General features: G+C 41.8%; 2 protein-coding genes across 9 annotated transcripts; both read left to right on the top strand.

Annotated features, from left to right (window-relative positions):
* Nucleotides 1–45827: 45827 nt before the first annotated feature.
* On the top strand, nucleotides 45828–253426 carry BTRC (beta-transducin repeat containing E3 ubiquitin protein ligase). Of its 8 annotated transcripts, none has more exons than XM_089509702.1 (16): nucleotides 45834–46165; nucleotides 71452–71520; nucleotides 96970–97077; nucleotides 127910–127987; nucleotides 137745–137834; nucleotides 182491–182722; nucleotides 186952–187138; nucleotides 192320–192416; nucleotides 197277–197414; nucleotides 204188–204306; nucleotides 209181–209430; nucleotides 209928–210046; nucleotides 223241–223351; nucleotides 239816–239894; nucleotides 245815–246008; nucleotides 247791–253425. In XM_089509702.1, exons 1-15 carry the CDS (start codon nucleotides 46115–46117, stop codon nucleotides 245974–245976), a joined length of 1890 nt encoding a protein of 629 aa, XP_089365828.1. In that variant the 5' UTR covers nucleotides 45834–46114; the 3' UTR covers nucleotides 245977–246008; nucleotides 247791–253425. The 8 variants fall into 8 exon arrangements, 7 of the variants coding, with proteins under 7 accessions (XP_089365831.1, XP_089365828.1, XP_089365830.1 ...); XM_089509703.1 differs by lacking the exon at nucleotides 45834–46165 and adding an exon at nucleotides 46431–46523; XR_016280034.1 differs by lacking the exons at nucleotides 245815–246008; nucleotides 247791–253425 and adding an exon at nucleotides 226595–226655 and having other exon boundaries at nucleotides 45828–46165; nucleotides 239816–239895.
* A 9102-nt stretch (nucleotides 253427–262528) lies between these two features.
* On the top strand, nucleotides 262529–286923 carry LOC149318442 (solute carrier family 2, facilitated glucose transporter member 9-like). The gene is made up of 12 exons (XM_089508327.1): nucleotides 262529–262570; nucleotides 267362–267460; nucleotides 267658–267818; nucleotides 269930–270054; nucleotides 270754–270899; nucleotides 272231–272363; nucleotides 273794–273981; nucleotides 274566–274676; nucleotides 279521–279622; nucleotides 280068–280143; nucleotides 283772–283899; nucleotides 286108–286923. The coding sequence occupies exons 1-12, from the start codon at nucleotides 262529–262531 to the stop codon at nucleotides 286348–286350; spliced, it is 1554 nt and encodes a 517-aa protein (XP_089364453.1). The 3' UTR covers nucleotides 286351–286923.
* Nucleotides 286924–288358: the final 1435 nt, after the last annotated feature.

Below are 288358 nucleotides of genomic sequence, written 5' to 3'. Positions count from 1 at the left end.
CACCTGGAGCCAGCTTAGAGATGACTGAAGAGCAGCAGGGCAGACTGGATGAGCCCAACTGTGAAGCTTTTTTTTCTTTTCTTTAAGTGATTACTTCTAGTCTTTTTTTTCCCCCCTTCAAAGTGCTGGCTTTGGCACTTTCTCTCCCTCTTCTCCTCTCTTACTTGTATCCAACCTTTCTAGAGAGATCAAGATGGCATCTGCGCAGACAATCCTGTTTTCTTCAGTACGCCTCACGGAATTAGACTAGACAAGGGTTATTCTAAAGAATTCCTAGCATTGGGAAGGAAGAGTTTCCTGTCACATGTGGCATAGATATTATTTTAAGGGGGGTGCCATACAAGGGCAGCAAATTATTTTGTTTATTCATTATATTTTTACGCTTTCCTGCTTTCAGCAGCAAGATGGGCTTTGGACAGAAGGAAATCCACGAGAAGCTAGTGTGGCATACCGGTCTGAGTGATCAGCGGTGACTGTGCAAAACAAGGTTCAATCCCCACTCAGCCATGGAAACCCACTGGGTGACCTTGGACAAATCATACTCTCTCAGCCTCAGGGGAAGGCAAGCCTCCTCTGAACAAATCTTAGAAAACTCCATGATAGGGTCGCCATAAGTCAGAAATGACTTGAAGGCAAATAACAACAACAACAATAACAACAACTATCCATGAAGGCCCAGAACTGGTTCTATCCAGGAGGGCCCAGAACTGGATTTATTTCCAAGGACTCATGATTCTTGTATTTCATCTGTGTAACATTCTGTTGTTGCTGTGTGCCTTCATGTCATTCCAGAGTTATGGAAGCCCTAAAGCAAACATATTTTGCACTTTTCTTGCCAATATATGTTCAGAGAAAGTTTGCTATTCTTTTTCTCTGAGGCTGAGTGTGACTTCTCCAAGGGCCCATTCACATTACAAAAAAAATCGGTTCTGAAACCGATTCAATCACGTGAAGTTCCTACTCACCCCGAATCTCACACAAGCGAATCCGGGGCTTGCACACCCGTTCCGTGTTAAATGGCCCCTAGCGCGGTGTTTTTGAAATCGGCGCAAATACCGTTTCTTTTGGAAAACCCCGGGTCCTGGGAATGAGAACTTGGCCTCGATCACGATCGAGGCAAATTGAGGGAGGGATTTAGGTCAGAGGGTGGGCAAAGGGCAAGGCATTTCCTCCCCTCATCGGAGGGGAGGGGGAGGAGGAAAGAGCCCTGGGAAGAAGGGAGCAAGGGAAGGCATTCTTTAGGAGCCTCTTTTCCCTGCATCCCCTGCCCAAAGCCCTCTGTCACTGGGCATTCCTTCCCTTGCAGGAGGAAAAAATTCAGGTCACGAACGGAGCTCATGTCAGGCAACCCCCCCCCCCTTTTCAAATTCAAACCATTTTTTTTTAGCAAATATGCGCATTGAATACATTATGTTTGTATTCCAGAGGCAGATGGAGCTGGGCTTGCACTTTATATCCTTGGATCTCCTTGCCTTCTGCAGAGGGGGAAGCTACAAATGTTGCAAACAATCAATGTTACATTTTTAACAATTTTTTGGAGCAAATATGCGCATGGTTTGTCTTCTTGAGCAGATACAGCAAGGGAAGCAAAGGGAAAGCTAATGTTGCTTTTAAAAGCATAAAAAAAATGCATGGCAATCCCATCCTTTGCCTGGGACAGGGGCAGATCTGACCCCAAAGCCCACAGGTTTATAAAAAAGAGAGAGAGAGAGAGAGGCATCCCTGAAACCCCTGTGCCTGGCTCTTTAAAAAGGGAGGACACTTTCCCCGATGCCCTGCAAACGTCACCATGACGATAGCTTGATTGGCAGCAGCCACCTCGCCAGCAGACACAGAATGCATTCGATTTCTAATTTGCAGGTCAAAATGCATTCGATTTCAAATTTGTAGTGGGCACTTGCTAATGGAGCGATTCGGGGGAGGGGCATCCGGATCAGCCCAGTTCCTTCCAGGTCTTTTAGACCAGTATGAATGGGGCCCAAGATCACCCAGTGGTTTCCATGGCTGAGTGGGGATTTGAACCCTGATCTCCTGGAGTCCTAGTCCAGCACTCAAACCACAATGCTTCGATGGCTAGCATATACCTTCACCCAAGGTAAAACAATTCTTCTTTAATTTGGACTGAATTCGCATGTTTTACCTCTATACCACCAAAATGTTCCTGATGCAAAAACAGGGAGACTTCTTGAGAAATCCCTTGTTCTCTACCTGCAAAGAGCCTCGTGACCTCACTGGAATGGAGGCACATTGGATTGCAAAAGAGGGGTCCCTGCTGAGATGCAAATGGACTTTAAATTTCATGGACTTTGAAAATCTCCCTATTACTGCATTGCCAGAAGCTGGAGGAGCCTGCCTGCAAAAGATATCCTCCCCAGTATACCATCTTTGCTAAGGACTGAAACAACATGTAGGCATCTGACTAACATCCCCAATTGTTTTTCCCCTCCTGTTTGGTTTGTAACATCTTGCCTGATGAAGAAGTCCATGGAGCTTCAAAAGCTTGCAACAAGTATATTGTGCATTTCTGTTGACCAATAAAGGGATCACTGGTGGATATTTGTTTGGATTCCATGGAGTAGGGGTACTTCTTTTAGCATAATTTCCTTCCAACAGACAGTAATATAATGATATAGACAGCATGATCCAAGCCTCATTTCTCGTTGTATATGTATATCCTATATCGCTACAATCTTATATGCCATTAAAGAAGATTATCTTTTAATTCTCAAATTATTTTTTCAATATTTCTGAGATTACATATGACCCAAGCAGTAGTTTTTCTTTTGTTGTTCATGCCCTCAAGTTGACTTCAACCTTTAGTGACCCTATGAATGAGAGATCCCCATGTTGCCCTGTATATTCCATGTATATTCAGGTATGCGGTCTTCCTCTTTTCTGTCCTCTTCCTGTTTTCCTTTAATTTACCAGGCATTATCATCTTTTCTAGTGAGTCATTTCTTCTCATGATATGGTCAAACTACGACAATCTCAGTTTAGTCATCTTTGCATCCAGTGAGAGTTCAGGCCTGGTTTGCTCTAGAACCAATTCATTTCTCTTTTTATCATTCTCTGTTATCTGCACAATTCTTCTCCAGCACCATATTTTAGATATGTTTTTATTTTCCTCCTATCAGCTTTTTCACTGTCTAGCTTTTCACAACTATACATAGAAATGATAATACTATGACATGTACCATCCTAACTTTAGTATTCTGTGATATATCTTTACCCTTCAGGATCATGCCTAGTTCCTTCATAGCTGCCCTTCCTAGACCCAGTCTTCTTCTGATTTCTTGACTGCAGTCTCAGCTCTGATTAATGACTGAGCCCAGGTGTGGAAAATTTTGAACTATTTCAATATCTTCTTTGTCTGCTTTAAAATTATGTAGATGGCTTATAGTCACTATTTTTGTTTTCTTAATGTTCACCATAAGGTTGAATACCAGCAAAAGGGCTCAAGTTTGACACAGGCTTGCATTCTTCTGAAGTCGCTAAAATGAGTACCCAGATTGTTGGGGGCAATTAGCTTACACTTTGTAAACTACTTAGGGAGTGCTTAAGTGCACTGATACGCAGTATAGAAATGTACTTGTTACTTGCTGCTACTTTGCACATTCTACCTTGACTTTCTTCAATAATCTTTCCAAATCTTTGCTATTTTCTGCAAGTAGTATTGTCATCTAAATACAGAGCCTGAATAGAGATACAGTGGTCCCTCCACATTCACAAAGGACCTCCATGAATGTGGTAAAACTGCAAATAAAAAAAAACCTTATTCTTTTTACCTAAGGTAACACCTCTCTAGGAATCTCTAAGTTCCTCCAGTACAACTCTATGGTCCAACATCTGCCAAATGTTGATCATAGATAGAATCATGCTGGTCGATCTACAAATGCCTAGAGAAGTGTTTTCTCTAGGAACTGCTAGGTTTTCCAGCACAACTCTATGGTCATCTTCTGGCAGATCTGCACTTGAGGACCAAGAGATTCCTAGAGAGAACATATTAATCAAAACCGTAATAATAAAATCCACAAAAGTCAAAGCTGCAAATGTGGAGGGCCAACTATATATTAGATTGTTGATGTTCCTTCCTTCAATTTTCATGCCTCCTTCCTCCAAGTCTAATCCTGTTTTATATATTATATTTTCAGCATACAAATTAAACAGGATGATAAAATACAGCCTTTTCTGACCCCATAGCCAATTAGAAAGCATTCTGTTTCTCCATATTCTGGTCCTAATAGAAGCCAGAGTATAGGTTGTGCATTATTTTGTGCATTTTCTGCTTCCAGTGATGTAGTCTATTTGATTTCTGTGTAGGCCTTCAGGTGATGTCCACATATACAATTGCTTCTTGAGTTGCTTGAAGAATGTGTTTGAAATGAACAAATTTGTGACCTTACGGGATTCATTCAGTCAGTTTCCTTCATTTCTTGAACCCAGGCAAAACTTTCCTACAATCTTTGATTCTGTTTTGGTTCCTATTTTTCCATCCCAGTTGCCTATGATTAGCAGGAAGTCCTGTTTTGGTGTGCAATAGGGTTGCCATAAGCCAGGACCTCCAAACCAGGACAAATGTAGGACAAATGTAGGACAAATTTTACCTCAAATGTAGGACATATTTTTAAATGGAGGACACATGGAAAAATTTGATAGTTTTTTAAAAAATGTTAATATAAATGCATGTTTCTTAGGCATGATCAAAATGGAGGACATTTGGGCATTAATCCTAGACAGATGGCAGAAATGTACTTCCCTTTCTGACCAACCCCCCTCCCATTCCAAACAGCACATTTGGGCATTGAACATGGCTTTATTTAACATGGCCTCTTGCATATTTCAGAGGCTTATTGCATAACCAAACTCTTTGGGTTTCACACTGAACATGGGTTCACGTGGCTATGCATATTTAACATGTCAAGGTGGTTTAACAAGAAGTGGATTTGCCCTTGGATTTAACTGTACTTCTTAGAAGTGTGTACTTGGTCAAGGGACTTTGGTTTTTCTTCACTGCACATGAGTTTGTAAAAATCAGAGCAACTTACATTGGCCATGCCTCAGAAGCTGACTGATATCATCATCATCATCATCATCATCATCATCATCATCATCATCATTGTTAAAACAAAGCAGACCTGTACAAATGGAATGGAAATCCTCCTCCTCCTCCTCCTCCTCCTGCTACTCTTCTTCCTCTTCCTCCCTCCTCCTTCCTCCTTCTCCTCCTTCCTCTCTCCTCCTCCTTCTTCCTCCTTCCTCCTCCTCCTTCCTCCCTTCTCCTCCTCCTCCTTCTCCTTGCCGGACCCTGGCTGGTCCACGTGGGGAGCCGATAGAGGAGGAGCTCCTCCTCTTGAGGCTGGCTGGCCAATGGGAGCGGAATGGAGCTCCAACAGCCCGCCCCCTGCCAGCAGCCATTGGCCAGCCAGCCCCAGGAGGAGAAAATCCTCCTACTTAAACCTGCGCGCAGGGCTAGGAAGGTGCCAGCTGCGTTGGTGGTGGCTTTGGCGGCGGCGACATGTGGTGCGCACAGCGCAATGCCCGCTGGAGCGGCCTCATGCAACGGCCAGCGCAGCCGCCACCACAGGCGCCAGCCGCAGCAGCGGACCCAGGGCAAACCCAGGTCCAGGAACGAACCGAGACGGGGCGCCCCCGCCCAGTTCAAAAGTGAGACTGTCCCACCTGGGGGCGGGACATGGCAACCCTAGTGTGCGATCAACTTCTTCTTGGAATCCCCCACAAATTTCTCAATTTCTTCTTCTTTTGCTTCTGTTGTTGGAGCATAAACTTGAATATTATATTAATAGGTTTTTTGCTGAAGTTTTATTGACATGATTTGATCAGACTTTGCATTATATCCTTTGACTGCTTTTGCTGCATCTCTCCTAAATATGAATGCCACTCCATTTCTTCTTAAATCTTAATTTCCTGAGTAAAACACTATGTAATTATCTAACTCAACACATCCCATTCTTGTCCACTTTAGGCCACTCACCCTAATATTGAAATCTTTATGCTTTCCATTTCTTGTTTTTCTATGTCTAGCTTCCCTGAGTCATGCTTCTCACAATCCATGTTCCTATGAGTTGTGCCGCTCATGTTATAGCTGAACATCCTTTCATCTTGAGTTCAGTTATGTCATTAGCTCCATCACTATTCCTAGTTATCCTCCACTCTACCTTAGTAACTCACTGAGTTTGTCCTAACATTTTCTCTTGTTTCACTTGGACTGTCTCATCATTGGGTTTCCATGGTAAAAAATTCAAAAGGGGGTTTACCAGGCTTCCCTCTTCACAGTACTATCACATATTAGTGTGTGTGTGTGATAGTACTATGTCTCTGAACACCATTGTCTCTGAAAGATCCTCCACCAGTATCACCCCTCTACTGCTTCTGCCCATTAGCTGTTTGGGACATTTAGTCTGTCTTCTCAGCAAAAGCCTTTCACCCCTCTGCCACCATACCATACTCCCAATGAGACAGTATACCCATATGTGTGTGTGTACTGTATGAATACGTGAACTAGATGTTTGCTCACTTATTTTAGGTCTCCAAATCCTATCAGCAGCATTGGTTTCAATTCTCCCTAGGAACTGATACCAGCTATACCTCTGAAAATAGTTACAGTTTATGGCACTAGATTTAGCCAAATGGAATGGAAATTACCATTTTTAAACCATACTTGTCAACTCAGGATTACACTCCATGAATCTAACAAAATGGACTCTCATCTATGAATGTTTCTGCCACAATAATTAATCCATTTTTAAGGTGCCAAAAGAAGATGCTTTGTTGTTTTTGCTGCAACACACAAGCACAGTCACCCTTTTGGAACTAAAAAAAAATCTGACATCCGGAAGCCCGAGTATTAGTCAAAGTACATTTTCACAGTTCTATAGAGGATCCTGAGCCAGAAATATGCTTGATGTTGTTCTCTAATGCTACTTCTGATTGGTTCCAGCAAATATCACAAGAGCTGAACAATGCAGGTCCTAAAGAAGCTTTGTGTGCCATGTTACAGTGAACAGTCCTATATTTGAAAGGCTCTTCAATGATCGTCCTTTATTTGAAGGCACCTACTACTTTGGTGCTGCCCAGTTTAAAGATAAAGAACTGTAAGAAGGAAGAACAAAGAACATGAAATTACTCATAGACAGTAAACACCCAGACAGCAGATTGAGCAGGCATACAGGCACCTGGTCACAGTCTTCTTTGCCATGGTGAGAAATCTTGTATGCCCATTTAAATTATAGTAATTGTTTCTCAACTTGCACATTTCTGTGTAAATTAGTATATGCAACTGCTGTGCAAATCTGTGCCTCCTCTTTTTGATAATGTATTGATAATGTATTTTGGCAAAATATATGTGGCAACCTCAATAAAAATGCAAATGGAAGGACATAAATTTCCATAAATAGCTTCAAATATGATCAAAGCCTCAGTTTTGTCCCTCATGGCAATGGGTTTGTAGCCTAGAATGCTAACCTCCCCTGCAAAAACCAAGTAAAATGTTGTTTTTTTCCCCACACCGTTATTGAGATTAATTACCAAGCCTGAATTCTTCAGAGGCCCTTGCTCTTTTCAGAAGTATATAGATAGAGTCAAGGTAAATTCTATTGTGTTTAGTGGATGCATAGAGCACACTGCACACAAAAGCCTTAAAATTCTTCTTATGCTGTGATCACATACAAAGTGGTCATAAGCTATTAGCTGCAATGGGTTGTTTATGAAATTTTGAATCACTCTTATCATTCTTTCTTTGCCCTAGCAATTATTTGATGTCTTTCATAAACGTGAGCTGAAAAATGGGAGTACATGACTCAGTAATTCCTCAGGTGTGTTTATGCCCAAAGGTCCAAGCATTTTCCCTTCCTTGAACACCATTTTGTTTTAATAATGCATAATGTTAGCTATATGTGTCATAGCATCACTTTAGGAGCTCATTCCTGATGTTTTGTGTGCTGTGATTGGTAAACAGTTTTGTCTGGGAGGATGGTTTAGACAAAGAGCAACATTTACATTTTTCTAGAAGGCTATTATCTTCAGGGAGTGCCAATGTACTTTTCCCCTCATCCATGGAAAGACACCTGTGGAGGAAAGAACCTGAAAACCATTTCACTAGAATACAAAAATCTATGGGCATTTTACAGGTATTATCAATGAGCAGAAATGGGAAAGAAACTTAAATCCTCTGTGTGCGTGTGCATTTCTGAAAAAACTGGATAAAGTTTTCATTTTCCATGGGCATTCTTGCCCAAATGTGGAAATAAGACTTGATCGCTCATTATATTATCACAAATAGCTTTACAAGTCCTGTTTCTTGCAGATAAGCCTTACTGAAATTAGCAATGGAGTCAGGCAAGACTACATTCTATCATCCTTTTTGTTCCACACAAAGAGCAGGTTTAGACTCAGAGGAAGGAAGAGTTAAAATACGAGGGAGAAACATCAACAATCTAAGATATGCAGATGACACCATACTACTAGCAGAAAACATCACAGACTGGAAAAAATTACTAAGGAAGGTCAAAGAAGAAAATGCAAAAGCAGGTTTAACACTGAATATAAAGAAAACAAAAATAATGAGCATGGAGGTTCTATGTAAATTCAACCTAGACAATGAGGAAATCCCTGTTCCTGTTGGTTTTGCTGGACCTCTCAGCAGCCCTTATACCATTTATCATGGTATCCTTCTATGTTACCTCACTGGGATGAGACTTTGGAGGCATTGCTTTGCAATGGCTTCATTCCTTCATGGAGGAAGGTGGGGCTGGGGGCCTCCTGTTTTGGACTTCTTCGCTATTGGCATGTGGGATCCCACAGAGCTCTGTTTTGTTCCTCATGCTATTTAACATATACATGAAGCCACTAGATGAGGTGATTCAGAGTTCTGGGACCAGGTGTCACTAGTGTGCAAATGATACCCAGCTATATTAATCTTTTCCACCTAATTCCTAATAAACTGTTTCTGTGTTAAACCAGTGCCTGGCAGCTGTAACAGACTGGATTATGACAAACAAGTTGAAGCTTAATCCATACAAAACAGAGGTGCTCCTTCTCAGTTGTAAGGCAGATCAGGGAATAGGGATTCAGTCTGTGTTGGATGGGGTTACATTCCCAAAGAAGATGCAGGTCTGCAGCTTGGGTATACCTCTGGATTCAGGATCAGCACTGATCCTGGATGCTCAGGATTACAGTAGCCAGAAGTGCATTTGCGCAGTTAAAGCCAGTCTGCCAACTGTGCTCGTTCCTTGGGTTACTGAACTTGTCTAAAGTAACACATGCCTTAGTTATACCCTGATTGAATTATTATATAGTTGTTCCTTGCTAGACACGGGGATCCACTCCGGACCCGCTCCCCAGTGGATAGCAAAAACGTGAGATCTTACGTCCCATTCTTTTCAATAACCATGCATGCACATGCACCCATTGAAAAAGCCAGGTTTTGCCATCTGCGGAAGTTCAGAGCTGTAGATGGCAAGTCTGTGGTTAGTGTGGGTGCACTGTAATGCACTCTATGTGGGGCTGCCTTTGAAGACTGTTTGGAAGCTTCAGTTAGTTCAAACAGCTGTTGCCAGATTACTAATGGGTGCTGGTAACAGACAGTACACAACTTCCTTGTTGCAATCGCTCCACTAACTGCCAGTCTGTTTCTGGGCACAATTCAGAGTGCTGGTTTTGACTTATAAAGCCTATATGGCTCAGGCTCAGGCTCAGGCTCAGGCTATTTGAATGACTGTATCTTCCCATATGAGCCTGCCTGAGTTCTAGGATCTGCAGAGGAAGCAATTCCACCTTCACAGGTATAACTGGTAGGAACACAGGAGACTTTCTTTGTGGCTGCTCCAACACTTTGGAACTCCCTCCTTAAGGAGGTTAGGATGGTTTCATTTCCTTTTGATGACAGGTTAAGACCTTTATTTCCCAGCAAACCTTTTGAAACTGACTTTAAAAAATAAAATGAAAGACTTTTATGATGCTGTACGGTTTTTATTCCATTTTAAAATAAAATTTTAATTGGTCTTAATTCTGATTTTTTAAAAAAAAATACTTTTAAAAAACTTGGTGTGTGTGTGTGTGTGTGTGTGTGTGTGTGTGTGTGTGTATCTATCTATATGCATTTTACTGTGTTCTCTCTTTTTATAAGCTTCCTTGGAGTTTATCAAATGGGAGGAATTTCTCTTGAATTCGAATGAAAAGAAAGTGGGGCTAGAACGCATTCACTTAAAGTGTATGCCATTGCCCGAATATGCATGTGGCAGTCTATCACGCAATAACATGAAACCCCATGATTGCCTGCGGACTGGCTTCCCATTGCCCGAATTTGCATGTAGTGGGTTATCACGCAATAACGTTAAACCCCATGATTACATTCAGATTGCCATTGGATTATACTTCCAATTTCCCTTGTCTGATAAACTCCCTTGAGTCTCAACCTGGGATGGATGGATGGATGGATGGATGGATGGATGGATGGATGGATTGATGGATGGGACTAGATATCGTTGGGTTCCTGTGAAAAACTGATCCCTTAGCAGTCCAGGACATCTAGCTGCAAAACATCTCCATGTTGGGATTCTCTGTGTTGCAAATCATAGGCCTGAGGTGCCTAAGGACTTTATCACACAAGAGGCAAGTGCCTGCATCCCCTGAATAAACTGCCATTAAATCTGTGAATATCCTGCAAGAGCAGGATTGTTTTCACACAATGTCACCATTATCCTAGCATTATGCTGTGAATAAAGCAGCAAAATCATGCTGCTTTTCATTCACAGGATTTTCCCATGAATGAAAAGCAGTGCAATTTTGCCACTTTATTCATGGGATAATGCTGGGATAATGGTGACGTTGTGCAACATAGTTTGAAAATAATCCTGCTCTTGCGGGATATTCACAGGATTTAATGGCCATTTAATCATGGTATGCGGGAGCTTGCTCCTTTGTAATAGAGTCCTAAGATTCAGCTTCCAGCCCAATTAGCTTCTTGGTGTGGAAGAGTGCAGGGGCAGCTTCTCTTTTACCTCAAGAAGCCAAATGTCTTGACCCGGGAAGAGAATCAAAGGAGGGGCAGCCATCCTGCTCTAAGTGCATCACCTATTAGTTCCATTAGGTAGCCCAAGAGGGAAGGAGTTATTTTGAGCTACTGCATCTTCACTATAAGAAACTGCTAGCAGCCCACAAAAGTGTATGGCATATAAAACATGTTATTGTATAAAGCACCACAAAACACTTTGGCCAAGATCCAGTAGTATATCTCTGCATCTAGTGGTGTACTTCCATATCCAGCAGCACTGGAATGAGGACTTTTGTCCACTTCACTCCTGCTGCAACCCATTATGGCACCAAAAAGCTGTTCTGGAGGATGTTCTTAGGGTGCTGGGGATGGTGGTGGTGGTTTCTGGATTCTGGCATAAGTAATAGAACCTAGGTCTGAATACTCTGCTGTTATTCCTATTATTTACTAGTTGCTGCTGCTGCTGCTGCTGTGTGCCTTCATTTTTGAATTATGGTGACTCCAAGGTGATCGTATCATTATGTTTTCTTGCTAATGTTCAGAGTGGGTTTGCCTTTGCCTTCCTGTGACACTGAAAGAATATGCAAATATTCCTAAATCTGGGGAGAGGGGATCCAAAATACTTTTGTTCCCAAGCATTTTGGATAAGAGAGACGCAATCTGCAGCATCTTTTCTTATGTACAAACCAAAGTGTCTTATTCTTACTTCTCTCTCACCTACACATTCACACAGACTGTTAGGGCCATGTCCCTCTTTAAGTTACTGACTTCTTCTGCCTACTTGCTGGCTTTCCTAAGGCTAGGGTTCTCTGGGGTGTGCACCCTTATGGCAGAAGACTGGGGTGGGGATAAGGAGGCCACCTTGGTGTGTCTCTCTTGAGAAACTTGAGGTGGGGATGGGGAGACCACCTTAGTATCTCTTCAGAGAGAGAAACCTGAGTTTGGGATAGGGATGCCATTTTTGTGTCTCTCTAGAGAGAAATTTGAGGTGGGGATGAGGAGGCCACCTTAGTGTCTCTCTAGAGAGAAACTTGAGGGAGGCCACCTTGGTGTGTCTCTCTTGAGAAACCCAAGGGGGGGATGAGGAGGCCACATTAGTGTCTCTTGGGAGAGAGAAACTTGAGGTGAGGATGAAGAGTCCTTGAGCTTCTCTCCAAAGAGAAACTTAAGGTGAGGATGGGGAGGCCACTTTACTATCTCTCCAAAGAGAAACTTGAAATGAGGATGGAGAATCCACCTGAGCTTGTCTCTGGAGAGAAAGGTGACCTGTGCAAATTTACAGCGCTATATAAATAAAGAATAATAATAATAATAATAATAATAATAATAATAATGGGGTCTGTAGAGAGAAACCACTCCTTCTCAGTTCCAGCGTTTTGATCCAAACAATTCCAGGGCTGGTCCAGGGCCCAAGGTGTAAATGAGGAAAGGAACCACCGAGGAGCAGAGGGCGCTTCCAGAGCTGAGGAGAGGAAGCAGAGCAGAGGAGCCACCAAAGCCATACTACTGCCTTGCTCCCCTTGACCCTTTCTCAGGGAGGGCCCCCCATTCCCCTTTCTGTGTGTGTGTGTGTGTGTGTGTGTGTGTGTAGACAGAGAGACACAAAGCCATCCGAGGCAAGAGCTGGGCTCCCCTCCTCCCTGCCTCCCTCCCTGGCTGCCTGGCCCCGTGGGCTCCCCATCCAGGCAAAGGCAATCAGGGCCGGCTAATTCCGAGGGTATAAAAGCCGAGTAATGAACTCCTTCGCGGCAGGCTCAGCCTCTCCTCCAATGGGCCGGCGCTGCGGTGCCATTGCTTGCTTCCTCGCCCGCATGTAACCCACACCAATCTAATTTACGTCGTGTAGCGAGCGGGAATGAAATGCTCATAAAGAATGGCTGCATCTTGTCACCTTAACTGCGGCCCGGGGCTCTGAGGCATCTGTCAGGCAGAGGAGAGGAGGAGGAGGAGGAGGAGGGAAGCAGCTCGGGATGCAGGAGGAGGAGGAGGAGGAGGAGGAGGAGGAGGCCAAAGCGCAGCGGAGGGGATGGAGAGAGGGGCTCCAGAGGGCCCTGGACTCTAGGAAATCGCCCCTTCTGGAGACCCCCATGCAACCCCCAGGGTTTTCTTCAGCAATGGTTTGCCCTTGCTTTCTTTGTTCAGCCAGCTAAACCCCTTGGGTGACCTTGGGCAAGTCACATTTCTCTCATCTTCAGGGGAAGGCATTGGCAAACCTCCTCTGAACAAATTTTGCCAAGAATACCCCATGGTAGAATCATAGAAGAGTTGGAAGAGACCCCAAGGGCCATCCAATCCAACCCCATTCTGCCATGCAGGAACTCTCAATCAAAGCACCCCCAACAGATGACCATCCAGCCTCTGTTTAAAAACCTTAACCACTCTCCAAGGCAGCATACTCCACTCTCAAACAACTCTTACTGCTAGGAAGTTCCTCTTAATGTTGAGGTGGAATCTCTTTTCCTTTTCCATCCATTGTTCCGGGTCCTACTCTCTGGAGCAGCAGAAAACAAGCTTGCTCCATCCTCAATATGACACCCCTTAAATAAGGGCTATCATATCACCTCTTAACCTTCTCTTCTCCAGGCTAAACTTACCCAGCGCCCTCAGTCTCACCTTGTAGGGCTTGGTTTCTGGACCCTAGGTTCATCTTAGGGCTCCCAAAAGTCGGAAAGGACTTGAAGGCACACAACACACATGACTTATAAGAGCAGGGTCTGAATCCCCACCCAGTCATGGAAACTAAGGTGGCCTTCTTCTCTCTCTCTTTTTCAAAATATTTTCACCAAGTTGAGGATGCGGAGGCCACCTTAGTCTCTCTCTCTCTCTCTCTCTCTCTCTTCTGTGTGGTGTGCCTTTTAAGTCACCTTCTGTGTGGTGTGTCTTTTAGGTCAGAAATGACTTGAAGGCACACAACGCACATACACACACAACTCTGGAGACCATGGTCTGAATCCCTGATCCACCATGGAAGCCCAGCAGGTGACTTTGAGCAACTCACACTCTCTCAGCCTCAGGGGAAGGGAAAGGAAACCTCTGAACAAATCTTGCCAAGAAAACCCCATGATGGGATCACCTTAGGGATCACCTTAATTCAGCTTATGACTTGAAGGCACACCATGACAGCAATAGCAACAAGCAAGCAGTCTGAATCCTTGCCAAGAATGCTCAGCCATGGAAACCCACTGGGTGACCTTGGGCAAGCCACACTTCCTCAGCCTCCTCAGGGGAAGGCAAGGGCAAACCTCCTCTGAAGAAATCTTGCCAAGAAAAATCCCAGGAGAGATTCACCTTAGGGTTGCCATAAGTCAGAAACGACTTGAAGGCACATACCACCACCATCACATTCTACCATATGTGAAAGGAGGGCAAAGCCCTTTGTACAACCATTGCTACTCATGTAGCCAATTGTGTGTGCATACATGCACACCCCTGCACATCATAACTCTTATAGCAAACAGGTCATGTGAACTTTTATAGCAAACAGATCATTTATAATGATTTTGCATTTCATTGTCTGACATCTGTAACATGCCAAACCCTGGAAGGTTCATGGTATGGAGGGAAATATGTTTGGGGGTTGTGTCAGGTGATTTAATGTGCATCTACACTGTAGAAATCATGCAGTTTGATACCACTTTAAGTGCTGTAGTTCTATCCTATGGATTTCTGGGATTTGCAGTTTTGTGAGGCAGGGTCCATACCCCAAAATTGCTCAGGCCAGGAAAGGAGGAGAATAAACAGGATGATCTGAAAGTTCTTTCCCACTTTTGCAACTTATAAAGGTGATAAAGTACTTTGTGCAACCTGAGAATAGGCTGAAGAAATATTTAGGACTTTCAAGAGTAATTATAGTTTTAGCAGTCTGTGAGTCCTTTGCATTGGCTTCTCTATGTTTTTTTATATGGTATTTTTTCTTTTTAAGTCCAAGTTTTACTGTTGCAGAAAAGCAGTGACAGAAGTCTGCCAGAGCCATTCTTGCCCACAGTGTACCTGAGCAAGAATTTCATACCATGATATAGGGTGCATCTACATTGTAGAAATAATGCAGTTTTAGACCACTTTAAATACTGTAGCTCCATCCCATGAAATCCTGGGATTTGTAATTTTACAACATTTTTAGCCTTCTCTACCAAAGTGCTGGTGCCTCATAAAAGTACAGATCCCAGGATTCTGTAGAATGGAACCATGGCAGTTAAGTTTGTCAAACTACATTATGTCTACAATGTAGATGCACTCCACACGTGTAGAGAAAACTGGGTGGGAAAGTAAAAGCCCAGCCAAGTGTAAAGTGATCTTGTGGACTAGATGTTTCTTTGTATCATGGAGACATGTCAAACTCACAAATGATCCTGTAGTCTGGGAATGTAGTGTGTACATGTGTGCATGAAATGCTCCAGGGTAAGACTCGACAGAACCAATTTCAGATAGAAAAGGAGAAGGCCAGAAATATGTAGGCAATTTGGAGCCTACATTAAAAGCTACACTCCAATTATGGAAGAAGATGCAGAGTTTGGCTAATTTCAATACAGGCACAATCCCCTTCATTTGATTTCTGTTGTTTGTGGGGCATGGTAAAGTTCAGCTCACTATATGGCTAAAACCAACTAATGATGTTCTCCCCATGCAATTAAGCAAACCACCACATGAGATGTGCTGAGCAAGTGACCAAGGGAGATGTAGTTGTCCATTGCCAACTTCTAAACTTTGGTTCATTTTAAATGCTGGACTTAATGTTCTTATCTGGTGTGGAGGCTCTTTATTTCAAGATGTGGTAAGCCAGACCAGCTGCTTTTAGAACACTCTTACCTGTTCTGTTAAATGGGACCCTGAGTGTCTGCTGCAAAGTCCTGCCCTGTTGGAACAATTGGCTGGAAATGATGATAGCTGGAGATGGGAATGAAAGATGAAGAGAAGTGAACTGTTCATCTATAATCAGTAAAAGGAAATTGTGCCCTACCTCATGGGAAAGAAGAGAGACAGCAGAGATGGCATAACACATATCTCATCCTAAAATCCTCTATGGGAATGAAGGGGCAGTTTATAGCATTTTAAAATACATAAATAAGTAAATTACATGACTGTTCCAACAAGGAAGGAATGGGAAGTACTGGGGAACAGATACTGGTAGAGTGGTGCATGTTTATGGTCACATTTTAGCACTCCAGTGAAATCAATCCATGGACTGTAGTGGTTTTTTCATTGCACTGAAATATCTTTCTAGCAAGCTCACCTCCGTAGTTGCATACTGGGACAATATTTGATTGTAGGAGAGAATATTTTGTGTGCATTTTGGAGCAGGTGTCATTCTCCGGCTGTGTGTTTGCATCATGGTTTGTGCATGTGGATGCCTCTGCCTTTGCAATACCCTTTTTGCCCTCTGGCTCACTCCTGCAGCCTCCTGCACATTTCCTTGCCGTTAATTTCGTGTGATCCAAATGACTTGCAGCCTGCTGTGGGATGGGAGTTTCTCTTCCCTGACTCTTCAGTCAGAAAGTTTGCAGCAGTAAAATAGCCCTTCCCGTTGCGTTAGGAGTAATAGCATTTTGGTGTCCGGAGGCGAGTTGGCAAGACAACAATAAAGTTTATTAAGAGCAGGAGATTAAATTCTGCAGTGCTTAATTGAAATAGCATGAGTGAGCTGAGAGGGGGTGGGAAAGGGTCCTGCTAAGTTCCTCTAAAAACCCTCACCGCCACCCCAGTTCTGCCATAGGAAACTGGCTTGCAGAAAGCAAGCCTAAGAAGAGCTGAGCAAGACAGTCTGCATGTCTAGTAGGTCTGGGCCTCGTAATAGCATATTGCCTGAATTATTAAAGCCAAGCAAACTGTCAACAGGGAAATGTGCACCAAAGGGATAAATATACCTCAGATGCCTCATACAGACAGCTGCATCTCAGTTCCAGTGAATTCAGAACCTATGTCTGTATATTTAAAGTGCTGCAAACATTTATGTTGTGATATGTTGTGAACATATACATAAAGCAGGATTAGACTCAGAGGAAGGAGGCATGAAAATTGAAGGAATGACCATTGGCAATGTAAGGTATGCAGATGACCCTATACTACTAGGGGAAAATAGCAAAGACTTGGAATAATTAGTGAAGAAAGTCAAGGAAGGAAGTACAAAGACAGGTTTACAGCTGAACACTGAGAAAACAAAAATACATATCCATAGACTTTTTTATCCACAGATTCAAGCTTGAAAATATTTTTAAAATATATCAATTCCAAAAAGGAAACCTTGATTTTGCCATTTTATAGAAGGGATATCATTTTACTATGCCACTGTATTTAATGGGACTTGAGCATCCATGGATTTTGGTATCCACAGGGGATCATGGAACCAAATCCCAGCAGATATCAAGGGGCTACTATAATGACCACAGATGATTTACATAACTTTAAAGCAGACAATGAAGATATTGAGATTTGTCAAGATTTTCCATATCTTGGCTCAGTCATTAATCAAAATGGAAACTGGGTGGCTAGAACTTGTAGGGCAGCTATGAAGGAACTAGATAAAATCCTGAAGTGTAAAGATCTATCATTGAATGCTATCGTTAGGATTATCATGCCGTTGTATTTCCCAGTTCTATGTTTGGTTGTGAATACTGGACAATGAAGAAACTGATAGAAAGAAAATCAACTCATCTGATTTTTTTTTTTTTAATATCAGCAAATGGCAGAGCAGAGACTGGAGAGGTGCAATCTGTGAACTGCATGTGTCCCATGTGACTCTATTTTGTGGCCCCTAAAATCCCCTTGAAGTTCTCAGACCAAAGAAAAATGGCAATATTTTTGGCACCCAAAGCAGCTTGAAACCCCTACAAAACATGGTAGTTGCCCCCCTCCCACAATGCTTATAAGAGCCCCCAGAAACCTTTAAAAAACCCAGCATTCCCCCATGGCTGAAAAGAAAGCCAGAAGTGATACAATGTCATTTCCAGTCATGTTGAGGGTTCTGACGCAGTACCTGGGAAGGCACAGGAGTGAAAAATGCCTCACCTGCTATTCCCATCCCTGAGTGGGAACATAATCCAGAATGTGAAGTCATTGTCTTACAGTTCCCAGAATCCTCCAACAATGGGCATGCTGTCCTGGAAAATTTTGGGAGCTACAGCTCAAAAAGCAACTTTCCCAAAGTCTGGGCTGAATCACTGGTTCCTAAAGTAAATGAGGAAACCACGTCAATGTTGCACCACAAATGGGAAAATAAGAAACATTTATTTTACACAAAGGGTCTAAAGTATCAATATTCCTGTTTTTCAGATTGGGAGCTTTATTTAGAAGAGATACAGAATGAGAGACGTTTACATGAAGGCAACCATTTATCCTTCTGTATTCACTGTTGACACAGGGCTAATGGCCTGGCCCTACCATTAGGCAAACAGATGTCACTTCTAGCAGCAGATTTTGGATATCATAAAAGAGAAGTAAATTGTTAGTTATTTTAATTAGTTGTGACTGTATTTTTATCGCTAAGAATTGAGAAGATGTTTCAAGGTTTCTCTACCACCTGTACCAAGACACACCATCTCACACCTTAAACTTTGGTGGGGAATTCCACTTACTATTCCACTGTATGTAGCAAAATGTCTTGGGTTGAACCTGATTTTTAGAACTATAGTTTGCTCTAGACTTCAAGAATAGAACAGGATATATACCCATACCATATTTAAAAACACAACAACATATACTATTTAAAAAAGAGAATTTAGGTTGCCCCTGACCTAATAATAAAATCAATGTAAAAAAAACCAGTGTCTTCTGTACTGCTTTATATAAGTATAGCTACCTAAATATGCTTATTTTTCTTTTCCCTGACTTCCACCTTTTCCTTATGCACTTTATTTCTTAGACTATACGCCACTACTATACATTGCCAGGCACCCAGAGAGCACTGGAAGAAAGGTGGTACGCAGATGGAATAAGTAAATAAATAAATAAAAAATCCCAATTCCCTGCCTCATTCTGTTTGCTTGGTATTATCTTTTCCTTTGTTGTTGTATCAGTGACAGACTGAACTGCATGCCCATAAGCAATAGAGAACTGTTGTCTTTTATGTAATAACTGTGCTCCCAAGCCTTGGTCTTCCTTGGAATATGGTGTATTCCTTACAAGAAACTGCAAGTGAGATAAATACGGGTCACCCAATACGTTTATAACTGAATGAAGTTGAACTGAAAGGCAAACTGCCAGACGGGCATCACTAGAAGGGTGCAGGGGGTGCATGCTGCACCAAGTGCACTCTAAAAGAGGGTGACATCACTGCTCCCCAAAAATCTGCCCTTTGGCAGAAAAATGCTTTGGTGTTTGCCTACATCCCTTTAAAATGCTGGAGCTCAGTGGAAGAGATGGTGTAAGTGGGGTGAGGCTCAATGGGAAGAGAAAGGAGGGGCCTCAGTTTTTTAAAAATAAAATGTTAAATTAGTTTTTTGTGGGGTTTTCGGGCTATGTGGCCATGTTCTAGAAGAGTTTCTTCCTGACGTTTCACCAGCCAAATTTATTTAAAATTTTCTTTAAAAACATCACATACTATCAAATTTTCATATGAAAATTTAACCACGTGAAACATAAAAAGACATTTAGGCTCTGAATATGATAATGCAATTTAATGGTGTAGTTTTAATTTTGCTAGCTGTTTATGTCACAACTATTACGATTAAATCCAGTGATTTGTGGGAATTACAATACATTACTCATTAGTACAAAAAGCCAAACATGCATCTGAGGAAGTAGGTTCAAGTCTATGAAAGTCATGCTGCCATCTTCTTTCAGTTAGTCCCAAAGGTCTTACAAGATCCCTTTACATTAGTACAAAAACATTATGGATTCTGCATTATGTGGTATGGGAAGAGGTCAAAGAGGGGTGACATCGTGAGTTACTGCACTGGGTGATGCCAACCCTGGTGACGCCACTGCTGCTGGTTCACTCTGGCTTCTTTACTGAGGTTTCTTTCTCCCCTCCATTGTTCATCACTGCATATTTCTGACCTGGTAAATTATCATCTGTCTCCTCTTTTGCAGTCTGCCATATCTTCTCCTCATTGCTTTTTGATGACACATCTTGTATACCCCTAATGAATTGAGGAGGCATTTTTTCCTGATTTGATTCCTATCAATGGCCGCTTTGTGACTTGGAAATTACTTAGATGCTATAAACTTGGATGTAATATTTCAGATTAACTAATGATGCCTTCCATTAACAGCGAAAGGCATTTTAAATCCAGGCTTCCTTCTATTGCTTCATGTTAGTAGAAGAATGGACCATTTCAGGTTTTAAAAATGCATTTCTCGTACATTTAATTTGCATTTTAACATTCATGGCTGTGGCACAGGCAGCAAAATTTTGATTCTAAATTCTGCAACAAGATTAAAAGTACACCAAAAATGTGACTTGCTGGAACTTTTTATTGCTGCAAGAAAGGAATTTATTTCAAGCACAAAACTGATATTGCAAGTATCCTGTCCCACCATCCCACACTGTGAGAGTTATATGTATTTAATTACATTTTAAATGTCATCCCTCCATGCTGAATTGGCAAGTGCAAAGGCCTATGTACTCATCAGGCTTATAATATTAAATGCACTTGCAGCTTGTTCCCAGACATGTTTACTGAGAACTGCTGCACCAAGCTGAATAGGTCTTAGGTCCATAGTAAATAGGCTTGCTAATGCAACTATATTTGGAAATAGTTTCACTAAAATCACTGATAAGGACTTATCTTCAGGTATATGCCTTCATGATCACAGCGTATACATAATAATAATAATAATAATAATAATAATAATAATAATAATATATTTATATCCCGTCTTTTTCCGAAGGAATCAAGGCGGATTACAAAACAGAAAACGACAATAAAATGCAAATTACAATAAAATCACATTTTGAAATAATCCCTTAGCCCACCTCTTCCCAGTCATAACCCTCACCATTACAGAATAATGAAGCACAATAAGTTTGAATAATTATACCAAAAAATTTACAAATACATAACATAGCATGATAGTCAAAGCATAGCACAACATAACAATCAATAAAACAATCCCCAGCTCTCCAATGGCACCATAGAGTCTAGTAAACATATGGTATAGGTATACATGTTAATGTAATTTTTAAAAAGCTTTCCTCTCTCTTCCCTTTCTTCCACCCTTTCTTTGCCAAAGCCAAGAGTAATAAACTCATCAGAGAGCTATATTGTCATAGATAGAATCATAGAGTTGGAAGAGACCACAAGAGCCATCCAGTCCAACCCCCAGCCACAGCAGAAACACAGAATCAAAGCACCCCTGACAGATGCCCATCCAGCCTCTGTTTAAAAACCTCTAAAGAAGAAGACTCTCTGAGGCAGCATATTCCACTGTAAAACAGTGACTATCAGGAGGTTCCTCCTAATGTTGAAATGGAGTCTCTTTTCCTGTTCCTTGAATCCATTGCTCTGGGTCCTATTCTCTGGAGCAGCAGAAAACAAGCTTGCTCCATCCTCAATGTGACATCCCTTCAAATACTTAAACAAGGCTATCATATCACCTCTTAATAAAGGGCCTGAACAGACAGGCCAAAGTAAAGCTGCTTTAGGTCACTTTGGATGTGTGCTGTTTAAATGAAATATGCATCTTAAAAGGCCAGAAGCTGCACCAAACCTGCACTCTAGTCCTTAGGACTGGAGTGTGGCTTTGGCACAACTTTCGGCCGCTTAGGACGCATACATAATTTAAATAGCATACCTCCAAAGTGATCTGAAGCAACTTTATTTTGGCCTGTCTGTTCGGGCCCATACATATCCAGCTCCCTAAGTCACTCCTCATACAGCATGGTTTCTAGACCCTTCACCATTTTGGTTGCCCTCCTCTGGACACACTCCAGTTGTCAACATCCTTATTAAGTCCAGTAAGGTAAACTTAGCCTGTTGGACTAAAATGTCTACTGCAGCCACAGCCATTTCTAGGAACTGTGTGAAAATAGTGGGGGGGAAATCTTAAAACACTGAAGGCATGCAAAGCATAAGGCAGAGAGACATAGTTAAGGGAGAGTCAGAAAGAGAGCACAATGCAGCAGTCCCAGTCACACAAAAGAGAGGAAATGCAATTGTGGCTGCCTTGTGAACAATATGTTCCCATTTTATTTTAGTAGTGTGACTTCTGTGAGAGCAGGGCTTATGCAGAAGAGTCCTTATACTGCTATGATTACACTTTAATTACCATTGCAACATCCTATGGAATCCTGGGCTTTGCAGTTTAAGGGAGGGTATTAAGAATTCTCAGCCAGAGAGCTCTAGTGTTTTACCAAACTACAAACTCCAGGATTCCATAAAATGCAGACACAGAAGTTAAAACAAAGGTCCAAAACACGCAGCAGAAATAATCCAGTTTGAGACCACTTGAACAGTCCTGGCTCAATAATGGAGATTATCAGATGGGGAAAAGGACATCCTTCTCCCGTCCTTTTTCTGTCCTTATCATGTGACTGTGATAAGATTTTCAGATGACGTCACACTTATTCTGTCATTGTCCCAACAGTGAAGTGGAATTCTCCTGTCATTTTGTATTAATGGGAGGTTCTTTTAATACAAAATGACAGGACAATTCCACTTCATTGACAAGACACTGACAGGATAAGTGCAACATGTGACTGTCTTTTGTATGATTGCGATAAGGACGGGATAAGGACAAAGGAACAGTCTGCTTTGCTCCTGTCCCCATCTTGTCCCTGTCTGATAATCTCCAATGTTAGGGAATTCTGGCATCTATAAAATCTACAAAACAGTGATACCCTTATTGGGACAACCAAAAATACACAAAAAACATTGTGCAAATTTTCAAAGTTGACTTCTTCAGCAGGCAAAGGTGTTAAACATCATACAGGAGAAATATAAACAATTAAAATGTAAGAGCCGCAGGCTTACATTTTATCACAATGTTATTGTTGTTTTTGTTGTCAGTTTAAGATGGTCTGGAGGGATATCCATGTAGGAAGAGCCCATTCATCTCTTTGGCCATGTGGGATCTGGGATACAAAGGGGTGGTCTGGAGCTGCTCATTTTTCCTCCGGAGGGAGCCCACTGCTACCAAACCACACAGGCTCCCTCTGCTCCAAAAAGAACCTGCTAAAAGCGGGTTCTTTTGGGCGTGCACGGGTGCTGCCATCAGTGCACCATTAGCGCACTGTGGCGCATCCATGACATGTTCAATTAGCAACAGAAAAAGAAACTTCTCTTGAGATCCAGGCTGCTTCTGTGCTGGGTGAGGCAGTGAAAGGGCAACCATATGTGTGCCTTGCTTACTCATTTAAGACATCCAGGAAAGATTTGACTGAGTAGTTACATACAGTGATATATTATTTGGAGGAAAGAACAGAGACATTTAGCTTTATAGTGCCTGTTGCAAAACCTTCATTGCAGAAACTCTCTGGTTTCTTCTGTATGGTATACTTTGTGATCACCCTCCAATTTGATATTTTTGGGCTAGATCAGTGATTCCCAAACTCTGGTCCTCCAGGTGTTTTGGATTTCTACTCCCAGAATCACAGACCACTTAACCAGAATGGCTGAGGCTTCTGGGAGATGAAGTCTAAAACATCTGGCGTACCAGAGATTGAGAATTACTGGGCTAGATTCTTAAACATGTGGTAGCATCTCAGATTCAAGGGATCTACTGACTATTTCTGTTACTCTAGCCAGAAACCATCATGCAGAACTTCTTTGAGTCTTCTGCTACAGACCAGCTCACAAAACTACTGCCAGCAACTTCAGCTTGTCTTCTTCCTCTTACAAGGCTCTTCTTAGGGATATATCCAGAGTGACTGTGGATTGCTTCAAATTATTTTTTAAAAAATATATTATTTGTTGCTTCAGTTGGAATCTGTGGCTCACAATTACCTAGCTATTTGCCAGCCGATGAGTATGAGCTAATGAGAGCCAAAAGAATATTTATAAATGACCTGTGTAGACATGGACATTCCAATCCTTCTGTCTAATATACAAGATGACAAGTCTGTCTATGAAACACTAAGGTCATAAGAGCTTTTTTGAAACAACTGACAGATACAGGCTGTCCAGGATGAAAAGAGAACAGTTAAGATTCAGCTGTGGTTTACAAATAGGTATCACCCTTCAGAACACATGCTTATTTTTATATTACCAACACATCTTAACAATATTTATTATTATTATTATTAACCTTTATTTATAAAGCACTGTAAATGTATACAGCGCTGTACATACAATCTTTTTAATTAGACGGTTCCCTGCCCTCAGGCTTACAATCTAAAAAGGCATGACATAAAAGGAGAAGGGAAAGGTGGTGGGGCTAGTAGGCTAATACATATAAAGTACATAGCAATACAGGAAATGCTTTGATGAAACAGGCACCAAAAGAACATCAAATAGCAAGCGACAATTATGCAAAGCCTGGGAACGCTTCTCTGAACAGGATGGTCTTCAACTGTGTTTTGAAGCTGGTTAAAGAAGTGATGGCCCTTGCTCACGGGGGAAGAAGGTTCCAGGAGTGAGGGGCAGCGAGTGAAAAGGGGCGAATCCGAGATGGGGCAGAGGAAATCCTGGGCTGGGACAGCAGACCTTGACTACCAGAACGGAGGGCCCTAGTTGGAAGGTGAGGAGAAAGAAGGTCTGATAAGTAAGGAGGGGCCAGCCCATGGAGGGCTTTAAACGTCGACAGCAGGAGCTTATGCTGGATACGGAAAGGGAGGGGGAGCCAGTGAAGGGATGCCAACACAGGAGAGATGTGGTCAGAGCGGTGGGCGGATGTGATAATGCATGCAGCTGAATGCTGGACAGAGATTAAAGGATGGAGGTGAGAAAGAGGAAGCCCTGCCAGAAGGATGTTACAGTAATCAAGTTGTGAGATCACTAAGGCATGGACCAGGATCTTGGCAGTATTGGTGTTGCTTATGAAGACTTTGATTCTTCATAACCAACACCAAATGATTTAGATCTAAGATTATTCTGGGGTCTATTTCTTTCCCTATGAGCCAAGCTATGTCCTAAGATCAAATTGGGAGGCTCTTCTCTGTGTCCCAACTATAGTTTGCTAAAAATAAAAAGCACCATAAGAAACAGTGTAAAAATAACCAGTGTGGGTGATAAACAGATGTTCATGTAGTCATATTGTCCTCCTCGATTTTTCTTAGGTGACAACTTGTTAGGCAGATGATCTACTTCGTCCTTCAGGCAAGCCAGTTAGAAGCTGGGGACAAAGTGTGGCCCTCCACAAGTTGCTGGACTGCAACAGCCTTATCAACATTGACCAGCATAGTCAATAGTGAAGCTTGCTGAGAACTGCAGTCCAATAACAGCCAGAGGACTGCACTTTGCCTGACCTTGAGGGAAGTAGCTAGTCAAACACATTGGATCTCATTTATCATGGACAGTAGGCAGCATTAGGGAATTATGTAACCAAGTATAATGAGAGCCAGCTTGGTGAAGTGATCTGAGTGTTGGACTATTTGGAGACCAGGGTCTCAATCCCTGTTTGGCCATGGCAACCCACTTGGTGCCCTTGGGCAAATTATACTCTTTCAATCTCAGAGGAAGGCAAAGCAAACCACCTATGAACAAATCTTGTCAAGAAAACTCCATGATTAGGGTCACCATGAGTAGGCAATGGCATGAGGACACACAACAACAATTTTCCTGAATAAAAGTGCCCGGCCACAGAATGACTGCCCCCCACATCATGTATCAGCCCACCGCTCTGTCCTCGCTGTATTTTATTGTGTTTTTAATAGATGTTTTAATAGTAATTTGTTTAATCCTGTTTTAAGGGGGGGAATTTGGGACATAAATTTGTAAATGTGGATTTTAACATGTTGTAGCCACTTTGATTGTCTTGTCACAGAAAATCAGGATATAAATAAAAGTTTTATTATTTATTATTAACAACAACAACAAACCAAAACTCAGCTTTTTATTCCTGTCCCATCTTTGAATGGATTTCAAGGATAAACATTGTCTTTTCTCTTTTTACTATACCATGAGCATCCAGACTACTGTAGTTACTTTTAAAATATATATGTAACCATAAACTCACAGTGCTAGTCTACTAGTATAAATACCAAAGATTCTTACATAGTACAGTCTTGATTGATGGGGACAAGAAGAAGAACTTGCTTTGTGGCTGGATTTACATTGTGACCTCTCTCCAACCAAAAGCTCAGTTGTCACCTTTTCTTATGGTGTGTTGCTGGATGTCAAAAACTTTCCTATTTAGGAAGGCAGTTGTTTTATCAGTAAAATTTTATTCAACCTCTGCTTTAGTTTTGTTTTTGCCTGCCATACCTGTTTCTTTTTTTTAAATGTGTCTGACATTTTATTGTACTTCAAAGCTGATTTTAATTGGAGTAGACCACTCCAATTGCAACCTAGGCAGCTGAAGGCAGGATATAAATTTTCAAACAAATACAATGAATCATGGGATCTTAAAACAGCTGTGTATCCTCTTGGTGAAAACAGAACTGTTATGGACTCTCATTTTAATTTTATATATCTTTAGCCATAAGGATAGCACTTGCATCACTGCAAAATTATTGTGAGACATTGTCAAGCAGAGTTTGAGAACAGTACACTTGAACAATCAAGTCCTTGTGCTGTCACAGTATTGTCAATCCCCCACCTTGTTCCTGCACAGATCTACAGTTCTGCTTAATCAAAGAATGGAGATAGTTGAGTTAAGCGGATGATGGAAGAGCATGGAAGAGGTGATCTCCATAATTCCTGATTCAGAATTCCTCCTTGCAGCTGCTCAAAACAAGAGTGTTAAAACACAATTTTGTTGTTAATAAATTTAAAAAAAACAACAACACTTAGTCCACATATTCCATTACTACATGCACAAGTGCCAAAAAGATGACAACAAAGCAGTCACATAGTCCAAACATATCACAAATGTGTCAAAAGATGTTAGACTGCTTCCAAATAATGAGAAATGGAATCAGTTCCCAGGGAACACTAGGGAAACACAAAAGGTATCTAGCATGAATCATTATGCTGGCAGTGCAAGGAACTCCAGCACAGAGAGGAGGACAGGTTTTGTGTAATCATGCACAAATATGAGACTACTCTATGCTCTTGTTCTGTAACCAACGGCATCAGAGCCCTAGGGACACATATTCTGCAACAAGGAATAAGAGGTCCTAATAGGACCCTCATCAAATTAAATCAAATAGTTATCCAAAGTAATACACTATGTCTGGGATCCTATAGCAACACATTACTCTTGTAAAAGTCCATTACATAAAAAGTGCTACCCTTTGCACTCACATAAGGAGAGGGTGGTGAGACTGGGAGGGGAAGGCAGCTGGCTCTGAGCTACCTATTTCTTGGGGGCTTGGTGGGGGGGTTGGGACATACTGTTGAATGTGGATATTTTAATGTGTTGTGAGCCACTTTGATTGTCTCATCACAGAAAAGCGGGATAAAAATAAAAGGGTTTTTTTTTATGTCTTGCTTTAGAGGTGGGGTATTTGCTGTCACCACTACCTTTCCTCCTACTTTCCTCACCACCACTTCCTTTTTCTTCTTGCCACCAACACCCTTGCCTCTGTTGCTAGAAGTACATGCTCTCAGATCATAGCAGTAAACTTTTCAAAAGCTAGAAAGTATTATAACAGCTTGTCACTTATACGTAACAGTGGAGGAAACACTGGTTCCAGGGTCTAAAAATTATTGATAGGTGACTTTTTTTGATCCCAACTTTGAAGCAAATTGAGGACTCTCTGCACCAGATTGGGGCCACAGCAACTACATGCTGCGGCCCCAATCTCGCCTTTCTGCAGCACAAAAAAGAGCCACAAAAAGCAGCTCCTTTTTGCACCCTGGAAAGGGCACCATAGCTGCCAGTGCTGCGGCTTTTCGGTGCTCCTCTGGCACTGTGTTGTGTAGATGCTGTGTGGTGTAGCATGAGGCATCATGCCAGGCTGGAGGTGCAGTTGGGGCATGTGTCATATGGATGCCATGCCCTGACTCCACCCCCAGACCAGCCTTAATTGCTGGTTTGTGCAGTCCCTGAGACCTAGACAATGTGCCAACAGATCTATGGGCCCTTAGTTGTAAATAAACATCTCCATACACAAAGGGATTTATCCCAAGAAAACCTACATAAAGATCATGGTGTGCATACCTATTTTGAGAATAGCTTTGCTACAGTCCTTAGTAATAATTACACAATTGTTCGTTTTAAAAAGGTATTTAGTAGTTATTTGCTTTCCTTGTACATCAGCTTGGTAGATATTGTTTCTGTTCACCCAACTCCATTCAGTTTCATTGTTATACAATAAACAAATATTCAACCAGGCAATATTTTTCCCATATTGAAAAACTGAATATCCATTGGAGGGGAGAATGCTCTTTTTAAATTATCTTCCCTTCATGGAACAGAACATTTTGAACCTGTACAGAAGAGGACGGAAAGTGTGTGGCATCCGTGTGTTGTTGCACTGCAGTTTTTGTTATCTCTCACCATTAGATTTGCTGACTAAGCTGATGGAGTCTGCAACATCTGGAAGGCCACATATTTCCCAGCCATGCCTTAAACAAACAGCCACTTCGAAGGCAAGCACCAAACCAGCTAACGCTAGTGGAAGGAGAATGCATGTCCTGGCTGTAGGCTTCCCAGAGACATCTGGTTGGCCACTGTGGGAAACCGTACAGAACAATCCTGATATGTGCAGGACCAGTAACCATGATTTCACTTATCCATGTCTGAAACAATATGTTCTCTGTAGTCATTTCCTGGTTCCTCCAGGATGATTCTATTGTATGCTTCCAGTAGAAAGTTACTATAGAATTGTGCTGGTAGATGTAGAAATGCCTACATAGGTATTCTCTCTAGCAATCATCAGATCCTCCAGCACAACTGTATGATCAACTTCCTCCAGATCTCATTCATTTCAATAGTATTCACTAATATCCGCTGTTTCACATTGCCGTGGTAAGTCCTGGAATGTATACTGTGCAGATACAGGGACTGTACTGTATGCTGGACTAGATAGGCCTTTGGCCTGATGCTTCTCATGTTGTTAATGAATGGGTGGTAAGGACAAGGATATATAAGAAAAAGCTCCATATCTAGCATAAGGAGTTGTCAATCAAATGAATTTCTCCTTCCCTCAACAAGTCAGCAGTCACCACTGTGAGCATGCTCCCATCTGCCCAACTCCTGACAAATAACTTTGCCCAATCACTGACAAAGCCATTTACCACCTTGGAGGTGATGCTCTCTGGTCTGAGGAAATTCTTCTCACAGCATTACATCAAGCTGCTGCATGTTTCCTTCTTGTAGCTGCCATTTTGAAAGCAAGTATCAATGGGGTTGCTTCCCATTTGGTGAAAGCACTCCTGTTCATTGTTCATTCATTGTTCCATTGCAAAATGATAGTGCATATTGATTCACAGTTTGAAACCAGGTTACTAGAAGGACTGTAGGAAAATGCCTGGTCATTAAGATCTCCAGTGCAGACTCTTGTCCCCCCCCCCCCCCCCGCTTCCAACCCAGTTTTCAGTATATTTCTTTGGGACTAGTAAAAGAAACCTCTTTTTATAGATTTAAAACTCCTTCCTGGGGAGAGAAAACCACTTTTATTCTTCGTTTAACAGCATTCTTCTAAAGGACAAAAACTTTCCTTTTTATGGCCATAAGATGTGTCAAATCTGCTTGTAGTTTTTATTATGCTGTAGGATTTTTGATGAAGATGTTTAATTCTGACTCTTCTATTTAGTTATTTTGTGTGCTCTTCCTTTCATTGTTTCATGATTCACTTTGCTGCTTTGAGTTTTACGTCTGCTGTTAGCCTAGTGATGTTATTGTTTTCAGTACAGGTGTTTTTAAACTGTTCGCTGCTGTGGGCATTTAAGGAAAAGTGCATGGTGAATAAATACCCATAACATAGCTGCCATTCACTTTTTTGTTCTGTATTTAGGGTGAGAAAGAGGGACAAGACCAAGATATGTGAAGCTTGCTTGCAAAACAGAATATAACAAAAATGTCAAAATAAGGCTTGATACAATGTATATGTGTTACATGCTGATTCGATTTCTATTCATACATTGCACTGATTTTAAAAGGAATTAATCTCAAATGAGTATGCAGAGAGCTGCAGGCTGAAATCTACATTACCTAGTTCAAGTCCATGTACATGAACTGAAAAATGTTACAAAAGCATACTAACCTCCATCCACAACCAATCGAAAGGTGGAATCCTTTTGTAGCTAGAAAGTATTTGCTAAGCAAACCCAGAATGGTAGTTAAAATGTAAGCCAAGAGTATTTACAGGAGATCTCAACGGCTGTAACTTAAAGCATTAGTGAAACAAATTGGAATTGCCTTCTGGAGGCCATTGTTATAAATTACAGGCCCAACATCTGTCCACATCTGCAACGTCTAGACAGTTTGTATCAAAGTAAAGAGTAAAGAAGGGGCAAGATTGATTTGTAAGGGGGAGCTAAACGTGTGGGAAGATCACATACACAAAACTGTAGCCTGGTTCCCCATGGAATAAACATTCACTTTGCATCTGTAATTAAGATCTATCCCTCTTGTTAGGTGAATTCCAGGGACAGGTCAAAACATTTTACTGCCTGAGGCAAATAATAAGATAGTGCCCCACCCATTCATGTATAAAGATGGTCTAACCTAAAGGCACCAGATCCTGTCTGATCTTGGAAGCCCTGGTTAGTACTTGGATGGGAGACCAACAACAAATGCCAGGTGCTGTAAGCTATATTTCAAAGGAAGGAACTGGCAAAACTACCTCTGAGTATTCTTTGGCAGGTTGCCATAAGTTGTCAGGTAACTTGAAGGTGCATCGCATGGACACACAACAAGATTGGCAGTTGACTCTTTCTTTAGCAATGAAAGTAGAACTGGGTCCTCCATGCAGGTTAGTTTAGAGTTCACTGAGCAGATCATATGCTACACAACTCTCCAGTGTTCTGCCGCTATCTTGTAGCATGTGCTGGTCAGGCAACTGCCTCACACTGTCCACAAGGTTTGGTTCACTTTGCCTCCATTGTTCCAAGCAGGTGCAGAGGCAGCTTGAACAGACTTTGAAAAATGATGCTGATTTATTTTGAACCATACTGCTTATCAGTGCTGGTTCAAGACATTTTGCTTCCTGAGGTGTAATGGCATTCCACCACTCTTCCAAGTCATTGATCCCCAAATCAGACAGATCATTTTGGAACATGAAGGCAGAAAATTCGACTAGCCCTCTTCCTATCCTGATAGTAAAAATATAACAATAACAAATGAAATAGCTAACCATTTGCTACCCTTTCATCATACCCAGAAGCAGCTGCCTCACCTTGTCTGCTGGTATGACCAATCCTGTAGCTCATTGTTAGCTATAAAGCTGTACCAACCCATAAATAGGATCGCTAGGTTAGAAGTAGCCCCGGGAGTTCAACACCAAAAACATAGGTACACCCACTGTTGAGGTGTTTAAGCATGAGGAGCCAGCATAGCCTAGTGGATTGAGCATTGGACTATGATTCTGGAGACCAGAGTTCGACTCTCCATTTGGCCGTGGAAACCCACTGGGTGACCCTGGGCAAGTCACATACTCCCAGCCTCAGAAAATACCATTATAGGTTTGCCTTAGGATTGCCATAGTTTGAAACAGCTTGAAAGCTCACAACAACAAGAACACATTAAGCAATCACCACAGTTGCTCAGAGCATGTGATTGAAATAATAAACACCAAATCTAGCAAATCTGAAAATATTTCTGTGATTGTAAATTAGATTTTTAAGCTCTGCATTGAATGATTAAAAAAAAAATCCAGCTCTTTCCCCAGCTCTGTTTTTAATACCTTTGCAAACATTGGTTTTACACATTACAACACATGGAAGTTGTAATCCAACCAAAGAAGATCTTCCAAGGTCTGCTTTCGATAGTAAAAAGGTTATAATAGTTACTCCAAAGCAGTCCTGAAGAAATAGGGAGCCAAGCGTGTACAGATGTGTATAATTTGTGTATAAACAACAACATGATAAAATACATTGATTCACAATACAAAACAAACCCTTAGATTAACTACAAGCACCTTACACTTACAGTATATGACATCCCTCAACCCCCTACCCTCTTCAAACCCCCCCCCCCCTTGGATATTTACAAGAAAAACATTTAAGAATGTTACTTTCTTGATTGCTTCTGTTAGGAATTGTAAATTACAATTTTGATGTTGATAATACATCTGATAATACCAGGTATATATATAAAAAGTGAGAGCTCATCTTGATAACTGAAGTTTACCTTTTCCATATCATCCAATTTATTTATTTAGGGTTTTTTTTACTATAAAAAAGAAACTTAACTCTTAAGGCTAAACTTAGTCTTCACTTAAATTTATATATTAATCTGTAATATCAATTTTTGCCCTGTTTTGAGATATGTAACTAATACAATTTGCCAATCCTCTAGGTATTTATTTGAAAGGTTATACTGGAGATTCCTCAATAATTAGTCAATTTCTATTACATCTAAGATTTTCAACAACCATTCTTCAATTTGTGGTATATTTTGTCATTTTCAATATTTGGCATATACCATTTTTGCTGCTATAAGCATGTGAAATAATATTCTTCCATTTTTTAAATTTATTATCAGTCATATTTAGTAAGAGAACCTCTGGTTTGAAAGGTACATTTTCCTGTAGTATCCTCAGATGTGTGTAATTTTCAGGATAGCATACTTCACTATGAGATTCCTCCTGCTGCTCTGAAAACTGGAGGAGAGTATCAAGGCCCTGAGACCTGGAAACCCTACCCCACAATCTTACCCACTTCTCTACAATGTTCCCAGAACATTGCATCAGTTTTCAAATGGCTCTTCTTATCAGAAGCTGCCTGTTTCCTCATTTTTTTCCCCTTCCATTTTGTGGCACATGTTTTACCTTATTTCTTCTGTATCACTAGTCAGTAGAGTAGGTTAGGCTAAGAGAGAGTGACTGCCCCAAGGTTGCATAGCTGAGTGTGGAATTAAAGTCAGGGTTGCTCAACCAAGCATTCTAACTCTACATCATGCATGCTCTCAATGTGCTACTGTCATGAGCTTCCCTTCAGCCTCACCTCCTGTGGCCTTTTCCCTAAACACTTTGAGGCCTGCTTACCTGTGGCTGTGGATTCCTGTAGTCAATGAATCTTCTGTATCATTCAGCATGTAGTGTGGTAAAAATAGAAATCAGTATCCCTTTTATTTGCAATGGTTGAATCTGCAAGAGGAAGGTCACCCATTTCTGGCTTAGCATCTTCAAAAGTACAGTGCCAAAGGGGGAGACTGATTTTGCCCCTAGTTTCCAAGCCCTCATTAATAATGTTTCACATTTTGATAAGGCTAACCAAATTTCAGTCCCTCCTCCTTCCTGGCCCCAGGACTTCTCTCAGATCAAAGAGGCCAGGCTCCCCATCAGCCAGTGAGAGACTATATTTTTTTAACAGTTCCTAGCACAAACCTTCTCATTTATATGTAAAGTAGCCATTAGTCATAGCTCCGTTCCCTCAGACTGCCTGATGTACAATCACATTTTGCAGTGGATGAATCTTTCCACACAGCTGCTCTGCTATGAATAATCCGTCACTGGGCCCATAAATCAGAAAAAAATCATGCACCTCCTTTGCCTGATCCTTACACAAAGTCATATATTTTACATGAGGACAAGCTAAATATTCATGAGGCTTTAAAAAGCCTCTTCTGGCTCTAAGGGACTTGTTGGGGTTGTTTTTGTGCTGTTGGACTGAGCTAGCTTCCCCCCCCCCCCCCTTATGCTCCTTTTTATAATAAAGCAAAGCATTTTACCTCTTTTTGCCATTTGCATTTTCTGCGTCTCTTCCTGTTTGTTTTTCTAAATATTAAATATATTGTGCAATATTTATATTGGGTCAAAATGTTATCCTGTATTGGATGGATCATTTAAGGACCACCTCCTCTTCTACACAACTGCTGCCCCCACTGGGTACCAGTGTTCCTACCAAAACAAAATATTACTATACAATATTTCTCATTATCATTACTGTACAATGGGGAAAAAAAAACAAAGAGTAATGTAGAAAAAAAGCCCTCATTATAAAACATCCCAGACAATTTTAGAGGGAAAACATGTCTGACCACACTACTTTCCTGTATAGCAGTGGAGACTTTAGTGATGATTCTTCCACCATGCCTTATAAAGGTCACTATGGGTGCATCTATGTTTTAGACATAATGCAATTTGACATCACTTTAGCTATCATGGCTCAATCCTACAGAATCCTGGGATTTGAATTTTTGTGAGGCACCAGCACTTTTTGGCAGAGGAGGCTAAAGACCTTGTTAAACTACAAATCCCATAATTCCATTGGATGGTGCTATAGCACTTAAAGTGGTGTCAAATTGCATTCTTTCTACAATGTAGATGCACCCCATGTCATGGTATAGTACTCGTTCTCGAGTGCACTGTGGGTGAGAATGGCTCTGGAATACTGTTGTCACTGCTTTTATGCAACAGTAATTAAAACCTGGGCTTAAAATGCACACACATACATAGGGAAGCAATTGCAAACTCATAGCAGACTCACAGACCACTAAAACTATACCTGCTCTTGAAGGTCCTAAATATTTCTTCAGCCAATTCTCATCTTTACACAAATTATTTAGCCACCTTTATAAATTGCAAAGATGGCAAAGAACTTTCAGATCAGCCTATTTCCCCCTCTTTTCCTGCCCTGAACAATTGTTGGGTATAGACACTATTGCTTTACTCCAGTCCCATTATAAGGTGAATATAAAGTTGCTTTGAAAATAAGGATTTGCACAACATTACTGGTCCAGATTAAAATTATGGTCAAGCTTTACCGTAAACAGGCTTAAATCCAATTTGTTGTTCCAACTAGAGCAGACCCAGTGACTAAAATGCTGATGATAAATCAACATTTATGTAAATTCTGTTGCTTCAGTTGGTCTATTTCTAGGATGGACTAGTAATTTAGACCTATATTCTGGCTGTGGCTGCATCTACACTGCAGAATTAATGCAGTTTGACACCGCTTAAACTGCCCTGGTTCAATGTTATGGAATTATGGATTTGTAGCTTTGTGAGATATTTAACCTTCCTGTTCAGACACCTTTCATGCCACAACAAACTACAAATTCCTGGATTCCATAGGGTGGAGCCATGACAGTTAAACCAATGTCAAATCATAATAGCTCTTCAGTGTGACAGCAGAAATTGGCTACTGATGAGGATAGTGGATAAAACAATTTGAATCATAGTGATACTTACCATTCTAGGCATTTAAAGTGTCTACCAATGGGCTTAAGAAAAATAGTACCCTGGGTAAGGAGCACTCCAGGACTCTGATATGCATCCACAGCTGTCCAGTTACAATTTACATCTACAGACCTTATCATATTTGCAGTGCTTCAAAAACCAGATTCAAGAAGTTACAGAAACACAGAGTTGCTGAGAACCCATCAAGTTCAACTGGCTGTCAATGCAGAAATCCACAGCTAAAGCATGTCTAACAGTTGGCCATAGAACCTCCATTTAAAAATATCTAATGAAGAGTCCACCACCTTCTGGGTTAGTATGTTTTACTGTTGATCAGCCCCAGTGGCAGCAGTGGCAAATTATGTGCGATAATTCCCGGTAGCAACCCGAAAGGCAACTGTATCCTGTTGGGAAGCAGTCACATTATTTCTAAATGCGATAATCTCTTATAAATCAATATCATGTATAAATCCAAGGCAAGTTTTGGGGCCTGTTACCAAGTTTGGTTTTAATAAAATTTTGGGTACATGCGGTCTGTGCTATGACCCCTGACTGATCTCACAGAAGACCCACCATTAACCCAAAAGCGAGGAGACCACGTAGGCAACCCGCTTTGCAAAGGCAAAGTCCCTAGAAAAAGATGGAATTGGAAATTTTCCATAGGAAGTTTGGGAGTCACCAAACCAGAATCGCCACTGCTTACCCAAGTAAGACAATAGACTTGGCCTCACACCTGATGAGCCTGTGATCAGCTTAACGACTCAGTAATCAAGTCGGATGCCCCTCCGATTTGTGTCCAGACCTAAATGCATTGTGCAAAAACACATTACTTGCTCTTGGCTTGACAAAGCCCAAGCAATCATCACCTTTGTCTAGCAAGTCTCCCTAGCCTCCAGATACGTTTCGCCCTATAGGAACCCTGGGTTTTTGGACCCTCCTTGTGCTATCACCAGGTTGCAAGCTGGTCCACGCCAGTTTGAACTCTGTTCTTAGCTCCCGCGGCCCTCTTCCCCGCACTCCTGCGGCCGTGATCCACTATCCATCCAAGTTTCATCAGACTTCCCGGAGAAGACTTCTAAGGTAGTATTCCCTAGTGGTGCCTCTCTTTCCCAAATCTATCTCCCGAACTCACCCCTCCCCTGCTGTAGCATTGCATGTGTGTGTGTGTGTGTGTGTATGCTCCCCTTTTGCTGTGTGGTTTTCCCTGTGCTTTAATAAACGTTACTCTTTTAATTGGACCTAGTTGGTATCAGCGTCTCTTTCTCTTGGGGCTTGCTGGCGACCTCTGGTATACACTGTTGGGACCCGATTCCGGCACATGGTGTTATTAGGGCCACCTCTCGGCTATATTTGAGCTAATTAAAATTAGCCTAATTAGATCCTTCCTAACAGGCCAAACTTGTGGATTTTTGTATGACCTGTGAATAAGTTGAGGGTAAAACTTAGAAGCTCCTCAGGTCCATGGTGACTCTTTAGCATTTCCCCAGCAGACAGTGGACAGAGGTTCTTTCTCTGTTGTAGCGAGGAAGCACCAAAGAATCCCTGTTGTAGCCATTTTTTCCTTGGAGTGGGGTTAAACAGTCACAGGTGCCTTCTGCCCCTTCAGTCCTGCCAAGAAACCTACTTCTACAGTAGACTCTCCCTGGAATTGAAGCTCTTTACTGCTGGCCCATCTACATTTGTTTGCAGCGGCTGGCTTGTCTTCTCACAGAGGGTGAGGAAGAGGCAGGGGTGAAGAGAGTTGTGGGAGAGCCAAAGGTAAAAGGAGATAAAGCAGGGATGGAGGGAAAGTGTGTGTATGTGTGCGTGCATGCTGGACTAGGGAAAGTGGAATGAAAGTGTGCATGTTTGTGACTGGATCAGCTGTCGCTCTCATAGAAATAAAAATTGCCCTGCACTCTCTTTGCTTCCAGCAGCTCATTCCTAGGCAGGGAGGGAAAGTGGGGAGGAAGATTATGTGTGTGTGTTTGTCACTGAATGAGCTTCCTTCATTGGCATTACCATATTGACCTGTATATAAGTCAAACTCAGCTTATAGACAAGTATATATTGTAATACCTAACATTTACACCTGTTGAAATTTATTGTTAGTTTTGGTCTATTTCTCCAGTCTGTTAGGGTCATATTGAATCCTGTCTTTTAAGCTATGCTTTCCTGTTTGGTATCACCAGCAAGTTGATTAACACACCTCCTCATCCAAGTCATTTATAAAAATGTTGAACAACACTGCACCCAGGAGAGACCTTTGCAGTGCCTTTCTTCTCTCCAAAAAGATAAAAAACCACTGGTAAGGATTTTTTGGTTTCACTCAACCCATCAAACAGTAGCACATCTAGGCCAAATTTTCCCAGCTTGTCTGAAATAACATCGTTTGGAACCTTGTAATCTAGGATATTTTGAGCCATCTTTTTGGACTCCAGCAGGTTTTGAATCTCCATTATATCTTTAGGACATCAGTATCTAAACATTGAGACAATAGTTAGATGTATAGCCTCCCTGCTCTCAGAAGCTATTCAGTTTTCTTCTGTCCGTTATGTTTGCACTTGCCCTTTTACTTTCCATTTTTCTTCTTGTAGTTTTGTTTTTGGTTTCTTCTAAAATGGAAGTGACAGGTCCCCTTCCCTCCTTATTCAGATCACCCACTTTATGAAATAATTTGCTTCCTTTATAATTCATTAAGCTGCATATTTTATATTTAGCTCTAACCACACATGCACAACAGTTAACACTGCCCCTTCACTAAATAAGCATTGCAAGAAACTGTCTTATTACCTGCTTCCTCCTCCCCATTCTGCTCCCTTTATTTCTCATTTCAGTCTGAAAAATAATAGCACAAGGAGCTGCCTGTGAGGATAGTAATAAGTCTGGATGCATGCAGATGGTAGGCCTGCAAATTTTATTTGAAATCATGCTTATTATTATTTAAAATATTATAATTCAGGCAATAAGGCCCAAAGGAACTGCAATGATGGAAGTTACCCAGTGTTTCCAGGATTAATCATACAACTTGCTAAACTGGTCACTGGGACTAGAAAGGAAAAAACAGAAGTCAAAATGAGGTACAGAAATGCAAGTGGGAGACTATTTAACCAGGGGATGTATATTTACAGTCCTGAAAGTCTTCACTGAAAAATCAAGTGGCAACTGTTCCTTGTTGAATTAAATATTGCCACTGGCTATTAATATTGAACATAGCCCAAGGATGACAAGGGCTGATAAAATCTGTGAGGCACTGTGTGATAACCTATCGTAAAAATCATGAGGACAATGACATTATTTGGATTTTTCCTAAAATAACTGTAGAAGTGCAAGGTCACCTTTTCTTTGTCCACTAAAATATATCCTGTGTTGCATAGATTAATTGAAAAAATTATACTGATAAATGAACCATATATTTATAATAAATAAATGTGGAAACACTACCAGTGCTCACTGGTCTCTGTTCATACACATATGAAACACACATAACTGGCAACTGGTTGATACATGGAAAGACAAAGGGAAAAAAGCACAGTTAAAAATAATAGACATCCAATATTCTAGCCTTTCAGTTTTCAAACTGTATTTGTAGAACTCTAGAAATCAAGTATGTCCCCAGATCCTCAATGAGCAGAGCAGTAAAGGTAAACAAATTAACCTGAAAGACAGCTTGGCTGACTCTATGGATCCTCCCCTGCAATGCAAGGCAGCTAGGGAGTGTTGAATGTGTCATCTAATACATTTTGTTGTATGAATTCACAGTCGGTGACCTAGGGCCCAAAAACTTTATCCAGTTTTCAACATGAACTGAGAATTTCCTGTGGTGCAGTTAGTGTGTGTTGTGGGAAAGTTCTTGGTAGACTAGGTGAAGTAGGAAGAATTCCCTCAAGATAGACAATTTTCAATACTCTTACCATACAATAGCTTAAAAATAGGCTTTTGAACTTCCTTTTAGTCAGTGAGTCAGGATTCTGTGGTAGAAAAAGCAGAAATTTCCAAATATGCAGTCCCATGTTATCTGGGTTTTACACCCTAAATACAAATATAAGGAAATTTAATAAAAGGAATATTTTCTGAATTATTATTTTTAACATAGAAACCTTGGATTTTTCATGTCTCACTATATAATATGTATTCTTCTGTTTGCCAGTCATTACAGATGCATCCTTAGATTAATCCAAGGAGGACTCGCTGTTGTCACAGATGTTCCACGTGATCATTTCAGCACTAGAATACCTTAATCTATCCTGACCAGACAGTTACAGCTGCTTCTAGATAACATGGCAGATATTCCATTCCTCTGGGGAAGCAGCAGGTGTTCCTACCTGGGGCCTGAAATTCTTAAGAGGACTTTGGAAAATGGGGAACACTTAGAAAAGTTTCTGTTGTGTGTATATGTCATGAGAAAAGGTTCTTTGTTTTATTACTTTATGCTGGCTGTATGCTGTAATAAACTCATTCATTCAATTGATAGTTCTGAATAGAATAGGTCTACTAGGTCTACTAAATTTGTTGGATTTACATAAACCTTGGGTAATTTATTCAGCAGTGGAGGCAGTGGCTGGCAGGACAACAGTCCCATATTGGGACTGGAAGGAATGGGGAGGATAAAGTTGGTGACTGAATAATAATGCTTTCAACAACTACATCTCTCTCAATTAATTCAGTTAAAGTTATATGAATCTAGGAGCCAGCATGGTGTATTGGTTTGAGTGTTGGACTATGACTCTGGAGAACAGGGTGCAAATCCCTGCCCATCTATGACATTGGGCAAATCCCCTGAGGGGAAGGCAATGGAAAACTTCCTGTGAACAAATCTTGCCAAGAAGATCCCATGACAGGTTCACTGTAGGTTTGCCATCAGTTAGAAATGACTTGAAGGCACAGAAGAACAACAATATAAATTAACAATAGATCTTCAAAAATGTTCCACTTCTATGAAGCTCACTAAAAGTCCTGTAATTAACCAAATCATACATTTTGAGGATAACAGGGTAAACTGCTAATAATTTAAGAGAGTCAGATTGGACTAATTTTTGGAACCAATATTATCCAACATTTTTATCCAACAGAGTGCATTAGAATCTATTTTGTTCATTATCAGAAAAACCTTTTGCAGCGTGTCAATTCTACTGTGATTTGACAGGTGGGCTGAGGCTGAAACATAGCAATCTGTCCAAGGCAAATTAATTAGTACATGGTTGCCCTCACATTTGAATCCATGTCCTCTAGATGCGCCTGCCAGATGAAACAAACTACAAAGTGTGGGTGCTTGCAATCACTTACAATTATCATTTTTTTCTTTTTTTGGACTCTGCCATTCCTGCCTTCCATTGTTTGGTTAAACATGGCTTTCCTTTCCTCTCTCTCTTCTGTGTTACACCCCATTAATAAAATTTAAATTATAATTGTTTCACAAATTAAAGCTTAGATTTGATTCGCTGCTCTGTCAACTGAGGGTAAAATGTTTACCAGGGGGCTGCTGGTGATGAAACAAGAGAGACAGAACTAGAGCAATGATAGTGGAAGACTTGGAGCAAGTCCAACCAAACACAGGCTAGAGCTCATTGGAAAGTCTAGGACCTCTAGGTCATGGTCGTGGTGGTGGCAGCGAATTTCTTTGCTGCCACCACTGCATCCCCACAGTGTCATCCAGCAGAGCTGTTTCAAGCGGTCAGGGGCCTTTTGCCTTCTGCTCCATAAAACCACTATATAAACCACTTGGCAGCCCATTGTGAAGAGTGTGTACTTTGTAATAAATAAATAAAAATAAAATTTTTATTTATATCCCGCCCTTCTAAAAATCAGGGCGGCTTACAACATGGGTTAAAATACAATCAAAACACATCAAGACAAAAGTTAAAATACAAAACAGTAATTATACAGAAAAAAAAAACCCAACAAAAGCCCCATAGCCCATCCTCTTGGCCACGGAAGAGGAGGGAGGCCCATAGGATTTTATTCGGGGAATGCCTGTTGGAACAGGAAGGTCTTTAAATCCTTCCTGAATTGGGCCAGGGTGGTAGACGAGCGGAGCTCGGTGGGCAGCGTATTCCAAAGGGCTGGGGCAGCTGTGGAGAATGACCTCCGTGTAGTGGAGGCCAACCTAGCCCCAGGCACCTTCAGTAATTGCTGCCCAGACGTTCTGAGGGTGCGAGGCGGAATGTACGGGGAGAGGCGGTCCTTCAGGTATCCTGGGCCCAAGCCATTTAGGGCTTTATAGGTGATTACCAACGCCTTATATTGGGCTCGGAAGCGAATGGGCAGCCAATGGAGGTCTTTCAGAACCGGTGTTATATGGCTGGTCCTGGGAGCACCAGTGACCAGCCGGGCTGCCATGTTCTGCACCATTTGCAGCTTCCGAGTTTGGTATAAGGGTTGCCCCATGTAGAGTACATTGCAGAAATCCAGTCTCGAAGTTACCAGAGCATGTACAACAGTTTCTAGGTCCCTCTGGGCCAGGTATGGGCGCAGCTGGCGAATCAGCCGAAGCTGATAACAGGTGCTCCTGACCGTCGCACTCACCTGAGCAGTCAGGTGAAGCGACGAGTCAAGGAGCACTCCCAGACTGCGCACGGAGTCCTTCACAGGGAGCGTGACCCCGTTCAGGACAGGTGGAACCACCGCCATTCCTGGACCAGGGGAACCTATCACTAGTACCTCCGTTTTCTCTGGATTCAATTTGAGTCGGTTTTCCCTCATCCAGCCCATTACTGACTCTAGACAGGCCACGAGAGGAGAGACGCCATCCCCGGTCACTGCATCAGTCGGAGACATAGAGAAAATAATTTGGGTGTCATCAGCGTACTGATAACCCCGCGCCCCATGTCTCCGGATGATCTCTCCCAGCGGTTTCATGTAAATGTTAAATAGCATGGGAGACAGAATGGCTCCTTGAGGGACCCCAGTTTTAAGGGGCCTCTCATCAGAGCACACGTCTCCCAGCTGCACCATCTGGGACCTCCCTGAGAGGTAGGACCGGAACCACTGGAGCGCAGTGCCCCCGATCCCCACCTCTGCCAGGCGTCCCAGAAGGATACCATGGTCTATGGTATCGAAAGCCGCTGAGATGTCCAAGAGCACCAACAGGGACACGCTTCCCCTGTCGATGCCCAGACGGAGATCATCGACCAGGGCGACCATGGCAGTCTCAACCCCGTAACCCGCCCGGAAGCCAGTTTGAAATGGGTCCAGATAATCCGTTTCATCCAAGACCGCCTGAAGCTGGATAGCAACCGCCCTCTCGATCACCTTTCCCAGAAATGGTAGCAGCGATACAGGCCGATAATTATTATGAACCAGGGGGTCGAGGGAGGGCTTTTTTAGGATCGGTTTTACAATGGCCAATTTAAGATCCGATGGAAATAGCCCATCCCTCAGAGATGTATTAATTATCCGGCGTAACAACAATGTTACCGCCGGTCCCCCCTGGGCTGCTAACCACGAGGGGCAGGGATCAAGAGAGCAGGTTGTTTTCCGGACACTTCCGAGGATCTTGTCCACATCCTCGGTACTCACCAACTCAAACTGATCCAGTTTAACATAGTCCACGGAGGCTCTGGACACTTCTACTCTAGGTTCTGCTATAATGTCGGCGTTCAGACCTTCGCTTATATGAGAAGTTTTATCCGCAAAAAAGTCGTTAAACAAGTCACAGCAGGCCTTAGAAGGTTCAAGGATCTGGTTCAGGGCGGGAGGGAGCTGAGTTAGCTCCCTGACCACCCTGAACAACTCTGCCGGACGCGACTCAGCGGACGCAATACGAGCACCATAGAACGAGTTCTTTGTTGCTCGTATTGCCTCTCCATAGTCCTTTAACAATTGGTCTAGGAGAGTCTTGTCATCTAAGCGGAGGTGTTTGCGCCAACGGTACTCTAGCCGTCGCAGAGCTCGCTTCCTTGCCCGGAGATCTTCCGTATACCAGGGCTTACGCTTGGAAGCGGGCCTGAGAGGGCGCTTGGGAGCGATCCTGTGTATAGCCCTAGAAAGACCGGTATTCCAGATACCGGTGAGGGCATCAACAGAGTCGCCGTCATTTCCAACCGTGAGCCCCTCTAAGGCTTCTTGGAACCTCTCAGGTTCCATCAGCCTTCGAGGGTGGACCATCCTAACAGGTCCACCACCCCCGGGGGGGATCTGGGTAGAGGCCTTGAGTTTCACCTCTACCAGGAAATGATCCGTCCATGACAGGGGGGAAACATTAACTATTTCCGCCCACGGATTCTCCGCCTCCGAACAGAAGACCAAATCAAGAGTATTACCCGCACAATGCGTGGATAAAATCACTTGGATCCACTCAGACTTCGATGCTGTAGTTGATACAAGTTTGGTGGATGTAACCTTGACTTCAGCTTTTGCAGTGTTATTGGATATATATCAATATTGTGCAACCTGAGGATATGGACAGGCTTCTTGGAGAGGTGGGAGCCACCATCTACATACTGGACTCAGGCTCATCTTGGCTGTTGAAAGCAGCCTGAGGAGGGTTGGCTTCACTACACCAAGGCAGGTTTCCGGCTTGTCTAAAAGAGGCTGTGGTGAGGCAACTACTGAAAAAAAAATCTTCCCTGGATCCTGCCAGATTGGAGAACTGTCAGCCAGTCTCAGACAATTTTTGGGCAAGGTATTGGAGCATGTAGTGGCCTCCCAGATCCAGGGGTTCCTGGATGAAACAGATTATCCAGGTCCATTTCAATCTGGCTTTACACCTTTCTATGGGACAGGGACAGCTTTGGTCACCTTGGTGGATGACCTAAGCAGGGAACTGGACAGGGGGAATGTGTCCCTGTTGGTTCTGTTGGACCTCGCAGTGGCTTTCGATACCATTGACCATGGTATCCTTCTGGAACGCCCAGTAGCATTCCCACACCAGGTGCAGGGATGGAGGGTGGGCTTCCAGGGGCATGGTTTCTGGTGGCATTTCTGGGGGCAGAGCTCCCAAGGATGGCACACACTCCCTCTCTCCATGCCAGTCCATCCTTTTCCTGATGAGGAAAAAGACAGGACAGCACATGGGGACAGGGTGCCCGGAGGAGCGGACTGTGGGGGATAGAGCAGCACGCATGGGAGACAGAGTGCACAGGGGAATGGAGCAGCGTGTGTGTGTGGGAATAGAGTGATGTGCATGCAGGGACGGAGCATGGGGCTAGTCCGGGGGGGGGGGGCTGTCTCCCCTTCTGTCCCTGAGGGACAACACAGGACAACATGTTGAACAGTCATCCCCCAGCATCACCTTCTGGGTCCACCCCTCCAAGAAGATTGGAGTCACTGCAGGACAGTGTCCCTGAGTCCATCCCAGGGAGGCCACCCCCAGTAGCATCACTGGGAGGGTGTCACCGGGGCAGGTCACACCCCATAGAATCATAGAGTTGGAAGAGACCACACGGGCCACCCAGTCCAACCCCCGAGGGTTGCTTTCCCAAGTTTTGTTCAGATAGTTTGTCATTGCCACCTTCTGAAGCTGAGAGAATGTGAGTTGCACAAGTTCACCCAGTGGGTTTTATAGCCAAGTCTTTGCCATCTTCTAAGGCTGAGGGAGTGAGACTTGACCAAGTTCACCCAGTGGGTTTCATAGCCAAGCCTAAGGAGAATCTACCATGGGGCTTTCTTGGCAAGATTTGTTCAGACAGGATTCACTCAGGGGTAGCTGTGTTGGCCATTTAACAAATACAGTCAACCCTCCTTATCCACGGATTTTTTATCCATGGATTCAAGCATTCATGGCTTGAAAATATTCCAAAAAAGTATGAATTCCATATAGCAAACCTTGACTTTTCCATTTTATATAAGGGACACCATTTTACTATGCCATTGTATTTTATGGGACCTGAGCATGCTATCGACGGGGGTCCTAGAACTAAACCTCAGCGGATAACAAGGGCCCACTGTATAAACATTAATCCTTCAGCAATACTTTTATTGGCCAAAGGAAATGCACAATACACTTGTTGCAAGCTTGGGAGGCTCCATGGGCTTCTTCATCAAGATGTTACAAACCAAACAGGAGGGAAAAACCATTGGAGATATTAGTCAGGTGCCTAGATGTTGTTCCAGTCCTTAGCAAAGATGGTATACTGGGGAGGATATCTTTTGTAGGCAGGCTCCAGTCCTCCTCCTCCTGGCCATCTGGAAATAGGGAGGTTTGCAGACTCCAGGAAATGTAAAGTCCATTTGCATCTCAACAAGGACTCCTCCTCTCTTGCAATCCAATGTGTCTCCATCCCAGTGAGGTCCCAGGCCTCTTTGTATGCAGAGAGCAAGGGATTCCTCAAGAAGTCCCCAGGTTTTTGCATCAGGGACATTTTGTTAGGTGTGTTTGAGATGTTCAGATAGGATTAGCCATTGCCATCCTCTGAGGCTGAGAGAGTGTGACTTGACCAAGGTCACCCAGCGGCTTTCCACAGCCAGGATTCGAGCCCTGGTCTCCAAGTGTCCTAGACCAACGCTCAAACCATTAGGCCACGCTGCCTCTCTATAGCCAGTAGTACCCATTAAACGTCAAGACTAATCAAGAGAGGATGAGCAACGTCTACTGCTAGCTCTTCCCCAGCGCGGAGAAACTACACCTCCCATCAGCCCTTTCGAGCCCGCTCCCCTTCCCCTCAGCCCCTCTCCTTCGCAGGGCGTGTCGGGAATTGTAGTCCGACTCCTGGAGGCTCTTGGCGAGAAAACGGCCTGGGACTACATTTCCCACCGAAGCGGAGGCGAAGGCGAAAGGGAGCCTTCTTCTTCTTCTTCCTGTTTGTCTGCGGCCTTGCACTCAGGGAGAGCGGAGGAGAGGGAGAGGGGCGGCCTAGGCCCAGGCCTGAGGCCCGAGGCTGGCGTGGGAGCAGGAGCCCCAGCAAAGGCGGACCGAGGGGGTTATGGACCCCGCCGAGGCGGCGGTGGTGCAGGAGAAGGCCCTCAAATTCATGGTGAGGACGGAGCCTGAAGGGTGGGTGGGAGGAGGCAATGGCGGGAGGGAGAACGACGCCGCCGCCGCCGCCGCCGCAGGCTCTGTGGGGAAGCCGGTTCCCCTGGCAACCCCAAGGAACCGGGCAGCTGCCCTGCGGAGGCCCTGCGGTGTGTGGGGAGGAGGGAAGCCAGAGAGAAGATGGGTAAGCCAGGCATCCAGGCACCCCCTTGCCCCCTCCCCTGGCGCCTCCCAGCAGTCCTGACCGAAGGGGCCTTTCTAATTTACAAAACAACGACGACGACGAAAGGGGTTTGTTCTTAAATTAGCTGCAAATCATGGGCCACCCTGGGCCCTCTCCCTTCCAGCCTTCTGTCCAGGTGGGATGTCACAGTGTCCTCCCATTTTGAGCATCACTAAAAAGACGCATGGCTTCAGAAGTCTATGAGTGTTTTAGCTCAGAGTGACCAGAGGTCCTCTCCTTTTCCAGGACAGCTTCTCCATTTCAACCTTCTGTCCAGCAGCTGGACAGAGAATCACTGGGAAAAGAGGACCCTGGTTACTAGAAAACATGGATTTCTTTGAGTGTTTTTAGGGTGGCCAGAGGTCTTCCTTTTTCCGAGACAGGTTCTCCCTTTCACTCTTCTGTCCAGGTGGATTGCCAAAATGTCCTCCCATTTTGAGCATCACTGAGAAGCATGGGTTAATATTAGTGTTTTTAGCTCAGGGTGACCAGTGGTCCTCCTTTTCCAGGACAGGTATTACATTTCAATCTTCTGTCCATGAAGGATTTCTAAATGTCCTCCTTTTTGGCCTCCTTTTCCAGGACAGGTTGTCCATTTTCACCTTCTGTCCAGGTGGAATGTCAAAATGTTCTCCCATTTTGACCATCACTGGGAAAAGAGGAATCTGATAATTAAGAGGCATAGGTTTCTATGAGTGTTTTTAGCTCAGGGTGACCAGAGGTCCTCCTTTTCCAGGACAGGTTCTCCATTTGAGCCTTCTGTCCAGGGGAAATGTCAAAATGTCTTCCCATTTTGAGCATCACTAAGAAGCATGGATTAATATTAGTGTTTTTAGCTCAGGGTGACCAGAGGTCCTCCTTTTCCAGGACAGGTATTACATTTCAACCTTCTGTCCAGGAGGAATTTCAAAATGTCCTCCATTTTGAGAATCACTAAGAAGCATTGATTTACATTTATAGGAGTGCTTTTAGCTCATGGTGACTAGAGGTCCTTCTTTTCCAGGACGGGTTCTCTGTTTTAACCTTCTGTCCATGAAGGATTTCAAAATGTCCTCCATTTTGAGCATCACTAAGAAGCACAGATAGGAGTGTTTTTTTTTTAGTTCAGGGTGACCAGAGGTGGCCCTTTTCCAGGACATGTCTTCCTTTTCAGGTTTCTGTCCAGGACGAATGTCAAAATGTCCTTCATTCTCAGCATGGCTAAGAAGCATGCATTTGATATTTCCATGAATGTTTTTAGCTTTTGTTTCATCATGGTTACATTTTCCTTGAATGTCTTACATTTTGCCTCAGTGCCTTGTCCGCTTTTGCGACGAGGATGACATCTCCTCACCCCGCTCTAAATTGGAATTAGGGGCCCTTATGGGGTGGTTAGTAGGTTGGAGTTTCCTCACTGATAAGGAAGACCAGGCATCGCAAAATGGCTAGAAACCCTCATATAAAAGTAAATTCATGCTTCTTAGCTATACCAAAAACGGAGGACATTTTGGAATTCATCCTGGAGAGAAGGCTGAAATAGAGGACATATCCTGGGAAAGGAGGACTGGTCACTCTGGTTGGAAGAAAAAGATTGGGAGGTTTGAAAACGTATTGAAGGAAAGGTATTGAAGGAAAGGATGATGGACAAGCTGATGGGATCTGGAACGACTTGTAATATTTTGGTACTTTTTGTGAGGGTTGGTGGTGACAGGTGGCTATCCAAAGACTATGAAAGATGCAGAGGGTCAATTTAAGTTTTTAAATACTGTATTTTTTTATGGGTAGAATGTGTTTTATTTTTTTAACAAGGTTAATGGAGATCATTCATTAGCCTTAAAAGGATGGAGCTACCATTATAGAGTATTGGGACATAGTAGAAAGGATCGTGGTGACCCACTGGTTCCCAGTGTAAACCATTATATGTAGGGGTTTGTTAAAAGCTGGATATAAATGTAACTAATGTAAAAACAGTTGAGCAACTTGAGATAAACACAAAGGTCTCTCTCAGTTGAATGGCTGCTCTTGGCCTATGCAAACAGTATCTGTAGGGTCATTCTTCCTAGTTCTTGGATCAGCAGTTAATCAGCAGTTTATGTTGATTGGAGGTAAATTGGTCAATCCTATCTTGCCAATAGTATACATGAAACACACTTCCTCTGAAATTGTTTTTTCTTGGCCTTGTCTGGTGCTGTGTGCTTTCAAGTCGTGGGGTTTTCTTGACAAGACTTGTTCAGAGAAGGTTTGCCATTGCCTTCCCCTGAGGCTGAGAGTGTGTGACTTGCTCAAGGTCCCTTGGCCTTACATCTCTCTAAGTAGAAAAAAGATAGAAAAGGACAATTAGATAATTTAGGAAAATAAGAGTAGATCAGAACAAGGAATAGTAATCTGGTATAAATGAAAGAGTTCCCACATTTTGATGGATTGAAAATTAATCTAAAAACCATTTGGAGTAATCACTTAATGTGTACCAACCTTCTAATCAAGCCTACATGTCTGAATCTGTATTAACGTTATACTAGACCAGAAAATATTTCCTGCGTATCTGGCCCTTCTTGAAATGCTTCTTAGCAGTAAGGAATTCAACAAATTATTGGAGATATTCAGCCTTAAGTTAAAAAAAAGCTTTTATATTAAGGATGTCACAATTGATATATGCTGAGTGTATCTATTGCAGTTCTGTTCTTCACAATCTCTGGCAAGAACTGGCATTGTTTGAAAGGTAGTAGTTTCACTCTCTCAGTTCTTAAAAAGTTTTAAAAATGAAAGTGTTAGTTTCTTATTGAATATAGTTCTTCACTGTAATATCCAAAGGTTAGCCTATTTAACATTAAAATCACTCCACAAGTATATTCTCCAAAATACTCTTTACTTTTTTGTTGTTTAGCAAGGAAGCATTGAATTGCTTACCACACACAATCTGACACAAAATGCTATGCTGACATTGCATTTCTGTGTTGCTTCATATGACATGCTTCATCAGTGGACTAGTGTTATATATGGTTGAATTGAAAGGATGTGGTGTGGCCACCTGTTATCTCTTTACACACATAGGCTGGCATCCTGTTAGTGACATACACAAGTGCAAGTTCAGCATACATGTGTGTCTGTCCTTGTTTAGTAATTGCAAATGTTGGTATTCTTTACCTCCCTCTGCCTTCTGCAGAATGATGCTATAATTTGCCAAGACCTCTGGAAGACTCTGACAGACCTTGGTGGATGATATCATTGTTCTGTGTCTGTGAACGCAGGCATATATTTCTCTGCTCCCTTTCTTTCCACTAGCCACTTGAATGGCCATGGTGGGGGTTTACCATGATGAAACAGTGAGTCCTTGGGATGATAACATGGGGCCATGATGTACCACCACTTGCAGAACCTTTATGCCATGCTTAGTGGTGTAGGATCTCAGCCATTGTCTGTTAAAATTTGCCGTCAGTACATCTTAGTTAACGTACTAGACAGTCTGCAGGACAGCAGGTAGCAAAGTCTAAGAGAAGATCTCAATTTCATTTTCCAGTTTCTCTCTTTAAAAAGAAAGAAAGGTATTTTTGCTGCTCCCAAGTTTTAGCTGGGAGCATTATTCCTTCCCCTACAGTAGCCCCCCCCCCATCCTAATCCCAATGGGTATTGACTTTTCCCATTTCCATATTTTTTCTGGTTGTTGGGGAAGAAGTGCTCCAACTGGTTTTCCTTGGAAAAACTGGAAATCATTGGTCAAGGATGCTATAGCTACCTTTCCATAATGCCAGAGTGATAAGAAAGAGCTCCTCTTCTTGCTCATATTATTAATCATAGTCTAAGCAGTGTGGAAAGACTAGGTTCAAATGATGGTATGAGTGTTGTGATAAATCACCCTCTTAATGGGACTTCAAAATGGTAGCATCTAGCTGGAATGGGATGTTTTTCCTATTTTTTCTTTTATTAATCTCCATTTCTCCCATGTTGCCCCTGTTAGAAAAATTATTATGGTTTGGTTATTTGTGGTTAAATCAGCTTAGCAAGCAGCAGCAGCAGCAACAGCAGCAATATATGTGTACTTAACATGAATTTGGTAAAAATCTAGATCTGAGCTTTGGTAAATAAACAGGATACATTGGTAGGTAAAAAGAAACTTACTTTATTGCTGCATCTAGGTTCTAAAAAAATAACTGAACAGTAGAGAAAACTGTACTTGGTAGAAGAGTCCCTAAAGCTGACTTTCATGTGTGTGAGTGAGAAGAAATCATCTTTAGTAGCACAGCCTGGGTTTTGCGTCCATGCTTGGTGAGAACAGAGAGAGGAAGAGGACAGAGAACAAAGGGCAATAAACTTTATTGACCCCCCAGAAAAGGGAGGCATATGGTAAGTGACCTCTTAACAAGGACACTGACCAAATGACCATAGAGATATACATCAGTGTCCCTGCATAGAAGACACCCTCCTTCTCCAGGAACAAGCATTGATGCCAATACTCTTAACAGCCCCAGGGCATTTGTTCCTGAACACAGCATCCCATAGACCTAGTAACTGGCAAGCTTGGCCTTTCCTTTGTTGAAGAGGTAAACCATTCCCTCTCATTCTGTACCTGGTGTCACCACTTTCCTTTGCCTGTCTATTCAGACGAAGAAGACAAGGATGATGAGCACAGTAAGAAGAAGAGTCCTATGTGGAATAAGGAGGAACAAGACTTGAAGGAAATGATCTCCTCTTCCCATTTCACAGTTATTAATATCTGACAGTTTTTCTCTTATGCTGTACAGAACAGAGACATTGTCTCTGGTGATCCTCAGAACAGCAGTTCTGTTCTGAAAACCAAAATGTTTTCTGGGGCTAAGTAGACAGGTCATACACTCTTTGGTAGGACTTCCAGTGATATCTTTAGAATTTGTGGAATGACCCAGCTGGGCCCATACTACCAGTACTCTGATAAAAAAAAAAGTTCTATATGCTTCATTTTGATATTATGGATGTTCTTAGAAGCTGCACTTACCTCTGATTTTCAGATGACCAAAAGTGGCAAAGAATTTTTAGTAAATTCTGCGGAACAAAAATCAAACCCATTTTGCACAGAATTCATGAGGCATTGTTGTTATCCATCAGAGTGACTTTGACCAGTTCCATCCTGGTAAGCAGTTGTATGCTGTGGGCTTGATGATGATTGACCAGGGAGCCCTGGTGGCACAGTGGTTAAATGCTGGTACTGCAGTCACAAGGTTGTGAGTTCAATCCTAGGGCTCCAAGGTTGACTCAGCCTTCTATCCTTTTGTAGGCCAGTAAAATGAATACCCAGCTTGTTGGAGGCAATTGGCTTACAGATTGTAAACCGCTTAGAGAGTGCTGAGTTTACTATTAAGAGATATAGAAAAGTAAATGCTAATGCTATCTCTAAATTTCGTTCAGGTGATAACCATCTTAGCAAAAAGGGAGGTAGAATTAAAGGGCAGATTCTTCCAACGACATCTAGCAGTCTTCTGCAAGGGTGTCTGCTTGTCACCTATAGGAGGTTGTAGTTGAGGGGTGGAGAAGGTATCGCCTGCACCCAAAGCTCCTAAGGCCCCTCACCCCTACAATGTTTAAAAAATGAAGGGGAGGGATTCTCCATATTCTCTCTGGAGTTTGGAACTCTCAGAATCATTGTAGGCCCAGGACAAACCCTTTTTTAGCAGAGATAGTGAACTGGCAGGGGGATGCATTTGAGGTCTACAAAATTTTCAAATGTAAGGAAATGGAGGCGGGGGCAGGTAGGCTGCAATAGAGACATGTGCAGCTGTTCAAGGCCACTGCAGGGCCAGTGTGTCTCTCCTAACCCTTGTCAGTTATCCACCTCTGCTGTAGTCAGAGCATGAGTGTTCACTGCAAACTGTTTCCCAAATCTCTTACCCAGTTTTGTTTTGACACCAAAGATTAACAAAATCTTTCTCTGTTCCCAAACCAGGGCAGTGGGATAGGGGAGCAAAACCAAAAGAAGAGTGATCTGTTCTTTTCTCTACATAGGAATACCTTCACTACACTCTTGATTTGCTTTTCAAGAGGCAAGGTTCTAAAGGTTCTAGTATGTGAAAATATCTTGGGCACAGTTTAAGAGAGGATCCAAGCAAAGTAACATTCTAACAATTACAGTTGGCCCTGCTTATTGACAGATTCTGTATCTACAGAGTGAACCATTCACAGCTTGAAAATATTCCAAAAAGATATAAATTCCAAAAAACAAGCCTTGATCTTGCCATTATGTATAAAGGAACCATTTCACTATGCCATTATATTTAATGGGACTTGAGCAACCATGGATTTTGGTATCCACAGGGGGTCCTGTAACCAAGCCCCAGTAAATACCAAGGGCCGGCTGTATATGTGAAATCCTGGCAAACAAATGTGCAAATCTAACCAATGCAAGTGTCTTGGGGTCAGGAGATTGTGTCCTTTAAAGATGTGGCTCATCAGATCAGTCACTTAGCTGAGGGCAGTGAAATTTTCCCTCCAGGAATTTGGCAGCACACAAGTGGAGGTATGCATTGGCTGCATTGCAGTGAGGTTTATCCAAGGCTTGCAGAACATAGATGGATTAGGAGAATTGGAAGGCCTTGGAACAGGGTGACAGGACCATTCAGGCAAATATATATTTCCAGTATCCAAACATTCTTCATTTCAGACCAACCCTTAGCCTTAAGCTACTTCACTTCTCAGTGACTTTGACTGTCTTGAATACCAGTGGCCCCTGGTGAACCTGTATATAGGTACAAGCTGCATCTTTGTAAGGCATTGGATTAGAATAGGATGGGAATCTTGCGGCCTTCTAGATGTTGTTGTGCACATTGCAAAAGTCTACCAGTATAGCCAATGGAGAGGAATACTGGAAATTGCAGTCCAGCAACATCTAGAGGGCCACATGGTTCCCACCCTGGACTAGACTGTATAAACCTTTGTATCTGTAGATGCCTTCTGAGGCAGAGGCCTCCAGCAGGTGCTGAATCATTATGCATTATAACCTGGCTTTGATGATAATAACTCTTTGAATATTTTCTGTCTGTCTTGCTGGCAGAAGAAGAATAGATGTTTTGTGTTCAGCAAGCAGGAAAACTGACACATAGGTGAGATTGTTTTGTGGAAAGTGGAACGAAATTGTATATGTACAGATCCTTCTGAAGTACTAGTGTTAATCAGGATCCCTCTTCAAGTTTCTCCTGTCTTGCTTTGCTCTTTTTTGGAAGTCTACAAGATTTTATTTTATATTGCATTGACTCCTGACACAGAAAATTCCCCCTCTTGAGTGAATGTCAGATTTAACATACACATTTCCTTCTAGTGGAAAACTTAACACTTTGCTATCTGCAGGGGTGGTGGTTAATGTGTGTTTTCAAATCATTTCTAAGTTGTAGTAGTAGTAATAATAATAATAATAATAATAATAATTTATAGCCCGCCCAATCACTGTTATAATCCAGGTGGGTTACAACACTAAAAAATACAATTAGGAATACAGTAAAATTCAAAATTAATCCCTTCCCAATCCCCCATCCCAATTCTAAAACTACAATATTAAATAATCACAATTTGAAAAAACAATAAAGTACAGTAACTTAAAAATTAGGGGAAAATTGGCAGACAGAGAGACGTAAATCAATAAAAAAAGAACCAGTCATGGGGTTTTCTTGGCAAGATTTTGTCCGGGGGAGGGGTGGCGGTGTTGCCTTTGCCTAACTCTGATGCTGAGAGAGTGTGACTTGCTCAAGGTCACTTAGTGGGTTTCCATGGCTGAGTGGGGATCCAGACTCGAACACTCAAAGCCACTAAACCACACTGGCTCTGCAGTAGATCCACAATAAAATTTGTAGCTCTTCCAGCACAATTCTGTGGCCAATGTCTAGCAGATGTTGACCATAGAGTTGCACTGGAAGACCTAGAGAGATATTCTCTCAGGTAAAAACATAGTGTTTTTGTTATTTGTGGTTTTTTTCTCACATTCATGGGGGTCCTGTGCCCATAACCCCAGCAAATGTAGAGGGACAACTCTGACATGGTGAGCAGCATTCATATCCAGTTATTATCCTTACAGCTGAGCTGCTGTGTTTAGTTCAACCTTAGTTTTATTTTCATTTATAGTATGGCTGTTGTTGCTGATTTGTCTGCAATATAGGGACATTAAGTGAAGTCAGTGCTTAATACAAACTTTATTGGCAATGAATTGTAGTCAGAAATGTCTCACTTGTTAGATCACCTAAATAATATTTGAAGTGACAGACCATGTTTTTTGAAGTCAGTCTATTATAGATTAAGAAGTTTTGTAATTCAAAAATCTGCATGCAACAGCACTGTAGAATTTGATTTAGCCAGAAGTCTTTAAATATGTGTGTAGGAAAACTTCTGCTATACCAGGCATAAATCTTGCCTTTCACAGGACAGTTAACATTGCTAGATGTATTCTTCTTCCAGTAAGGAAAAAGAAGAGAGAGCCAGCGTAAAGAGAGAGCCAGTGTGGTATAGTGCTTGGAATGTTGGACTGCGACTCTGGAGACAGGGTTCAGTTCCCTCTTTGGCCATAAAAAAACCATTGGGTGACCTTGGGCAAATCACATACTCTCAGCCCCAGGGAAAGGCAATGACAAACCTCTTCTGAACAAATATTGCCAAGAAAACCCCATGGTAGGTATGCCTTAGAGTCTCCATAAGCTGGAACCAACTTGAAGGCACACAACAACAACAAGGAAAAAATAAAAGGACTTATGAGGAGAATGTATATTTAATGATAGTTAAAAAGTATTTAATGATACTTTAAAAAGTTTCATTATTTCAGTTGCTGAAATACATCACACTAAGAAAACCATGGTGCATGTAAGTGTGTGTGTATGTATATGTATATTCAAGTTGCCTGTTGGCTTTTAAGTTTTCTTTCAAATCCAAAGCACATTTTTGCACCTAGTGCGGGGGGGGGGGGGGGGGGGGCTAATGGATGCTACCATCTTTATGAGAGGAGCACAAGGGAAGGCTTTCCTTGCTTGTGATGATAATTGAAGAGTTCCGAAATTTTTGTGGTTAGTTAAAATTTATATCCAAATATACTGCTAGTCTAGTCTTTAAGTCTGTGTCTGAATGAGACCTTTTCTATCCATATACTACACTGCAAGTCTAAGGTGTGTGAGTTGGTGACAGAGAATAACAATTTACAATGATCTCTTTGTCTCTGTGTATATACCTTCAGGTTGTCTGAGGACTTATGATGACCCATTGAATTTCATAAGGTTTTCTTAGACAAAGAATACTCAGCTGACCCTGCTTAGATTCTAAGTTCAGTCAGAATCTGCTGCCTTTAGGGTAGTTAAGCCACTGATCTCTTTAATATTAGACATAGTCACAATTTTGTTTGTACAAGATGTACACTTTTTTGTTTTAAAATTTTCATAAATATGAAAATAGTACAATTTCATATGTTAACTAGGTTATGAATGACATTTCATTACATTTTATGATAGTAAAGTATGTTTTGGGGATGATATCCAAATGAGTATTTCAACCCCATCCCCATTTCTGTGTCTTCTGTGGTGATCCTGTGTCCCACCTACCTTCAACTTCAGAATTTTTAGAAATCTTAAACCTCTAGTAAGTGTGTGTAGGACTATGTTTCTTTCAACTCACCTGTCGACTTATGGCAACCCCATGAATTTCCTAGAGCTTTCTTTGTGAAGGAATACTAACTAACACAGGACCTCTACAGCCACAGGGCTGTTAGCCTCAACAGCTACAGTACATCAGCATTTTGATTGAACTTCAGTCCTCCACCAGTCCTTGGCAGTATTTAGGTGTTGGCTAAAAGTGACTGTGGAGGCAACTGGCAGATTAGTCCCTTGGCATAGCCAATAGGATTGAAGTCAGGAAAAGGTGGGGGATGCTCCCAGGAGTGAGTATATATAACAGGGAGGAGCAGGTTTGAAAGTGGTTGATGTTTAGAGTGCCCTAAGGGGTGAAGAGCTATTGAGGCTAGGTTAGGCTGAGAAAGGGTTTTAGGTACCCAGGAAAAGGATGAAGACTGTCTTTAATTATATTGTTGTTGTCTCCAGCGGGAGGCATAGTGTTTGGTGACTAGTGGAGTCTCTGGTAACCAGAAGGGTTATAAGATACAAAAGTTTAGTAAAGGTTCTGTGTGAACTTAGGGCTGGTACAGACTGGCACTAAAAGCCACCTTGTGGGGGCATGGTGTATGCATGATGCATATCCTGACGCTGCCCAGAAGCCACTCGCCTTCCCACACATGGACTGGCTTCACAGCGGTGCGGTGGTGTGGCATTTAGATGCAGCATGCCACCTGAGCTTCACAAAGCTGTGGTGGAGGAAAGGGCGCCCTTTTGCTGGCTCAAAAAGGAGCTGCATTTTGCTGCCTGTTTTTGAGCCAGCAAATAGACAGATCGGGGGTGTGATGTGTGGTTGCCCTGATCCTGCCCCTGTTTCGCCCCTTAGTCTGTTAGGAAATGTATATAAAGCTATACAGAAACAATTACAAAAACAAGCTAAAGAAACTGTTAAAAGTATTTATATACCATATCCATTGTGAACACCATCCACTAAAAGAAATATTGTATTCAGCCTGACTTGTAAAAAAATTTTATTACTTTGTTTCAATAAACAGCTGTCTGAAGTTGGGACACATTGGATAGTGGGTGTGTGTCTGTCAAAGAGTAGTTGGTGCTAAGCTGGGGAAAAATTTGAAACCCAGAGTGCTGCCATCTGAAGAGAGTTATAGTGCAGAAGACACTTAAGAGAGTCCTGGGTTCTAGTCTCACAGTGAAGAATTGGTGGGATAGTGGCCATCAACTTCACATAATTGATGGCACTGGTGGGATCAAAAAAACTGGATTGTGCTGCCATCTGAGAAAAGAAGTTGGGTGGGTGAATCTCACTGTGTCTCACTAGCATTGTTTTTATATGGGATGGGGTGTGAAGTAGACTTGAGTCTAACCAGCATATTAAATAGCACTGGTATTTCTAAAAGCTAATATATATGTGTGTGTGTGTGTGTGTGTGTGTGTGTATATATATATATATATATATGTTCACATCAGATGGGAAAGATAAAGTAATTACCATGCACCACTGGGGTAAAACAAAACAAAACAAATTTTGTTTCCCACAATTTTTAAAGGCGGAAGGCTTTCACCAAGGGTAGGGAAGAAAGTTGTTGAAGTCATGATTTCTTATGCCACAATTAATTTTAACTGTTAATTCTCACATTGTACGTAGAGACCCACAAATGTGCTTTCATCTTCTGGGAAAGGGTTTATTTCTCTCTATGATACATGATAACCTGAAAGCATCCTGGCCATGATCTGCTTTAGTGATAATAAAATTGCTAGACAATATGATGAACTTCATCACTCTGTGAAACTTTTTATTAACAGTTAAAGCAGACTAGTTAAAACAGAAAGCAATAGTGTCAGAAGCATTGTTTGTTGGAAGTCGTCCTGCTAGCACTCTCAGAACTTGTAAAGAAATGTGCAGGCTGCTTGAAAAAAACCCAAACATCATGTTAGGTTGCAAGTTCAGTTTTGATGCTGATTATTTAAACATCTTAGGTTCACAACCCCCTCCCCCTAAACAGCCCTCTTTTGGACCTTCAGGTCTTGACATTTCATCATCCTGGCACTTCACTCCACTTTTGCTGGTCTTCAGATCACCATAAGAAAGCATTTTTTTTGTCTTTCCCTGGTCTTCCAAACTCTGGCTCCAGACATTTATGAACCACTGATCGACTGCTGTATGACTACAATGCTGGACTTGATAGAGTCTTTTGCATACTCTTCTGCATTTTATAGCACCTAATTTAGCATCTCATTCCTATGCTATCAGAAAGTGAACTCCTTATTTCTGTTCTTTTCTGGGTGGCTAACTGGGCATTGGTAACTAAGGCAGGATACAGACCACCCCTTTGGGTCAGCCTGCACCTGCCCCTTTCACCGACGGATCGGGGCCTCAGCTGCCACAATGGCAGCCCCGAGGCCCTGATCCGCCACTTTTCCAGGCCGTGGCTAAATGTCAAAAGGCCGCTTCCCCGCGGCCTGGAAAGGGGTGTCCTTGGGGCTTCAAGGACAGTGGCAGGGAAATGGCCCCTTTCTCTTTGTATTGTTCCAAAATGGAACTCCTTTCGGCGCCGCTGAAAGGGTGCCACAAGCACCCAAAGTGGCGCCATGATGTAACGGCTGTGCCGTGCCGTTTGGACGCGGCGCGGCCGTTGCGTCAAAATGGTGGCAGCATTTTGTACGTACTCTGTACGTACTAGGGTTGCAGGCATCTAAAAGAGACACCCCCAGGCAACCCTAGTACGTACGGAGTACGTACAAAATGGCCCGTTTGGACAGGGCCTAAGATCAACCAATATTTCATGTAGTGGGAAGCCAGATGTATCTAGGCATATGCTGAGTACAGTCAGCCCTTCTTATACACGGATTTTTTATACACGGATTCAAGCATACACGGTTTGAAAATGTTCAAAGAAAGTATAAAATTCAAATATCAAACCGTGATTTTTCATTTTTTATAAGGGATACCATTTTGCTATGTCATTTATATTGAATGGGACTTGAGTATACGTGGATTTTGTTATACACGGGGGATCTTGGAACCAAACCCCAGCGTATAACAAGGGTCCACTGTATTCTATTTCAGTCAGTGGTCTACCTTTAATTAATACATTTCAGACTTCCACAACTTTAGCAATAATTTGTCAATAGAGAGTATATTTGAATTGAAAGATAAGCATATCTTATATACACTTTGAACTGCAAAAGGGAACCTGGGAGGATAAAGCAGAATTATGTAAAAACCTGAATATGACATGGGAAATGTATGATCAGATAGCCATAAAATATATATGTGGCTATTAATGCATTGAACAGAAAATCGTTATAAAAATGGCTATACTGCACATCATTGGAATTGTGTGAAATGCGACAAAAGAAACAAGAGACACTTGTCAGTATGGAAGTTAGCTAAGTGAAGTTGGATTGTACAGTTATGTATATTGAATATGAGGTATAGCCTTGAAGGGAAAATAAGCATACTGGCCATGCATGTTTAAAATATCCTAATAATGCACATATACTGCTTGACATCCTTCAGAGACTATATACAATGAATGAACAATGCAAAATTTCCTGCTGATGCTATTTATTCATTTACACACTCCACATAGCCAATTAATTTTACATTAGATATTTTTTGATGTGAGCTACATTTAATGTACATCAACCACTGCAGAATTTTGTTTCTTTTTTAAAATGTAGACCAATACATTAAGATAACTGCCTAGTTAATGCCTAGAACATAAACTGGTATTTGCTGGACAGGAAGATTCCCTCCTTTCCCACATTCAATACTTCCTAAAACAGATAGAATTAAATACATAAGGTTGCTTTTTACATAATCCAGCATTAAGAAAACCTTCAAACTGAATTTCCTTCAGTGGCAAGATAAGAAACATATAGCTATCTTACCTATGCTAAGATGCTGGAAAGAAGGGATTGCTCTACCCTACACTGGCTGATTTCATGCACACACTGTTAGTGAGCACTGCTACAGAGAATGTTATCAGTCTGTAGAACACTTAGAACAGATGTGCCAATGAACAATCATCGCAAAAATAGAAATACTGTAAATCAAAATACAAAATGAAAACTTGGGAAGAACCAATTCCACATAAAGCCACACTCCAAACCAAACACAAATACTTAAAATCTGGACAAAAGGGAAAGACATTTAGGAAAAGGCCTCAGTTTCATGGTTTGTTGTTGCTGTGTGCCTTTAAGACATTTCTGACTTATGGCAACCCTAAAGCGAACTTATCATAGAATTGTTTGGGCAGAATTTTGTTCAAAGGGGGGTTTACCCTTGCCTTTCTCTGAGACCAAGAGTGTGTGACGTGTCCCAGGTCACTCAGTGGGTTTTCATGGCTGAGCACAGATTTGAACGCTGATCTCCCAGTACCCTAGTCCAACACTCAAACCACTACACCATGCTGGCTCTCTCATGGCAACTACATCATCATCATCATCATCATCATCATCATCATCATCAAACACATTGCCCTGATATTTATCTTACTGAAATTTCCAAATTGAGAAACATACAACATCATCTATCACAACACAATGTCACAATCTAGGCAAGTACTTCATGGGACAACTGAGAAAATTAGAGATAAAAACTGGATAGATTAGCCACATAAGATTATTTTATTATTACAGTGGAATAAAATGGAAAATCAAGGTTTGATATTTGAAATTTATACTTTTTTTAACATTTTCAAACCGTGGATGCTTGAATCTGTGTATAAAAATCAGTGTATAAGAAGGGCTGACTGTACTAGGCTACATGATCTGCTTACCGTATCTTGTCTAGTTCAAGAATTTTTACATTTGTTTGTACTTCCCTTTGGCAGAAAAATGTATATAGTTTTCAACCTAATTTTATAGAAATTGTCTTACATATTTGTAAGGTAAAATAGGAATTTAGTGTAGTGGCTTATTGTTTTCAATACTATTCAGTTCTAAATTATGGCAGTACTCTTATCATTCTATTCTACATTCTAATGATCATAGTACTGTATAGGGCTACTTTCAGGGGTATTGTGCAAGGATTATGTGTTTGTTAGTTGCTCAGATATGTATTGGCTTGTGTGCAGATAGTGGATGCTTAGTCAGCATTTTCGTATGACAAAGGTGGATACTTATCTTCTTAGAACCAGTGAGAATAATAATTTACTCTGTGGGTTGTAAACTCTGCCTGTGGGTTGCAGGGTGTGTATTGCTGATATATAAGAATCAAATGTTCTTTTTTTTAAATCCTTAATTTAGGAAATCCACAAAACTCAAAATAGTTTCTTAAATTAGCTTTAGAGTATGCTGCAACCATTTGTCAGCATACTATGGATGAGTTTAATAAGCATTTTATATATTTGACTAAACTACTAAAATTGCAGATAGAATCCTTAAAAATATAATAGAATAGTCTTGGCTGGGACTTTGATTAAATATAATCTAAACTACTCTACATATGCCTGCATCAAAAAAGAAGCCTCCCCCCTTCAAAGTTGCTTCAAATGGTTCTGTTAAATGTAGGAATGTTCTGATGATTATCTTTTTAATTAAAATGAGAAATCTTTGTTTAAAGTGGCATTCTTTTTTTACGGCCTCTTACAGTCTCTGTAACAATCATTTCTTAAGTCTGAACGTTTTTAATTCCAGGAATCCATTTATATAAAACTATGTTTAGACTTAATTAAAGAACAATTTCTTACAAAGCTTGTAAATAGCCAGAAAAAAAGGGGGACAGAAAATAAAACTGACATTCATACTGAACAAACTGATTCTTACAAGGTATGTAATATGCTATAAAAATACTATAAAGCCCATTTTATAAGAGTTCATATTTTCTGATCCTTGTTTTCAAAGGTATTTAAGAAAGATATCAAGGTTCTGCGAAGCAGCATCTGTTTTCATGAATGGACTAGAAGCTACTTCAGTTTCATCTAATTACCAGTGCATAAAGCTAAACCTTATTAGTTTAGACTTCTGATTAAAGGACTTTGAAATCATTTCTTAGTCTCTTTTCCACCTATGTTTCAGTTTAGCAGGTTTGTTGCAGTTTTATTTATGTATTTATTTGCAAAACAGATAATGTTGTGAGCAAGAGAATGGAAGTACTTTAGCTTTATTCTGTCCTTACTTTCTTCCCCCCAATGTGCTTCTTTTTCTGGACTTGAATTTTATAAGGGATCGTTCTGGAAAACCTCCCAAGAGCTTGCATTTGGGACTGGGATGTGGAACACTCTATTTTTCTGTCCTCACTCTCCCCTTTTAAAAGTTCTTTTGTAAGCCTGTGTTTGCTCCTAAGTGCACTTTAGGGTTTTGTGTGGTGGTTTCCTCTGCTCCCTATCTGGAACAGAAGCCATATATCTGTCAGAGGAAGTGTCTCCCTTTGGCAGCCAACAGACAGTGTGATTGTGTATAAGTCTTTGGTGACTAGGTGACTGGTTAAATATAAGATTAGCTTAAGATGTATGAAAAACCTGAGCAGCTCAGTCAGTTTGCCTTGACACATCACAGTGATTTTCATATTTCTGTCTGTACAAACAATATCTGTTTGTCCCTATTATTTTATTTTGAGTCATAATATTTTGCCATCACAGATTAAAGTAAGCTTTTCAGTTGTGTTATTATTTTACTTCTAATGGGTATCTCCGACTTAATTTCTAGTTCTTTCTTCTTAATTATCCCTAACTTTAAGGAAAGGTCGAGCTATAAACAACAATTTTAAAACCTGGGATCGAGTAAATATCACTCTCTTATCAGTATATGTTTTGAAAATGTCTAATGAACATATGTTATTTTATAACTGACAAAAAATAAAACATTTGTTCATTGGAAAGTGAACACAAACAACCACCTTGATCTATATGACTATGCGTACTGATATACACATGCGCTTGTTGTGGATGCCTCTACATGGGAAGTCCTCTTTACTTCAAGGGAGTGAGCTCAATAAGTGCAATAATACTTTATTCTTCTTCTTCCTTTTCTTCTAAATGGGTGTACGATTAAAGTGCATACCTTGAAATTTGTTATTTTTTATTGGGTTGGAACACATTAAATTAGAAATGTCTCTGGAAACCAAGATAACTAGACTAAGTCTGTTTTACTTTGGCCACATCATGAGAAGACACAACTCATTGCAGAAAACAATAATGCTAGGAAGGCAGAGGCAAGCAGAAAGAGAGGAAGGTCCTGGGCTAGATGGATGGACTGTATTAAAAGAGGTCACATATATGAATGTGCAAGAAATTCGCAGAGCAGTGGAGGACAGGGAATCTTGGAGATGTCTCATCTACAGGGTTGCCATGCGTCAGGATTGACTTGAGGGTGGTTAACAACAACAAAGTAATAAATAGAGCCAGCATGGTGTAGTGCAGGGGTAGGCAACCTTTTTGAGCCGGGGGCCGGGTTGCTGTCCCTCAGACAACTGGGGGGCCGAAGCCAAAAAATAAATAAGTAAATAATTTTTTTAAAAAATTAAATAAATAAATAAACCGGGACAAATGTAGGATAAACATTTCAAATGGAGGACACTTTTTTAAAAAATGGAGGACACGCTAAAAATTTGCTGATTTTTTAAAAAATGTTAATATAAATGCATGTTTCGGAGGCTTCTATAGACAATTGCCCCCCTTGCCCGCCACTTGCCCCCCTTGCCTGCCGCTTGCCCCCCATTGCCCGCCTCCTCCTGATAGGCCAAAGGCCCCACACCCTTACACGAGAGGCCAAAGGCTCCAGCGGCAAGACCGGGCTGGGGCTGGTCCCAAGGCCTTGCCAGGCCGCATCCGGCCCGTGGGGTGCATGTTGCCTACCCCTGGTGTAGTGGTTTGAGCATTAGATTACATCTCTGGAAATCTGGGATCAAATCCTCACTTAGCCATGGAAACCCACTAAGTCATACTCTCTCAGCCTCAGAAGAAAGGAAAGGCAAGTCCCCTCATGCCAAGAAACCCCCCTGATAGGTTCACTTTAGGTTCTTCATAAGTCCAAAAGGACTTGGAAGGTGCACAGTGACAAAGTAATAATGTATTGCATTCTTGTGTTAAAAGGGTTTTCAAGCTGAATCTGTTTTTCTACTGCTTTCAGTGCAGTACAATGGAAGTGCAGGGTTCAAGTTAAGAATATTTTGCCTGCTTCATTAAATTAATGCAATTAGTAAAACCAAGTGGTAAATTTGCTAACACATCATTGAAGTATTTAGTTTCACAGACTTAGAAAAGTAGAATTTTGTGCTCCATGACCTCTCTCTTTGCATGCATACTATAGACATTGGGAAGAATTGGTTGACCTTAATATTTGCTTTTCACTAAATCGCCGCCTTGCAGCAGTTATTTTCTACTGAATAAGAAGTTTAATTTCACGCCCTGATTATTGCTAGTATATGCAGGTGGATATTTATTTTATGTGGCAAAAGGGGTTTTCTTTGGTAAATTGCTCACCAGCCATCAGCACTATAATTCATCATCAGTAGTTAGTATTACATTATAGCTCTTGTTAGTGGTGTAAATCAAAACAATACTAGATGCCAGTCTTTTGACTACGGTATGTAGGAATTATGGCTTGACAAAGGTAAGGCATGCATAGGATAAAAGATAAGAGAGTTGTATATGTATATATGTGTGAATGAAGTATGTGTCTGTTAAAAAGTATAGCACAAATGCCATGGGGTTAAACCTAGCCCACCAGTTCCCAGATTGTGGGAGGTTTTTTTTTTCTTTGTACAAGAAACAGGAGATTTATCTAGGAGCCATTACAGATAGAAAACATGTGGGAGAATGCTTCTCATCCTTTATTTCTTAATAGTCTCATCTTGGCAGTTTAGTCCACATCATTATGTTTTAAAAACTTAATGTGTGCATGTGTGGGGAGCAGTAAGGAGGTAAGTTACTATAGAGTTGACTTTCAGATACTGGAATTTTAACATTATATTGCACTGTTGATGTAGCTTGTTTCTGGGTATCAGTTCTAAGTGATGTCTAGCATAATCCATCTGGTGGCATTTTCTTAGCATTGTAAATTCTCCTAGTCTCATTTTATGCTGCCTTTTCTTTGTGTTAGTTCCTAATCTAGAGCATCTCATTCTGTGGCTTTCCTTTGTGTTCTAATAGTTGTCCATATATCAGAGTAGGCAAAGTGCAGCTGGTGGGTGAGCCACATACAGTCCTCGAGATCCCTAAATGCAGCTGTTGAAGCTCCTCACTATCCCCCAAATTTTATTTTTTAATTTTATACCAATGTTTGGATAATTTTTCATTCCCAAACTGGCCCCAAACACCTGCAAATGTGGTTGTTTCCCTCTCTACCCCCAGTGCCCCCATTCCCCCAAACCTCTGAACACCTCAGAAAAAATCCTGATCAAAAAACAACTAAAATGGTGGCTGGAAGAGAAGTGAAGTCACACTTGGCATTCCAAAACACAAGGCCGTCTCCTGGCAAAGAAGTGCCTGCCCTATATAGTAAATCTCATTTTGTAGGGCTTGAATCAAACATTTGTTGAAGACCTTACATTTCAACTTCTTTGATTGTGTCTAAACAATTAGGAGCTAACAAGTCCTCTTTCCTCTAGCTAATGCCCTCTGACCTATGTCACACTGGTCCAAAGAGTATTCAGCTCATTGGTACATTTAAGTTGGCATCATCTTCTGTAGTTTGTATTAAGAAAGAGTGAGGGAGATACCTCTAACCCTATAGATCAAGGTGACCTGAGATGGCTACCTTGTGAGAGAGTTATTGGTTAATTCTCATCTTTTGGGAAGATATGAGTGCATTCTCTGTCCGTCATACCCATGTAAGTAAAAATATAGCCAAATGTAATTGGAGAAGTGAATACATAATTTATCTTCAAAGATCATGTGAGGAACAGATGCAGCACAGTATTTATATTTCTATTGTGTAGATCAGTTGATAGAAACTACTAGTGATTGCCTATTTTCAAGGTAGGAGTGATTGCTATTGGTGCACTGCACTTAAATATATCCATATGTTTTGGAGGAGCATAACTGTGACCATTCAAACTGCTGTGATAAGTGACCTCCATGTTGAAACATTATGTATCTCTTTCAGCTGTCTTGTGAGATACCATTTGGTTATTGTGGCAGTTTCGCAAGGATGTGAATGCCTACTGGGGGACAGGGAGGATGAGGTATTGAATGGTGTCTGTATCTCCATAGAGCCATCTACTGAATTGAGAGCAGGAATTCTATTATATTTGCTTTTCTAGCATTCGACTGTTCCTTTAACTATGTGTTGGTTAATTTTACAATTGGCTACCCACCTGTTATAACATATTTTATCATTAAACAAAATTAATTTTAAAAATGGTCTGAAGCTGTCTGCTTTTAATGGGATCTGAGTTTCTTTAGTCCTATAATCTGCCTCATGAGGCTTGTCTGTCTTCTAGGAACTGTAGCATTGCATCATTAAAATATCACCCCCCGCTGAGAGAAACATCAGTTCTATTCACTAAATGGAAATGCTGATGCAGTGACAAGTATTTCTAAAAACTGTATTAAAAATTCATTTATTCTTATCTAAGCATTTAGCTAACAATAAGTGAATTTACCAAATGGGGATAATAATAAATTACACTATTTTTGTTGTTAACGAATATATCTTTCTGAAGGACTTCATTAAAATAATAAATATTCTGTGAACCCAGCAGTAGTTCTATGACACCAAAAGAGAACTGCAGTTTTGATTTCTTTAGCTTCAGAAATGAGTGGCTTCAAGGAGACTGGTTAGCTGGGAATAGGCTTATATGGTAAAGAACTGCATGATCAGGGCATTGCCATGCTAACTTTACCATTGTTCACCTAAAATAGAAAATTTTTTCATATTCTATTTCATATTCTGTTTTTCATATTCACTAGCCTCCTGATTCTCAAACAAAAATAATAAAATCAAATGGTTAAATCCAGCTATGTTCTTTCTTTTCCTTTCTTTTCTGTGTCCTAGTTTTGGTCCATAATTTTTGCAGCTGGTTTTATTTATCCTTTCAATGTGAGAGCGGAGAGGCAGATATTTAAGAACCTTTCTTGCACAGAAAGTCTTATTCTTGCTTGCTACTTAATTAGTACTTGTTTATGACACAGCCTCTGATTTGATTTTTGAAAACAAATTGCACAGTAAAGAAGTTGATATTTAAACTGTATGGTAACCACGGCTCCAGCTGTGATTCAAATATTGTAAGCCTTCAGGGGTTGTATTAGGCTTAGAAAATAGGAACTGAGGCCTGTAATTTAATGTCTGTCTTTTAAAGGCTGCTTTTTTATTTTTTTAAGACAGAAAACAAATGCATTCCATAGAACTTAAAATATTGACTCATTCTGCAAAAACAGCCTTTTCAGACCTCACTAGAGACTACTCGGATCCATTAAGTTAAAACTGGAAGAAGGGATAAAAGAATGTTATAAAACAAACTGAGTTAAAGATTGCAGGGGAGAGATGGCCAGTATGAAATTGGAATGAGCTCATGGCTTTAGTACATCGTGGGAGAGAGGCTATTGAAAAGGCAGCCCCAGAAGTAGGTTACATATTAAAAGTAGTGTTTGAGATACTGTGTATTACAGAATTGGAATTTGGCAGTTGTTTGGCTGGATAATACATTGAATGATGGTAAAGCTCCCATGGGATCATGCTTATAAAACTTGAATGGAATGGCTACATCTAGGATTTTGCGTACTAAAAAACCCCAAAAAACCATTAGATTCACTGCTGCTAGCACAAGTTCTTTGCAAGCTGACTTGACAGGTGCATATATACAAACAAAGCTCAAAGAGATGTTCTAGAATAATCATTAAAACATATTCTTGAGAGGATTAACAGAACATGAGACCTACCCTAAAGCCACCAGATCCTGAAGATTTTCAGACCAGCCACTAAAACATTTAGGAAGTGTGTGTGTCTGAAAGCCTGATGTGCTTCCTAAATGTCAGGGAATCACCAGCTCCCCTCCAGCATCCCTAAATTGTTTGAGGAGCAGCAATTTCCTATGAATGAAAACTTATCCCACAGTAAGCACTAGTCTAAAAATCTTCACTGTCTGATCTTGGAAGCTAAGAAGGGTCAGCCCTAACTATTGGAGCGGAGACTGCCAATGAATACCAGGTGCTGTACATTTCAGAGAAAGGAACTGGCAAAACCACCCCTGATTATTCCTTGTCTAAGAAAACCCTGTGAAATTCCTGTGATCACCACAAGTCTACAGGCAACTTGAAGGCATACACCCACACCCACACACACCCACTTTAAAAGAGTAAGGCATTTTGGAATATCCATGTTAGAACATCTCCTTTGAAATTGTTTCATGCGACTCACCTTTCTACATAGACCTGAAACAAGTTCAATTAATGGAATGAAATATAAAATTTCTGTCCATATATCATCTTCCTTCCCATTTTAAGTGAATTTAGTACTATAAAATTATTTTCTGCTGCTTTTTTTGATGGTGTACTTGTGACACAATACCTCTTATTTAATGTACTGCTGGTGCTGGGAAGTGTTTTAGAGTGCACAAAAGTTTAGATTGGTAATTTATGGGTGGAAATGTTTTTCAGTTCAGAAGTTATTCAGGATATGTATCAGCTATTGACTGTGGGAATGTAGCCAGATGAGATACAGTATTTAAAGAAAAGGAATCCCATGGACCTGTGGTATCTGTTTTGTGGCTCTGCCATAATTGATGACTCACTCATTCTGAGGAACTGTAATGCTGCAGAGCATTAAGTTATTGACTGCTGTTGCTGTGTTAAGAGAAAACAATTAAAATATATTAAATTATATAGTGCTTGTTTGAGAGGTTTAGAGCATTTTGAGCATTTCTCATACATTATTTCAACAATCCTTAACAACATTCCTCTGAGGTAGGCCACTTTAATGATCCCAACAGCACAGTTAAATGGGGTTTAAGCTGAAAGAGCAGAAAGTCCACCAAAAGATTTTATGGCGGGTTACAGACTGCCATTTAGGACGCGCTCTGCGCGTCCTAGGGTTAGGAAGGGGCATGCTAGGGTTAAGAAGAGTTGCTCCTTCCTAACCAGCCCCGTTCCCAACACGCGCGGAGCGCATCCTAAATGGCAGCGCCCATCCACATGGGCGCTACCATTTTTACGTCGTGGACGCTGTGCATCCAGACGTGGTGTGGCAGAAGTGACGCTGCGAGTGCGCGCCTCGCGGCGCCACTTCCGGGGGACAAAAAGGAGCGTCATTTCGGCGCTCCTTTTTCGCTTCGTCCGGAAGCCTCGCGGTCTGGCTCCTGGGGCTTCCCACCGCAGTTAATGGCGGCGGCGGGAGAACGGCCGCTTGAGGGCGGTCTGTAACGCGCCTATGGCTGCTCTGACATTTGAAGAAGCTCAGATCTCATTCTGTAAAGCAGTGATGTAACTTTTCACCTCCGCCAGTTTGTTGCATTATAGATAGAAGATTCTGGATTAGCTTTTGCAACATGGACCTGTAACTAGGGTTAATGGGACTTATTATTGGCCCATATGAACTGTGTGTGTGCCTTGACTGTCCAGTGCCTGCACATTGCATAGAAAAGTCAGTGAAGGTGGAGAAATCTGTATTCAAAGAACAAGATTGTTTATTCCTAGAGAGTTGCGCCTCTTCTTGTTCACTTCCAGCTATTGATTAGAAAGAGTTCAGTCTATCTCTCTGTGAACTTACCAAATAAAACTGTGTGGATAAAATGAGTTATACAGATATGAGTGTGGGTAAAATGAGTTATACAGACATGACACTGGCATTCAACCTAAATATAAAGCATATGTCTTAGTTGTAAAAAGTTGAGTTCCCACTTTTGTGCTATGACACATGCTGCAAATTGGGATTTACATCAAATGAAGTGAAACATATACTTTGTATGTTTATGATGCTAGATGGATTGCATCAGGTCCTACAATATTGAAAGCCATAGCATTTTACTGGCTTGATATTTTTGGTATTGCATAGCTCAGTCTAAAGTTTCTTTCTCTAGAAGTGTTGTTGTGTTGTGTTTGTTGCAGTAGAAGAATTTAGAAGAAGTTGGTCTACAGAATAATCTGCAGGTGCCTGGATAGTTCAATCGCAATTTAGATAAGGTGTCAATACCATTTGGTCCATGCCTGGCAAATCCTTTAATAGGAAATGGCTTCAAAATCAGTCAGTCATAATTTATTATGGTCTATAGACCCAAAATATGCCCATTCAAAATTTGCACATTCAAAACACCTTCTTCATCTACACAATTGAATACACATTTTATTTATTTTATTTATATCCCGCTTTTTCCCCAGCACAGGATTCAAGGTGACATGCAACATTTAAAAAGCACAGTGCAATTAAACTCTTAGTAGTAAAATGCAATTAAACTAAATTTCTGTTTAAAAAGCACAAGTTAAAAAATTAAAAACAACATTAAAAGATACTTAAAAATAAAATCATACGCACACATCCATTAAAAGCTTTATCTGGTACAACACACTAAAGCCCAAAATCTTCCTTAAATCCAACAATCTTTTCCTTCTGGTGGAAAGATAGCATAGAAATGGCCAATTGGACCTTCTGGGGAGGAGACCTCCATAACTTCAGAGCAGCCACCAAAAAGGATCTCTCTTGCGTTGTCACCAAATGTGCCTGGGATGGTGATGGGATGGAGAGAAAGCCCTCTCCTGTAGATCTTAAGAGCATGGACAGGTTCATGTAGGGAGATAGGGTTTTTCAAAGAGTCTGGACCCAATATGTGTTGGGCCTTAAAAATCATAGACAGCACCTTGAATTCTGTCTATAAATGGATCAGCAGCCAGTGCAATTGTTCCAGCAATTGGATTATATGATCCCTATAAACTTTAACAAAATGTAGCACAGAAATGGTAGTATGAATCAGACAGCATGTTGACTTACCATTGCAGGCTCTTGCTATCCATTACAATCTGAAAGAAGCTGGCTGATCTTTGTCTTATGTTTATTGCTTTTCTAAACTTGTGTTCTTGTCCAGTAGAAGTTTCATTCCATGTCTGATCTACATAATAACTATAGAACTGCATTATATTATTCTATATGTTAACTACAGATTGCCACCATGAGAAGCTTGGTGGTTCTGAGTTGCTTTTTTCTACAAGATCTTATGCAACCCTGTGTGTTATTTTTGCAAGGAGGAATAGTCTGTATTACAGATATATTGCTGTCATTCTTGCTCTTAACAGTTGTATATTTTAATATTGTATAATTGTGGAACTGTGCCCTTCCCATGAGACCAGATACATTGTAGCTTGGGAAGTGCTTATGTTTTGTTTAATATTTACCCATCTGTTATATTGATTAATGTTTTAGATATGGTTATCTATGCAGAATTCTATGTCCTTCATAGTTCTACTTTTCCTACAGTTCTTTTACTTGAAGGTATCTAGAGTAATAAGCTACATGCAGTTACATTAAAGAATGAATCATTGTATGTGTGACAGAGAATCTACTTGGTGTTTACTGTCACCTGGAAAAAGAATTAGGTTAGCCAGGTCTCAATATAAAAGGAGGTCTCTTATGTCTATTCTCTCCTAGCCCAGAATACACATGCCTAAAGATGGATTCCAGCTTACATCTTCTGGATACCAAGCATGGCTAAAGCAGGTTGGACTGTATTACTGTTTCTCATCTTTTGTGAGGGCTCGCACCAGAAACATAAATGTTTCATTTGTAAAATACAGAAATAGTTCAACACCCTCATGGTGCTGTGCAATCAGATATCCACCACATCTCTATATTTGTTTGTGTTATGTGTTTGCATGTTGTGTGCATCTCTTCTTTGCACTCTTCATGAGTAAAAAGTTCAAACAAGGATCATTAGAAGGGAGAGAGGGACAACGTTTGGGAAAGCTGCAGCAACAACTCAAATTGTTGAATTAAAATTAGCCTTCAAGTGTGAAGGTCTATGGTTGTGGTAATAACAGCAAGGCCAATGGGTTAATACACAAGAGGCTTGCATCTAAAGCCTAATTCAGATTTGATTGGGTAAAACAAGTGTGGACATTTGCTCACCTCCCATAACAATCCTGCAGTTTGACACAATCTGACACTACTGGGAGTCCCTGCTCAGACGTGGTCTGGTGCTATATTACTTTGGTGATTATTAAAGGCCAAGCTTCAGATGTTTCGGCAGCCTGGCTCTAGCAATTGCTGTCAGCATCTCAAAACAAATGTAGTATAAGAATTCTCCCCCAAGAGTCTTGTTTTAAACTTTGCATGTATGACACATGCATGTTCAGAACATGTATGTAACTTCATGGGGAAATGAAGCAAATTCAGAGTAAAGGTAGAAAATCACTGTTTTGTAGCAAGCTGGAATTATCATATTACTGTGAAAAATGAGAGCAGATTTGATAAGATGCATCCTATTGTGAGGCTAGAATGAAAATTATTCTGGAGCCCTGAGTGAATGAAGTAAACAAATAGAGAACTTTTAGATTAAATGTGAAGAAACAAAATAGAGAAACTTACACTTTGTAGTTTTAAGTGGAAGGATAGAATCTTGTGGTCTCACACCTTTTATTGACTGCTTAGCTAATCTACATGTATCCACAGCTCTGTAGTGAGGAAAACAGATAAGATTATACATTTGTTTTATGCAAAACAACAGATCATTGTGGAAAAATCTGTGAAAGGAATGCAAGGTGCTGCCCTCTAAGAACATCAATACCCTAAGAACTTTGTTTTATTAGACTTTGAATCACATGCTATCTTTAAAGAACCACTAATGTAAAAAGGTGTTTCCAGTGACAACTGAGATGAGGACAGTAGTCTACTTCCAATTTTATTGAAAAATATTACAGTATATGTTTTCTTTTTTTTATTCAAGAGTACAGCTAGAAGAAATACTATCAAATGAATTATATTGTAAATTGTTCTGCCTCTCCTGGCTGCTTTTTCTTGCTACCACCTTAAATCTGGTTGTTAATGTTCATGTTACTGAAGCACTCTGCATTGTTATATAGACTGATGTAATAGCCCCACTATTTGCCTAGGCAATATTACATTGGTAGATATGAAAGATGGCACCGACTCTTCTTTTTTTTATATTGAGATATCTGAGGTACCTATTTGGTTCTGTCTCATCATTGAATACTTTGCCAGTGTAGCTGCTTATCAAAGACATAATTTAGACATTTCACATTTTAAAATGTACTATATGCATATTATGGACTCTGTGATATTTTTTTGTTAATATCTTAGCACAATATTTAATGTAGACTTCAGAACTGAATATATTTTTTTCTCATTAAAAAGGGTGGGGAGTGTTAGTATTGAGGTAACAGAGGTAATGGCTGATTTTTTAATTGTACTGTTTTAAGTGCTTTTATCTTTTTCAACTGCATTTTATTCTTTTAATGAGTGATGTGTTTTAGTACTGCAAGAGTTTAATTCTGTTGTAGTTCTCACTTCTATATGTTTTTAACTGTATTCTTTTAAATTGTAAGCCACTTTGAGTTCCAATTTTTGGGGAAAAGTGGGATAGAAAATTATTATTATTGTACCCTTACCAGTTATTAAATGCAATTTTACTAGGAAATTATTTTTCCAGGTAGAGAGATAGATATACCCTTAGAACCTGAACATACGTTTTCATTAATTTAAACTGTGGGTGTAAACATGATGGAGCTGAAACCATTTGTTGTATTTCTGGAGCATCCTCAGCAGTATTGAAAATTCCTCTTCTCTTTGTTATTTTCCAGAAGTGCTAATAAAAATGCACTTTGCTCATTTTATGTTGCATGACCATTCTCAGTTATCTTTGTTTCCTCTTACTGATGTTGTCATAGCAATCAATCAATCAATCAATCAATCAATCAATAAATAATAAAGAAAAACTACATATGAGATAATCTTGCTCACTGTCCCTGGTAGGTGGGATCAATCCTTCATTTAATCCAGGAAGAAGAAAGGAGCAATAACTAGAAAGAAAGAACACAGGAAACAGCAGCAACAAACAGGTTTGGAAAGGAGTGAATATTCTCATAATAAAAAGATCTCTTTGCATATATTTTAGCCCCCTCTTCCCATTTTTAACCCAGAAATTTAAATGGGGAAATATTCAGCACAATCTGAAGAAGAAAATATGGTAACATTAATTTTGATTGTTCAACTTGTAATACTGTTTTAATATACAGTAGTAGCAGAATTTTCAAGTTAAGCAATTATAGTCATCTCAAGTAAAGCTAATGCAGACCTGTAAGTGAATTTCTACTCTATCTACCTGAACAACAAAGAACTGTTATACTGCTTGCTACCTGTATAAATCTTAATTTTAAATTAAGAGAAACAATTTCCCTTTAAGCCTCATAACTGATCTTTCAGCTTTTGAACAGACTGCTACAATAATAGGCTGAGCAAAGAACAGAGAATAATTTTATACCTGTTTTTCCTCATAGTCCATCTTCAAATATATAATTAATTAGTATTTATTTCTTAGCCTTGATTAAGCCTTTAGTAATTGAAAATATTTTGGTGTAAAATTGTGATAACCCCAATAACCACTTATATTAAGAATAGTCCCCTTTGCCTTGCAAAGTATTGATCTTGTGCCTGACATAAAGTTCCCTGGTAAGATATATCCATGCCATCTTAAAGGCATTTATATTGCAATTAGATCATTTTGTAAGGATGGACTCATGCTATAAATACCAATAAATGACCATTTTATTTAAAAGCCAAGCAAACTCAATAACTCAATCTGTCATTTCAGCTACTACCATTGAGTTAATATTATGACCCTCTATCCCTAATAGTAGGCTTTTACACTTATCCCTGCTGTGCTAAAGTGGAGAATATTCATGAGCAGAGAGACATACTAGCTTTGAAAACAAATTTCCAAATAATTTTGAAAGTTTCCTCTCTTACCCCAGAGCAGAACCTTTTACAGGGATGGACACTTACAAATGTTGCTTTTGAAATGATGCTATTCCTTAAAATGGAAACATAATTTCTATGAGCTAGTAACATTCCATTTCCAGGATACTAATGTCATTTTTTCACAGCTGGTTTTCTTTGTATATTTAATAAGCTGTACAGGTACTACAGATTCTTGAAAGGGTCTTGTACCCGTTCATTTAAAGATTGCACAAGCTGTGGTATGAAGTTATAGGCTCAACTGAAACATACTAAAACATGCGTAAGGACCCTTTGTTTTCTTTGATGTCTGAATTGACAGATGTACAGTGTGCCTGCGTCATACGCGGGTGTGATATATGTGGTTTTTAGCATATGCTGAAAGCCGTGCCGGAAGAAGCAGCGCAGTGCACCGGAAAAAGTAATGGTACGCGCTGCCGCAGGCACGAGCCCCATTATCTTTAATGGGGCTCAAGCATACGCGGAATTTCCCTTACGCGGGGGGGGGGGGCAAAATGGATCCCCTGTGTAAGGGAAGGAACCACTGTATACAGACCAGCACAAAAGCATTAGAAACCATACTTTAAAGTGGCTTTACAAACCATGGTTTGTCATAGTGTCTGAATTGACAAACCCCCAGTTATAGCCATTGCTCTATCTCACTTATAGCAATTACTCCACTTTCCAAGGAGAGGGAAATGAATTTATTAACTTAAATGCTGAGATGTTGGAGAATGAAAGCAGACAAGTAGCTTTAAAACATGATCTTCTGTTGTATGCTTGTAAGAGTGGAAGGTTACTTCAAAGATGCAAACTATGATTTGATGTATTGTATATAAACTTCTCACTGACATGTATTTCATTCTAAGACCATATTAATGTAGCTTGTCACTGTCATAGCTCAAGAATCTAACAATAACCTGCATACAGAAATTGAGGAGTGCCAACAGCTGTGTTACAGAGCCTAAGCTTGCTTTGTGTTATATTGCCTTGTATACTTTTGCATATTTTTTGAGAAACTGTAAACCGCTTTGATCTGCTGGAAAAGCGGTATAAAAATAAATTATTATTATTATTATTATTATTATTATTATTATTACTAAGCCCCACTGTGGAATCAACACAAGCCCAAGTAGGATGTGCTAGAGCTGCCTAAATCCAAAACTCTTTAGACCAGTGGTTCCCAAACTTTGGTATTCCAGATGTTTTGGACTTCAGCTCCCAGAATTCCTGAATGTTGGTCAAGCTAGGTAAGGCTTCTGGGAGCTGAAGTCCATTAGACCTGGAGGACCAAAGTTTGGGAATCACTGCTTCAGACCCATGCATTTATTATCTCTTGGCCCTTGTGCCCTCCAAAGTTCCCATGATCCAGAGTCCATATAACCAGTGCAGCACTATCAGCAGTATGCAAGGCATGGGCTCTTGGAGAGACAGAAATGTTTCAAAGACCTATCTCATAAGCCTCAGGTTAGGGTAAAGGTAAGGTCTGAGGGGGACCTTCAAGGCTGGAGCATAAAATCCTTCAATCTGATCACAGACATTGTCAAAGCAGTGTCTGAGCTCTCCAAAGTGCTGCAATATCTGGCCTATCCTGCTCCCTTGAGCCCCATAAGGCCTGAATATGACATTACAAATCAGGCACTTTATAATATAAAAATAGGAATGTGCTTTCCAGATCATGGAAAGTGACCATACTTGCTGGGGGATTCTGAGATTTGTCATCAAAAAAGTAATTTTTACAAAAACTGGTACTTTGTTCTACTGGGTACTGAATCTGGTTCTATCATGCTGTAAATCACAGGTAGTTTCCCATCTTCTTATTTTTTTAAAAAATGTACTTTATCTTTGAGATCTCTATGTTTTCAAAATGTTTGGCTAAGCCTATCCGTCTGGTAACAGAATTCTGGCAACAAATATTGAGCATTGTAAAATATTTTTTCTTAATATACTGCTACTATCTAAGATCTAGAGTGGACAGTTTAGGTCCCTTTAAAAAGTGTATCTTTTATGTTCTGCATCCGATGGAATAGCTCCCAGAAACACATTGTGCCATATTTCAAAACATTGATCTAGACAAAGATGTCCATGTAAGCCTGCAGTGGTATGGTGGAACAAGTATTATATGTGTAGTTTTTTTAGGTATGAATATATTTGAAAAATTCTTGTTTTATTCTTCCTTGCAATGTTCTTTGCAGTAAATGGTTTGACATCATTCTTCTTTTTTCATTTGTGGAAAGAAGAGAGGCTGTAACTTGTTGAAGGCTATCTGGTAAGACAAGAGATTAGCTGTGCATTTCAACCTAGGTGATTTACTGGCAAATCACTGACTGGCTGTAAAAATAGCTAAAATTTAGTACTATAGTTACTGAATCAACTGTTACCAGACAACGGCCAGAATCCAAGAGTTTGCAACAAAATTAAGGATAACCTAAATGTAAGCCAATGGCACCTTCATTTCGGCCTCTCCCCTTTTACTTGAATGAAATTTTACTTTGTTATTAGACTTTGTCCTGTTTATTAGATCTTTGGCTCCTTCAGAAATGCACAGTGAGAGAAATGAATGGTGATAGGCTATTCCCAATGGAATTTTTAATTAGGAGAAAATCAGAAAGAAACTGCAGCTGACCTTCTCAGTCTTTTATTTTCTGCTATCTCAGGATGAAATCTTAAAACACTCAGAATACATAGTTTTTGGATTTTGATATAAACTCTCCGTCAAGGCTTAACCATTCAACAACACACTTTCCCTTTCCCTCTCATTTTGTTGTACATCACACTGTCAAGACTTTAGATTGTAAGCATCCTGAGCAGCAACTTCTTTTCATTTTTCTTTTCTTTTTTTCTTTTTGCTTATGAAATTGTAAGGGGTAAGCAACATGTAGCCCTCAGACCACATGCATATTTATATGAGTTTTTGCAATCTGTTTGATTATAATTAGATAAGTTTCAGAAAATCTGTTCTTGGGTATATGTAAATGTGTCACTGCTGGTTGGTCTAGATCAGGGGTCGGCAACCTCCGGCCCACGGGCCGGATGCGGCCCACGGAGGCCTGCCGACTGGCCCCTGGCTGCTGTTGCCACCGCCGCTGCCGCCTGTCACGGCTTTTCGCCGCTCTGGGCGCCGCCATTTTGGGCGGCAAAATGGCGGCGAAGTCTCGCGCAACCTTCCCCGAGGTCACGCGAGACTTCGCCGCCATTTTGGGCGAAAAAATGGTGGCACCCATAGCGGCCTCTGGGGCTATGGGTGCCGCCATTTTTTCGCCCAAAATGGTGGCGAAGTCTCGCGCGACCTCGCCGCCATTTTGGCACCCAAAATGGCGGCGCCCAGAGCGGCGAAAAGCTGCGATGGGCAGCCGCGGCGGCAGCGGCGGCGGGCCTCTAGGAGGCCCGCTGCCATCTCTGGGGCCCTCCAGGAGGGCTCCGAGGGTGGCAGGGGGCCTCTGGGGGGCCCTTTGCCGTCTCTGGGGCTCTCCAGGAGGGCTCCGAGGGCGGCAGGGGGCCTCTGGGGGGCCCTTTGCCGTCTCTGGGGCCCTCCAGGAGGGCTCCGAGGGCGGCAGGGGGCCTCTGGGGGGCCCTTTGCCGTCTCTGGGACCCTCCAGGAGGGCTCTGAGGGCGGCAGGGGGCCTCTGGGGGGCCCGGTGCCGTCGCTGGGGCCCTCCAGGGGGCCCTCCAGCGCTGGCGGCCCCCACCAGCTTTTTTGCCGGTCTCTGACAGGGCCTGGGGCCCCGTCAGGGGCCAGCAAAGATGGGGAGGCCTGGCCCCTGGAGGGTGGAAGCTCCACCCCCGGCATGTGGCCCCGCCCCGGAGGGTTGAAGCTCCACCCCTGGCTTCGGCCCCCCAGTCGCCTGAGGGACAGCAACCCGGCCCCCGGCTCAAAAAGGTTGCCTACCCCTGGTCTAGATACATTAGAGATGGGGGGAGGTTGTTTTTTTAAAAGGCATAATATTTAAACAGTTATTACAATGGCCTTGCAGAATTTTTATTTGCAGCAACAGCTATTATTAGACCTTTGATGGGCCTAATTCCATTATGCTAAACTTAAAATATCAGGAAAAATAAGTTTATTGCAGAGTTTATTACTACATTACTGAGGCTTATCTTCATATGGTTAATTGTTTGCACATCTAGCAAAATGCTAAATATGGTCACCTGAACCCACCAGAGGTTTCTGCACTCTTACAGGGGTTTATGAAAAGAATTGTAACTTCTCCGGACCTGTTTCAACTTAGCTTACATATCAGTTGGCATTCACATTGCCAAGGTGATTTGGGTACACAACTTTTACTGTCCCAGCTGATGGGCAGGGGGAGTTATGATCTTCTTGATTCTCTTGGGCATTATACAAGAAAGTTTAATACTTCCAGCAGTGGCATTGGAGGGGGTCGCAGGGGTGCATACTGCACTGGGGGACCTCCAAAAGAGGAGTGACACCTGGTCGGGTCCTCCACAAGGACGGACATGCGCCCTTGCCAGCTGCTGCACCCTGGATTTCCTTCTGAGGAGAAAGCTCAGGGCTGGAGGAGCAGAGGGGTACACACATGCTCTTCCTGCCTGCTCCAGTCCTGGGCTTCCTCTTAGGGAGAAAGCCTGGGGCTGGAGAAGCAGGAGGGGAGAACATGCATGCTCTTCCTGGTTGCTTCTCCCTCAGGGAGAAAGTCTGGGGCTAGAGGAGCCCCCTTGGCCACCACTGCTCCCTGGCACCCTTCCCCCTGGGTGACACCTGGCATGGGGATGGCACTGCTTCCAGCTTCTCAACCACTTGCTAGGACTATACATCAGTAGCAGAACATTATAATTTTACTTCCTATATTGTTGACTTTTACATTGTCTTACGTTTGTGAAAGCTACTTTGAGAACAGTTAGATTTCCAAGAAATGTGGCACAAAACACTGTTTTGGGGGTACTTTGAATTATTTCCTGCTCTGTAAGGGGTTGAAATTATTAGGTAAATCTCACTGGATTCATGAGTCTAAAGCAGACCTCAGTGGAGCAAGGAGGAATTACAATTACATGAATAAATATGGTGAGTGGCCTGGACTGGATGACTCTTGCGGTCCCTTCCAACTCTATGATTCCAAATAATATATCAGAATATGGAAGTTTTGGACCCAGTTTTGACTCCCAATTTTGGCTTCCAGAGTGACCTTCAGAAAAACAGTTTATATTTCTATAAAACAAATGCAGTATTAATAACTATGTAAGCAATTTGTTGTTACCACAGGCCAATATAGAACAAAAAGGAATTATTTGTACAGAGACTAGATACAAGTACGTTCTTTCTTTTATATTTAACTTTGTTTATTTGAGCCCCTTAATGACTTTGGGTTTTCCACACTGTGCTCCCATTTGCAGTATTTTAGAGAATGTATCCTATTAAAATGCAGTCTTGTGTTTTTAAGGCAGTAAAGAATTGGAAATATAATGAGAAGGATTGCCTATCAGTTCACATAAGCTTCATTAAATATAAGTAGTGTATCAGGGCTATAGTTAATAGCATTAAGGGCCAAAACAATGCTGTAATTTCTTTGTAAAACCGAGGGAGAAAAGCAGAAATTTTTTGTTAGCTTTGCATGACAAAACATTGAAAATATATTGTTGAAGCTCTCAGTTGATTGATTCTATTCAGAAAGCACTATTTTTGTATTTTACACCGAATCCTCATCTGTGCTCATATAAATGAGTCCTGTGCTGGAAGAAAGGAGAAATGTAAATTAAATAAATAACATCCTGGTTTGTTGCCATTTTCTATTCCCAAGGGCTTCCAGTGTATTTAATATGCATAATACGTATCTGGATGCCATAGTGACCAGATATTTAGAATATTTTGGAGACCAGATTATGTTTTACTTAATTACTTCTTTTAATACTGATATTACAGAGAGTTTATGCTATCTTCAAACATAATTAGATAATTAGATATTTAAACAAGAAAACTAAAAATTAAATTTAAAATGTAAAGAATTAAAAATGAGAGGAAAATTATTCCATATGATCCACTGTCTTTCCATCCAAATACTTATCTGGTGATTCTGAAGGATTAGAAGTATTTTCCACATCTGCATGCAATAATACTATATTTATACATCAGTAGCTTAAATTGCTTCTCTGTGGTGTGTAAAGAATGATATTTTTCTCTGCTGTTCACTAAAACTTGTCTGTGGTGTTTTGTTATCACTGCTTTAAATCTTAGGGTTATATTTTCCTTAGATTTCTTGTGTTCTTTCACATATGGGTAACTTGATGAACCTATTCTGTTTTAATATATCTAATTAGCCTTGAAAATGCCCTCCTCCTTTTTTTTACTTCTTTGTGTGCTGCCTTTCTCCCAGACGGGACCCAGGGCGGTTTACAGACAAATTGAATGTCTGACTGAAATCCACCTTGCAGTGGTTTGTCAATATGATGTGCAGGACAGTACTATTACATGTTTACTCAGCAGAATCCAGTGGATCTTACTCCCTTGTAAGTATGCTCATAATCACAGCCTTAAATATGTAGTTGTCTATGTACAGCTGTGGTTTGGGCTCTCAAGTAGTGTGTCCTTGGACGTTTTATATCTATATGTTTTGGGGAGCCGGTTAACAGTTGGCCCTTACTTGGGCCTGCCTTACGTGGACTTGAGCTCATACAGATTTGAACACACCCCATTATCCTTAATGGGATTTGAGCATACACTCAATTCCCCTTACACAGGGTGGGGGTGGGGGAGGATCCAGAATGGATCCTACATGTAAGGGGTGGGCTGACTGTACTAACAAGAGGCCACAGCTCAGACTTGGATATAATTTACTAAATGATACTTTGAAAAGTTTAACAAACTTGTTGAAAGAATAAAAATAATAATTATTAATGCAGTAAACTGAGACTAGCAGGTTAATTTTGCCTGTCAAGACAACGCTGGGAGACAAAAGGGAAAGTTAAAATAAGGATATGTACATGGTCAAGTTGTATAAGCAACCTGAAGGTGGTCTAAACAGAGTGATGGCCAAATAAATAAATAAATGATGAGAAATGTTTAGCTTAGGCTTTTTGATAGACTTTATGTGGAAATGTATTTAATGGCAACTTTAAAAAATGGATGACTACACCTCGTTGACTACTTGGAGATTAGTTGATTTCAAAATAATACTGTATTTAATTAGTATAAAATTTCTTAAGTACTTGCATGGTACCTCAAAGACATCTTTGTTCTGGAATTCATTCATTGTGAAAATGGAACTCATGATGTGTAGTGAATGCAAATGTCATGTTATCTTACTGGGTTATGATGAAAATGGTTTGTAAATTTGGAACCACTCCTGTTTAGGATCTTTCACCTTGAAAGACAATCAAGGTGCAAAATGATAGCGGAAGAAGAAGTAAGACATCAGCAAGAGTAAGAATTGGGAATATTGGCTTGTGCTACTTAAGGCCTTTAATTAAAAGTGAAGAAGTCTGCAGAATAATATAGTGGTTTCCATAAAAGAAAAATTCAAATCTAATGAGAGTGCACAGGGGGGATACTTAAGAAGGTGTGAAGGAAACTACTGTTTTAGAATGAGATTCTATAATATAAGGTCGTTATTCTTGTATTTTGTTGCATTTAAACTACCTTTCTGATTTGCTTGCTCTTTGGAGGTACCATTTAATGAAATGCTTTTAAATTAAAACTCAGCTTCATAATCTTCCTGCACTAGCATTCTGTTGAACTGATGAGGCACTGCTAGGTTGCAGGTAGATCCAGCATGTAGTCTGTGTGAGGTCTACTTCTTAAAAGAAAGAAAATGATAAACTAGCCAAATTGTCTTTGGACTCTTTTTTAGGTTATGGATAGAGGGAGAGCCAAAGAATGAATGCTCCTCATAGAGGAAAAAGAATTCCCCTGTGCAGAAGAGTAAATGTCAGGAAAAAATGTTTAGCCTACATTTCCACCTACCTTTCAGTTACCTGTATGCCAGGAGAAAGATGGAGATACACACACACACACACACGTTTGCACAGATGCACAAATCTATATTCAATCTCAAGAAGGTTCCACTTGCATTCTATAGTTCAGAAATTGAGTTGACCCCTTCTTTGTTTTCTAAGGACAGGCTTTCTAAGCTAGGTCAGCTGTTTGCTGTCTTGGAGTAGCTTGTCTCAATGTATACTCTATGGTACCTTTTTATCTTTGGCTAGAAACTGTAATCACAGCAATTTGCATTATTTGTTTTGACTTTTAAAGAAATCTGTAGCTCATAGGGGAACAAGGGGGAGATTTTGTTGAATAGTTGCCCAGTGATAAAGAATGTGGCCCTTATTTGTGGAGATGTCAGCGCAATAGTGAGTATTTGAAGCAAGCAGTTTGACCACTCATTTGAACAGGGCCTACTGAGCTTTCTTAGCACAAGGGCAGTAAATGAAGTTGTCCTGTTGGGTCATTCCTCTGATTTACTTGTGTTGTGTTTTTATTGAAACACTGGCTGCCTTTTGTTTGAGTGTGTAAATAAGCTTCTTTCAGACACCAGTAGCAATTTAAAGCCTCTGCTTTCTTTGGATAGAAAGCAAGAACAGGAATGACATTTTCCATCCGTAGCCCTTTAAAGACAATAAATTTTCTTTCTTTAAAAGAAAAGAGAAGTAACACACTGAAGGTTAATATAAATCTTGTTACACACAATACGTGAGAAACATTCCAAGTGAGTTTATCAAACTTGAGAGTATGAATTAGTTTACTTCCTCCTTATGAGTGATACTATTGAGCAACTACAGTTTTTGTATGTTGCAAGAGAGGACTTCTGTACCTTGCAGTTCTTCTTCATGGTCTCTGTGAAGCACACAAATGGGTTGTTCTGCACCTGCGCAGCAATTTTGCATCCTACTGGAATCACTAGGGAAGACTTTTTGGCGGTAGCTCCACCCACCCTCTATATAGGCTCGGCGCCCTTTCTCACTTCCTTTTGTCTGCTGTGTTACAAACACAGGGAACCTCACTTGGAATTTGCTCCTTTGCTTTTGACCACGTTTTGGCTTTGACTTTTCTTTGGATAGAGATTTGGTTTGTTTTGGACAATGATCAACAGTATTACACAGCTTTGTTTGCCCACTCTCTTGTCTTCTTCCTTTGGCTTTTTTCCAATGATGTCCTCACACGCTTTCAAAAGGTGCACTGAGTGCAGAGGCAAAATTCCCAGCCACTCCGTGTGCCTCCTTTGTCTGGGTGAGAGTCATAATGTCTCCATCTGCTCTCATTGCAAGGTCTTTACACCACAGGCCAGGAAAAACAGGGAGCTGCGCCTTCGTTCTCTGCTCTACACGCACGTTCTCAAGCTTCTCTCTGCTTCTAGAGTCCCTGCCAAGGCTTCTTCTGCCAAGCGCAAAACCTCCTCTGAGGTTCCACTGTCTTCCACTCTGGAAAAACGGAAAAAGATGAGAGGTCTGGGCAGCTGCCTTCCCCCAAGCGTAAAAAACCCTCAGATGGCTCCAAGTCCGATAAAAAGAAGTACAAGTCTTCTAAGGACAAGGGCAGAGATTCCTCCCACCACAAGGACAATAAATCTCATCCACCAACAACCTCTGATGTCAACCATTGGTCCCATGCCTAGGAATCTTCTGCGTCCGTCAACTCAGGCTCGGTACCATGTGGCTAAATGCCCATCCAGATCAAGACATCTCTTCCAGCATCTTGGGATGATCTTTGCTCTCCACCCTGAGCCGAATCTCTCCCCATTCTCCAGGGCCTTTCTGAACCTTATTAGCTCTCCGAAGCTGAGCTATAAGTCTCTCCTCACCAGCTCCTGGAACCGGATTTGACTTCATCTCCTCAGTCTCTCCACCCATACCAACGCCGTTCAGGATGGCCGACCAACTCTTACAAACCTCCAAGGTGGTTTACTTCGAAGAAGAGCCCGAGGAAGATCTGTCCTGCGGCTTTCCAGAGGCCTTGAGCCGAGACTTCATTTTTGATGATGAAACGGGCACCTATTATCTGCCTCTTGACCCTTCAGAAATACGGTCTGGACGCTTTGTTCAGACCTTCCACTCTGATGAGCCCTGTTTGCCCTCTCATACGGCTTCAACTTTGGCAGTAGCCTCTCAGTCCCGACTTCTTTCCATGACCCTGCATGCTGACCAGTCGCGAGCCCTCCCGTCTACATCTTCTGCTTCAGTCCAACAGGCTCCTCTGATCTCCAAGGCCATTCCTTGAGCCCATCCTCAGTCTCTTCCTCCTCAATCCTGTCCTTTGCGTTCGAGGGCCCATCCCAGAACTCTTTTGGTTTTGTCTGAATCAGCTGACTACTCTGATTCAGACTACACTCATGTCCATTAGAGCCAAGCCCTCATGGTTCATGAGACAGCCTCCTACCGATGACATTAAGTCATTCGCCGAGCAAGTGAACCGAATGGGCAAAGCTCTTTATGTTGAAGTTCTCCATTGACGAGCACGTCCAGGTCAAGGTTCAAGCTTCACCTTCGATCCCGTTTCTCCCTTCCATGTCAAAGATTGTCAAGTGCTCTTGGGCCATCCCATCTTTTTCTCAAACTGTCTCCAAGAAATTGGACAATTTGTATTGGATCACACCGTCAGAGGACTCCCAGCTTTTAGAGCACCCTCGTCTAAACTCCGCCATTGTCGAGGCTTCCCAGCTTCGTTTTACACCCAAGGTGGCAGCGACCCCCTAACGACAAGGAGTGCCACAGATTGGATGCCATGGCTCGAAGGGCCTATGTCTCAGCAATTCCGGACCTGAAGTTCACTAACTACATGGCCTGCATGGCCACATATCAATAATACTTGTGAGAACGTGCCCTTCCCCTCTATGATGACCTCTGAAAAGAAACATCTGGCATTGACAGTCCATTCAGAAGCACACTCTCTGGCCTCCCAACAAATCACCTTTGCCAGACATTCGCCCGATTGTGCTGCCAGACATCTCTCCGGTGCCGTTGCCCTCTGTTGCCATGCCTGGTTGAGATCCTCCGACTTGACACTCCAGGTTAAGCTCGCGATTGAAGAACTCCCCTTTGATGCCTCAGGCCTTTTCCATAAGGACACCGATGAGAAGTTGGAGTTCAAGAACAAAATAAGAAACACAGTCCATAAATAGCCTTCCCGAGGAGTTCCGTTTGACGACCCCCCTAGAAACATTCAAAAAAAGGCTTAAAACCTCCAATGGAGGCCTCTGTTTTGGATGTATGCCTCTTGAACTCTGTCATCTCTTATAAGCGTTTCCGTATGGTAACTCTCGCTTCCATCTTACCACTATTACAGGAGTCAGATTGGTTCGCCACTTTGGACTTTTGGGATGCTTATTCTCACATCAGCGTCTGAGAGGACCACCGAAACTTCCTTGCATTTTCTGTCTGTCCTGACTCCTTTCGCTACTGTGTTTTGCCCTTCGGACTTTCCACAGCACCGAAGGAGTTCACCAAGTGTATGGCAGTCACGGCAGCACACCTCAGCCAGCAAAACATCATTGTTTCCCCATACCTTCTACGACTGGTTGTTCATCGCTCCAACCAAACACATGCTCTTGGGACATCTCGACTGTGCTCTCTCCCTCCTTCGGGCCTTGAGATTGATGGTTAATACAGAAAAATCTACTCTTTGTCCAACCCAAAGAATGCGCTTCATAGGCGCTATGTTAGATTCCACGGTGTCAAGATCATATCTTCCTCAAGACAGGTTTGCAAACCTTAGCTCCTCCATCCAGTGCTGCCTCATGTCCAGATGCATCAAGTCTCGAACAGCTCAGGTTGTGCTGGGCCATATGGCATCCATGACATACATTACTCCTTGGGCCCGACTCCGCATGCGCCCCTTCCAATCCTGGTTCCTCTCAGTGTTCAACCCAGCCTACGGAAGTGGATCACCATCCCGAGGCCGGTGGCTCGCTCCCTCCATTGGTGGCTTGAGCATCACAACACCTGCGTGGGCATGCCCTTTCTGCCTCCTCAGCCCCAGGTCATGCTCACTATAGACGCCTCCACCTTCAGATGAGGAGCCCACTGCAACGACCTCTCCTTCAATGGGAGATGGACCCCCGCTGAGCATCGCTACCGTATCAACACGCTGGAGATGTTAGCGGTCCGGAAGGACTTAAAGTCCTTCAAAATCTCACTTCGAAACCAGGTTGTCCTTCTCCCCACTGACAACACGACGGTGATGTACTACATCAACGAGCAGGGAGGCCCCAGATCTTCTACTCTCCTCAATCTTACCCGGCACATCTGGAACTGGTGTATCCCCAGACACATCACTGTACAAGCCATCCACCTCCCAGGGGAGGAGAACGAGTTTGCAGACAGACTGAGCAGGGCTCCACACTCTTGGTACGAGTGGAAGTTCAACCCTCACATTATCCACCATCTGTTCTCCCTCTGGGGAATTCCAGATATCAACCTGTTTTCCTCCCATCCCAACTTCCAATGCAGCTGGTTCTGCTCCAGGATTCCGCCTGACCAGTTGTTAGGCGACGCCTTCCTCTTCCACTGATCGGACAAAATGTTCTGTGCATTTCCTCCCTTCCCCCTGATCACAAGGGTGATAGCCAAGCTTCAAACAGATCACTTTGACGCCATCCTTGTCACCCCTTCGTGGCCAAGACAACCATGGTTCGCTCCCTTTCTTCACCTCTCCAGCAACCAGTTTCGGCCTCTACCTCTTTGTCCTGACCTTCTGACCCTCCACAACGGTCAGGTGTACCATCACAATGTCAGCACTCTCCATCTTGTGACCTGGAGCATTTTCCCTTGAACCGCCTCTCAGTTTCAGTTTGAGAGGTCATCTTGGCCTCCCATAAGCCCTTCTACTCAACGTTCCTACTCTTTCAAGTGGAACAAATCCTCCTTGGCTGACAAGGGACTGTCCTCATCGGACGTCGATGTCCCTGTTGTCCTTGAATTTTTCAACTCCTTTTCTGGGTCCGGCCTCTCCATCTCTTCCCTGCGATGCTACCTTGTGGCAATTTGTGCCCGCTACCAGTTTTCCAGCTGTCCCTTCTTCTTTGTTGACCCTCTGATAAAAAATTTTTTCAAGGGTCTAACCAATCTCAAGCTTCCATCTTGGGAAGACTCCCCCTGCTTGAATTCGAGCCCATTTTACCAGGGCAGTAGCAACTTCCTCTGCCTTCTTGTCCAGAATTTCCTTGGAGGACATCTGTAAGACTGTAGTCTTGTCACAACCGCTGACCTTTATCAAGTATTACGGGCTTGATACCAGACACCGCCAAGAGGCAGCCTCTGGCAGAGCTGTGTTTTTTTCTGCAATTCACTGAGGTTAGTTGACAACTGTTAATGAAACACACTCACACAATTTTTTCCTGGTTTATTTATCTTTATTGCCAGGACACTCCCGCCTCTGGGAGACATTCAGCTTGTCAGTCTAACCCATTTGTGTGCTTCTCAGAGAACACGAAGAAGGACAAGTTGCTTACCTGTAACTGTAGTTCTTCGAGTGGTCATCTGTGATTCCACACAATTTCTGCCCATCCTCCCCTCTGTTGTCTCCTGCGCTTTCTTCATTGTCTGCTCTTCGGCAGACTTTTTGAACTGAGAAAGGGCGGGAAGACACTGAGCCTATATAGAGGGTGGGTGGAGCTGCCGCCAAAAAGTCTTCCCTAGCGATTCCAGTGGGATTCAAAACTGCTGCACAGGCACAGAATAACCCATTTGAGTGGATTCGCAGATGACCACTCGAAGAACTACAGTTACAAGTAAGCAACCTGTCCATCTATTCTCATAATCCAATTATTGTGTGCCATATACAGAGAATAGGTGTACTGAAGTAAAATTCATGTAGAACAGATAATGACAGGTAACTCAGATATGTTATGTTACTTTGAATCTTAAAATGCCAAAGTAAGAAAAATTTCATCCATTACTGAGAAAAAGGTGTTTGCAGTGTACAATCTGCAATATATTGGTGACTAACAGCACATAGTTTGGGGATTCTCTATAGCGGTTGCATTAGCTAAATATATAATAGTTTAAAGCATGGGTGGATATTCTCCAGAGCCTGGAGGGTTGCACTACCCTGTTTCTGGCTCTTCCAGAAACTGCAACACACCATCACATTTTGGGGAACTGGAAGTGATGTCACACTGTTCATCATTTCTTTCAGGTTTCTAAGGGGTCAGTTTTGAAGGAGGGATCCTCACCAGACTTATAAAGCTGCACAATGATGAGGCAACTGGGGAGTATGTGTGGGTTCAAAGTGCTGCAGTGGGCTCTCAGAGGTCACATGCATCTCACATGATTTCCACTCCTGCTTTACAGAATGGACAGATCCATACACCTAAGCACACATGGGAAACAATAGAAGAAGGAAAGGGAAATGGGGATCAGAGTTAAGTGGGGAAAGACAGACAATTATTACAGGAAGACAGGATTTGTAACAATATGGCATTAGCAGCCAAGAATATGTAGCACTTTAAAGTCTAAAAAACGAATAAGGCCCAGTACAGACAGCGGCTTTGCAGCGGCCTGGGCCCAAAATTAGGGCTCAGGAGAGTGGAGCATCCGCATGCTCCGCACTCTCCCAAATGGTACGGCGGACAAGAGACGATGCTGCGCTGCTCCAGGACGCTAATAGCATCTTGGGAGCAGCGCAGAAAGGAGCTGCGTTTGCAGCTCCTTTTTGGAGTGGAGCATTGCTGCGCCTGTGTGGTTGCCCTGGCAACGATCCGGAGGAGAAAGGGGTGGCCTCTGGCCACCCTTTATTCTCATCTGTACAGTCCCTAAGTGTCAGAAGCTTTTGTGGACTAGTGGTTGTCTCATCTTGATCTACTGTGTCATCATTAGCTTACATGAAGAGCAGAAGAAGCTGTAAACTTATGAGAGGGCTCAGATAGCTGTTAAATGTGAAAAGTACAGTGGGCCCTTGGTATCCGCTGATATCCGTTCTAGATCCCCCTGCGGATGCCAAAGCCCGCTGATTCTCAAGTCCCATTTACTTCAAAGGTGGTGCCACCACACAGCCACACCACCATTGAAGACAGTGGCAATTTGGAGGAGCTGCTTCCTCGCCCTCCTCCTCCTCCTCCTCACCCCACCTCCTCTTTCTCCTCCCTTCTCCTCCACCTCTTCCCTATCACTGCTTCCTCTTCTTCCTCCTCTCCTCCCACTTCATGCTGCAGTTCCTCTTCCTCTTCTCACCTTGCCTTGGTGTGCCTCCCTCCTCCTCCTCCTCCTTCCTTCTCATGCCACATCTTCCTCCTCCTCTTCTTCCTTCTGCCGTGCTGCCCCTTTCTCCTTCTTTTCCTCCTCTGCCCCCCCCCCCCACAGGCTTGCCATCTGCAGATACTCAAATCCACGGATGGCAAGTCCAAATATTAAGGGGGGCCCACTGTATATTCAGTGACAGTTGTTGAATATCATAATGAGAGGGCTATTCCCCAAATCTTCATAAAAATATGAATTTTAAGAAGGGATTAGTAGGAAGGAGGACTATATTATGCAAGCAATGCTGGATAAAGTCCTAGAAATTACAAGGTGGCAAGGACTAAATCCATGGAGTAGCAACAAATCTTCAGAGGTGATGATAGTGTAACTAGATGAATGAAAGGGTCAGGTAAGAATGTACTGGCTGAAGAGAGAATGAGAGTAAGGGACCATGGATTATTTTGGAGATTATATCAGACAACAGGTAGAAAATTGTGTCAGCACAGTACGGGACAGATGGGAGAAGATCACATTGATTGTAAAAATGAGCTATGAGTTTTTCATAGGATAAGACAGGATCAGGGTGCATTCAAAGAAAAGAGAGCCATAATTTTGCGATACTTTTTGAAGAGAAGCCACATAATTTTTGCAACTAACGAAATCTGGGGGGGGGGGGGGGATAAAGAGAGAAGAATCAAACCAAAAGCAACCCTTTAGATCTGTTTACATATGTGGTTGATGATATAGTCTATAGTTAATGAGTGTAAATATAGAGAGAAGGTTTTCAAGGAAACATCAGAAGTTTAGACTTGGTTGGACTGAGTTTCAACTGATGGTAAAGTGTCCAAGCAGAAATGTCAGAGGACTTGGAATGCTAGAGAGGGAGAAAGTTGTTATTGTTTCCATTGTTAAACATTTTAAATTAATTTGTTTCAAATTATTCAGTAATCTACTATTAGATCTCAATTAAACTTTTGCCTACTCTGCTTTAATGCAGAGGGAAGAAGATAGATAGAAATCTACAGGAAAATCTTTGGATGATTTGCAGGAGCAAGGATTTATGACTCTCAGTTAAAGAACTGCATTAAAAATTACACTCCTTTTTTTCCCCCCACAATTTTTATTCACATTTCTTGCACTGTGTGCTAATTTGACATATAGGTATTGTTTGTACCTGGATGGAAGTCCACAAATTGAAGTTGCAGCCACCAAAGACAAGTATCGGTGGTTGTTGGGCTTTGTGATTGGAATGAATTGTGACATCCATTACTCGTAGGATTGTTAATTGTTTTATTATTGTTTCTTTTTTATTTTATATATAAATACAAATATTGGACATACAACACATAACATGCACTTAAACATATAAACTTGCCGACTTATAAACATATAATTACTTAAATCTCCAAAAAATTATTATCTTATCTGATCAGTCTTTTAAATCCATATAATCTTGTCTAACTTTACATCTGTATATGTCTTATATGTATATATTTAACACATGAAACATGACACATATTCTTTTCTACTAATAACTATTCTAAAAAAAGAATCCTTCAACCGATAAAGCTTAAGTGTTTTCTTTCTAAAATGGATTTGCTTCTACTTTGCTTAACTTTAATTTGAGATAGTCCTCCTCTTTTGTATCATAAATAAAATTATATACTTATATTATATCATTTTTCCAATTATTCTCATTTTTCCTCCTTTTCTTTCTATCCAGTGGTTAGTCTTCCCTCTTACATTAGCTTTCAAATGTACTACCTTATATTACAAAATGCTTATCCTGTTTATCCATCTATATGCATTATTCTTACTTTTCCATTATATCTAATCCAATCCTTTTACACATGTTCCTTCATTCCTTTCTCTCTTTTTTATTCAAATATTACTCCCTTTTTGTTGAGTAGAGTGTTCTTCTTTATCTATTTTTCCTTGTTATTTTCCTCCAATTTACGTTTCCAGTAGTTTATTATTAAGTTCCAATCTTTATGAATCTTCCCAGTTTCTTCCTCTTTTAAATTCCTTGTAAGTAAATCTTAATCTTTCATATCTAATAATATTTCCATCCATTCTTCTTCCGTAGGTATCTGAGACGATTTCCATTTCTGTCCATACAATAACCTGGCTGATGTCACCATATACAATATAATTCTCCAATACTTACTTTCTATCTCTTTTTGTACTACTGGAGTTATGTTCAATAAATACATTTCTGTTTTCATATAAAAGAATACTCTGAGTATTTTCTTACATGCTGTGTGAATCATTTTCCAATACTTCCTAGCCTTCCTACAGTTCCACCACATGTGTAAATAAGATCCCTCTTTTATCTTACATTTCCAGCATTTAGGATTTGAGTTGTTATTTTTGTTCATCTTTGTCAACTTTAGTGGGGTTAAATGCCACATATACATCATTTTATAATAGTTTTCTTTTTAATTCTGGCACATTGTAAATTTATTAGTTTTCTGCCATGTTTTCTCCCATGTTTCTAAATCTATATTGCGATTTATACACTGTCTCCACTTTATCATTGTTTCTTTCACTGTTTCTTGCTCCAACTCTCTTTCTAATAATAACTCATAAAATTTGGAAATAATTTTTTTGGTCTCTCCAAAAATTATATTTTCTAACTTCTTCAAACTCTCTTCTGTTCCTATATTCTTTAACTCTTTTTTGTTGTTCCAATTAATGGTCTAATTATTTGTTTTATTATTGTTTCTGTTGGAATCCGCCTTGATTCCTCTGGGAAAAGGTGGAATATAAATAAATTATATTATTATTATTATTATTATTCAGATATTTTCATCACTCAGATATTCACTTGAGATTACTACATAATAGAAATTACCATGTTCCTTCTATGTGTTTTTTAGATTAATCGTTTCATCTGTTTTTAACATGAACAACCTAAATTACTTTCAAACATAAAGAAACAGAAGGAAGAAAAGTGAGGGGAGACATACAATTACTACACAGTATAACTCTAACCCCGGCCCCATCTTGACTATAATTAAATGGAAAAGGAAAAAAATTCTGCCATTACAGATCCTCTACATAATTCTGCTAAAATTACTAAATTTACTAAAATCACAATTATATCATTAGATTTTTTATTGCCTAGAAATTGCATAAATGGTTTCCACTTTCAAAAAGTCTTCTGTCAGGCCTATCCTTTAGAACCCATGTTAATTTGGCCATTTAGGCTAACTCAGCAACCTTAACAATCCATTTTCCTTTCCTTCCTTGGAGAAATTACCATATTTCAGGGACTAAATTAGTATGGTCTTTGAAGCTCAGTCTAATTTCAGACCAGCTTTAAATTAGTTGCAAGCCAGAATTTGAAAGCATAATTTTATGTTGGCTTAGGCAGGAGCAACAAGTGAGGGTCCAGGTTTGCATATAGCACTAGATCTTTCTGTCCTTGTAAATATCTGGTTTCTTTACTCATACCTGGTAATAGAAGGGAGTAATCAGACAGCATAAACCACAGTTCTCAGCAAATATGACTTAGCATGAACATGACCAGTGTTCTCAAAAGGGCTTACTCCCAGTTAGGTGTGCATAGAATTTCCAACTATAACAAATTAATTGATACAAGTGACTTTCTAAAATGTTTATCAATGATTAAAGCTTACTATCCACCTGACTGAAGCAAAGAAAGGTACAGGGCTTTTGGAAGAGTCTGCTACAATGTAGGACATACAGGTGAGACTGCCAGCATCTCATGTGAGAAGAGGAAATGTGAAGATCACATTGAAGTCTTTCTCAAAAGCTAGCAGACACGTTTGTATTTGAGATTAAAACTACTAGAGTTTTCTGTCACAGCAAGAATCCCAAATACTGTAATATACTCATATATAAGTCTAGAAATTTTAGTCATAAAATTGACCCAAAAAAACCTGAATCGACTTATCCACAGCTCATTATAAGTACTGTACTTGAACTCTTCTAAAAAGGAAAGGCAAAAATATAATCTCTTTTGGAAGTCTTGATTTACCTCAGCTCTTTCATCTATCCAGCTTTCAGGGTGAGCAGAAATAGTTATGCCTGCTGGAATTTTGAAAGTTCTTTGGCATTGTTTTCCCTTTTTTATCCTTTAGATCCCTTGTTACATATCCCTAAATTTTACCCATGACTTATCCACAAGTCATATAAAAATCCATAATTCTGGCCCCAAACTTGCCCTGGACTTATATATGAGGTCGACTTATAGTTGAGTATATACGGCAGTGAAGTTTTCTGTACTTGGCTGAAGTTGAAGTTGATTAATCAGTTAACATTTTAATCTGTTATTAATCTATTAACCATGGTGCTGCAGGCCTAGAAGTTGTTTAATTGTTGAAAATAAAAATAAAATTCAGATATAGGTCCAGCAAAACCTCAAGTAGGCATGAGATTTTGTTTGGCAGCTTGTCTTAATTGTCTGTGTATATTGTTGCCTTCTAATAATTTTATTTTAAGGCTTAGTCAGATGTAAGATACACACTTTAAAAATAGGAAATGGCATATAAAATTAGCAAATGCTAGGCTGGTGAGGGTGGGATAGGGAGAGGAAGGCCTAAATCATGTAACTCTACGATTCTGTGATTCTAAGTAAAGGGCAAACACAAAGCGTATAATCGGATATAGATCTGAGGTAACTGTTGCCTTTAGAAAATTCTTAGTTGTTGGCCTGTTCTAATAAAAGGCATACTTTGCCTATGAAATGTTTGTCTTCCCTGTAAAAAGGGAAAATATAAAATTGCTGTTGGATTAATTAATCTTTTGACATGTTTACCCATCTATCATCTCTTCCCCCATTTTTCCACCTTAGATAAAAGTACAGCTAAGATGGAAATTGATTATGCAGAATTCTAAGCCTTTAATCTCTCTCTCTGGACTTTCTGACTACTTGTGGAGTCAGTATTTGACCGGCTTAGATGATAAATAGTACAGGATTATTTTTGTTTGAATCAGTAGTAAAAATCAAGTGTTATTTTAAAAATCTCCCTCCCCTCAGTGCATTTGATCGATAACTAGAGACAGACATTAGTTGTTTTTGTGGGTTTTTCAGGCTATGTGGCCATGTTCTAAAAGAGTTTATTCTTGACGTTTTGCCAGCATCTGTGGTTGGCATCTTCAGAGAATGCTAACCTGGAAGAGACATTAGTTGCTTTCCTTCTGGTGGTCTTGCATATCTTTAGCTTGAACAGCAAAAGAAGAAAGTGTTCTAATCATTGTCCAAGTCTTGCTAAATGGTAGGACTGTTCTAGGTTCTTTGTATTAATCTCACTAATTTGTCCCCCCCCCCCTTTTTTATTATATAATGCATCATTTACACATTTCTTGCATAGACTGCAATATACTCTATGCCATATACTCCATACACTGGAGAATTGTGCACTCCATGCATACACTTCAAATTAAACATTCCACTTTGCATTAGAAAGCACAGCCCAGGTTCTATAGAGATTATGCTAGAGGGGTAGAAGTATTAATCAGTTAACTGGTATACTTAACTTTGTGGTCAACCTTCAGATGACAAGGTTTCATGCTTAGCTAAACTAGTCTTTGAATGGCAGATACACAATCAACTACTAGGGCTGTAATCAAAGCCTTGCCATTGGTAGAAGATGCCAGAAATTGTTCTTTGTTGGTATAACCTTGAGGTGATAGAGTAGGGCTTTGGGAAACAGGATAAACAAGGCATTATTATTTAATTATTAATGGGGAGGAGAAAAGAAGAAAATATGCTGAATACATGATTTTTAAGATTTAAGAGGCAGTAGTATGGCTCTAGGAGGAAAGGAGATATGGAAAGAAGAGAATATAAGTAAAAAGTTTTAGTAAGCAAGTAGAACACGAAATAGAATGGAATGTAAGAATAGAATATACCAAAACAAGTTACTAAAGAAAGACTATAACAGAAAGTCACGTAGAGTATATTAATAAACTGTTAGAAATTGAGAAGGAAGTTAGTATGAATGTGAGGTAGGTGTTGAAAGTATGAGTAAGTTATTTGGAAGGGAGAAGTTAAATGAAGAAGGAAAGTATGACGAGTAAGAGTTAGGAGGGAGAAGGTATAGAGAAGTAGCAAAAGAAATTAGTAGAATGATCAGTGAGAGAATGAAGAAGAGGACGGAAATGGGAATTTAGTTAGATTAGAAAAGGTGTAAAAATATTATTACAAACAAAATGATGGATAGATATAACGATAAAAGGCGACTTACAGGAGATAATAAAGAATGTAAGGCCAATGAAATAATATGATAAAGTTATTACTATGTTGCGTATTAGATAGTCTGTAATCAATGATGATGTAGTATGTATGGTATGCTTGTTTTAATAATTTTTTTTAAAAAAAGGGGAAATAGGAAAAATGTTTGCTTTTATTCAATATCCTTTAAAATGTTAACTAAATTCTAATACTACACTGATAGAGATGTAATTCTGCCCATCTTTTAGCTATGGTTAAGCAGACAGGATTGTGCTGTGGAATTGGATGCTTCCTTGCTTAAGCACATAGAACCAGAGAGTTGGACAGTGTTTTGCAGAGTCTGGAATATAGACTATAAATCCCATCCTACTGACCATGGGTCATACCGTCTGAACAAGTATTAACTATGTTTACTGGTAACTGAGATTTTGAAACAGTTTCAAATCCTAGTTAGGAATAAACAGTGTTTAATGTCACAATAGTCATATTACTAGCTTACTGTGCTAAAGATCAGGAGGGGAAGAACAGGGTGAATTTGTACAAAAACACAGGAATGAATACATGGTGGTTAAGAGTTTTGGAAGTATTAACATATTAGAATGTTCCTGCAAACCATGATATAAAATTTTGAGCATGTTTTAATTGGCATTGTGTGTGTGTTTTTGCATGTTTGGTGATTTCTACCCCTTCCCTTCCTTTTCTGCTTTTCTCTAAGGAAACTGTGTGGGTCAGTAACGTGGATGTGCAGAAGCTACTTCAGCCTTATAATGTCACCTGTAACTTTGCTGAGAACTTAACTTCAGCCTGAGAAATTCCTGTAATCTGTGCCATCCTGTTTCATACAGTCCCATCTCATAGTTGTCCTTTTTCTGCAGTGCTCTATGCCCCGGTCTCTGTGGCTGGGCTGTTCCAGCCTGGCGGACAGCATGCCCTCGCTGCGATGCCTCTATAACCCAGGGACTGGCGCACTCACAGCTTTCCAGGTACTCTCTCACTCTGTCTCTCTTGAGTGTGTCTGCTGCCTGTGTTTTTGCTTGCTTTCATTAACTCTTATCCTATTATTATTACTATTATTTGTTTCATAGTTGTGAATCCTTCATGTCATTCAAACTGTTAGCTTCCATCATCATCTTGCACACATCAAGAGATGATCAATAATGCAAAAATGTCAAATCGAACTGGAAAGTTTTTTGCTCACGCTGATCAGAATGCTTGGCCCCAAAAAGGAAATAACAACTAGTTTGTGAGCTTTTGATTTGGATTTATTTAGACTAGCAGCTATTGCTTTAATATTTTATATTTGGAGGGGGAATGTATTAGATTGTTAAACTGGGGATAATAATACCACAAGTGTTGGTGCCTTGCATTTAAGCTAGTAGAGATTCTGGCTTGTTTCTTGTGCCATGTGTGTGATACCCTTTTCCAGCCAGCCATATGTAAAATGGCAATATTATGGAAGAAAGCAAGGGGCAGGCAGATAAATTGAGTATAGTACAGTCACATGTGGTGGTGTTTTGATTTTCCTCTAGTTCTTCCCTCTCCACCCTCAATTGTGTACTTCTAGGAACATTTCTTGGGTCTGAGGCATGAGGGGTCTGTGTCTTCACAAGTCTATAATGCCACCTTTCCTTTACTTTTTTATGTGGTATTATTCTGAAAACAGCAGTTGGAAAATTTATTTTATAGTGTCATTAAAATGTTGACCAAGTAGCTGATAAAGAAAGTGAGCTTCAGATTAAGTTTTAAGATCCGAACACTCATCTACCAAGAGAAGGGAATGTTACAAATGGAAGTTAGACTGTCTTACTGAGTAGAAAGTGTATATGGTTATTTAATTCATTTATGATATACTAACAATTTCTTATGAATTTATAAGAAAGTTTTACAGTGGGTCCTTTTATCCGCTGGGGTTTCGTTCCAGGACTCCATGTGGATACCAAAATCCCTGGCTGCTCAAGTCCAACAGTGAAGTAAAAATGGTGTCCCATATAAAAATGGCAAAATCAAGGTTTGCTTTTTAGAGGGGAAAGTTTGGGAATATTTTAAAGCCATGGATGGGATGGTTGAATCTGTGGATGCAGAATCATGGCCGGCAGTATTTGTTTCGGGCAGGAATGGGCAACTTATGGCCTTCCAGATGTTGTTGGATTACAGCTACCATGATCCCTTATTGGCTACTACAGTAGGCCACCAACATTTGTAGGCCACAAGTGCCTTCCTCTGAACTAGAGTTATACACTCCCAGCCCAAGTCTTGTAGGATTCAAATTTCATTGATGGAGAGAGATTGACTATTGGTCAAGAGACTACATAGACATAGATGTGTTGCATCTCTCTGAGAATGTCAGTTAATAAACTCTCATTCTGAATAATTACAGGGGGGTTTTACTGACCATATTGTGACATTGTGCACTATAATGGAGTTCTATAATGCTTTATATTACATATATCAGTAATAATATGACTGCATACTTTGTCTCAATAATTAATCAAGTGGAGATTTCAGTCAAGAAGTCAGAAGAAGATTAGGACTTGAAAGGGCAGCAATGAAGTAACTAGACTAGATCCCGAAGTGTAAAAATATGTCACCGAATACTAAAGTCAGGATCATCCATGATACGGTATTTCCAATTTCTATGTATGGTTCTGAAAGTTGAATAAGGAAGAAAGCTGATAGTAAGATCAACCTATTTGAAATGTGGTGTTGGAGAAGAGTTCTACAGATACCCCAGACTGCTAAAAAAGACCAATGAATAGCCCCTAGAGCAAATAATAATAATAATAATAATAATAATAATAATAATAATAATAATTTATTTGTATACCGCTATTCCTGGGCAGATCATAGCGGTTCACAAAAATAATACAGTGAAATAACAACATATATCCCCAGTAACATCCAACGATCTTCCCGCACCAATTAAAACTTCAGAGTACAACCTAAAACATTACATCATAAAGCCATTAAAGAACCCCCAAATCAAGCTTGGATTCTCTGTAGAAGCCAATATGACTAAATTGAGACTGCTGTACTTTGGACACATCATGAGAAGATAGGACTCAGTACTCAGGACTCAGGATGTACCCACATGAGAAAGAGATGTGGTGTACTGCTTCAGAAAAATGAAAAATTTTATAGAAATAACCAGTACCTTGTAAAATCTATTGGTAGGTAATCCAACATATTCCTAAAGTTCATGAATCATTGTGACAGTCAGCTGGATAATCCATAGGTTTGTGGCCAAGAACCTATGATTTGACTTAATTTTAAATCTAGCTTCTTGCCTTGACTGGTACAAAAAATCTATGCATCATAGATGCTTGTGTAGCAGTTCTTTCTTTTTGAACTGTTATTTCACATTGATGGACTGTAAAGGGCCCTTTCAGTCATCCAGGCATTTGGTACAACTTCAGAGGATGGAGGGAAGAGAATATTATAATTTTTTTTCATATTCAAAACTACAGAAAAGCAATGTTTCCCTTGACTTATTTCATAATTCAGAAAGGTGATTGGTAAGAACTCTTCTAACTAAACTAAAACTAACTAAATATAAATAAATATTTATATATTTGTATATAAATAAATAAATAAATAAAGGTTAATAATAATAATAATTGGTTGGCTTGTTTGGCTTACATTTTGATATGCACTTGCCTCATTCACATTCCTCAAATATCTTCACAAACTGGATTCACTCACATTCTAAAATTGCTTTTTTCTGAATGTTGCATACAACATTTTTTAAAATGCACATTATCTATCTAGCTGTCTACTTGTCTAGAAGAAGTCCATATGCATTTTAGGGTTATGTGATAGGTAAACTACTTAGCTAAAAGCCAGCAACCCGTAATAGTACTGTACTCTCACTTTAAGATGCAGGCCTCCCTGTAGCTCCTTGAAATTATTTATAAAGGTTTATAGTGCTGATATTGTGACTACCCACACAGAATGGATAGGCTCTGAGCAGCCCAGGCAAATACCTAAACTCTCAGTGTAGGTATACATTGACACTGAAATGGCAATTTCATATGGAGTGAAGCTCTGTTTGAATAGACAGAACTTTGAGTCTGGAAAATGAGGTTGTCCCCAGAGAAGAGGCTCATGTCAGGAGATCTTCAGAGATGTAGTAGGTACATACTGAGCAATATTACAGCCTGAGGTGAGGTCTTTCTTCCAGTGACTGCTTCTAAATAGTGTCCTCCAAGCTAAAAGACTTCAGATGACCTTCCGTGTATCTTAAGTACCTGCCTAGTAAAATTCTTTTCAACAATGTGGGAGTCTCCCAGGCAAAGTAAGAGTAAGACAGTGTGGTGGAGTCTCCTTCTTTGGAGGCTTTTTAAAGCAAAGCCTGACTGGCCATCTGTCAGGGTTCTTTGATTCTGTGTTCCGGCATGGCAGGGGGTTGGACTGGATGGCCCTTGTGGTCTCATCCAACTCTAGGATTGTGTGGAACAACAGGAATTTCCATCAGTGACTGGGATCTTGCCCCCACATGTTATTGTTTGTTGTTAGCCACCTTAGTGTCAGTCCCAACTCATGGTGACCCTATAGACTCCCTGTCTGTCTGTCTGTCTGTCTGTCTGTCTCTCTCTCTCTCTCTCTCTCTCTACTTCAAGACTCTCTATTCTCCACTGCTCTGCTTAGGTCCTGTAAATTCATAATCATGACTACCCTAATAGAGTCCATCCATCTAGTGTGCAGTCTTCCTCTCTTTTTACATCCCACCACCCTTCCTACCATTATTGTCTTTTGAATCATACTTTCTCATGATGTGGCCAAAGTATGACAGCCTCAATTGACCATTTTGGCTTCCAGGGATATTTTAGGCTTGATCTGTTCAAGGACCCATTTGTTAGTCTTTTTGAATGTCTGTGGTATCCAGCAACACATCTCAAATAAATTGACTTTCTTCTTACCCACTTTCATCATTGTCCAGCTGTCACATTATTGCATGGTAATGGAGAATGCAGGGGCTTATATGATCCTAACTGTAGCGCTCAGTTGTATACCTTTACTGTTTAAGATCTTATCTATTTCTTTCATACCTGTCCTTCCCAGTCTTATTCTGATTTCTTGACTGTGGTCTCCTTTCTGATCAGTGTTTGATGCAAGGTATGGGAATTCTTTTCCTATTTTGATTTCCCCATTATCTCGGTCGAATGAATGTAGGTCCTGTGTAGTCATTATTTTTGTTTTCTTTATGTGCAACATTAAGCCTGCACTTGCACATTCTTCTTTGGCCTTTCTAGTAATTGTTACAAGTCCATGATATTTTCCACTAGTAATATGGTGTCATCCACATAACTTAGATTATTGGTATTCCTTCCACCTATCTGTACTTCATCTTTTTCCAAGTCTAATAAGTTTATCACACTAGGGAGATCCCTCTGGAAAACGGGATTTAAACTAGATGATTCTAATTTCTTTTAGAAAAACCCGCAAATGCGGGAGGTTTATCACACTGGATGACCCCTAAAGTGAAATAACGTGAAGTTAAACTGAACACAAAGCAAGGAAAACCAGCAGCTTTTTACTTTTGGGAAGTTTTGAAAGTGAAAAGCTGCTAGTTTTCTCTGCTTTGCATTTGGTTTAACTTTGCATCATTTCACTTTAACTGTGACGTCATCTGATAAACTTCCCGCATTTGCGGGTTTTTCTAAAAGAAATTAGAATCTAGTTTAAATCTCATTTTTCTTCAAGATCTCCCTAGTGTGATAAACTCCTAAGTCTGCTCTTCATGTAGTATCTTGTACATACACATAGTGCCACCACACCTGAACAAATAGGGCAATCGAATGTACCCTTGTCTGACCACTTCGTGAGAATTGAGAACAATTCTATTTCTCCATATTTTATTCTAACACCAGCTTCTTGTCCTAAGTACAGATTTCTCATCAGGACTATCAGGTGTGGTGGAATTCCCATGTCTAACAGTGTTCCATAGCTTTTCATGACCTATGCAGTCAAAGGCTTTGCTACGGTCTATGAAATACATGCTAATTGTCTTTCGGAATTCCTTGGTGCTCTCCATTAGCCATTGTTTGTTTGCTATGTGTCCCCTCATCTGACACACTTTTAAAAGTACTCCCTAGAGTTGCTAGGCCCCTAGACTGAGTTGATAATGAAATGTACCAGCCACTGATGATGAAGAGATCAGTAAGAGGAAAGGAAAAAAGAAAAAGAAAAAACAAAGAGGGAAAGGTGACAAGTTTAAATTTTAAAAAATACAACCAAGGAAGAAATGCTGAAAATTTCTAACTCTGAGGCCTAGATGTTCCTTCCTAAACTGCTGTTGATGTCATGGACAGAAAGGAACTGAGGAGATTTAGCAAGAGTCTACTATACAAGTACAGGAGAAGGTGGGGCTTCTGTCAAAACACAGATTCTAGGTCTAGAAAGTTCTCATTCACTTTGCAGAGATTCAGAAGTAAACTTTATGTGTGAGAGTACACAGATGAGTGCTCAAAGAACCACAGTTACTGGTAAGCAGTGTGTTTTTACTATTTATCCTTCTAAGAGTAGAGGAATTGCCATCCTGCCCAAAGAAATTGCTTTAGCCTTGAACATTCACAAACTAGAGGGGTTTTTTGCCTCCTCTTGTGCATATTTCCACTAAGAAAACAGCTGTTGACATACAAGTGTCATAGACTAAGAAGGGCTGTTCTATTATGTGTATTTTGGCAGTCCTAATAATATGAAACATCTTTTAAAGAAATTATTTCATGGGTTAACTATTCTGTTAATATAAAATATGTTCTGCATACAACTCAAAGCTAGGCGCCCTACATGGTGAGAAGATCTGTCAGCATATTAGAGGGGGGGAGGGCTGTATATTAATGAAATCCATATAGTATTGCCCACTGTGGCTCTGCTCCAGTGGTTCTGGTGAGTTACTTGCAGGTTTATTACAGTGATATGATAAAACCAAATCCTAATTGGGGGGGCTAGGAGCTAAACCCATGGCTTCACCCTCCCCCTTTAGCTGGTGGCTGTCTTGTCCCCCATTTATACATGTACTTAGGTGGCTCCCAACTGTTTACAAGACAGCAGAGGTGAGATCTTTGATTGACAAGTTAGAAATACATTCGATCATTCTCTCTGCCAGTCTCTGGTTCATGCTGTTAAAAATGTCAGCCTCTCCAAGTTTGAATGGCAGCCTGAGGGCCTCCAAAGCTTTTTGTTTTCGGTGATGGAAACACAAATTGGATATGTGCCTGAGTGCACCATTCTGGGCAGTAATTTCATCTTTTAGCTAAGAACCACAAGGTACATGAGCAAAGCACCCTGTAAACAATAATACTTGAGAAAAAAATAAACAAGGTCGTGTTTCTGGTACGTTGATCCACTGGTGTCCTGACCTCTATCACGTTGAACATCTCCTCTCTGATTGTTGCTCCCTCTGGCATTTCAGTGAGAGGGAGAGCTGACATAGGGAATTTACCAAGATTTAAAGTTGCAGTGGTGTTGCTCATTCCTTGTATTGGCAATGAAATATTGAACTGCCAGGATGTGTGACGCTCAGTTTTAAGCAGTGGTCCCATTTCAAAGAATCTGTACAGATTGTGAGAGTCTTTTTCTTCTCTCCTACCACCTTGCAGACAAAGCAAAACACCGCATAAAGCTACCCCTCACTGATTAAAAGTAACAACTGTGAAGGGCAGAAATGAAATCAGCAGTTTGTTAATCGCACCCAATATACTGTGGTGGATAAGGATTAGCTTTACAAGAGTTTATAGTGCAAAATGAATGTATATATTGCCTGAGGGAGCATATAGTTTAGAAGTGTGTGCTGTGCTATTTAAAAAATGATAAGGGGGGGGGGAGTTTATACCTCATGTTTTTAACCTCTCAGTGTACTAGGCAGACATGACACATATAAAAAGTATGTCTATATATCAAATCTAGCACTATCATGACAAAAATTGCATCCCTTCCTTCCTATCCTGTCCTTTTCTCACATCCTTTTATATGACAATTTAATAAGTGAAAGAAACTTCATGGTTATGATTTAGATAACCTCTGGTATGATGCAAGAAACACTAAACGATAGTAGAGATACATATCACATCTATTTATACAGTGGTACCCCGGGATACGAATGCGCCGCCTTACGAAATTTCCGGGTTACGAAAAAAATCCAGTTAATTAATTGTTTCCGGGTTACGAAGGTTATTCCGGGTTACGAAAAATTTTTTGGTGCTTTTCGGCGCGATTTCACACGAAATCGCGGCTTTCGCTATTAAAGCCTATGGGCTTTTCGGCTAGCGAAAGTTTTCCGGGTTACGAAAGCGGCGGCGGAACGAATTAATTTCGTAACCCGGGGTACCACTGTAGTTCATTGGTCTTGACTTTATATTTGTAACTAAGTTTTCTGTATTATTTGCCATTGTATTGTGAGGAAGTTGTATTCTATTTTATTGTTGTATTTTACTGTTTTATTGTCATATTTTACTGTATTGTAAGCCACCTTGATCTTGCGGGAGAGGCAGGGTAAAAATAAAATTTCTGTTCTCTTCTATTCCAAGTCCTTTGTATAATTTGTTGTTGCATAAGCTAATGCAATGAAGGTTAGATAAATTCTTTGGGAGCAGGAATTATTTCAGACTGGTTTGATATTCCAAAGTAGATACCATATTGTCAGAAATTTTATAATACAGTTGGCCCTCCATTTGCGTGGGGGATCCGTTCTGGACCCTCCCCACCCCGGTGCAAAAATGGAGGCTCGTGTGTATTAAGCTTCATAGCCTTGAATAGGGTGCACGCCTGTGTATGAGGCCCAGGCGCGTGCACCATTAGAAATAACAGCAGTCTCCCTTCCACGCATAATCGAGGCCACGGATCTCAGATCTGCAAGTTAGGAGGGGCGACTGTATATGTCTTTGTGTCTAAGGATTTTGTACTTTTTAACCTCCACCTGTCTTCATACCCTTATATGTTTATCATGCTGTTACAAAAATGTTTCATAATAAAAATGGTTTTTCTATCATTAGAACTCCCTACTTCACTTAAAGTATTGACAGATATAATTATAAATGTTCATTAATACAGAGATAGATAATAAGCAATGACTTTTGCTATAGAATAACCTCACTTTCAGCTTGTGTTAATTGCCAGTGTTATCCTATATGCAGTGATCTTTTTGAGAAGTTGTATTCTAAGGCCTTGCCAGTAGTGGACCCTTATCACATTATAACAGAGAACCTCCCTGTGTCTGCCAGAGATGGACTTTCCTCCTTTCCTTGTTAGAAGTAAGAAACATATGCACACCTGTTATGACAAATGACATATGTAGTGCCAACCGGATCAGATACAGGTACTCTTAAAGCTAGCTCCAAATTCCTGAGGACTGTGAACATCTGCTTAGAGGTATTGCAGAGCCCCACAATGCACTAATTGAATTACTCTTTTTCTGGAGATGCAGACTGCACTAATTGAATTAGAACCAGCTATTGTGCATGCCTGTGAATGTGTATGTAAGTGTGACATTAGGAAAACCAAAACTGTGAGAATGAAGACACATTAGGAGAGATCATACGTACTGTGCTGCTACCTCATGGTCATTTGCAGTATTGTGTGATAGACAGCAACAGTTTAAGCAGAAGCAAAGCTGCTGACTAGCACAGGTGTTCAATCCATTGATTTAAGTTGTGAGTAAATCTCATTGTTGCTGCTACTGATAAACTTTTGCCTTTAAAAGGAGCCTTACAGTGTGTACTTTTTAAGATAGTAGATTAACCTACTCATACAGCTATTTCCCCTTTTAGATGTTCCAGGATCTTTTATATTTCATAATATAGTGCATGTGCTACTTTTTTAAATACAGAACTAGATGAACCGTTTAGATTTGCCCTATTAATGGGTTTCTTTAAAACTATTGGTTATGATAGAAAAAGAGCTGAATAAATGTATGCATTTACTTTAAATAATCTAATAACTGCAGTTTGAAATAGGAAAGTACTGGTTTCCTTAATGCTATTTCTCAGATTAATGGTTTTGAAGAAACAATTTCTCAAGGACCTGATAGAAACTTCACAATAATTAAGTTCCCTTTAGTCTTTATTTCTAGAGGTTTTACGTTTCAAAGTATACTAGACTGATTTACTTTCTGATTCTGAGTAATGTAAATATATGAAAAGTATGTATAAATTTACACCTCTTTTTCTGTTTGCTACTAGAGGGTAGTTGTTATTTTCTTGTGGCTGGTTTTATAATGTCTTCACTTTGCCTCTGCCCAATATCTGCTCTTTATCTCAGTTTTCACATGAGAAAAAGGCATGTTGGGGAAGAAGGAACCCTTCTTGCCATCATCTGTCTTGCTATATGTATGGAATTTTAAGTAGAAAAATATTCACTCACATGATTCCCAGATGACAGTCTGAAATGGTATAGGCTAGTCATGGGTTTACTATCTCTGTGCACATTTATATGGGTCTAAACACCATGAAAGTCAATCTAGATTAAGTACACATTGCATGAAGTTGAGATATCTATCTGCTGCCAAATGCTGAGAGACTTTCAGAATGTGGTAGCTGTCATTTTATTGTGAGAATCCAAAAATATCTAACTTTCAGGTGGCTCACCTATATAAAATTCATTTTAATGAATTGCTATACTTCATTTATTCTTAGCATCCAAATATTGCTTCAACTGCATACTATTTTTCTTCTTCAGATTTTGTATCATAGGTCCAAAACATATTGCAAAAATAATCCTTCTTGAGACTGCTTAATGCTAAGGAATCATGGGGATTGTAGTTTATTGTGGCATGAGAGCTCTCTGCCAGAGAAGGCTATAAATGTCTCACAAAATTACTGAGAATTCCCTAGTATTAAGGCAGGGCAGTTAAATCTGTTTCAGGCTGGATTATTTCTGCAGTGTGTTTTGGACCTTCGGCCCCATACAGACAGGCCAAAATAAAGCTGCTTCGGGTCACTTTGGAGGTAAGCTGTTTAAATGATGCATACGTCCTAAGAGTCTGGAAGCTGTGCCAAAGCCACAATCCAGTCCTAAGTACTGGAGCGCAGCTTTGGTGCAGCTTCCAAACTCTTAGGACACATGCATAATTTAAACAGCATACCTCCAAAGTGACCTGAAGCAGCTTTATTTTGGTAGTCTGTGGTTGCTATCTACTTCATGGATGAGAATTTTCCTGAATATTCGTGTGTACCTAAGCTGAAATGGCAATTTGCTAAGCCAAAGTAATAGTGTAAAGTTTTTTTAAAGAAAGGTTGGAGAACTATTTATAGTATTATGCCTCAATAATATACTATTTAATTCTGTACAACCTACAGATGAAACATGAATTGTAAAGTTGCAGCATCTCACTACTTTGCCATTTGACAGAAAAACAGATCAGTAAGACATTTTCTGAAGGGAGCCTCACTGTCCCTGCTGGTTGGAATTTATAGAAAATATAGTTGGTAGCAAGTCCAAGTGACCTTAATGCCTGCAGGGTAGTGTTATCTTATAAGAGGTAAAGAATCCATTTCATACACCATGCAAAAAGCATTTTAAAATATTCTGTTTCTGAACCTAAAGTGTCCTGGGACTAGTTCTTGATATAAAAATTCATGGAAACCTGTCCTTCTCCCCCATGAATGTGGTAATGCCTTGCCTTAGTGCTGTAATGTTAGAATTCACATTGGCCAGGTTGTTCTGTAAATTAAACACTGACAGCTCCCCTCAGGGGAACAGCCAATGTATTTATGATGATGTGCTGATTACACAAAATACACTGCAAGCAGAAAACAGCTGCAGAGAACAGACCTCTTAAAAGAATACAATTACAAATAGCACCCTTAGTATTTCTAGTGGTGAGGGTAAAATACAGCATGTTAATGTAAGGATTTTTATTTTTTTAAAAGGTGGCTTTCAAAAAGAAGGGAAATCTGATGGAGGAAAGACTTAGAGTACAACTGGATTTGCATGTACTAATTCTGGATGTTGCATATATGACCTGTATCCAAGTTTGTGTTTGTTTGTTGCCCATATTATTTATTTTCCTTTAGGTTTCCAGCTAATTCCAGGCAGCTTCCAGAAGAAGCTCAGTCCTTTGTTCAGTTATTCACAGCCAATGGCTTGATTGGAAGAGGTGCCATCTTGTGTCTGCAGGATGAGCTATCTTCCCATGTAGACTACAAGCCACTAATGAATTCACTACATTGCTTGAATCATGTACTCCCAGAGAAATGTGGAGTGCCATTGCTGGCCTTGAACACCATTACATATGATAGGTGTGGGAAGAACCACCTTCTATTCTGGATTACAGCTGATGTCATTTCATATGTTTGCATGTGTGAGTATGTACCCAGAGACAACAAACTGGATGTCTAGTCTTCTTTTTCTCTGCTCCTTCCCTGGGTGGTGGCGGCAATTTGCTAATTCAGTTTATACCCCTCTCTTCCTCACAAGAGTGGCAAAATGACAAATAAGCATTTACTGTAGCAGGGGTGCAACCCTGGATCTCAATTTTTCAGCAACTGAAGGCCCCTAGAAAACCTTGGGCCCAACTGTAGTGGCTTCGGTCCCCTATCTTCAGCCCCAGAAAAATGTCAAAAACTTGACAGGAATATAAAATGACATGATATCACTTCCTGCTGCACCATGAGTGAGAGTGCAGCCTGTTAGGGCAATAGTCTCACTAGTTTCATTTTTCTCGATTTCCTGTGCTGTAAGGTTAGTAAAGAAATGAGGCTGGATTAATCATTCTATCTTTTAAAAATTCTTTGAGTTAATAGTAACTCTTTTGCATAGCACAACTAATACAATGTCATACACCTGTAGTACTCTTTAAATGTATATACAGTATAGTTTCCTCATCACTGTATACATCTAAGAAAGTTGGGAACTTACAAAAGCTTGTGTCAGGTTTTATTAGATCCACACAGGTCACAAAACATTCATTTGAAGGAAGCTATTATCTGTAAAAGCTCATGTCATGCTGTATGAATATTATGTTTAAGGTGCTGCACAGTTCTTTTTGAGTTTTGCTGGAACAGACTAAATTGATAACTTCTCTGGAATATTCACATGTATTTTACATAAAAGCTGAAGAAGTCCAGTTTCAGCAGTCCTATGGAAGGCCCTTCCTATTTGTGTGTATGTATGTTCCTTCAAGTTGCCTATCGACTTAAGGCGACCCAGTGAATTTCATAGTGTTTTCTTATTTATCAGAGGTTTAAATTTAGTTGTGTTCGGGTTTTTTGTGTGTTTGTGATATAAATGTATATAGTGTATTTTATATGTTGTTTTTTAATTTAATAAAATGTATTTAAAAATAAAAATAAATTTAGTTATGAAAGAGTAAAAAAAAGAAAGAAACAAGCTTGAAAAGAATGAGTTTGGCTCAACCAAAGTGATCATGATAGAAACTTGTACAAGAAGTCCTCTTGCAAATGTCCAGTCATCCAAGAATTCTCTGATTGTGTTAATGCTTAGAGAAGCATTTTTGGAAATTATGAGTGAAAGAAAAACACAAGAGAGGGAGAACTAAGTGTGGTGCAATTAAGAACATGAAATAAATTAGGCATACATTAGGTAGCATATTACATGATTCTTTAAGGCTTTTTAAAAACAAACAAACACAATTACTGCTACATATATGCAAAGTATACAGTTGTAAAAGTCTTGTAGTCTTAAATTATCTGGGTGCATGTTTTTGTCATTTAGCAAAACAGGCGTCAAGGTGGGGAAATAAAGTGGGAAATAACACCTTCAGCAGAGAATAAAACCATCTGTGACAAACAGAAGAAAGATTATGTGTATTTTTTTAGAAATAGAATGGAGATTTCAACATTGTTTTGCTTGAGTGCCAAATAGTCAGGTTCATAGAGAAGTACAGAAAATGATTAATGGGCCATAGTAATCTAATATTTAGTCAGATTTTGTAAGTAAAATTTTTGCAATAAGGGTGCCAGAGTTTTTTTTAAAAAGTTTAATCCCAAAGTAATTAGCCACCATGAAACAGTGTTTTAAATTAATTAAATTAATAAGCAGAATCTAACCATGCTTTTGCTGTAGCAGAAAGTGCTTTTATGAGATGTTCATTTTTAAAAGACGTTCCTGTCTCCATCAAGGTTCTCATAATCATGTCTCATTCTGTTCCAGGGGCTTCTCCAACCATTGAGATACTTTTTGAGGAGGGGAGACTTAAATGGCTGGGGAAACTAAGCTAGCCTTAAGGCTGTTAGCTCAAATTATTAAGCTTTTGACTAGAGGTCCTGATGAAGAGAGGGCCAGTGCCATAGTTGCCCTTCTCATCCTATATTAGTCATTAAGTGCTGTAAGTTAATTAATGATTGTGTTCAGAAATAAGTCATCTCCTTGTTGTGCTATTGAACCACCATTTATAAAACATGTGTCAAGCACTAGTTTCTTTTTAGAAGTATAGGAAAATGAGCTTAAATTTTATGACACATTTTTTAACATTCAAGTGAAATAACCATTCTGCCATGTTCCAGTCACAAACAGCTCTGACTCCCTGAAACAAAACAAAACAAAATCAGTTTTCTGATCTGCATGTCCATAGGGAGTTGTAATTAGCGCCTATTGGCCTTTTCATTTTCAAGACTGCATTGAAACTTCTGAGTTTGTCTTACTCTGATGTTTATCCCATGTGGCAAACCAGAGTCCTGCATAATCACCCCACTTTAATCAATAGAATAATTGATAAACCAGCTAAGATTTAAACTGATTACCTTCCCAGTTGAACTCTCCAGGGGGGTGGGAGCTCTCTAAATTTTTGACGTGCATTGTGCACCTTGTCTATGAAGTGTGGTTTGAATTATCTGTTTTTATTTGCTTAATGATGGGAGGGTGTTAAAGTCAAATGTTTAATTAACCCAGCAATGGGCTGCGCTGTCTCTTACACACGCACTGAACTGATTGAGATCTCTCACAGAGAATACTGAATAGGAAGGATAATGTGGCACTCAGATGGAAGATTGCTTTTTCAATCCATTTGCTGGGTCACTGCTTTGAATGTCTTATTGGATGAAAGGCATTCAGCCCAAGGGGGGAAAGAGCCCAGCATTTAAGTACATTTTGTTTCTCTCCTGGTCCCCTCCCCACCCAGAAGTTAACTAAAACGGATATGTTGCAGGTTTAATAGGCCATTCATGTCCAAGCAAGAGAGTGTAAATAGTGGGTTTCAATCTATTCTGGCTTAAAGCTGTATACTTTCCTTTAGAGACCAAAAATCTGACTAGCCTTGAGGTATAGGAACAAGAAGTGTTAAACATGCACATTCCTAACTTCCATGTTGATGATGCTGGCTGGAGAAAAGGAAAATCTACTATTCCCTTTCCCAGTCAATGAGGAAATGTGTGCTATTTTTAAAGCCACTGTTGAATAGCATTCCAGAGTTGGAGTTTGCTTATTTGAAATCTGTATAAATAGGATTGTGTTCTAAGTAGGTGGTTTTTGTCACAGAGAAAAATACAGTGGATGAACATCAGCACACCCCTGGATATAAGTTAGCACCATTGTCAGATTCATATGGAATCTTGGTCCATGCTGGGTGGATTCCTGAGCTGTTCATTTTCTTTGCAGTCATTCACATGCTGCAGCCCATACCAGAGGAGGTTAGTACAGAAGAAACAGCTTCTGTTTATTCTGCACATACTTTGGTTATGTGTGTGAGGAAGTGCAGTTCTATATCTGTTGCCATGGTAATCTTTTCCACACCCTGTAAGTTCACTCCATCAGTAGTAGTCTGCTGTCTTGGTAGATGGGTGTGAGATTCAGCTCTCTCCTTAACCTGGCCAAAGAGTTTTTTTGATCATTACACAATGGATTGAATGGATTAGTGATTCAGTCCCCTAAGAATATGGTGTGATTTTCTGTACAGTCCAGTTCCTTTCCCCCACCTATAATAGAAGATCTGATAGTAAATCTTACATTGCCGTTGAATTTGTCATACCATTTTGAATTTTCTTACATTGTTCTAAACTAATTCACGTGAAAACTTGTAATAGATACTGTCCTGAGTGGGATGAAGTGTTGCAGTAGTCTCTGAATATAGTTGTTGTTTTGAACCACAATGAGGGGTTCATATTTGGACTGACCTCTGTTTCATGTAGAAAGGAGGTAAGTTTGGTTTAGCTGATAAAGGAATGAATGAGAATATGTGAAGATCACACCAGTTGGACCTTCACAGGTTGAAAAGGGGGGTTGGGTGGGAAGGGGAGTAATAATTGAAAGCCTCAAAGTTTCTGTTGGTGCTTCAATACTGAGGACAGCATGTCATATGTTGTTTTCTGGTGTGGTTTCACTTAAAAAGGAACTGAGAATATAATCTGATAGGAATATCTCAAAAGGTTGCTTGCAGCAAAGTGATTTATAGAGTTGAGTGATCCAAGGCCACACCTCATTTAAACAGGAAGCCAAAAGACAGAGATGATCTTTCCACAGTTTACAAGGGGCTGGGTGAAGAGGACCATTAAATTGGAGACATACTGGGGGTGGCGGTTGCCATTGCCTTTCTCTAAGGCTAAGAGTATGACTTGCACAAGGTCATTCAATAGTTTTCTATGGTTTAGTGGGGATTCAAACCCTGTTGTCCTGGAGTCCTAGCCCAATGGTCAAAGCATTATACTTTGGTTTGTTAGTTGACTTCAAAATATAGATTTGGTTAGATGAAGTCAGACTGTATGACTCTCTCCATCTGACTGTGTAGTCCAAATTTCCCTATTCTGTCTTTTTCCTGGTGAAAAACAGTAAATTGCCTTCCTTGGAAATCTCCAGGAGCAGTGATTCATTTTTTTAAGTAGGTGTAGTATTTAACATTTAAAAATACCTGTTTTTCAAAACAAACAATGGACTTTCAGAAATTTTTATGAGTTTGGAGTATTTTTGGATGTTCCCATGAGCACCACAGGGTACAGGAGTAGAAAATAGGCTTTTACTCCTAATGAAGTTGCAAACAATGCATTAGAATCATTATCCTCCCTCTCTTTTATGGGGATTAGGGTCACATGACTCATGGCAAGGAGGCATGGCTGCCTTGGAAGTGTGGTCCTGTGATACAGAGGACTAAAGGTGGTATATGGTAATAAGCACTGTCCAAAGAACTGAGAGATATGTTTTGCAGTGGAAAAATAGATAATATTAATGGGTTTCATATTCAGGATCATATTTTCATTAGAGACATTTAAGTCGAAGTTAGAATATATGTGGAGAGACAACTATGAATATACAGTGAATCTAGCAAACCTTATAATTTATCAAGTGCTTTCAGTTTCCATGCAGATGAAACTAATAAATACTGAAAAGAAGAAAAAAATGGATCTGCATCTAGAGAATTTTAATAAATAAAAAAGTTTTTTAAAAAGCCCTACACAGACTTCTTTACTCCTCTTTTTACTACTAGAAATATGTTTTTGACACACCCTTGGCATGTCACCATGGTTCATAACATGCTGTTCCTCCCTTCAATTTAGTTTTCACTAGTAATCAAAAAAGCCTTGAATTACACAGGAGAGAACAAAATGAAAGTGACTATATTCATGTATCAGTCTAGAAATTTAGCTTTAAAAAATTAACCCCAAAAAACTGAGTCGACTTATCCACGGGTCAATGTAAGTATTGTAGTTTAAGTCGTACACACACACACACCATCCCCTGGTAAAAGACAAAAATTAAATCTGCCCTGGAAGGACTGACCCCCTTCTACTCTCTCATCCATCCAACCTTTAGTATCAGCATGAATAATTATGCTTGCTGGAATTTTGTAAGTTCTTTTGCATTGTTTTCCTTTGTTCATCTTTTACATCCTTTATTACATGCCTCTTAAGTTTTACCCTCAATTTATCCATGAGTCATATCAAAATCCATAATTTTGGCCCCAAAACCTGCCTATGAGTTATACATGAGGTCGACTTATAGTCGAGTATATACAGTAATTCTTAAATTTGTTGCATTTATGTGTGGGAATCCAGGATTTTGAAAGTACTGTAGATTCGAAGAAAGGAGTGGAAATGGAGCAAATGGCTGCAATTGCTTGTTTCTAGCTTCCACCTACCACTTTTCTTCTCTTGATGTACTGCTGTTACATGTTGAAACAAAACCCACAAATTGTGTCTTGCATGCTTCTGTCATACCAGCTGAACATGGATTCAACAGTGACAGCTATAGATGGAAATATGAAATATTCATAATGAAAAAAGTAAGTTGTAGAGAACAGAAACTCAGATGGCATGGTAGCTTTATTTCTATGCATGTGTGCCAATTTATTAAAAGGTACCGTTATATTGGAAAGGCAATTTAAAGATAAATTCCTTTGTTTTGTCTTATGCTTCACCAATCAAATGGTTCTAAAAAATATGCTGGCCATTGTTGTTTGGCTTTTCAGCTATCAAAATGTAAGATAATGTCTAGTAAGAGAACAAAATATGTATTGGTAAAGCATTCCTAAAAGGGCTATTTGTTTTCAGAATCATAAATGATACCTTTTTGCCTTGATTTAACCTCTTCTTAAGAAAAATTTTTAAAAAAACAGCTCTTCCTAATGTAGATGTCAGATTTATAAAAATAACCAGATATCCTGATTAGGAGAAGCAAAAGTTCTTTGGTTAATATGTGGAAAATTATATTCAGAGTTCTCTGGATGTATACATATGTAAATTCAGTGCTATCAAAATGTATTTAAAAAGCAACTGGCCAGCTAGCTTGTTAGATCAGAGAACTTTATTCTTTCTAAATTCCTAAAAGATACATATAAAACAAGACTTGGTTCTTTAGACTAGAAACTAAGCATGTCTTATTTATAACAGAAGAACAGAGGCTGTGCATACTTCTTCATAAGATGATGATCTAGTCATCATTTAAAAAAATAATCTTAGGATTGATCCTAATAATGCCTTTAGAAAATACTGTTTTCATACAGGAGGCTTATAAGGCATGCAACTGTAAAAACTGAACTTTCAAGTATTTTAATGGTAACAGTTTCAAAAAGAAATGTAATAAACAGGAATAAACAAGAGGTAACTTAATTGTGCTGTGTGATTTTGTATGGTTTTGATATCCTGTTTTATAGTGAAGCATGCTGATGTAGCATTTTGAAACATGCTACAAAACAAGTTATACATATGGTATGAAAATAAGAAATATATGGTATTGACTTCATAAAATACGCATGATTCATTGCAATAAGAAAAGGATGCCATAATGATACATAGACTTGACATACATACCCACTTTGAAATATGAACTGCTGATTTGGTTCTCAGAAGCCTGTCTTAAAAACTCAGGCTGCAGCAGCAACAGCTCATTGTTTCTTTGGTAGGCAACAAACCTATCCAACATAAAAGTGAATCAAATGAGTAGGGTGAACTGCAAAGTTTGTTACATTCCCATGCTCTCCTTTTAATAAGTTATAATGTAAACTGGAGTCAAATTAGCTTAAATATAGCCATCTTCCAGATAATGTGTTTTGTTGCAGTATGTTTTAAATGGTCTGTTGACATTTACAGTACAGTACTTTGAAAAGAGATTTGGACACAAGTGCTGTTATCCACATCACCATGTATGTACCACTTTGAGGATACTTCCCATGGGACAAGCTGCTCTGTATAGCTTCAGCTAGTCTGGTGATTTGTTTCTGTTTTTCTCCACTAGTAATCCTTACCATTGCAAGGATTGCATTTTGATCATAAGTGTTTAATTTCTCTTGAGATGGGAGATTGGAGAAGGAAGTCTGCTAAATGGTTTAATAGGTTGTTGAGTCCATAAGTTTTGTAAAGATGTTTACTTTCTCTTTCACATGATCTGTGTCAGTTTTCCAACTAGTGCTTTTTGAAATAGCTGAGATTTATAAACTGCCAAACTGCATTTATGAAATCGGGATGCTGACGGTCCCTTTACAGTAGCAGGGCTCTTGGCTTCATTTATCACTTGCAAAGGTTATTGGAAAGGGACTATAGCAGTTTTTACTTTCCTGTAACCATTAGAGCAGCATTTATTTCCTTTCTCCTCTTTAATCCATGCTGTGGCAGAGTCTCAAACTAATTCAAATGAATTTTTGCAGCCTTCACCCTTTGCGCTTTCCCACAAAATACTGAAATTCAAGTTTATACACACATGCCCTTCGCTTTCCTGGAATACTAGGAAACTAAATGTGAACCTCTCAGAGTATCTGGAATGTTGTGCTTGACCTTTAGATTGTCCTTGAGATCCTTATAAAATTAGTTGAGAACTGACTGGGCTGTTTACTGTGTCTCACTTTTATTGACCAGAACTGCTTTTGTCAGGCTTTTTCAGTCTTACAAGCACAATGCTTTTTCTTCTCCCAAATCACATTCTTGTCTTTTGAAATAATGTGTATTCATACATGGTGGTTTCCATAAGTCCTACTTGTTTGGAAAAGATTTGTTTGTCACCAGAAGCTCTGCCACAATAAGAAACTATATGTGACAAAACATTTGTAACCTGTTTTCTCCCCTCAGAGCGGCATGCATCTTCCTTATTGGATGCAGGTTTCAAAGGCGGTACCATCTTTTAAAGACCAATTCTGCACAAATTCTGGCCTCTGGGATAATGACAAGTGTTTTGCCTACATAAACAATATATATATATATATATATATATATATATATATATATATATAATCCCCTTTTGAAGTCCCCACACACCTAGTTTCCCTCAAGCTCATCATCTCTGTCAGGTTAATCAATAGGCACCGTATGGCAGAGGGTCAGTAATCAGTGTCATCATGCCTTTAAATCGTGTTGAAAATTTGCTTAAAGCCTGGGCCAATTAACATCGAGATGATGAATGGATGGGTAGATGGGAAGAGCCTGGCGCTTGGGGGCTTTGTGCAGAAGAGATGCTCAGCTGTTGAGCAGCCGACACCAGCGAATAAAATCAGCCATTCATGTGAGCTCAGTCCACCCACTCTTAATGATAATGTCAATCTAGCAAAATATATACACATTGGAGTTGTCATGAGTTCATAAATCAAAGGAGTTTGTCAAAGGCATTCAGATTAACGAGGCAGCAGCAATAACAAGTCAAATTTGCATAGAGAATTGCCTGAATCTCAGTAAATTATGATCCTGTTTTTCATTTGATTATTTGCTAATGTCTCAAGAGGGAGAATGATTATATTAGCATGCAAAATCTACTCCAGAAGTAGGAATCAGAGGTACAGCCGACCAGCACATGACAACAATTAATCAGTTTCTGCATACTACTATGAACACACAAGGCCCAGAAATGAACTCCTTTTATTATTATTTCTCCTTGCTACTGATCCAAATGGTTCAGCTTGACAGCGACTTTATATTGCTTTAACAGTGTTCTGAATTGTGCCTGCAGGCAAGACATAGTTATGCAGCTATAACCAACCTATCCATCTGCCAACCAGATTGGAATTCTCCTATCCAAAGCTTCCATTAACCCCCACTGACAGCTCCAAACAGGATTAAGGATTTGAACGCATAAAAAAGTCCTGTCTGTATTAGACATGGTTTCTTTCTCTGTGTGTCTCTTGCAGACATGCAGATACATGCATGCTGCTAGACATCTGAAAAAGTACTACATCTGTATAGCTTTATAATTAGCACTGGCAAATATAGTCCCCTTGTCTTTCTGCCCATGGAGGGATCAGCTCCCCAGTTGGCATGGTTATTATGACCCCTGCTGTGAGACAAGAGGCAGTCTTAGAAGGTGGTTCTCTTCAGTTGATAGCCTTTTAGAATACTTCCATCCACCCATTAGATCTAATTCCAGCATTTCTTTGGATAGCTTCTGTGGAAGAAATTCTTAGTATCATAGTTTAGACCAGTGATTCCTAAAGTGGGCAGTATGCCTCCCCAGGGGGCAGTGGAAACATCTGGGGGGGCAGTGAGGTGGAAAGGGGGAAGCATGAGGGCACTGAGGGAAAGGGAAGCTTTCAGTCAAAGTACTGGTAAGCAAGAAATACAAGGGGAACCAGCAACCTTTAGGACCATGATGGAGATAAGGGTTGCATAAAAATTCTTTTCAGGGTCCCTTAAAACCACAACACAGCTTCACTGATCATTTTATATGGTAGTGTCTCCCTCTCTTCTGCCTGCCTGCTCAGCTGTGACTTTCAGTGGTGGTGGCAGGGGCGGTTGGGAAACTTATGGGGCTTGGGAACAGGACATTATTTCTGTGGCTCAGAGTGGCATCATTTTGAGTTAGAACACATGGTGGTGAGGGAGAGGTGCTGATGAAAAGGAGCTTTCAAATTTGGGGCTCTGCTTAAGCTTTGTGAGCTTTTCTGGGCTGGAAGGTTGGAACTGCTCTGCTGATCCTGTTCAGGTAACAGAAGAAACAAGGTTTGTGTATGTATGTGGGGGGAACACTTGAAGTTGTGTGGGGAAGACATGTCTCTGAGGAAGAAGAGGAAGAAACATCTGGGGTCTTGGAAGGAGTCCTTTACCTTGGAGCAGCTCCTATAGATAAAATCCCTCCTTTTCTCCGTCTACACCAGTCTCCAATCCAGGGCATTTGGCCACTGTAAACCCCCCCCCCCCCAATATACAGACCAGCTGCCCCACTCTCCGCCTCAAAAAAGAAAGCTTGAGAGCCCTTCCTCACCAGGGAGAAGCTTCTCCATTTTCACCTGGTCACATTGGGAGCAGCAACCAAGCAACTGGCTGAGCAGTAACCAAGAGGCTTATCGCCCACACTTGCCTTTGCTGGAGTGGCATGGGTAAGAGGTTTCTTGGTTGCTGGTCATTCAGTGGCTTGGTTGTTGTCGTTCCCAGGGTGACCAGGTGAAAAGGGAGCAGCGACTGTGCAGACAGTCAAGCAGCAATGAAGAAGCCTATCGCCTGGGCTGGCTTTTGCCACAGGACTGACACAGGCAAGAAGCTTCTCAGTTGCAGTCAGCCAGCTGCTCAATTGCTGCTCCTAAGGTGGCCGGATGCAAAGGGAGTAATGGCCAGGATTGGTTGTTTTCAGTTTGTAATAGAACTGTAGACCTAATATCAAGAAAATCTCATGGGAGGGGAGTGCTAGGACTGTTGCCCAAGGGAAAAAGGGGGCAGTAGCCAGAAAAGGTGTGGTGACCACTGATATAGCTGTATTTCACACAAATGAGACTTAGCAAGGGCCCCTTATAAACAGTTCCTAAGAATTGTCTCTTCTTTCTCAAAAACATGTTTTCTCTATTAATCCAGTGGGGAAAACATCCATCTTTACCTCACTGCTAGTAATTAGTAGTTACTCTACTAAAAGAAGAACTGAGGTCTCAAACATCATTCACATGCTTAGCATCCTCAGAATGTTCTGATTGTCTTTTGATCTTCCACTGCAGCCTTCCCCAACCTGGTGCCTCTAGATCTGTTAGACTGCAACTTCCATATTCCCACAGTCAGAATATCTGATTGTTAGATACTATGAAGTGTGCAACTCTAGAGGGTACCAAATTGGGGGAAGATGCTGTACACTGTGAGAATAAGAGTTAAATTATGACCCAGTTTTTCTAGGAGGAGAAGGCTCTGACTTCCTTACTACTTACCTTATCGTTAGGTAAAATATTCAAAACTTCTTTGACACAAGCATTTTTAATCTGGGCTCCTCCCCCTAATTTTTGTTGTTAACTGCTGTCACATTGAACTAGACGTATGGTAACTTATCAATTAGAGACCTCTAAGGCACCTTGACATCAGCAGCCCTCTACAGGTCTTGCAGACTCAAGGCTGTGGCTTACTTGAGTTAGTCTATATGCAATACAGTAATCTTCTTTGCTCTTAACTTCCACTTTGCCAAGCATTACAGCCAACCCTGTGTATCCACAGATTCAACCATCCACAGCTTGAAAATATTAAAAATATATAATTTTTAAAAGCAAACCTTGATTTTGCCATTTTATGTAACGAACACCATTTTACTATCCCATTGTATTTAATTGGACTTAAGCATCTATGGATTTTAATATCCACAGGGTGTCCTGGAACCAAAAGCCAGCGGATATCAAGGTCCCACTGTATTATCTTTTCTAATGAGACATGTCTCGTCATGATATGTCCAAAGTATGACAGCCTCAGTTTAGTCATCTTGGCTTCCAGGGAAGAGAGCTCAGGCCTGATTTGCTCTAGGACCCAATTTACTTGTCCTTTTCGCAGCCCAGGGTATCTGCAGAACTCTCCTCCAGCACCACATTTCATATGAGTTGACTTTCCTCCCTTCAGTCTTCTTCACTGTCCAACTTTCACAACCATACATAGAAATGGGAAATATGATGGCCTGGACAATCCTACTTTTGGTAGCAAATGATATATTCATACTTGAATTTGTCCAGTTCATTCATAGCTGTCCTAAGTCCTAATTTTCTGATTTTTTAAACTCACATCACAATTTTGATTAATGACTGAGTCACAGTATAGGAAATCCTTGGCTACCTCAACTCTTCACTGCCTACTTTAAAGTCCACCTCATGCATCTGAGGAAGTAGACTCAAGTCAACCTGATATGCAAAGGGATCTTGTGGCAACTTGCAGACTAACTAAAAGAAAGAAGCTGGTAGCATGAGCTTTTTAATGCATTGGTCCTGTGGTTACTGCAATCCCTGGTGACTTTCTTGGGAACTGGAATGTATACTGAGCATTTCCAATCTGTGGACCATTCTTATGTTTTCTATATTTGTTGATATATTTCACTTAGAACTAAGTAGATTCTGTCCCTGTAGCTTGAAGCAGATTTCTTCCTTGAATGAATCTCTCTTTCTTTCACCTCTTTTATATAGTTATTCAATGTATAGCTGTTAGAAAAATTTGTTTTGGGTGATGTCTCTTGCCCATGGTTCCAAACTGGTACCAACTGGATGCAGATGCAGTCTTCTCTGGAACTCAGGATCAAAGCAAACTTCAACACAGACTTCAGCTTGCTGGAACAATGCCTAGTGAAACAGCTGCTGAATTAAATAAACAAACTATAGCATGCTTCACTCTTCAGAGGGCTTTTATTGTCTTAGTTGCTATATACATAAGCTAATAAGCTACAACTGTACAACACATCTTTACTTTCAAAGTCCATTCTCAGAATAAAAAACACTAGATCATAAGATCAACTTTCCCTCAATGCAACTCTTTAGTCCAGCCTCTTTCCCACAAGTTGTCATTAAACATATGAACCAATCACAGTATAAGCAGAAAACATGTCTTGTTTACATTTTGTCTCGTCCGTTGTCCTTGAACACTTTGTCTGAGGCCTAGGCTTTTTTGCCTCCAGTCTGTAACCAATTTAAAACTTTAGCAACCAATGTCACATCTGAACATTTTCAATACAAATATACAATAACAATAGCTTCTTCATCTTTTTAATTTTTCTTGGTCATGCTGTGTCTGGTTGTAGAGTGTCTTTATTTTTGGTTTAAATTTTCCTTCGATTTTTCAGGTCTTGTGGAAGACCCTTTTGATTCTCAACTTCTATTTCTCTGCTTTGACTATAATAGTAGTTTACCTTTCCCCTGTGCAGAGTTCGCTGAACACTTGCATTCATGGTTCTGACTGTATTTCTGACACATTTTCCTTTTGCTTCTTGTCTATCTTTAACAATCTGAAGAATTTAATCTGTCATCCACTGAAGCTTCTCTTTCTTTTTGGCTAAAGATAGCATCTTTTTCCATTGTTCCTTTACAATGTCCTTGAATCTTCTGATTCCCAGTCACTTAGGCTTAATATTGCAAATCTATTTTTTTTAACATTATCTTTCAGCTCTCTGGGGATGTCCTTCAGACTGTATTTTGGCACAACAATTGATTTGGTGTTCTTTAGCGCTGCTCTAATTTTTGATTTTAGCAGTTGTTTGTGTCACAGTTTGTTTATAGTCTTGTTTTTGCAAAGAGAATGTAGCTTCTTCATCTTTTGCATCCAATTATGTAGACTGTCTGATTTCTGTATTGGCTATTCGATGATGCTCATGTATTCAGTTGCCTCTTTGGTTGCCTGAAAAATGTATATGCAGTGAACAAACCGTTGGCTTCGTAAAATTCAATCTGTCACTCTCTTGCTTCATTTCTTGATCCTAGAACAAATTCTGCTAAGATGTTTGATTCTGCTCTTTCAGTTTCTTCCTCTTCTGCCTCTGCGACTTGGATTATGGTTGATGCATTTTCCCTAAAGTGTTACTGATATTATTTGGTCAAGAAATATTATTATATTCCTTGAATGCCTTTGCTATATCTCTCTCCACTGTTAAGCACCCCGCATTTCTTCTTAAATTTTCAGTTCCTGGGTAAACACTGTGTAATTATGTGATGGAAAATGTACCATTCCTTTCCACTTTAGCTTACTAAACTCAAGTATTGCACCCCAAGTATTGCTCCATTTCTTGTTTTACAATGTCTAATTTCCTCTAATTCATGCGTCTCTTATTCTATGGTTTTTCAGAGTTTAATTTAAATCTCTGAGCACATCAACTGCTTAACTTTCTTTCTTTCAGCTTGTCCAGTTGCATCATTAGCCATAGGGCTTCTCATATTTGTTTTCTGCTCTTCCCCAGTAGCTTGTTTGGTGCCTTTCATGTCTCATCTTCTGGTGCTATCTCTTGCTTCATTTTGGACTGTCTCATCATAATGTTTTCAATGTAGAAGGTTTCAGGAGTGATTTATCATTGTCTTCTTCTGTGCAGCTTTGGTATCATTGCTGTTGTTTCTGAGAGATCCTCCACCAGTGTCATTGCGCTGCAACACAGTAGCCGTTCGACACATTTAGACTGGCTGCTCATCAAAAGCCTGTTTGACATGGGAGACGCTACCAGCAGCGTAGTCTCTTGGCTCACAGGAGCATGCAATTCCTCTAACTGCACACTTTAGTCTAGCTGCTGAATACTGTTTCTTTATTTATTATATTAATGTGTATCCTGTTTTTCTCCCAAAATTGGGACCCAAAGCGGCTTACCGTCTTAAAACTTACAATTAAAAACTTACAAAAATACAGTGAAAAATGTACAAAAGTGACAATTAAAATGGAATTAAAAATACTTTAGTTACTGTTCTTGTATTTTACTGTAAAATGTATTGGTCAGACAGTTAGAAGGCAGCAACAATTCCTAATTTGTGCTCTTAAAATCATATTTTTTCTTGAACTGACATCCAGCTGCGATCAGCATAAATGTATGTGGGAACTCTGGCCTGTTACAGACTGCCAAAATAAAGCTGCTTCGGGTCTCTTTGGAGGTATGCTGTTTAAATGATGCATGCATCCTAAGAATCCGGAAGCTGCACCAAAGCTGCACTCCAGTGCTTAGGACTGGAGTGTGGCTTTGGCGCGACCTCCGGACTCTTAGGACCCATGCCTCATTTAAATACCACACCTCCAAAGAGACCTGAAGCAGCTTTATTTTGGCAGTCTGTAACAGGCTTCTATGAACAATTTAGTGAGGAGCAATGCATCCACCTGTATATGTCTGCTGTACATTTAAAACACATAGCAGATCTAAAGGTTACCTACTATTGGAGCCCTGGTGGCGCAGTGGGGAGGCCTGGTGGTACAGTGGTTAAATGCCTGTACTGCTGCCACTCACTCACCAACCACAAGGTTGTGAGTTCAGTACCAGTCAGGGGCTTAGGGTCGACTCAGCCTTGCATCCTTCTAAGGTTGCTAAAAGGAGTACCCAGCTTGTTGGGGGCAATTAGCTTACAGTTGTGAACTACTTAGAGACTGCTTAATGCAGTATGAAGTGGTATATAAATGAAGCTGCTATTCCTATTGCTACCATGGAGAAGAATTTTCTGGTGCAATTTCTGTTTCAAAAATGTTCTAAACCTTGTTGTCCACCTGGAACAAAGATTTTCAGTTTGAAGTGATCAGCTCCATCTTCGCTGCTTCTTAAGGAGCATAATGTTTTCCAGTCTTTCAGCCTTTGCGAAGCGTAACTTAACTTGCTGACAAAAGTGCATGAGCAGCGCTCCTCTTTAATAGTCTGCTGTGTTGGTGCAGTAGAATGGGGTGATGGCAAGCTGTGAGCTACCATATGCACTTGGCAGTCATTGTCTGGTCTTTGTTCAGCCAACCTCTTAGTCTTGCCACCTATAAAGATAATGAATAAAACAAACGCTTCAGATTAGCTGTTTAGTTTCAAGAAAGAAATTGGTACACTTGAAACAAGGTGGGATAGGCAAAAGAAAGACATGGAATTTGTTAATGTATTTCAGCAGAAAGACAGACTTAGGAGCAAAGAGGTGTATAAACTCAAAAAATAAAATTCTCTTTTCTAGATGCTATTACATCCAAAGATGCTTACATATCAATTTGCCATATATTCTTTCACACTTACTTAATTTCTTCTTCAGCATTTACTCAATATTTTACTTATTCACTGAATGTGAATTTTGTTGTCATTCACTCTCTTTAGATCCTTTGATAGAAATATATTCTGTAAATAGAACTGCCAATACCGTAAGTGGTAAATATTGTCTGCCACTTTCTGTTCAGAGAGAGGCTTTCTATTTAGATTAAGCTAAAAACCTATTAGGGAGGAATCCTGTTTGCTTCTTGTACTCTTTAAAACATTTATTTCTTTATTTATAATGTTTTAATGTTACTCTTCAACTCTAAAAGAGCTTCCAGAATAGCTAGTATAGGAGCATGACACACATCTGTTACCAAAATACTAAACTATTTTGTCCCAATTTCATGGTGCTTTGCTGTTCTCTTGTATTTATCTTGATATTTATTCTACATTTCAAATGATACATTGATATCTTCCCCCCAAATATCTTACTGTTATCAGCTCTGTGATTTCCATGCTACATTTCTAAATTCTAAAATTAACTTTTTAAAAAATCTTATAAATGCTTCTTGGGAAGACATTAGCCAGCAGTAATAGGTTTCTGCATTCTGGATTCTTTTTCTGAATGCAATTCCTGATATAAGACAGGGTTACCAGCTCATGCTTGAGTCCACCAAAGAGTTAATTTTCAACTGTGAGTCCCCAAATGTTGTCAGGCTTCAGCTCCCATCACTTCTAGTCATTGCATGCCATGATTAAGACATATAGGGACCTGAAGGCAGGAAAACTGACTGTTAGAGAACTGTGTGAATGTCCACGATTCAGTTTTAGTGGTGTTGTTTTCTGGGTCTGGCTATCAGCACTGTTCCTATGGAATAATACTTGAGAAGTCACTTGAATTTGAAAAGAACAGCGAAGTAAGTGTGCTGCCAATACTAATGAATTGCATACTACCTTTCAACTTTACTTAAACATATTTGTCATTGTGGGGGATTTTGAGATTTCTTTACATACAGTGCCTTGCACAAGTATTCACTCGTTTTGACTTTTCCACATTTTGTTGTATTATTTATAACCTATTGTTGAATGTATAGGTAAAAATATTGTTTGTTGTTAAGTAAACAAAACCAAACAACAATGTGTAGCTTGCATAAGTGTTTACTTTATATGCTGTAGCATGCCTAACAAATCTGCAATGAAGCCCATTGCTTCAGACGTCACATAAATAGTTGAATGGAATCCATTAGTTTACAATTCCAGTGCCACATAATCTCAGATTAACTCCACCTGCTTCAGAAAGGCCCAGAATTTGTTAGAGAAAATATCTAAACAAACAACATAATGAAAACTAAGAAGTTATCAAAACAAATCCCAGATAAAGTTGTGCAGAAGCACCAATCAGTGTTGGATTATTTTTTTAAATCCTAAACTATGAGCAGCCTTGGGACACTGTTGTATCCATGATTTCAGAATGGAAATAATATGTCTTTACTGTGGCTGTGCCTAATAAACACTGTTAGTCCAAACTCAGTGACCATGTCAGGAAGATATTAGTCAGAGAAGCAACCAAGCAGCTAATGGTAACTCTGTTGGAGGTAGAGAGAGCCACAACTGAGATGGAAGTGGGACAACTGTCACCCAGTCACTCCGCAAAGCTAGGGTTTATGGAACAGTGGTGAGACAAAACCCAGCGGTAGACAACCTATATCAAATCCCCTTTGGAGCTTGCAGAAGGTCATGTGGGAGACACAGCAAACGTGGGGAAAGATTTTCTGGGCTGATTAAGTTAAACTGAATTTTTTGTCCTTGCTGCAAAATACGCTGTGCCACAACGCCAGTAGTGCTCATAGTGCTTAGAACAACATTCCTACGGGAAGGCATGGTAGTGGCAGATGCTCTTTTTTGGCAGGGACTGAAAAACTGGTGAGGATTGAAGGCAAGGTGGAGGCAAATATTGAGCCATTCTGGAGGAAAACCTTTTTCAGTCTGGGGCCTGAACCTGGAATAGAGCTTTGTCTTTCAACAGAACAGTGATCTTAACCAACCAAAAATAAAATTGGAGTGGTTTTAAAATGATAATATAAATGTGTTAGAATAGCCTAAGCAAAGTTCAGATCTCAATTTGATGGAGAATTTGTGGCAAGGTTTGAAAGTTGTCATTTACCAACTATCTTCATCAAACCTGACAGAGTTGGAGCAAGAATGGTGGGAGCAAACCACAAGTCCAAGATGTGCAAAACTGATACAAACGTATCAGAGGAGACTTGTTGCTGTAATTGTTGCTAAATGTGCGTCTACCAAGGTGAATACTTCTGTATGCAACAGGTGCAAGTTTAGTTTACTTTTACACCACCATAAAAATAGGTTGTGCTTTCACACTTTTGAATATCTTGTATTTATGAAATGGTAATAAAGCCAAAGGAATCCATTTTAATTCCAGGTTGTAATACAGCAAATTATGGAAAAGTCAAAAGGAGGAGGTGAATACTTCTATGAAGCAATGTATGTTGTTATTGTACTTTTAACAGAATGCAACTAGTCTTGTTAAAATTTGCTGGGATATATATATACTCAACAGTGACAGCGGTTACTAACCATACCGAATGACTGTTGCACAGTGAGGTGCTTCAAAAAGCTGTTTGCAATGCAACACAGGTGGCTATTAGATTAAAGCTTCACTGGACATATAGAACAAGTAGCATGGTTCCTAGCTGCATATGTATCGCTTACTGATATAAAGATCCTTTCATCTATTCACTTCCCATAGTCAAAATAGTCCTAATCATTATTATCATCAAGCATGTACTACTTCAGTATCCCTAGCTGAGTGCTTGGATGCACGATGGCATGGGCTCTTTGTTATCAGTGTAAGATGCAAAAGAATAATTTCACTGTGTTTAACCCTGCTGTTGTCAAAAGCAAAGGCATCCCAATATTACATGGGCCCAAAACAGACAAGCCAAAAGCACTGCCTCCAGGTCAATCCAGGGACATTGATTCAGATGACACACATACAGATATCAGGCTGAAGCTGTGCCATGGCTACCTAAGGCAAAAAAGTGCTCCTTGCTGGTGGTCTGTTGCAGCATACAGTAGCAGCCAGCCTCGGGACTGCAGTGTCTGGTCGCCGCGTTCCCACCCTGGATGGGGAGCAATTGGTGCTGGAGTTGCCAGGGGCCACTCCAATTTGCCAGTCCACTTGACCTCTGTGTAAAAGAGTCAAAATCAAGCATAAGGTGCTAGATCTCATATTGAGAATACAAAATTTCTGACTTGGCAATATTTTGAAATCCTGTTTAGTTGTATGGATCGCTGTCATAATTTTTTATCTTTGGAATCCATTTATAGTGATTTGTTGCTTTCAACAACACAATATATATCACTTGAATTCTATGTACCAGCTACCTACTCCAATTTATTCATACAAATATATGTTAGACAATAATAATAATAATTATACTGTACAAGAAATTTAACTGATAGCGAGAACAAAGTTTTATTTCCTGCGTGATGATTCCCAAAATATCAAGTATATAATTGCTCTTGTTATTTTCTCAGTTGAATGTTGAAAAATAATAATATATTTTTCCCTTTCCCCTCCTGTCCTCTGCATAGAATCCATCTGACAGAGAAGACTGTAATAATGATGAGCCCCCAAGAAAGATCATTCCTGAGAAGAATGCACTCAGGCAGGTATGTAGTTGATTCAGGTTTGCTAAATCCCTCTCCTCTCTCCTCAGCTTGAAACATCTAGAGTTCTTCAGCTTATCTTGAAAGATACAAAACATATGAAGGCATTATCCATTCCTCTCTTCCAACTTATTTTACTGAAAATGTGTGCACACTTATACCACATTCTTTAAAAGGCATGCTTGGGGCTAGTGTCTTTCTAGAGTCACATGGGAGATTCTTCTCTCTGGATCCTATATTGTTTAAGTAAAGACTTGGAAGAAGACTTGACAGTCAGACAGATTATACTGTTCTTTTCCATGCCACAATCACCTGACCGTTATATGTCCAAGAGAGACATTCGTGGCTTCTGCATCCTGCTTGATCTCTTGTGTCCTAACAAGATTGTATTGCTTTTAGGTCAACACATATTTACACCTTAAGTCTTATTTTCTCTGTGTGACCATAATAACGTGAACTAATGGCACCAAATCCCACTTGGTTTGGGAAGCTAAGCAGTGTCAGCTCTGATTAGTACTTGGATGGGAGACTGCCAACAAATACCATTTGCTATAGGCACATACATATACAAAGAAATGCTCAGATATGTTCCTGGCCACACCTGTCCTTAGATATAAACAAAAGGGAAAGTCCAGTGAGCTTGCGAGATGTTCCATTAATGCAGTTGTTGTTTTGTTGTTGTTGTTGTTGTGTGCCTTCAAGTTGTTTCTGATTTTTGGTGACCCTATGGCAAATGTATTATGGCGGTTTCTTGGCAAGACATGTTCAGAAGAGGTTTGCTGTTGCCTTCCCTTCAGGCTGAAAGCATGTTATTTGCCCAAGGTCATCCAGTAGGTTTCATGACTGAGTGGGGAAATGAACCCTGGCCTCCAGAATTGTAGTCCAACACTCAAGCCACTACGCTTTGCTTAATGCAGTGCTGGCTACTAATTTCGAGTATTATTTTGGAAACTGGGTGCAATCATATTCTGGGTTTATCTAAAGCTGTTCCTAAGCTTCAGTGTTTTGTTACACACATAGTAGTATGCTTTTTGGTGAATCCACACATACTCATCGGTATGACACAGCTGAGAATTTTGAGGATAGTGGAAAAAGAAAAGTTATCATTTGGCTGCAAAATTATTTATAAAAGCAAGTTTGGACTAATTTGGTTTACAATATATTTGAGAGGTTGGAGGAGTAAGGAAATGTACATGGGAAATGTACATGGGAAAACATGTACATTTTTGCACCACATGTATGGAATATATATTCCTCATTTAGAAGAAAAAGAAGAAAGCTATATTTTCTGCTAACAAAAAACCAGCTTTCATGGTGACCCACAAAACCTTGACAATGCTGTGCAAATGGTGATCAATATTTTGTAACTGACCATACAAGAGTCAATTCACCATTGCTTTTCTAAAGCAGAGATGCTATGTGAGGACAATTTAAATATGGTTATATCTCAAGAAGACCAATTCCAGTGTCTGTTCTTCTCTATCTGCCAGGAATTAGGAAAATAAATACAGGTAGATGTTATTATTAGCTGCTTTTTGTTGGGGAGTGGGAGGAGTTTGCCATAAAAACTGTAGCAGTCAGATATATACCTTTAGTTCATGTATATGTGGAGTCTTGGAGAACCATGACAAGGGAAGAAAGTTTTTGGCAACAGTATTTAAGCTAACAAACAAATTTCCTCACTGCTAAGTTATAAATTAATTTTAATAGGCTGATCCAGATGGTCCATTTGGAAAATGGATAGCTTGATCTGTTGAAAATTAAACTAAATTTATCTCTCTCATACTTCAAACTGAAGCTAGTGTGAAAAGAGTGCCCATTAAGTCCAGTGAATACAGATGGACCAGCAGGTCACACATGGGACTAATTTGATTCATTTAAAAAATAAATGTGTGAATTATTGAATAAGATTCCTGGTTTGAGCCCTGTTTTGTGCATGTGTGCAGCTTTTTTTCAAAAAGACTCAAATGCTTCAGTGCCTTTTTAACCTGTATTTTTCCATTTTAAATGCAACATTCTTGCCAAAATCTGTAATTAGTTTTCAGTAACCATCATTTAGTGTTGGATCAGATTGGTAGATTGATTAGGTTGGGCATTTGTTATTTTAAGGGCTTCCTTTCCATTGAAGAGATGGATCTTAGTAGCCTAGAGAGGGGAGGGGAGGGGAGGGGAGGGGAGGGGAGGGAGAGCACACTAGCCTTTAGAAACCAATGAAGAGGAAGCTCTCCAGGGATCTTTGAGCCTTTTGGCTATAGGGTTTGTTAAACAGAGCCATGAATGCAGATTTGTAAATTTATTGCAGTGCCATCTGGGTTTTCCCTTTCTCTTCACAGGAACCATATTATTTTCGGCTTGTATCTGTCTATTGTGGTGGTCACTCCCCAGGAGTTTGCCCTCCTATTCCAAAGGAAAGTGATGAATAGCAAAGGTCAGCAAGCATAGGTCACAGGGCAGCTGTCCAGAGCTGCCCTGAACTTGATTGCCCTACTGTCTTAATAAAAAGATTGGCACAATGCAAGTTGTTTAAAGAAAGTAAATCTCCTTTGCTCAAATGGGGTAATAATGAAGTGTCTTTTTGCTGTCAGGACTTGCTCAATGGAGCAAGTGGGAGGAGTCTATGGAGAGAAAATCATGTCAGTGGTGCATATGGGGAAGTGCTGATGACAGCAGAATTGTGATGATGTGCATTGCATTTTTCATTTTGTTTTGAAGTGCAGGAGCTTTTACATGGAATGAAAGTAGAACAACCATCATAGGATCCCTGTCACTGAGAGGCTTCTTTCTTCATCCTCCTTCCAACAGCAGTATTTTCATGTATTCAGTAGCTCACACATAGCAGTTTTATGGCTAAAATATTAAGAGGTTTTAGAGGACTTACAACATGTCTGCCATTTTCTTGGGTTGTATAATTGCGTAGGCATAACTATAAGTTGCTTACAAGCAGGCATAATAAGGATGAGGCAAAGTAAAAGATACATCTCTTCATAATTATTATAGAGTATGTATATTGGAGTAGGGGTGGGGGAATTGGAGTAGAACCCAATAGATTATCAATATTTAATACTTGTTAGTAAAAATTTAGAAGTTTAAAAAGTGATCCTAATTTATGTGTGCTTTGTCTTATTGACATTAAATATTCTCTTTATTTTATTTCTTTTCTACCCAAGAGCAGGTATTTCAATATTATTTGAACAAAAATTCAAGACTTCATTATTGGAGGAATTTGAGATTTCTCAGCAGAAATGTAGTTTTGCAGTATAAAAACCTGTTGGGCCTCCCTTACCATGCTTTAATGTTAATCCAGGCTGTCAGATGTGCTGCATTTCTAAATTTCTCTGTATCAAAGTAAATTGCCAACATTATCTATTCTCCTGATCTTTTGTTCCTGTGCCCACTTACAGCCAAGTTGAACGTGGATAGTGATAAATAAAGCTCTGAATGGGATTCTCAACTCTTTGAAAACAGCATGCTGCCATCTCCCTAGTTATATTTCTTTAAGTGTTTATGTGTATGCGGGATTCTTTTCTCTTGTGTGGCTGGAACCCTGGGGCCTCAGAGCCATGAGAGAGGCCAGAGAGCTAACAAAGTAGCTGTCCCCTTGTTAGCTTGTTCCTTTCTTTAAACAAAAACAAGAAGAAACCCATCTGGCTTAGGGCATTACATTTTCCTCCTCCATACACCTCTATAGACGAAGAGTTTCACCTGCAGTGAGGGTTTACATTGATTAGGGAGAGTGCAGTAATTCAACTCTGGCCATCCACTTCAGTGCTACTTTGCAGTCTTTAAAGGTGCTGACCCATTGAGTTAAACTGTCAAGAGGAGGATAAAAAAGGAGCTTCATCCTAGGAGGTAACAGCTGCTAGGTTTTCAACACCTTGTGTGCTGCTGGAGAAATGTCACCAATTGTCAATGGGAAGAAAAATGACTAACTGGGATGCCATCTTCCCTTTTAATGACTAGCATAAAATGAAGGATTTAAACCTCTGAAGATCAGCAAGCACAAGGCAGGCTGTCATTGGTAGGAAGAAATTGGAGACAATTTTAAATAGGTTTTAGAGATACATTCATGGGTGGGGGAGATAGAGTCAGCCCATCAGGCTCTCATGCCCTTTGAATTATGGTGCACAGTGAACATTAGCTTATCAACTTTATATTTTTAAAAAGCAAGGAAGGGGGTGAGATAAGCCAGTGAACTGAGAAAAAACATACAGTACTGTATTTCTGCTCTTTGGAGGACAGTCTGTTTTCAAGCTGCTACCAGATGGCTAAATACCATGACATTTCTCTTTTGTTTGAGGTTGTGTGGGGTGTTTGAGGGGGGTTGTTTTCAGTTTTTTGTTTTACAAGCAATTCAATTCTCCTTGCTTTTGTCAATATTGCCTCACTGTATGCTTTCCTCAGGTGGGGATGGTTGGGGGAAAGAAATGGGAGAACAGAACAGAAACTGACATTTTCCTTTCTGTTTGATAAAAGAAAAATAAATAAGAAAGGACACACAAAATAGCAAGATAATAAGTCTCGAAAATTGGCTATTTCCTCTTCCCCAGTCCCATTTTGTTTTTAGGTTAGTCATTTTAATTGTACTGAATAATTAGTAGGTACATACAGCCAAGGGAGTATTGTTAGGGAAATTGCTCAGAAAAACCCATTCTCCATCTACTGCTGCCATGTGTTGAGACAGTTCTTCCCTCTAGTGGCAAAATTAGGGACTCTTGCCTCCACAGTAGGCAAGGTGTAATTGCAAAATGACAAACTGAGCTTTGGGGATGTTTCTGTAGATGTTTTTGATTTTGGCTTAGTCTATATTTTGTCATAATGACTTCCTGCAGAGATCTTTCCCCCTATGGGAAACAGAAATTTAGCCTTAAATTTAGTAATATAAAACACAATGGATTCTAGATAGTGCCTTGCAGCATGATTTAATTGTTGTCTTCTTTTTTGAAATTACCTCTATAATTTTTTTTAAAAAGCTTTTAATTTGCAGGCATTATTTAATACTTTTTGAAGAGGCATGTTTTTGGAAATAAATAAATATTCTTTTTTAAAAGTAGTCTGTGTGAAAAATCTTAAGGGTATTTAATGGAGGTCTCCTAAAGCCCCATAAGCGAGATGAAAGCTATCTTTCTGAATGTACAGGAGTGATTTGTTATATAACTTCCTACTTCACTGAATTCTTTGGAGTCTAATAACTATTTTCATACCATTTGTGCAACTGGTGCTTTGGTAGAAAAGCTCTTGTTTGGACAATGAAAAAAAGAGTTTAATAATCTTTTCTCTGGAAATAACTTGGCAGGATACTGTGCAGTTGGATTTTGTTGTGTTTTTACAATATTTCTCTGATAAATCATGTAATTATTGACAAGTGGGAGAAGAAATCTTATTGAACTTTTAGGTTCCTGCACCTATGAAAAAGCTATGTTGTCTTCAGAAATGGTGATCTTTTGGATGAGTGGTGAAAAGAAATGGCTTTTTAAATAGTTCATATGATTTCAAAAAGCATCAACTATTTTAGAAGGAAAACTTGAAACTACTCAGAGATTCAGCAGGTGTTAGGCCCTCTTCACACTGATATGAGAATATTCTAACATGGGGGTCACACAGTAGCACTAACATTGCCTTAGCCATTTGTGGAGAACTGCTCTGATCCCTCATAGTCTGAGAGTCCCTATTTTATGTTTTTAGGTAGGAATTCAAAAATGTAATGTGTGAGTCCTTAAGATGTTTTAAGTCAGAAACAGTCATAGTAAAACCTTGCACAGTATGACTGCTGAAAAAAATCAAGTTTCATGGTAGTTTTCTCTGATTACATAGAAAATATTGAGCAGATACATAAAAAAATACTGAAAACACTGAAAACTCAGTGTTTTTAAAAAGGCATTATTTTCTAATCCATTCTAAATTTTAGTTCTTCCTTTTTCACTTGCCATTTCAGTCTATGTCCACATATTGTGTTCAACCCACCCAGCATAACCACAAGTTAGAACAATTCATTCAAATTTTGTAAATTGAATAATTTTGAGTGATAGTGCACTAGTATGCAAGGTGGTAGCTTGATCCTTCTGTAGGAATGGATGCAGCATTGTTATGTCCTGGTACTCCTCATTGCAGTCCTGCTCCTGACATGATTTGAAATGCCTGTATTTTTGTAGGCATTCTTTTCCATTAGTGTGTGTTTTGCTATAGGCTGCTTAACACTCATCTCAAACAGCTTTTGCAAGGTTAAAGGAATGCTGCTTGGTAACAAGTTTGTGTCATTTTAAATATATACCTTCCAGTAAATAAGGAGGAGCCTAGCAATCAATCCCTTTTAGTGTGTTATATGTTTCACCTGACAACTAAACCCTCTATTGATTAGCCATTACTTTGTTAGATAATCCTGTGTCATTGGAGCCACTGTAAAAATTAAACTCTTTAAAATGCTTTACCCTAGCAGCAGTGTGAAAATTGAAAACTTGTTCAGAATTATAGCCAGCTTTCTCCAAAAGGGTAGTTTTCAGCAAACTGGTTTATGCTTGCATTCTTTATATGCAGTATAAAACCATATTAAAGCACTCCAACGCAAAGCTATCTGCCTCTGGCACAGAATCTAGGCTGCCATTTCAAACATTGCTTCCTATGGCTTGGAAATGCCCTCTGTTGTTGATTGGGGAAGAGATGCTTGGACTGTCCAGGTTTTGAGCTTGAACCTAATTGGGAATCCTATAATAGCCAATATTTGTTAGTACCACAAAGAGAAAATGATGGTAGAATATTAAACGTTTCTCCTCTCAGGACTGTACTATTCAGGGGAATTTATCATTAATATTTTTAATTAATTATAAGTAATCTCTGATAAAGTGGATAGCAATTTTGATGAAAAAATATATTTTTAAAAATCCTGAAGTTAGCAGGTAGATACTGGTTTAGGAGAAATGTTCTCCCTAATCTCTCACGCACATTCTCCCCCTAACTCCAGCTTCTCTTTGTCTTAAATGGTACCTGACACAACAACTGTGGGCATGATATACAAAGTATATGTTTTCTTCATCAGATACATTGCTTGTTCAGTTGTAGCATTAGTTCCATTAAAAGTCAAATAGTTTGGGGTAACTCAGATTTATAGTTATAGCCCTACTGTCGTATTTTTTTTCTTCTGCAGGGGTCTAGAGAGGAAAAATTGTATTTCATTGCAAAAGCATATGCTTTCAAGGCATAATATTTTAGGTCCAGTCATTGGAATTTGTGCATAAAAGGGTAACATAATAGGAGATGGCAGAGATCTCTACCCCAAGCTATTTTATTTTGTTTGTGACCACTTCTGTCTGAAAAGCCAACATTGTCCATATGGTAAGCTGTATCTGAACTTTCTTAAACTTTTCATTCTGGTACCTTCCTAAATCAAGACAGCAGTTGTTCAGGCTCTTTGTGAATAATTAATCCAGCAGTAGTAACTAGAGATGTGACGTCTTAGAAATAAAAACTGAAAATTTTCAATGAAAAAAAATACACCCAAATATATAAAAAATGAAATTTTGGAATTACAGGATATTTTCTTTTAGAATTGTGCATGAAATATTTTATAAAGGAAATGTTTATATGTGTGTGCCCCCACATTATTTCTAAAAGCTGTGTAGTAGGCAAACATGTGTGTAAGATTATATACAGTATCTCACATAATTGGAATTCCTGGTCCTTCTCCTTTTCTCCATTATTTTTATGGGAATGAGCACTTTATGTCTGCTTGGCACAATGGAGGACTAATAGAAACAATACTTTTCTTTGTTTTACTGTTCTTGACAGTTTCTTCTATTTTGTGTGTGTGTGTTCTTTTGGTCTGATCCTCATAAATTGACAAAAACAAAGAAGTACAATATTGTTCAGGTGTTCTTTACAGAGCAGGGCCTTGTAACTCTGTTTATAACAAAGAACAAAGATCATATTTTTAAAAATATGTACAATTTGTAATTATTTTCTGAGAAACTATACTTTTAATATATCAGCCATGATACTTTTATGCCAATCCAAGGGATACAAAATGCATTTTATGCTCCTAAAGTACTAAAATGACTTTCAGTCTGTAAATGGTACTAATATTGCATTTTGTTATTTCTGAAAACATCTGGGGTTTGTGAACAAAATGGAATCCTCCCCCCCACCTTCAAAAGTCCTGGAAATTTTACATCTAGTATTAGCAGCAACAGATGGTTCCTGTGGCAGTGATTTTCATTGTCTAAGTGGAAGTAGGAAAAACTCAGGTCTACCACAGTTTCTATTTTCATGAGCTATGTGTTGGCACCTTTTGTTCTGGTGTTCATAGGATGGGTTAAAATGCTTTTGTTCACTGTTGCTGCTGAGTAACTGGGGTGCTTAACAGACCACCCAAAAGGGTGGTCTGTCGGTGCTGGTGTCTGCTGTGCAAAGGAGCTGCAGCGGACAAACCGTGCGGCTCCTCCACACAGCAAAAAGAAGCCGCAAAAAGTCACTTCTTTTTGCGGCGCCATTATGACACTGCAAATTGCCATTGGCGCACTTGCAGCATCATAATGGCGCTGAGACGTGCTGACGCTAAGCGTCCGCTACGTCAAAATGGCGGCACCCATGTAGAATAGGCGCCGCCATTTTGTACGTGCTCAGCACGTACTAGGGTTAGGGGGCGTCCGGAAAGGACGCCCCTTCCTAACCCTAGTACATGCCGAGCACGTACTTTTGGGCGGTGTGGAACCCGTCGTGAGTTTCAGAGGTACAAATATTTCTTTTTATTTCTTTTATTTTAGGTTGACGCCCTTAAAGAGTGACATGTCCATTATATACTCTACAATTTGATGGACTATACAATGCCATATTGCATTTTCTGTTTTCAAGCAGCAGTGCAGGAATGCAGTTAGCTACACTGTGTATATTTTTTTAAATTTATTTTATTAAGAAAACATATAAAGAAGACATAATACAAAACATACAAGACAAAACAACAACAGCAACAAAAAACACAATATATAAATGATTACAGCGCGCCCATGCCATACGTGGGCGTGCTTTACGCGACTTGAGCATACGCGCTCAAGCCACGGGGCGCGCACAGGGTGGAAGGGGCGGCGCGTCCCATTCAATTGCGTGGGCATGCATGCCCGTTGTGCCCCATGCGCTGCCGCGCCGCCATGCACAAGCCCCATTGTTTACAATGGGGCTTGAGCATAGGCGGAATTCGCCTTACTCGGAGGGATCCGGAATGGATCCCCGCGTAAGGCAAGGGCCCACTGTATATAATAATCCACATTAGTTTCATACACTTCCAACATATCACATGGTATCCCGCTTTTATAACACCATTTATATTCCTCCAAATCGGTATTAAATCATCAGCTTCTATGAAAATATATGAATATCACAAATATATTTATGTTATGCAAAAAAGTTAAAACAAAGAGTTAGGCAAATTAGACAAAGTTAAGCAGCAGAGGTTATAATACCTTAAGTCCACAGTATCTATCTAAGTATTTCCAATCCTTAATTACAACATTTATGTCTTTATTCCTCAGGCTTTCTGTCAAAATATCCAATTTCTTAGCTTCCCACAACTTAATTAACCATTCCTCTTCAGTTGGTACCACATTGTTTTTCCAGTATTGAGCATAGAGAATCCTAGCCAGCGTTACCATGTAGAGAATTAGACGTGACAATTTCTTAGCATAGACATCATCCACAGCTGCACTGTGTATATATGTAATATTGTAGAGTAAATCAAGGTCTTTTATCCCAAACCACTTTTCCCCCCTCTTCACAGACCTATAACAGCTGTGCCAGACTCTGCTTAAACCAGGAAACAGTATGTTTAGGAAGCACCGCTACGAAGACTGAAAACTGTGTGGCCAAAGTAAGTAAAGCTATAACTACCACTGTGGTGTTAGTCAGTGAGCTACAAGTTTTGCCTAGACTGTACATGTATTCTTGCACTTTAAAATTATCATTTCTGAACATATCAGAGCTAAAGTAAGCCTAATTGAACCAGTAGAGTCTTATGGAGCCCTGCTGTAGTATTTAATAAATGACAAGCCCATTTATGTTAATCCTCAGAATTCCTACTATTTCTTTCCCTCATTTTGAAATCTTGATAGCAATATGCTGAAGAGCATAACAATAAGGAGATAGGTTTAAAAGCTTAATTTTGTTTCTTAAAATAAAATTCTAGGTCCAATTAATGGACTATATGTGATATACCCAGTAGGTCTGGCTTAGCGATTGCCATATTAATATGAAAAATTAAGCATTCAGTAGTTGTTCCTCCTGTTGCTAATTTGTTTATTTTTGTGTTCCCTTGTTTGAAACATGTTGCCCACCCTTGCTTTTGCCAGAGAGAACCACTGGAGTAAGGTATTATTATGGCTGAGCTAACATCCCATTTACTCTCCTAGGTCTGAAATGTGCTAAAATGTGAGCATGTGATGCTCTTTCCCCCCTCTGGTGGCCAGTGTTTAGAGTCACACTGTAGGAACCAAGGTTCCCTTACTTAATGTAGTATGGAGGCTTCTGACAGTAGGATGGAGAAACACTGCTGAATAAGTCTCTGATTTTAACACATGCCAAGGGATTGCAAATCAGGAATGTTCCATTTTATATTGCTACAACAAGAGGAGCATTCTCCGGGAAATGTGCATCCTGCCTTAGCTTTCCCTGCAACTAAATATAACTCCTATAAAACAAGAACCGTGTCTGAGGGATTGTGAATGAGTGGAAAACATTCCAGCTACGATGCAGTGTGTATAAAAAGGGCATGTTTAGCCTTGCTTAAGCTTCATGTTTCCATTGGAGGGAAGTTCAGGATAGCCCTGCAGGACAGATCAGTGGATACAACCATCTGTTAGCAAAACCAGCTGGTGCTTTTGCAGCATCTTCCCCCTCTTCTTCTCACCCCCAATAAAATGGCTGATAGGAAAATTAGCACCCTCTTCTTACTCTTCCTTCCTTGGAATTTTCTCTTCTAATTCTTGTTTTACAGAATCTGTTTGCGAAATCTATAGACATGCCATATCCAAATTGTCTTTCTTAGATTTAATTGGAATTCTACAAATATACTGCGGGCAGAGAATAATGTACAAATTTTCTCCACCTTTCAGTCAAACTACACAGAACCTGTCTCCATAAGATGTCATTCTACAAATTCCCAAGTATAATGATATGTTTATGCCTAGTGCCAGGGTGTGAACAGCCTGGGCAATTGCTCATTGTTCATAGCTCTATGGGAAGCTGGTTCAATCCCAGTCAATAAACTCCCTAAATGAGATTAATGTCTTCCAGTGAATTTCATCATGTGAGTGCTGGAGGGCCTAGCTGTTCAGAACCACAGCCCCATACAACGATGCCCATCCCTGTGTGCTGTTGCCAGTCTGCAATCCAGTAGACAGCAGCTTCAGTGAGTTGAGAGCATATATTGTAACTGAAAGCCTGTATGAACCGGCATTATATGCCAGTGTTGGTGGTGTATGCACGCCAGCTGTCCCCATGCCGGCATCATGCTGCACCCCAACCGCATAAGCAGAGGCATCATAGCACTCTGTTGGCGCAGCATTTAGATGTGCTGTGCTAAAGGAGCACCAAAAAGCCACCACCGCCACAGCTAGGCTGCACTTTCCACAATGCAAAAAGGAGCTGCTTTTTGTGGCTTCTTTTTGCGCCACGGAAAGGCCAGATCAAGGCCACAGCATGTGGTTGCTGCAACCCCAATCCGGCGAGGAAAGGGGCAGCACAGAGCTGCCCCTTAGGAGCGGTGTGTTGAGCCCCTCAAACTCCATCTAGGTGGTTGAGTAGCTTTCAAGCCAGATTTAGTATCTCCACTGCAGTAGGGCTAGTGTTGCATCAGATTGACCCCAGTTTCATCTGCCACAATTCTATTTGTTCCTAGGATCCAGTACAGCTGCTGTTAAATGGCAAGATATGGTTAGAATTTAGGCTTATAACTTTGATAAGGCTAGGACCCTCCCCCCCCCCCCCCTATCCTTTAAAGAATAGGGATCCATGCCTAGGTCCTCTCATAGTAAAAAGGAAATCTAGCTGCTAGTGTAAAATACAACTCAGTTGAATAGAATTTTGTATAATTTGTACTAGAACGTTGTAAAACTGGTATTTTTTTCTTACGTCTGCTACTTATTTACAAGTGGGGCTTCTCCCTATTTTTTTATTTGCCAGTTTGGGGCTTCTTTTTCTTTCAAATTGTCCTTTGCTTGCAGTTCCCACCCTCAGATTCTAAAAATAGGTTGACTAGGTTTTTTCCACCATAATCAAAGGGTAAGGTTTTATTTTGTTCAGAGCTTATTAGTTTGACCAGAACTTACATGTGGCTTTCAGGAATTCATGAAGGATATACACTTACAAAACGTAGTTTGTAGTACCTTTAATTAAAGGTGTGCCCTCAAAATGGTTGCCCACAAAAATTAGAACTCTCTTAATTTCCCCTGGGATCTTGACAAACATCTATGAGAAGAAAGCCAGAGACAAAAAAATTAGATAATGAATCCTGGCCTCAGATAAAAGACATGATCCTTCCAAACACTGCTTCTCCAGGGTATCTATTCTTGGGCACATGTTTTGCATATTTATAGGCTGGTGGGTTTGTTTCTTGGCGGGGGAAGTGCACTTTTGTAAGAATTAGATATAGTTTCTGAAAACGTATGTAAGAAAACTGTGTCACCAGCTCAAAACCTTTCTCTTTTGAAATCAGAGTTCATTTGGTTATGTTGTGCTCCACATCTTGAGCACTAAATATACCAGTTTACACAGATACCAGTAGTGAAGCATTGATAAATATGCATACAGACTAGATGGTTCACAGATGAAATGTATTTTCCTGTGTGAAACTCACTGGATATAAATTGAGAATTTAAGCCTGTGTGGGGCCTCCCTTTGTACAGAGATTCAAAGGGAAGCCCAGAGAAACTGGTCCAGAGAAATACATTTTCATAAACAGTATTATCTAATATACCATTTGCAACAGAAACGTCTAATGAAATAGAAGAACTAAATCATTATATAGTTGGTAAGAATCTGCAAGCAATCCACCAAACCTTATGAGAGCGAGGTAAAACCTCAAATGAGTATTAAAACCTCAAATGAGTACATTATTAAGATGTACCTTAACAATCAAGGTACATCTGTAAGCTCCAGAAGACTTTTGATGTGGTAGGAGTGTTAACATTTTGACCACCTTTGGACAGTACTGAACTTAGAATAGCAAAGCCTTTGAGCCAATCCTTTATTTCCTGAGGTTTTAGAATAACTGGGAAGTATGAACGCATTTCAGGCTATGGATTCAATGGTCCTTTGATTTAATGTTAATCAAATACAGTCAGCCCTCCATATCCACGGATTCTGCATCTGCAGATTCAGATATCCATGGCTTGGAAATATACACACCAATAAATTCCAGAAAGCAAACTTTGATTTTGCCATTTTATATAAGAGACACAATTTTATTATGCCATTCTATTTAATGAGACTTGAACATCCACAGATAATGGTACCCACAGAGGAACAGGCATATCTGAGGGCGGAGGTGATTAACATCTCTGCATTGTCATGGACGGATCATTTTCTGATCAAGGCCAGACTGAAGTTCACTATCCCCCCCCCCCCCTTTGGGGGTGGAGGATCTATTAGAATGGTTCACTCTCAAAGGCTGATGGAACCCACTAGGTTCCAAGAAGCCCTAGAGCAGGGGTCGGCAACCTACGGCCCAAGGCCGGCCCTGGCGCCGATTGCCGCCGCCAGCGCGCCCGTTCCCCGCCCCTCAGGGCCGGCCTCTGCCCTCCCTGAGGGGCGGGGAAAGCGCCGGGGCAGCCGGCGCTGGCCTTTCCCCGCCCCTCAGGGCCGGCCTCTGCCCTCCCTGAGGGGCGGGGAAAGTGCTGGGGCAGCCGGCGCTGGCCTTCCCCCGCCCTGTGGGGAAGCCTTGGCCCTCCCAGAGCGCGGAGAGAGGCAGTGGGGCCGCGGGCCTGGGGAGAGGGAGGCGGAGGTCCCCCTCGTCCTTCTCCCCAAGCCCGCGGTTGCTCCACAGCCGTGGGCCTGGAGAGAAGGAAGAGGGGGTCCGCTGGAGGAGGAGGAGATGCAGGGAGGGAGGAAGAAAGGAGCAGGAGGAGGAAGGAGGGAGGGAGGAGGAAGGAGGATGAAGAAGGAAGAAGGAAGGAGCAGGAGGAGAAGGGAGGGAGGGAGGAGGAAGAAGTAGGAAGGAAGGAGCAGGAGGAGAAGGGAGGGAGGGAGGAGGAATGAGGAAGAAGAGGAGGAAGGAGCAGGAGGAGTAGGAAGAAGACATGCAGTCTTTCTGAAGGTGAGACAGAGTGACTTTCCAAAGTGCATTTCTGTGTCTTTTCAGTGCTTTCAATGCTAAAAGGCCTGTTTTTACAATGAGAGTGGTAGTGATGATGATGACATGTCAGTTCTAGAGATATGCACTCTTTCTGAAGGTGAGACAGTGTGACTTTCCAAAGTGCATGTTTGCGTATTTTCAGTGCTTTCAATGCTGAAAGGTGTGCTTTTACAATGAGAGTGGTAGTGATGATATGTCAGTTTGTGAGACATGCAGTCTTTCTGAAGGTGAGACAGTGTGACTTTCCAAAGTGCATTTCTGTGTATTTTCAGTGCTTTCAATGCTGAAAGGTGTGCTTTTACAATGAGAGTGGTAGTGATGATGATATGTCAGTTTGTGGGACATGCAGTCTTTCTGAAGGTGAGACAGTGTGACTTTCCAAAGTGCATTTCTGTGTATTTTCAGTGCTTTCAATGCTAAAAGGTCTGCTTTAACAGTGAGAGTGGTTTCGGCCTTCCCCGTCGGCCGAAAGGGCCCCTTGGAGCCCGTTCGGCCGAAGGAAGAGGCCAAGGAGGAGAGGGCAGGCACACGCCTCCTCCTCCCTACGGGGCTTTGGCAGCCCTGAGGTGTCCTTCGGAGGACACCTCAGGCCTGGCAAAGCCCCGAGGACAGGAGCAGGTGCCATGCTCCTGTTGTTCCTGCCCCTCATGGGCCCCTACTGGTTCTCTGGGAGGCAGCTGGGGGCCAAGGAAGGGCAGGAGGAGCAGGCACTCGCCTGTCACCCCCCTCTCCCAATCCCCCCCCCCACTTCTAGCTGTCTCTCAGACAGCTGGAGGTCGGGAAAGGGAGCAGAGAAAGCCCCGCCCCAGAGGGTGGAAGCTCCGCCCCCAGCATGTGGCCCCGCCTCCAGAAGGTGGAAGCTCCACCCCTGGTACGCGGCCCCGCCCCCGGAGGGTGGAAGCTCTCCCCCCCCGCTTCTGCCCCCCAGTTGTCTGAGGGACAGCAACCTGGCCCCCGGCTCAAAAAGGTTGCCTACCCCTGCCCTAGAGGGATTGATGGTTGGCAATACCGGTGATTCTGTCGAAGCCCTGGTTAACATGCAGTACAATGATCTTACCAGAGCCATAAACACAATCACCCCCAAGCGTCTTTTCCAACCTGCTCCTAATCGCAATCCTTGGTATACAAAAGATCTTAAACAAATGAAGCAGGTTGGACAACTAGAGCACAATTGGCAGAAATCTCAACTCATATCTGGTAAGACACTTTATAGGATTTTTCTTAAGTCTTATCATGTGGCGATAGATGCAGCCAAGAAGTCTTTCTAATCTGCATTTGTCGTGTTTGCGAAGTCTCATCCAGCAGAGCTTTTTCAGGGTGATGAGGGACTTTATTCAATTATCCCACACCCAGAACCCTTTACTAGTTCCAACTAAAGCCTACTGTGACACCTTTAATGATTACTTCACAGACAAAATCTCTTGGATAAGAGCTGACCTGGACACCAATATTAAAACAGAAGCAATAGGAGAGGTATCCAGTGACTCCGCTATTACTGTTACACTGGATCATTTTGAGTCAATGACTACTGATGAGGTGGACAAGCTCCCTAGTAGTATGAAAAAAACCGACCAGCCCTCTTGATCCTTGTCCATCTTGGCTGACCGTCCGGGGGGGGGGGGGGAGATACAATTAAAGTACAGTTGGAACATATTATCAACGCCTCTTTCAGGGAAGGCTGTTTGCCATCCTGCCTAAAAGAGGCAGTGGTTAAACCACTCTTAAAAAAAGCCTTCCCTGGACCCCCTGGACAGAAACAACTACAAGCCAGTCTCATTACTGCCATTTCTGACCAAGGTGAAAGAGAGGGCGGTCACTAATCAACTACTAGCTATCTTGGAGGAAACTGATTTTCTAGATCTATTTCAAACCGGTTTTAGGACAGGCTACGGAGTTGAGACTGCCATGGTTGCCTTAGTTGATGATCTCCGTCTAGGCATTGACAGGGGAAGTGTGACCCTGTTGGTGCTCTTGGACCACTCAGCAGCCGTTGATACCATTGACCATGGTATCCTTCTGGAACGCCTGAGAGAGTTGGAGATTGGAGGCACTGCCCTACAGTAGTTCCGTTCTTACCTCTTTGGCATATTCCAGATGGTGATGCTGGGAGACAGTTGCTCTTCTAAAAGAGAGCTAAAATCTGGCGTCCCCTAGGGCGCCATTCTGTCTCCCATACTGTTTAACATTTACATGAAGCCTTTGGGAGAGATCATCTGGAGACGTGGGGTGGGGTGTTATCAGTATGCTGATGATACCCAAATATATTTCTCTATGTCTTGGACTGATGCAGTGACTAAGGATGGCATCTTTCCTCTGAATGCCTGTCTTGAGGCACTAATGGACTGGATGAGGGAAAACCGACTCAAATTGAATCCAGGTAAGATGGAGGTACTTGTTATAGGAACCCCAAATCGGGAATGGAGATATGTCAGCCTATTCTTGACGGGGTCACACTATCCCTGAAGGACTTTGTCTGTAGCTTGGGGGTGCTCGTCGACTTGTCACTTCAGCTGACAGCTCAGGTGGATGCGACGGTCAGGAACACCTGTTACCAGCTTCAGCTGATACACCAGCTACTCCCCTTCCTGCAGCCGGGAGACCTAGAAACAGTAGTGCATGCACTGGTAACCTCTCGGCTTGACTTCTGTAACACACTCTACATGGGGCTACCCTTGTGCCAAGTCCGGAAACTTCAACTGGTACAAAATATGGCAGCCAGGCTGGTTGCGGGTTCATCAAGGTCTGATCATGTAACACCTGTATTGAAATCCCTCCACTGGCTGCCTATTAGTTTCCAGGCAAAGTACAAGGTGTTGGTTATTACCTTTAAAGCCCTATATGGCTTGAGTCCTGACTACTTACGGGAGCACCTTCTCCTATATTGTCCGCCCCACCCCTTACGGTCCTCTGGGATGAAAATCCACACTGTCCACTATCAACCAGAGGGCCTTCTCTATTGCTGCTCCTAGGCTATGGAATGACCTGCCGGAGGAGATCCGCCACATTACCATCTTAGCAGCCTTCAAAAAGGCTGTTAAGACGGATCTCTTCTGGCAGGCCTTTCCAAATTAGCCTCCCCTCCCCGAGCACGATAGCATCTTCTCCCTCCTGCTATAGAGTCCTTTCCTTTTTTCTGTTGGAATAGTAACAAGCTCTACACTTGAGCCATTATAGGATTAATAACCATTACAGGGTTAATGGAGAGATACTGAGAACACAGATGACCTACAGCTGTATATGCATAGCTCTAATCAACTTTTGAGCCTTAATAAGGCTAGCTTTGTAGTGAGTCTCCCTCTCTCCCTCTTTTGCTCACTCTATTCTTAGCCTTCTTTTTCTTGCATTATACTTGTGTTATTTGATTGTATTATATAGTTTGTTTTGTTATTTGTTATTATTATGTTTGCCATTACTACTATGGTTTATTTTGTATCCCTTATATATATGGGTTTTGTATGATTCTGTTATATATATTGTTTGTAACCCTTTTAAGCATTAATAGATAAAGCCTTTTTATAGTACCTTGTCTCAGTTAGTCTCTTTTCAAATCCATTGTTCCAACATTTTTCCCAACTCTGTTGATTTTATCATTATAACATTTTAAATTGTAATTTATTTAATTTTGTGTTATGAATGAATGAATGAATGAATCTTTATTTATATACCGCTATTCCAATAATCACAGCGGTTTACAATCAGTTAAAATACGAAAACAGCAAAATCCAATAAAAGAAATCCCCCCACATTAAACAATAAAATACAAGCGATAAAACTATCCATAATTCAATCACCTTTTAAAACCATTAAAACCAATAACACCAATAACACCAAGGACATCCATTACATTACAACAACATAAAAGGAGAAGAGTGGAATTAAGGGACATGGGGGAAAGCAAGGCGGAAAAAGTGAGTCTTTTGGTTTTTCCTAAAAGACTCCAGGGAGGGGGCTGAGCGGAGCTCGTCAGGGAGAGAGTTCCAAGCCTGCGGGGCCGAAGCAGAAAAAGCCCTATGTGCAGACATCACATATCTCGTGTCAGGGACTCTCAAAAGCTGTTTCCCACCCAACCAGAGAGTGCGGGGCGGATTGTATGGGGAGAGGCGGTCCTCCAAGTACCCTGGGCCCAAGCCATTTAGGGCTTTATAGGTTATAATTTGGGATGGGAGGTTAGAAGAGGGATACATTTTAATTGGATTTGATGTGTAATTGTTTTTACATGTTGTAACCCGCCTGTGAAAAGGTGGACTATAAATAAGTCATATTATCATTATTATTATTATTATTATTATTATTTGGAACCAAACCCCATTGGCCCACTGTACTGTCATTTTTAAATTCATGTTAAAATTATATTCCTTCAGCATATTGTGAGGATGTGTTGAGATGTTCCTTCCAGGTTTAATGCTGCCATTGCAGATAGGTGGCCTCATCTAATACTTGCTTAGAAATATCCTCACAACTCTTACTGGAGCTCAAGTGCAACCAATGTGTTGCTTTAATGAGGCTTTTTGAAATCTGGTCAAGTGAGCAACCCTTCTGTTCTTTTGTAAGCTGTAGGTTAATACAGTGCACCCTTTGTTTACGCTGGGGATCTGTTCCGCCCCCCGCCCCCCACGTAAAACAAATACCGCCTAATGGGGCTCGTGCACTCAGTGGCCCCTTCCTCCCCGCTGAAAGCCACGTAAAGCGCACCCGTGTATAACGCAGGTGCGTTGTACTGTCCTTCCTTCCTGAAGAGGCAGAGTACCTGAAGCATTTGGAAGGAATAGGATTCTGAGGCTATAGAACTTTTCTTCTCCGTATCAGTCAAAGGATGAGTGGGTTGAATGCTCTTTGGCACTGAATGGAATGGGTGAGGCCAGCACTCATCTTCTTTCTGATTTGAGAAGAGCTGCTTTGCTCTAGTTGTACTCAGTTCTTGTTTTATGAAGGGGCAGAAATGTCTTGTTCTTTCTAATACCATGTGTAAATTAGTGCTCAAATCTACAGATCTTCAAACACATCCAGGAGGCTTAAAACAAATGGTTGGGTGTCAGGATTTACATATGCTCTGCTGTGACAAGATAGTTGAGATTCAAGGAGGGCAGAAGGTTGAAGAATTAGAAGAAAGAGCCAATATCAAACCTGAGTTAATGATACTGTGGTTGAAGGTTCTTGAGAGTATCCACGGGACTTATCTGGGTCTTCTGTCCCTATTGGTCATCTCCTGGAAGTATCTGCTGTATATACTCTACTATAGGTCGACCTCATGTATATGTTGAGGGCAAGTTTTGGGGCAAAAATTGAGGATTTTGATATGACCCATGGATAATTCAGTTGTAAAACTTAGAGGCATATAGCAGAGGATCAAAAGGATGAACCAACCAAAACAATGTCAAAGAACCTATAAAATTCCAGCCAGGATGTTTGTGCTCACTCTTATAACTGGATGGGTAAGAGAATAGAGAGGGTTGGTGCTTCTAGGACAGATTATATTCTTGCCTTTCATCAGGGGATGAGTCCTCCTTTTAAATTAGAGTTAAGATACAGTAATTACATTAACCCATGGATAAGTCAACTCAGGTTTTTTGGGGTCTTTTTTTGGCCTAAATTTCTAGACTTATACATGAGTATATATAGTACTTTTCTTCACTGAAAGGTCATTTACACATTATGACCTTTCTGTGTTCAGTATTATTACCTGCTGCTCTGTTTGTCTGGGTCTAGTGGAATCTGCATTTTGCCCAGAATCATGTTTCATTTATAATGATGCTTGCTAATGCTACTTTCCAGAAATGGTTGCATTTCTGCCATGGTGATGCTATACTTTGCTCAGAATTGGTTTTTGAATTGTGGGATTAGAATACAGTCTCCCCCACTCAGCAGTAATAGGAATGGCAGTAAGTAAACTGTATCTTTGAGTGAGAGTACACATTTGTTAAATGGAAATAAAAGGCATTAAGAATGAAGAAGTGCCATGAGGTTTACTTAATATCCACCCTGTTCTGCCTACATAACACATAATTAAAATACTCAAATCATTAGGCTTTTCAGCCTCTTTAGAGTGGCCGAAGTCTGGGCAGGAGGTTAGAGTGTTTTAATTCAGAATATTTCACTCTTCTGTCTCTCCTCCCTTCTTCTCTCAACGACTTCTCTTGTCAGAGTTATTTGCAAAGAGACTGAAACAAGAATGTGCAGGTCCCCCCCCCTTTCATCCTTTCCACATTCTCCAGATTTTGATAGAAGAGTTGTTTTATTTATTTCCAAAATTATATCCGCAGGAAACAAGCCGTTTAAATTCAGATTATGCTGAATCAAAATGGTGCTGGTATGAGAAGCAACGTGCTGTTTTATGAGCACGGAGTCCCTTTTCTCATAACTGATTGATAGTAAATATTTTCCTGAAGAGTTATTGCCAACCATGAACAGTGCAACTGTTTCACTGGGTTGTTTTTTTTTCCATAGTACTTGCTGTACCAGCCATTGTCTGTAATTAAGATCTACAATTCACAATGCAGACGTTTGCACTTCCTCTGGGTCTGAGCTATTTATAAGGTATTTCAGCTGTTCGGAGTTTCTTTTGAATGTTAAACTAAGTGTTAACAGGCATCTTTAATCTCTGATATGCACACATTTTCTATCATTTGCCTTAATTTTAGTATGCTTCTATCTTGGAAACTACTTTACATATTTAGATTAGTTAAATAAGGATATACCTTTTTCAGCATTCTCTAATAACTGCAAAACACTGCATTCTCTAGAAACCAGATTTCCACCAAGACCTCTTAACCACTCTATGGAAATAAACTTACTCTTGACAACAATGTTTGCACTGAATTAATGGAAAGAGAAGCAAACAAATGGGCTTGCAAATCCCCTAAGTCTTATAAAACTGCAGAAATCATAAGTCTTAGGGATTCACTATTCATCCACCTTACTCCCCCCCCCCCCCACATATATATGCCCTTTATCTGTAATGGGCATATTTATCTACTAGTTTATCTACTAGATAAGACATTTTTTGTCCTTCATTGTAGGGTAAAGTGTACATAGTTTCATGTTTGACACTCTAGACTAGTTTCATTTTTATGGCATGTGCTTGGAAGCAAACATAATGGAAAGGGTGATTTTTATGCATCTATGAGTGATAATGTACACTTGTAGTCTCGTGAACAGATCATTGACAATTTAGCATGAAGATTTGGATTTAATTTTCAACTCAGCAGCTGAATCACTGAATAATAGCAAATGAGTAGTAATAAATTTTTTTAAAAAATAATTTTCCCATTTGTGAAGTGGGAAGAATAATAGTGCACTTCATTGGATCGTGGTTAAAATTTACTTCCTGGTTGTAGTGCAACCAAAATGACATAGGAGTGATTTGGGGGGTTGGGGGGGGGGGAGATAGCAGCCCAGTGTGCTGCAGGGACCTGGCAAGACCTAGTTGTTCAATTGGAGCATTTTGGGACTGAAACTCCTCCTAACATTACTAGCTGATTTAACTTAGTTAAGTGTGGATTTACACTGGTCTAGGTCAGCACAAAAAAGCACTTGTGTCTTTGTCCCTAGAAGAGGTAATAATGAGAAGCAAGTCCCTCATCAGGCATGCACTGCAGCATTGCCCAGTGATGCATGCCGGATCACCAGCACACAGGGATCACGTGACCACTCCAAAAGTCAAACGATCAATTCGCCTCGTTTTGGCTCTGTAGTTAATGCACAAACAGTGCGATCTGCAGGGCTGTAATTGCATTGTTAGGGCCAAGGAACAAGCCTGTGCCTTTTCAGCAGACAGCTGGCAGGGAGAGAGGCATGTTGTTAGGAAAGAGAGAGGCAAGGCAAATAAAATTACTGCTAACGCTCAGAGATCGGCAGGAGTCCTACTTGCCTAATCTTACCGGTGGGAGCAAGCGGCTGTTGTAATCCAATTATAGCAGCATAAGCAATTTGTTAGACACTCCGCATAATGTAACAATTTCCCAATAAACTCTGACTTGTAATAACGTCGGCAAGAGCCCACATAAATCTGCCCGAATGGTGGGGGCTGGAGCATTCGGCTGGGGGCTTGTAATTTGTGCCATCAGCATGTTTCCCCGACCGTGGCATGGTGCACCATTTTCCATGTAGGATTCTGAAGAGCAGTGCCTTGCAAAGTCTCACCAAAGAGGAGGCCACTGGGAGGGACCGACCAGTACAGAGAGCTACACTGTTCTGATTTTCCCAGAATGGTAGAAGAACGCATCCTGGCAAATGGGCTTTAAAAGGGGGTGGGGGGGGGAGACAATAAAGAAATTATGGAATACCATTCCTTGCTTCTTCTTTCTTTGAGGATAATAGTTGGCAGCCTACTGTGTTCTGCGAAAGCCTTTGAAAATTATCAAGGCTCCACCCTGAACAAATAAAGACTGACAGGAGGGAGTGGTGGAGATTTTTCCGGTATCTTCCAATTCAGTTGTTTCTTGCTTGTGGCTGTGCATAAACCTGGAAACACTAAGTTTGAATTTTCCTCCTTGGATTTAATTTCGCTCTCTCTCTCTCTCTCTCTTATCTAATTCTGTGCTTCCCCACTGTTCTACTCTGATCTTTGCATAGAGCTAATTGAATTTGTATTTTTATGCAGAATTTGCCATTGTCTGTCTGTCACAAAGAGAACAAGATTGTTCTTGAAATTGATATGCCTTGTAAATAAGAACTCTTGATTTGCTTCTTCATCAAATGTTCATTTAATCATTTGACCATGGACGTAAGTGAATACATGGTACAAAACACTAGTTTTTGTCAGATTAGAACAGTACAACACTTTGCTTTAGAGCTATAGTTTCTTCTAACCTCTGAAAATGTCTATTTGCATAATATGTTAAGGTATCAGGTAGCACTCTGCCATCTGTGCAGAAGGTTCTAGTTGGACTTGCTCCTTATTGATCAAATGAAATTGTACAGTCTTTTGACCTTCAGAAAATCTGCAGACTCCTGGGTATTCTCAACAAAATGCCTGATCTTGTGAATAACTCCCAAGAACCGTGGAACATTATTGATTCTTCCTATGCCCCCTGTTGTGCTGGATGCTTCTAAATATAATAGTTGGGGTTGCAATAGTGTAGGGTTTCCCCCTTCTTTGTCTGTTTGTTATGCTGAGTCTGGCATTTCAGTTTTGAGGAGTGGTTGAATGAAATCTGATCTCATAAACAGCCTTCAGACTTGTGTGTAGATTCACATCCAGATTTGCTATAGTGTTTCCTAATTCACAAATTGAAAAATTTCCCCCCAACCTTTGGTATACATCACATTGCCAGTTAATTGTGTCAGGACAGCAAGCTTTTTGCTGCCCTTGGAATTAGTCTGATAAATATTTCCTTTCGGCTGAAACCTCTGTCTTTTTGTTTGAAAAGAAAATATTATCTTAGTGTGCTGAAGCTACACATCAATAAGCTGCAGTGCCCTAATAAAGCCACTCAGTGTCTAGGTTTAACTAATGACTGATTTTCATGGCTCTGACAGTGAGCTGTGTGCGTTATTTTCTCCTGATATTGTAAAAATAATGAGAGCAAATTAGAACAATCAGTTTACACAGATAGCTCCTGATTGGAAGCGATGGGCAATATGGCAGCAGGTAATCCATCTTCGGACTCCTGTCACATTAACTTCAACCACATGGAAAAGACCAGGCGGAGCAAATGGGGATCTTGCCCAATCAGAACACTGAAATTAATGAGAAGAGCATTGTTCTGTGATCAACCTTTTAATTAGCAAGACGGGAGACAGAGGGAGTGATGACGCCAGCAGCACAGCTGCGCAGTGACAGACATGCCTCCTACAAAGGGGGAGGAAAAAGCATGCGTTTTAAATTACTCTGCTCTGTGCTCCCTGCCCACCAGCCGTGTGGCTTTGCTTTGAACCCTTTCCTCTGCAAACAACGACTGCATTCACTAGAATACTGTAAACAAGGCTTTTTCTGACAGGCACATCAGCCTTGGTTCCTGTTGTAGGTCATTCAAGGGAAAGTGTGGTTTGATTTTAAAGTTTTGCTATATTTTACATCTGAGCTGGGGAGGGTAATTATACTGTAGAAGCCATGTCCATGTGCCCCTTTTGCTTTTCAACAGTTGTTTATAGTAAGTCTTTTAGATTCAGAAGAACAGCATACTATTTGTTTGTGTCAGATAAAAGTAGGGAGGTGGAATGTGACATTGTCTAACCTGCCAACTGATCTATCCCTTTTCTCACTACAACTGACTTTGCTTTCTGGAGGTAAAAGGATGTCATATAAATACAGGCTTTAGGCAAAATGTTCAGCTTTCTTTAGCATTTAGAAGGATACTTTTGTACAGAGCAGTTAATAATTTCCTGTCCCAAGGTCACCCTTAGGAATGGTCCTTGAAAGAAGCACAAAGTGCAAAAGACAGTAATGTGGGATAGGGTTGTTCAAGAAAAGAAACGTCAGAAAACAGTTCATGCAAAAATTCAGAAATGTCTCAGAACCTCTGTCATTGAGCATTTTCAGGTGTCTGTGTGTGCCTTCAAGTCACTTGCCAACTTATGCCAATCCCATGAATTTCAATAGGTTTTCTTAGGCAAGCAATAATTACAGGTAGCTTTGCCAGTTCCTTCCTCTGAAATATATCCTACAGCACCTGGCAGTTTCCCATCTAAGTACTAACCAGATCTGACCCTGCCTAGCTTCCAAAATCACACTTGGTCTGATGTCTTTAGGGTATTTAGGCAAAATTTTCAGATAACCCCAGCATATTTTCCAAACTTTGTTTTGTTTTGCTCCCCCCCCCCCCCAACTAACATTCTCATTCTTCTGTTGCTTTTGGATTCCAATAGACACAACAGAAAAGACAGGTTTGGCTTTTTTATTTTTCTTTCAGCGTGTACTAATATGTTACAGATATCTTTGTGCCTTCTCTGGTTTACACACAAATTTGCATTTGATTTTTTAGATATTATGAAATATCTTGATGATGTACTCGGTTAAATGTTAAACAAAAGCCCTGTTTCACAGAGTCTTTACAGCCACATTGTTCATGTGCTTAGCTTGTTTTGAAGAGTTTTTCAAAAAGTGCAAATTATGTATTCATCATTATGTGGGAGACTGTTATAAAGTATATTATATTAATTTTAAGTGTTGGATTCCATCTACCAACAGTAATTCCCAATGTTTTTTCTGCTATGGGCAAAGGCCATCTTATTAACCTTTGTCCTCACAGCCAAGGATTTATGAAGAAAACTTAGAGAAATACATCTTACCTTCAGTCACTCCTCTGAGACAGAGATCCAAAGGCTGTGGATTTCATAGCTCAAAATCTTCCTTTTTATTCAGCTTCCTCTGTGCTTTGCTACAGATTAACTCCACCCATGTTTTTATCAGTCTGTTGCAAGTTCCTTAAAAAGCATAAAGCTTACCATGTCTGCCTAAATTGTGGATCTTTTTCTCAAATTTGATTATGGTCTTGGTTCAAGATCCAGTATTAGAGGAGTCTACTGCTGCACCACCAACTGCAAAACAATATATCATGGTTCACAAGCCCAAGATGACATATTCTACCAGCCCTGTATTTCTTCATCTGGAAATTTGCTTTTTATTCCATCCCAAATATTAGTATGCCATTGTTCTTGCTTCCTTTGGTATGAGTCTCCAGATTCCTGCTCCTCTAAAGTTTCCATTACATACAGTATCACAAGAATCATATATGAGAAAATTAAAAAAAAATTTTTTTTTTTACTGAGTTGTTCTCAGCAGTTGTGTTGGAGTCCCCACAGGCTTGTTGTGCTGAGGTCACTCTGTTAGAAGTGGCTCAGCCCTACTCTGGACATAGTCTTCTGTATTGGGTAGGATGGTCGTGATCTCGGTATAGAGGCTCTGAGTCCCAGTGAGTCTGGGAGGTTCAGTTGACCCCGTCACCTTTTTTCTGCCAACAGATGAAGGCCTTTTTATTTAGACAAGCCTTTTGCATTCAGGTTATTGTGACAGAAGGATCATTTTAATGGGGTACATTATGGTTTGATCTTTTAGGGTTTTTTTAATGTGCTTTTAATTGCTGTAATTTAATGTTTTTCTTAATGGAGCTGTTTAATGCTTTTAAAACTTTTGTATCAAATAGATTTTTAGATTAGATTGTTCTAAACTTGCAGTAAGCTGCCTTAGGTCTCATTCCCTGAGAAGGGAGAGATATAAAACAAACAAGACATGAGGCTGCTGTCAGAACTGAATACAGTGTGCCCGCATCATACGCAGGTGCATTATATGCTGCTTTCAGCATATGCTGAAAGCAGCACCGCTTCTTCTGGTGCCACTCGCTGGAAGAAACAATAGCGCACGCACACACACGCCACCGTCACCACACGCCACCGTGAGCACGAGCCCACATTACTTGTAATGGGACTCAAGCATACACGTTTTTTGTTTTACGCAGGGGGTCCGGAACGGATACCCCGCGTAAAACAAGGGTGTTCTGTACAAAGAAACAATGGTTCACAATCGGAAAAGGGGTCGGCAAGGCTTCATACTGTCACCATATTTATTTAACCTATATGCAGAGCATATTATACACAGTGTAGGTTTGGATTCAGAGGAAAAGGAGTGAAGATTGGAGAAATTTACATTAATAAACTAAGATATGTAGACAACACACTACTACTAGCAGAAACCAACAAAGATCTGGAGGAACTACTGAAGAAAGTCAAGGAGAAAAATGCCAATGCAGGCTTAATGTTGAACATTAAGAAAACAAAAATAATGACAACATAAGATACAAAAGAATTCCTCCTAGACAATGAGTGGTGTAGGAGCCCTGGTGGCACAGTGGTTAAATGCCTGTACTACAGACACTCACTCACAAACCATAAGGTTGCGAGTTCAATACCAGCAAAAGGGATCAAGCTTGACTCAGGCCTGCATCCATCCGAGGTTGCTAAAGTGAGTACCCAGATTGTTGGGGGCAATTAAAATGCTATTTAACATTTACATGAAGCCGCTGGGAGAGATCATCCGGAGACACGGGGCGCGGTGTTATCAGTACGCTGATGACACCCAAATAGTTTTCTCTGTGTCTCCGACTAATGCAGTGACTAGGGATGGCATCTCTCTGCTCAATGCCTGTCTGGAGTCGGTAATGGGCTGGATGAGGGAAAATAGACTCAGCCTGAATCCAGAGAAAACGGAAGTACTTGGTACTGGGAAGGAGGTTTGTCCACCTGTCCTGAACGGGGTCACGCTCCCTGTGAAGGACTCAGTTCCCAGTTTGGGGGTGCTTCTTGACTCCTCGCTTCACCTGACTCCTCAGGTGGATGCGACAGTTAGAAGCACCTGTTATCAGCTTCAGCTGATACGCCAACTGCGTCCCTACCTGGACCGGGGGGACCTTGAAACAGTGGTACACGCACTGGTAACCTCTCGACTCGATTTCTGTAATGCGCTCTACATGGGGCAACCCTTGTACCAAACTCGGAAGCTGCAGTTGGTTCAAAATATGGCCGCCCGGCTGGTCACTGGTAGCTCCAGGGCCAGCCACATAACACCTATATTGGAAGATCTGCACTGGCTGCCAATTCGCTTCCGGGCACAATACAAGGTGTTGGTTGTTACCTATAAAGCCCTAAATGACTTGGGCCCAGAGTACTTGGAGGACCGCCTCTCCCCATACAATCCGCCCCGCACTCTCAGGTCAGGTGGGAAAAAAACTTCTGAGAGTTCTCAAGACAAGATACGCAATGACTGCGCAAAGGGCTTTTTCTGTTGTGGCCCTGCAGTTTTGGAACGCTCTCCCTGAGCAGCTCCACTTAGCCCCCTCCCTGGAGTCATTTAAGAAAAACTTTAAGACTCATTTATTTCATCAAGCCTTCCCCCACATGTCCTGACTGTTTTGCTCCTGTATACTATGTATTGTATTTTTTAGACTGTTTTTATTATCTCGACTGGTCTTAATGACGGATTTTAATGATGTATAGTAGTGTATGGTTTTATATGAGGGATTTTTGCTGTTAATTTTTATTTTTAATCTGTGATCTGTATTGTATTATATCTGTAATCTGTAATGTATCGTATTTTCATTTTGTTTTGTAAACCGCCGTGATCATAGGAACGGCGGTATATAAATAAAATTTCAATCAATCAATCAATCAATTAGCTTACACTTTGTAAACTGCTTAGGGAGTGCTTAAGTGCACTGATAAGCGGTATAAAAATGTACTTGCTATTGCTATTGCTAATGAGAAAATTAAAAGAGTTCTCATACCTTGGATCAAACATAGATCATAACGGAGATTGCAGTCAAGAAATTAGACAACTAGGATTGGGAAGAGCAGCTTTGTTAGAATGGAACAAGTTCCTAAAGTGCAAAGATATCATCCAAGCCATTGTATTCCCCATCACTGTGTACAGATGTGAGAGTTGTAGAAAGAAGATAAACTCATTTGAGATGTGGTCCTGAAGAAGAGGATACCATGGATAGCCGAAAAGACAAATAAATGGGTTCTAGAACAGATCAAGCCTGAATTCTCCCTGGAATCCAAGATGACGAAATTAAGGCTACCGTACTTTGGCCATATCATGACAAAGCATGAATCATTAGAAAAGATGATAATGCTAGGAATGGACAGTAGAAAGAGAGAGAGAGACCACACATGAAATGGGTGGAAACAGAGAGGTCACAGACCTGGGTCCTCAGAACCTGAGCAGAGTGGTTGAGGAAAGGGAATTTTGGAGAGGTCTCATCTATGGGGCCACCTTGAGTTGAGATCAACTTGAGGGCAGTTAACAACAACAACAAAACACACAAATGCTTGCTATGTTATCTCATTAAATGCCACCCATGCAGTCTTTGGATGCCAATCTCCTGTACCAATGCCTTTCTGTTCTTCAATTTGGTTTCTGTCTGTTTCACAACATCTTCAGTCTTTTTATTGTTGGCATCAAGTCTTGCTCACCCTCTTTCCATGGTTTCTATACAACATATAAGAATATGTTACTGGTCATATCTGCATCAGCTTCCTGATCTCACTATCCACAATGAGCCTGCAGGTTGGAATTCATCTTTTTCTTCTTTTCCTTTCCTTTTATTTTTTGCTTGCCCCAGTGACCCAGAGTGTTGAAGAATGCATAGATATCCTACCTATCACTCATTCTATACTAGAGAATACTGTTCATACACTTTGTCAACGTTGTCCCTTCCTAAACCTCAGAAGATGGTAGGGTATTTCTCTTCAGGTGAAGTATGATCTTAAGACTCTTGGTCATTGGGATGGTGGTGGCAAGTTTCAAGTTGAAATTCCTAATGGTGGGCTTCTGAGAAGTAAAAGAGGGTTTGCCATAAATCATCAGGACATTGTAGTAGACTCTACAAAATTTGAGAGTGTTTTGACTGTTGACTTAATTACCGTGGTAGGTTTCAAGCCAAAATTCTAAAAGAAACCTTCCTAAAAATTAAAGATATTGCTTTAAAGATATTAAAGATAGACTAACCATTATTTTGCATTAATTGAATTGAACAAATTAAATCGAATTAATAAATTTTCTGCAGTAGTAGTTCATACTCTCTTTTCTGTCTAAGTTGGGATGCATCATCTGAGGAAGTAGGTTGAAGTTTTCAAAGACTCATACTACCAACTTCTTTATTTCAGTTAGTCTCAAAGGTGCTACAAGAGACATTTTAATATATGGCACTTCACATTCATAGAACACATGAACTCTATTCAGGTTTCCAGACTGAAAAGCTCCCACTCCCTTTCATTTCACTCTACTCATGTGAAGAGCAACAGAGGCTCTCCATGCAAACTGAAATACTGATTCTTTAAGTTACTGCATCTTCTCCACATAGTAGAGGAATCTTTCTTGCATCCAAGAGCTAGGAAAAAGGTAGGGTATAAATAAATAAAATAATAATCAGTAATAATCCTACAGATCATTCTGCTGTTGTTCATGCGAGAAGGGCAATGACAAGAGGGGGCAGGGCTAGAATGCTCCTCCTACTCCTATGTTTGTTGTTGTTGTGTTCCTTCAAGTTGTTTTTGACATATGGTGATGGTAAGATGAACCTTTCAAGGGATTTTCTTAGCAAGATTTGTTCAGTGGAGGTTTGCCGTTGCCTTCCCCTGAGGCCGAGAGCATATGACTTGCCCAAGGTCATGCAGTGGGTTTCATGGCAGAGCCAGGAATTGTACCCTGGTCTCTAGAGTTGTAATCCAGCGCTTAAACCATTATGCCACACTGGCTCACTTACTCCTATGTTAACTAAATTTCAAACGTTGGACTAGGGTTGTGCATTGTTTAGATTAATCCTTTCCTGGAAAAACAGCAACGTTTTCTTAAAATGGGGGTGGGGGAGTCCGCTTCTTTATTTATTTAGTACATCTTATAAAGCCATTGTCTAAAGTTCCTTTTCTCTCCAGTTTCACCTCATCATTCACTAGTACTGTGGAGGCTCGAGTCTTTAAAAGGCTGCCTCACAACAGTAGGTGATCTTGATAGCTTCAACATCTAAGCACAACAGGGTGAGTTTAGCAGTTTCATTTCTTAATTTCTTGCTTTTGTAGGTTTGAATCAGCCCCATAGTATGTTAATAAAGAGAAAGGAAGAAGTTCAATTTATACTGGTCATTAAGGATCCCTTGGCGCTTATCGCAAGAGTGAGGTTATTAACCCTGATGTTCTTCTGGCCAAATTCAACTCTGATGATTACATTCTGCGACCTAAATTACTTTTGTAGTTTCCACTGGAGAGATTGACTTTTGCAGTTTCTTCTTCTGAAGAGAATGATTTTTGCTTTAAAAACCTGACTGATGAAGTGATTGGGTTCTGCCCCAGAAGTGGATGCAACTCAGTTGAAATGGCATTGTCCTTGACCACATGCAGCACATCCTGTGAATTTGTCGATTCATATCTCCTTTGTCTTCTCAACCTAGTTGTGTTACATTGTTATGATTACAGTTCGTACAGATGGAGAAGTGTAGAAAATCTGCCCAGCAGGTTTATATTGAAGTGGAATTGATCTCTAGCTTGTTCTATTTAAAATATGTTTAAGTTTATTGAAGGGCTACTGGCTGTTTATTCAGTTAAACAAACAGGCATATTACCAGGTTTTCTGGCTAGGTACCCTTTTAAGGATAATAAGGAATTCTGAGATCTCAGTGTAATAAAAAGAAAATATGACTCATACTGTTGGAGAAGGAAGCCATCTGAAATACTCAGTTTTTGTTCCCTGCTGCAGCAATGCACAAGAACTAACATAATATTTCAAAGCATTTGTGCCCATAATTCAATGCCACTCACTAAATAATTGCCTTCAGGGATTAAAATTAAACCACATTCATTGTACAGCTATATTTTAGCTAACAAAGTAGGTATGTTCCTGGGCATTATTACTTTTTTAACAGAAAATTTGATACCAAAGGCAGAAATACCATGGAAAGAATAGGGATAGGTTCCTACACCACAAAAAAGAAGAGCAGGTGGACATGTTTTAGCAAACTTGTTATTCAGTGTGCACATGTGAAATGAAACAAGCAGGTCAAGTAAGTGTTGCTCAAGTAAACAAAAACAATCTTAATGTTCTAAAGACCATTTGAAGGCTTCTTCCAAAATACATCTAAGGATGAGTTTTTCTTTCATCAGTTTCTGCTTTTCTAATGATGGCCAAGTGAAGCTGACGCATCTGCTCTACACTATTCTCTCTGTTTTGCTGTTCATCCATGGTTAGTAAGGTAATCTGGAGGCAACTGCTCTTTGCCTTGCTTGTTAGACACAGGCACATAAAGCTAGAGTAGGATTATTTAAGGTAGATTCCTACTCTTTCTCAGCTCAAACTTTATTTATTACATTGATCACTGCAAACATGCTACTGCAAACTGACATTGATAGTTTCTGTTTCTCTGCCCCTCTACACAATCCTAATGCCAACACTGCCCAGAAAAACAACAACAAACAAACCTCCAACTAGAAGGGGATGAAGAGGAAAGGGAGGCTTAAAAACCTTTGTAAAAATGTGTTTCACTGTCAGAGGCTTTATTAACTCAGATATACCTGTATTTATTAATTTCATCTTCTGAAAGAAGAATGTCAGTAGGATTGGGTAGGAAGAGAATTTGTAAAAAGATAATGCAGAGGAAAGTATTAAAAAGCAAGTGTTTTACATTTAAAAACATGGTAGTCAAAAGATGAACGGAATTAGTTATGCTAAACTTTGAACAAAAAAAATCCCAAGAGCAAGGAGGAATATAGTGTCATTCTTTTGAAATCATGCAGATTTTACAAAGAGGATCTATAGTTCTTCTGTCTGCTATTTAGTAAGTATTTTATTATTGTGTTCACTAATAAGCTGTGATAGGTTTTTCTGTTGTTGTCTCACACGTACAGTCTGGGTTGCTATATGTTGCATTGCAGTATAAGGAATGGACAGTTTCTGCCATCATTACTATAGGCTTTTTGTTATGCATGGCTGCTTGTATTACTTGATAACTACTGTCCTGAATATAGAGGACTTTCATATGCAAGTTATGCTAAAATGGCCAAATGAAATAATTCTTGGCTTTACTTCGTGAACGAAGATTCAGGAAGAACTCATCCGTGTTTTCTACAAGCGCGTTGATGACGTTGGATGTATCCTTCGAGCCTGTGCAATGGATTTTTCTGGTGGAGCGCAGCGTGCACAGAACTGCCCTCACCCTTTAAACCAGAGGTTTGACTGCTTGCAGTCAAACAAGCATGGACGGTGGCAGCGAGGTCCTCGGGTTGTAGATTTGATTAGAGTTTCCTTCTCTTAGATGGTTGACCTTACAGGGTTAGACGAGCACCATCTGCCCGGGTTTGGGATTAGAGTTTTCCTTCTCCAAGGATGGTTGCCATAAGGCTAGAGAACCCATCCTGCCCTTTGGCGCTCTTGGTCAGACCCTTCGGTTGTGACCTGTCTGGCATGGGAGGCCCTACCGGTGCCTATTATACCACCGCCAGCATAGCTCACAACTTCATTAGGGTATGCAAACCTCTCCCCCACACAGTCAGAGCATAGCTAGAGGGGAATAGGAGACTGGAAGATGACAGTTAAGGAGGGAGAAGTCTCTTCCTTCAGGCTAGCCCTGATGGAGCTGGGTCTGCCTGATCACTCCCTCTCAGGCCAGAAGATGACAGTTAAGGAGGGAGGAGTCTCTTCCTTCAGGCTAGCCCTGATGGAGCTAGGTCTGCCTGATCACTCCCTCTCAGGCCAGAAGATGACAGTTAAGGAGGGAGGAGTCTCTTCCTTCAGGCTAGCTCTGATGGAGCTGGGTCTGCCTGATCACTCCCTCTCAGGCCAGAAGATAATTTCTTCTGAAATAATTCACACAATTAGTAACTGCATAAGTGGCTTTTTTCAGAATTAAATAAGAGGTGTGAGCCAGGCAGGAGAGATGTAGTGGGCAATTACAGCAGAATCCAGTGCCTTACTACTAGGCATGTGTGTAGCATTAGGGAAAGGTTCCTATGGCATAGATGGGAGCATTTTCCCAGCATAAATAACAGCATCAGAGAAAGAGCCAATTTGGATCATGATTATAGCAGAGGGACAGCAAAGATGAAGGCTTTCATGACTGGCATCCATAGTTTTTTGTGGGGTTTTCGAGCTATGAGGCCCACACAGATTAACATGCAAATCACCTCTTCTCAACCAACAGTATATATACCCCACTCTCTTCCATTCCAGCATTCTCTGAAGATGCCAGCCACAGCTGCTGGTGAAATGTCAGGAATAAACTCTTCTAGAACATGGCGTCATAGCCCAAAACACCCACAAAAAACTAAGAGTTGAAGCATCTACCCTCCTACCCTGTTCATGATCCTGAACTTCACCAAGCTCCCTTGTGCTCACTGTTTATTTTTTTAAAGTCACTCATCAGTTGCTGATTGTTTAAATGCACATAAAGGGAAGACTCTTCTGTCTGAACTGAGGAGCAGCCTTAATCACAGACAGGCAGGCAGATGTACAGGCAGTTTGATTCCTTTACTTTTGGCTTTCCTTTTCTGAATAACATGTTGATTGCAGCAAAAATTTAAAATGGTATGTTGCAGATAACTTAGAAAATATTTTCTGTTTAGAGAAAGGAAAAAAGTGCTCTGTCCAGCTATCCAGAGGGGTCTGATTCCTTTTCTTATCTTCATTTTGTCGGGGCACTATTGTATTTGTTTCTGTGCAAAGAATGTAACGTTTTAGTTTACAGTAATTACATTTCAAGAATTGATTGTGTTACTTTATTGAACTAAGACCTAAATTATACAATAAGACTTCCTCTCTTTCCTCTTCCTTTGTATGCCCATATCTTCCTCAGACTGATCTTCAGTCCTCTGTAGTACATTGAGCAATCTACATCTGGGAAGGGGATTTATTCCACCAGCAACATATGTTTTGCTAACATCAGAACACCAATTGGATACAAGTCATTGTTTTCTCATTCTCACACATACCATATATACTCGACTTGTATATACCAGCTCTTGACTTAACACACCTCCTGTCAGAACAGTTAGAATGTAGCTCTTCTTCAACCTTGCTTAAGTTGGAATAACAAATTTCACTTGCCTTTACATGAACTGATTGGGCATTTACTTCATCTGAGTCTGTGTTGTTGTTTTTTCTACTGGCATTTCTTTGTTAGGTTCACTTACGATTACATCAGCTCCTTCTTTTAGATGGTCACAAACTAGCTTTTAACAGTTTCTTCCAGTTCTTCCAAAACAGAGGAGGCTGGGGGATTTTATGCAGGAAGCATATTAGATTCTTAGTCCTACTCAGTCTCTCCTTTTGTCCTTTTCCTGTCATTTCTGCCATCCTGATTTGTAAGGATATATTCTAAATGGCTGGGTGTTTAAAAAAAAAAAAAAGAACTTGTCCAATTTGGATCTGAAAGATGGAGTACAGTAAATATATAATGAAATGTTAGCCTTCTTGGTTACAATGGCAATGTGAGCTATGATCAACAACCAGAATTTAGAAATCTAAGCGAATACATACCATTTTACAAGGTGAAATCCTCCATTAATTTCATAGGAAAAATAGACAGGCCCTGATAAAAATCCAAGAAGACACCTGAAGAGCAACATGTTTGCTAACCTTTGTAAAACAATTCAATAGAAGATGGCTGTCAGGTTTCATTTTTGTATTTTAGGGAGGGGGCCATAAGAAATTTATGGGTCCCTCCTTGGCTTTCCAGGCTCTGGACTGATGTACTGGCTGAACCCCCTTATATATAGGCCCTGGTGGCAGCAGCTCTTAATCAAGTCTGGTGGTGTCCTGTGGGAAATTAGATCATATAATCCCACATGGGGGCACCTAGAAAGTCCCCTACATTTGATGTCATAGTTGTGGAACAGGTGCAGGTCCTCAGATTGGTGGCAGAGCTAGAGATAAGTGGAAGGCCTCACATATGGTGTCAGTGGCAGAATTTCTGGAAGTCCATGCATTTGGTGGTAGTTGGGATGAATGGAAATTCTCATAGCCCCCTTTATCAATGTTAGCATCTTTAAAACTTAGTTAATGATTAAAATATTTCACTGTTAATTTTCTGACCTCAAGATTCCTGTTGATTCTTCTGATTGCTTGTGTGCTTGGACTGAGCATTCCTCTATAACATTAATTTAGGTGATATAAAAATGAAAAATACCTCAATTAGCAGTGACACAACAAAAATGTTATATTGTTAATTGAGTGAAGCTTGTAATTCCTTAGTGGAGCTGACTGGTACACCTTCCCTGTAATGCTTTGATTATAGGTAATAAAAATGTTACTTAATTAATGCCAGTGTGAGTTCTTTTTGAAGCTTTAGTTTCAACAGAATTGAGTAAAATGAGTAAATGAAAGAAATGAACTAGAATGCTTCTCAGTGCTCTTAATTTAAGACTGTCACTTCTATTTGAAGTCATGATTTATATTTCTCAATATTGATTAGGTGGGATGCATCCGAATTCCATGTTAAGAAAAAAAATGCAATTTAACCTATAGCAAGTTAATGCATCATAGCCTGTGATCTGGTTTCCTAAATTGTCTTGTATGTTAAGTAGATATGGAGTTGGTTCACTAAACAGCCTTCCCAAACCTAGTGCAGTACAGATGTGTGGAATTGCAGTGCCACTCATTCTGAGCCAGAATGGTCATTGTGTTCCAACACACCTGGGCCTGTTACAGACTGCCAAAATAAAGCTGCTTCGGGTCTCTTTGGAGTTATGCTGTTTAAATGATGCATGCATCCTAAGAATCCGGAAGCTGCACCAAAAGCTGCACTCCGGTGCTTAGGAATGGAGTGTGGCTTTGGCGCGACCTCCGGACTCTTAGGACCCATGCATCATTTAAATAGCATACCTCCAAAGAGACCCGAAGCAGCTTTATTTTGGCAGTCTGTAACAGGCCCTGGAGAGCATTGCGTTGATGAAAGCAGACATAGAATGGTCAGCCACATTATGTTTAAACCTTGGGAAGTGAGCAGGCACAATTCCCCTCTGTCATTCAGGAACACTCCAGTAGCCTGTGGAGAGAAAAGACTGGGTTGCTGATAGCGACTGTGGTGATTCAGAGTCATTTTCCTTTGCTTTGTCCTTTACATTCTTTGTTATAAGCCCCCAGGTTTTACCCTCAACTTATCCACAGGCCATATCAAAATCCATAATTTTAACCTCTAAACTTCCCCTCCATGTATACATGAAGTCAACTTATATATGAGTATATACAGTACTTTTATTTTCATGTAGCTCCTGAAGAGGTCCATACAAATATAGGTAGGCTCAAACGCGTTGTTTCTAAAATAAAACAACCATCTATCAAGCACTATGAGACATCTCCACTTTTCTCCCAGTTTTTAACTCTCTTAAGTTCTTCATTGTAAACTAGTTAATGGAAACAGGCCTGTGAACCAAAACTGTGTAGAATTATCTGAACAACAGGGTGGGGAGTATTTCTAGTTTTGTGTTAAGTATTGTGAAATGAATTTTCATTTTCTCCAGTGCAGTATCTCTTGGAATGCTTTGTTTTCACTGCTACTCTCTTCTTAGTCACTTGTCTTGATCATTCTCTGAGAAGGATGAGTGTGGGCATAGGAGAAGAAAGAAAAAGTGTAATTGTGGTTATCCTAAAACAACCTATTGTACTTACCACTTGGTCCCTAGATGGCAGAAAAATTAATCATTAAGTTTAAAAATCTCTGCAAACTTTGGAAATCCCTGGTGGTTAAATATCGAACTTGCTGTGATAAGTAAGGTAACTTTACTAAAGTGCTGCCTCTCTAGGGCACATCTCTGAACTCCAGGAATTTGTTAGCTGGTTTCATATTGGTATTGATTTTAAGGCAGCTGTCAGAATGTAGTATGTCTGTCAGGAAGAATCATGAAACTTCAGCAATGAAAAACACATAGTGCCATTTGCTTTAAGAGTACAGGTCTTAGTTGCTCAACCATTTCTAGAAACCTGACTTGCTTAACTTAAATAACAGATATACGGAGATCCTTATACAAGATACTATTTTAAATTAAGAGGCTTAGAGCTATTAGTGTCGATTCTTTGCATGACAAATGCTAGTGTTCTGTCTGACTAAAAGGTGGGAAAATGTTTTATTATACTTTGTCATCAGTGCCTGTAACACCTACTCTAGAGATAAAGTACCAAAGAGATTGCTATTGTGATTAGGCACAAGTGAAGTGTGCAGAGGGAAAGAGAGATAAAGACACATATCAAGATCATGAGTGCAGCTACAGATATACAATGATAGTGAGGTGTTGGGGAAGGAAGAAAATGGTTTTCAAAAGCCATGGAAATATATATATATGGAGAAGTAGGTCTGTTAGAATTGAAATCCTAGGTACAGAGGGCAGCAGTAGAAAATAAAAGAATCATAGAGTGGGAAGAAACCACGAGGACCATCCAATCCAACCCCCTGCCATGCAGGAACACACAATCAAAACATCCCCTACAGATGGCCATCCAACCTCTGCTTAAAGACCTCCAAAGAAGGAGACTCCATAACTCTCTGAGGGAGTGTGTTCCACTGTCAAACAGTTCTTACTGTCAGGAAGTTCCAATGTTTAGGTGAAATCTCTTTTCCTGTAGCTTGCATCCATTGTCCTGTATCCTGTTCTCTGGTGCAGCAGAAAACAAACTTGCTCCATCCTCAATATGACACCCATTCAAATACTTAAACAGGGCTGTTTTGTCATATCAAATATGAAAACGAAAGATACTGCAGTATGTCTGGGTGATAGATTAGTAAATTTCAAGGTCTTAGAGAGATTAACAAGTTTAGAGCCAAAACAGAACAAAACCTTGAATGAGTTAGTAGTACCTTGAACGAGTTAGTAGTACTATAAGAAAGTAATCTCTTGTTCCCCTTTAACAGAGCTTTTCAATTGGGAAAGTTTAAAATTCCAGAGATATCAACCCCTTCTTTGTTCTTAATAAGAGAATAGGGATGTAGGAGTTTGAAGGAGCTGAGATGGGTGTTACCATTCCACAGTTATTGGGAGATTAACATCATATTTAACTCCACCACAGGGACTGCATAGGCAACATAAAACTAGTCCCTGCTAAGGTCCAGTTAGCATATGGGTTGGCTTTGGTTCCAGAAAATTAACTGTTTCTGTCCATATATTTAATACCTTGATGAAAAAGTGTTGAAATACTAATATTGTCTGATGTATCTTTTTAGTTGTTTTGTTGACTTCAGGAATGTGGAAGCATCCAAATTGTACAGAATTTCTGGAATAATATTGGAAGACTATTTAGAGAGTTGGTGGACCTAAAATCAACACAACAATGTAGAAATCCTTCAAAATAATAGTTTTGATTTTTGTCAGCAGGCTAGATGGTTACTCATGGCTAAACTGGGGGGAGGGGCAGTTAACAGAGAGTTTGTAATATATTTCTGTGTGCTAGGAATGAAGAAGTAACTTGGCAAACACCACTGTTATGAGTGGGCGTACACTGGACTAGAAAATTCTGGATGTGGTCCAAGGATGGGTCAGCATGCCACCAAATGAAAGTGCTATATATACTCATGTAAGTCTAGAAATTATAGTAAAAAAATTCACTCCAAAAATCTGGATCAACTTATCCACAGGTCAATGTAAGTCCTGTACTTTAACGCCTACAAAAAAGGGAACTATCCCATGATGAAAGGCAAGAACATAATCTGTCCTGGATGCACTGACCTCCTTCTATTCTCTCATTCAGCCTTTAGTGTGATCACAAACAGTGATGCCTGCTAGAATTTTGTAAGTTCTTTGGCATTGTTTTCCTTTGGTTCATTCTTTAGATCCTTTGTTTCACGCCATTAAGTTTTACCCTCGACTTATTCATGAGTCAGATCAAAATCCATAATTTTGGCCCCAAAATTTGCCCTTGACTTATACATGAGGTTGACTTATAGTCGAGTATATACGGTAGTTACTGCATGACTAAATCACCTATGATTTAGTTGCTAAAGGTACATAATTTGGGGAAGCTGGGGATTGTGATGTACAAATGGATGCTATTGTTAAAGATGGCATCTTTCATGGTATTGTGCTGGTACAAAAGGAGGCTTTAATCAATAATTTATTTATAGCATTGCACTTGTTGTTTTTAATCAATAAAAGAATTTTCCATTTCAAATCAACCTTTGTACATGAACTTGGGAACTAAAAGTTGGTGAAACCTCTCAAGTTCTTCCCTCCCAGTGTCACAGAAATTTTATTTCAGCTGTTTCACCAGCATTTAAAATCCAAATGGGAAACCTATATCAAAGGAAAGTTATACACTAAGTCACCAGATTCCAGACAATTAAACTTTATTAGACTGTCTGAAACATAAAATAGTGTGTCTTAAAAGAATAGTTTTTCATCCTTTCTCCATGTTACTATTTACTGTTTAGCAGTGTGGGAGAAGCACTGTTCATCTGTTGTAAGCATATATATATATTCCTTAGTCAGTGGAGAAACTACAATTTTTGGACAGTTGTAGAACTTATTTCAGTTTATAATGAAGGCTTATTTCTAAATAATGACTGAGAAGCTCTTAAATGTTTTGTTTTAGATCTTTTAAGTCAGTGATTCACAATATAGGCCCTGTCCAGATGGGCCATTTTGTACGTACTCCATACGTACTAGAGTTGCCTGGGGTACGTACAAAATGGCGGCGCCCTGTGGCAGGATAATGAAAATGTCCTCTAAACTAAAGCTCAAGATTTGGGCAGGCTTGTATAGAGAGATAAAGTCTTTCAGATAGTATGGACCTATGTCATATAGGGCTTTATGTGTCATAATCACCACTAATAATCATACCTGGAAACAAACCAGAGGTCAGTGAAGCTCTTCAACAAGGGAGTAGTTATATGTTCCTTTGGCCATAGCATTTGGACTCAGTAGCATGTTGGACAGTTTTCAAAGGGAGCTCCATGTGAAGTGTATTAGAGTAATCAAAACAGAATATAGTAATGGCAGGTATCACTATAACCAGATCTGACATCTCCAGGAATCAGCACAGCTAATGCATGAGTGTGCAGATACACTTCTGTCCACCACCAAAACCTAGGTATCCAGGTTCAAAGCTGCAACCAGGAATATACTCACACTATGAACCTGAGATTACAAATGTAACAGCAATAGGCTGAATTCCTTTTCCATTATCTGCCTTTCGACTGGCAAGAGCCCATCTCTTTTGTCTGGATTAAATTTCAGTTTGTTCACCCTTGACTAATCCATTATTGGTAGCAGACAGTGATTTAATACCAAAACAGACTCCTTGGAATTAGATGGAAAGAAGAGAAAGAGCTGGATGTCATCAGCGTACTAATGACACTGAACCCCCAAATTCTAGATAGTCTCTCAGTTTTTTCATGTATATGTTGAATAGTATGAGGGACAAGACTAACTCTGAACAACTCCACAGGCCAGTGGTCAGTGTGTCAAAAAAGGAATCCCACAGCTTCTTGAGTTACCGCCTCCAAAAAGGACCAGAATCATTTCAAAAGAATGGCCCTAGTCCAATTCCAGAAAGGCAGCCTAGAAGGATAGCATGGTCAATGCTATCCCCCTGCCCAGTTGCTGGGATAGGTCATTCACTAAGGCAACAGAAACTATCTTTATCTCACAGCCAGGCCTGAAGCCCAATTGAAATAGATCTGCCAGCCTTTTTCCCACTGGCAATTTGCTACCTGTAGTTAGTCAGTTATACAGTGGGCCCTTGGTATCCGGACCACCCCGCGTATGCCAAAATCCGCGTATGCTCAAGTCCTGTTTGTCCCCAATGGCGGTGCGTGTGCACGCGCGCCACCATTGGGGAGAAAAGTCCCTCTTTCCCTCCCTCCTCTTTCCCTCCCTCCTACCTATCTACCTACCCTCCCTCCCTCCCCTGCCCCTCCCCGCTTACCTGCGCCGTTGCCGCGCCACCGCTTCCCGCATCCTCGCCGCCTCCTCCTCCACGGTTCAAGGGCTGGGTGCTGCTCATGGAGGCCAAGGGGCCTCCAGGCTGCACCCGGCTCTTTCACAGTGGTGGCGGCAAGGAGGACGAAGCTTGGCCTCGTCCTCCTCACAGCCGCCGCCGCCGTACAAGGGCCGGCTGCAGCCTGGAGGCCTCTTGGCCTCCAAGGGCAGCACCCGACCTTTCTCCCGGGGTTGGAGGAGGAGGCCGAGGCGGTGAGAACAAGGCTTGGCCTCCCGTCCTCCTGACCGCCTCCACCTCTGCGGGAAAGGCCGGGTGCTGCTCATGGAGGCCAAAAGGCCTCCAGGCTGCCTCCGGCCCTTCTTCCGGGGTGGCGGGAAGGAGGATGGAGCCAAGGCTTTGTCCTCCTTGCCGCCGCCGCAAAAGAGCCGGGTACAGCCTGGAGGCCCCTTGGCCTCCACGAGCAGCACCCAGCCCTTGAACCGCAGAAGAGGAGGAGGCAAGGATGCAGGAGGCGTTGGCGCGGCGACGGAGCAGGTAAGCAGGCAGGGGCAGGGGGAGGGAGGGAGGGGAGGTAGATAGGTAGGAGGGAGGGAGGGCGGGGAAGAGGAGGGGAGGAGAGGGACTTTTGTCTCCAATGGCAGCCCGCGTGCACGTGCGCTGCCATTGGGGACAATTTCCCCAGATTTGCCATGCGCGTTTGCTCAAATCCGCGCTTGGCAAATCCACATATAAGGAGGGCCGACTGTATTGTAGATAGCCAGTGTTGTATGGTTTAATGTGTACTTAAAACAATCACCAACAGGGTGAGCTCTAACTGAGTGAATGACTAGCCATATTGTAAGTGTATATGAAAGGCTCTGGTTTCTGGCATCTTCGGCTGGCATGATTTGCCCAACCCAAAGGCCAAAATGTAGCCTATGACTACATCTTGGACCAGCGAGTTCCCATTTCTTCTTATACTCTTCAAATAACCCCCATCCCAATAGCTTAGATAATGTCTTATGTCCAGAAGGCCAGTTACTCTGCTTGGTTCTGTTGGTTGCTGATTGCCAAACTGCAGAGTGACACCAAGGGAGATTTGACAACAAGTTGTCTATCAGTATTGACTCTCTTCCTGACCTTGTTCTTTCTCTTCGTCTATCTTTGCTTTGGTAACATCCCCAATGTCTTTTATCTTCTCAGCAAAGTTTGAACAGTAGGCAGAAAGTTAACTGCCTGGAGTCTTCTAAATATAAGTAACACACACCCAATAATAAGCTGTCGTGTGTATGTGTGTGTATGTGTGTACTGTTTTGTTGGTGTGGGTTTTTTTCCCTGCCTGCAAAGAAACATAAACACAGCACTCATTTCTGGCAGGTTTTTACTGTCAGAGTTTTTCCTATTATATTTATCTTACAATTTGCCAGGGGGTGAAGTTATTAAGTTTTAGCAGCAGCCATCGATCAAGTTCACAAGTTAACACGATAAAGGCTCTGTGCCGTTCCGATCCAGGAAAATGATGATCCTCACTCGGTAATTAACTAAATGAGAAAGTTAAATCTTACTTGAGAGCTGGGAGAGATGCATGAGAGGTGTTTGTCAGTTTCTCAGTGGAAATTAGAAGCAGTTTTTTTGCAATTCCCTAAGCTGCTGCTCTGTCATATTTTACATAAGCACTGGGAAAACATCTTGTAATTAGTGCTGTCATGGAGGATTTTTTTTTATTTTTATTTATTTATTTATTTATTTTGCTGAAGGATGTTGGAATAATTCATTAGATTATCAAGAAAGGCTTGTGTCCTGAAATGATTAGCACAGTGAAATTTAAACCATTAACGATAACAAGTTTAGAGCTTGCTGCAGTGCAGAGGCACCCGAGGTATGTCTGTGCCTATTTCAATCATTTCTTATAATTAAACATTATGTACTCCCTTCCCCACTCCATCCCATTTCCCTCACTTGGGCCCAACCAAAAATTCTGTTAAGGTAGCTTACTAAAAACATCAACGCATTTACAAACATAGAACAGAACTAGCTGTAGATAAGAAATGCAGGGGAGGACTGGCCTATTCTTTTTCACCCTCTGCTGACATTGATGACAGAAAGCTGCTGAAGTTTTACTTGGGTCACTGATTGCTGTCTGTTTCACAGTTGTGGTGGTGGTGATCATCATCATCATCTTGATAGTGGTTACCATTTGTATTGTTTAGAAGTCTACACTGGCATTGTATGAGGGTCTTACAAGAGAGTGCCATTGGCTGCACCTCTGTCCTATACTTTCTACTGCTTTTCCATACGTACATAGCCTTATAGTTGCAGCAGTGTGTAAAAGATTAAAAAACAACAACCAGCAGTATCCATGTATACACATTTGAGCTTGCCTAGTTAAATACTATGGCTGCAGAATTGTCTGCAAAATGAGAAACATGAGTGTTAGTGGAGTGGAAGGAGGAGGCAGGTCATTAGTGCCATTATACAGTGTTAGAACATATGCTTCCCATGTGGAAAAATTCAGGTTCAGTCTTTGTCTACTCCAGTTAAAAGAATATCTTTGTACCTAAGACCTGGAAAGGCCATTGCCAAACAAAGTAATTTGATTTGGTGTAAGAAATCATCTATTCAATGGCAAAATCATTCTCTCCTATGCGTTCGGTCTTAGGCATGTTGATCTAAAGGAGGATGCTGAGTGTTTGCTTGTAGCATACATGTTCATATTGCACTTATGTCCTGCTTTTCTCTCAAAATGGGCAGCTTACAATAATTTTTAAAAGAGCCAATTAAAACTTACAAAACACCAAATTACACACTGCAACTCCATAGTTAAAATTCAAAAGGCTGCCTAAATAAAATTGTCTTCATCTGCCAAGTGGAAAGACAGGAAGGAAGGAGCCAACCAGACCTCCCATGGAAGGGAGTTCCACAGATTAAGAACAGCCACGGAGCGGGCTCTCTCTTTAATTCTCAACAACAGCACCTGTGAAAGTGAAGGGGATTGTGAGAAAGCCCTCCCCTTTAGATCTCACCAGACCCCCTGGTTTATATAAGGAGATAAGATCTTTCAAATAGTCTCGACTCAAGCTGGGTGTGTGTGTGGAATTGATAGTGACAGATTTCTGCATTTTATGCTATACCTACCATTAGTAATGTCATCTTACCCTACTTAATATTATTGCACAGTAGCTGCTCCCTGGAACATGATCAAGGAAAGAGACTGAAACTGGAAGAAATAGCCTTAACCTTTGATTAGCCCTCACTTGTGAGCCAGCATGGCTTAGTGAATTGAGTGCTAGGCTGTGACTCTGGAGACCAGGGTTCAATTTCCTGCTCAGCCATGAAACCCACTGGTTGACCTTTGACAAGTCACATGCTCTCGGCCTCAGGGGAAAGCAATGACAAACCTCATCTGAACAAATCTTATGAAGAAACCCCCATGATAGGTTCACCTTAGGTTCACTGTAAGTCGGAAATGACTTGAAGGCACACACCAACAACAACAACAAAATGCCACAGTTGTCTCCAGGTACATGGAGCACATGAACATGTACCACAGGAGCCCACAGTCAACTGTGCAGTAAAGGAAAATGTTATTTCCTTGACTTTGAAGACCAAACCTTTGATCTTCGGGGGTTCATCTGTGCTTGTGGTTCAATAATCTATTAACCCTTCAAAAAAAAAAAAACCTTAGCAAATTTTTGTGAAATATTTTTAAATACTTCCTAATACTGCTGTCAATTCAAAAGCCCCAGCAGAACACTGAATACACACAGCTCCCATGTTGTGAGAAAAGCTCCCTCGTACCTTCCCTTGAATTTATTATGGCATATTTCTTCCTTATCTTTTTTTTTCCTTTCTTTTTTGCACTATTTACTCTATGGTTAGACCTCATGACCTGGTTGTGATTTGTTCCAGTTTACTAAAGTGATTGGTCACAATTTCTTCCTGTTTGTTTGTTGTTGACACAGTAAGGATGGTTTCTCTCCTGTACAAGTTATATGTAGTATGTGCTTTTTTAAGCCAGCTGCCTAAAATAACATGCATTACAGCCATCGCAGTTATACCTCCTATACATCCTGTAGCCATAAAAAGAAAGAGTTTGGTCTTAATCCTCCTTACCATTTGCTGGTTAATAACTAGCTGATACATCTGTTGGGCACAAACTGGACAGTTTCGTTAAGCTTATGGAAATGCTTGAGCACATCCAGCAAAATTTTAGAACACTTTTTGTACTGCCCAAGTGTGATTTTTGTGATTTTCTTTAAACAGCTTATAATGTGAGGTAGTGTGTTCAGTTTTGACAGTGTGCAGTAAATCATTGGCAGTTTTTTTTTTATTCTGTTTTAATCATAGCCTATAATGCTAGGATAGGAAGGCATTGTGAAATTTACCTCATGGAAAGTTAATGACCTTTTCATAGTACTATAGGAAGATCTGCATTTGAAAAAGCGGATGTGGCTGCACAGCAAAATAAACGTGTGTCCCAAGCTTGCAGGAATAGTACTGTATAAGGTACACTAAGCTTAAAATGAGCTGAGACTGGCTAGGTGAGCAAAGAGCAACAAAATAGGCTTTTTAAGACATGTTTGCAGCAAGAGAATGACTAAGGAGACACTGGGGCCACTCTTCAATAAAGATGGCAGAATACTAACAAATCACATTGAAAAGGCAGAACTACTAAGTACTTATTTTGCTTCAGTTTTTCTCCTGGGGAAAAAAAAGCTGTGTTCTTCCATGAAACATCAGAGGCTTTGGCAAGTCAAAATTGCCAATCAAGATTGACAGGCAGTTAAGTCAGGAATCACCTAGCTAACCTAACCAAGTTCAGATCTGTAGGGACAGACAAACTGAATCCCAAAGCGGGGGATCCATTCCGGACTCCCTTGCAAATTCAGAAACTGCAGATATTCAAGCCCCATAGGCTTGAATAGCCGCATGTGCCATAAACATAAAAGTGAGGACTGTACATGCAAAAAAGACTTGGGGATTATTGTTGATCATAATTCATAAGCCTGGAGTTACAGGAAAGTAGATTTTGATTGAACATTAAAAGCAACATATTGACTGTAAGAGCAATTAGTAATGGAATCAGTTGCCTAGAGGGGTAGTGGGGTCTCCTTATCTAAAAAGAGGCTGGATGGCTCCGTCTGTTGGTTAGTTAGGTCAGTGGTATTCAAGCTTTTTACCTTTGCCCCCCCCTTTATATTTATGTGTGGACATTACACACACACCTGCCCACTCACCATAGCATATGAATAAAAATATGTTGTTTATTTAATGTGTATATTTTCATTTGCACATTTATGTATATTCATATTTTAACATTTTATAAGGAAATAACAGTGTTCAAATTAGTAGTTTATTTAAGTAAATCTAACATTAGCTCAACTGATGTGTAAAGGTTTGGGAAGAGGAGGGATCAGAGCCTCCAAGTCTCCTCCACCAGTTGAGATTGGGTTAGGTGAGTCCTTTTTATCTGGGCCACTATTTTATTCATTTAATATGATTGTCACGTTAGCTGCTATACCTAAAGAATCTCTCAAAAGAAAACTCAGCAGAAACATTGTGTGTCCTCCTTGAGATCAATAGAATGCCCTTGTGTTCAGGACAGCTCGATTTATTTCTGGAAAACACAGTAGAGACGCAGTTCAGCAACATGAAACTGCATTTTGTGAAGTAAGATTCTAATGAGATGGACAGAAAAGACCATGTAAACATGTTGCTTGATTTTAGTTCTGGTAGTTTGTCTCAGATTAGAAACTGAAGCAGAAAAGAGGCAAGCAATTGGACTATGTCTGAAGGAACTCACCCTTGTAAAATTATGGTATGCTTTGGTACTGAAGCAATCATCCATCTTCATGTTAAAAGTGTTTGCAAAGTATGAAAAGATCCATATGAATATCAAGACAGAGGATGCTGAAACCTCATCCTTACTGCTCTTCCTTGTTCAGTCAATCCCTCTACCCTTCAGACTACTTTTTGTCTGCTGCGTTTTGATCATGGGAGTGAAAGCAAGTGGTAGAAATGCTCCACTGGCCAGTAGGGACATAGGGCTGTAAGAGGCCACTATTGCTGAACAGCTTTTCAGCCATCCCTCATCTCTACTACAATATGGCATCCACCAGCAAGAACATCAGATCCCTTTCCTTTCTGGCCTCACTCTGGAGCAGCCGCCTCTTTCTGTCCTGCATGGTTTCTTTACTTTGGAAGAGGATTGCTGGGGGTTGTGGGGAGTGGATTCAGCATTTCTCTGACAGGCTTATTCGGTAGTTGTATTATTCCATTACTTCTGTCTGCCTCAAGGAGAAATAGCTTCCTGATTCTTGTTTTTTCCTTCACTAGAGTACAACAGATGCTTAAAATATTTTAAATGAATCTTTTAGACTGGGAAAAACTGTGCTTTACGGTGTCTATAGAGATTAAAGGGTAGGCAGTGAAGTTTGCACATATAGGGATAGGGATGATTTTTTGTAGTCATAAAGAGTTATACTGCCGAGAAATTACAATGCACCTTCCATAAACTGAGGCAGAGAGAGTTGAAATGACTTGCCCAGAGCCACAAGCTGGACAGCCTGTAACCAACTAGTGTGATCAAGCACAGTAATACAGGTTGGGCCTCCCTTATCTGGAATTCTGAAATCCAAACTGTCCCAAAATCCAAAATTGTCCACATGTATGGCTAAGATAGGTTAATCTTTCATTTCTAATGCTTCAGTATACACAAACTTTGTTTCGTACACAAAATAATTAAAAATCCTGTGTTTAGCTTCAGGTTCTGTGTACAAGGTGTATATGAAACATAAATGAATTTCTTATTTACACTTGGGTCCCATCTCCAAGATATCTCATTATGTATATGAAAATATTTCAAAATCTGAAAAACTCTAAAATTCAAAACACTCCTGGTCCCAAGCATTTCAAATAAGGGAGACTTAACCTGTCATACCACTCTATTATGCTTTGGTCAGACCTCACCTGGAAAATGGTATCCAGTTCTGGGCACCACAATTCAAGAAAGATATTGACAAGCTGGTACATGTCCTTTCCACCAGCAGGCAAAGACCTTTATATTTAGGTAGACATCTGGTTCTTAAATTATGTGGCATAAGGGTGTTTTTACTATGGTGTGCTGTGCTTTTATCTTTTTAATTCAGTTTAAACTGTTTAAACTGTGTTGTTTAATAGAATTACTTGTTTAATATTTTTTACTTCAGTAAGGTTTTAGCTGAACCTTTTTTAAAAGAAAATATTGTAAGCTGCTTTGGATCTCATACTTGCACAAAAGTGGGAAATGAATAAATAAATGGTTTAAGACTGCTGAAATTATAGTTTACTGTTCTAAAATTAATTTACATTAAATTTACGATTTCAAATTTTAATTTTTTAATTGATTTTATTACATGCTGTCTTGAGGTCTTTGATATATGGTGGTATATAAATATTTTAAAAATCAGTGCATGAAGTTAGGTAGGCATAATATCATGCCATCAAGCTTTCAACAGCTAGCTCTGGTTGTTGTGTTCTGCAGAGATGGGGTAGCCATGAAAAGGCCTCTGAACCCAGGGATAGCAAAGTTCTTCTTTATGGTCTCTGTGAAGCACACAAATGGGTTATTCTGCACCTGCGCAGCATTTCCAGATTCTACTGGACTCGCTAGGGAAGACTTTTGGGCGGTAGCCCCGCCCACCCTCTATATAGGCAGGATGTCTTCCCGCCCTTTCTCAGTTCCTTTTGTCTGCTGCGTGAGCAGCTTAGGAACCTCACTTAGAATCGCTCCTTCCTTAGCTTTCGCTTTCGTTTCCTGCATTTGCTCTGACTTTGTTTGACTCTGACTACTCTTTGGATTGTGATTTGGACTTGGTTTCAGACTCTGATTAATGGTAACACTCTGATTTCTTGACAATTCTTTCTCTTTGTCCCTTGGCTTTGGTCTAAAGATGTCTGTGCACTCTTTTAAAAAGTGCACTGAATGCAGGACGAACATCCCGACACTCAACAGACACTCCTTGTGCCTCCTCTGCCTGGGCGAGGGCCACGTCCCTGCTTCCTGCCTTCACTGCATGGCCTTCACTCCACATGTCAGGAAGAATAGGAAGATGTGCCTGAGATCCATGCTGTACATACAAATCTTGAAGCCTACCTCCACATCTAGAGCCTCTGCCAAGGCTGCGGCCACCAAGGGCAAACTCTCATCTCTGGCCTCAGGGGTCCCTGCCAAGGCTACTGCTGCCAAGGGCACTACCCCTTTGTCTCCTCCGAGGGTCCCTGCCAAGGCTATTGCTACCAAGGGCAAACCCTCTCCAGAAGTTTTTGGGTCACCAACCCCAGACACACGGAGGTCTTTGGACCAGGATGTGGCTGGCCACCCATCCTCACCAAAGAGGAAAAAGTCCTCAGACTCCAAACCAGAGAAAAGAAAGCACAAATCTCGAGACAAGTCCAAGGACTCATCCCATCACTCCGAAAAGAAGTCCCGTCCCTATCCGGATTCCGCCGGTCCCGTACCGCCACATCCGCCCAGCCCACTGACACTGAACTGGGCTCGGTACCATGTGCCCAACCAGCACCTCAACCTCAGTTGTCTCCTCATCCCGACTCCCGGGCACGACCAGACACCTTTCTGCATTCCTTGTCTGAACCCATCAGGACTAGCCTGGAAGAAGGAAGAGCCCTCCCTCCAATCCATCTGCCTTGGTCCAGGCCTCAGAGGGAGAGAAGAACCACTGGACCTCATCTCCTTTCCCTCCATCATTCCCTTTTCCTTTTTTTCATGTCTTTTAGATTGTAAGCCTGAGGGCAGGGGACTGTCTGATTAAAAATAATAATTGTAAGCCGCCCTGAGAGCCATTAGGGCTGAAGGGCGGGATATAAATACCTAAATAAATAAATAAACCCTACCAACTGTGACCTCAGGCTCCTGACAGCCTTCTTAGTAGCCATCACCTCAGCACGCCGGACCAGTGAACTTTGTGCCTTCCGTACAGACTCACCGTACCTGAAATTTTTTACGGACAAGATTGTCCTCCATCTGGACATTTCCTTTCTACCAAAGGTCATGTCCACCTTTCATCTCAGTCAAGACATCATTCTCCCAATGCTAGCCCCGAACCCGACCACCAACACTGAGCATCGGCTCTACTCCCTCGATGTCAGGCAGGTGCTAGCTTTCTATCTCGACAGGACTGTGTCCTCTTGTCGTTCCCCCAGACTTTTCATCTGCTGCTCCAACCCCAAAATGGGACTTCCAGTCACACCTCAACATTTCTCCAAATGGGTGACTTCCACAATCCTCCTCTCTTATGAGATTTTTGGGAAGACTCGGCCTGCTCAAATTTGAGCCCACTCCACCAGGGCAGTAGCTTTATCTTCAACCTTCCTCTCCAGAATTCCCTTGGAGGACATTTGCAAGGCTGCGGTATGGTCACAACCTCTGACCTTTATCAAGCACTACAGACTTGATACCAGACACCGACGTGAAGCAGCCTTTGGCAGAGCTGTTCTCCTTTCCGGAATGCACTAAGGTTAGTTGGCACCTGTCAAATAACTGACACTCACACTGTTTTTCTTGTTTAATAATTTATTTATTGTCAAGACACTCCCTCCTCCACAGATGAACAAGCTTGCCAGTCTAATCCATTTGTGTGCTTTGCAGAGACCACAAAGAAGGACAGGTTGCTTACCTGTAACTGTAGTTCTTCGAGTGGCCATCTGTGATCCTGCCCATCCTTCCCTCTGTCGTGTCCTTCTCTCTTCCTTGTCTGCTCTTATGGCGGACCCTTTGGAACTGAGAAAGGGCAGGAAGACTTCCTGCCTATATAGAGGGTGGGCGGAGCTACTGCCAAAAAGTCTTCCCTAGGATCCAGAAATGCTGCGCAGGCACAGAATAACCCCTTTGTGTGGATCCGCAGATGACCGCTCGAAGAACTACAGTTACAGGTAAGCAACCTATCCTTTTACATGGAACACTTTGAAAATCAAGCCCTGTAAACAGCACCCAAAAAAGCCCACAACATGGTTCCAATATGTGGATGACACTTTCACCATCTGGAACCACGGAGAAGAAGATCTGACCGTGTTTTTGAACCATCTGAACAACATCTACCCAAACATCCAATTCACGATGGAAAAAGAAAAAGAAGGAACATTGCCATTCTTGGATTTCTTGGTCATCCACAAACCAAACCAACAGTTGGGCCACACAATATAGAGAAAACCTACACATGGACAGATACCTACCTAAGAATGCCAACCATCACCCAAGACAAAAAGGAAGCACAATAAAAACACTGGTGGACTGGGCATATATCAAATGAGCCACAGACAGAATTGGGAAACTGGTGTGGAAACACAATCTACAAATGGTCAACAAACTAACCAAGAAACTCCAGCAAATGTTGCGCTCAGCAAAGGATTTTACTCCATACTGTGCAGCTGCAGAGAAGTCTACATAGGAACCACCAAATGCAGTGTTCAAACACTATTCAAGAAGCACAAGAGACACTGCAAACTGGGTCAGCCAGACAAACAGCAATAGCAGAACATGTTATAAACCATTCTGGGCATAAAATGTTGTTTGAAAACACAGAAATTCCATGCCAACAATTTAGGTCAGAATGCACAGTGAACCTATTGAAATCTATGAATACCTGGACAACTTCAACAGGAAAGAAGAAACCCTGAAAGTAAACAAAGTTTGGCTACCAGTCCTGGAAAAACACCAAAATCAGGACCCAGCAAATGCAAATGAAATCAACCCAGGGTGAGGGGGATTCCCAGCAGACAATAGATCATTAAATGGACACCCTTGTAGGCCTTGCCATTCGACAACAGAACAATACACAGATTAACAAGCACCTCCTCTCAACCAACAGTATATATTCCCCACTCTCTTCCATTCCAGCATTCTCTGAAGATGCCAGTCACAGCTGCTGACAAAACATCAGGAATAAACTCTTCTACAAAATGGCCTCATAGCCCAAAAACCCCACAAAAAACTATGGACAGCAAAGAGTTAAAGCCTCTATCTACTTGTCAGTCTGTTAGTGACGCAATGTTAGCAAACAGTCACAGGCTGGGATTATGTGCATGATGTAGAATCTGTATGCAAATCTAGTAGATTATTAAGTAATACTTAAAATGTATTCACTTAAAAAATTGTGTCTGCCCCTTATATCTGCTTTCAGATAATGTAGAACAAACTGTGGGGCGGGACCCCCAGGGGGCGCATGAGAGTTGCTTAAGAGGGAGGCACAAGATTTGGAGGCCCCGATCCCTCCTTCTCCTTCCAAACTTCTTTATGTGTAAAATGTATACATGCATTGAGCTAAGTATTGGATTTACTTAAATAAAACTGCCCTAATTTGAATGTTATTTCCTTATAAAATGTTAAAATATGAATATGCATGAATATGCTGATGAAAATACACACACTAAATAAACAAAATATTTTTATTCATATGCTACATGGGGGAGACAAAGTCTGCATGTAGATTTCCTAAGGGTAAAATGTATGTGTACCACTGAAGTAGAAAAATAAAAAGTGTTCACAGAAGAAATAATTTCTGTCGTTTCCAGTTTTCATGTAAAGTTCAAGGTCTTTTGTTTGTATTCTCTTTTCCTTTCTACACTCAGCTATGTAAGACATATTGCTTGGTGGCCTTTGCTCAAGTGCTGTTGCAGTTAGGGCTAGATCCCAATAGTTAACCACCATACCACTTTGAGTGCACCCAGTCTTCACTGTTTCTGAAAGCTGTTCAATGTTGGGGCTTGTTAGATGGGAGAACACAAGTGGAATCTCTAGGTAGGGCTAGTGTACAATCCTGCTTGAAAAAAATAGATGGCTGACAATACTGTGTCAGAATTGACAATACTGAGCTAGACGGACTAGTTGTTTGACCCATTATAAAGCAGTTTCCTTTGTATATAGTTTGTGATTTTATGAGCTGCTAACAGCCTCAGTATTATGGTTAACAGGCTCAGAGTGTTGCATTTCTTTTCTTTTCTTTTCTTTTTTTCTCATGGTCTTTGTAACAAGTCACTAAACTCTATTTGGACTACTAAACTCTTTTTGGACTACTATTATCTTTATTAATGTGTGCAGTATCTGAACTTCTGATTATTCTAATGTCTTGGAAATCTCCAGGGCAGGCAGGTATACAAGCTTGTACTGTATAGATGTAATCAAGCTTGCCATTTTGCTAAAGAGAGACTCTGAAAAAAACAAATAGTTAATGATCTTTAGTTGCTAGCATGGGAGCAACATTGGTTGGCAGTTCACTTTGTTTAGAAAATAGGATGTCCTTGTAGAGGCAAGACACACACTGAATATTTTATCAAAGATATTTGAAAAGGTGGTTCCCCCTGAGAGTGGAGCAGAGGAGATTCATATTTTTTGTCTGTCCCTGAAATTCCTTTTTCTGTAGCCAAATTCATGGTGAATATGTAATACTATAATGCCATAAATCTATAGCTTTATAAGATGCCTTTTACATTTTAGTGTGCAGTGGACCCTGCATTCATAGCATTTGAATGAACAGCTGAACAGCAGCAGTAGATAGTGTCCTCCTTTTTTATATATTTCTCATGTATTCTCTGTTAATTATTGTTGCAGTTTATTTTGGCAATAAAGCAAGTATTTTAGAAGTAGAGAGTTGAAAATTAGGAAAGTATTTGTACACATTGTAGTTCATGGTGGCAAAATAAGAAGCAATTTATACTCTGTGACATAATTAAGCGTTGAATAGTGTGCTTTTCCCATTGTCTGAATAGGTACATGTATAGCACGTTGTTTTTCTAAGAATACCAATTCCTCTGTCCTGTAAAAATCATTTCTGTACATTTCATTCTTTTCTTATATAGACCAGACTTGCCAATGGCACTTCAAGCATGATTGTTCCAAAGCAAAGGAAGCTATCTGCAAGCTATGAAAAGGAAAAGGAGCTCTGCATCAAGTATTTTGAACAGTGGTCAGAGTCTGATCAAGTGGAGTTTGTGGAACATCTCATCTCTCAGATGTGTCACTATCAGCATGGACATATCAATTCATATCTCAAGCCTATGTTACAGAGGGACTTCATCACAGCACTGCCAGGTATTATTGTGGGATCATAAAAGGAGGTGTGCCACTCTTGATGTTGAATTGTCTGGTGGAATTTTTAAATATGTTGACTAAGTTTGAGTAAAATGCCATAGGTGTCTTTCATAAATTGCTTATAGCTTCCAGGTTACAAATGGAGTTCTAGATCCATTAAATTGGAGAAACTGGTAGTTAAGTATATGTTGAACAAATCTGTTGATTTAGGTTTCCTGTTTCTCCAGTTTTAATTTCAGTCTGCCTTGTTTACTAAGTGGTACACTGTTTGATTTATCCTCATTACTTTGCTTTTTATTTTAATAATCCCTGCCCCACATTTTGGAGTACAAATTTGAGATAATTATCTCTCAAAAGTCATACTTCCCCCCAAAAATGTATGCTTAATGAATTTTTCCAGAAACCATGGAAGAACGGAATGGCAACAATTTGTGTGCATAAGAAGCTCATTATGAAGTCTTTTGCTTGTCTGCCATCAGCAACAAGGACTGGGTACATGGTGTCTAGCATGGACACTGATAAGAATCATGCGATAGGCACCTCATTGTGTGTGTCTCTGCTTATGTGTAGACATGTGACCTCAGATGGCCCAAATTGCATTTATTGCTTCCTATGCTCAGCCTCTCTTTATTTGCTGACAAATAAAGCTCAGTCTTTTGAGCAGTTGTAAAAAGAACAGGAAATGAAGCATTTGATCTTACTCTGGACATGAAGTAGCTTTTTACTTGCAGGGGTGAAACATTGCCTGCAGTGCTAATCTGGCGTGTTTGACTCTTTCCCAAGTGAAACTGAGGGAGGATGGATTTAGTCAAGCAGCTAAAGTGTCCTTGCAAATACATCAGACTATAATCTGCCCTCTCAAAAGAACAAGTAGCTCATGTTTGTTAGATGCACACAAGAAGCTGTAAATTCCCCACAACTCCCACTCATGGCCCCCAAGTCTTTGCAGCATCATTTCCCCAAATCAAGACAGCCTGCACCCTGTAAATCTGTATATGTACCATATTTTCCGTCATATAAGACGGCTGGGCGTATAAGACAACCCCCAACTTTTCCAGTTAAAATATAAAGTTTGGGTTATAGTCGCCATATAAGACTACCCCTTTTCCGACACACACCAAATAAAAATTAAAAAAACATCAGATTTGATTTCAATATGGTAATTTTAATTCAAATGCTTATGACATGCAGTTACTTAGCAGGAAAACCTGTTGTATACAAAGCCAGCTTGGATTGGTCAGCTCCCCCTGCTTGCCCAGCCTTCCCTGTCTCCAAGACTATCAGAGCAGTAGCGCAAACACGGCTCTTTATTCCATACCTCGGGTGTCCCGGACACCTGCAGCTTGTTCAGCCCTTCACTTACACCTTCCCGATGTGCCCCCTCACCTCATCATTGGGACTGCGTTAAGTCATTTCTTTCCACGAATCCTGGTGAATGGATTTTCTTCTACCATACTTGTACAGCGCCACCATTGCTGCTTTCATACAGTCGCTGCATACAATGGGGATGCAGCCACAGCCGTTTTGAGTTCCCCCCATCATATGTGGCGACTGCACATTCTCCAGTCCAGCTCGGACGTTTCAGCACCTGCCCTATAAGATGACACCCAGCGTATAAGACGACACCCAACTTTTGAGAAGATTTTCCTGGGTTAAAAAGTAGTCTTATACGCCAGAAAATACAGTATTTCCCACAGCCAAACTACTATGTTCCATTTGCATTTAGGCCAGAAGCAGACAATTTATGGTCCTCCCAATGATAATGGATTCCCCTTCCCATCAGCCCCAGACAGCATGGCCACTGCTGGGAGAACAAAGAGAACTGTAGTCCAGCATCTGAAGAGCCACAGGTTTCCCACACCTGATTTAGGTTTCTCTGTGCCAGTTTCATGTTACAGACAATCACATAAGAAGAGTATCATGATGAGAATGTACAAGTGTTTCAGTGCAGATTAACATTCTCAAGAAGCCGTTGTATCCCAACACATATCACAAAGTCTATAGCTCAGTAGTAGTTCATTCACTTTGTATCCAGTGTTCAGTCTCTGGCATCTCAAAATGGGGATGGAAAAGATCTACTCTAGTTTTTGTAAACCATAGTGGGCAGCTTTTTGCCCTCAATATCTTGCAATTCCCACCTTTCCTTGTCATTAGCTATGGTGACTAGGGCTTCCTGAGAGTTGCTAACTAGCTAGATGCTATTAGTTGTCCATCCTAAAGTGAAGTCACAATTATATGTCCCTTCCGATGCTGCTGGGTTGCAACTCCCAGCAGCCCTGGTCTGCATAGCCAATGGTAAGAAATACTGGGAATTATAGTCTGACAATATCTAGAGAGCCACCTGACTTCCACTCCTAGTATAGATAGTATTTAGCTTAATGGACTAGTGGTCTGACCCACTATAAAGAGTTTTCTACTCGCCTCAAACTTAATAACCCTGTGACCCCTTCTCATATTTTTGTTGGTAACAATCTGATCTCATTTTAATCCTGTATCTTGGACATCTGGTCTCTTGATTTTGTACTCCTGTCATTTACTTCTTGCTGGTGTAATATAGTCTGCATTCGCATTGCAGAAATAATCCAACTTGACACCACTTATCTGCCATGGTTCAATGGTGTGGAATTCTGGGAACTGTTTTTTGTTCTAGCACTGGAGCTCTCTGTCAGAGAAGACTCAGTGTCTCACAAAACTGCAATTCCCAGATTTCCATAGCATTCAGCCATGGCAGCTAAAGTGGTGTCAAATTGGATTATTTCTGCGTTCTTTGTGGTCTCTGTCACTCAAACAAACACACTTTGGTTTGGAGCAAGGTAGATACAGAGTTATGAAAGTGACTTCTAATTAATATTTGTAGCATAGGTGATGGATTTGTGCATCTGGTACAGTATCTTTGGTCTTTTCGTAGAATTTTAAAACAAATAAATACATAAATGCTAAGACCTTAATACCTATAATTTTTAGTTCAAGAAAAACTTCCTATCACTCATGTTCACAAAGCATTTGGCCTGTTACATATCTGTACAAATTTGGCTGGCAAAGATACCCACCTGGCCGTCTCCAAATCTCACCTGCATCATAGAAACAACAAAGAGAAGCTTCCTTAGACAAGCATATTTTGTTGTTGTTGTGTGCCTTCAAGTCATTTCTGACTTATGGCAACTCTTAAGTGAACCTATTACGAGGGTTTGTAATTGCCTTCCTATGAGACTAAGAGAGTGTGACTTGTCCAAGTTCTCCCAGTGTGTTTCCACACCTGAGTGGGGATTTGAACTCTGTTCTTAAAGTCATAGTCCAGTGCTTAAATCATCACACCATGCTGGCTCTTGTGAGATATATTAGAGGCTTCTTGTTCTTCTGGGTGTGGAATCTGCATACATTTGGGACAGTAATTCGGTGGAGGAACCTAGCCAGCTCAAGTAGCCCAGAATGAATCCCTTTCTACTTACATGATATTAACCCGTTTATCAATGCACTGTCTGTTTTGTATATTAGCCACTGCCCCCTTTTAAAAAAAATATCAGTTAACATCACAGTCAGTCCTTTTATTGGTTATGTTGGAAAATGCTTGCTATTTGCTTGTTTCATGTTACATGTTTTTCTTCATTCTGGCAAAATAAGTAGCATCAGTAAAAAAAATTTAACTTGCTCTTTGTGATGGCTGTCTCACCACATACACACACACATACAGGCACAACATACATACATACACGTGTACCATTTCCTTCAAGGTGGGCATTAAGAAATGGACGTGCATATGTTTTGAGGTTTTCTGTTTTTCAGTCATCAAGGAGTTCTTGTATTAGCAAAAAGCAGCTTTTGAGCTGTTGGACTACAAGCTATAGTAGCAAAATGAGAAATAGCACTAATATAGCAAGATTTGGAGGGATACATCATCAAGAAAGAAAAGCAATAGCAAGTAGCAAGTACATTTCTGTACTGCTTACTGATGTACTAAGCCTTCCATAGAACATCCCCCAGTGCTAAAAACTCATAGAAATAAATTGGAATGACTTGCTGGATTCGTTATTATCTTTAATGATTTGCTCTTTCTTATCTCAAAAAAGCTGCTGGTTTCTGAACTTCACAAGAGACTATTTTTTGCTTTATCATCCCAGCTCTGTAATAACAAGGAAGGGAGCAAGCAATGATAGGGATGAAAATGTGTTCTAAACAGTCATAGACTCTTGATGAGCTCCCAAGTGCTCACAGCCTGTCTTTCTTTCCAGCTCGAGGCCTGGATCACATTGCAGAGAATATCCTGTCATACCTGGATGCAAAATCTTTGTGTGCTGTTGAGCTGGTGTGTAAGGAATGGTACCGGGTGACATCTGATGGCATGCTGTGGAAGAAGCTGATTGAGAGGATGGTCCGGACAGACTCCTTATGGAGGGGTTTGGCAGAGCGGAGAGGATGGTGAGACTATCATATATGCATTTTCCTCTTGCTTAGTCAAAGAATTAGGTTCTAGTGAATGACTTTGTAATTAAATGGTGTGCTGTGATTTCATTTTACCTGAAAGCTAGAGGAGGATGTTTAAAATATGACACATAGTCCTTTCCTTTAGACTGTTCTCTGCGAACAGCTGTTCTCTTTTCACTCCAGAAGGTGTTCCAGAAACTTCAGGAGCAGGTACCTCAGGAGTAGATCAGGAGGCAGTGTCCAGTTAGTTAGTTGCTCTGTCAAGAAGTTGGCACTTCCTCTCCCCTCATCAACTCTTGACTGGCCTTGCCTAATGACAGTTACAGCACTCATGAAAGCTCAGCATTGTTGTTTTAAAATCAAATGCATCTTCTCTTCCTCACAGTGGAGCTTACTGAGGAATGGGAGTTTTCAACATTGGCAAGACTCAGTGAGTGGTGTGTACACTTCCCCATTTCCTCAAGGGTGAACTGACCATACCAAGGGACTCTACTTGCTCCTAGAATTCCACCTTATATTAGGACAACAGTATCTCAGTCACTGAAGAACACAGCAGCAGACACCATTTGGGGAAGAAATATTGACTCTCACATCCCATACCATGGGTGCCCAGCACAGTATTACAATAACTTACTGGATCATGAGATGTGAATAAAATATGGCTTACCTCCAGGTCAACCCCACTATCTCCAAATTAACACATTTTTGTTATTAGTTACAGGGTTGATGAGTTCTTCCTTTCTTCTGCTCCTAGTGCATGAGGAAGGAGGAAGGCCCCTCTGTTAGAAGAAGCAACTACATTATTAGACCCTACCTCCTAATTAAGAAGAAATGACTAATCCAAAGATAAAGTCCACCCAATTATATTCACCCTAGAAAAACATAAATGCCACATTCTTCCTTCATATTGGTATATAATAATATAATATTAAATATAAATTGTTTATTTATATACCGCTTTTCCTTGTAGATCAAAGCGGTGTACAGCATTTGAATAATGACCAATGTCATATTACAATACGAGCAAATTAAAAACGGTAATACAAATTTCAATCCAATATAATTACCTAAAAACATGAATGCAGCAGTATTAAAAACATAAAATATATATAATACATAATCAATCAATTTGGGGGATACTTTTATTACAAGGAATTGGTAGGATAAGCTTGTTGGAAGAGGTAGGTTTTCAATGCCTTTTTAAAGGCTTCCACTGTACCACTGAGGCGGATCTCTTCTGGAAGAGCATTCCAGAGCGTGGGCGCTACAGCCGTGTAAGCTCTTTGATGGGTAGTCGCCAACCTCACCTTAGGGTGTTTGAGTAATAATTTACCTGTTGTTCTGAGAGTGCGGGGTGGATTATGCAGGGAGAGGCGTTCCCTCAAGTAACCAGGGCCCAAGCCATTTAGGGCTTTAAAGGTAATAACCAACACTTTGTATTGGGACCGGAAGCGAATTGGCAGCCAGTGGAGAGATTTTAATACGGGTGTTATATGATCTGATCTAGTTATCCCTGTAATCAATCTGGCTGCAGCATTTTGAATCAGCTGAAGCTTCCGAACCTGATACAAAGGTAGACCCATGTAGAGCACATTACAGAAATCCAAGCGAGAGGTTACCAGTGCATGTACTACATTTTCTAGGTCCTTTCGCTCCTAATGAATATTGAAAATTTAGTAGTTATAAGGTCAGCCCATAATCCAAGTGGGGGCAGGCATAATTTATAAAAAGCAGGTAGGTTGAGTAGTTGTATAGGTAGTAGATAAACTTCTAGAAGCCAAAGGTAGGTGTGTTTTACAGATCATTTTGTTTTCTCAACATATTTGTGCAATTAGAGATTTATTCAATTCGCAGTCACAAAGCACAGAATACAGACCACTGAGGACAAGGATTCAGAAATTCAGTTGAATTAGTTAATCAAATAGAGTAGTCTTTCTATTACACATGCCCTAACCCAGGTCTACAGCTTCTCTGCTAACATTTCATTAGATGCTTCTCTCTCTGGGGTAATTCCCTTAATACACAATTTTCTCTTCCAGGGACATGGCTGATACGTTGTCTGTGATACAGTTGGGCATGAATATTTCATAAAATAAACAAGAGAAAAGTGACAGCTAAGGCATTTTAACTGTTATTAAATGTTTAGGAAAAATAATAAGGCTGCAAACCTGCAAGTGCAAATTCTTTTAATAGCTTTCACACTAGGGATGTTATAATTTATGGGGAGAAATAATGTTTATTAAATCTTTTTAGGTCTTCTAAAGTTCCTAAAATTCAGCTAGTTCCTAGCATTGATTACCAGAAGTACCTGGATTGCTTTTTTCTTAATAACATTAACAACAAATAAGGTTTGTTCTGTAGTTACATTATCCAGTAAGTAATACATGACCAAGTTTAAGAAATCGTTTGAGGTCCAATATAGTGTAGCTGGTAACTCATAGTTAACACATGAGACAGCATATTAATACAGTGTGTGAGCAGAAATAGTAATGTTTTAGTTCTAGCACCTTCATGGTGCTAAAAGAAATTTCCTTCTTAACATTCTATTTGCATCATATAAAAATAATGCACTTCCAAAGCCATAGAAAATGGCACAGTTTACTTATGATATATTCTAGGATAACATTTCAATGCCTGATCACTCTTTGATTCTCATTAGGTACAAAAACTATTGCAGTAACAGTATCCCCTCTTTCACTCTGCAGGAGATAACATTGTTTGTTTAGAGAAGGTTACTGAACAATGAACTGGCAAAGCTTAATTACTCTGTAGTATCACGTTTTTATTATAAAGCTTGAAATATTGTCAGAGATTAGAGTTGTGTTTGTCTGAAATGCTTTTAAATCACATAGTTTTCTCCTTATGTCACTATTCGCTATTTTTATTGATTGATCACTGGATCTAACAAGATTGACATATTGCAGTTACAAAGGAATAATCAGATAACATTATAGTCGAAAGTGTCTTCTCTTGTTTCCCAGCACCAAAAAGGCAATAAATTATTATGAGGCTGTCAAAATCCCATAATGTAAGATATTTCAGTACAATACCTTGTAGATATGCTAGCAATAAATCCCTTAGTAACATAGCTGGGTGTTTTATTTATCAATATATTTTCCAAATATATTTCCAAAATTCCAAAATAAACTCAACATTTATATTCAGAATTCTCTATTCTTCACAGTAATAAGGAAAATATGATTCCACATCTGGAGAACGCCAAAGCATGCATGCATAAACAAATAAACAAATAAAATGAACTGTAAAAGAAATAAAAAGAGATGTGGCCACTCAAGTGGCTAAGATGCTGATTCTGATGATTGCAAGATCAGCAGGTTGGCAGCTCGAGGCCCAAGTGCCACATGATGGAGTGAGCTCCCATCACTAGTCCCAGCTTCTGCCAACCTAGCAGTTCGAAAACATGCAAATGCAAGTACAGTGCGCCCGTGCTATAGGCGGGTGACCCATATGCAGCTTCCTGTTTACGCGGATGCCGTGCGATGGGAGAGTGAATGGCGCATGCACCCATGGCACGCGCACTCTCCCACGCCGCAAGCACAAGCCCCATTCAATCGAATGGAACTCAAGCTTACGCGTTTTTGGCTTACGTGGGGGGGGATCTGGAACTAATCCCCCACATAAGCCAAGGGACCACTGTAGATGATAAGTACCACTTCTGTTGGAAGATAAACAGCATTCTGTGCAATCATGCTGGCCACATGATCACAGAGTAGTCTCTTTGGCTTAGTAACAGAGATGAGCACCTCCCCCTACAGTCAGACACAACTTGACAACCTTCTCAATGGGGAATACCTTTACCTTTACCTTTTAAAAGAAATAAAACATAGATATATAGTTTTAAAATCATTACTTTGGATTCTGTTGTAGTAATTGAAGATTCAAATCATTTATTACGTAGTTGTTGAACCTTTGTGTGTTGTTCACCCTGCACATTCTGGGATACCTCACATGTAAAGAAACATCTCAGGATAGCTTCAAAGTTTAGAGTAGGGGGGGAGCAACTGCACAGGAAGTGGGGGCCACTTTTCCTCTTTGTGCCTCACCAGCATATTTTGGCATGCCCAAAGTGATGTAGCATCACTGCCACCTGTCTTATGGGCTGGTTTTTGGTCATTGTTTGTTTGTTTTTTAATGATGTGTTTTGGAATGTTTGGGAAGCTTTGTAGGGTTAGGGGAAGCAGACCAGTGCAGTTTTGACAAATTTTGGAAGGTTTGGGGGCAAAAAAAATCACCTGAAAATTGGCTTGAAAAACATTTTTAAATTTAAATTTGGTCCTTCTTAGGGGCTTCAAGGCTAGACTTAAGTGTTCCAAGGGCCACACATTACCTATCACTGATTTAGAGCAAGGGAGCTCAGTAGGGGGAAGAAAACTATCATGTATCACTGAAATGTAACAGGAAAGGAGAGCAGAGAACTGATGTAGGTTAGATGTCATGCCTGAGCTGCAAAGACTATCCTCTGAGACATCTCTGCCCATCTCTCCTGGAATGTTTCCAGGCAAAAAAGTAGTCAGTATGCCTGTGATGGGATTTGTAGCTTCTGCAGTGTTCATTGCCTCCTTAACTTTCACAAGTGTTTTTTTTTAAAAAAAAATGACACAGCAGGAAGTGATTGCCATTCATTGTCACCTCCATCCCATCTGCAGACACACACACTTCTCTCACAATCTGGCATAGCCTGTGTGCATTCCACAACCAGGCCATGTTCAACAATAAAGCAGTTTACCAGATCCTGGGAGTAGCAATAAAATGCAGTTACTAACACTGTGGATTATTTAATTATTTTTACCTTAGGACCAGTTAGATTGTTGAGAACACGCTAGTCTCTGAGATGTTCTTTTGCTGTCACTTTCCTTTGAAAGTGCTCTACTTACTTATCCTTCCCCACTAACAACTGGCAAAGTTTTACTTCTTCCTTTTATAAGATAAAAAACAGCTATAGATTTAGTTAGGCACCTACTAAATTTGCCTGGTGTCTAAAAGCAATAGTATTAGAAAACAGTGGGGTAAGACATCTATTCTAAATCTGATCAGCTTTTTCTTTCTGGCCAGCAACTGGAGTGCTACAAGTCTCTTACAACTGCTATACAAAATAGCCAAGTCCATAAGTAATGCTACTCTTCATTCCTTTCCTTCTTTCTTTCTTTCTTGTAGGGGACAATACCTTTTTAAAAACAAGCCTCCCGATGGGATGGCCCCACCCAACTCCTTCTACAGAGCACTTTATCCCAAAATTATACAGGATATAGAGGTAAGAGCCAGAAAACATGAGGGAGAAATCACAAACTTCAGCTTCTTAGGGTTACTTTAGTTGCTATAAATTTCCTGCGGCAAGACCTGCCAATTATGGCTTCCTACCATATATATGGAGAATGACAGAGAACTGTGTGTCCTTTTGGTGATAAAAAGTGTCCTTTTTCCACTTGAAGTCTTATCCTTTTTAGAAATAACCTTTTTTATTTAGTTTTTAATGTATTGTATATACAACCATATACTACTTGCCTTATAAGTTGAGGGAAGGTTTTGGGGCCCAAATTATGAACTTTGATATGACCTGTAGATAAATCAAGGGTAAAACATATGGGCACATAACAAACAAACATTTAAAGGATGTAGCAAAGGAAACAATGTCAAAGAACTTAAAAAATTCCAGCAAGCATAACTGTTTGTGCTCACATTAAAGGCTGGATGGATGAAATACTAGAGGGAGGGGATGTTCAGTACTTTTAAGACAGATTACACTCTTGCCTCTCACCAGGGGATGGTTTCTTTTTTATGTAAGAGTTAAAGTACAGTACTTACATTAGCCCTTGGGTAAGTCGACACAGGTTTTTGGGGGTCAATTTTTTGACTAAAATTTCTAGACTTATACATGATACAGTACTACTTCGTTATGGTCTCTGACTCTGCCCCTTTCGGAACCTTCTGGAGCAGTACAATATGCATTTGGTGATAGCCTTTCCCCCCTCCACATGCCTAACCTCCATATTTCCCTCCTAAAACCTCAGGTCCTTTTTCTCTGTGACAGTAGCAGGTTCATGAGCAGCTTGTTTGAACATTTGTCTGACTGACTGTTTTGGATTGATTTGGCTTGGATTTGGCTTATAGACTTTCTTCTCTCTCTCTCTCTCTCTCTCTTTGCATTTTGATTTTGGTGATTCTTCTGTTTTACTTGTTTTTGACCTCAGGCTTCCATGACTATTCTTTGCCTCACAGATATGGTTGGTATTTCAGCTTTCAACAACCTCTAGGTCTGTTTGGATAATGGCTTCTGCTAGAAAGATTTAGAGTCTAGATCATTTAAGACTATGGGCCTGAACAGACAGGCCAAAATAAAGCTGCTTCGGGTCACTTTGGAGGTATGTGTTTAAATGACAAACACATCTTAAGAGATCAGAAGATGCACCAAAGCTGTGCTCTAGTCCTTAGGACTGGAGCGTGACTTTGGCATGGCTTTCGGCCTCTTAGGATGCATACAGCATTTAAACAGCATAACTCCAAAGTGACCCAAAGCAGCTTTATTTTGGCCTGTGTGTTTGCACCCTAAATTGGCAGAATCCCAGAAAAGGATGGTTGTTTTAAGTGCCTCTTGTGTCTAGGTGAGAGGCATATGTGGAGGCATATAAACACTGCCAGACCTTTACCCCCACCCATATCATTGCAACTTTTGTCGGTATCAAATGCAGAGGTGTCCCTATACCATTTTTATCAGAACCCAATGTCCTCTTTCTATTACTGAAAGGGCTGTGACTACATTCATTTTCACAATTTCAATGAGTTGCATTGTCATCACTATAACACTGTGAATTGGTACCAGGGTTGGTCTCATCAACCACAGTATCACTTTTGCCTCACTCGTGCCTCACTGTCCTTCACAGGATGGTCCATATCAGCCTGACTTTTCAGTTCCATCTCACTCTCCATCTTGAGTTCACTTTCTACCTGGCTCTTTGACGTCAAACACTGTAGTTTTGGGATCGGATATGGAGCATGTTTGTCTGGCCTCAGTCACTCTGATTCCTCCATCTTGGCCATCACCTTGGCTTGAGATTTCCAATTCAGGAGATGACTGAGATTCATCTTCCAAATCCTCTATAGTGGTTGCCTAGCAGGCTTCTTCAGCACTGGTTGGCAAATAATGACCTGAATTCTCCTACAGATGGTGTAGGACCTTTCACAAAGCAGATGCTTAGGATGGCAAAGGAGCCTTCAGTAGTGGACCCAGTCTTTCAACCTGTTCAAAATCAGGGGCCTGCATCAGCTTCTATTTCTTTTCTTCTCTACTGAGTCATATGGTTCTGGACAAATCCACCAACCATCCCTTTAACCTTTAAAAAGTTAGAAGGTCATTACAGGGCAATAGAATTGGAATCTGAACGGCTGGTCCCGTATCCAAAACCAAACTCCATCCTCATGGATGCTGCCCAGTCAAAGACCTTCCAGAAATTCCATTCTACCCCTGCTGATCGGGAGAGGAAAAAGGTGGATGCCACGAGGTGCAAATTCACTGCTGCCCTTCTCATCAGGACTGCAAATTATGGAGCTTGTATGGGAGCATAATCAGCAGTTTCTGTGGGAGAAGGTGTCCCCATCTTTAGTCATACTCTCAGAGGAGAACCTAAAGTAACTGCCATCCTGAAGGCAAGAGGCCATAGGTTAACTGGGCAGCAGATTACCAAATCTCAGCCTGCTGCTAATTGCAGCAGAAAGGAATTATTGAGCTCCAGCATTATGCTTGGTTCAGATAGTCTACACCAGTGATGGTGAACCTTTTACGGGCCGAGTGCCCAAACTGCAACCCAAAACCCACTTATTTATTGCAAAGTGCCATGTCCCTCTGTCTTTCTGGTAACAAACTCTGGCAAACTCTGTGCTGGGGCGATGGCACATGTGCCCACAGAGAGGGCTCTGAGTGCCACCTCTGGCATGCGTGCCATAGGTTCGCCATCACTGATCTAGACTCTCACATCAAGCCAGAGCAATAATTGAGGATCTCCCTTTTAGTAATGGTGGTCTCTTCAATGCTGAGACTCATAGTAAATTGGGGCATACATACAAAATGTGCTGCACAGCTACCAAATTCAGCTTTCACTCTCAGCAGCAGTCTTCAGTTAGGCCCAGGTCCTATTGGTTGAGATAAACTCCATTTTACCATCTCTATTATAGTTTGCTATTCTGGACCTGAAAGATGCTTATTTCCACATCATGATCAGACTGTCCCACAGGCACTTCCTATGCTTCACTGTGGGAAGACAAGCTTACTGCTTCTGCATCTTGCTATATGATCTTTGCACTGCCCTGTGGGTGTTCACCAAGTTCATGATGGTGGTGGCTGCTTGACTTCATCAAGAAGGTGTCATTCTGTTTCCTTATATAAACAATTGGCTTTTGGCTGCTTACACTCATCAGCATCTTCTCATGAATATCATTTAACACAGCAGCTTTTGAAATTTTTAGGCCTTATTGAGAACCTTGAAAAATTCCACTGAGAACCATCACTATATGTACAGTTTATAGGGGCCTTACTAGACTCCCTTGCTCAGGCCACTTTTTTTCCTGACAGACATATTGCCTTCAGAAAGCCACCTTTTGATATTTTCACAATCGAAGAGTACGTGGCAGAGACATTCAGGTCCACCTGAGGTTCATGGCCTCAATGATGTCGGTAACACCCTTTGTGAGATTATGAATGAGACTTCTATAAGTGTGGTCCCTGTCATTCTTCCATCCTCTCATCAGCTCTCTACACAAGAGGCTGACAGTTCTGCAGAGAATACATCTTTCTCTATAGTGATGGTGGTTGGACATCTACAGAGCTGCCACCTGGCCCCAGTCATCAACCTTTATCTTACACTATACACTGGAAACAAGGTCCCAGATGAAGATGGCATTTGGGAGACCTGTGTTGCATGTTACTACTTCCTCCTATGGTTACTAGTTTGCTAGTCTCCCATTTATGCGAGTCACAGAGACCACAAAGAAGAAAAACAGGTTGTTTGCCTGTAACTGTGGTTCTTTGAGTTGTCATCTGTGAACTCACACAACCCTGCCCATCCTTCCCTCATCTTGCCTTCCTTAACTCCTTAGCTGCTGCTTTGGTATTTGTGGAACTGGGGATTTAGGCAGGAAGTGCATGGGTCAGGAGCATGGAGTGTTTGGCTACCACCAAAACACTAATTTTACTGTTCTAGAAGGTTCTAAAAGATGTATTGTGCAGGTCCAGATAACCTGTTTGTGTGAGTTCACAAATGACCACTTGAAGAACCACAGTTACAGGTAGGCAACCTGTTCATCTATTCCAGAGCTTGGAAAAGTTCTTTGAGGTAACATAAGTCCTAGAATTGCCCTGCCAGTATGAATACTGGCTGTAGTCAAAATAATTTTTTTACACTCTGATCTAACCATACATTGTCTCTCCATCCCTTTTACTGAAGAGGAATGCACTTTCATGGTAAGAACTGAGATTGTGTCCTGTCTTTCTAGAAGCTGGTGGATTAGGGCCCAGTGGAACATGTGCTGAACAACAAAATGGTTGGGAAAGAGGAGAAAATATTCTCTAATGGACAACCAGGAATACAGTCAACAGAAGTGTAGGTTGAAGTAGACAAGAGTTAGCAAGCATTCTGCCATATACTGTAGTCAAGGAAGTGAGAGAGACTCAGATGAAACATCTCTCCTGACAGTTGGTCGCTATTGATGATGATGATGATGATGTTTCAAGTTGTTTCCAAGTTATGGCAACCCCAAGGTGAACCTGTCTCAGGTTTTTCTTGACAAGATTTGTTCAGAGCAGGTTTGCCTTTGCCTTTCTCTGACCAAGAAACTCTTGAATAAGCCTGCCAATGCTATCAATGAACTGTATTGTAGATGGTTGGTGTTTCTGTCTTCTTGGTAGTGGCTCACATCCTCTTGGAAAGGTTTGAAATTGAGCCTGGGAAAGTGGGGAAGGAGCAGCTTGTCCCATTTCCTATATAGCATGCCCTAGGAATATATATTGGTAAATGATTTCAGCATTAGAATTGCCTCTGTTGTCTCAGGAATCTAGCATACTGAATTGTTTAAAAATTTCTATGATGTTTCTGCCACACTTTACTTTTTTTCCCTCCCTCAGACAATAGAATCAAACTGGAGATGTGGAAGGCATAGCTTACAACGAATCCACTGTCGAAGTGAAACAAGCAAAGGAGTTTATTGTTTACAGTATGATGATCAGAAGATAGTGAGTGGCCTCCGAGACAATACTATCAAGGTGGGAGTTCTTCAGTGCATATAAAATAGGATAAAAAGTCAATTTCTAGAAAAAATGCAGGTGTAACTTCGTTTAGGCAGAGAAATATAGCAAAAAAAACCTGAGAGAAATGGGGTTAATCTTTCACTTCTTCTTCGTGGTCTCTGCGAATCATACAAATGGGTTTCACTGCGCCTGCGCAGTGCTGTTCGGAAACTTCTGGAATCACTGGGCAAAGTTCACTTTGCAACATATAGAAACTTTTTGGCGGTAACTCCGCCCACCCGTTATAAGGCCCCTGCCTTCCCGCTCTTTCCCCAGTTCCTTTTTTCCACCGCGCTAGCTGCTTCAGGGAACTTCACTTGCTTTAGCTTGCAATCGGAATCACTTTCACTTTTGACCTCGGACCGTCTCTTGACCATTCTTTGTCTCCCGCCCCTGGTAACTTCGAACTCTCGGACTGTTGACCTCGTTTCTGGACTTTCTCTTTCAACTTGTCGACTTCGGAAAATGCCTGCTCCATTTAAGAAGTATGATGTCTGCGGGGGCAAGGTGCCCATCCAGGACCCACACTCCTCCTGCCTCCTCTGCTTGGGCAAGGACCATGATACGAAGGCTTGCCCGCTCTGCAAGTCCCTCTCATCCCAGGCTCACAAGAACCGTGAGTCCCGGCTGACCTCGGCCATTGCTCTGGGCAAGGTTCAGGAGGGAGGCCCCCGTCCATCATCTGCTCCTTCGGCCCCGCCGCCTGCCTCATCTTCCCAGGCGAGTGTGTCCAGCATGGTGTCTGCCCCGCCGATGGCAGGATCGTCCACCACCACCGATGTGGCCTGTGGTTCACATAAACCCAGTGCCACCGACAAGCCCTCCAAGCGCCCCCACAAGCAGTCGGGGACTGAGGGTACCAAGCCCAGGGCAAAATCCGGGAGGAAGCCGTCCCCGGAGGGCTCGCGCGGAGGCGGAGTTCTCGTCGGTCCCGACTCCGTCCTCCAAGGCGTCGTCGAAGGCATCTCGACACGCCTCCAAGCTGCCCGAGACGGAGGCATCCTCTTCGGGAAAGGCTGCACCGGTGGAAAAGGTGAAGACATCTAAGCCTCAATCCACAGGAGCTGTCATCCTGCTGCACCTGCCGGACAACCCTTTCTTCCCCCCCGAGGATCGGGCCGAGACGCCACAGTCGTCTAAGAAGAGGCACCACAAGGAGGCAACTGAAGGCTCCGCACCAAAGAGGTCCAAGCCCTCCAAGGACCACACCGGGTCGGAGGTCTCCTCCAAGGGAAAGGAGCGCTTCCCACAAGCAACGCTCCCCGACGAAGAAGGCTCCAACACCAGCCTCTTCGTGCCCTGATGGCTCCTCCGCCTCGCATGCGGCCGCTCTCCTGGACACACCGCTGCCCTTGACGGTCGACTTTGCCCGCGCCGATGCGGAAGCAGCTGAGCTCCCTCGGAGACTGTTACCTCCGCCTTCTATCCATTCGGAGGTCGACGAACCGATGGAGAGGGACACTGACATGTTTTTTGACCCCGAATCCGGGAGATACTACATGTCAGTGCCGAGGGAGACTGCCTTCAGGGAGTTCACCCGGCTCAACCTGCGCCTGGTGGCCCCCCATGATGACCAGCCTGCTCCTTCCCATGCGATGGCCTCAGCCTCTGCACCACGCCGCTTCCCGACAACTCGAGTCAGGGTCCCGGACATCCCGCTTACCTCGGACACCGACTCCGAGGGGGAGCCCTTGCTGCCATCGGGGGAGCCCTCGGACGACGACGACACCTCCGTCCAGGTGTCTCCGCAGCGGATGCACCACCTGGAGCCTTCCTCCCCGACGGATGATGTGCGCTTCTTTAACGAGCACATCATTAAGATGGCAAGGGCCCTGGACATTGAGCTCTCCTACCCCGAGTAGGAGGCTCGGGATCCTGTAGAACGTCGGGTGCATGGCCAGGTGCCCACGCCTCCCTCCATCCCGCTGCTGCCCTCCCTTGAGTCCATTGTCCGGAGGTTGTGGGATGCGCCAGGTTCCCTCGTCAGATCGTCCAGGAAGATCGAGTCCCTCTACCGGATCTCCCCGTCGAGTTGCTCTTGGCTGGCCGAACACCCCAAGCAGAACTCGGCGATCGTAGAGGGGGCTCAGCAGGGCTTCGTCCCCAAACAGGCAACTTCCCCAGTCGACCGGGAAGCAAAGAAGGTTGATGGTCTGGCCAAGAAGGCCTACTCGGCGGCGGCCCTCGCAGTCAAGACCATCAACTATAACGCCTGCATGGGGGCGTACATTCAGACCCTCATGGAGGGGATCTCGCCACTCGTCCCGGACGTCCCAGACGAAACCCAGCGACGCCTGGTAGAGATCCGTGATGAGGCCCATTCGATCGGCAGCTGGCTCATCACCGCCTCCAGAAACGTGGCTGACTGTGCGGGACGGGCGATGTCGGCTTCGTTGGCTCTGCGCCGGCATGCATGGCTGAGGGGTTCAGACCTCAATGCCAACGTCAAGTCAGCCATAGAGGACATGCCCCTGGATGGTAGCGGCCTCTTCCACGCCAAGACCGACGAGCGCCTGAACCGCAAGTTCAGAATGAAGGCGGCGGCGAAGAAGCACGTGATGTCATCGGCTCCCATCTCGCCCTTCAGAAAGAGGCAGCGCCCGTGGCAGCCGCAAGGTCAGTCACAGGGGACCTTCCAACAAGACCGGCAACCTCAGCAGCAGGGCTCCCAGAGACGCCGGTACCCCTCTCAGTCCTCCTCCTCCTCTGGCCATCGCAACTTTCCTTCCCGGTACCGAAAGTCCCGCCGGCAGGACACCGACCAGGGGAAGAAGAGAGCCTGAAGGGTTGCAGCGCGCTTCGTCTCTCCTTCTTTTTTCTTTTTGGACATTTTAAGGCCCTTTGTCACCACCTGGGCCTCCATTACTACGGACTCATGGGTCCTCAACATCGTCCGTAGGGGTTATGCCCTCGAGTTCCAAGAGCTCCCCCCAACCGGAGCCTTCATTCCACTCACCCCTCGGACACCCTTCTCGACGAAGTGCGCACTTTGCTGGACAAGGGGGCAATCTCCCCTTTACCACCCGAGCAATGCTCCTGGGCCTTTTTCTCCAGGTACTTCACGGTACCAAAGGTGGATGGGGGCATCAGACCCATCTTGGACTTGAGGGAGCTGAACTTTTTCCTTGAATACCGCCGGTTCCGGATGGTAACCTTGGCTTCTATTCTGCCGCTTCTCCACCAGGGCCTGTGGTTCGCGAAGGTCGACTTGAAGGATGCCAACTTCCACATCGGAATTCGGGAGTCCCACCGGAGATTCCTCGCCTTCGCCATCGGCTCCACCGCGTACCACTACAACGTGCTCCCCTTTGGCCTTGCCACGGCTCTGAGGGTCTTCACGAAGTGCATGGCACCGGTGGTGGCATACCTTCATCAGATGGGCTACAGAGTCTTCCCGTACCTGGACGACTGGTTGTTTGCCGCCGACTCACAGCACGAGCTCCAAGAGGCAGTCTCATTCGCCTTGCACCTTTTGGACTCCCTCGGACTGGTCGTCAACGAAGAGAAGTCCCACTTCACTCCGACCAGACAGGCCAAGTTCATCGGAGCCATCCTCGACTCCGAAAGATGCTCCGCCTTTCTCCCTCCGGACCATTTCCAGGCGTTGGTGGCATCGCTGAGGCCTTGCATCTCTCACAGAAGGGTGAGAGCCAGAGACATTCAAGTGGCTCTAGGCCACATGGCGTCAACGACGTTCGTGACACCGTGGGCAAGGCTTCGCCTCCGACCACTGCAGTCCTGGTCCCTCTCAGTCTTCTCTCTGATGGAGGACCCTCCGTCCAAGTGGCTCACGGTACCGAGACCGGTGGCCGCTTCACTGAGATGGTGGCTGGACAGCCGCAATGTCTGCATCGGGATGCCCTTCCATCAACCTCAGCCTCAGTTGACTTTGACAACCGATGCTTCCCTGGAAGGCTGGGGCGCCCACCTGCTCGACCTGGTTGTCAAGGACAGGTGGTCGACCCGGGACAAGCATTTCCACATCAATGCCTTGGAGATGCTCGCAGTCGAAAAGGCTTTGAGGGCATTCGAATTCGCTGTCGCAGGCAAGGTGGTCCTCCTGAGGACAGACAACACCACCATGATGTATTACATCAACAAGCAGGGAGGCACCAGATCCAAGACTCTGCTCGAGATTACTCTTCGCATTTGGGACTGGTGCATCCAGAGACAGGTGCTCCTCCAGGCGATTCACCTTCCAGGAGAGGACAACGAGTTGGTGGACCGCCTAAGCAGATCCCCTTCGGTGTGCCACGAGTGGAGGCTCCACCCGGAGACGGTCAGTGACCTTTTTGATCGGTGGGGAACCCCCCAAGTCGACCTCTTCGCGACCGTATGGAACAGCCACTGTCCCCAGTTCTGCTCCAGGAGGCGAATGGACGGATCCCTCGGAGACGCGTTCGCCTACCCTTGCTCGGGAGAGCTGCTCTACGCCTTCCCTCCCTTCTCTCTCGTCATCAAGGTGGTGTCCAAGATGACAACGGACCGTTCGGATGCGATCCTGATCACCCCGTGGTGGCCGAGACAGCCCTGGTTCGCATCCCTCCTCCACCTCTCCAAGAGATGCTTCCTCCGCCTCAACTTCTGTCCCGACCTGCTGTCGATCCAGGACGGCCGGATTCTGCACCCGGACATCGAGAGCCTGCCGCTTGTGGCCTGGAGAATCCAGCCCTAGCCTCACTGCCGGACGCGGTGAGGACGGTGATCCTGACTGCACAGAAGCCATCCACCCAGCGGTCCTATGCCCTGAAGTGGAGGAGGTTTAGCCTCTTTCTCGATCAAAAGGGCTTGTCTCCTGCCCAAGTTTCCACTCCAGTGGTGCTGGAGTTTTTGATGGCACTGTTGGATGAGGGGTTGTGCCTCACATCCATCAAGTGCTACCTCTCTGCCATTTGTTCCAGGTACCAATTTGAGAGTAGGGCTTCATTCTTTAGGGACCCCCTGGTGAAGGGGTTCCTGAAGGGATGTGCCAACCTGCACCTTCCTGTGTCGGTACCGGCCCCGGCTTGGAGCTTGGAGGCGGTGCTGGCCGCACTCCAATCCAAGCCCTTTGAACCGATGGCCACAGCGGACTTGAGACTACTGACTTGGAAAACCGCTTTTCTTGTGGCCATCACCTCTGCCCACCGTGCGGGCGAACTCTGTGCCTTGCGGAGGGACCAGCCCTTCCTGAGGTTTCACAAGGACAAGGTGGTCCTCCGGACAGACATTACTTTTTTGCCTAAGGTTGTGTCTGCTTTCCACATGTGCCAGGACATTGTGTTGCCTACTCTCGCTTCCAATCCGACTTCGGATGCGGAGCGAAGCCTGCACTCCCTTGATGTCAGGAGAGCGCTGGCGTTTTACCTGGACAGAACTGCTGCCTCCAGTCGGTCCGAGAGACTTTTCCAATGCTACTCGGAACCAAAGAAGGGGTTGCCCGTGTCTGCGCAAAGGTTCTCCAAATGGGTGGCTGGTACCATCCACCTCTGCTATGAATTGCTGGGTAAACCTCTCCCTGGCAGGGTTCGGTCCCACTCCACGAGAGCAGTGTCAGCATCCTCTGCATTCCTGTCGGGTATTCCCTTGGAGGATGTCTGTAAGGCTGCTGTCTGGTCCCAGCCATTGACTTTTATAAAGCACTATAGGCTGGACACCAGAGCCATCCGAGACGCAGCTTTCGGGAGGGCTCTGTTGGTTTCAGGGTTGCATTGATTGCACTACTGATGGTTTGTGTTTTCAGCATTTATGTACATAATGCCACTGTTTTACATTCTGTTGAATGTTGATTTGCACAATTCCAATGGGACTGGTCTTGCATGACCTTTGATCCCCTTCTCAGGTTTTGCAATGTTATTGCTATGTTGAGTTTGTGCATGAACAAAAAGACTGACTCTCTTTATGGTTCAAGGTGTTTATTGTGGCAATAAATATACCCTTCGTTTACCATAGCTTTGGTTTCAGGACACTCCCTCCGCCGCTTACCTAAGCTTGTCAGTCTAAACCCATTTGTATGATTCGCAGAGACCACGAAGAAGAAGGACAGGTTGCTTACCTGTAACAGTATTTCTTCGAGTGGTCATCTGCGAATACATACAAATCCCACCTGTCCATCCCCTCAGTGTCCTGCTCTTATTGGCTCTTTCCATCGCCTGCTTGGCGGAAAAATTGCGGAACTGGGGAAAGAGCGGGAAGGCAGGGGCCTTATAACGGGTGGGCGGAGTTACCGCCAAAAAGTTTCTATATGTTGCAAAGTGAACTTTGCCCAGTGATTCCAGAAGTTTCCGAACAGCAGTGAAGCCCATTTGTATGTATTCGCAGATGACCACTCGAAGAAATACTGTTACAGGTAAGCAACCTGTCCTTCTCTTTGCTCCACTCCCTTCCGCATCAAGTTTGACTTCTAAATTCATTGGTTTTCCTCCTTCTTTTCTGAACAAGAAGAATAAATCTATATCATCTGCTTCATTTTCATGCACTGTGTTCATTGCAAGCAATGTTATTGGTCCTTCAGTAATTAAAGTCTTCCTGTTCCCTAATGAGAAGGGTAAACACTATGTTCATATTAAAAACAGAGATATTAAGGATAGTTTATATTGCTCCAAAGTGCCTGTGGAATACAAAGTGCATTGTGTGCCACTTAAAGAAGTTCTGCTCGCCTTAGGAAATAAAATGCTGTGTTGTAGAAAACAAAAAAGCCAGTCTAGCAATACAGTCCATTCACCTTATGATGAAGATCCAGGGTGATGAAGTCCCCTTTGCCTTCCTAGATCTGGGACAAGAATACACTAGAATGCAAGAGGATTCTGACTGGACACACAGGGTCAGTCCTTTGCCTCCAGTATGATGAGCGAGTGATCATCACTGGATCATCAGATTCCACTGTCAGGTATTTATTGTATTCATTCATTTGTTCATTTACAGTACTTACTATATATAATATATAAGTCTAGAAATTTTAGTCAAAAAATTGACCCCAAAAAACTGGGTTAACTTATCCTTGGTTAAGGTAAGTACTGTACCTTAACTCTAATAAAAAAAGGAACTATCTTTTTCTCTGAGTAGAGTGGAGAAAGACAAGCGCTCAGTTCATCCTGAAATAACCTAAAAGAAGCACCAACCCCCTCTAATATTTCTATTGTAGTGTCACTTCTGGCCTTTTTGAAAGTCTGGGTGGGAAAATGGCAGCAGTGGCAGCTCTTCGATGCATTGCCTCAAAGGAGTGCCAAGAGAATAGAGGGGGTTGGTATTTCTTTTTGGTTTTCCCTGGACTACCTAAGCTCTCCCCTTTCACCATTCTACTTGGAGAAGAGTATGGTTCCTTTTTTTATAACAGTTAATACAGTTAACCTTCCCTATCTATAGATTCTTTATCCACAGATTCAAGCATCCGCACTTGAAAATATTCAAAAATATATATAAATTACAGAAGGCATGCCTTGATTTTGCCATTTTATATAAGGGACACCATTTTGCTATCCACTGTATTTAATGGGACTTGAACACCCACTGATTTTGGTATCCACAGGGGTCCTGGAACCAAACCCCAGTGGATACCAAACTTCTACTGTACTGTACCTTAAACTCCTGTCTTTCCATCCTTTTTGATGTGCACGTTTTCTTACCTTTACCCATTCCTGGTTGCCTCCCCCGCACATTACACAGCCAGTATTTACTGTAGTTCCCTCCACTTCCATCAAGTTGTTAGGGTGAACACAAAGAGTTCTATCTGCTGGAATTTTGTAAGTTCTTTGGTGTTGTTTTCCTTTGCTTCATCCTTTATACCTTTGTTGCACACACCTAAATGTTACCATTGACTTGTCCATGGGTCATATCAAAATCCATAATTTTGGCTCCAGAACCTGACTTTAATTTACACAGGAAGTCGACTTATACATGGTATACAGTATATCTTGACAAAGACTTCCAGGGCAGCCTGTACAATAATGAAATTGTGGAGTTATGGAGCAAATTTTTAAATGTGGAGAAGCAACAAGCAACACCACCACCACCCAAAAAAAAAAAAACTATTTTGCTGGTGGCACAAAATTTTTGGTAAGCAGGAAAGTCTTTACTTGATGTCAAAAAGTTAACAATGTTGATTCTTGATTAATGAACCTTACTGAAAATGCTGAAAACAATCCAGAAGAGCCTCATAGAAGATATTAACATTCATTCCATTTCCCATAGCTTAAACCAGTTAGCACTTTCAAGGTCAATGCCGGCAGTTTAAATTTTGCCATGAAGTAAAACTGGTAGCCGGTGTAGTTCTTCAAGTACTGGCTTAATATGATCTCATTTTTATGCTCCCTTGACTCTGCATTAAGTTGAAGCTTCCAAACACTCCATATGGTTATTTTCACATATAATGCATTGCAGTAATTTTACCGGATCTTTGTCAAAACAGGAATGATAGGCAAAATAGTCAATATACAGTCAGTCCTTCTTATACATGGATTTTTTATACACGGATTCAAGCATCCACGGTTTGAAAATGTTCAAAAAATTTATAAATTTCAAATATCAAACCTTGATTGTCCATTTTTTATAAGGGACACCATTTTGCTATGTCATTATATTTAATGGGATTTGAGCATACACGGATTTTGTTATCCACGGGGATCTTGAAACCAAACCCCAGTGTATAACAAGGGTCCACTGTAGATTGAAATTTAGAGAGCAGTTAGAGTCTATGGGTCATGTTTTGAACTGGCTCTTATAGTTCCAAAACACACTGCAGATATAATCCAGTTTGAGGCTGCTTTATCTGACCTGGCTCAGTGCTAGGGAATCCTGGGAATTGTAGTTTATTGTGCACCAGGGCTCTCTGACACAGAAGGCTAAATGACTCATAAAACTACAATTCCCAGAATTCCCTAGCATTGAGCCAGGGCAGTTAAAGCGGTCTCCAACTGGATCATTTCAGCAGTGTATTTTGCCCCATAGATATCTATTTGAAAGATTTAAAATGGATTTTAAAAATCCAAAGCTTTGAAACAATTAAATTTTAGTTTGAAACTCCACTATGTACTGATGCTAAACATTTGATTACTAAAATAGGTAAATTCTTGAGATAAATGAAAGGGGGACAGGTAAAAGATTGTATGGTGAAATGGGCTTAAATATTGGCTCAGCAATCCAAATAGGACAATCAGAAAGGATGTGGACAAAGAATTGGAAATTGAGTTACAACTTGAGAGAAAAAGTTTATAAGATGATGTATCAATGTTATTCAACACAGGAAAGATTATCAAAAAAGTTAAAATAGCTCAAACAAATGTTAGAAATGGACTTGTTCTGAAGCACAGATGTATTGGATGCAAATACATTCAATTCTGGAGGATATTATTAAAATTAAAATACAATTGAAACCTGAAACATTTCTGTTGGGAATGTTAACTGAACAAGCTGAAGAAATATGAAAGGACTTTACAATATATTATCACTGTAGTAAAGATAGTCTATGCCCAGAAGTGTAAAGATGTTGCAACTCCAACAAAAGAAGATTGACTGGGGAAGACAATTGAACTTGCTGAAATGGACAAACTGACAATGTTGATTAAGGAGAAATCATTGAATAATTTTAAGAAAGAATGCAAATTGCTTATTACTTTTTAAAAGTCCCATTTATGTCAGTTTTAGGTTTTGGAAGTTAAACAGTTTGTATTAAGTAGAAATATAAATATATTATCATTTAAGGACATATAGTAACTTGTAGAATAAATTCATCACTTAGGGGGTGGAAAGTGAGTAGAGTAAGTATTGCCTGTTTGTGTTGTTTAGTATTGTTTATAATTTTATTATTGTTTGTGTATGTGTATTCTAGATATGAGTATGGTGGTTGTGTATATGTTTAATAAAAGTATTTTAAAAACCAGCATTGATAGGTATCTCAGATGTTTCACATACGATTGGAAATATTTTACTCTGTACAACTTTTCTTATCTTCAGGGATGTTTACATACCACCAGCAATACTGCAGGTGTTTTGGAGAAGTCCAGCTGTTCCTAATGATGGTGTGGCAACATGCACACACCTCCATTGGGGTCAACGGAACTTGAGCATCCATGGATTTCAGTATCCATTGAGGGGGGGGATCCAGAATGGATCCTGTGGATACCGAGGTCCCATTGTACATTCTTAACCAAGATTATATTTTGTGGCAAATACAGGTCAGCACTGCACCAAATATTATGCTCTTCCCACCATATTTATTCTAGTCCAGAAAAAAATCTTAAGTGGCAGGTTGTATGAGTGATTAAAAATGTAATAGTACCTAAATATTTCTTTTGCCCTACTAATTCTGAAAAAAGACAAGGAATGTAAAACATTTTCATAGCTCAACTGCACTAACCAGGATTTAATTGGATCTTTTATGAGAACCAGACTGAAACACTCAAGGAAACATAATAAGTGTCATCTCTTTTCAGGAACAGTTCATTTGCATTTGTGACCTGTGACATGTGACCTGCTGGTCACATATTGCCCACAGTATATTACTATACTTGTGTAGTATAATACCCAGTATAGTATGATGATGAATGAATGAAGTATGGATTAGTCAAAAGCAAAAGCTAGAAAGTATACTGAGAAAGTGTTCCTGCTAAGGAACAGGGATGATATCCAGAGCACATTTCTTCCTCTTTTGTTAATTTTGCCTATATTCTTCTTTGTAGCGATGCTTATTAAAATTAAGATGGAATATCTTAAGAAAATAAACGTTTGCGGGGAGTTCAGTTTCTGTATTACATGCAAAAGCATAGAAACTCAGCATCTCCAGCAGAAATTTCTGATTCTCAGGCTTATTTAATCTTTTAATTATGATGATTCTTGTTATTTCCTTGCCTTGTTGTGACATTACAGTGCTAACTGTATTGCCACCTTTTATTTGATAGACACTGTAATTGTCCTCAATAGAGGAGGGAAGTTTAATTCAGGAATCTTTTTTTATAGTTCATGATACCACATTGAGCAATCTACATATTTTATTTATTGTTTTTTGTGGTTTTTTCAGACTATGTGGCCATGTTCTAGAAGAGTTTTCTTCCTGACGTTTCACCAGCATCTGTGGCTGGCATCTTCAGAGAATGCTTGCCTGGAAAAGAGTTGGGTATATACTGCGTCACCCTGGGAAAGGAAGAGTGATTTGCATGTATATTGTTTTGTTGCTAATGGCAGGTCTCAGGGTGGGCGGGTCTGCAAAGGAGAATTAATGTCTGCTTGATTAGTGGTCATTGTCTGCTGGGAAGCCCCTGACTCAACAAATGCAAATTAGAAATGAGTCAAGGTGACACAGTATATATATACCCAACTCTTTTCCATGCAAGCATTCTCTGAACATGCCAGCCACAGATGCTGGCGAAACGTCAAGAAGAAAACTCTTCTAGAACATAGCCACATAGCCCGAAAACTCCACAAAAAACTATGAATGCCAGCCATGAAAGCCTTCAACTCCATATTTTATTTATTGTTCCCCATCTTTTAAATGCATATAAGAATACCCTTCCTCAGAAAGTTGCTGAGAGACGGTGTTTTAATTGAAATGCTTCTTTCACATCATACTTCTATTTAAGTCATTGTCATTGAATTAAGCCTACAGAATAGGTTTATTGGGCCCATCTTTTAAAAGAATTTGTGATAGTCTGTATTCCGACAGTCTTTGTGGCACTCTTGTAGTATATCCAGATAGTAGACCTTCAGCTTACATTATGAAGTTTACAACCTCTCTCTTTCTTTTCATCTTGTCTTTATCGGAAATTCTAGAGTGTGGGATGTAAATACGGGTGAGATGCTGAACACACTGATTCATCATTGTGAAGCGGTACTGCATCTGCGCTTTAATAATGGCATGATGGTAACATGCTCTAAAGACCGTTCCATTGCTGTGTGGGATATGGCCTCCCCAACGGACATCACGCTTCGAAGAGTTCTGGTTGGACATAGGGCAGCTGTCAACGTGGTAGATTTTGATGACAAGTACATTGTGTCGGCATCAGGTGACAGAACTATAAAGGTGCAAACCTTGAAAACATTATGACTTTGAGCAATTATTTATTATTGGATTTGTTCCATTTATATCCAAGGAGTTCAAGCTGTCATATGTGGTTTCCCTTGCCTCCATATAATCCTCACAATGGGCTGTACAGACAGCCCATTTGAGCCCACTTGAGGCTGACTTGGGGGTGTGGGTGTGATCCTTGTTTAACAAACAAACAGCTTCATTTATATAACACTTCATACTGAACTAACAGTGTCTAAGCGGTTTACAACTGTAAGCTAATTGTCCCCAACAATCTGGGTACTCATTTTAGCGACCTCGGAAGGATGCATGCCTGAGTCAAGCTTGAGCCCTTTTGCTGGTATTGAACTCACAACCTTATGGTTTTGAGTGAGTGGCTGCAGTACAGGCATTTAACCACTGCGCCACCAGGGCTCCTACATTGATCAAAATACCTCATTATGTTTGTCATTTTCAGCACAATCTATTTCTTTTTTTGTGTCCCCCAACAGGTATGGAACACGAGTACTTGTGAATTTGTACGTACCCTAAATGGCCACAAGCGGGGCATTGCATGTCTTCAATACAGAGATAGACTAGTAGTCAGTGGCTCCTCAGATAATACAATCAGGTAAGAAATACAACATTTGCCTGGACCTTGTGTTGCCTTTTATAGTATTCAAGTAGACTTTTTCACATAGGCCACTTTGAAGCAAACATTGTGAAAGTGCTTAACCTGTTTCCTATTCACTATATGCCTGCTCTGATTTCCCCTGTTCTAGCAAGCATGAGCTGTTCTGTACATTGGTGTGTAACTATGATACACTGCCCCACTCCAATAAACTGAGAGTACAGAGTAGATGGAAGACCACATTTCTAGATGTCGTGCTACATTAAAAAGAAAATCTGTGCATGAAAATCTTCAAGCGTATCTAGCACAGCAGACAGAAATTTGTTCTAGAAATTTGGCTTTGATGTGGTGTATTTTGTTCTGTTTTGTTTTTTGCTAAATGGAATATGTGTATGGTGTTAAGGTAGGAATATTCAAAAACGGCAGTCATCACACACAGTTTGATATGATACACTCTCCTTTTCCATTTCAGGATTCTTTCACTTTATTCTCTTGCATATACAGTGGACCCTTCCCTTATGTGGGGGATCTGTTCCGGATCCCCTGCATAAAGAGAATTCCGCATATTGCCGTGCCCCATTGAAAACAATGGGGTGCGCGTTTGCGGCAGTGCGTGGGCCATATATTTTATTGTTGCACAGCTTGAAAGCAAGCTTGAAGCCATGTATAGTGCACCCACATACAGCGAGGGCACACTGTATAAACAAGTCCCAAGTGTCACTTAATATGAAATAAAAATCAAGAGGTGTACTTTGTTTCTGAAAATTCCAAGAAACCTCAAAATCTGAGCTCAAAAGAGATTGCATATTATATATATATATATATCTTCTTCGTGGTCTCTGCGAATCATACAAATGGGTTTCACTGCGCCTGTGCAGTGCTGTTCGGATACTTCTAGAATCACTGGGCAAAGTACACTTTGCAACATATAGAAACTTTTTGGCGGTAACCCCGCCCCCCTCCTATAAAGCCCCGGTTCCCGCTCTTTTCCCCAGTTCCATTTTTCCGCCGCGCTAGGCTGCTGTTTGGAACTTCGCTCTTACTAGCTAGCTTGTTGAATCACTGTTTTTGACTCGGACTGTTTTTTGGACTTCGCTTCTTCTGCCTTCCCCCGTGTGCTTGACCAACCGGACTGTTGACCTCGCGTTTCGATCTCGTTTTTGCCTATCGTCTTCGTTGTAATGTCACCACCTTTCAAGAAGTGTGACGTCTGCGGGGGAAAGGTTCCTGTCCAGGACCCGCACTTGTCGTGCCTCCTCTGCCTGGGAAGAGACCATGATGCCAAGGCTTGCCTGCTATGTAAGTCCATGTCCTCCCAGGCCAGGAAGAATCGGGAGTCCCGCCTGACCTCCGCGATTGCCCAAGGGAAAATCCGGGAAGGGGACCGCCGTCCTTCGTCGGCTCCGTCTGCTTCTGCCGCGGCCCCCTTGCCTCCTGTACATACTAGCCCGGCTAGTGCTCCGCCGGCCCTGGCTCCAGCGACCCAGGATAGCGGGCGAACCGGCCAGGCCCCCGCTGGGGCCCGTGGTTCCTCGGAACCCAGTGCCACTTCCAAGCCTGCCCATCAGCCTCAAAAGTCTGATTCTGGAGCGCCCTCGACTCCGTCAGCCTCGGTCCAGGAGGAGGCCTCGACTTCTAAGCGGACAGCCACCGGCCATAAGTCCTGCGGGGCGGCTACTATGTCGGATTCAAGCCCTGGCAGGCTTAAATGCGGTGACAAGCCCCCCAAGGAGGGTAAGAGGCTTAAGGACCGTCCTTTGTCTACCAAGGTAGATGGCTCCGGCTCGTCCACCGCGAAGACTGGTACCGGTGGCCAAATCAAGACCGGCTCAAAGGTTGCTGATAGCCCCATCCTGTTCTTCCCGCCTGACACCCCGCAGGATTCAGCATCCTCCAAAAAGAGGGCTCCGTCCACGGTCGCTTCCACTCCGGAAGCTCCAGTGGCCAAGAAGGCCAAGGTCCGGGATCACGCCAAGTCCCGTTCCGAAGCCGGGACCATCAAAGATGACTCTCGGGACCGCCCACGCTCCCGTTCCCGTTCTCCGCAACCCAAGGACCGCCAGCCGGTGTCCTCCAAGCGGCGACGTGCCACTAGGGGCCGCTCCCCGCATAAGAAGCTCGCCTCCGCGGACGTCCCAGCTGTCAAGTCGAGTCACCCTCCGACAACTGAGCCGTCAGCCTCTACGACCGTTTTGGATGTCGGCTTGGACGAGGAAGGGGCCCGCTCTCACGGGAGGAGGTCGCCGTCACCCTCACCAGTGCGGGATCCGGATGCGGAGGACTACTTCTACGATTCGGAATCCAACAGATTTTACATGGCAGTTCCCAGGGACGTGGCCATGTTGAAGTTTCCTCCTAGAGATGATCGGTACCGAGAGGACGTGACGTCCCGAGCCGCGGCGCACTCTCGCTCCCCTCCCCATCGTGGAACGGCTCAGCCCAGGGAGAGAACCATGGTACAGACCATCCCCTCCGACTCGGAGCCGGATCTCCTTCCCAAATCCGAGGTGCCTTCAGATGATGAAGACCGAGTGGATGACTTCTTGTTGGGCCTCCATTAACCAGAGCCTGCCTCGCCGACCGACGATGTGCGGTCCTTCAGCAAGCACGTTATTAAGATGTCCCGCGCTTTGGACATTGAGTTGGCCTATCCCGAAGAGGCAGCCAAAGACCCAATCGAGCGATGGGTGCAGGGTTGGGTGCAGACACCACCGTCGATACCATTCCTACCCTCGCTGGAGTCCCTGGTCAAACGCTCCTGGGACGCCCCCGCTTCTCTGTTGGGACCGCCGCGTAAGATAGAGACCCTCTACAGGGTCTCGTCTCCGAACGCTCCCTGGCTGGCTTCTCACCCTCGCCAGAATTCCGCGATCGTCGAGGGGGCTCAGCACACCTCCTCTCAACGGCAATCTTCACTCCCCCTGGACAAGGAGGCCAAGAAGATTGACGCTCTCGCGAGGAAGGCATACACGGCATCGGCGCTGGCGGTCAAGGCTGTGAATTACACTGCCTGTATGGGGGCCTATGTCCAGACCCTCATGGAGGGAATCTCCCCGATCATCCCTGATGTCCCTGATGAGGCGCAGCGCACCTTGGCAGAGATCAGAGACAAGGCCTACTCAATCGGGAGCTGGCTGATCACCGCGTCCAGGAATATAACGGAGTGCACCGGTAGAGCCATGGCTGCCTCCATCGCGCTTCGACGTCACGCTTGGCTCCGTGGCTCGGACCTCAACCAGGGCGTCCGGGCTGCAATCGAGGAGATGCCCATCAGTGACTCGGGGCTCTTCCACGCCGACACAGACGACAAGCTCAACAGAAAGTTTAGAATGAAGGCGGCGGCTAGAAAACACGGCATGTCCGCCCCGGCCACTCCTCCGTTCCGCAAGTGTCTCCGTCCCTGGCATCACCAGCAAGGTCAGTCTCAGAAACCATATTACCAGGATCGCCAGTTCAACCAACAGGGCTCCCAGCGCCAGAGGTACCCTTCTCAGTCCTCTTCTTCCTCTGGTCGCCGGCCTTACCCGCCTAAATATCGCGAGGCTCGAAGGCAGGATTCTGACCAGGCTAAGAAAAGGGCATGAAGCCCCCCTGCGCACTTCGTTTTGCCTAGCCCCTATTTCCTGAATATTCTTCAGCCCTATGCCACCGTATGGGCCCCTATAACTTCTGACTCTTGGGCCTTGACCATCGTCCGAAGGGGCTATACCCTCGAGTTCGAAGAGCTCCCTCCCACCGGAGCTTTTATTACAACTGTCCCCTCGGACACCCTTCTCGACGAAGTGCGCTCTCTCCTCCAAAAAGGGGCCATATCACCCTTGCCACCAGAACTGCTGTCCAGGGCCTTTTTTTCTAGGTACTTCACGGTACCGAAGTCAGATGGCAGAATTAGACCCATCTTAGACCTAAGGGGACTTAATTCCTTCCTACAGTACCAACGCTTCCGCATGGTGACTTAGCTTCCATTTTGCCTTTGCTTTACCAGGACCTCTGGTTCGCGACAGTGGACTTGAAAGACGCTTATTTCCATATAGGAATTCGGGAGTCCCATCGGAGATTCCTCGCCTTCGCCATCGGCTCCGTCGCATACCAATGCAACGTCCTTCCGTTCGGCTTGGCCACAGCTCCAAGGGTCTTCACAAAGTGCATGGCCCCGGTGGTGGCTTATCTACATCGCAAGAGCTTCAGGGTCTTCCTGTACCTGGACGACTGGCTGTTTGCAGCGCCCTCGCGGGGAGAGCTGCAGAGCACCATCCGCTTCACGCTGCACCTCCTGTCAGACTTGGGGCTAGTTGTCAACCTGGAAAAGTCCCACCTGGTCCCATCCAAGCAGGTCCGTTTCATCGGCTCCATTCTCGACTCCGAAGAATGCACCGCATAATAATAATAATAATAATAATAATAATAATAATAATAGATTTATTTCTAGCCCGCCCAATCACGAAGAATCCGGGCGGGTTACAACAATAAAATACAACAAATTACAATAGAGTTAAAAAATCAAACCCTAGACCTACCACCACCCCCCATTCCCAGTACTAAAACAGAATTAAACAGTAATAATATTAAAACATTAAAAACATTAAAAACATTGAACAACCAAAAAATAGGCAGAAACATTGGCGGGGGAAAATAGACAGATGAGGGGACAAATATCTCTATATCTGGGGAGGGTAACTAGGTTGGAAAGGCCTGCCGGAAGAGATCCATCTTGAGTGCTTTCTTAAAAGCTACCAGAGTGGAAATGTGACGGATCTCCTCAGGACCGCTTTCAAGCTTTGTCGGCTGTGGTGCAGGTCGTTCGGACCCACAGGAGAATAAGGGCCAGGGACATCCAGGTTGCCCTGGGACACATGGCGTCCACTACGTTCATCACACCATGGGCAAGATTACGGCTGAGGCCCCTTCAGTCGTGGTTCCTGGCGGTCTTCGATCCCATGTCAGACCCCCCAGACAGATGGCTCACCGTACCGAGACCAGTCGCTGCTTCCCTGTTGTGGTGGCTAGACTCCCGCAACGTTTGCGTCGGCATGCCCTTTGTCCAGCCGCAACCGCAATTGACCCTAACGACGGATGCATCGAAGGAAGGCTGGGGCGCTCACCTCTTGGACCTTTGTGTGAAGGAGAGATGGTCACAGCAAGAGGCTGCCCTCCACATCAACGCATTGGAAATGCTAGCTGAGGAAAAAGCTCTGAAGGCCTTCGAATCCAGCGTCATGGACAAGGTGGTCCTTCTCAGGACGGACAACACGACCGTGATGTATTATGTCAACAAACAAGGAGGCACCAAGTCGAAGACCCTCCTGGACATCACCCTGATGATCTGGGACTGGTGTATCCCGAGGGGCATCCTTCTCCAGGCGATTCATCTGCCGGGGGACAAAAACACCTTGGCGGATCGTCTCAGCAGGACTACCTCGACCTGTCACGAATGGAGGCTTCATCCGGAGACGGTCTACGACCTGTTTTGTCGGTGGGGAGCCCCTCGAATCGACCTGTTTGCAACGGCCTCCAACAGCCATTGTCTCCAGTTCTGTTCCCGAATGCGACACGAGAGAACCCTCGGAAATGCGTTCGTCTTCACTTGGTCCGGGGAGATGCTTTATGCCTTTCCCCCGTTTCCTCTGCTCACCAGGGTGGTCTCGAAGATGTTGAGAGACCACGTCGATGCGATCCTCATCACACCGTGGTGGCCGAGACAGCCGTGGTTCCCATCGCTTCTTCACCTCTCCAGCGATGAGTTTCTTCGGCTGGAACCGCGACCAGACCTTCTTACTCTCCAAGACGGGAGAGTCCGATACCCAGACATCGACACGCTACCGATGGTAGCATGGAGGCTCCGCTGACATCGCTCCCACTGTCGGTGCAGAGGGTGATCTGGGCCGCGCAGAAACCAGCGATGCAGAAATCTTACGCCTCCAAGTGGAGAAGGTTTCTTCACTTCCTTGATGAAAAACACCTGCCACCGCACCGCGTCACGGTACCAGTGGTGCTGGAGTTCCTGATGTCATTGGTGGACACGGGCTTGTGCCTCACGTCCGTGAAATGCTATCTTCCTTTTTCAGGGACCCCCTTGTCAAAAACTTTCTAAAGGGTTGTAACAACCTTCACCCACAGGTTTCTGCTCCTGCCCCTGCGTGGAGCTTGGACGTTGTGCTGTCCGCTCTCCAGTCCGAACCCTTTGAACCCTTGGCCACAACAGACTTAAGGCTGCTGACTTGGAAGACTGCCTTCCTTGTGGCCATCACTTCTGCCCGTCGGGCTGGGGAACTTTGTGCCTTACGGAGGGATCAACCCTTCCTTCGGTTCCACAAGGACAAGGTGGTGCTCCGAACCGACATCACCTTCCTCCCAAAGGTAGTTTAATTTTTCCACATGTGTCAGGACATTGTTTTGCCTTCCCTGGCTTCGAACCCGTCCACTGCTGAGGAGCGCAGCCTGCATATGCTGGACGTTCGCAGGGCTTTGGCGTTCTATCTGGACAGAACTTCAGGTTCGAGCCATTCCGAAAGACTTTTTCAATGTTATTCGAAACCTAGGAAAGGACTGCCGGTGTCGGCTCAGAGACTGTCCAAATGGGTGGCCAATACCATCCATCTCTGTTATGAGCTGTCGGGCAGACCAGCACCAGCCAGAGTACGCTCGCATGCGACGAGGGCAGTTGCAGCGTCGTCTGCTTTCCTTGCGGGCATCTCCTTAGGGGATGTTTGCAAGGCTACTGTCTGGTCCCAGCCATTGACGTTTATAAAACACTATAGGTTGGACACCAGGGCCAAAAGGGATGCAGCCTTTGGCAGGGCTGTGTTGGTCTCAGGATTACATTGATTGCAATTCTGATATGAGTTGTTTACAGTGTGTATATAAACAATACCATTGTTTCCATTCTGTTGAATGTGGGGGTTCTCACAATTCCAATGGGATTGGTCTTGCATGACCTTGCATTCCCTTTTCAGGCTCTGCAAATTATTGCGCTGTTGAGTTTGATTTGCACAATTCCAATGGGACTGGTCTTGCATGACTTTACATTCCCTTCTCAGGTTCTGCAATGCTATTGCTGTATTGAGGTTTGTGCACAAACAAAGACTGACTCTTGTTTGGGTTCAAGGTTTTTATTGTTGCAATAAATACACCTTGGTTTACCATTAGCTTTGGTTTCAGAACACTCCCTCCGCCGTTTACCTAAGCTTGTCAGTCTAAACCCATTTGTATGATTCGCAGAGACCACGAAGAAGAAGGACAGGTTACTTACCTGTAACGGTATTTCTTCGAGTGGTCATCTGCGAATACATACAAATCCTGCCCATCCTCCCCTCGGTGTCCTGCTCACTTTGGCTCTGTCTTACATCGCCTACTTGGCGGAAAAAATTTGGAACTGGGGAAAAGAGCGGGAACCGGGGCTTTATAGGAGGGGGGCGGGGTTACCGCCAAAAAGTTTCTATATGTTGCAAAGTGTACTTTGCCCAGTGATTCTAGAAGTATCCGAACAGCACTGCGCAGGCGCAGTGAAACCCATTTGTATGTATTCGCAGATGACCATTCGAAGAAATACCGTTACAGGTAAGTAACCTGTCCATATATATAATAATAATTAATAATTTGTTTTATTTATATACCGCTATTCCAAAGATCATAGCGGTGAACAGCAAGTAAGCTAATTAGCAAGTAAGCTAATTTGCCCCCAACAGTCTGGGTACTCATTTTAGCGACCTCGGAAGGATGCAAGCCTGAGTCGAGCTTGGGCCCTTTTGCTGGTCTTGAACTCGCAACCTTGTGGTTCTGAGTGAATGGCTGCAGTACAGGCATTTAACCACTGCACCACCAGGGCTCCATATAGCTGAATTAAATCTTAAAGATCTTGCAGAAATGTTTTGGAAAGAGTAGATGTAAGGAACCAGGGGAGGGAGATGGAGCTGAAGTGGGAAAGTTACTTGAGTTTCTGGAACCATGTTACCATAGACAGAGAGCTGTGTAAAACTCACTCCATTATTAGAAAGTCCTGTCTGCCTTAATTTATGCCATCTTTTCTCTCTATTGTCCAAAGCAAAAATTCAACTTGATCCACAGGAGTCCTAAAACATGAAGCTGTTGTGTAAATATCTTTGTATTCTGTGAAAGCCAAAAGCAGCAGAAAAGACTGATTTTCTCAAAATGTAGTATGTGAAAGAACTGGCATGGACTGTTATGTAGGATGTTCCTATTTACGGTCTCTGTGTCTACTTAAGAGCTGGATTTGCAAGAGGCTTTTAATCCAGTACCAAAATCCTGCTGGCATTTTGTCACCCAAGCTTTTCTTATGGTGCTTGGCCGTAGGCACCATTTGTAACAGGTGGCGTGGACTTAAGTCTGCTTGCCGTCCCCTGGCCGGAAGCAGACAATGAATTAATCCTTTCCATACTACAAAGAACAGTAGATTTTTCAGATGCCATTCAGATTATGACAGTTGGATGGGATTTGACTGTTTTTAAGAAGAGAAACCTGTCAAATACCATTGAAAGTCATTGATTGGTCAGCATGAAACAAGTAGGCAGCAACAGCTTCCCATATAAATTCAGTAGTCTTAAATCGTTTTAAAATGAATTCTGCCACCAGAGGGTTCTAGTTCAAGAGTCATGTCAATGAAAATGTTGTTGTTTCTGCTCAAAAATATTATTTTCATCTGTTTCTGCAAGAAATACAGTATCAGCTCAGTCCTTGCCATGCTCTTCAAAATCTGTGTATAGTTTTTCTCCGTAGCAATTTCACCACTAGCCTTCTAGAGTAATGGATTAACAATGTAGTTTGAATTGTCACTTAGGAGTAATTTCAAAAGCAAAAATAGTTGCCGTTTACAGCCTAAAGTGGCAAATGTTACTGAGTTTGCAAAGATTTACAAACTGGTAAGGAGTCCCTTTTGATTAGACCAACAGAGATTGTTCTGATGATGCCAGCCACAGATGCTGGCAAAACGTCAGGAATAAACTCTTATAGAACATGGCCACATAGCCCGAAAAACCCACAAAAAACTATGGATGCTGGCTATGAAAGCCTTCAACTTCACAGAGATCATTCCAATATATGGTGTCCTCTTTCCTCTTGTTGTTGTGTGTAATTCGCTTGTCCCAAGGTCAGATATACCAAAGAACTGAGTATCCAAATGAAGATAGAACAGTGAAGAAACAAATCCTTTCATTAAGGAACTGTAAAGGCTGATAATTGATCATTGTAGTATCAGTGAGTAATGAAAACAAACAGATCAGAGAGCTGCAGCAGACAGTTTAAATGAGACATGGGGGATTGGAATGGGGCAGTTGAAGCCATTATCCAATTATCATCTCGCTCACCACCTACATTCTGTTTAACAGCTTTTAAAGATCAAAATATTTTTAAACAGTGCCATAGCTTTGATGGAAGAGTGTTGTTTCATGACAAGATTCAACAAAGATCTGATAAGAGTAACCTTGTTTTGAGAAAAAAAAATGTCTTTGCTTAATATGTGAACTGATGCTTCACTGTAGCAGAAAAATTGTCTGCCACTGTGATCAAAACAACAAGTGAACAAGACAAATCTACAGACTTAATATTTGGAAAGCACAAATCTCAATAGGAATCCAAACAGGAAATAGTTAAATATTGCAGAGCTTGGGAAAGCAACCATAATACAACAGATAGTAATAACCAACAAATATAAATGTCAATATGGTAATTAATTTAAAGGGGAATACAATTACTTTTATGCTTACACAGAGTAAAATTCTTATGCTAGAATTTTGCAGTAGTTGACAGCATATCGGGACAGAATCCAAGTTGGGGCATAGTTGGCCTTCATGCTTTTGAAATCAGGGTACAAAACCTTGGCTTCAAACATGCATTTCTCTTACTGCTCTCTTGTCCTTTAAATGTAGATTGTAAATTTTCTGAGTAAATGACTTCAGTGTTCTGTACAGCTTCTCTTGCCTGTCAAAGGGTATCACAAAGATTAAGAACGTCAGAATCTATACTGAGTTTTCCAAAGTGATTGAACTAGAATTCTACACATGTAAGCAACTGTGAAGAATACCTAGAAATCTCAGTTCTTCATATTGCAGCTTGTATTAAAGGATCAGGAGAATGAACAAGGCACAGAACCTGGAATAACCTATTATAAAGTCATATGTAACTATCCCAGTTTAGTCCTGCTTTCATAAATTGTCCTTTCAGTGTAGGAGCCAGGTAGGTGGCATTGTTAAACATTTGTCTGAACTGTAGAAGAAATCTCTTCAGACAGACTGCTTCCCACAAAGAAAGGCAAGGGCATGGTTTACCTTAAGCTAGCAACCACTTTGTCAGTATAATGTGGAGGTACCCTAATAGACTGAGGAACAGCATTTCCTCTTTAATCAAAACATTCATGCCTGGGAATAAATGTGGACTCAAGGGATGTAAGAATTACGTTGCCACCAAATTCATATAGAACAGGCCTGTTTCAAATGCAGCATGAATGGATGGAAGGAAGGAAGGAGAGTGTACCTTCCTCTGTACTCCTCTCTTCCCTACATTTTTTTTTAGTTTAGTGATTCCCTAACTGGGTGGTACTGCTCCCTGGGTGTGTGTGGAAAAATCCTTCGGGGGGGGGGGGTGTGAGGAAATAGGGAGGCAAAGGGCGTTCAGTCAAAGTGTTGGCATGCAAGAAAAACTAGTGGAGCCAACTGTTTTTAGGACCATGGTGTGGATGAGGAGTTAGAGCTCATGATGGTAAGGGAGAAGTGGTGGCTAAAAGGGTCTTTCATAGTTGGGACTGTGATCTTTGCCAGGACTTGGCTGGCAAGTTAGTGCTGCACTGCTGCTCCTTTCTTTCATCGGACAGGCCAAGAGAAGAGATAGCAGAAGAAACAAACTTTGGGGAGGGAGGAGACAACTTGAAGCTGTATGACAAAGACACTACTCTGGATAAGGAGAGGGAAGACTATCAGGGGTCCATTGTTCGAAAGTCTTTAGCCTCTCTGACTGAGAGATCTTCCTCATGGGGGAGAAAAATAGGAAGCTGATTGTGCCCCTCTCTACCCTGGTGAAGAAGGATTGAGAGTCCTTCCTTACCCACGGAAGCTTCTCCTTTGCACCCAATAACCTTGGGAGCAGCAACTAGACAGCTGGCCAAGGAACAAATGAGAAGCCTCTGGACTATGCCATCCTTTGCCATGAGGCAATGAGTGAAAGGCTTCTCAGTCTCTAGCAAGCTGCTGGATTGCTGCTCCTATGGTGAAGGGGTGCAAAGGGAATAACAGCAGTGAACAAGAAGCCTTTCGCCCATGCCTGCCTTGCAGCAAAGGCCAGCACAGGTGAAAGGCTTTTTGGCTGCTGCTCAGCCAGCTGCTTGGTTGTTGCTCCCAGATTGATTGGGTGCAAAGGGAACAGTGGCCAAGCGGCCAGTCGAGCAACGAATGAAAAGCCTCTTGCCAGTGCCTGCTTTGCAGCAAAGATTGATGCGGGCTAGATGCTTCTCAGTCACTGCTCCCTGTGCATCTAGTTATCCTGAAGGAATCAACTGACCGGCTGGCCAGCCAGACTTCCTTTTGCTATAAGACCATCCTGTGCAAGATGGAGGAGCAGGCCTGGACTGCTGCCGCTGATTAATTTGCACATGAGAGGCAGTGGTGGCAGTGGCGGAGGAGAAGGAGCCAGTGGCAGCAGTGTTTAGCTGGATGCAGTTCAGGTACATTCTTCGGACTAGCTGGCTGCTGCACCAGCAGTAGCCCTAATATCAGGAAATGGATGTTGGAGGGCACTAGAGTTGTCACCCAAGAGGAGAGGGGATGATAGCTTGAAAAAGTTTGGGACCACTGGTTTAGTGCCACTTTCTTTTCTTTTGATAGGTTTCCAAGATAGGAAGTAAGTTCCAGTAAGAGAAAAATAGCTTGGGAGTTAAGTCGCTTCAGGGAAGACATAAGCAATGTTCAGCACTCTTTGTGTTGTGTTTTTAATTGCCACTGCCACTCTACTTGATATGAATTTAGCATGACCAGATGGGTTATGTTAAGGGAACATATACATTGCCCAATAATTGCAAAGCTGCATGAGGAATTCATTATTGCACCCAAAAATACAGATAGCAAAATATTCTGAAATCTGAAAATAAGCTTAATAAAGCAACATTTACTTGAACACACACATAAAAGGTTAAACAGGTTGTGGAAGATGTCATTATAGTGAATAGAAACAATACTAATTCAGTCAATAATAAGAAACTTACATAATCACCAGATAGCAAAACAGTAAGCTAGAACAATAGAATACCATCACAAATTTATGGAATTAAAGACTTAGAAGGGCAGTCTTTCAAAGGACTTCAACTTGGAGAATAGAATTATCATAAAAATGATAAGAGAGAAAAAGAAGAGAGGTCAAAATACTATGGAACCAGTTTTTCAAGTTACATAGCCATTTGCTTCATGGGTCATAACTGTGTAACAACTGTCTTTGTATCCATCAGTCATAAAGTAAATATAACACTACCTGTTCCCTTGGGGCAACCTTACAAAAGTCCTGCAGATTCCAGTTACAAATCCCTTACTTCAGGATAGGGATAGATGGTTTACCCAATAGCTATAATTTTTTTGTCAAACTGTGGCTGTGTTGGCGACAAATCAATTTTATATTGTACTGTGACTGACAGATATTATATGGAGATCTATGAAAGATGCAGATCTTCTGTGGTAAAGGCACATGCTATGATACAGTTGGCCCAAAGTGTTTATGGATTTATATAAACAGCTTTGTATGGGACTTGAAAGTAAATTTGCTAATATTTGGCATTTTTTCCCTTGCTGCCCATTCCAACCACAAAGCAGTAACAACATTCTGCACTACTTGAAGCTTCTGAACTGTTACCAAGGGTGCTCTTGCATACATTATGGTATGGTAATCAAAACTTACCAAGGCACCAAAGGTAGGTTTCCCCTCAGAAGCTAAAGTTTGAGACATTATTGGAGAAATATGTCTCCAGTAACCACCCAAGTCTTCTTCCAGTAGCAAAGCTGGCATCCAAAAGGATGGAATTTATTCAGAAACATCATGCTGCACCTAGATTTATTAGAAATGAAAATTCATGGTTTTCTTAGTGCAAATACTGACATAGAAGGAAAATTTGGGGTTAAGAGTCCTCCCTCTCCTAGTTTAAATACCTGTATAGTATTTTAAAACAATTACCTAGTGATGATTGCTCATCTTATCTTTTGCCAGGTTATGGGACATTGAGTGTGGAGCTTGCTTGCGGGTCTTGGAGGGTCATGAGGAGCTGGTGAGATGCATTCGCTTTGATAGCAAGAGGATAGTAAGTGGAGCCTATGATGGGTGAGTGATGAAGAACAGATGGCTGCGCTTTCTTTCCTGTTCACCACAAATTGACTTTCATTCAGAAGGCTAGAAAATTGGAATCCCTTTACTCAGACAGATCTATTTCTCTCCTGAGCAAGTAAAATGTCTACTTGTTTTTAAGAGGGAAAAGGCCACATTTCCAACATTTTTCAAGGAAGGCATCGCACATCAAAAGAAAGAATATCAGGTGGGGGGGGGAAATCAAAATTGCAAGTTTTGCAAAAACAGAAAAACCATACACTTCTATTAGGTAGTCACACATTCCTCTGATCAGCATCTCTCTGAGACAAGCAGAACGTGTGTAGGATTTGTTTTTAATCAGCCAGCATGGGAATGTAGTCCAGTAATGATCAAACCTATTTTTCTATATTTTTCCATGGCTTCTATTGTTGTTAGCTGCCCTTGAGTTGAACTCGACTCATGACAACCCCATGGATGAGACATCTCCAAGCCCCGCTATCCTCCACTGCTCTGCTTAGGCCCTGCAGATTTAGGCCTGTAGCCTCCCTGGTTGAGTCTATCCATCTGACCGATGGTCTTTCTCTTTTTCTGCTACACTCTGCCTTTCCTGGCCTTATTATCTTTCCTAATGAGTCATGCCTTCTCATGATGTGGCCAAAGTACAGCAGCCTCAGTGTAATCATCTTAGCTTCCAGGGAGAATACAGGTCTCATCTGTTCTGGGATCCATTCGTTTGTCTTTTTGGCTGCCCATAGTATCCTGAGTACTCTTCTCCAACACCACATCTCAGATGTGTTAATTTTCTTTTTATTTCTTCTTACCAGCTTTATTCACTGTCCAGCTCTCACCTCCTTACTTGGTGATGGGGAATACAATGGCTTGGACAATTCTGGCATTAGTGCTCAGGCATTTGTAGGGGTAAAGTCAGCTAAAGCACAGAATGAACTCAGGCTTGCTAGAGAGGTTAAAAAGAATAAAAAGGGATTTTTTGGATATGTCCGCAGCAAAAGGAAAAAGAAGGAAACGGTAGGGCCACTGCATGGAGAAGATGGCAAAATGCTAACAGAAGACAGAAAAGGCAGAATTACTCAACACCTTTTTTGCCTCAGTCTTCTCAGAAAAAGCAAAGGGTGCTCAACCTGAGGATAATGGAGCAGAGGACAGAATAGGGGAATTTCAGCACAGAATAAGTAAAGAGATAGTAGAGGAATATCTTGTTAATCTAAATGAATTTAAGTCTCCAGGACCAGATGAACTACATCCAAGGGTACTAAAAGAACTGGCAAATGTAATATCGGAGCCATTGGCAATCATATTTGAAAACTCCTGGAAAACAGGAGAAATCCCAGCAGACTGGAGGAGGGCAAACGTTGTCCCCATCTTCAAAAAGGGGGGAAAAGAGGATCCCAACAATTATCGTCCAGTTAGTCTGACATTAATACCAGGAAAGATTCTAGAGCAGATCATTAAACAGAGAGTCTGTGAACATCTAGAAGGCAATGCCATAATCACAAAAAGTCAACATGGGTTTCAGAGAAACAAGTCATGCCAGACAAATCTGATCTCTTTCTTTGATAAAATTACCAGCTTGGTAGATGAAGGGAATGCTGTGGATATAGTATATCTTGATTTCAGTAAGGCCTTTGACAAGGTTTCCCATGACATTCTTGCAAACAAGCTTGTAAAATGTGGGCTAGACAAAGTAACTGTTAAATGGATCTGTAATTGGTTGACCGGCCGAACCCAAAGGGTGCTCAACAATGGCTCCTTTTCATCCTGGAGGGAAGTGACCAGTGGAGTCCCACAGGGCTCTGTCCTGGGCCCAGTGTTATTCAACATCTTTATCAATGACCTAGATGACAGAATTGGGAGCATACTTATCAGATTTGCAGATGACACCAAATTAGGAGGAATAGCTAATACTCCAGAGGACAGGATCAACATTCAAAATGATCTGAATAGACTAGAAAGCTGGGCCAAAGCTAACAAAATAAAATTCAACACAGAGAAATGTAAGGTACTACACTTAGGGCAGAAAAATGAAATGCACAGATATAGGATGGAGGACACCTGGCTGAATGAAACTACATGTGAAAGGGATCTGGGAGTCCAAGTAGACCACAAGTTGAACATGAGTCAACAGTGCGATGCGGCAGCTAAAAAGGCCAATGCAATTTTAGGCTGCATCAATAAAAGTATAGTGTCTAGATCAAGAGAAGTAATAGTGCCACTGTATTCTGCTCTGGTCAGGCCCCACCTGGAATATTGTGTCCAGTTCTGGGCACCACAATTCAAAAAGGACATTGAGAAACTGGAGCGTGTCCAGAGGAGGGCGACTAAAATGGTGAAAGGTCTGGAAACCTTGCCCTATGAGGAACGACTCAGGGAGCTGGGGATGTTTAGCCTGGAGAAGAGAAGGTAAAGAGGTGATATGATAGCCCTGTTTAAATATTTGAAAGGATGTCAAATTGAGGAGGGAGCAAACTTGTTTTCTGCTGCTCCAGAGAACAGGACCCGGAACAATGGATGCAAGCTACAGGAAAAGAGATTCCACCTCAACATTAGGAAGAACTTCCTGACAGTAAGGGCTGTTCGACAGTGGAACACACTCACTCGCAATGTGGTGGAGTTTCCTTCTTTGGAGGTCTTTAAGCAGAGGCTAGATTGCCATCTGCTGGGGATGCTTTGATTTGGATTTCCTGCATGGCAGGGGGTTGGACTGGATGGTCCATGCAGTCTCTTCCAACTCTATGATTCTATGATATATCTTTACACTTTAGGATTTTGTACAGTCCTTTCATAGCTGCCCTTCCTATTCCTAGTCTTTTTCTGATTTCTTGACTGCCGTCTTTGTTCTGATCAATATTTGATCCAAGGTATGGGAAATCTCTAACTATTTCAATGTTGTCATTGCCTAGGTTGAATTTATGTTGATCCTCTGTGGTCGTTATTTTTGTTTTCATGTTCAGCAGTGGGCCTGCCTTTACACTTTCTTCCTTAGTAATTTTTCCCAGTCCATGATGTTTTCCGCTAGTAGTTGTGGAAACAATAGAATTGAAAAGGCCAAAAGCAAAAGTCAATGTTTATCTATGCAGTCGCACCTCCTTTTTCATGGGGGATACGTTCTGGACCCTCCCTGCAAAAATGAAAAAATGTGCATATTCAAGCCCTATTGGCTTGAATGGAGTGTGCCTGCTTGCAGGAGCATGCAAGCAGGCACACATTCCATTTTTAACTCCCTTCGTTTGCCCCCCACAGATAATCGAGGGGCGCGTATCCCATCCGTGAGAATGGAGGGAGGACTGTAATTGTTTAAAAGGTAACAAAACAAAGTATATAACAAAAGTTTCCAAAACCAATATATACAAAAGATACAAAATGAACCATAGTTATAATGGCAAACAGAATAACACAAAATAACAAATACATCAAATAATATAAACCACATTAAAACAAGTAACATAAAATATAATGCAGCAAAAAAGAGGCTAAGAGAAAAGAGGGAGTGAAAGAGGGAGAGAGATCACAAACTAAAACTAGCTTTCTGAAGGCTCAACAGCTGATTAGGGCAATACACAGCTGAAAACGTCTGTATCTCAGTAGCTCACCATTAACCCTATAATGGTCATTAACCCTATAATGACTCAAGTTGTAGATCTTGTTTCTATTCTAACACCCCTTCTCAGGATCTATCAACTGTGTCATTATTGCTAGTAACATTAACCAAAATTAGAGATATTCAACATTTCATGAAAAAACATAAATTTCTGTGACATCAAAAGTTTAGTTAAAAATCTGCTATGATTTCATCAGTAGGATAATATTCAATATCAATCATTTTCTTTTGATATAAATCTCCTACTAGTTAACATTTTAATCCAATAGTTCTACTTCTGGCTTTAGTGCTTTCTCCTTTACATACTGTGGTACAAGCTTGATTATCTTCAAATGTTACAAACGTACAGGTTCACAAATACCAAAGTCCTTTAATATATGAAAAATCCATTCCAATTCATTAAATGCACTTGCTGCTGATATTCATTCAACTTCTGTTGATGATTGAGCCACAATAGTTTGTCTTCTACTGGTCCAATCAATCAGGTTGTTGCCATAGAAAAACAAATATCCACTAGTTGATTTATAGTCCGTTGACTCTTCTCCCCAACTACCATCCATATATTCAACCAGTCGAGGATTTTCACAAGATGATAATTTTAAATTTAAATCTTCTGTTTCTCTCAAATATCTTGCTAGTCTATAGCTTACCAGTCATGAAGATTTGGTGAACCTGTTTTTCTACTCAAAATATTAACAGCTACTGCAATATCAGGTCTTGTGGTTTTACTCAAAGTAGTTTACCTATAGCTTCTTGATATTCACCATGATCTTAGATCATATATCTAAGATTGTTGATGTTTCTTCCTCCTATCTTCATTCCTCCTCCAATTCCAAACCTGCTGTTCGTATGATATTTTCTACTTACAAGTTGAACAAATAAGGTGATAGAATGCAGCCTTGCCTGACTGTTTTGCCAACTTGGAAAGATTATGTTTCTCCATATTCTGTTCTAACAGCAGCCTCTTGTCCTATGTACATATTCCTCATTAGGACTCTCAAAAGTAGTGGCACTCTCATTTCTTTAAGAGCATTCCATAGCTTTTCATGATCTAGCCAATCAAAGGCTTTGCTATAGTACATGCTGATTTTCTTTTGGAATTCTTTGATGTGCTCCATCATATGTTTACAGTGTGGTCTCTGGTGCCTCTGTATTTTCTGATCCCCATTTGCACCTCTGACATTTCTCTCTCCATATATGGTTAGAGTCTATGTAACAGAATTTTAAGCATAATTTTGTTTGCGTGGGAATTAATGCTATGACCCTATAGTTTCTGCAGTCTTTTGCGGATAGGGATGTATACTGAATGTTTCCAGTCTGTTGGCCACCGCCTTTTTCATATTTGTTGACATATTTTAGTTAACATTGGAGTTGATACCCTCTGTGTGGATTGTAGCAGTTCAACTGAAATATTATCTGTTCCTGATGATTTATTCTTCGCAGTTTCTCTAATTGCAGCTTCTACTTTGCTTTCTAGAATTTTGAGATCATCTTTATATGATTCTTCATTCATTTTTTCATCTCTTTTATATACTCCTATAGTTCTCATTATTTGTCTTGCTGTAAGCTGTGTGTACATTCCATATTTCCTCTTTCATACCATGTATTATTTTTAGTGTCATGTCAACAGTGCTTATGTGAAGGATCAAATTACTGTTTACAGATTCAGAGAACTAATTCTTCTTCATCTATAATGGTCTGCTTTCTTTGCTTTTTCATTCTAGCAGAATGGTGCTTTTTGTAATGCACTGTAAGCTGTATTGTCATCTTAAACATGTGTATTTCTTAGAATACCGTCTATGCTTAGACTGCAATGTCCAGAACAGAAATCTGACCACTGAATGCTTTGAAAAGCTTGGAAGGTTACTCTTCAGCAAAGTTTTCCAGACAGACCTTTCAGGGCAGATGTGTCTAGACAGTTCTTTCTAGGTCATGTCTCTCCTCTGATCCCAGAACTTTGGTTCTTCATTTTGAGGCAAGGTTACCTTTGATCAGCCAACTTCTTGGGTTTTTATGTTTGTTTTTTGTTTTTGTTTTTTACTTAGCCCTGAGCTTTCATGTTCATCTGATGCTCACTTCTGGAAATGATTGTGAAATCCTAGTTCAGCTTTATTACATAGCCTCCACCCAAAAACAGCTATTTCATTAAGGGTTGGATACAATCATTATTATTGCTATTGTTGTTGTTATTTATATAGCAACATCAGTGTACACAAAGCTTTACAAGTAAAAGAACAACAACAAAACAGCCAGCCATTCCAATCTAAAATATGCATGTTCACACACATATAGGGGAAGGACAGAGTAATGCAATTTAAAACTATACAATACAATTATAAAACAGACTATTCATATATAATATAAAAATACAATATAAATAAAACAAAGTGACAAATACATATTAGAATATACAAGAAAATAAAACCATATTAAACCCCAACAGTAGATGAAAGACCCTACCTCCATGCCAACTGCCACTGCTATGGCCTTAGAGGGAGAGAAGAACAGGCAGTATCTGCCAAATATAATCCTCTCCCCACTGCCTTTTCCTTTTCCTTATGTTTTGTGTCTTATTTAGATTGTAAGCCTGAGGGCAGGGAGCTGACAAATTAATACTCTAAATAAATAAACAAGCAAACAAACAAACTAAAACTCCCAAAGGATCAGAAAACAAAAAAGTTTCTATTGGGATTTTAAAACAATCAGGGAAGATGTAGTCTGCAAATGTCCAGGGAGGCAATTCCAGAGGTATGGAGCAACAACTGAGAAAGGACAAAGCCCAGCAAAGAAAGAAGAAATCCTTCATTGAATGAGAAACACTGAGTTCCTAGTAAGCAGATCCCAAACAGAATGCTGTGCTATAATCTCACTTTGTAGTCTCTGTGAATCATACAAATGGGCTGTACTGCGCCTGCACAGTGCTGCTCGGAAAACTTCAAGAATCACTGGGCAAAGTTAACTTTGCAACTTTTTGGCTGTAGCTCCACCCATCCTTTATAAGTCCCCTGTGTTCCCGCTCTTTCCCCAGTTCCTTCTTTCCGCCACATTAGCTGCTTTAGGAACTTAGCTTCTGCTAAATCCGCTTGTTTCACTGCATGTTTTGACCTTCAGACTGATTTTGACCATTCTTGATCTGACACCCACCCCTCTCACCCGTGTGTATTGTTGACCATTCACCGTGTTTTTGACTCTTCATTGGATTCCGATTCAGCTACGATGTCTCCAGCTCCATTCAAGAAATGTGATGTCTGCAGTGGTAAGATCCCTGGGCAAGATCCCCACTCTTCTTGCCTCCTTTGTCTCGGCAAAGGGCACATTCCCAAGACTTGTGCCCTCTGCAAGTTGCTGTCCCTGCAGGCCAGAAAGAACCGAGATTCCCGCCTGAAAGCCGCCTTGTATCAACAGGCTCTCTTGCCTCCATCAGTCTCCCGCTCTGCTTCTGCACCTGCTGCATCAGAGTCAGTTTCTACAGCGGTTGCTTCTGTGGCCCAGAGCTCTTACACCGAGCCAAGTGCCACTGTCCTGGACAGAGACCCTGGCTCTGAAGGAGCGCCTCACTCAAAGTCCAAGTCGAAGTCCAAGAAGGACAAGACTAAGCATAAGGATTTGGGCTCTAAAAAGGTTTCGGCCCATGAGAAGGATTTGAGCTCCTTAAAGGATACAAGCTCCAAATCCTCTAAGGAGAGACCATTGGATTCAGGAGAAGGCTCTCCACATGGCTCTTCCCATTCAAAAAAGTCCCATACCAAGACCCCTGAGGGCACCTGGTTGGCCTCCAAGGACCAGGCATCTTTGGTACCCAGACAGGATCCGTCGACACCACTCGCATCCGAAGCTCAGACCCAACGCACTCCGGCTTCAGCTTTGGTCTCGTCTCCACCGACCACGTTGGCTTTTCACCAGATTTTGGAGGAAGATGTGGAGCCCGCCATTCTGCCTGTGAGGTTTCCAAGCTGTAGGGGCTTCTCTCGATGGTCGTTCCCCAACGCTGGTTCCTCAGGTCCATGTTCACCAGGTGCAGATCCATCAGCCTCCTCATTTCTCGCACCATGACAACTCTGGTTATTTTTACAATAGTGAAAATGACAGATACTATGTCTCCGTTAGTCGCGAGACTGTCCGTCGTCACTTTGGTCAGGAAGCCACTTTTCCACCAATGCCAAAACCCGTTGCTCCACCAATGCCGAAAACCACTCCTTTACCAATGGTCTCGGTGCCCTCTTCAGCCTCAGTACCGAGTCCCATCCTTCAGTGGCTGCTGCTACCCAGACGCAACCTTCTTCTTCCCATGCCGTAGTGGCCAAGTTTCCAACTCAGACCATGAGGGATCCCAGCATCACTATCCTCATGCGGTGCACGCTGATTCAGGCTCTTCAGATGAGGCCGCCCAACATTCTCCTCAGGAGCTGTACCAGCCCAGTGCCTCTTCTCCAACTGATGATGTCTGTACCTTCGCGGAGCACATCATCAAAATGAGCAATGCTTTGGATCTCCAGATTACCCACACCAAAGATGACACCGCCGATCCCATTGAGAGATGGGTCCAAGGCAAAGTCCCCACACCAGCATCCATCCCATTTCTGCCTTTGCTAGAGAGGATAGCTAAGCGCTCGTGGGACGCACCGGCGTCTGTGGCGCCTACTACCAGGAAGATTGAGTCTCTGTACAGGATTTCTCCTTCCCAATCAGCTTGGCTGTTTGTGCATCCAAAACAGAATTTGGCTATCGTCGAGGGGTCTCAGCAGTCCTTTACCCCAAAGACCTCCATTTCGCCTGCTGACCAAGAGGCGAAAAAGATTGATGGCCTAGCCTAGAAGTCTTATGCATCCTCGGTCCTTGGCCTCAAGGTTGCCAATTACAATGCTTGTATGGGTGTGTACATACAGTGCTTAATGGAGCGGATCTCTCCCATCATCCCGGATGTCCCAGATGAATGTCAAGGCATCCTGACTGAAATCAGGGATGAGGCCCATTTGATCGCTAGCTGGTTGATCACCTCAGCCCAACACTTCACAGATTGTTCTGCAAAGTCCCTGGCCGCAGCGATAGCCTTGAGGAGACATGGGTGGCTTCGTTGATCGGACTTGAACCCAAACGCAAAGGCCACCGTCAAAGACATGCCCTTCGACAACGCGAGCCTGTTCAACTGAGAGACTGATGAGCGCTTGAACTTCCAGTACCGTATGAAGGCGGCGGCCAAGAAACACAGTATGTCCACGCATTCTCAGTCCTCTTCTTGGAAACACTTTGGAGGCCAGCAGCAATGGTATGGTCAGGGCCAGGGGCCCTTCCAACAAGACTGTCCATATCAGCAACAGGAGCACCAGAGGCACAGCTACCCATCCCAGTCCTCTTCTTCGTCTGGCCGCCACCAGCCCCTTGCTTGGTACCGCAAAAATTATCGCAAACAGGATACCGACCAGGGCAAGAAGAGATCCTGAAGGGTTGTCTCTTCCAACTCCTCCTTTCTTGATATTTTGAGGCCCTTTGCCAACACCTGGGCCACTGTGACTTCCGACTCTTGGGTCCTTGACATCATCTGTAGGGGTTATGCCCTCGAGTTCGAAGAGCTCCCGCCAACTAGAGCTGTTGTTTCCACCCCCCCCTCAGACACCCTTCTCGACAAAGTATGCTCTCTTTTATCAAAGGGCGCAGTCTCGCCCATTGACCCTTCTCAAGCTCCCAGGTGTTTCTTCTCCAGATACTTTACGGTCCCCAAGACCAATGGTGGCATTAGACCAATATTAGACTTGAGACTCCTCAACTCCTGTTTGGTCTACCATCGATTCCGCATGGTAACCCTTGCCTCTATTCTACCCCTGTTGCACCAGGGCCTGTGGTTCGATCGACCTGAAGGATGTGTACTTCCACATGGGGATTCGAGAGAGTCACCGAAGGTTCCTATCCTTTGCCGTCAGTCCCGACATGTACCAATACAGTATCCTTTCCTTCGGCCTCTCCACAGCTCCAAGAGTCTTCACCAAGTGCACGGCTCCAGTGGTGGCATACCTTCACCAGTGAGGCTCCAGAGTCTTCCCATACTTGGACGACTGGCTCCTTGCGGCCCCCTCCGTGGACGAGCTATGGAGAGACATCGACTTTGCCCTGTTGCTCCTCGTATCCCTTGGGCTCGTGGTGAACTTGGAGAAGTCACATCTCACTCCTGTCAAACAGATCAGATTCATCGGCACCGTCCTCAATTCCAAAGACTGTGTTACGTATCTCCCTCAGGACCATTTCCAGGCTCTTTGCGCTGCAGTCAGGACTTGTCTCACCCACAGACGAGTGACGACCAAGGATGTCCAAATAGCCCTGGGACACATGGCCTCCACTACATTCTTGACTCCGTGGGCAAGACTACGGTTTCAGCCCCTCCAGTCATGGTTCCTGTTGGCCTTCGACGCGATGATGGACTCCACCTCCAGGTGGCTCATGGTCCCGAAACCCGTCTCCCGCTCACTCCGTTGGTGGCTCCCGGAATGTCTGCGCCGGCATGCCTTTTTCTCCTCCTCAGCCCCAGGTCACCCTGACCACAGATGCTTCCATGGAAGGTTGGGGGCACCCACATGTCATGTCTCTTCATCAAGGACAAGTGGTCCCCGGACGAACAAGCTCTCCACATCAACGCCCTCGAGATGCCTGCTGTGGAAAAGGCCTTGAGAGCCTTCGAGATGAACCTCTCCAGCAAGCTAGTACTTCTACTGATGGACAACACCACAGTCATGTACTACCTCAACAAAGAAGGGGGCACCAGGTCACAGACCCTGCTCGAGATCACGCTTCGCATCTGGGACTGGTTCATCCCGAGAGGGATTCTGCTCCAAGCAATCCACTTGCCAGGAGAGGAGAACGACTTGGCTGACCAGCTCAGCAGATCTTCCACCGTCTGCCACGAGTGGAGACTCCATCCCGAGAAAGTCAATGACCTCTTCAGTTGTTGGAGAACCCCCCAGATCGACCTCTTCGCAACCGCTCTCAACAGCCACTGTCCCTAGTTCTGCTCCCGAGCGCGGTCAGGAAAGATGCTGTACGCCTTCCCTCCATTCCCTTTGATCACCAGAGTTGTGTCCAAGATGACAAGGGACCACTCGGATGCCATCCTTATCACCCCTTGGTGGCCGAGACAACCGTGGTTTCTGTCCCTGCTCCACTTTCTGGACTTTCTCTGTCTCGAGTGCTGTCCAGATCTCCTCACTCTTTAGGATGGCCAGGTCTGACATCTGGATGTTGAGAACCTACCGATTGTGGCGTGGAGGCTCCATCCCTAGACTCACTACCTCCCTCGGTACGGACGGTGATTTTGGCTGTCCAGAAATGGGCCACCAAGTAATCCTACGCTTCCAAACGGAAGAAGTTTGTTGATTTCCTCTCTACGAGAGACATCTCTCCATCCCGAGTGTCAACACCAGTTGTGCTGGAGTTCCTGATCACATTTTGGATTCGGGGCTGTGCCTCACTTCCATTGTGCTACCTTTCTGCTATCTTTCTGTTCCCATTTCCAGTTTGATGGCAAATCTTATTTTTTCAGGGACCCTCTGGTGAAGAGTTTCCTGAGGGTTGCAACAACCTCCATCACCAGTTTTGGTACCAACACCTGCTTGGAGTTTGGATGCTGTGCTGTCTTCTCTGCAATCCAAGCCCTTTGAACCCATGGACACAGCTGACTTGCAGCTGGTGACTTGGAAGACAGCCTTTCTCATGGCCATCACCTCTGCCCGCTGTGTGGGCGAACTCTGCCTTGCAGAAGGATCGTCCTTTCCTTAGGTTCCATACGGATAAGGTTGTCCTCTGTACCGACATTACCTTCCTGCCTAAGGTGATGTCTTCTTTTCACATGTGTCAGGACATTGTTTTGCTGACCCTGACCTTGAACCCGACCACCGACACCGAACGCCGCTTGCACACCTTGGATGTTCGGAGGGCTTTGGCCTTCTGTTTGGACAGAACTTCAGGTTCATGTCGTTCCAAGAGACTTTTCCAATGCTACGCGGAACCGAAAAAGGGACTGCCTGTGACTGCACAGAGGCTTCCCAAATGGGTAGCTGGTACCATACACCTCTGCTATGAATTGTCGGGCAGACCTCTCCCAGCCAGGGTTCAGTCCCATGCTACTAGGGCGGTAGCGACATCCTCCGCTTATCTGACTGGGGTCCCCTTGGAGCATGTCTGCAAAGCTGCGCTTTGGTCCCAGCCTTTGACTTTCATTAAACACTATAGGCTGGACACCAGGGCCAAACGGGATGCAGCTTTTGGGAGGGCAGTGTTGGTTTCAGGTTTACATTGATTTGCACTGCATTTCCATTTGTTTACATGTTGTTGAAATGAATTTCTTTATTGCCAGGATTGGCATGGTTTACAGCATCAATATGGTTTACATAGGTCCTTCATGACCTAATGTGTTGTTTATGTGCCTTATGACTTGAACAGGTCAAAGTTCTAATTTGAACTACTGAATTCAACAGACACAGTTTTGGTTTTATTTATTGTGCCTAATAAACACAGCTTTATTTGAACCTTACATTTGTATGATTCGCAGAGACCACGAAGAAGGAGGACAGGTTGCTTACCTGTAATGGTGTTTCTTCGAGTGGTCATCTGTGAATACATACAAATCCCGCCCATCCTCCCCTCAGTGTCCTGCTCTGCATTGGCTCATTCTCATGTCACTTATGTGGCGTAAATTTTCGGAACTGGGGAAAGAGCAGGAACGCAGGGGACTTATAAGAGATGGGCAGAGCTACCGCCAAAAAGTTGCAAAGTTAACTTTGCCCAGTGATTCTTGAAGTTTTCCGAGCAGCACTGACAAGCGCAGTGCAACTTATTTGTATGTATTCGCAGATGACCACTCGAAGAAACACCATTACAGGTAAGCAACCTGTCCATCTCAGCTCATCGCTGTAGAGCCATCCCAGTTCATACACACTTTTCACTATATCCCTTCTTACCAGTAATAAAACCCAAGTCTTACTTGACAAGATTCCTTTTTTTAGAGCACTCTTTTTTGCATACTCATAAAGATGTTTACTGTTGGGTTAAAGGAGAGAAGAGAATAGCCTACTTTCAGAGTGTAGGAGGAGATTCCACTGCAATATAAGGCAAAAGATGTTTATTCATGGAAATGAAAATCACTTGTCCTGATTTTGAATTTATGGCCTCAGTGTAAAGTCAGCAAATTTCGTTAATGCAAATGCATGTGCCACATCTCTCATCATTTCAGTTCTTGCATCAGTAAACTTGGTACACCAAAACACTTCCCTACCACATAAACAAACACACTTTCTCTTTTTTTTTCTTTTCTTTTTTTTTCTTTTTTTAGTTTTTGTTATTTTGGAATGAGAAGAAGGACACAAAATGGGTCTTACTGGGGAATCCCTTATTTGTTACATTCAAAGCCAATCTTTATGAGTCTAATGAACTGAGAGGCGGTGACTTAGCAATGTCTATCCAGTGAGCATTACGGCTAAACCGAGATTTGAATCTAGATTTTCCCACATCCAAGCATTGGTGGTGAAGCCCTGGATTTATAGCTAGAGCCCTTGTTGATGACGGATGACACAAGAATAATATATTTGAATTGCAGAAGTGTGATGTTGCTTGTTATTCTTTCTAAATGTTGCAACATAGTACATTAAGGAGTGTGGTTTGATGGAAGCTCTTCTGACTTTGTAGAATCACAAGCAAGAGTATCTTCTCTTCCCATCTGCATAGACAGAAGCCAGAGTATCTTTCTAGAAAGAAACTGATTGGGACCACTGGATGTAGAATCAGACATTTAAGATTCTCATGTCAGAGAAGAAGTGGGTTTGGTAGCACCACCCCATGTTTTCCCTCACATATTTTTGTCATCTGTCTCCGTTGCAGTACAGTGCACCTTTTTATCTATCATTGTTTGTGTTCCTATTGAGATCACTTGTTATATTAACCTTATAGATCAGGGGTAGGCAACCTTTTGGAGCCGGGGGCCGGGTTGCTGTCCCTCAGACAAGTCGGGGGGGCCGAAGCCGAGGGGTGGAGCTTCCACCCTCCGGGGGCGGGGCTGCATGCTGGGGGCGGAGCTTCCACCCTCCAGGGGCAGAGCCACCCTCTGGGGGCAGAGTCTCCACCGAAGCCTCGCAAGGAGGAGGAGGCGTGTGCCCGCCCTCTCCTCCTTGGTCCCTTTCTGGACAAACACCCCCAACCTGCATTCCAAAACATACACAACAGCACATTTGTGCATTTCACATTTTGGAAGGTGACACTCTCTCGGCTTCAGAAACAGTAGTTGCCTGCCTCTCAAGCTCACTCATCATCATCATCATCACCATCACCACACTATCATTGTCAAAGCAAGGGAGACTTGTTAGCACTAAAAGCACACAAAACACACTTTGGAAGGTGACACTTTCTCAGCTTCAGAAACAGTAGTTGCATGGTTCTCAAGCTCACTCATCACCATCACCACGACCACCACCACCACTATCATTGTTACAGCAGACCTTTTAGCATTAAATGCACTGAAAATACACAGAAATGCACTCCTCCTCCTTCCTTCCTCCCTCCCCTTTCTTCCTCCTTCTCTTCCTCCTTCCTCTTCTTCTTTCTCCCTCCTCCTCCTCTTCCTCCCTCCCTCCTCCTCTTCCTCCTCCTTCTTTCCTTCCTCCTCCTCCCTCCTCTTCCTCCTTCCTTCCTCCTCCTCCCTCCTCTTCCTCCTTCCTTCCTCCCTCCTCCTCCTCTTCCTCCTTCCTCCTCCTCCTCCCCGCCCCTTCCTTCCCTGCCTGGAGAGAGCCAGCCAGGGCCAAGGAGACCTCGCTGCAGCGAGGTTCCTTGGCTCTGGCAGCCCTCCCGCTGGCGCAGGGAGCCGGCCAGCGCCAAGGAGACCTCGCTACAGCAAGGCTCCTTAATAATAATAATAATAATAATAATAATAATATTTATTTATATACCGCCCTGTGGCAGACAAATCCGAGCAGTTGACAACAGTAAAATATAAAATATAACAATTAAAAACACTTTATGCCTCCCCCCTTAAGACAATATTAAACAGTATAACATATTAAAAACACAATATCAAGCATAAAAACAGCAATTAAAACTAAAAACCCTGATATCCCTCTGTTGATCCTCAACCATCACTAAGATGGGGCCACGGGAGGAATGAGGGAATCAGGGAACCTGGGCCGGGATGGTTAGTCTGGAAATGCCTGCCGGAAGAGATCCGTCTTGACTGCTTTTTTAAAGCTGTCTAATTATGTTATCTGACGGATCTCATTCGGCAGGTCGTTCCAGAGTTTGGGGGCGACAGCAGAGAACGCCCTCTGGGCGGTCGCCGCAAGCCTGGATTTTAAAGGCTGCAGTAAGTTCCTCCCAGAGGACCGGAGAGCACGGGGAGGATTGTATGGGAGGAGGCGGTCCCTGAGATAGCTTGGACCCAAGCCATTTAGGGCTTTAAAGGTGATAACCAACACCTTGTACTGGGCCCAGAAGCTGATAGGCAGCTAGTAGAGGGACCTCAAAACCGGAGTAATGTGGTCCCTCCTAGATGTTCCTGAGACAAGCCTGGCTGCCATGTTTTGAACCAGCTGTAATTTCCGAGTCAAGCACAGGGGTAGCCCCATGTAGAGTGCATTACAGAAGTCAAGGCGTGAGGTTACCAGCGCGTGCACAACAGTCTCGAGATCCCTTACTTCCAGAAAAGGGCGCAGCTGGCGTATCAGCCGAAGCTGATAACAGGCACTCCTGACCGTCGCATTTACCTGATTTGTCATCAGGAGCGACGAGTCAAGTAGCACCCCCAGACTGCGAACACAGTCGCTGGAGGAGAGTGTGACCCCATCCAGGACTGGAGGTTGCAACCCAATTCTTGGTTTCGGGGCCGCTACCATGAGCACCTCCGTCTTGTCTGGATTCAGTTTCAATCTGTTTTTCCTCATCCAGCCCATTACCGCCTGAAGACATTCGTTGAGAGAAGAGATGCCATCAGAATTCGAGGCCGACGAACGAGATACGGAGAAATAGATTTGGGTGTCATCAGCGTACTGATAACACCCAGCACCATGACTCCGTATTATCTCAGCCAGCGGCTTCATATAGATGTTAAATAACATCGGGGACAAAATAGCCCCCTGAGGAACAACACAAGTGAGGTACCTCTTACTGGAGCTAAAGTCCCCGAGTAGCACCCTCTGAGACCTGCCCGAGAGGAAGGACCGGAACCACTGCAAGGCAGTGTCTCCTTGGCTCTGGCAGCCCTCCCACCGGCGGAGAAAGCTGGCCAGGGCCATGGAGACCTCGCTGCAGCGAGGTTCCTTGGCTCTGGCAGCAATCCCGCCGGCGGAGAGAGCCGGCCAGGGCCAAGGAGACCTCGCTGCAGCGAGGTTCCTTGGCTCTGGCAGCCCTCCCGCCGGTGCAGGGAGCCGGCCAGGGCCAAGGAGACCTCGCTACAGCGAGGCTCCTTGGCTCTGGCAGCCCTCCCACCGGCGCAGGGAGCCGGCCAGGGCCAAGGAGACCTCGCTATTCGAGGGCTCCAGCGGGCCTCCTGGAGGCCGAAGTCTCGCGCGACCTCGCCACCATTTTGGACGAAAAAATGGCGGCGTCCAGAGCGGCAAAAAGCAGCAGCGGGGGGCCGCTCCAACGGCCTCCGCGAGCCGGAGGTTGCCAACCCCTGTTATACATCCTTTAAGATCAGTCCAGCACCCAGCTTAACCCAAGAAAACCAAGCAATAAAAACAAGCAAGTGTTTATTCCCTCCCTCCAATGCCTCCACACACACACATTTTATTTATCATCTAATCTTTGTATAATGGGTAATTTATTTTAATTTCATCTAGTGCTTATGTTTTCTCTTTATTTGAACTCTGGTTCTTTGTGCTCTTCCTTCCTATTAGGAAAATTAAAGTGTGGGATTTGGTGGCGGCTCTGGATCCTCGTGCCCCTGCCGGAACTCTGTGCCTGCGTACTCTTGTGGTAAGAGCTTTCAGTTGATTGAGAACAGGAGGGAAAACTTTCTTCAAAATTAATTTGTAAGGAAGTCTCATCTGGTTTGATAAGAAGCAGTACAGTATGTACATCCTCATTCATTCCAATTATTATTATTATTATTATTATTATTATTATTATTATTAACCTTTATTTATAAAGCTCTGTAAATGTACACAGCGCTGTACATACAATCTTTTTAATTAGACGGTTCCCTGCCCTCAGGCTTACAATCTAAAAAGACATGAATAAAAGGAGAAGGGAAAGGTGGTGGGGCTAGTAGGCTAATACATATAAACTACATAGCAATACAGGAAATGGTTCGATAAAACAGGCACCAAAAGAACATCAAATAGCAAGCGACAATTATGCCATGCCTGGGAACGCTTCTCTGAACAGGATGGTCTTCAACTCTGTTTTGAAGCTGGTTAAAGAAGTGATGGCCCTTGCTCACGGGGGAAGAAGGTTCCAGGAGTGAGGGGCAGTGAGTGAAAAGGCAGAGGAAATCCTGGGCTGGGACAGTAGACCTTGACTACCAGAACAGAGGGCCCTGGTGGGACGGTGAGGAGAAAGAAGGTCTGATAAGTAAGGAGGGGCCAGCCCATGGAAGGCTTTAAACGTCGACAGCAGGAGCTTATGCTGGATACGGAAAGGGAGGGGGAGCCAGTAAAGGGATGCTAACACAGGAGAGATGTGGTCAGAGCGGTGGGCAGATGTGATAATGCATGCAGCTGAATGCTGGACAGAGATTAAAGGACGGAGGTGAGAAAGAGGAAGCCCAGGCAGGAGGACGTTACAGTAATCAAGTCGTGAGACCACTAGGGCATGGACCAGGATCTTGGCAGTAGAGGCGGAGAGATATGGTTGGATTTTAGCAATATTGTATAAAAAGAATCTACAAGCTTTGGCTGTGGTCTGGATCTGAGGGATACATGGCAGAGAAGAATCAAAGATAAAACCAAGACTGCGGGCTTGCTGGACTGGTTGAATAGAAATGTTGTCCACAGAGACAGAAAATGAGTATTGAAGGGTGGGCTTAGGAGGAAAGACAAGAAGCTCCGTCTTGGAGCTTCATTACAATTTGGGACCGGAGATCAAAACAAATAAGTTGATATTAATAATGTTACATTATATTCTTGTTGTTTTCCCACTTAAAGCAGCCCTGAAAGTACTCCCCCTGCCCAATAATGTGATTTTGAGACCATTTTCTGAACAGTAGACAATCAAGAGGCAGAAAGGAGGAGCAGGGATGGCTTGTTGGTTTATTTTCACCTTTCTTCACACTATCCTGACCAGTTCAGGATGCAAGATGGCTTACAATAGAATTTTTAAATAGTTTAAAATTTCACAAAATGCAAAAGTTAAAAAGTGATTAAACTACAAAAAAAATCTTTAACAACATAAACCATAAAAACAGGAGATCACAATAAAAAATAACAATTAGAGTATGCAGTACATTATACAAGACCCATCCTGGCTAAACAGTCTGTCCTGAAAGGCCTGTCAAAACAGGAAGGTCTTCATTTTTTTGTGCAAAGGGAGTAGAGAGGATACCAGTCTAACCACTCTGGGAAGGAAGTTTCAGAGCTTGGGGACAGCCACTGAAAAGGCCCTCTCCCATATTCCCACCAGATGTCCCTGTGAGGGTGGTGGGACATAGAGAATTGCCTCCACAGTAGATCTCAAGACACAAACAGGTTCATAAGGTAGAATATGCTTATTCAAATAGCCTGGACCTGAGTTGTGTACAGTTTTAGCGATCAAAACAAAATTTAGAATTGTGCTGGAAAGCAGACTGATAGCCAGTGGAGCTGTTGCAACAAGGCAGTTGTGTGCTTCTTGTAGCCAGGCCCAGTTATCAATCCTGCTGAAGCTCGTTAAACCAGCTGAAATTTCTGAATACTCTTCAGAGGCATTCCCCCCACCCCCATAGAACACGTTAATGTAATCCAGCCAGAATGTGACTAAGCCACATATCACTATGGTCAAATTAGATGTTTCAAAAATGGGGGTCAGGTGGTTCATAAACCTTAACTGTGCAACTGGCCACCACCAACTAGGTTTACATGTGCTGGCTCTCATCACTCCAAGAATTCTGTCCACATCCTCAGGTTGCACAAATTGAAAAGTATCTATTATTGGTGGCTTAGCGGGGACCAAACTGACATCCATTGAATCTTTATCAATTATAGCATCCATATTAGAGTGGAGCCGAGCAATTTATCTGAATAATACTGGGCACAGTGGGCTGTTGAATGGGCTGGATTTTCCCCTCCTACATTGTGTGTAAAAGACCTTTGACCACTTGAAATACCTCCACTGGCTGGCTTTTTGCAGATGTAATAGAGACAGAAAAGAAATTTGATTTTGCTGCCTCACAGACTAAGCCTCAGGTAAGCTTTAACCTATGTTTAATCAGGCCCAATTCCAAGTTTTCCATCAACAGCCTTCTAGTTGCCTTCTCTCTTGTTTCATCACCACCAACCCCCTAGATGACTAGGGGGCAGGTTTGGTTCCACTTCATTAGAGGGGACACTCGGGAGCAATCATGTTCATCACCTTGGCCATTTCCTCATTCCAAAGATTAGCCAAGACTTAGGCAGAATTGCCTGTGAAGGCTGCAGGAAAACTTCCCAAGAGCCACCAGGAATCCATCCAGATCCATAAGCCGCCCAGAGTTGACCATTTTAATGGATCCTCAACCCCTGCAGATGAGAGTCAGCATGGTGTAGTGGTTTGAGCACTGGACTATGACTGGAGATCAGGGTTTGATTCCTCACTCAGCTGTGAAAACCCACTGGGTGTCCTTGGGCAAGTCACATACTCTCAGCCCCAGAAATCCCTGTGATAAGGTTGCCATAAGCCAGAAATGACTTGAAGGCACACAACAACAACCCCTCTGCAAAAGTTCAGAGTCTCACAGATGTAAACCCTACCAGGTAGTGATGTGCCCCTGACAATGGAACCATAGACAGTTTCTCCACCCCCGGATCACACTCGCCCAACCCACTACAGAAAATGAGAATCAATGGCTGGTTACAGACCGGCACTTTAGTGCATGATAAGCACGCACTAGGGTTACAAAAGGGCGGTGCTTCTGCACCGCCCTAACCCTAGTGCGTGCTCGTCACGCACTAAACGGCGGCGGCCCTTCCATATGGCCGCCGCCGTGAGGACGTCACAGCCGCGCCGCCTCTAGACGGGACGGCGTGGACGTGACATCCTTGCTCCACGCCAGGGCGCTTAGTGCGCCCTGAACACGGAGCAGGAAGGAGCTCCGTTTCGGAGCTCGTTCCTGGTTTAGTCCGCTGGGTGCAGCCTTCAGACGGCTGCGCCCAGCGGACTAAAAGAGAAAGGGGCCAAGCGGCCCCTTTCTCTTCTCCCCGCCGCCGCAGGGTGTCCTTGTGGCTTGAAGCCCCAGGGACACCCCTTTTCAGGCTGCGGGGAAGCGGCGTTTTGCTGCTTCCCCGCAGCCTGAAAGGGGCGGATCAGGGCCTCAGCGACTGCCGTTCTGGCCACTGAGGCCCCGATACTCCGGGGAAAGGGGTGGGTCCAGACCGCCCCAAATGGGCGGTCTATAACCCGCCAATATGTTCCCAGCAGAATAACTATGAATAGGGCCAGATGCCTCTTGGGACAGACCCATGCCTGTCAAGGCAGACATGAAGTCTTGAACCACTCCCAACAGGGCAGTCTCAGCAGAAGTCCACCAGCCCTACAAGCTGAGGGGGATTCCAACACCAACTCAGATACCACCATGTCTAGCTCAAAAAGGGAGACTGTTGAGCAGAGAAGTAAGCAACACACTAACAGAATTGATAATCTGTCCTGGCCACCCAGCTTCAGGTACACACACTCAAACCCAGAAAACTCTGAGATAAGTTAATGATCAAGGGGAAGGAATCTAAACAGACCACTGCAACTCCACTTCCCTGCCCTGACATCCCACATACTGGTGGACAAAGCTGAGAGAGATTAATCCGTACCCCCACCCCTCACCCAGCAGGTGTTTGGTACATGCCAGATCTTACATTCATTGAAGATATTTGTGAGCTTATCCCCTCAAGGACTTACATACATTTATATATAGTGGCACACACCAAATTTCTTCCAAATGCACTTTGTGCTGTATAATATTATAATATAATATAATATAATATAATATAATATAATATAATATAATCTATTCTTCCTGGTATCCCTAAATACAGTTGTGGTTCCTCATAGAGAATTGAGGGGAGGCATCCTGTTTTTCTCTTCTTTTCCAAGACTACTGAATGTGGGAAACAGTGGAGAATTCATTGAGCATTAATGAGACACTAGGAGAGTCATTACCCCTGAGTGACTCTGTTCACACTTCAGCTGAGTCTGAATTATAAAACCTGCTGCTTGTGGCTAAGCCACCAGTGTAAACAAAACCCTAGATTTCACTGCCTCATTAAAGTTGTCTCATAGTCTTACGCAAGAATGAGTGGGCAGAAACAGGTTAGTTTCAGGTACTTTCATAACTGAAAAAATACTCTGTGTGGTGTTTTCCTGCTTTGCCTCGGTGTTTGAAATGAACCTATCTCTGTGATAGCACATCATGTTGTCCTTGATTGAGGCACTAGGACATGAGTGGGAAAGGTGAAGCCCACAATCAGCGTCTTCGGGTCTGTTCTGCAGTCCCAAAGCCTCCCTGGAGACCCCAAAGTCTCTTGACCCATCCCTATTAAACGTTTTGTCTGAGCAACAGCCAAAAATGTTTGTAACTCTCTCAAACCACAAAAGTCCACAAAAACATTATGGTTTTACTTTCATTGCTTCTCATGACACCCCCCCCCCCCAAAAAAAAAACCACCATAGGAATTGGAAGTGACATTATGTCCCTTCCAGTTGAATCAAGAGGAGTTGTGGAGCCCACAAAGACACTTCAGTTAACATTCTTAGGTCTCAGTCTTGTTATTACTCCCTGCCAGAGTCATCCCATCGAATAAATGGGATTTACCAAATGGGTTAATTCACCACTGAACAATTGATTCAATGGGCTAATTGGAATTCACCAAATTTTCATTTGTTCCAACATTTAGCTGTTTTATATGTGGTGAGAGACTGTAGAAGCGGGCTATAGGAACATGGTAAGAGACAAAGAGAAGACAAAGAAAATAGTGTGGTTTCCTCTGACTGTAAGAAGGCATCATCAAATTTCTGAGGCCCGAAACCAACGGGCCTTTGCGGCGCCCTCAACACGTGCGAGGGTTGCCTGGTGGGTGGAGCGATTACACACCCTGCAACCCTTGCATGTCATGGATGTGCCGCAGCTGCAGCGCACCCACCAGATGGGGGGTGTAACGGTGACGTTGCAGCTGCAACGCTTCTAAACAGGGCGGCACAGTTGTGACATCACTGCACCGGCTCTGGCACTTTGTAGCGTTGCAGCAGCGCTGCAAAAAGGAGCCATTTCCAGGTGCTCCTTTTTTGCTCCGCAGCAGCGCTGTGCAATTTGGTTGCTGCGGTGCTCCTTTTTGACACTCTGTACCGTGCCTGAGTCTTCTGAAGACACTGCCAATGCATTTCCATCTTTCTTAACTCTGTGTGTGTGTGTGTGTGTGTGTGTGTGTGTAAATTGTGAATTTAAATTTCTTAGTATATCATATTCAAAGCAAGCAGGTGCATATTAAGCTTTGCAGTGACGGAAGTCATGCCTCTATTTTCATGCACTGCATGTAGAACTATTACAAGGAAAGTACTGCAGGTGAAAGTAATCAATTCATAGACAAACAAGTCAGCCATCTATTAATTGTAGTTAATGGCATAAATGTTGTTCTTAACTGTGATTAGAGGAAAAATACAAAATATGACTTACCTGATTAAGTCTCCAATAACTAGAAAAATACACTCTTTTTGAATTCTCTCTGTCTCTAACTAGGAGCACTCTGGCAGAGTTTTCCGGCTCCAGTTTGATGAATTTCAAATCGTCAGCAGCTCGCATGATGACACCATCCTTATCTGGGACTTCCTCAATGATCCAGCTAACCAAGCAGAATCTAACCGTTCCCCTTCCAGAACATACACTTATATCTCTAGATAAATAGCACTACACTGTACCTCACACTTACACAGGTAAAAATAAAAGATGCCTTGGTAGTAGCAAGTTGGATGTATGTATAGTGGAGATACAAGGGATGCAAACGTCCAAGTAGTTTACAGTATTTTTAGAGGAACAAGGTCTGTCTGATTCGTTAACAGACAGTATTCCTGAATACCTCAGTAAGTGGCTCCAAATAGGTGTTTACAAGGCCATCCCTTCATCAGTTCTTCTAGTGAGTCATCTTGTTTCTTATCCATAAGATTGATTTACTTTTCTGTCTGAGGGAAATATTTCATAAAGCATGCTTGGGGGGGTGTAAACATCTGGGTATGGACATTGCTTAGTACCCATTTTCTGCGCTACAAAAGCGTGACCAGCTGTATCTGCATTTGGGTACTTAGGAGATGAAACACTTTGTTTTAGTTTTGTTTTGTTTTTTAACTCACAGTTCTCCACCTATGCTGGCTGTTAGTCAGTTAAGCCTCGTTGTCTTACCTTGTAATGATCATTTGTACATCCATAATCAAAAAGAATACATGTGGGAAGGCCAGTGTGTACACAGTGTCCCAGTTTAAATCAAGTAGTTTGCATAGGTTTGCTTTAAAGAGCTATAGAAAATTATCATATGTTCCCCAGCCTGCAAAACTACATGTATTCAGTTCAGTAAATACAGGTCTAAATATGCATATGATCTGTATACTAAACTAAGGAGGATTCTAGTACAGTCGTCCCTCCATTTTCGTGGACTTTGAGTCCATGGTCTCAGTCCTTTGCGGACCAGCAAGCAGGGAGGGTTAAAATGGTGCATGTGGCCATTCAAGTCAGTGGGGCTTGAATATCTGCAAATTTCCATTTTCGGGGGGGGGGGGGGGGGGTCCATAATGGATCCCTCACGAAAATTGAGGGACAACTGTACATGTCTACAAATTTTACAGCACTCTGAACATCTGTACATTCAGCATGAAAGCATGTACAGAATAATGTATGAGTAATCATATTGAACTGAAGCATCTTGTAGAGAATAAGCCAAAAAGATGTGTTTATAAAGCATTTATAAACTTTAATATGCAAAGTATTCGTTATGTGGAAGGGATGTACTTTTTACATTGATCTTGGTCAGAGAGCCTTTTGTTTTCATAATACTTTGGGGTGGAGTAGCCAATTTTCTCCTATGTTTACTCATATACAGTCAGTCCTCCATTTTCACAGGGAATCCGTTCCAGACCCCTACACACACACACACACACACACGGAAACTTGCAGATATTCAAGCTCCATAGGCTTGAATGGGGGTGCGTGCCTGCAAGCGGTTGCAGATGCTTGCCTGTGGCGCATGCCCATTTTAACCCCCTCCATTTGCTCCTCGCGAATAAGTGAAGGTTGCGGATCTAAAGCCCGCACAAACAGAGGGGCAACTCTATTACCTAAGGGAATAATACTTGAAAATAGTTCAGAGAACAAGGAATCATGCAAAGAATTTGGAGGCAGACAACTGCTTCTACTTTAGCTGGCATGGGTGCTAGAACTGCAGTATATACTACTACATACAGTGGTAAAGAATTTGATGCCTTCCAGATATTTGGGGACTCCAATTTCCATAATCCTTTACTATAGGTCCTGTTAGATGGTGATGCTAGGAGTTGCACACAAAAATTTGGGAGAGCAAAAGGTCTTGTGCTAGATTTGTTTGCCTAAATTTATCTGCTTTGGATGTCTAAAATTATAACTGTCTTTCACTAGTAGATAATAGAGTTCCATTTATAAGGCTATGAATCATGAATAGTTCCTGTCTTTTCTCTTTTTCCTCTCTGCAGGACTCATTTAAGCCGCGATATTTAAACTATCTGCCAATGCCAGGGGGAAAAAATTACCCACATAACAGATATTACTGAAAAGAGGCTCTCAGATATAGTTCTGGAACCAAGTTGGCATGCGGTTGATCTTGAACAAGGTCATCTCAACAAAGCTGACTGCTCAAGTGCTGCTATATCAGAAGATTTCTTTTATCTCTCCTGAATGACTGAAGTGTTAAATCTACCCTCTTCTCCCCCACTACATCTCCTCTTTGGTCCTGACTGCAGGCATCCTATAAATATATTTAACATGTTGCCATGTCTCTTGCTTTGCTGTTAAGCAGAAAAAATATTTCCACCATACATTTTTCAAGGAAAATCACTATTTTATGTGTTGCTAGAAGGGGAACAGCAGGCTGATGCCTCACACTTTTGGGACTTGTATAAACACTTTTACTTAGTTGTGGAAGGGCCTTGAACTTTAGAGAATGGTCAGATTTTTAAAAACGGAGGTACTGGTGGCCAGAAATCAGTTAAGAGGTCATGATGAAAGTTTAAACAATTTCATCTAATTGATTTGTGATTGCTCATCTGTATGAAATATTGGTCTGGCAGCTGACATTAAATGAATGGTTCATTTTCTTCTGCCAAAGTCTAGTACTGCTTAAGAAGAGGCAAAATGGTTGTAGTGGGCAATATTTCACTACATCTGGGCTATTCTACAAAGCAAAGTTCCTTGATCTCCCATTTCCCTTGCTTCTGCCTTGGAGCAGTATGATACCTGTGCCCTTTATTCCCAGCAACAGCATGACATCAGAATTGGAAGCCATCTTCATGAACTCCCATCAGTACTGAATGAATGACCTGGTCATTCAAATTTTTCTTGATAACTTAATTGTATTTTTGCTGGCAGGCTGACTGTTGTGCAATGCCAACATAATCAATTGGAAGGAAACCACTAAAACAAAATGTAAGTTTACGAAGATTTCTCACTACACTGTGCAAGCTATTAAGGCTAATTTATGCAGAAGAGGAGAGGAGAACAGAGGAAAAGAAAAATGAGAGGTCATTTTTCAGAAAAGACCAAAAACAAATTTGTCTGGTGGTACTAAGTAATCTTCACTACCTTCAGAAGCATTTCTGATAACTGACATCATCTTCTCAGACTACCAGAAGTGTTGTCTTCTGACAGAGGCTAACTCTTCTGGCAAGTATCTATAACCTGTCTATTTATTTCCTTGGAAGTAGAAATTGCCCAGTTAGGGTCCAATAATAATATTTGGTATTTATCAAGCCAAGCTCAATGAGTTAGTAAGTTGATAGAACTAAGAATAATTGGGCAGCTGGTTCTGTCTGTTTGGTTCTCAGTACTGATTCACATGCAGTGGTTTTGCCCTATCTGTGGTTTTTCATTTTATATGTGATCCAAGTCCATATCATCATCGAAGGCATAGTCAACAGTATTTGTTCTCCAGGGGCAAGGATCATACTGATCTAATTTTGCACATAAGCACCTGTGTGTCTGTCTTTCTGTCTTCTTGAACAGAAGTCCTTCAGATGTAAAAAAAAAATGCCTTGCACAGTACTTTGTATATGAAGGGGAGAGAAATAACCACATGCTACTTTTTCTTGTCTTCGGAAACACACCCTTGCCATTAACACTCTTTAATCACTATTCCCTTGGGTCTCTGGCTTACAGATTTTGCAATGTTGATTCTACAAGACTGTATAGTAGGAGCATCAACAAGTTATTTCCATTTTCTTGCTTGCAGGCAGAGCTGTAAGATCAGTGCTTTCTCTCCTGAATGCTGGTGCGTGTGTGTGTGTCTTTGGTGGTGGCTCTGTCAAGCACAATTTTTTTTTTGGAGGCAGGTTATGTTACAAGGAGATAGGGATCAAATAAGAGATTGCTGGTGCAACCCTTCTTTGGCTGTCATGGTCGTGATCTTTCCTGCTGCTGTTTCTGAATATTTCTGAGCAATGCTAATAGTTCTTCTAAACAAGCATGGTACTGAACAGTTAATCATAATATGAAAAACATGTTCTGAAGGTAAAATGGTGACATTTTCCTTTAAAACATTTCAAAGGAAGAAGTGCTTTTCTGATAAAATGAAGGTCTGCTATAGGAAAAGATGACTGGACAGAGGGAGATCTAACCGAACAACTTCTAGCCCATTCAACTTTCAAGAATTCAAACAAATTATGACATTCACAGCCTTTAGCCTACTGCATTTCTAACCATTTAGAAAGGGGTTGGTGTTCATTGAAAGAGGAAAGCTCAAAACCTTAATTCTGGTCATTTCTATGCATGGATGTTTCATAGCTTGATTTGATAGATAATTCCTGGAGCAATTTGATCTGCAAGCTAGAGGAACTTTCTTTTCTTACCCCCTCCTTTGCCCCCAGAATAGGATGAGTTCTGGCAACTTGGTTTAGAACAGTGGTTCCCAAACTTGGTACTCCAGGTGTTGTGGATTTCATCTCCCAGAAGCCCCAGCCTGCTTAGTCAACAGTCAGGAATTCAGGGAGCTGAAGTCCAAAACAACTGGAGGACAAAGGTTTGAAAACTACTGGTTTAAAATGAAATGTTAACTTGGAATTATAAATCACAAATAGTCTTTCCTTTGACTCTGAAGTAGAGGGCTCTGCAGGCAGGGATTCAAATGAAACAAAATAATGCACAACTGGCTGTTAACCATAGGAGACAACTCTGCTATAAAATGGGCATTTCTAACAGTAAGATAGCCAACTCTCATCACCTCAGTATGTGTACACAACTGAAAAACTTCATAGGAATCCCTTTACAGTAATGGTGAACACCTTTCATGTTTTAAGGCTATATGCTTGCTTGTGAATTTGTAAAGGAGAAGCATCCCACTGCTACGGGTGGGGGGGGGGGGGTCTGTATTTTGACTACAAGTGAGTGATGGGTGTTTAGCACCTCTCTCAAAATTAGGTCTTCTGGTCCTGTAGGTTTCTTCCCTTCCATGTTCAAGTTAACATTGTTGTCAGGAGAAATGTCAGTTCCTGTACATTTTTCCACCATTACTTGGTACTGGAAAGAATGAACTGCAGAAGTGTGAGAGGAAAACCTAGGAGACCTTCCAAATAGTATTCTCTTGCTCCCCAAGTAGTACTTCTCAGTGATCACTCTTTTCATATGAAATCAGTCACACATATCAAGCGTGAGCCAACTGTGGTCATGAAAGGACAATTTTCACTGTAGGCCACCTTGACCTAAGCAACCTCCACAAGATTAAATACTGCATGTTAGGAACTGCATGTTTTGGGAGCAACATCTTTATATTATAAGACACTGCTTGCTCCTGGTTACTAAATTAAAGCATGGGTAGAACCCATCCTCTGTAGGGCTCCCCAGTGAAACTGCAGTTGAGTCACTATCCATCTGCTTTTCAGAAGTGGAGCTCTCCAAGATTCTGCTGCATCCTTCCTCATAAATGTAGTTACATGTTAGAGAAGTGACCTAAGTCCGCAGAATGCAAGTGGGTTGTAGCTCAGTTGTCTACTGTACTACGGTTCCTTTAAAGTAGCAGTGATCATGCTAGGATTTGTAACCACTAGTTATCACTTTCACTGATGTGGAGTATGTCAGTCTTTGACATATCCACATCAACCCTGGGGCATACAAATAAATCTAACTCTGTTTGGAAACTACAACCTGGTTCATGTCTCTGGGGCTCCTGCCCATTCTCTGATCTCAAGTCACCTTTCTTATGCAGCAGTATTTGCCGTGGAGCACTATTTAAGTGGCCTATTTTTCTGGGCTACTTATGTGCACAGAACACTCAAAACTTTAGCTTTCACAATAAATTTTAAAAATGTACCCAAATTTGCTGAAATTTGTATGGTAATTTGCATGCTTTGTCCTGAACTCCACATTTGAGTTCTTCAATAGTATTCAAATGTTGGGCACAGAGTGGCAACCTGGCAAGAGAGAACTGATGGTTGTGAGGGTTGTATGAGTAAAACTGGAGGCCAGGAAGGTGGACCACACAAACTGAAGCTCCGCAGTTGATCAGAGTATTTCACAATTATATTTGTGTGCTTTCAAATATATTTTCACTACAATGTGGACTAGAAGTGGATTTTTTAAAAAGTGGAAGCTGTATTCTCAAGGGTCTAATGCACATAAATTCCTATTGTGCATGCAGAATTAGAGAAAATGTGCCCTGCTTATGATAGTCCTAAGCAGATGCTTTATTGGAATGGTGCAGAGGTTTGTTTGTTTTCTACAATGCTTCTAAATGCCCTTTTTATTTTCTACAATTTTGTAATCCTCCTAGCTGCCTTTATTGTTTAACACACAGATTTGATCTCCGTGACTTTGTGGAACTAAACAAGTAGCTGTAAATTTTCACTTATCAAATCATGACTTTAGTTGAGGTGGGAAAGAGAAAATAGCTGCTGGTCCATACAGTGAAATGCTGCTCAGAATATAATAGTGGATCTTTTTGTGTCTTTATTCCAAAAAGGGAATTGCCTGCTTTGCTTTTGTATAGCATAGTGGGAAGGGGTAAAACTTCAAAATCTGGCAAAAGAGAATTGGTTATGATGACAATTACTCTTATCTAATAGCTTGAAAGTATGCACCCAATAGACCAGTACATGCCTATTGCAACTGCAGGAAGCTCAGAAAATTGTGGACATAAGAGGTTGGAAAGAAGCATATGATCATATTTGTAATTCTGCTCTCTTTGTTCTCTAGATTCTTGAAGTAATGAGTGCTTTGGAATTTTTGTGATTATGTTCTGGTGCTGTGTAGCTTATGTACTAATGTTCACTTGAGCTAGGGTCATGGTGTGGTTTTTTTAAAGAAATATTTTAACTGTTCAGAAGATAACTTAAATACAAATATAAGATGAAGCTGTGAACCTGTTAAGTGTTTTTATTTCTTGAATCTTAAATGAAAGTTGTTTTCCTGGCACAGTGGCAGTGAACTAAATAGTGTAGAACTGCAGCTTCATCTAATGAAGTATGTTGGCTGTCATTCATTCACGTGGGCACAATTTATTCATAAAATTTAAGCATACATTGTAAAGACACCCTTTCATAAATAATGACTGTCAGCTAAAGCACTGTAAATTGAGCAGAATGCTTGACAGTGATGAAAGTGTGTTTGTACTAAATGTATTGTACAGGATGCTTGTGTAAAAAGTATAACTTTTGCTTTGGAAGGTACAGGAAAGCATCTGTATTCAGCAATACTGTTGATCCAAAGAAGATGGAATCCAGAAGATTTGAATTGTTCTTCTCATTGGCTCTATTGTGTTCACAGTACACCAGAATAAATACAGTGGCTTAAATTTGTCCCATTTCAGCAGAACTATGAAAAGTACACCAGTCTGCTGAACTAAGACAGATCTTTTGGTTTCCATTTCAACCATCTTGTACATGATCAAAGTGTGTGGCAGTGCTTTTCTCAACTGCCAAAGTGGTATGAATTTTAATATACCAACCTGCTTTGAAGAAAAACCTTAAGAAACAAAGCACTCACAAAAATATTTTAGGGATCACAAGGGCAACCTCATCAGCTACAGTTTCTCTTCAAGTGTATAAAACCTATGTCCAGCTCTGTAAAAATCCTTGCAAATTGTTCAATAGTTTATCATAGTTTATTTTACAAGGAAGTAAACATGATGTTTGAGAGAGAAACAAAACCAACAAAATAAAAGTAGAAAGGCTGACTACACAGGCTAAATAATGTTTCTTTACCTTGATCCCCGTCCTGTTAGGACATATTATGTTCCTCTCTTTCTGAGGTGAAAACACTTATATTTGATGTCTTAGAGCTTTAAGGTGATTTAAAACACCTCTGGTTTACGCCACTATTTTGGGGAAGAACTTTTTTTTTAATGTGTGATTTGACCCCCCAAATCGGGATTGCTGTGGAATCAGGTGGGGGGAAAGTGGAGCCAGGTTTGTGGGTGGTCACCTAGATCAAGTGTTCATGTAGGTCACCTGAACATTCCAACAATGGAAGGGTAGCTGCCTTGTTTATATCAGCATCCCAGAGAAAGTGGTGTCAGCTTTGTGTGTGCATATAAGAGTATATACGTACCATTGCACATGTTCACAGATCAACATTTCACCTCCCTCTTTTCTACTGGTTTCACTTTATAGAAGCAATTTGTATTAAGACAAGCATATGTGGTAGTGAAGGAATCCAACTGGGGAGGGATACTAGGCAGTAGAGCTGGGATAAAGTCGTTGTGTTGCTTATTTTACCAGAAAAGCAAACATAATGTGTGACAGAGAAGCAAAACCAGCAAAATAAATGTAGGAAGCAGGGGAATGGATACATACATTCCAATTAGAGTTCAAACTCCAGTGATATTACAAAGCAGGCCTAGTGTTGCAACCATTTTCCAGAATTCCTTCATGTGATTCACAGTCTACACAGTGCAATATTTCAGTTGTGCTGTTCCATCAGGTGAAAAAACAAACTCAAAACATTGGCTTAAATCCACTTCTTAGTCCTTACTGCAGTACACTCCGACTCAACAGCAACATGGTAAGTCACTGTCGGTTCTGCTGACTAAATGGGTATTTTCTAATTGTAACTAGGTGTTTGTCTATAAATTTGGAAGATGTTTCCGTTCTCCCTCTCCCTTCTCCAGGAGGGAATTTATCACTACTCACATAGCTCACTAGATCTCACATATAATGTGTTTTTCTATAGACTACTAGGTCTGTCACAGAGCATGAGCTCTGGGTTTTTTCAACCTACTACTATACTAATGGATGCCTTCCCACTGGTTTCCCAGCATACCATGTTGCTATCTAGATGACTTATTGAGTCAGATACCTTGTGACATCTTTCTTAATGGAAAGAATCTGGCAAAATGTAATCTTCAGTGAGCCCTTGGTGTCTGCTTTGATTCCAGGACCCCTCACCGATACCAAAATCCGTGGAACCTCCCATTATATACAATGGCATAGTCAGATTGTGTCCCTAAATGTATTCCGAAGAATCTGTGGACATATAACTTGCAGACTTTTTTGCAGCATGGAGTACTTCCAGTAAAGACCATCATGTCACAACAGCACATGGGCTCAAGTTTATGGACAAGGGAGCAGGTTTCCTCCATTATGCTGCTTTCAATAGAAATGTGAAGAAGTGCTTCCTGCAACGGATAACTTGTGTTAACTCAGCAAAGAGAGGCAGGGGGGAAAGGCCCTGAACAATAGCATTTTGCAAAGTGGCTGCAGTTTGCATAGCTGCATAAGATTATGGCTTTGTGAAGAGATGCACTATGAGGAATAGATAATCAGATACTGTGAATGGTGACTGGGATATTAGAATGGAAAACTGTTGACTTTCAAGTACATATAATGTAGCTTAGTATAATGCAACATCATCATGTGGGGGAAATCATGTTAGAAAACCCAGTGTCTCGTGTGCAATTGTCTGCAATGCAAGAAATCAGGGAATTGAGAATGTGTGGAATGATGCTGAGGCTGGAGTGATGATTAGGTGCTAGTGGTGGACAGAAAAGAAGCAGGTAGTTTGTGTACCGGTAGCCAGTGTGGTGTGGTAGTTTGAACATTGGACTATGACCCTGGAGACAAGGGTTCGAATTCTGGCTAAGCCATGATGTAAACCCACTGGGTGACCTTGGGTAAGTCATACTCTCTCCGCCTCAGAGGAGAAGAAAACCCCATGATAGGTTTGCCTTAGGGTTGCCATAAGTTGGAAATGACTAGAAGGCACACAACAATAAGGTTTGTGCACCAGTAAAGTACAATATAGAGAATATATAACTCCTATCAAAATGCTAAACTGTGCCCCCTTTCCAGTATGGTGAATTTTTTTTTTCTGTAATGTCTCCAGAAATCCCACTGTCTGTCTAGATCTCCCACCACAAGAACAAGATCATCAGAGCTGGACTGTGGGATTACCTACACACATTTAAGTATGTCATTTTAACTCAAACCAAATTGGAGCAGAGGGATGACTGATCCTCTCTCAACTGTTCCCAATGGTATTATGTGACAAACACCCATCCCACACTAGAAATTTACCACATCACAACAGGCTAATAGTAGAAGGTTTTAGAGCCCTGAAACATATAATGGTAGAAATTGCTGTTTTCAAGCTTTTTCTATTCCTTCTCTGGATTGGTCCTGCAGGAAAACATGATCCCTGTCCCATTTTGTGTACCAGTATAGCATATCAGTATAGTATATAATGTACCAATATAGTGTAATAGTTCCCATTTTGCAGACAAGTAGAGAGAATCTTGAAGCTCAGAAACACAGATATATGTGGGGGAATTTTACAGCTAACCATCCTAACCCATATCAGGGATGAAAATCTGGCCTGCCAGATATTGTTGGACTGCAGACACCAGCATTCCACCCCTTCAGCCATGCTGGCTAAGGCTGCTGGGAGTTGCAAGCCAACAACAACTGTACAGCTGCACAATTCACACACCTGGGCTATGTAAAAGTGCTTGCCTCAGTAAAGTTATACTTGCATATGCATGCCATTGCTGTGCCACCCTGGAAAACACCAAATGGAGACAAAATAAAAGGTAGTTTCATCTTGCTCAGAAACAATGCCATGTAGGTTCATAGATGATTTTACATTAACCTACCTTGCTATTATGTGCCTTCAAGTCAAATCTATTTTCTTAGCAAGATTTGTTCAGAGGGTTTTACCTTTGCCTTTCTCTAAGGCTGAGACAGTGTGACTTGCCCAACCAGTACTTTCCCTCCTACAAAACAAGTTTTCCTTTCTCCTATGACGTACCTACCTTTTAAAAAGCATCTTCCTATCTCTTTCTGGGTCCATTCAATGTTTTTACCTTAGGGCTAATCTACCCTTAAGTATATCATGCAAACTGCTGTGGATTTTCACACATTCACATCGACACGTAATTGTCTTCACTTTCTTGCACAAATTCACATCTATTCATCCTCCCTCTGCTGGAAACGTACAGCCATGTGAATCCATACAAAGCACAGGCAGCCATAAGTTCCATAATGCACTTCTCTGCAGAGACTGCAATAAAACTGCAAATCCTTTTCAGCTGAGTTTATGGAGTTTTTTGGGGTGGGAGTGGGGCACAAAAAGCCCAAATTCCTCCAAATTGTATGTGGCCATATTGCATTAATTGTGTAGTCAAGCCCCAATACATTTTTAAATTCTTGTTCTTTTAACTGGCTGTTTGCTGTTGTTTTTTTTAAAGCTTAGAACTAATGTGTTTCAAGTAATGAACCCAACTAGTTTCTTTTGGGTTACAAAAGGTGTGATTTTACATTTTTGGTGTAACTACTGGTTTCTAGTTATTTGCAAATGTTACTTTTAAATGGCACTCTGAGAGGCATTTCAACAGAATTTTAAAAAGTTTTCTGGCAATCTTTCATCAATCCTAATTTTTTTGGCCCTCAAAGAGTAATAGAAAGAATGGTAGAACAGCAATTAATGTACGATGTAAGCTTTTCAACATCAACATGTAATTGCAGCAGATTACTTTTCAAATGCAATACTAGCCAGTTACTTTTAATAATTTAAAGGACTGGAGTTATCTAGTCCTGCTTGGCTAACATCTAGATATGTGTAACCTTTGCTGTGATGTAACTTTCAAGTAACTTTCGCAGTTCTGGTCTTTAATAAAGACATGACTCCAGGGATGACACAGGGTGACCAGGAATTCAGGAATTTTAGTGAGTTCGGGATCATAAATCATCCAACAGCTACTTGAGAGGGCATTTAGAAGAAGCTGTACATTTCCCTACTACTTGCATCTTTCTTGCATACTAATATACCACAACGATGGTCAAAGTGCTGTCCTCCAGATGTTGCTAGACTGCAACTCTCATCAACCCCATCTAACATACCCAAGAATTGGGAGTTGCAATACAGCCACATCTATAGAAGGCTTCATTTTGCCCAACCCTGGTATACCATGTTATAAATTGGTTTTCTGGGACAGTAATCTACCAACTAGGTACACTTCTTGGTTTCTGCAAAGCTGCCTTCTTTCATCTTCTGAGAAGACAAATGTATTCTTTCATGAATAGAGTTAAACAACTCTCTTTGGCTAACCATAGGATGTATTGTTTACTATCCATTTTCAGTCTTGTGCCTGGCTTGCTGTCCCAGAAATTAAAGGGTCTGAACCACGCCCAGTTCCCCAACAGAAAAATGTGTTTGTTTAGAACCATTGAGTAAATGACAGCAGTCTCTTCTTCATCTTCTTCTTCTTGCCAGCCTGAAAAGGGTTGGAAGTGGTTTTATTTTTAAAAATGGACTATAAATCTATTAAAAAGTTAACTCTTTCCAGCTCTGTAAGTTGATTTTCCCCTATATTATTTGCCTATTTTCCAAAGTAGAAGTGATCATCCTCCTGAGAAAAAAAGTAAACTTCCTTGGTTACAGTGTTACAAGTCAAGCCCATCATTAAGAAACTGAAGAATAACCCATTTTTCCCTATGCAAAATCCCATGTAACATGGGGAATAAGAGAGAAGTCATTTGCTCCTGAAACATGAGGCTCGTGTTAGTGCTTGAATACAGAGTACCACGTCCTGCAGGAAATATGGCTTTAAAAGCCTAAAATGTAAATTTAAAGCCTTAAACTTTAACAGTACAAGAACTCAATTGTAGAAGATAGTGTTTGTATAACTACCAAATCTACCAATGAGAAAAAAAGTGATTCATGACTTACAGCTGATGTAAGTATCATGATAAATATCCATATAATGGTGTTATCAGGAAATACTGCAGAGATCCTGTATACTTATCTTGGTATAAGAAAATGTTAAATCTTTTTTACTGATAAATAAGGCAATTTGTGTTGCTCATACTCAGTCTGTTCAGATCTACTCCACATGTACAGTAAATGGATGGAGAGAGGGGAACTTAGGGCTCCTTCCCACTACAATTTACAGTAAATCGCTGATTGGGCTACATGACCATCGTTCCCATTTGAAACTGATAACGATCCTTATTTGATCGATGTCTGTTGCGATAAAGTGGGGCAAATACAAAAAGGGGGGGGGGGTCCACAGAGTAGTTTGAAAGAGGTTCTTTTCAGAAGAATCCATTCTGAAGCGAGTTGAATAAGTGGGAACAACGGATCAGAATCAATTCATTCTGAGGGGAGGGACAAACGGCAGAGGAGTATTTACCATCCCTCCCCAGAGATGTCACCCCCCCAGTGCTGCTTTTTTATTTTTGGTGCTTTTTTTAATAAATAAAAGTAATTGATAAATTGATAGATTAGTCAAGCAGCTACTTGTGGATGTAAGTAGTTGCTAAACCATTCTATCAATTTATCAATTACTTTTATTTAAAAAAAATAAAAACATGTGTCCCCCATCCTCATCCTCCTCCTTTCAGGTCTCTTCCTTTCTGCAGAAGAGAAACACCTGAGCCAAGTCCCCAGCCAGCCCATCAGGGATTGGTGGAGATGGGGAAGCGGGCAGGTGAGGGAGGCCCCATGAAGAGGGAGCCTCCGAGAACTGGGAGCAGACACTGGCTCCTCCTCCTCCTCCTCCATTAGGGAGCCCCCAAGGGCTCTCCACAAGCACCATCCCTCTCTCTCCACCACGACTGGGACCCCCTGCCCCCCCTCTCTCTCTCTCTGGCCCCCAATGTGCCTTTTTAGTCCCCTTCTTCTTCCTCCTCCTCCTCAGGGATGGCAGGCAGGCAGGCAGCAAGGCTGTGCTTATGTAGAGAGCCACCAACGAACCCATCAGGGATCGGTGCAGATGGGGAAGCAGGCAGGCGAGGGAGGCCCCATGCGTGGATCCCGGCCAAGGGGCTCAGGCGGCTCAGGGGGCGGCTTACAGGCAACTGAGGCAGAGAAGGGAAGAGCTTGGACCAAATGTTGCCTTCTCAGCCCCCCTATCCCTCCTTCTCTCTCCCTCCTCTCTCTCTCTCTGTCCCCCTCCTACTCCGCCCCCAAAGGCACATACACTCTCTGGTAGTAGAGGATTTCTCTCTGGTAGTAGAGGGGAGGGGGCATTGCAGCTGACCACTGCTCAGTGGGTCAAAGCCAAAGGGGGTCAAAGCCAAGGGGGCCAGGTTGAGGGAGGTGGGAGGGAAAGGGTTCTTTCCTCTGCCTCCTCTTCCTCCTCCATTTTGAAATGGCACAAGTGGGGACGACAACCATACCAAAAGAGAAGCAGTTACAATAGGGTAAGAAAAAAATCCGCTTTATAGTGGGAACAAGGGACCGTTTGGAATTGATTTCCATAATGGAGCAAGGGTGAATCAGGAATCGATTTAAACTGCAAGTGGGAATGAGACCTTAGCTATCCCACCCCTTTTCCCTCCCAGTTTCATTCATACATTCAGTATATTTTCAGCTAGTCCAATACACTTTTGTTGTCTGTGGCAGCAAATTTTGCCACTACCATTTCAAATCAATATACATAATGCCCAAGACCAACCAAGTTATTTTCATACCTGAAAATACCACAAGCACTTTCCCCTAGTTGCAAAAACTCAACAGTGTCCTTTCTATATGCATCTGAGGAAGTAGACTGAAGTCTACGAAAGCTCATGCTGCCAATTTCTTTCTTTCTGTTAGTCTCAAAGGTGCTACAAGATCTCTCTACATACAGTGTTCTTTCAGGACACCCAAAGTCAGCTGCCTCACTCTGATTAATAGTCATACCAATCATGTTGACTTGTGAGAAAGTTTAGAACTGAGTTATTCTTTCCCTTTCTGTCAGGAATTATCCAGTCCTGCTTGGCTCACATCTAGATATGATTTCTGCAACCTTTGCTATGGTATTAGAGGCACATAGTTTTTTGCTCATAGGTTTCATGGGCATCAGGCAATGAGATACACCAGAATCATGCTGATCTCCAGAGTCATAGTCCAACACTCCAACCAGTAAACCATAATTACCTCCAATATTTTACCAATGAAAACCAAGATATACATGGCCAAGAAGCATCACAGTGCTTCTGGGCCACTCTGGAAAAGGTATTAATGAGGAAGAACTGACAAGCTGCAACAGTTTGCTTTTGCCTGAACCTACTGGGAAGGGTAAGATTCCAACACCACCACATAACTGTACTTTTGCACTTCGAATTCTGTTTTGCAACAACAAAAGTCAACTTAGGACAAAGGGGGAAAGTGAGAAGAGGAAAGAGAAACTGGGATATTTTAAAAGCAGCTGTAAAGCTGGAACAACAGCAAAATCAGAACAGTTGGCAGGTATGCCTTGTTACAGCCCAGAATTCTTTAAAAGTTTGGCTCCTTATGAACAAGGCAGTGTGCAGATGCTTGCTGTCTGATCTGCCTGCTGCGAACAGGAGTGGCTAAATAAACTATACACCTTCCATCTCTGGTTTGCTTGTCATGATGCCCAAATGCACCAGGCTGGCTTTTCTCTCTTCCCCACAAGCTAGAGTGCCAGGATCAGCTGGCTGGAAGGTCTGTGGCTTGCTTTACTGCTGCCACCTGCAGTGGGAACAATTGGGCAGCAGGCAGCAGCATTCTGCTCCTAAATAGTAAGCCAGGATTTCCCCAGAACCCTGGTAAATCAGGATGAGTGAAGCCAGCTAGAGTCAAAATGCCTTATTTTCTCATCCTTCTTGGTGCCCAGATAGACTACTAATGCCATTTTAAAGGTTTAAGAAATTAGTTTTTTAAAAAAATTAGAGAATTACCTGGAAAACTCTATCCTGCAGGATCTTGGAAGAGATTTTTTTAAAAAAAAAATGCATTGGGAGGGGGACACTTAGCCATAATGTCACTAGAGTCCACCCAGGTCTTTTATTGCTGAGAGCTGGCAAGAGATCTGCCCAGAGTTCTCCGGGTTCTCGATATAATCCCACCACACACCTGGACCTAGAGACCTCTGGGCAGGCCTAGCACAATAGGGAATCCAGACAGGAAAAAACATCCAGGAACTGGTGAGATCCCTTCTTTGCCTCAGCTGTCTGATGCCTTCAGTGTAGCCAGAACTCTGTATCCATTCCAAATCTGGATTACTCTCAGATTTGACAGTAATATTGTTTTGTACATGCATGCACGTATATGAGGGAACAAAGGGAAAGTGCAAGCAACATACATATGCTGTGCCTCCACATAGGTATGTAAATCTTGTAAAATGGGAAACAGAAAGGTTTTACCTAGATCATGCCTGTGAGCTTTTGCTAAGCCATGTTGGTTAAACCAGACAGTTGGTGTTCTGTCTCTTTACACTCACTTGATTTCCACACTGGCTTTATTTTCAAACATTTATAAGCTGCTATCCCCCACCTCCAATACCCAGATATCATCATCCAAGCATGGAGAGGTTAAAAGTGCCCTGAGCAGTTTGCAAGAATGGAAGGTCCTAGTGGTTCCAGATTCTTGTCCATATATCTATTTCTCAAATGAGCGAAGCAAATTACATTAACCATCATGTGACTGTGTGCTGCCTCTAAGGGCTTAACTATGAAGAGATTTACTTCCGCCTCTTGCATCTTTCTCCTGCACCCCCTCCCTTTGGCTTGGCCCCAGTTCCAGTGGATTTTTCTCCCCGTCAGTCATTTAGTAAAGTTGGGAGGGGGGCTGCCTCTCCCTGGTTTAGAACTCCTCGAAGGACCTTGTTGTAGCATTATTACTTCATTTTAATTTCCCTCAACTTTTTCTTCTCTCCTGGACTAGTCCTGTCCATTATGGGTCACTGAAATGAGCAAGCGTTACCGCAGCCAAGGTATACTGTTTATTTTTGTGAAACCTGCATCCCACTGTCTGGATATAAGACAAAGAAGGGTATCTTGCCCAAATGGACAACAGCCCCTCTTTTATCCACAGGAAGATAACGGGGGTAAGTAACCTTACTGAGACATCTGTATGTCACAAACCCAGAGGTATCTCCCTTGAGACCGGCCTGCTGCTGTGCCTTGCATACCTCAAGTGATTAGCTGGGATTTTAATTGCACCCGACTTGAGAACGGCAGCCAAGGCTATATGTCCAGCTACTGTACTGTGGGCTGTGTGGCGTGACAGTTTCCTGATCTGGGTATGGGGTGAGCATGTTTGTTTAAGGTATATGAAGCAAAAGCAGGAGTGGGGAGTGGAGTCAGTTTAGATGGACATCTCCAAGTTTCCTAGTGCAATTTCCCCCCACTACCAGATGCCACTGGATGTATGATTGAAATGGTGCTGTCTGGACCCTTTAGAACATAATACTTCTTTCTTAGTACTTTTCAAATCACATTTAATTTGGTTGCATGGTTCTTTTGCAATGAGGGTAAAAAAAAATCTGTAACTTATGTATATATTCTAAATTGGCCACCCAGTTTTTCTGTTTGCCATCTTTTTATGCAGAGTTTTTCTTTGTTGTTGTTCTTACTTTACGCTTTGCTTGGTACTGTGTTATTTTTAAGGATAAGGTGTTTCCTTAATCTAAGAAGAAATGGCTAGGCTTGCTTTGCTACCTAGCAAATGGAGAAGAACACTGCCTCAGTTAAGACTCCTTCAGAATGAAATGTACATATCTTCTGAAACTGAAAGTACTAGGCTCTGAAGGACTGTCTTCAGCCAACTTGAAAAAAGATAGATCAAGAAACAATAGCTGAGAATAAACACTGGATCAGATTCAGTTTAGAAGTTGATTTCTATTTGTCTGGAATGTTGATAAGTCCTGGCTATGTTGCTCAGGTGGAAGACCTTATTGTCCATCTCCTGCTGTGTTTAGGGATCCATACAGAATGCCACTGAGTCTGGCCACATTCAATTGGTTCAACATTGCTGCATCTGTGCATTCTCATCAGGAACACAGAACAGTGACAACTTCCTTGCCTGTTACATGGGCTGACCTGGCTACATAGTGGAAGTGCAAATATTGCATATGACTGTGTATACAATCCTTACAGACAGCTGTTTTATACCCTAAATTCCTTCCCTAATGCTCTGGTCCCAGACATATCAGATTACCTCCTCCTCATTTCTTATGTGCATGGTGAGGAAGCCACAGATTGTCCTGATTTGAAAGTACCTTGAATGCTGTCCTACTATTCAGGTCTAGAGAAGGGACTTGGTTGCCACAAGGGTGAGGTTTTTTGTTTGTTTGTTTTTAAATTAGAAAAGAATATTTTGCCCTCTAGTTAGTAACCAATACAGGATTCCAGGCACTTCATTTTCTTTACTTCTCTGGACTACTTGATATTTTAAAAGCAGTGCTACAACCATTTGTCTGATCTGTTTTGAATAAGCTAAGCTAAGACTCCAACTACCGTTGTGCCTGCACGTGTTTCAAAATATATTTCCAGAATCCAAATATTTATTTATTTTAAGTATTTCTGTATCATCTCCCATTCCACAAAGGTTTCTGAGGTGATGAGCAAATAAAAGCCAATTATAGCAATACAAAAACTAAAAACACTTTTAAAGCACATTAAAATACTCTTTAAAAACTCCTAAAAGTTGCCTAAAAACAATCCTAGAATCCAGTTTTGAAAAAGTTGAAACAGCAGTTTTAAACATTGCATGCCATTTGGAACAGCACTCTTTTGGCTTCCCGCTGGGAGCTTAAAAAAGATAGGGCCAGCTTTATTTCCTTGGGTAGGGAGTTCCAGCAAAATCCCTGTTACATGTGCCCAGCAACCTTACTTAAAAATACAAAAATATAGTCTAACAAAAACTAATGGGGTACATTGGACTCCACAAAATTAATTTACATTGTTAGCAAAGAAAGTACACAGAAAACAGTGATAAGTTGTTTTGTCAAAGGCAAACACAAACTTGGCATACCAGTCCATGGACATGTGATTATGAGGGAATTCATTTCTTCCTAGCATAGCTTGTTATAATCCAATAGCTATTTCTAATTTAAGGAAAATGTTAAACGTTTCCGAAGCTAATTTATCCAGCTTTAGCTGCTAGTCCTATGGATCCTTTTCCACATTAATTAGTCATTCTGTACCTCCTACCCTCTCCCTACATAGATACTGGCTTCTTTCATAACACTTTAGTAAAGTATCTCACTGTTGCTGCAAAATTTCCAATCTGACTGCTATAAGGGTTGCATTAGTTTAAGCTTCTTGCATACCAGTCTTAGATATTTTGGTTTCTATTCACGTGCATTTTATATTGCCTGGATTAACACCACCCATTTAGAGAAGCCACTGTATACAGCTGAGTCTCACTAGGCAACTGCAGTGAGTTGTTGGGTCCTCTCTTGTAAGAGAGTACTGCATTCTCTTTTTGCAGCTACACAAGCTCATTTGTGTCATCTGAGATTTATTTAGGAATGCCTTTTCTTAGAAGAATTAAAATTATTCTGAAATGGCATGTGGTTTCTTCTACAAAGTTTCAGGCAATGTGCATGTTTCCTTCCTTGTTTACTTCAAAACTGCACTGTGAATGGGCCAAGTGTACCCACAGAATCATAAGAGTTGGAAGGAACCACAAAAGCCACAATAGTAAATAAATTTCACAGCTGATTGAGGGTTTCAACCTCAGTCTCCCCCCTGATAGTCTAACACTCTAGTTAATATACCACACCAGCTTGACTGGTGTCAAAAATGATCTGAAGGAGATGTTACAGTTTTTTAAAATTTCAAATTAAATATTGGTCTTTGGAAATGGAAGTTACTTTCCTTTAATTGCAAGGAAGAGTTTGGGGAATTTCCAGGATGAGATGCTGAAATTTATAATCCACTTTGGCTCAACCCTGGATCCCATTTTGGAAGAAAGGTGGGATATAAGTGGAATAAATAAATAAATAATCAATTTATTTTATTTTTTAATATTCCTCACAGGAACAGTTGCACAGATCCATAAGTATATTTCTCTGGGTTGTTTGTTGCTGTTTTTATTTATTTTGTTGCTGTATTTATATTTATTTTTGCTGTTCATTTATTTTTATTTACTTAATAAGAAAGTGGAATGAGGAAAGAGAAACTGGGAAGCAGCTGAAAAAGTGGGAGGACAGAGGATTAATAAGGATTGTCCCTCCCAAATTTAACTGTTGGAGGCTGAGTAAAAGCTTACATGACTGGCTTTCATAGGCTCTGCGTCAGTGTCACAGAAACTAAGCGGTATATAAATAAACAGTTGTTGTTGTTGTTGTTATAGTACTGCTTGAGGGTTCTTGAGGGTATGGAGAGACTTTGTCAATTGTTAATATATTTTCTTTTAAAAGAGAGGACCCAATAAGTTTAGTTCTCTTTCTTGCTACCTTTCATTGCGCTGCTTGTGGCTACAGCTGCACATAGCCAACAAATAGTCAGACAATGCAATATGTATGTGTGCCTATTCTGTAAGATTACTTGAAATTGATTAATTGTAACAGATTAAGCAAAGGGCCCTTTCACACTACACAGTTGCAATTACATATATTCTGAGCCAAATATTTGGAATTGGGGCAATGGTTGAGACAAAAACCATTGTGCTATGAGTAGACTAGATACGCTATTCAAACTGGAAGGCCCCAGATCATTTAACCACATTTGGTTGGAGCACCTATTTTGTAAGATTACTTGGATAATTAAGCCCTTGTTTATTTTGTCACTTTGAATAATAATAATAATAATAATAATAATAGGACATATATTACTGTGATTCTACTGAACTGAAACAATCATACAACAAGCTCTTTCTGAAGAAAATGGGCCCTTTCAAGTTACATAATTGTAGCACTATAATTCCACTTTAATTGTCATTGTTACATTCTATGGAACCCTGAGATCTGCAGTTTAATAGGATGGTACTTAGAAATCTCAGCCAGAGAGCTGTAGCACACCACCAAACAACAAACCACCAGATCCCATAAGATGCACCCACAGCCATTAAAGTGGAGTCATAGTGCTATAACTGTGTAGTGTGAAAGGGCAGGAAAACTGCTGGAAATTCTGTATCTATGGAAGTATGGTGTCTTGCCATTTATCCAAACTTTCATTAAAAAGATTCTGGTTTATAGCCAGGTTTTAAAAAACATTTCCAAAACTATTATACTTGACATACCATGTTATTCTGATTTCCTAAAAGTAAATCTGCTTTCTTCCCCTTTTAGGAATTGGTGCCTATCCATATTTCCTTGTTTTACACTATTAAGAATTTTTCATTTGTTAAAGTTGTTTCAGGATTGGTTCTGCTGATAAGAAATGTATGAGACTGAATTGCCTTCTCTTAAATTGTTTTCTCTTAAGAAGCTGGGTATAGTCTTCCACAAATCTTACAAGAGCCATTATACAATTGGCCCTCCATTTGTGTGGGGGATCCATTCCGGACTCTCCCCCCCCCCAGAAAAACGGAGGCTCACACATATTCAGACCTCATAGGCTTGAATAGGGCGTTCCCCTGTGCATGCAGTCCGGGTGCACACGCCATTAGAATTAATGGAAGTCACTTCTCCACACATAATCAAGTTAGGAGGGATGATTGTAGTTCTAACTAAACAGATTTGGAGCTAGACTGCAAGTTGCTACATTTTCCATTCCTCTAATCATCCTTGTAGCTGTTCTTCAATTGCCTCTGGAATTTTTTAGAACCATTTTAATGTAGCTTGGTTCATCAGTGTAGAAAATCTAAAGCAACTCTTGAAGAAACATAAAGGGTGTTGCATGATGTATTTACATCACCATGTGTAACACACATTTTTGTCCCCACCCAGCACCTCACCTTCCCTCTACTTGCTGTCACAGTCCTGTCATCATTTGGATCCTCAATGCTCTATGGCTACAATCTTGCTGTCGTGAACTCTCCAGCAGTGGTAAGACTAAACTAAACTAAAGTCTATTTGGAGGAATGCATCTGAGGAAGTAGACTTTAATTTACGAAAGCTCATGCTGCCAACTTCTTTCTTTCAGTTAGTCTCAAAGGTACTACAAGAACTTTCTACATACTACTTCTTTAAGGTTTTCACAATGTTCTCATCCTCTCCATATGCTATATTTTTCTTCTTTGCAGCATATCAAAGCCTTCTATAATTCAACATGGCACCACCGCTATGGCGAAGGCCTGGCTCCAGGGCGACTTACACTCATGTATTCACTGACTGTCTCAGTCTTTGCCCTGGGCGGCCTGGTGGGGTCCTTTCCTGTGGGAATCCTGGTCACTATATATGGAAGGTAAGAGCAGTACCACCAAGTTGGTGATTCATTTTCTGAGCTTTTGTGTTGCAGCAGAAATTGACATCTTCCTGGGGCCACAAAATATATTCTTAGTGGTTACATGTGGTCTATGGGCTATTATCACACCCATGCTCTAGATCCCCCTGGCCTAAATGCTGTCCTGCCTTGCTGCTGTTTCCTTTTAACCTCTAAGGAACTAAGCAGTGGAGTGAGTGATTGGAAGCAGCAGCAAGAGCAATATTACCATCTTGCCATCTCCTTCTGATCAGCTCTGTGGACTGGATCTGAAGGGAGTGAGTGAGCAGATGGAAAGAGGAAATATCAATGAGAAAGAGAAGGGGGCTATAGAGGGCATCTTGTCCAACCATCCTCCACCACTACCACCAAAATCCCAAGGCTCATGATGTTAACCTTCAAAATTATGAGCTGGCAAAGGGGGAAAGAAATGAATGGGAGAACGTGATCAAGGAAGAAGTGGTTGAATTAAAATTGAGTGGGACAATGTGATTAAGGCAGGAGTGATTGTGGAATGTTAAGCATTAGAGATTAAAGAGAGACCAACAAATTATTATTACCCCTGTACTGTATGTCAGATGCTGACTATAGTACCAGTTAGAACATCTCTATTTGCTGCAACTAACAATAGCAATACTGGTGATTTGCCCTCTCCATCTGAGAATTAGTATTAAATGCCACCGTTAATTTCTCTTTCTCTGCGGTCAAGAGGAACATATGTGCTTCTTTATGCTTAGACATGCTGCTTTATTCTTCCAGATCATGGAAGATCATGAAGAATTAACAAATTTAACTGTGTTTTGGTTTACCTCTTTTGTACTGTTGCTTGTTCTGAATATCTATTATACTGTTTTGTTCTCTGTTAAGCATTTTTCAAGAATAAAACACTAATACTTTTATTGTCTCTGAACTGATTGGAAGATTTACTTTTGATATAAATAATGGGAATAAGTAATTACAATGAGCACAGTTACTTAGTATAAAATTATGTTGATTAATACTGAACCATTCTTTTTTGAAATGGTCCCCAATTTATGTCCTCATTTTAATTAGAACTGGAGGGAGGCAACTTGCCAAACCTCAGCTTTACCACAAAAATAAATTCCTTATGCTCTAGGTAACAGTCCTATCTCAGTGTCAAACTAGAGATTAAGATGAACCCGTTTTCCCTCCTGGATTTCCTCACAGATATACCTCAGCAATCAGACTTGCAAATTAAGCCCATGGTTTCCTCCCAATTACCAACATCAAAAGAAATCACACTAAATGCAAGACCTCGTAGAGGAAACCCACTGCTTTGACAAAGTGTCTTTGAGCACTTTAAGTGCCAACACTTTTGAAAACATGCCAAGTGCGTAACACGTAACATACTTCAGAGGTGAGCAACATGTGGCAATGGAGCTGCATGCTTCCCTTCAAGCAGTTTTTCTGGCTGTTGACCTGGAAGCCTTGAATATTCCCCTTTATAATAGGTTGTGGGAGATTTGTTTATTTATTTCAGATTTGATTTGAGATTTTAAAAAAAACACTATTTTCAAAAGTAGAAGTGAACCTTTGCCCACTTGGCAATACATGCTACTGTCAGAAGTTCTCAGTGGCAGAAAATCCTGCCTCTCCTCCCCACTGCATACTTCAGTTACCCATGCCTGGTCTAATCTGACCCTTAACTAAAGCTTTGGATATGACAAAAATCCAGATGTTGATCAATGGCATACATCCTGTTTAGCAGATCAATCAATCCCTGTTTTACATGTGTTATTCCCAATCTGCCCATATCTGGTGCCTTCCATATATCATGCTGACTGTAAGGTGGGGTAAGTTGTAGCCCAACACATCTGGGATGCTCTGGGATGCACTGCAATGAGGAAAGCTGTGTTAAAACTCTATTGTAATTCCCATTCTGTTGGAATGGGAATCCAGAAGAAGGAGGAATACCATGTAAAGCAAGAAAGAGGTGGTGGAATGACAATTTTGCAGATACCATCTGAGTGTGGTACTGCTATGGAAAACAGTGCTCTGGACATCAAGGGGGGGACAATAAAGTGGAATCTGAAACTTTCTGAAATCTCTACTATATATATACTCATTCCCAGGAATGGTACCTTGGTGCGTAGCAATCTCCTTGTCCTCCTGGCTGGCACATTAATGGGGTTCAGTCGCTACTTGGAATCACCTGAAATGGTCATTTTTGGACGGTTCATCACTGGTGTTCACTCTGGTAGGAGACCCTCCTCTGCCCAGATCTTCTCTCTCAAGTTTGCATGTGTGAGGTCTAGGTCAGGGATGAGAAACATGCAGCCCTCCAGATCTTTTTGTACTGAAATCCCTAGCATTCCTCACTGTAGGCTATGCTGACTAGGGCTGCCGGGAGTTGCAATCCAACTGCTGATTTAGGTGATTCAAGATGTCAGGATGCAGTAGTCCTTGATACTCACAAATAACCATTTAAGTGGTACTCTTATTTTAAACCACTGGTTCTCAGTATTTGCTCTTCCAGATGTTTTGAACTTCATCTCCCAGAATCCCTCATCATTGGCTTCTGAGATCTGATGTCAAAAACACCTTGAGGACCAAAGATTGGAAATCACTCTCCTAGACTGTGGGGGGACAAGATTTACATGGGGTTGGCAACCCAGGCCTAGACATGTCTGCTAAGAAAAAAGTTCCAGTTTATCATTCCATCGGTGGGCTAGGTATTTAAGTGCCATCACTTTCTACCTCTTTATTGCAATGGTCCAAGATTGCTCTTTTCAGGGATTAAATGGAGATTCATTATTTAGGCGCATATTTAGCCTATCCTCAGTTCTGAGATTACTTGGTCAAGGAGTGTTGCTGTGGCCTTTATTAAGGTTTTTCTGCTCTGAGCCATTTGGGTTGGCATCAGTAATTCAACACTTTCTTTCCATTTCTCTACCAGGGATCTGTCTCAGTGTCGTGCCCATGTACCTGGGAGAAATTGCCCCTAAGAACCTCCGTGGATTCCTGGGTCTTGTACCAAGCATCTTCATCTGTCTGGGGGTTTTCTCTGCCCAGGTCCTTGGCCTTCCAGAGCTTCTGGGGGAGGTAAATACTCATGTTTTTACTACCTGCATGGAATGGGTTCCAGCACCACAAGACAAGAATGGGAAACCTGAGGTTCTCCTATCATTCCTGGCTAACATAGTCAGTGGTGAGGGGTGGAAGGAGTTGCAGCCCAGCAACATCAGGAGAACAGGAAGTTGACCCCAATACCCCAATACCATAAAAAATGTTAGATTTAGTTGCCATCAAAGAATAAAATGAGAATAGAAAATTGCTACTCATTCAAAAAACGCGATGGACTTTGACTTCTGGAACCCAAACATGCTGTTATGTGCTCCTTGAGTGGAGGAATCATAGAATCATAGAGTTGGAAGAGACCACAAGGGCCATCCAGTCCAGCCCCCTGCCATGCAGAAAATCTCAATCAAAGCATCCCCGACAGATGTCCATCTGTTTAAAGACCTCTAAGGAAGGAGACTCCACTACACTCCAGGGGAGTTTGTTCCACTGTTGAACAGCCCTTACTGTCAGGAAATTCCTCCTAATGCTGAGGTGGAATCTCTTCCTGTAGCTTGCATCCATTGCTCCGGGTCCTAGTCTTGGAGCAGCGGAAAACAAGCTTGCTCCCTCCTCAATATGACATCCCTTCAAGTATTTAAACAGAACTATAATATCACCTCTTAACTATCTCCTCTCCAGACTAAACATCCCCAGCTCCCTAAGTTGTTCCTCATAGCGCATGGTTTCCAGGCTCTTCACCATTTTAGTCGCCTTCCTTTGGACAGGCTCCAGTTTTTCAACATCCTTTTTAAATTGTGGTGCCCAGAACTGGACACAATATTCCAGGTGGGGTCTGACCAGAGCAGAATAGAATGGCACTGTTACTTCCCTTGATCTAGACACTATACTTCTATTGATGCAGCCTAAAATTGCATTGGTCTTGTTAGCTGCCACATCGTACTGTTGACACATTGGAGAGAAGCTTCAAGGGCACTGTTTATTATCCAGGTTTCATTTCCATTGGAAGAAGAGATGGCTGGAGAATTAAAGGCATTTCTGCAATGTTTTTGTTTGTTTACACACAAATAATTGAGAGCGTATCCACCTTGCAAAATTATAGCAGTTTGATTCCATTTAAGTGCCATGGCTACATCCTATGGGATCTTGGCATTTGTAGTTTAGTGAAGGATTTGGAATTTTCTGCCAGAGAGTGCTAGACTATCCCATTACCCCAAATTCTGAATACCTGTCTCTGCTAACAGAATTAAACTGATTTAATACTCAGTCTCCCTCTTTTCAGGTCACCTTGATGTCTTCTAAATACTAAATAACTCACCCATCCAATAATCTCTCCTGGGACACTTTCTTTCTAGGATGCCTACTGGCCTCTCATCCTCTCTGTGGTGGTTGTGCCTGCCTTTGTGCAGTTGTTGCTGCTGAATTGGTTTCCAGAAAGCCCCCGTTACCTGCTTATTGAGAAGAATGATGTCCATGAAGCTACTATTGGTGAGTGGCATATCATCTGCTACTTGGGCCCAACCAGGCACACTGGTCCTTATGATACCCAGATCTGGGAGAGATCCAGGCCCCATCTTCTTGGACTCCTTTCCAACTTCCATCTAGTAAACAGGGAGAGAATCCCAGATTCATACAAGAAAACATATCCAGGGGTAGCTGTGTTGGCCATTACAGCAAAGATCTGTGGGTCCTTGGTATCGTTTGGAGTTTGGTTCCAGAACCACCCCCATGGATACCAAAATCTGTGGATACTCAAATCCCATTATATACAATAGTGTAGTAAAATGGTGTCCCTTATATACAATGGCAAAATCAAGTTTTGCTTTATGGGTTTTAAAAACATATATTTTCAAGCTGTGGATAGTTGAATTCGTGGATAGAGAGAACCAGCTGTATAACAGAATCAAAAATCTACAAAAGAGTGATACCTTTATTGAGAACTGATATGCACAAAATACATAATGAAAGTTTTTGAATCTCCACTAGCTTCTTCTACAAACAAAGATGTTTAAAAAACCATGCAGAAAAAGAAAAGTGATGGTAGAGTCCAGGGCCTACATTTTTTGTCAGATGTTGTTTCTGTTATAGTTTAATTTTTCTGGATAAAGGCAAAGACCACTCCCCTTCTTGGCCATGTGGGGACCAGGGACAAAAAGCAATAAAAGACAGGTAATACATTTTCAACTTCATTAGCAACAGATTCATACAGCTAATCCTGATGCTTATCTGGTTCAAGGAGGGAAAGCCCCAACTTGCTTGCTTCATTCAGACATCTCAGTTTGGCAGGGAGGACCATAGCCATTGTTACAGTTGCATAAAAAGGAAAGGAGGAACCATAATCTGTCATTTGAACCAATCTTTCTCAGCCTCATTGGTCAATAGTGTTGCAACTTCAGGATCATCCCAGGCGAAAACATGAGACCTAGGGATGACCCTTGGTGATGTCATTGTTACGAATTAAGCATCAATCACAGTTGTTCATGGCTTGTCATTAAAATACACACAGAGAGGATATATTTTCCCATTTCAAAATCTTCATTAAATGGTCTGGTCGTAGATCAAGATGAAATGAAAGAATTATTCTGTCTTCAGGAAATAAAATAAGCAACCTTCCATCTAGTTTACTTGCTTCAAGCAGTCTAAAACCTGGCAGCAAGGGCTTGAGGTGTGGAACACATATACTTAACCACAGAATAATTTATGGATCTGTACAATTGCATAATACATGCAAAAGCAAAGGAAATAATATAGAAGTGTCAAATCTTCACATCTGGTCACTTGAAGATAGTTTTACTAAAACCATCAGCAGCCAGCAAATTTTGCTTCAGGGACTACATATGCTACATAGGTTGCAAATGTCCAATCCTGCTCAGAATATTATCCGCATTCAATTCACCTTACTTCTTTCTCCCCCACAGCTCTGAGATGGTTCCTTGGCAAGTACGATGTGCAGGATGTGATTGAAGAGATGCAGGAGGAGAAGCGTTCGCTTGCTTCTGTGGAGACTGTGTCTGTGTGGCAATTATTGCTAGATCGCTCAGTGCGGTGGCAAGTTTTCTCCGTCGTGGTGATCAACATGGGCATGCAGCTATCAGGAATTGATGCGGTAAGAGCGCTTGGACTTGATCATAACCTCCAGGATCCTTAGCCCAGTCATGGGACTTCTGCACTGCTTTCCCTCATCTACCATCTGTAGCTCCAAGTGTGTTAATCTGTTCTTCCTTTGCTGCCTTCATTCCCTCTTCAAACAATGTTCCCTTTTATGAGCTATGATTCCCAGAATCCTCCAGCCAGTAGTGGCCATTGGCAATGCTGGCTAGTGGATCCTAGGATTTGTAAGCCAAATCCCTGAAGAGTCTCCCTTTAAAGCTGTACCTGTGTTTTTTCATCCAATCTGCAGCATCTTCCCTTTATGGAAGCAGAGAAATCTGAGTTGCTAAATAACCCAAAGTTACAACTGGGGAAAGCTTGTCCCCTGAAGCCAGCCATTCCTCATAACTATATTCACTAGCTCATTCAGTTTTTACTGAGAGACAATAAACCAAATTGTCTATTGGCATATGTATACAAGCTTTGAATAGGTTCAATAATTTTCCTAGTGTCCAGTACAGCCCTCCCCAGAGGGGACTTCTAAAGAAAATACAAAGTGGGCTGACTTTTGCTCATGACTTTCTTTTTCTCTATTGACAGATCTGGTTTTACACAAATGCCATTTTTGAGAATGCTGGCATTCCTGACCCAGAGATCCCCTATACAACTGTGGGCACTGGTGCAATTGAAGTCGTTGCTGGTTTGATAGGCGTAAGTGTGGAAATTTCTGGACTGGCATAACTTGTTCATAAAGACATTTAACATATAAAATGTGGTTTTATGTTAAATAGTGCTGCAGGAGAGGGTTTCTGAAGACTTTCAGGGAAGGGAATTCACTTTTCCAGAGCAAGGGATGGAAAAGGGGAAATGCAAGGAGTTTAGAGGGGCCAAGAATTACAAACACAGCCCCAGAGTCACATGTGGCCCACAAAATACATTTTGCCCACCCCTTCCTAGGGGAATAAATGGGTATGAATTTTTGATGCACCTCAGGATTCGGGCCTCTTTGAATGTTAAGGCCCAGCCTTGGCTTCCTCGTTCATGAATGGGATTGAGAAGGTCCACAGTGGGGCAGAGATGCTACATCTCTGAGCACTAAGGGGTCTAAATTTATCAGAACAGAGTAAGATTAAGAGAGCAGCTGTGAAATCTGTTTTGGTTCTGTTTCTGTCTCAATGGCTTTTTAGACCATGTTGATTTCCACTGTCCAGAAATGTTTAAAGTTGTGGGTTAAGGAGTACAGGAAGGTGTGAATTGAGATAATAGCAAAGCCTGGATGACAGCCAGAGAGAATTTTAGGGTCACAAACAAAGAACTTGCACCAAAGACTGGATATTCAACTAAAGTTTTTATTTTTGCTTAGCACCAAAAAGCCCCTATTTTTTCAGCCTGTGGCACAGCAAAAAAGGACATTTCCCCACCCAACCAGATCCTAAAGCCAGACAAGTTATCTTGGCACATGAGGCAGAGGATCCCACAAACACCTTTCCCCAACAGTAAATTACAATTTTCAGTGGCAAATTTAATGCCTGCAGCAGTTACCACACTCTCTAAGGGTACACCCAGCCCTGGTTTAGCTTGCCTTCAGCTGCAGAGCCCAACCTGTGGATGTTTCACTACAACCTAATCTGTATGTTGTGTCAGTGTGGAGAGGAAGCAGTAAGCAGAGAATGCCAGTGTGTTTATGTGTTGTGGGGGAGGGAGAAGAAATAATGATTTGATTTTAGGTTTAAATGGGGGAGCACAAAAACCACATTAAAATGTTTCAAGCATCAATTGAGAGAACTGACCCAAAGAGAGAAGATTCTCAAACAAAATGCTGCTTGGGCTGGTGTTCCAATAACACAGTTCACAGCAATTGGGAGTTTTCCTTGAAAATGAGATGTTAGCATCAAAGGATATTTATGCACACACCCATAAAGTTACATATACATTCATGAGGCTATGGGCACCATAAGTGCATGTCATTTACAATTTTGAGTTGGAAAAAAACTTCTACACAAAATGGTGCTTGGTTCTTAAAACAGCAGAGCATTATGAGCAATTTGATAGGACAGCCTTCAAGCAGGAAAGGTCAAGAAAGAATCATACATAAACTTACTTTCCTCCCCTCCCCCCCCCCCCCCAAAAGGCAAGAATAAGATGCATAACCTCCAAGTATTTGTATATTGAAAATATCCTTGCATGGATGGGCTTTGCTGAACCTTTCACAATTAAGCACATTTTTTTTATTATAGCTCCCATCATTCCTTAAGATTGATCATGCTGGCTAGGGCAGATAGGAATTTCAGGCCAACATCATTTGGAGGTTCACATTATCCCCGCCTCTGGCCTATGGGTTGCTTATTGAGCTTGCCTGGTCCTAGGGGAGACCCCCCATTTGGACACTTCAGGGCTCTACAGACCTCCCCGAAAGGGTTAGGGTTAGGTTAGGGTTAGGCTTAGGGCAGGCTGGAGGTACTCAGTTTTCCTCTGGAGGGACGTCGTAGCAGCCAAACCATGCAGCATCCCTCTGCCCCAAAAAGAACCCAGAATAACTATTGGTGCACTCATGACGTAAGCAATGTGCAGCGATGTCTATATGCTGTGTGTTGTTTACATCATAATGGCTGCCCCCATGTGGATGGGAGGCCACCATTACGCCACCGCCATGACATGCCTGGGTTAGGGAGCATGCAGTTGGTGCACGCTCCCTAACTGTAGAATCACTGCCAGGATGCCACTCCCTGCCAGTATGTACTGGACCTTCCTCTCCCTCCCATCTTGCCTTGGCATGTTCTGAAGAAAATGGGTCACTTGTGTTGTTTATAGAGGCCTAGAGTTCTCAGATTTAACAATGCTGATTTCCTGGATACTTCAAAGATGAAGGCTTTGTTGTTCTGTAATTCTTTCCCTGTCCAACCACAAGCCAACAATTCCAACTTGTTCAGACTTGGGGTGGACTATCTATACTCAGTCCATGACATGGCCTGGCCTCAATCAAGGAGTGGATTTACTTCAAGCATTACAACCCACTTCCAATACATAAGAAGATACTGTTCTGTTAACTAGCAGACCTTTTTCTTATTGTGGTTGTTACTCCTGGAATGCCCCTACACCTTCCAATTTCCTGACTTTGCAGGGATAATCCTGACTAATCCTCTGTTGCTTCACTTTTCCAACTGTTTTAATAATATATTTAGTTTTTCTTTCCTCCTCCCACTTATCTCCCTTGGGCCGCAGCATACTTCCATTGCTGCAGACTGTGTTCAGGGTGCACAAAATAGTTTGCACTCAACTCAACAAGGGAGAGAGGAGGGAATGGGGCAGAATCTTGCCCTTCCCAGTCAGCTCATGCAAAAGTGAAATGCTGCAGTCTAACTTGTGTGTTCTTCCTCATTAATAACTTTTGCCATCTTCATCTGCACAGAAGTTTCCTGGCCACATGTCTCCCAGTTTTCCTTTGCAAAATATTGAAGGGTATGCTCCTGCAGACTGGTAGTGGCAGCAGTACTCACTTGGGCAGAGAAGAGCAGAAGCAGAATGGAAAATGATGGCTTGGAAGAACTTCCATGGACCGAAACAATTTTTAAAAGTGTTTTTAATAAATACATACCATAACTAAAATGATATTGAAGACCATGGGAAACAATGCAATCTTAGCTGCCCTTTTCCAAGCCTTTCTTTGGTGGGTCATATGTAAATCAGCTTCTCAGTTATAATCCTGTATATTTCTTGTAAATAAGCCCTACTGAAACACTGTGATTGACTTCTAGGAAGACATGTGAATGACTGTGCTCTATGAGCAATTCTCTGTGTTCAAGGAAACAGATGCTATAGAGCTGGATCTTCATATCATGTGTTTGGGGACTGCTGGAATCAGAACAAATATCAGCATTTTCTTGCAAACTCCGTGGTCGTAATGCAGAATTAGTTACTCACTGCTCTCCTCCACATCTCTGGAGTTAGGTCCATTTTGTTATCACTGAAATAAAAGAAGGCCAGCATCTCCCTATCTGTGGAGAGTGGCTTATCAGTAACACTGAAGGGCAGAAATTAGTTAGAAAACAAACAGATACATGTAACACTCCTGAATTGTCATGGGAGATCATTCAAAAAGACTTCATTATTTTTCTTAATAGCCCATATATTTGTGCACGTACAGGAAGACCAAAGGCTTCTGGAGGAACAAAAACAATCAAGTTCAGATTCATCTACAACAAGTTTGTTGAACCTATCCACTATAGAGTTTTGCTGTGGGTTGCTCTCTTTTGTTAGACCAGAGGTATAAAGTACAGGAATATCTTCTACTTAATACATCTTGAAGCTACCTTCCTGTAACAGGCATGGTTGCTGTGAATGTCATAGGCCCTTTGATTCCAAATTTCAGCATAGCTAGGACAACTTTCCAGTCAGATATCACCTGGGGGCTGTCCTTGTTGGACCTGTGCCTCTCCCTATTACACAAATGCATAGCTCTCCCGCCCACCACCCGCCTTTGCTGCCCATCAGCAATCCCTAACTCTGGCAAGCTCATCGCTCCATCAGCCTGATTGCTCCTGAGTGCCGACAAAAACGGCCCCCAATGGATGCAGTGAGGTTGGTTATAAAATTACAGGCATTTGTTCTGCTGTCAGCAGTCTTCCTGCTTCGGCTTCCTTCTGGCAGCTTCTTTCCCCCCTCCCTGTCCGATCCTGGCAACCACAGGCTTCTGGATTCCTGGACATTCCCCTCCCTTCCTCCATCAGCTTCCAGACTGCTCCTGCAACATGGCCAGAGACCTGATCTCTCTGCCCCACCTTATCTGCCAGACTGCATTCCAGGGATCAGCCCGCAAATATTAGGGTCTGAGCACCCTTTTCATCAGCTTTCATCAAATATTCTGAACTGTTCTGCTTCTCATTGCCACCTGTCTCTAATATATTAGAATAAGATCAAAACCCCCTTTGAATGCTAGAGATAAAACCAGCATCTAACCCATTAAATTAAAAAAAAATCTAATTTAAGGGTGGAGATGTACCTATTTATTCCCTCACTGGATCCTAACTCTCTTCCTGGCTGCAGAGACTGCATCCAGAATGTCTAAAGGCTGATTGAAACGCCATTGTACTGGTGATGGGATGAGGTTATCCTGACCACAAATATCTTCTTCTTTAGCTGATGCCCTTCAATGGCATAGAAGTTTGGTGACACTCTGAGATTCCTAAAAGAAGAAACATGCCTTGCTGCAATGAAAATCCCACTTCTGGGGCTGTGATCCCCACCCACCCAGTTTCAGTGGTGGTGACGGTGGTAGTAAAAGCAAACTTTAATGCTGAAGGCCATGGAGTCCATAAAAGCAGGCAAGAAACAACAGTATTGCACAAAACAGGAATGGGGAACATGTAGTCACATGTTCCCCATCCCTGCTATGTAGTCACATGTTCCCCATCCCTGCTTTGTGCAATACCATTGTTTCTGCCCAGTAAACATTGTATTTTCTGTGTGTGTGAGTTTAGGCACTTGTGTATGTACATACCTACGCATGAATGCAGCCAACCAAACAACAACTTGCCTCAGCCCCTTTTCTTTTGCAGTGTTTCACCATTGAAAAGCTGGGCCGCCGTCCACTCATCATAGTTGGCTTCTGCTTCATGGGCATCTGCTGTGCTGGCATCACCCTCTCCCTGTTGTTGCAGGTAGGCACAACAAGGCCTATGGATCTTGGGGGAATAACTGGAAGAGCAAAGAATGCTATGCATCACCACTGGTTGGGACTGGGGAGCCCAACTAAATAAGGACAACATGACTGCAGTAACTAGCAAACTACAGTCTAGAGTCATGGTAAATCAGACCTGGGAAAGTGGCATAGTGAAGACCAGAGTTCGATTCTCAGCCACGAAACCCACTGGGTGATCTTGGGCAAGTCAAACTCTCAGCCTCAGGGGAAGGCTATGGCAAACCTCCTCTGAAATCTTTCCAAGAAACCCTCATGATATGTTCACCTTAGGTTTGTCGTAAGGCAGAAACAACTTGAAATCACACAACAACAACAAAGTGATGGCATCTGAGAATCCTGAATGAGACAGATGCCCATATGCTCTTTGCTATTAAATCTCTTGAAAACCTCATGTCTCCCTACAGGCTATTGTCTCCTGGATGCGCTATGTCAGTGTGGCATGTGTCATTGGAATCATTGCAGGATTCTGCATAGGCCCAGGTGAGTTCCTACCCCAGTTGCGGGAATCCAAGGAATAGCAAGCTGACAAAGCTCTGGGCACCAATAGAAATCCAGAGCCTGGAAGACTGAGAGGTTCTGGGAGTTGTAGTTCAAACAGACAGGAAAAATTATTCAGGATCTGAACAGAATTTCAAAGGAGCTGAAACCACAGAAGGCTGGATTGAAGGCCACTGGCCTAGGTGTAACTGAGAATCCCAAGAGAAGGGCTGGGAGGGATGCAGTGTGATAAGAAGTGAGCTACTGTACTTGATATAGCACAGATTAATCTGGGCTCAGGACAGCAAATTACAGGCTGTACTGACCGGCATTATACGCCGGCCTTGGGGCAGAGTGGGGGATGTGATGTCCACACGATGCATGCTCTGATACTGCCCTGACGCCACTGTCACATCATGCACCCGACCGCATGGCAGGTGGCATCATGGCACTCTGTTTGCACTGCATCCTGGTGATGTAGTGCCAAAAGGAGCGCTAGAAGGTGCCACCATGGTGGCAAAGGCGCCTTTTCCCTGGCGTGAAAAGGAGCAGCATTTGCAATTTCTTTTAGCATTGGGGAAAGGCTGGGTCATGGCTGCAGCATGTAGTTGCTGCAGCTCCAATCCGGTGCTGAAAGGGGCAGCAGCAGGCCTCTCCAAAGGGGCAGCCTGTTTAGCCACTTAGTTCCCTTTTTTTCAAATTGTCTCAAATGTCTTTGTTTTGTTATGGAAGTAGTTGGTATTCTGAGAATTTATATATTAATGTATTAATTGCATTCATGCTCCACCTTTCTTCCAACAAGCAAAAGACTGGGCACTTGGCTCCCTCTCTCCCCACTTCATCTTCACAACAACCCTGTGAGGTACAACAGACTGAGAGAAACAGGCTGCATCTATACTGCAGAATCAATGCAGTTTGGCACAGCTTTAACTGCCATGGCTCCATGCTATGGAATTCTAGGGTTTGCAGTTTTGTGAGATACTTAGCCTTCTCTGTCAGAGCTCTGGTGCCACAACAAATTACAAATCTCAGGATTTCATAAGATGGAGCATCAAACTGTATTAATTCTGCAGTGTGGTAGCAGTTACAGTGACTGGCTCAAGGTCACCTGGAGAGTTCATGGCTCTTTGAGAACTTCAACCTGGCTCTCCCAAATCCCTCTCCAGTCCAGTACTCAGAACCAGGGCTTGGAACCATGTGGTCCTCCACATATTGTTGGACTGCAGCTCGCACCATACTTGATTATTGGCTTTGCTGACGATGGCTGCTGGAAATGGCTGTCCAAGAGCATCTGAAGAGCAGCATAGTTTCCACTTTTTCCCTGCCTTCCCTCTAAACACACTTGAATAGTTGATGGCCAGAAGGATAGTGGCAGAAATCTTAATCTTTGGACAGCTGTCATAACCTAAAAGTGGTGAGACTTGAATAGCTTCTCAGAGTTTTGAAGTCCTTTGCTGTCTTAATTTGGGTTGCAAAGGCAATTCCTCCGCCTGCTGCTAACAAAGAGGCGAAAGCAGAGCCCTCTAAATATGATGGACGAGGCGGCTGCTGGTTTACCCAATTGATGTATTAGTGCAACTGCCAACAGATCCATAACTCATTGTCGGCCCAGAATTTATTCACTGTAATTACATCTTTAATTAGGATTTTAATGGCTCATTGTTCACAAACAATGATGAATCTGACTTTTAAAATAAAAATATCTCTCTTCCCACTCTGGGTGATCTGTGAGCAATACTCAGTCGGGGGTGGAGTGGGAGGGAGGGCGTACTTAACACTCCTTGGATGGATTTTTAAAAGTTTTTTAAAAGTCATTTAAAGGAAGCCATTCTACATGCTACTGAAAGAAGGAATGGTTACTTGCAACAGGAGAAAGGGGTGCATAATCTTGGTGCATTAGAGCACATAGTGTCATCAGAACTGAAATGTCCATCAGCCAGAGGCACAGGTCTTGATTCCTGTGCAGGTTTGTGTTTGTGTGTTGTGTGCCTTCAAGTCGGTCCCAACTTATGGCAACCCTAAGGTGAGCCTATCATGGGGTTTTCTTGTTCAGAAGAGGTTTGCCATTGCTTTCCCCTGAGGATGAGACCTGCCCATGGTTACTCGGAGGGTTTTATGATCAAACCCTGGTCTCCATAGTTGTAATCCAACACTCAAACCACTGCAACATACTGGCTCTCCCTGTGTAGGTTAGTTTCTTCCATTAAAGAAGTCTCTGTAAATTAGTGGTGTTATACAGTTAAGTGTGGAGCAGAGCTAAAATAGAGCAGGGGGCAATTTTGTAACTATCTTCACGGCCTTGGAAAACTGACCCTTGTTTTCAATAATTAGAGGAGGCACTCAAAAGGATGTGAAAATAGGGACGGGTCTGTATTCCTGTTGCCTTGGTAACTGGGTGGACAATCCATTTTCACTGTGCTGCAGCACACCTCCCTTGTGTTTATTCTGAAGCTCAGCTCAGCTCTACTTACTCAGAATGTACACTGCAGTGTACATTCAAGTGCACAATCTAGTGGGAACAATATTGTTTACATAGAAGTGAGTCACTTCAGCTGTCATGAATCCTTCCCATGGAATCCTGGGATTTGTAGCTTGGAGATTTACTTAGGGTTTTCTGCTACAAAGTGGTACTGCTATGGGCACAGTTCAAGGGAGTGTTCTGGAGCTCCCTAGAATTACATACAAGCCATTGTTTTCCCTGTTAATGTATCGATGCAACAGCTGGACAATGAGGAAAGCAGATAATAGGAAAATGAATTAATTTAAAGTGTAGTGCAGGAAAAGAAAGCTGAGGATACCATGGATGGCTAAGTAGACAAACAAATGGGTCCTAGAACAGATCAACCCTGAAATCGTCCTGGAAGCCAAGATGATAAAGTTGATGTTGTTGTACTTTGGCACTGTCATGAGAAGGCATGACACATTGGAAAGGACAATAATGCTAGGATGGATGTAGAAAGATAGAAAGGCCACATGCTGGATGGATGGACTCTATTAAGGAGGTCATTGGCATGAATTTGCAAGACCTGAGCAGAGCAACGGAGGAAAGGGAATCTTGGAGATGTCTCATCTACGGGATCACCATGAGTCAAGATCGACTAGAAGGCAGTTAACAACATATAACAAAGTGTTGATTGCTGGCATGGCATATTAGTTTGAGTGTTGGACTCTGACTCTAGAGTTTGATTCCCAACTTGGCCATGAAACCCACTAAGTGATTCTGGCCAGTCACGTGCTCTCAGCCTCAGGGAAAGGCAATAGCAAACTTTCCTCTGAACAAATCTTTCCAAGAAAACCCCACGAAAGCCTTAGTTGCCATGTTGTAAAGATTTGAAGGCACACAACAGTGTTGATACATACCTGTGGATGTGCATTCTGGAATGTATTCAGATGCACTCTCAAGTGTGGCTCTTGTCTGGTGGTGGTCAAGTCCAGCTGTAGACAGTGATAAACAGATGTCTTCCTTTTTTAACCTTTTTTTCTTTAGGTATTTTAAAATGCTTTTTTTCCCCAAGAGCATCTGAACCATCTTTAGAGTTACTTTCAAGGTTGTTTGTATACCAAAGGTATACAATCAAGCTAAAAGCCCAGATTGGCCTTTCTGATTCTGAGTGTGCTCTTTCTCCTACAGCTGGGGTACCATTTTTGATGACAGCTGAACTCTTCAAGCAATCCCACCGGCCACCGGCCTACATTGTTGGGGGGTCCCTCAACTGGCTCTCAAACTTCACTGTCGGTTTTGTGTTTCCTTTCCTGCAGGTAACACTGGGTCCTTTGAGTAGGTGGTGATCCATGCAGGGTGGGGGATTGTGAAAGCAGTAGCTCCCAGGAAAGTACTTGCTCCAGGCTCTGGGCAGAGAAGCAGCCTGCCAAGGAATAGTATAAATGGACTGATTTGTTTATTGGAAATGTATCCTGCCTTTCTCCCAAAAATGAGAGCAGCTCACAGTAAGGTTCAATAAGAACACATTTAAAATATAAACCATCTTCACATATTAAGATACAAAATAAAATTTAAAAGACAATCAGATCAAATTAAATCAAATTTTATTTGCCCCATACAGTCACTGTAATTTATACAAGTACATAATCCTGCATGGCAGGGGGTTGGACTGGATGGCCCTTGTGGTCTCTTCCAACTCTGTTTCTATGGTTCTATGATTCTATAACATATTGATGAACATGACCAACATAAAGACATACTATCATTGCAACTGAGAGCCAGCATGTGTAGTGGTTTGAGCACTGGGCTTTGACTCTAGAAAATAGAGTTTGTTGCTCGGCCATTGGAAACCCACTGAGTCACCTTGGGCAAGTTCCTCTCTTCAGCCTCAGAGGATGGCAAGCACCCTCTGAAGAAACTTGCCAAGAACATAAGCTGGGAACACCACACACACACACAATCAAAAATATAACCCTGATAAAGATACAGATATAAATAATATAACCAAAGCACTTTGCCAGGCAGATTATGTCATTAAATAATGACATAATGGTTGCTGGACACAATACAGAAGGGGGATTAATACTGTTTTATCTGTGCAGTAGATCTAGAGAGAAACCAGCAGCAGAAGTGGGGAATGAACTCCATCTACTACTGCACCTAATATACCTACTGAGTAGATTGATTATTTTTGTGAAGGCATAAAGCTCCAGTTTGTGAGTGGAAGAAACCATAGGATAGCCAACCTAGTGTTGTCCAGATATTGAACTACAACTCCCATCATTCTTAACCATGCTGGATGAGGATGATGGGAACTGAAGTTCAACAATAGTTGGACAGCACCAGGTAGATTACCCTATAAAGCTGGGGATATTCAAGCAGTAACAGCTAACTTGGTTTGGAAACAAACAGTGAGGGAGACATACCACTCAAGCTTTGTGTGTATATGTCTTTCCAGACCTAGAATTATGACTTGCATTGAACCTCTAAGCCTTGATGTTTGATGGAACACCAGACCAGTTAATGATGCTGAAATTATAGGGGAGAAAATTTGCTGCAAAACCAGCTGGTTTGGACAAAACATTCCCTAATCACATCACAAGGAAGTACCAAACAATAAACCAATTCCATCAAGCAGGATATTTTGCTACCTGGCATTCACTGCCTTAGGATATGAAAGCGTTGCTTTCTAAAAAGTAGTGGGCTTTCTCTCATATAGGCAGGTTTCAGGGCCATGCTAGAAGGGGAAATTATCCAAGGTTTCCTTTCACAGAACCAGTAAATAATGATGACACTCCTCAAGGTAGCACCACTACTGAAGTGAGGGAAAGTGCACAGAAATGTGTCTGTCAAATTAAGCTAATTCTTAATTTCATAGACTTCATAGATTTTGTGTTTTCTGGCTCAACATTTTTGGACTGTGTGCTTAAGACTGTTAAGTCCTATTCATGTTTCCAGAGGGAAATGGATCAAAATAATGTATACCGCTGTGATCAAGCCAATGCATTACTAAGTTCAGTTCCTGGTATCTCCAGAGTGGGCCTATCTAACACCATGGAGAGCTACTAATCAATTGCTGAAGATAATACTCTAGCCATGTTAGTCTCTGTCAGTATACAATGGGATCTTGTAGCACCTTTTAGATTAATTGAGAGAAAGGAGTTTGTAGCATAAACCTTTGTAGACTCAGTCTATTTCTGAGTCTATGAAAGTTTATGCTGCAAACTTCTTTCTCTCAGTTTGCTCTCAAAGGTGCTACAAGATCCCAATATGTAGATAATACCAAACAAGAGGGTCTAATGGCTGGGTCAGTTTCCTATATTCCTAAGAGGTCTTGGGCAAAGTGGATGGGCTGTGTTGACCAAGAATGGTCCTTTGGCCTAAAATACTGTGATCTACTGCAAAGCTGAACTTCTAAATACCTCAAATGCTGCTGGTTACAAGTGAATATATAAAGACTGGGGAAATCCTGTGCATCTTTCTCTCTGGTTGTCTTCTTGATACAATTTTTTTTCCATTCTCAGGTGTCAGCTGGTGCCTTCTGCTACTTAGTCTTCTGTGGTGTCTGCCTTTTGGTTGCATTGTATGTCTATTTCATCATTCCCGAGACTAAAAACAAGACATTTATGGAAATCAGCCACATATTTGCCTCTCGCCACACCTTCTTCTCTCGCTTGCCTGATGCTGTCAAGATGATCAAGTTCAATGGCTATGGTGCCCTGGAAAACAGTTCCCTGGAATTCTCTGGGTCAGAGTCTAATCCATGATGCTTTCCCTGTTCATAATTTCATGATGGCATTTCCCCTCCTATTGGAAATCCATTTTAGTGAGCTGTCCTTGGGCATAGGGAGATGGGACTTATTGATTCTCTTCCTATACTTCCTTTCTTTCTGCCTGGCCATCAGTACAGAACAGATTTGTGGATGCTTTTTCTTCCTCCTTCTGCCCTACTATCCCTCATCTGCAACTGGCCAAGATATTTATGAGAACTTTTATTTCCAAATTTGTTCATCCTTCTTCATTGCCTGCTTCTGAGGCCTTGAAATCAAAACAATTGAGTAAAAATTATTTTCAGGAAATTGATATATAAGAACTGTTTATAATGTCATGGAAGGACTCATCCTCTTTCCTATCAGAATATTTAGAAAGTTTTAGGGAGACTTATCAACCTTGTTTCAAGTTGCAGGCAGCCATGTGGGCAAGAGGGTTGGACGAGGTGGCCCTTGGGTTTTTTTTCCCATTCTATGGTTTTGTGACTCTGTGCCAGCATATAGCTTGTGACCATATTCAGGAATCAACAGTAAGGAGGCATTCCTGCAGTACCACAGATTTTGGTACAATCTAGAGGGATTTTTTTGCAGGGGGGGGGGGATTCATTTACAAATCCTAGAATCCCCACAGCCAGAAAGACCACTGGCCAAACTGGCTAGTGAGTTCTGAGAGCTATAATCCCCCAAAGTGACCTTTCCAAATCACTGGGAGGGGTGGGGGTGATGCAGATTGCACCGGGTGACACTCCAGAAGAGGGGTGACACCCAGTTGGCCCCTCCTCCCCCTTCAATGCAGGAGGGGAGGATGTACACCCTTCCCAGCTGCTCCATTTTCTGGCTTTCTCCCCAGGGAGGAAGTCTAGGGATGGAGAAGCAGGAGGGCTGAATGCATGCCCTTCCAGCTTAGTTAGTGACACCAATATTTCCAAATCTGGTACAATTACTTTATACATGTATTTTGTGAAGGTGCAATGATGTGCATACATCCCACATGGAACAAATAAAAGTCAAGGTAGAAGTAAATAAAAAATTTAAAATCAAATAAATGCTAACTCAGCCATGGAACTGTCTGCTAAAAACATGTGAGCAATGCACTGCTGGCACATTCCTCTCAGCAACATTAATCTATCCATAACAAAAATATTATACCAAAAAAGCTACTAAATAGTCCCCCAAACCACAACAAATATCCATACAAAGATAACAGCAGCAACACAGTTAGAGTCACATCTATCCTTGTGAGAATGCAAAGCCAAAAGAAATCTCTCTCTTAGTTTCATACACATATACACACAGAATAGTTACAGAGAAACAGAGCACTGCTTATACAAATACAATAAATACACAAATATCTGTTGATAGTTGGGAAACTAGAATATGCTAGAACTTTGTACGAAAAGGCTGTTGTTAGACTAGGTCTCATTTGACTATATTAAGTGTGCAGACTTTGGAAGGGCTGTAGACAGGACTCTTTCACACAATACAGTTATAGCACTGTTATTCAGTTCAATTCATCTTTAATATGGTCATAGACCAGCACAATACTATTATTCCACTACTGCTATGGTTCCATCCTATAGAATCCAGAAGTTTGTAGTTTGGTGAGACACTGGAGTGCTCTGGCTGAGAAATCTAAATGTCCCTCCTAAACTCAGTGCTGTCACTAGACAGATATGTGTGGGGAGTGCAGACTGCACCAGGGGCACCCCAGAGGAGGGGTAGCACCCAGTGGGGCCCTCCTCCTGCTGTGGTGGAGGGATGAGCACAGTTCTTGCAACTTAGTCGCTTGCCTAGCTATCTCCCCAGGGAAGGAGCTGAGGCAACGGCAAAGAAGGGCAACAAGTGAGCAAGACACTAGAAGGGAGGGCAGGGGAGGCTACTGCCATACCCCCTCCTCAGCATCCCCCAGCAGCTGGCTGTCACCAAGCCTAGTGGTGCCACCTTCTAAACTACAAAGCCCAGAATTCTGTAGGATGTACCCATAGGCATTAAAATGGAATCACAG

Source organism: Sceloporus occidentalis, unplaced genomic scaffold (assembly GCF_023333645.1).
Source record: "Sceloporus occidentalis isolate IW3139 unplaced genomic scaffold, rSceOcc1.0.p SCAF_2, whole genome shotgun sequence".
NCBI lineage: Eukaryota > Metazoa > Chordata > Lepidosauria > Squamata > Phrynosomatidae > Sceloporus > Sceloporus occidentalis.
This window is presented reverse-complemented; position numbering and strand designations above follow the sequence as displayed.

What these genes read in the sequence shown, in the direction of transcription:
- BTRC (XM_089509702.1), top strand. Translation starts at nt 46,115, where the DNA reads ATGGACCCCGCCGAGGCGGCGGTGGTGCAGGAGAAGGCCCTCAAATTC. An exon ending in ACCAAGCATGGCTAAAGCAG is followed by an intron (nt 71,521 to 96,969) that starts GTTGGACTGTAT and finishes CTTTTTCTGCAG; the next exon opens with TGCTCTATGCCCCGGTCTCT. An exon ending in CTTCATCACAGCACTGCCAG is followed by an intron (nt 182,723 to 186,951) that starts GTATTATTGTGG and finishes CTTTCTTTCCAG; the next exon opens with CTCGAGGCCTGGATCACATT.
- LOC149318442 (XM_089508327.1), top strand. Translation starts at nt 262,529, where the DNA reads ATGGACAACAGCCCCTCTTTTATCCACAGGAAGATAACGGGG. An exon ending in CATCACTGGTGTTCACTCTG is followed by an intron (nt 270,055 to 270,753) that starts GTAGGAGACCCT and finishes TTTCTCTACCAG; the next exon opens with GGATCTGTCTCAGTGTCGTG. An exon ending in AGCTATCAGGAATTGATGCG is followed by an intron (nt 273,982 to 274,565) that starts GTAAGAGCGCTT and finishes CTCTATTGACAG; the next exon opens with ATCTGGTTTTACACAAATGC.